Source organism: Aythya marila, assembly GCF_965140915.1.
Source record: "Aythya marila genome assembly, chromosome: 7".
Taxonomy (NCBI): domain Eukaryota; kingdom Metazoa; phylum Chordata; class Aves; order Anseriformes; family Anatidae; genus Aythya; species Aythya marila.
Genome location: NC_139048.1, coordinates 35,178,925 through 35,467,282, shown reverse-complemented (window position 1 = coordinate 35,467,282; position 288,358 = coordinate 35,178,925). Strand labels below are relative to the sequence as shown.

The 288,358-nt window shown below is 41.5% G+C and overlaps 3 protein-coding genes and 2 long non-coding RNA genes across 6 annotated transcripts; 3 read left to right on the top strand and 2 right to left on the bottom strand.

Moving 5' to 3' along the window:
• Positions 1-16,011: 16,011 nt before the first annotated feature.
• Positions 16,012-32,239, bottom strand: TMEM26 (transmembrane protein 26). Its single transcript, XM_082765400.1, has 6 exons — positions 31,927-32,239; positions 28,738-28,816; positions 23,879-23,992; positions 23,161-23,381; positions 22,025-22,101; positions 16,012-19,682 (listed from the first exon to the last, which is right to left on the bottom strand). Exons 1-6 carry the CDS (start codon positions 32,115-32,117, stop codon positions 19,315-19,317), a joined length of 1,050 nt encoding a protein of 349 aa, XP_082621526.1. The 5' UTR covers positions 32,118-32,239; the 3' UTR covers positions 16,012-19,314.
• Positions 32,240-83,965: 51,726 nt separating this feature from the next.
• Positions 83,966-147,960, top strand: CABCOCO1 (ciliary associated calcium binding coiled-coil 1; the record flags this gene model as incomplete). Its single annotated transcript, XM_082764677.1, has 12 exons — positions 83,966-83,974; positions 84,136-84,168; positions 91,623-91,735; positions 94,680-94,849; positions 98,116-98,260; positions 103,680-103,752; positions 134,006-134,128; positions 134,978-135,118; positions 137,883-137,973; positions 143,601-143,666; positions 147,512-147,613; positions 147,864-147,960. The coding sequence occupies 9 exons, from the start codon at positions 83,966-83,968 to the stop codon at positions 137,958-137,960; spliced, it is 885 nt and encodes a 294-aa protein (XP_082620803.1). The 3' UTR covers positions 137,961-137,973; positions 143,601-143,666; positions 147,512-147,613; positions 147,864-147,960.
• A 4,231-nt stretch (positions 147,961-152,191) lies between these two features.
• On the top strand, positions 152,192-175,724 carry LOC309880393. The gene is made up of 3 exons (XR_014317961.1): positions 152,192-152,239; positions 166,250-166,456; positions 175,616-175,724. It is a non-coding gene; the product is annotated as an uncharacterized lncRNA (long non-coding RNA).
• A 3,860-nt stretch (positions 175,725-179,584) lies between these two features.
• On the top strand, positions 179,585-286,385 carry ARID5B (AT-rich interaction domain 5B). Of its 2 annotated transcripts, XM_082765473.1 has the most exons (10): positions 179,585-179,663; positions 179,952-180,215; positions 190,589-190,814; positions 220,550-220,780; positions 251,175-251,287; positions 257,780-257,984; positions 260,276-260,328; positions 267,964-268,061; positions 279,501-279,699; positions 283,448-286,385. In XM_082765473.1, exons 1-10 carry the CDS (start codon positions 179,643-179,645, stop codon positions 285,596-285,598), a joined length of 3,561 nt encoding a protein of 1,186 aa, XP_082621599.1. In that variant the 5' UTR covers positions 179,585-179,642; the 3' UTR covers positions 285,599-286,385. The 2 variants fall into 2 exon arrangements, with proteins under 2 accessions (XP_082621599.1, XP_082621598.1); XM_082765472.1 differs by lacking the exon at positions 179,585-179,663 and having other exon boundaries at positions 179,859-180,215.
• Positions 271,480-277,153, bottom strand: LOC309880488. Its single transcript, XR_014317984.1, has 3 exons — positions 276,660-277,153; positions 271,695-271,768; positions 271,480-271,608 (listed from the first exon to the last, which is right to left on the bottom strand). It is a non-coding gene; the product is annotated as an uncharacterized lncRNA (long non-coding RNA).
• Positions 286,386-288,358: the final 1,973 nt, after the last annotated feature.

Here is a 288,358-nt window from a genome sequence, read left to right as displayed (position 1 = left end):
AGTAATAAAAACATAAAAAGTTGTGGTTTTTTTGTTTGTTTTGTTTTTGTTTTTAATTCAGACATTTTAACATTGCTAGATTCAGCTTCAAGCTCTGATTCAAGCTCTGAATCAGATTCAGATTCAAGCTCTGTGAAGCGGTCAGTCCAAGTAAACATATCACCTGCAAAATGTATGCAGTACTTTTTTTTGGACTACAGTGGAAATTTCATCTTGCCCCAAGACTCCAGTTCTCCAAAAGATGATTTGTAGTCTTATTTGACATGAAATAAAAATGAAAGTCTTTTGTAGTGCTTTGCACGCATTCACTTCCAGATGAAATCAGGAACAGAAATGCACTTTAGTAGCCTTCTCCTTTTATGAACTTATAGAAAGTTTCAGTTCATCTAAAGACTTCCACTTCTATCAGTCTCAAGTAGGTGCACCAGGCTTCTAAATTCTTCATATTCTTTAAATAATCTGCTTGCTTAAATTGTATGGCATTTAGTTTTGCTGTTGTAATAGTCGTTGTGGTTCTTATGTCCAGCTATGAAGGAATGTGGTTGTGTTTCCTATGTTAGAAATTGAAATTATAATTCCAAGGCTGTGGTTATTGTATTATTAATTTAAGTCTTCTTTTATTTATTTATTTATTTTTTTTGGAAGGTATATAATTTTAATCTCTGCAATTAAGACAATGTTCTTTGTGACTTGCATTTCTCTTCTCCTCTCCTCCCCATATAAAGAAATAGAGATCTGTGACAAAAAGAAAGTGAGGAGAATCTGAGAAGGTGCAGAGATCTTTTCAGTGGCTTGATATGGGTGAAGGAAGGGCGCTTTCCCTGGGTAATGTGTTGAACTCTCCATGTTCCTGGGGAGATGGGATTCAAGGCAATGAATTCAATGACAACCAGAAAGACACATCCAAGGTGGTAAACCTCTGACAGTAGAACAGTTCAACAGCTATTCCAGATCTGTTGTAGTCAAATGGTATTGTAACTTTCATAGAAGCATTCTTTTCCCTACATATGTCTCAGACCTTTCTTTTCTGTTAAAAGTGCTTGAGAAAGAAATATCATTTGTTGTTTTGTGCGACGCACTGATTGCATCCTTCAAAATTGTTCTGTTTGTAAAAGGTTTACCATCAGCGTGCAATATTATTACATCAGATATGACCCAGAAATGGCTGCATTCTGTGGCAGTCAGCTGAGCCTTAAAATCGCCTGTGATTTTCAATAAGTGATGACTATTTCTGGAGGCTTGTAGGATCTTATTTTTCATGAAATTCACATAATTCTTACATTTTTTTAGTTGTTGTTTCTCTAGAATTTTTCAAGTTGCAGTAACAGGTTTTGATTAGGCATCTGAAAATACAAAAATTGATTTGTTGCAGTCAGTTGCTTTCTGGTTTAAAAGTGCAGACAGTTGGGAACAAAAAAAGCAAAATATGATTTGACATGGCTGGCTTTCAAGCTTTCAACACAAGTAACAAGTAGCCACAGCAACTGGCTTTGGAATAAGAAATGTATCCTCTGGTTGTTCATTCTAAAAGGTTTGATTGGTTTGTGACCATGGTGTTAACTGAGAAAAGGGTAACTTTGGAAAGGGTTGAATTCATAACTAGCTCAGCTGCATTTATTTACCCGAGGTGGGCAAAATGTTACACTAAGGAATCTAACTTTTTGTAAGGTATGCAAAAGCGACTTCTTAGATGGGGGCAGATTTTTGCTTTGTTACAGTTTCATAGGAAATTAAGCGATCATTGCTTTTTCCAGAGATAATTTAGGTTTTGTGTCCAGAAGGATTTCTTTTATGGTGGTACAAAGGCAGTAAGAAATAAGGTAAAAACCCCCACAAGGGTGCTATAGCAATATCCAGGACTTCTCTTTGCCATTTGTCACTGCTGTAATCTGATGATCTGGACTGTTCAGTGCTACGGACACCCATAAACCCTGATGGTCTGTTGATCTAATTCTGACTGATTCTCTCTTTCCCACCTAGCTTGGCAGGGAACACTCGCATGCCAAGCAGAGCATGTGTGTGAGCCGACATGCTGCAGCATGGGAGGGGCTGCCGTTTTGGTCCCAAAGTATGGCTGTAGTAAGTAACATTCTTTGTTGCTCCCATAAAGGTGTGACAGCATTTTAAATAATGAAATGACAATGCAAAGACTGGAGGGAAGAGCTGTCACAGCCTAATTGAAAGTTCGTTATGCTGCTTATACCATTATCATAAAACTCTTTATCATGTGTCTGTAAATGTGCAAATTAAAAACCCAGAGGTAATTTTGTATTTTATCTGCATGTAAAAAGATTGTGAAATTATCATCTCTTTCATAGTTAAATAACTTTAACCTGTATGGTGACCTTTGAATATGCAAATAACAGAGCTTTGTTGGATAGAATACATTTTGTTAATTATAAAACGATAAGTGGAGAAAATCTGAAGAAAACAGGAATTCACTTTGAAGTAATCATAGTGGAAGGTTTATGTGATAAGGAAAAAGGAAACGTTTTATATTTATGTGCAGGCTCAGAAGAATGATTGTCTACTGCTGTTCAAATCTGTGACTCTGCAGCTGTAATCAAAACCAGCAGGAGAATTTCTAACTTACATCACCAGCAGCAAACTTGGTGAATATATAATGCATGCCCAGAGACTTAAAGAATTTCAAATGGCTTTTAAGTAACAGGGCTTTTTATTTTTTTCCTTTTTTTTCATTTCTTTGTTGTTGTTGGGTTTGTTGTTGTTTTTATTGTTCTTCTCAGTTTTAAGATGTCTTTGAAAAAAATGCTGTGACCATGAAACTGAGTAATAATTAAACATTTTTCTGCAGGTCAGAATGATCATTTTCACATAAAGAGGAGAGCGTAATGAACATGAGGAGAGAATTAGTTGCTCTTAGGCATGGTATAAGTTGTTTTTGAATAAATCTGTCTAGTCTCTTGCTAAGATAGGCATGCTGACTTGCAGTTTTGCCATCTCATGTGTACATGCACATTTTCAGTTACTGTTTCTTGATTTGGTGATCTCTGGAATGAGGTAGGTTTGGTTTTCACTTTATGCCTGGAACCTGGCCTGAGATTTCAGTTTACTTTCCAGAGATCTATGCTGGGAATCATAAGCTGCTCTATTGTTCTAGCAATTTAGGAGTGCTCCCACATACCATTACGCTACTTGAGGCAGCAAAGTTTAAGTAAATTCCATCATTGACCTCAAAGGGGACAGTTGCAAACCCTCAGCTGGTAAGGTCATTTATAGCTGACTTGCAAGCAAAAGTAGTATAATCTGAAGTATGGAAAGAGCTGGTAAAAATGCCTACAGAATACAAAGCTTTACTCAAGGGATACTTGCTTGGTTAATATGTCAGGTAGGAAGTCTGTATTGTAGGCCTATTTGCTGTTGGTATACCATTCACTGGCAGAGTTAAGATTTGTGATTAGCCTTAGTAGACTTCTGTATTATTACAATAATGATGCTTTTTAGGCAGCCTGAGCTCTCTTGGATTATATAGAAGAAAAAATGACAGAATCAAATTCAAATTGTAAATCTGCTGGGTGAATTCTATTAATGTCTTTTTACAAGCATTTGCTTATTTTCATAATTTCCATATTAACAGCTGTAAATAACAGTCAAGTCTTTCTTTCATCTCTCATTTTTTTTTATCAGACAGCATTTGCTCTCCATTGAGCTATACAACAAGTAATTCAAATTTGTTTCTTTATGGATGTTTGCTCGCAGTTCTGTTCAGGAAAAGTAGAAAATAAACCCCTTTTCTTTTGTCTCACTGGATCCTGCAAAACTCACACTTTCTCACAGTAGATCTTCTGATTACTGCTTACTATGTAAGTTTTGACAGAAATGTAGACAGTCTTGGAATTAAGATTCCAAGGGGCTGCAAGCATGCTATGTTTTGACTACTACATATGAATATTTTTAAAGGCTGCAAACTATGCTGTCAGTCAGAAATACATCATGTGAGCAAAATGTGGTTTCTCTGGCTAAAGTGTGAAGGGCTTTATCAAGGAACACGGACATGTTTTAGGAGGAAAATCCCTAGAGAAATGGTTAGTCTAAATTTCTCAAAAGAGCAGATACTAATGTAAGTAACTCTTGAAGATATTTTGCTGTAAAGACTCTGTTATAACATTCATGTGCTGCATGCTGTAAAGAGAAGCCTCCTAGGTTGTTATGTTTCAAGAAGTGTAATAAAGCTATATGAAAGTAGAGAAAATTGAATTCTAACATGTAGGCAAGTTATGGACCATTTGTTGAAATAGTTTCATATTTGTACCTGTCCTGATAATATTTCTGCTCTGGGAGTGAGTGCAGGAACTTCAGCGCTGCCATCACACAAGTCACAGCAGTTGAATTTTCTATCAATTTCTCACAAACTCCTCCCTGTGGGTTTTCACGTCAGAGTCCAGTACTTTTGTCATTATCTGCTTTTTGTAGGCAACAATATCATGGAGGAACTGGGGCAAATTTAAAGGTAGGGCAGACTGTTCCTTTCACTTGCAGAGTGAAATTAGTTCTTGACATTAGTCCATGGCTAAAATCAGTGGGAATTGTTTAGCCTACATATTTCCTGCTAAATTAAACCTGTTAGAAATTGTGAAAGCATCAAGGCCTTGAGGCTTACTGGCACAGAACAGTCTGTGATGATACTTGGAAACTGTCTGGGCTTCCAAATGCATAGGTACTGCTGGCTGGGGGGAACCTGGGACATCATAACTCTGACACACACCGTGGGACTGTACAGGCAAATACTGTTTTGCATGGGCCAGAAACATGCCAGGAACCATCCTGCTTGTTTAACCACACAGGTGTTCATATTTGAGTGTCTGCAAGTGTTCAAGGGTGTTATTTAATTTGTTATTGTACTTCAGGGTGGCTGCAGTGGACTGAAGAGCTCTTCAGTGAAGAAGTAGAATGCAGGTACCCAGCCATTGCTTTATAGACTCCTGAGAGTACAGACTGAGTTGTCTGAGCAAGAGCAAACTACAGAGGTATTATGTCTTCTGGAACAGGATCCTGCAAAGATCAGTCTCAGGAACCTTAACAGTAGTTTATTTGCTGTGCTGGAGAAGGTTTAGCAGATAAGTGTCTGTGTCTTATCTATTATTTAAACTTCCTTGGCAAGGAAAGGTGATTGAAGAGATGGTTGTGATAATGTTTGGATTACTGTTTATGGAAAACAAATTCTGTGCATCCTTACAATTTTTTTGTTTTGCAAAGATAGAAGACTGTGAAAGTTGGAAACAGGAGCAGCATAGTAACATGTGATTGGTACTGGGTTCTGGGGAGTGCGCGTATGCCAAAAACTCACTTGTAACCTCATACCGGTAATGGACTTAACCCAACAGGAAAGTCATAGCTGGCACACTTCCAAATTTGAAAGATTTGAATTTGCTGATGTTGGTATCTACTGTTTCCTAGACATGTAGAGAAAGAAATTCTTCTGGGCCAGAGTGAAACTAAGAATATGTGAAAAATTCCATTTCCTGTATCAACCCCTTGCTTTGGGTTTCCGCTAGCAATAGGAAGACATTTGAAGGAACCTATTTATTGCTGGAATGGAGATGAATTGGTGAAAAGAGAAATGCAAGCAACAGCTTCCCACACATCTTCCTGTTCTCACAGTCCTCAAAGAATGCCAGATCTCATTTGATTGGAGACGATTTGGACATTATTTTCATCCAGTGTGTGTGTGGGGGGAAACACAAAAGGAATGCCTTCCTATTGGAAAACCGGGGTTAGCTCTTCAAAGAACCCGCATTCCATCTGGGTGCCCATTTACCTTTCCATAATGGAGAGGTAATTGTACCTCTGAAACTGTAACATTTCTAGTATTTACCATAATCAGCTATGAAAGTGTAGTACAGCTCTTGTGATAGGACTTAGAAGCAAACTTGTTCTTCTCATGCAGAAAGACTGTGTTAAAAATGGGAATGGACTATTACAGGAACTTAATAGAAAAAAAAAATCTTTTCCACCACCATATGGTAGTGATATAACACAAAGCATTTTCCTGCCAAGATATCCTGTTACAATGGCAGGCTGCCAGTAGCTTCTCTCCTCCTCATTCAAACAACAAAAATATCCAAAAAGAATTCTTTGGCTGAATCAGGCTGTTGCTTATAAATACATACTATTGGCTGGTACTCAATCTACATGCTCAGTTTCTCTAGAGAGCCAGTCCATTTCGCTGTAAGAGTACTGGAAAATGACTTACCCAGCTCAGCTGCTCTAGGACATTTCTTTCTATTCCAGGTCTTGGAAAGAAGAAATCTTGCATTGCTGCAGTCATCAGTCCTCATTGCTAGTTCCTGCTTGAACAAATTTTGGTCTTGGTACAAAGCTCAGCCCATCTTAGTCATCTCTCTTTGGATCTACACTTACGAATGTGCAGCTCAGAGGCGTGAGCTCACTATTCTCCGGACACTTTGGCAAAATTCACTGGTTCACTGCAGCTCAGAATAGAAAAAGCCTGCTGAACCAAGCCTTATGCGTGACTTAACAAGAACTTGTCATGGATCTGTGGTTCCTTCCTAAGGCTACCTTATGTGATTAGTATATGCAGCATCAAATTACACTCTCTGTGTATTGTAATGAAGAGACGGGGAACATCCTCTCCTGCTTAATCCCTACCAGTAGGAAAGGCATAGTGGTTTAATCACAGAGCCTAAGCTAGTTACTGATATCCCCAGCATCAAAGCTCAAGAGTAGGTAGAGATACTGACTTTGTTTATGGCAGTGTCCCATATTGATGCTGTTGTGTGTTCCAGAAGATTTAGGCCTTTATAACCATTTATGTTTGTTCTTCTACCTGAACTATCTTCCTCCAGGAGATGCAGCTTGTAGTCTTCAGCTGAAGTCTTTGATGAAGGCATGGCTGTATATTGGGCCACACCCTCAGATGGTATAATCCATCACGGCTTTTTGGCCTTTTTCGTAGACATCTCCCGCTTTCTACTTCTGAACTGTATGTATCTTCACTAAGTAAAGTGCCATTAGATGTAGTTGCTCTGTGACATTTTCCGTACCTCAGGACATCTGATGTCACCATTGTTCTGGCTGTCTTTATCTGCACCTCTGTTTCTGTGCAGTTCCCTAGAGATCATGGAAATATATCAAACCAAATAACCATCTGTCAGGGGGCAAGACAATATTTGCAAAATATTCAATGATTCATCTTTTGGCAAAATTATTTCCTACTGTGTGTGCAAAGCTTGCTGAGCTTTCAGCCTTGCTGAAAATAAGAAATGGTCCTATTTTCCTCATTGTCCTCACCTTCTAGGCAGCTAGAGCTGTGAGTACACATTGCACTATAAATCATTTTCTCAGTTTCATCTGTGTTAATATTGATCATGGGTAATTTTGTCCTTGTGGACAGACTAAAGTGTGATTAGCCACATTTATATGTGTGTGATAAATTGAGCTGCATTATGTTGCATAGTTTTTAGGTGCAAATGGTATGATTGTTGGTGTAATCTCATGTTCTATATTCTTATGACACTTTGCTCCTTTTACCAATAACTCCGGTGATTTTTATATCAGTTCACTGAGGTGAAGATAGTTCACAGGTTCTTTTTCTCAGAAAACTAATGTTGGGAACCTTTGGAAAACAATTGATGAGTCGTCTTAGATATTGCATAAATCTTTCACATCCAACTTTAACAAATAAAAGAGTGTTGCATGGAGTGATAGATGAAATTGCCATGGTTGTGGGCTAGTTTGAGGAGTTATCATTTACTTGTTGAATAGAATTTGAGGAAGGTGTAACCAGTAAAGTTGTATGTGAGCTGTACAAGGCCCCTCTGCCCTCCGGTACCAGAACTCTGGAACGCCCTGAAGCTGTTTCATCTCTGCAAACAGACCACTCCTCACTTGGAGGTTGCAGTTTCTTTGCTGAATTTGTTCTTGCATGTGACTTTCAAGAAAGGGATCTGTCTCTTACTAGCTTAATGTAACAAAATTGCTTTGTCTTGCAATATACTGAACCAAGATTTAGCACTTGGTCTAACACACGCAGTCTGCAGTGTGACAGCTGGTGCTGGTATCATAGAAGCCCAAATTTTGAGCTAGGCCCCCCGTGTTAAGCAAACCTCAAGCACAAATAAAAAATAAATAAATTCCCGTCTCTCCTTTTCCTTAGCATTATGCAAGCAATCTACCAATCTGTTACAAGCTTGTCAGCATAAATGCTTGTCGAAGTGCTGTACACGGTGATACTGGCATCTCCTCCATACCAGCAGATAGAACTTGATCTGCAAACCCAGGTGACAAAAAGGGAGGGAGCCTGGAGGAGAGCCCTGCAGCCAAGCACGCGGGTCTCACAGTCCCCCTGGTTCCTTGTTAGCAGACTGGAAGATCCAGCGTGAAGCACAGCAGAGTGATGCTGGATAGCAAGATAATTATAAGATCAAACTCTGTCAAAACCAGAGAAGTTGGAGGCTGACAGGCACAACATCGTGTCCTTTATATAATTCATTACTGTCAGAAGAGAATTTATCATCGATCTGCAGGCAGATGCATGTTTATCTGAATGTAAGGGGCTGTTGATTATATGATTGTAGCTGTAGGGTAGCAGGAATAGGGAACTGGCCACAACAGATTACTTTGGCACTATCGCGTGACAGGCTGCGATGATTCTAGGAGACCCTGGCTGCACAGCCGAGTTTGTGCTCTTCATATCTGACCTCTGTCTCCCTCTCAATGTGGCTGACAGTAGGAGTATAGACAAACGGAAAACTTGTGGAATCACTCGGTAGTCATGCAAGCAACGGAACGCTAAAGAAGTTTGTATCTTGTTAAAGCTGCAAGAGGAAAATGGGGGCCTTAAGTCACTTTTAAAAAATCCTCCCAAGTCTCAGACCTGTCTCTAAAGCAGTGATTTAATGCATCTTTTTTTCCTTCTTCCCACGAGCCATTCTGACAGTGCTAGTTAATCATTCTTTTTTCCAGCTATATTTGAGTGCAGTCAGAGCTCCAAGTGGATGAGGCCAAAGATGTCTGGACTGTCATTACCATCTGGGATCACAATCCTCTTTGTTGTGAAGGGAGAAGGAAGTGGGGAAAGCAGATGCCCTCTTCAGTCCTCTGCTTGGGTAAAGGGTCCATCTTCTATGGATTGGTCCTCCATGCAAGCTTTTCATCAGTTTCTCCTAGTTTCTTGTTCCATTTGCAAGTAGCTATTTTGGATGGACATGTCCCACTTTAACTGGAAAGAGACCCTGCTGCTGCAGCGTGTCCTTCCTGGGAAATTTTCCAAGTGCAGGCAAATCTGAAGAGCTTTCTGCTCTTTTGTTCTATGTTTTGCACAGCACAGAGATATCGTTGGATAAGCCTCCTATCGTATCGTGGGAGTCAGTGACAGAGAAAAGATGTAAAAGATGTAATGATCCATTAAATGCAAGCCTAATTGATCAACAGTTAAGAATGGAAAAATTTTCCTGGTCTGTCTCTTTCTAATTAGGCTATTTGCCTTATTCAGCAGGCAGTTAGGCAACGCAAGTGAGTTCATGTAACAACACAGTGTGCCTCCTTTCCCCTACCTCTGCTTCTTAGGTTGCTGCCAAATTAGTGAATTGACTCAAGGTGCTGCTGACTGCAATTAGGTGAGCCCCAGGAGTGGCAAGAGGGGAAGGGAGGGACTTGGTAAAGGGGTGGTTGGGAGAGTGAGAACTCAATGTTGTGAGCAGGGAGGTAGAGTAGTTCAAGTGCTTATGTGTCTGTGTTCCTGGTCTTGTGGCTGCTGGAAGTGAAATGGGCCATCGTGTCATGGTAGTGAGAAGGTTTTTTCTTCTCCTGTGTTGGTAATGTGGTTGTGACATCAGGAGCTGTTTTAATAAAATTTTCTTGTGTCTGGAGTCAGGGCAGACTCAGAAACAGAAGGGATGGAGATGTTAACCATTAACATATGCAGTCCTATAGTGAGGAGGAAGGAGAGGTAGAGAAGTAGTCCGTCATCTGCTAGATTGGCTGCTTCAGGAGGGCTTGTTCATATCTTGGATGTGGTAAAGAGGGAGGCATACCTTTCTAATGGGGATTAGTCCTGCTGACATCTGTCCTGAAAGGTCAACTGTGGATTCCCCCTTTACAAAACAACTAAGTTTTCTGTTGTCCTCTTTATCTAGTGTTCCCAGCTGCTGTGAAACACAGGAGAAGGCAGTGTTGCTTGGGCTCCACTTGCTGCTATTTTCAGTCTTTGCACAGCTTGAGGTCTCTCCTTCAGAAATGACTGTACATAAAAAGGGGTACTTGTCCCCCAGGCTCCTTGGGACAATGTTGTCTAGGAGTAAGGGGATGAGAATACCCTCCCATGACATAGGCAGAAGGTGGAATGAAGAGTAGTCGTTTCTCTTGCTGGTGCTATGGTTCAGTAAAGGAGTTATTTGTTAAACACTTGTAGATGGTAAGATCCAATTTCCTATTAAACCATTTAGGAGTGACATTCTAGAAGAAATCCTTTCAATGCTCTAATCTGACCTTTAAAACAAACTGTACCGCTGTAAAATTTTTCAGGAAGAAATAGTTCTGTTAAGGAAACAACGCTATAAAAGTCTTCCGCTCCTTATTAATTTTAAAAAGATAATGTTTCTTACATTCGGCTGATGAAGGGAAATATAACTATAATTTCTGAATTACGTTATTGGTGTGTTGCCTGGTTATTTTCTGAGGAATTGCTCTGAGGTATTAAGGACTCCAGTAAACTTCCAAGAAATGAGAATAAAGCCTTTTCCAAACCTAGATTTATGAAGATGACTGTCTCTGGGCCAGTCAGCTTCTTGTGTTTCATTCCTTCCTGCAGTGGAAAAATTGATGTGTGTGTGGTTTTTTTTTTATATATTTTTTTTCTTTTAATCAACTTGATTATACTTCAGATCAACTTGAAATCATCTGATGGGAGTATTGTTGGAGGTGATGTGATTGAGAGAAAATCTTAAAGAGCCTCTTTAAACTCCATTCTTGTTTAACTGTCAGTCCTTTTAGGAGCCGTATGAAACTGTATCCAGACACAGTCTTAATTTCAAGCAGCTAAAAGTTGGCTGCTGCGTAGGCTGCAGACAGCGTGAAGGTTGAGCGTCTTCTCCAGAAGCCTCTTAATCTGCTCCTTCATAGTGGTGTGTGTAGGGCAAGCTTGCTAGACAGCCCCTCTATTTAAGAGCTTATCCTCTGTGCAGTATTAGAGCTCTCTGTTTGCATGTTTACATCTTACCTCAGCTTTTGCTTGGACTGTGAAATACAACTATCATTTTCTACCCTTAAAAGATTTGACTAAATTTATCATCTTTTGATATAAGCTCACTTTCTTCTCTAATTTCAAAGGGATTGTTTGAGACCTGTTTTGAACCTGCATACTTATTGTAGGTTGTACTTCCTTTTGTTCTTTTTTTTGAATTATTTTCTCTGCAAGGTTTTTAGCACCAAATTTGTGTCACTAAAGTGAGGGCTGACACCTTCCTAGGTAGGAATTGGTGTTTCTTTGCAATGCAACCTTACAGTCAGTATCTTACTCGTAAAAACACAACCGTCTCTGAACCCTGAGTAGAAGACCCCAAGATTTTTAGTCTTATTAGCTTTCAGTTCTCATCACTGGCCATTTAAATCAAGGCATCACAATTTTTGTCCCATCTTATTAATATATGGATTCAAGGTGAAGTTAATGAGGGTTTTAAAGTGTCCTGAATTTGTGCATCTTTTGCTTGCATCTGAAGTTCCCAATTGCTAACTTACCTAGGTTTCTCTCAAGATCATCTTTTTTGACAGGCTTGTGCTACAATCCTTGATGCATCTTCTGCACTTACGGTGTGTATTAATTAGTTTCTGTGCACAGCCAGGCCATCTTTGGCTTGTCAGACACCTCCAAGGGAGCTGCCTGCCTGTAGTGTTTAGGTTTCTTCTCAGTGTTTGTCTTCATCTATTTGTTCTAATATCTGAAAAAAGATAATACTTTGGAAAGGGGTGGGGGGAACCACAAAAGACAATGAGATGGAATTGGAATAGAAGCTTTCAGGAGACATCAGCAATATATTTCATAAAGATGAATGTGGATTTCATAAAGATGATTACAATCAATGACTTTGCAACTTTTAGAAGAACCTCTAGTTCTGTCATAGCACTCTGTGTCTTGAGAGTGAAGTTTTATCCTTGTTCAGTGTGTGCAAGTGCCAGCAGTTCCTACGGGGTTACAAAGCACTGTGCTGTAAGGGAATACATCCACTGTAATCAGTCCTGAATGCTGCAGAGTGTATTTACTGTGCTTTGGAATATCAGTATTAATCTCATATAACACCATCAGTTCATACTAGGTTCTAATCCCATCAATTTTAACTTTGAGTAATATAATCAAAGGGAAATAGGGAAATACAGTAGTGAAATCTTAGTATCGTTATTTGTTTTCAAGCTAAGGATCTGCAAAAGCATTGCTTGATTTGTTTGAATGTTAATGGATTGCTCTAACCTGGCATCTGTTAGTCACTTAAGAATTCCCAAGCAGTTCAGGCTGTCCTTTATAACCACTGTTATCTCCTAATTCAGTTTTATTCTTCTTGCTTTTTTCTCAAGCCTATGCACTCCAACAATGTATGAGGTGCAAAAATTTACATAACAGAGTGGTAAGTGCATTTGTCCTTCTAGAATATACTCTGCTGCAGCACAACTACCTTGTAATGTAGAAATTGCCATAGTAACTACTCATTTCTTATTGATTAGATGGATAAAAATTCTCATAATATACAAGCAGAGTAACTTGCTGGCATATGGCTTCAGGCTACCCCTGTGGCAACTCTTACTTATGCAGAAAAAGGAGAGAATGCATATAAGAGTGTTTTTGTTTGTTTGTTTTATTTTTTTTTTTAGATGAATTAGTATTCCTTGAGTTAGGTCACAAACTAGTCTTTTCTGCCACAATAGAGCTTAAAATTTAAATTAAACCTAATATACAGCTCACGACGCAGAATGCTAACACCTTGGTTTGTTATTGGATCAGGACAACAAGATTTCACCTCAGCATGAAATCTGGAAGGGAAAAGGGAAGAAAGGAAGAAGGGCTTCCCATTCCCCCTTCACCTAGGGACAAAACTAACAGCTTTGCTGAGCTGACCCCTAATGAGTAAAAGAGAATTTTCTAGTTTAGCAATTGTGATAAATACCTCTGAAAGGTGCTTCTTACCATGCTGGAATCAGTTGTGTGAGAGAATAAGTACTGCTTTTATGTTTCTTCAGTGATACTATATAGTGATGATCTTCAGCAGTGGCATTGTGAATGCTTACTGAAAGCAGGATTAGGCCTGTAGTGAGTTACAGTGGCTGACAGCTGTCTTGGTTCATATACTGCTGTTGCTCAATGTGCTGTTGTCTCTTACAAGCCTGAAAGATGCTCCAACAAAGCTCCTACCACGTTTGTTTTGGAAGACAAGCTTTTTGTGAATTCTGTCAGAGGACTGAGACTGCAAAGCACTCAGGTAGGATGCCAGATAAAAATTAAGCCCAACACATTCTTCAAATGTGAAGTAGCAGTTTATTCAGAATAATATAAAACAAAAGAATGGCAACACTCAACCAGTGTTTTGTTTGTTTGTTTACTGCAAAGGCTATTCTGAAGCTCTCTGGGACTCTTTTGTGATGCCTTGGTGTTGGCTATGGTAGTATCCATTCTGTATGATTATTCCAGGATGCTATTAGCTAAGTGTATAGCAGACTGAAGATCTTAAAGCAATTTGCAGTTTGGATCTTCCAAGCTGTTAGCACAGGTAGTACCCATGCACAAGTATCTGCTTTTCTTGACTCCAGCCCTCTTTTACCTTCTGAAGTCTGAAATGCTGGGTTAGGGCATCACTTTGTATATTATACCACCCTTCTGCTCTGTTATTTTTACCTACAGTCTGACAGACTGACTTCAAACATTGTCTGACCTTAAGGTTGCTTGAAGTCAATGATCTGTAGAGTTGCAGGAAATGATGCTACTGTTTCAATAAGCTGGGCCTTCAGAGACCCTGCTCAGGAAAACATCCTTCTCCCTGTAGTAGGCTATAGACAAATGGAGGAAGCTCTTTGGCAGCTGCAGATACTTTCAGTCTCTAACAGGAGGAAGTAGGCTTGGCTCTTCTTCATCTTAAGTTGGCCTGAACTATTGAGTGCTTTTGTAGAGGCTTTTGCAGGCAGTAGTGGGAGGTTCAGTGCTCGGTGTTTTTTGTCTGTGTACTGAGATCTGGGAGATAGGCCCAGAAAGCAGCCTGAAATATAGACAGGAAAAAAAACAAAAACACAGCTGGAAATAGAGGATGATGTAGGAGTTCAAGTTGATAATTATTTTTTATAATGTTTCTTCCATTTCACTCTTGCCTCCTTAACATCTTTGCTTTTTTGCCATTGTGTCCCCTTTTTATTGCCTCACCTGTACAAATCAGGAATGTTTTTCTCCTTCATCTGGCAAGGTGGGCTTTGGTATTGGTGTTGGAAAGCTTCTTTCCTTGAAGAGCAGCATGGAGAAAGATGGAGAATTGAACCCAAAGACCAGTGCCAACTACTCTCTGCTCTGGTGATTCAAAGCTTACCTATTTTCTACTGATACGGAACAAAAGAAACAGCCTTATACCGTAGTAGATGCTAGTGTTCTGTTCTAATGAATTTTCAGGGTACTTTAGGATCTTTTTGTCTGACGGGTATGGAAAATATGCAGGTTGGTATTGATCAGACAACACACAACGCAAAGTGGCATGCTGGCGTGATCTGAAAAAAATCTCAATCTTTTGTACACATATCTTGATATTCTCGTAAAATTGGGACAGAAACAAAAACTTTTTTTGCTTTCTACTAAGAGTATTGGGGGGGTGCTCTTTTTTAAAGTATAGAGCAGTAGTTTATAAAATCATAAAATATAGATCATACACTCTATCAGACATAGGTGCTTTCATGCGAGATTCTCTTAGAAAAGAGTCCAGATTTCCTTTTTTTTTTTTTTTTTTTTTTTTTCCCATGCGCTCTCATGCAGTTGATTTCCAAAGCATTAACTTCCCTGGAAGTTAGCTATACCATGGCAGCTACCCATTCCTCCTTCATGGTGTAAGCAAGAATTCACAGGTTACGCACTGCAAAGAATCTAAAATACATTCCTGGACATGTAATCTTGTAACAAGAAGCCAGTTGAACCTGAGCATTCCCGATCCAATGATTTGTATGTACAGTTTGATGGCCATCTGCAAGAAAGTAATAGCAAAATCTTTGCTAGCATTGTCAACCAGCAATTGTTCCAAACCAATATTTTTGTTTCACTTTAAAGTTGAACAGATGTAAACGTGATCTTGATAATAATTTCCAAAGATTTAAAAAATATAATTTTTGAGGGGGGAAATAATGGTTGGGTGGGTTTCATTCAACTGAGGAAACCTGGATGGAATGCCAGGGATCTTACAAAACTTCTTCTAAAATCAGTGTATTGTTCAGAGAGGACAGTATTCTTAGTATTTAGAGACATGAGCTTAAAGCATTTGTAATGCTTAAGCATTTCCGTAAGTGTTTTATGGACATCTGCAGTGTTTTCATCAGCAGTCTTGCACACCATAGCAGAAATACAAAGCTGCATCTGTTAGGTATTGCAGCATCTAAATGCATATACATATGTGTGTGTATCCTGCATGCAGATATTAGATCTTAGCTGGGATCACCGTGTGACTCGTGTTTGGAGGCAAAGGTTCTGAGTGAAGACAAATCTCTCCAGAGCAATGTGGCACTCACTGGAATTATTCTGGGCTTTCAAAGCAGTGGCTGCAGTCAGAATCTGGCCAAAGTAATTAACTTACGAAGGATGGGAAAGAAACGCAGCATGTGGAAGATGTAATTAATGTGAACATGTAACAGTCAGTTTTCACATAATAAATTGGCAGCTATGCCTGAGGTAACTGCCTTTTATTTGCAAAATACAGTTGGAAATTTGTAGACGTAATTGCACATTTTCTTCCATTTCCACATGGTGCAAGAGAACATGGTACAGTACAAATATCAACAGAAATGCAATAAAATAATGGCTACTGTTGCTTTTAATGTTTTTTTTTTTTTTTTTTTTTTTTTTTTTTTTCTTCTTCTTCTTGGCTCAGGGCTATGATCTTATTTAAACCAATGTCCAAAGGAAAGGAGGAATACATTTTAGCTCAGGAAAAGACAAGTGGCAAAACATTTTAGTGATTTTTAATATAGAATAATCTAAAAGGATAAGGCAGGAACAACCAGAATAAATAACAGTAATGGCTAGATATCTATTTGCAGAGGAGATTTAGTAATGTAATTCTCGTGACTCAAGAGTAAATAATGGCTAAGATAGATGTTCTGAAATCCTCCCAATTTGATGGCTTGAATTTTTCCAAGTCTTGAAAGCTTATCGCAGCTTTTCCTGAATAATGGGTGTGACACCAGTAGACACTGATGCCTGTAATCTTCAAGAAAATACATTCTCCTGCTTCCACAGAGCAGTGCTCTGGAAGGCTGCAAGATGACACCTGCACCCAGCTGCTGATTAAGCTTGCTCGAACAGCCTGCTGCTGAAGCCGCTCTGCCCTCCCGCTCAAAACGTTTGCAAGAGGTAGATGAAGATGGCTTGCAACTGAGGTTTGCTGCTGTGACCAAACATACAAACTTCAAGACTTTTTAATTGCCATCTGCAGGCTTCTCAATGAATTAGACAGTACTATGCTCTATCAGTCATTCCTGCTGCTACCTGGCATATGTGATTGCCCCTTCATGTGCAGGTGGGAGGGCAGGCTGCCCACCATTTAAGTGCTTGTCTGTTTCTGTGTTGTTTTTTATTTTTTTCCCTCCTGTTTTTAAGCAATCTGTTTGTCTTCAGCTGTGATGAGGAGGAAGAGTCCAAATCTATTTTATCCAAAGCATGAGGGAGGATCTAGCCTACTTTGTGACTGAACGGGGACTGGACCTCGTAGTAACAAACTAGCAGTGGAGTGAGATTTTTCTCACAGTAGGTCTGATTAGTAGCTTTACTACTGCTTAAAATGAAACAACCTGTAGACTAGGAAACACAGTTCTTTGTGTAATATTCGTGCTGTAGCTAGTCTCTGTATTCCTCACCCCAGGGGATCTTGCATTTGCTGCAGGCTGAGCCTGGTAGGCAGTTTGCTGAACTAAGCCTTTAAATAGGCAGCATATTTTTTTCTTTTTCTTTTTTTTTTTTTTTTTTTTTTTTTTGGGCTGGTGAATTTCAAATGATGCTCTAGGAAGGTCAGTACACTCCAAATTAATTAGCAAGGATCTCTTTAACATGATAATTACTATATCAGCAAGTGGTAAACTCAATGAATGTGAGTAGTCCTGGCTTGCATCAACAAGGAGATGTGTTGTAATTTGACCAGCTGATTCTAAATGCACTTTGGTGCGGAAGGCTTCAGACAGCACAGCTGGTCAGCAATAGCACTCTTGTCTTCTTTACCTATAGACTGGAGTTAAAATCCCAAATGAAGTTGCATTCCACTCTCCATATGTCAACCTTAAAACAGCATTGTGAATGACAATTGGCTTTTTTCCTCCTGCTGGAAAGAGGCCCAAAATGAGAAGAGCAGGAGGCGTTGCATGTTATTACTAAAGTACAAATGGTAGAAATCGCTACGAGGTGTATGAGACTTCTTTCTTTATGGCTTTTCTTGTAATGGAAGAGCCTGATCCTGCACAGAACAGATCATATGGTTTAACATCTCATAAATACTAACACAGGTTCACATGTTTGGGGATGTTTTAAATAGGTTCATTTTTAAATAGGTATATCTTTCAAAGAATAAACGTGCCATTGTTTATCAGGCTATTAATAAATAAGCATATGACTGCTGTGGTGGTCATAGAAACACTCTTACGCACTCCCAGAACCACATTCTGTCTTTAGATGGCTGAGGCTTTAGGTAAGACTGGGAAATTTTAACAACAGAAATTACTTTAATTAGGCCATTGTATTTGATAGTTTTTTTTTTTTCTTAATATGATTTTCTCATCTCATTAAGAATGAATGCAGAAATTTGTAAAAGCACCTGCCATTTTCTGTGAGCATATGATTTTTAGGCAGCCTTTAAAACATTGCTTATCTTTCAACCTGTATAAGCTAAGCCCAACAAGGACGTTGGTCTTAAACTGATGTAAAATGTTCATGGGAGAAATGAATCAGGCCCTATATTATTCACCCTAAATGTAGAACTAAATGCATAACTATTAGCCATTTCTTAAAAGTAGATCTTGACACTTGATAGACCAGATGACGTCTGAAATGATTTCATGGGGCTTCATGAAATGCTAAGCACAAGCCACAAATCTTCTGCTTAGATTTTCTGTCAAGTCTCTGTAGTGCCACCTTCTTTCTAGTTGGCTTGGCTACCTGAGATGCCTGAGAAAGGCCATTTAAAAAAAAAAAAAAAAAAAAAAAGAAAAATGGTGACACTTCAAAACTGCCCTCAACTTCAAACACAGTGCAGCATTAAAAACAATATTCTTTTTGGTTTATGTTCTGACTGATAGAAATAAAAATGCAAATATCTCTGTAGAAAATGTCTGGGTGACAAACACAGTCGTGTTCAAATGATCTGTGAGGATTTCATTATCATTTTAATATATTTTTATTTGTAAGGTTGAAATTATTCAGACCGTGCAGGTCCTAAGAGACAGCATGGTGTTTCATGGTGTTGCATAGCCTTTTGAAACTGAAAATCCACCAGAGGTGAGGTAACATTCAAAGAAGCTTTGAATTTTTTGAATGAACGATGTTTGGATGTCATAGTAACAGTACAAATCATGCCCCTTCACTTAGGTGTCTGCAGTTGTCACTGTAGCAGCTGCTTCCATGCACAGCAAACATTGTTTATCATGCTTAAGTTACAGCCCAACCACTGAAGTAGGGCTGAATGCTTCTGTTTCCCCTATTCCATGAGGATTTTTATCCTTCTTATCCTTCTATCTGAATACATGCAGGTACATATGTCAGCAGAGTGTCACCCAAGGTAATAACCAACCTTGTTAGTGTGCCAAACCTTCATTGCTACTACGAACTATGGCTACAAAATCCCTATGGATAATATAACAGGGAACTAGTCAAAACACGCCGAAATCCAATAGGATATAAAATGTTCCATTTCTCTATCTTTTGCTTCAGAAATTTCCCCTACAGTTCAGAAGAAATTGATTTCTTGGTGAACGAGATGGTTTATGTGCTCAAAGTCTGTTTGACCATAGAAATAGGCCAAGCCCTTTTGAGGAAGCTGTGAGAAATACAGTTGGTTTTGAGTCAGTAACTGTGCTCACTGGTCTTTTGATGGAGCTTGGGATTCCTCTCTCACTGGAAAATCAATGAACTTTCATTTCAGTATCTTGCTCAGCAGTAGCTTGAGTGCTGGCTTCATAAGGCTCACATGGGCAACAGCTGACTTCTCCTTTCCTGCTCTTCTGCAGAATAGTAGCACGGAAGTCTAATGTTATCACTGCCAAACGATACAGTTGTAGGGTCAAAACTAAGATGTTCTTAGCTGTAAAAAACACCAGCAACTGATTGAATATTCTGAAGTGGCCCATCAGGATTGAACGCACGATGAAGAAGGGTCCATCCTGTATGAACAAGCTGACCCCGATGTTCCACAGCTCCGCGCTGTACCTGCAGAACAGCAGGCTGGGGATCCGCCTTGCTGATGCAGTTGGTTTGCAGCCAATATGCTGTACTGGAAATAAAACACGTGTTAAAACAACTCTTTAAAACATAGGATTGGGTGAAGTGCAGCTTTTAGATACCCTGGATTATAAATGCCTTTGAGTGTAAACAGTTCAACATAAAGCACATCCCATTTCTGAGCTCTGTTTCAGTACAGCACACTAATCTCGTGTTAAGCAGGCACTTACGTGGTCTGCTGGAAAACACCAAAAAATTGTTTCCCCTTTACTATCCCACAAAGCTATCAGTGTTTATACACTTGAAAACAAGAAGTGGATCACTTAATACTTCTGCAACAACTTCCTAGATGCTTTTCTGTTGAATCGATGTGCCAGGCTAATATGCATCCTTAAAAAAACAAACCAATAAAATAAAATACCACAAACTGAAAAAATCCCTCGATGCTGAATGGGAACATCCAAAGCTGTAGCACCTCAGCTAGTTCCAGGTGAAGACCTTGATTTTAAAAGATTCCTGTTGCCTTTTCTATGTGTCATAGTAAAATCAGGTCATGTTTGAGGGTCAATATCAGGCATTATGGACAGGATGAAACTGTAGTCCCTGCTTGTCATATGAGACTTGAGCTACTGTTACTTGTTTGTAGCTTTCTGGACATCAAGTTGGGTGCAACAACTGGAACCTGTGCGGATGCATTCCCCTCAGCTATAATGACAGTGGTGAGCTAGAATGCTTTTGGTGGCACAGCATCCAGAGAAGGGTCATCAGAAGGCTTTGTGTGCAGTAACTATAGCTGCATCTTATGAAAATGCATATAGCTGAGCTGACCCATTTCTCAGGCAGTGTGATTTCATTAGCTTAAGACCTGTAGTTACTGGGATGCAGTAATAACCACCAAACATCGCAGCTTACCAAAATAACTCCATTGTTTGAGTCAGCTCTGGGAAAAGAAAAAAGATGAGACTCAAGAGTGGAAAATGAGTTGTCGAATGGGGAATGCTTTTTCTGAATCCACTAGGCAAAGCTTCGGCAGCAGCTAATTTTTTAATGGCTTTTGTGTCATTGTTGTTTAACAGTCCTACCTGCATTGCTGACATCCTATATTGTCTATGAATTGCTCTTTTAGGTCATGGTTGATGTGTGATTAAATGTTCTGATGCCTGAATGACAAGTAGTATCTGTGCAGCTGTATAGAATTACCTAAAACAAATTGTACCCATGGTAAATTTCAGGGTAGTGTGTTCAATAACTTAATTTTTAACTAGTAAATGTAATTAAATAAGCAGAAAAGCAACAGCCAGAGGAGAGGGGGAAAAAAAAGCACAGTGCACAGCTTAGTTCACTTAAATTAATGGTGTGTTTCTTTAAGCAGCGTTTGAATTTATCTCGGTAGTGGTGATGTATGTGTAGTGTTTTTGCCTTTTTTTTTTTTTTTTTAATTTGAGTGTTGTGTATCTGTAAGATAATGTATTTTACCAGTAACAGGAATTTTATCTGTGATAAATTGCATCAGCTTTCTCAGGAGGTGAGCAGCTGAGCTGAAATGCTGGAATATTTTCCTAGCTTCAGTGTTGAAAACAAAGTCTAATGCTGTCCACAAAGAAAAGGCTAATAAAAATGTCCCAGAATCATTTCTCATTACTTTATTCGTTCGTTATTTTAATCACCGTGTCAACCTAGTCATCAATTTTATATAAGATGCTGGTGAGGATAACTCATCTTTAGACTGGTATAGTTCAGCTGCAAACTTGCAGTTGGAGGCCAGAATGATTGCAACAGTTGGTGGTTGAGGAGGCTTTCCTTGTTCTCCTTTGATCTAGAGAAGCCCTTTCTGCGTATAGACAAATATCAGTTTGAGTAAGCTGAATGTTGGGCCTCTTCCTTTAGGATAAGCATGTACAGTCCCAACATCATATGGCCCTATAGGTTTCCTGTGAATAGCTAATTTCTCCAGTGATAACCTCTTCTGAGCCTGATACCTGTGCTCTAGGCTGTGCTGTTCCCGGTGCCTGAGGCTGGTTCCTCTCTCCATAGGTGCCAATAACCTGCCCAGATTGGAACCGTGACAGAATTCACAATCAGATCTAGTTCAAGAGCTTACACAGCGAAGTTTAAGGCAGTAACACGCAACCAGAGCAGATGCTTCAATACGGTACTGCAATACCAGTTTTCCTGGAAGTGGTTTTATCAAGGAGATCAGAGATTAGCCAGAAACAAATGGTTCCTCAAAAGAAACCACAGTGGTCTTTCAGCAAAAAGCCTTATTGTCTTTGTCATATGAATTGTTCTCCACCAGAAGTCCTGGGTAGAGCCCGTAGCGTGTGCACAGCCACGAGACATGCCAACAAAAACTTAAAACACTTGTTCTCTTCTTGTCTATGTGCAAGTACTAACCTGCAAGATCAAGTGGAAACTGTAACATACTCCAGGTCCATACAGCAAGAATTGCATTTAAGAGAACATAATTCTTCCTATGGGAGGGGAAAAAGCGATAACAGTGAAGATGCAGTTTCCTTATGTGGCAACAAAAATGTTTTCCATAGTATTTGGGATGTTATTTAAAGGGAGGTTAAGCCAGACAGTGATTGATTAATGCATGCGTCTGAGATGTACCAGTAAGACGAAGAAAACCAGGCAACTTTGGTGTGGAATTTCTGCTGTTCGTGCCACATGTTCCAGCTGTGTAATTACACTAAATATTTAATGCTGTTATAATGATAAGCATGTGGAAATAGACATGTGGCTCAGAAATGTCTTTACATATGTAATGATTACACATTCCTTGAGAGCCTGCAGCTTCTCTGCCAAGTGGGAAGGACCTCTCTTCCTCCTATAAAATCTTCTGTGCTATTAAAAATAATAAAATAAAAATACTGAATACTGTGTCTGTAAGAGGATGAACCTCTTCTCGGATTTTTTCTCTGTGATGGATGTTCACCATTCAGCTCTCAGTGCTGTGAGAGGGAGATGGGCTTACGTTCTCTGGGAGAGATTGCAATGTTGAAAATTCACACCAGAAATATTCTGCTCCCTTTCTTCTTATCTTTGAACGCTTTGTCATTCTATCACGCAGAAGAAAGTACATCTGAAACAACTAAAGAATCAACTTGGATAATGAATCACTAAAGCAAACTCTAGTTGCTTCCATGCCAGTCTAAAACAATTCATTAACCTGAAAGGTTTACTGTGTATCCAGTGTTTCAGCTCCTGTAGCTGCAAGATCTGACGCTGCATGGCAGTTATGCTAGCTGTTTGGCTCTTCGTACCCTTTTATTGTGATGGATGTGACATGCTTCTCTGCTGGCAATGGATGAGTAATCTCTAACAAAGCTCATAGGACTGTTATGTCTTTTACAGAGGGAAAGGCAAGAGCAGGAAAACAGAGCCCTTGTGTGTAGCTTTCTGTTATCTGTGGGAATACAGTTTGAATAATCTGGATACTGCAGACAGCCCGAACAAACTTTAAAAAAAAAACAACAAGCAACTCTTTTGCTCTGTGCAAATTATTTATGCCAGCAAATATTCCTTACCGCACATCCTTAATGTCCAGGGTTTCACTAGCAAATTCAAGTATATCTGCTGCTGTTCCCACAAACATGAGAAGCAGCTGAGACAATTGATCCCGCGTGATTTCCATCCCGATGGGGAGAAGCCATCTCCCAACTACTAGGAGCAGTAGGAAGGTCTGGTGGAGGGCCAGCGTCCATACAGTTTCACAGATCGTGGAGAGCTGATTCACTAAGACTTTAGCCTGTTTAAAAGACAACAGCAATAGCATACTGTAACTTCAGGAGACTGACACTAAAGATGGCATTCATCCTTCAGCCTGCTTTTGTTCCCTGTCATCTTGTATTAGAGCAGATAATTTCTATGCAGCAGGCATAATTTGAAAAAGGCATATTAATACCAATTTTGGGTAATGAATACTGATTCTTTCTCTGTGCTTTTTCTCCCATTCTCATTTTTCAGCTGAGCATTATCATTTGCAGAACTGTCACTGGACACTCTTTAAATTCAGTTAGATTCTGAGAACAATGAGACTTTCTACCAGCAATAACCATTCAGAATCTAACTGAATAGTTAGTACATGGTATAACGTAGGCCACTTCCACCATGTGGCTTTGTGAAACTAACATTTTCTTACTCCAGCGTGAGGAGGCTTCCCAAATAGTCATGACAGTCCTCTCTAATTGCTCTTTCCTTACACATTGTAAGATCTCTCTACTAGGAACAGGAAAGGTGTCCCACCGTCTGAATGATGTGGTGATCTATTCCCTCACTTCCATGACTGCTGTCTCTGGATTGATTGAAGTCTTGGTTGGTGACATTCACCTGACCAGCTCCAGGCTCATTACTGCAATACTGTTGTGAACAAAAACATCACACATGCATAAATGTCGTGCACAGGGAGCAGATGTGCTCTGTGGCTGGAAGAGACCTGTTTTGCCAAACTGCAGAGGGTTCGTTCGTAAAGTCAGTGGATGTTAACAAAGCTACATGCTTACTCTGACTGTAATTTCCCTCATGCTCAGAAGGGAGGAATTCTTCTGTGGGCAGGGGTGATGTGTTGGTAGGCCCTTGAGAAGCTATAGGATTGTGCCGATAAAGCTGATGTAAATTCAAAGGCTGATGGAGCGGGTGACACATTTGCTGTTAAGACTGCACCCTCTGAATGCTCTCTGCCTGAAGCTCTCTTCGACAGGCTGCTGGGTTTCCTACAGTCTCTCTCTGCCTAAAATGGTAAAACAGGGTAAAAATTGGGCATGGTTAGTCTGCTATCTTATACTTCTGGTCGGTCTCTACATCCAAACTTTTCAAAATTTGTTTCTTTTCCCTAGTGACAAGAAAAAAGGTTCTCTAAATGTGCTGTTTCATTCTTCTGTATGGTTTACCTCAAGGCTGAAATGGATAGAGTTGGGCTGGGGGGACACTTGGTTTGTGTTTCCCCTCTAAGGGAAATAATAACTAGGAAATAGAGGTTTTTGATATCTTCCATCCCTGCAGAGTGGAAGAAGTGGTGCTTTAGTTTTCTCAGACACCGGTTACTTGGAGAAAGTAAATGTTGGCTAAGGCATACTGTTACGTGGAGTGCAGTTAGCCGTGGTGAGGCTGGACTGAGCACTGAGGAGTGCAGTGCCATGCTGCTTTCTGCTTCACCCCATGGCTGGTCCTGGAGCGTCTGGGGAGTGGTTTCTAAAATCTGTCTTCATAACAACCCCTAACATTTCATTGTAATAGAAAAGGGATAATTAAAAAATCAAACCATGCTGTCATTAAAGACTTCTATCCTACTTGTGCCAGAGAACACCAGATGATTTGCATTTCTCCACTGGGCCCCCCACCATTTTATTGCACGAGGAGTGATTTTCTGCAACAATTGGAATGTGTTTGAGTGCATGCTGAGTAGCTGTATTCAGCATAATGCCTGCCAATATGCAGGGAACATTTTCCAGCAAATGTCACATTTGAACAAATTTTGGATTCCACTCTGATGCTTTCCTTGGTCTCTGCACATGTCTCAGTGAACACTGCCTCTTGCTTGATGATGTTGTAGAGAAATGGAGCGACTTCCTGTGGCCTGAAAAATCAGGAGGAAGTCCTTGTTGCTTTTGTACGTGGTGAGAAAGGCTCTTAAACTGAATGCCTGGCTTATTTGGACAGTGGGTGTGTGCACGCTGAAAGACTCACACACAAATGGGGGGAATATTTCCATTTGGAGGAGGGAAGCCCGAATTATGGGGCATGGAGACAGCGACAGGGAGGGGCTGGGGTTCTGCCCAGCTACAGCCTTGTAGGGCTGATCTCCTGGGTTAGCCCTGCAGCCCATGGAGAGCAGGAGAAGCAGCAGATTGTTCAGGGGATGTTTCAGAAGTGGAAATTAACTGGTGCTCTGGAGAAGCCTATTTATCTATTGCCTGTAGGAGAAGACCGAAGCCTCCAAAGGCCAGCCTTTCTGAGCAGCTCCCACAGGCAGTGCGATGCAGTTGGTCAACAAGACCGTGACTTCAAACTATTGTGTAAGAGAAATAACCGCCCCAGCATATTAAGAAGTGAGTATCTACCTTGTTACAAGTAGCCTGGGTAGGGCAAAGGGACTGATACCTTGTGCTGGAGGGGAAGGCTAATTCACCTCGACAGCCTTTGGCTTGTCAGCAGGTCAGCCTTCAAGCCCTCTCCTCTGCCCCTTGCCCAGTGTGGCAGAGTGAAGAGGGGAGAGCTATGAACTTGCATTAAAATTCAGAGTTTGGGGGTTTGGTTAGTTGTTTTTAAAAACCCTATTAGGGAGGAATTTGCCAAATTTGAGGCTTGCCCTGCTGCAGGGGGACAGAGTAAAGCTCTCATGCTCCATGTTTCTGCATGGCTGTGAGGGGCCTCGTTTCATTTTTCTAGTGGTACACAGGCACAGAGAACACTGCTTTAAGAAAACCAGTTCACTTTATTAGTATCTTTTGTAGGCTCCTTATATGTGAATTTTTTTGAAACCATTCCTGGCGTGATGGGAGGTTGCTATTTCAGTGGAAGGCTCCATGGATGCTGACTGAATGGTGCTCCTCAGGGCGGGTCTGTGTGTCTCAGACTGCAGGCAGGAAATGGAGAGCTGCTTCTGCAAAGCCAGGCATTTAAACAGACTCCCAATTTTCGTTTAAGTACCTTCCTATCTTGTTTTAGTTAGTTCTTCTGAATGCTTATTAAGTGGTGACTCACTTAAAAGTTTGGAGAGGAGCCTTTATGTTACATTATCTATATGCATGTAGATAGGACTGCTGGTGCCAGGCATATTTGCCTAGCTAATTATGTGTATGCAGTGACTTAATGGGGATGTGACAAGGAAGAAGGAAAAAAACTAAGCCTCATAGGCAGCTGATAAATGTAGTTTTCTTGCTTACTTCTACAGCCTAGTTACTCCTAGGTATCGAGATGTGTATGTAGCTAAACAAAGCTGCCAAGTTTTTTTCTATGCAAAAATAAAACAGGAAATAATTGTACGCATTTTACAGCACTTCTATCTTAATTCTCTTCTGGAAGAGTGATATGACAGAACTTTAGTTGGTAAGGGAATCTGATGTCAGAAAGAAGCTGAGGGAATGGGCAGAAATTATCAATTACTTCTTTAATGTTCAAGCTTTGAGTGGGTAAAAGTAATTGCAAGGTTTGCCAGGTATCTGTGTTACTAGAAAGCTGGCTATTGCCCCGGCAGTCAGGTGAGCTTTGCTGAAGGGGGTCAGCTCTTGCTTTCTGCAGCAGTACTGCAGCAGGTGTTTGAAAAGCTAAGAGGCACTTGTTCATTTGAGATCTTACACTTTATGAAGAAAGAGTGGTTATTTTTAATAGATTAAATGGTTTTAATTTTCTTGCCACTCTGTTTTGCTGACAGAAATTTTTTTTCACTCAGTACAATTGAATTTCCTTTATAGCATTTCTTCCCAAAATGTATTTCATCCCCAAATACCTCACTGCAAAGCAGTACTTTCTATGCAGCCCATACTCCACTGGTGATAGATGAATGGTATTACTTATGTCTACTTCTGCGGTGCTCAGAGGCAGAATTGCCTCAGTCTTCAGAAGGAAAGACTGCGTATTAGCACATGCCTTAAATAATAGCACCAACACTTCCTCTTAGGGATCCACTGGGAGATCAAAATTCTGCTACCTTAAAGACCACAAACTGTTTCGATGGTGTGTATATATGAAATGTGTGGATCTAGTGACTGCGTAATTACCCATTCTGCTAGTATTTTAATAAGGAAAATCTCAGCAATACTTTAGCATGCACAATAGTACTTGTCTGGGTGCTGCATTTTGAGGTTAATTGTTAGGAGGGCTGCTCCCCTTCTGGAGGTATTGTTTTCAAATCTATTCGAGTGTGCATTTCCAGAACTCTCCATCCTATCTCTCCAGGTATAAACTAAGCTGTTAACTTGATGTACTTCCTCTTTAATTCACAGTAGCAGTATATCAATAAGAACAAAGTATGCCATGTTCTAACATCATTTTAGGAAATAAACTGCTGCCTCTGACTACAAAATTAGCCTGTTTCTTGGACCAGATTTAACTATGACAAATGTTCTCAATATCCACATTACCTGTCTGTGACTGTTTAAGGAGATTTGGCAAAGCAAGAAGACAATAAATTCCTGCTGCTGTATTTAGAAAAAGCCTCAGGCATTTTCAGTGTAAACACAATTTTGAATATTTGATTATGCTTCTGTGGGCTCTAACAATGTTTCAAAGGAGAAAATGAGGCACTGTGTCTCCTTAGTCTAATTTATGTATTTTCTTCTGAAGCTTTTTCTCTTACTCCTACTAGACCCCTTTTTGCCATGGTTGTGCATTACCAATATGTGCAACTCCGGGGACATAGCAAATGCCCTTTTCACTATATAGAAGTGTTATGGGGACTCTCAGGCAGCCTGCATGGGGAGGTGCAGGCTCTGTCTTGGCCCTAACTGACCCCATCTGGCACAAGAACAATTCATTTTAAAAGCTCCGCTGCATGTTTGGGTCCTGAAGTGGAACCCAGACACCCCCTTCCCAGATCACCGTACAGCACAGACAAGGAATATAAACACAGACAATTTACAACATGTCAGCAAATCTGTTAGCAATCTGTGAATATTCTCCTAGGTTGCAGTAAACACGAGGTAATTTGAGTTTAAGACCCCTTTCATTGATACCTGCCTCAATTTTGGCTTGCTTGGAATTGTGATGCCTGCCTTTAAGTGCCATGAAACTCGTACTTTTTTTTTTTTTTTTTTTTTTTTTTTAAATAAAGGCCTCTAAAGCAATTAAATTTTGTCACCATGCTGGAAAAGATTAAAGCTGGTAACCTGGGGCTGAAGGGCTATGTTTCAAACTTCTAGTCCTCAGTTACCCAGCTGAATAAGGGTCTCATTTTAGCTAGGAAAAAGGTTGATTACTTGATATTTAGGAAATGCACAGTGGTCCATAGTCCCAGCTGGTCTATATGTAACATTATGCAATTTTATGTAATGTCCCAACAGTATAAAATGGAAAACTGGAACAAGGTCTGGCATGCATTCCCAATTACTACCCATCAATTAATTCATCGATTTCCAGGCAGTCCCATCTTGTCTGATAATACATACCTGTGTCCCGTGATGAATTTCTAGTAGCCATAATGATGGTACTGTGCAAATCAGATATAAAAATATCGCTGGTGAAAACCTGCAAAGGAAAAGAAAAGATAGCTTGGTATTCTATCACATCGTAAACCCCATGTATCCTATCATTAGCTGAGTTGGACCTTGAGAATGCTACTTTAGTTACAGCTCATTTTAACTGCACATAAGAGTTGTTATTCTTGCTGAATTCCTCATGCTGTCAGTTACAAATGATAGCGTTTTTGTAAATCCAAGATCATATGTAGTTTATTTAAAATCTTTTTTTCAAAAACCAACCAAAGGCTTTTAGCTGTTTAGATCTCCATCACTGCATTCTCTGTATTTAGAACAAACAAACAAGAAAAATATTTAGCTAACATACTCTTTCAGATCTCCTAAGGGTGAATCAGTAAGTTGAAAGGTAGAAACAGTATCAGTTTGCCTAAAACAAGCATTTCCTCAGTAAGGCATCTTTAGGGCAGGCTAAAAAGCTTGATGAAAATGGGCCTTGGCCTTGTTCCCCCACTTGCACTGCCAGTTATCTAATCTTTTTAGGATTTCTGTCTCTTGTTCATTTTTCTAGTCACTCTCCTGTATAATTTGTGATGGTGATGCTTTAAGATCTTTAGCTTCTTGAGCTGAGCTCATTCAGACATACTGGAGAAGTTTCATTACTAATCCTGTAAGTACTGATTCAAAGGTTGCTGATGTTTTCTTATAAAATGTGACTTTTTGGGGGCAATTCTTATCCTTTTGGATTAGGAAAGAGTTTCTCTGATGCAACTGATGGTGCATCTAGCCCTGGTGTAGTGCAGAGGGAGCATCACAACAATACTGCCAAGATGCACGGCAGCCTTTGCATTGTGTGGATGGAGCAGTGGGGCCAAACTTCGGATGCTTGCTTGACTCCCTCTGTCCTACACATCTGGTAGTGAATTTAAATGGCTTATAATCGTGTAACTGCAGCAACATTTTGTTCAAATATTGTTGCATGTATTGTTACATCGGATCCGGATAGGAACTACTTTTGTTTTTGTAATTATGACTTTTCCAGTGGAGATTAAACTTTGAGGAAGAAAAACACAACCAAAGAACTCCTCAGGAAAATGACTGGGTTACTGAGCTGCTATAAAGTGTTTCAACCAATCCCCTTTACATAAGATAGTCCTGGGTCATTGTGTGTTGGTGGTTTGGGGTTTGTGGTATTGGTTTTCTGCTGCTTGTTTGTTTTCTCTATTTGTCTTTTTTTTTTTTTCTTCCCCTCTTCATCAAACTCAGTTGTTCTGTGGGGTTTTAGCCTGCTTATTTTGGGAGAGAACACACCTCTTGATTGAATGGGAGAAGTACTCTGTTTTACAGTATTTCCTGTAGGAGCTGAGTACATGAAAAATCCATCCAGCTGGCAGGTTAGCAATGCTGAGCTAATGATAGCAGATCAGGCCAGGAAAGCTCAGGAGCTTTAACCCTGCTTTTCTTTCAGAAAGAGCAGTCTAGAGCAAATACTGCTTGGCCAGGTGCATAATGTTACTTTCTCCACATGTGCCATGTAATTATTTAGGCTGGTGTAATAAGTAACTGTCTTTTGTCAACAGCGAATAGAAAGAATATGAGGCTGTCAGAGGCAGGAGAGTTCTGTGGCACAGACTGTCCTTTGCCTGCACCAGTAGACATCTAGGGAGGTATTTCTGTAGATGGAGTTGATACTACCCGGTTTGAGTGTGGCAGTTTTCCACGAGGGGAGGAAATTACCCTGCTGTGATTAGATGCTGCCCATTTGTCTGCAGTTCTTACCTATAATATACTTTACTGTTTCTTAGAGTGCTGGACCACATCCATTTTCAGAATTTCCTGCTAGCTAAATTTAGCCCAGACTTCTAACATGCACGTTCATTAGAAAGGATCTGCTTTCCGTATCTGTTTTTCCTTTGGATCTTCCAAAAGTGGGCTTAGCAAGTGTTCCTTCATGAAGTGTCATCTGCCTCTTCCTCTCCCCAGTGAATCAGGTCTGCTCCCTCTGCCTCTGTCTTATAAATGTGTGTTTGGAGTTCTGCTGTTGTTAAATTTTCCTGTATCCCAGACTTCATCACTGCTTTTATTACGTTTACATTTAGAGCATGGAACACTCGTGTGAATTGTCACACAACACTGCTTCTGTTATAATGAGTTTCCCAGGTTGCAACAGACAGGAATATAAGGCCACTGAAATACTCGGTTTTCTTGCCTTGGACTTATCCCAGGGGCCTGCCTGCAGTTTGAGGTTTTTAAAAATTAAAGGTCCTAATGAAACCATTACAATTAGTTACATGAGCACTCTTTTCACAGAGCTTTTGTTTTGGCTGCCTGATCGTGCTGATGAGCTGTAGCAGGCTGCAGTCATTCCGTACATGCACGTAAAAGCCCATGTGCTTGGGCAAACTCTGTGGCTCTAACTTTTTTTGTCCATTTCTTAGGAAGCCTCTCCTGCATGAAGGCTGCCCTCTGGAATAGCCTCTCAAATTCAAATCCAAATACCGAAACCCCTGTCACTGCATTGTGAAAGAGATTTCACAATGCTCATCATTTACTTGTCACTGAGTTTTGGTTTGTGCACGAGCACACTGTTGGCACTGTTGCAAGTAGCAGGGACAGGGAATGCAGTCCCAGGGAAAGAGGTGCCCGCAGGGAGCAGCGGGGTGGGTAAGAGATGGGGGCATCTGCACAGAGCAGCCGCATGGCCCCCAGCATGGCCCCACACCTCCTGCGTGTGCTCCCTGCCAGGCTGTGGCATCGGAGGGGCCCGGTGACCCTGCAAGGGGTGCCTGCCTCCCCTCTACCCATGCCCCAGGGTCAGCAGCTCTAGAGCACGTATCTTTTGCCGGCAGCAAAGTTCCCACATTTTTCAGCTGTTGGTACACACACAGAACTCCACAAAGAGCGTGTCCCAAGCAGTCTTCTGCAAAAATGCCCCTCCTGACAGCCCTCTGGATTTGACCACGGACTAGCCAGGGCATTGCCACTCTTCCACCACCCTGGGTTTTGCAGGGGAGAAAACGCAGCTCCCTGGAAGTGTGGCAGAAAGAAAGCCAGGGCAGCTGTGCTCGCAGGCAGCAGCTGCAGAAGGCAGCCCCACATCTGCAGCAAAGTACATGCAAAGAAGCAAGAGGGGCTCCGTCGGAGCCGGCAGGGTATGCTCACCATTTGTAGCCTCTGCCTTGCTTAAACTTGAGGGTGAGCCCTGTCTCCAGGCACAGGAGAAGATTGAGCAGTGCCAGCAGCCAGTACTTGGGTTCTTTCTTCACTTCAGTCACTCTCCAGACCCCGATGAGGGAGTGCAACACAAAGAGCAGGCGAGTAACCAGAGCATTGAGCAGCACCATCAGCTCCATCCTGGACCAGTCCCGCTCCCCTTCTCCCGCACTGCAGGGGCCCGGCGCTTTTTAGGAAATCTGGGAAGTTGCCCTGGGAATCACCGCAAAGCCTGCACGCCGCAAGCACGCAGATCTCTCCTCTTCCATCTCCACAAAGGGGCCCATTATGACAAAAAAGCAAGAGCATTGCCCCTCCCCCAGACTTCCTGAAAACTTTTTAAAGGGAAGAAAAAAAAAAAAATCTCACGCTTACAAGCTGGAGTGGTTTGCAGTGCTCAGTGCAGCTCTGACCGTGCTAAGATGGGGGCGAAAAGAGTTTCTTTATGTCCCTTCTCTATCATCTCTCAGGGACTCAAGGCCAGGGAAATTTCTGCCTTGCACAGCTCCCATCCCTCTGCTAGCCACACTTGCGGCTCTTATCTCACAGACTCCCAGAAAGAGACAAAATGTAAGAAGCATTATGAATTTGAATCGTCCTTGCTAAAACTTCCACTGTGTTACTGAGGCTGCAAAACCCTCTTTACTCTCCCCTCCCCCAAAAAAGCTATAATGCATATTTGGTGTCTTTTAAAGTTGCTCATTTAACATTGCAATGCAGAAAGCAGAGACTATGTGCTTCACTACTGGAATCTGTGTGCAGACACATTGAGGTGCTGATTAGTGTGAGCAAATTGATTAAATTTCAGTACTGGTTAGCTTTTCTGACTTCTGGTGCTTTTAAAATAACTCACGTAATTGAATAACCTACAGTCTGGTTCAGGACTGAGAATCAACCCCAGTGTGAGGAACTCCAGAAACATTAGTTACTCAATAGGACTTACACGAAAATACACCGAAGTTTGACGTTAGGTCAAGCTACCTCTGCAATGAGCTCTAGTATCTTCCATGGGAACAATGTATAAAGTACAGAGCACAGTAAGAGTTGCTTTGACGTTTCTCATGGTTGAATTTGTATTTGAATTTACACTTCTGGAACTAAAAAGAAATGTCCTCTTGATGAAAATTGTCACTTGCTCCAGTTTTGTGTTCATTTACTGCCGAAGCACTTAAATTGAGATATGCCATTGTAAAACACCGATGCAGAATCAAATACACGGAACCTACTATGAGCCTCCAAAGGTCTAGCTTCCTAGCTGATTTAAGTATCCTGTTCTACCTCAAACAGAAGGAGATATTCTTCTGAGAGCTTTTTAAGAAGGGATTTTTCCACAAGTGTTCATCACCACGAAACCGAGCCTCTTCCTCTGTGAACCGCTCGCAGCAGTGCTGTCCAGCCACCCTCACCGGGGGTGGGGGTGATGGGGAAGAAGACTATTTAAAAATAACCCTGCCCTCAGAAAGGAAAACAAAAGGCCCTTCCACAGTATAGATCACTCACTAAGGAAATGCCTGAGTAAATAAATGGGCTGTGCAATGTGCCTTTTTCAAGCAACAAAATCAGGTTCCTCATGCTCAGAGGAAAGCAAATCCAAGTCAAGGGCCTAGCACTGATAATCCCCTGCCAACAGCCACCCTCCCATATCATGTCCTGACTGCTGTGGGTTCATAGCCCTTCCGCTAGAGTTAAGGTCAAACCTAACTGGAGAGGAAACAGGGAACAGACAGAACTGAGAGATACTCCTCGCTGTGAGTGCTTGATGTCTAAGAAGTGACATGGGGGAAACGTGTTCTAATTGTTCACGGAGATCCTGACAGCACAGACTTGTCACAAATTGGGAACAGTGATCAGTGTGGCAGGCCCGTGGTGGTGAATATTCGGTAAGGATGCAGTGAGATTTGCTGGGAGGTCAGCAGTTCTGTGTGTCAGACACGTCAGACTTAGACTGTTTAACCAGCTAATCTCATCAGTGGGCAGTCTGGGCTCCACATGGGTGGAAGTCCCAAACCTACGTAGGAAGATAATCTTGACTCTGCCTAGCTGACCAGCAGACCGTAATGGCAACACAAGGCTGAGTAAAGGAAGGAAGTAAACAGAATAACAGAAGTCATCCATATCTGTCTAGATGGGGCAAAAGTTACATCCAGTCTTGACAGTGTACACTTCCAGATGTCTCAGTAGCTGTTTGGTGGAGCAAGTGGTTCAGGAGCCTATGAGGACAAGCCTTGACTTTAATCCTGAATGGTTTACAGGATATGATTTAGACAGTAACAGCTGAAGAGCCCCACTTGAAATTGGGGATCCTGTCTGCTTAGACTCAGCATCCTGGCAGGGCTAAGAAAAGCCCCTTCTCTACCACTGCTGGGTTCTGCTTCAAAAAGGAAAGCTAGTCACAGATCAGGAAGCCTGTTCAAAGTCAGACAGATGGAGGACCTAATTCTTTGTAGGGACTCTGGACAATGCTTCTGTAGATCACTGGGAGCTGTGTATCAAGAAAAAATTGAGAAAGAGTGAGAGGAAGCCAACATTGGCAGAGTAAGTGAGATTGCAGGAGCAAGAAGGAGTCTTTCAAAAATCTGAATTTACATCAAGATGAAGAAAACTGAGAAGTTAATAAACTCTGGCAAATTAAAGGTGCAAACATAGTAGGGCTGGTTCAAGGAGTGCAAGGGGACAACTGAAAAAAAAGTGTAATAACTAAAAATCTGTTATCTGGTCAAACACATCAGGAGCAGGAAGCACAGCAGGGAGTTGTTGGGTCAGCTGATGGCCAGGTAGCACAGAAGCCCTTGCAGGGAGATAAGACTGTGCAAAAGGTGCTGATGAGCTCTTTGGAGTCGTACATGAGCACATATGCACATTACAGCATGGGACTTCTGCATGAAAGTTTTCAGAAGCAGTGTTTTCTTTTCCTTATAACGTTGTATTTACTAACGTTCCACTAATTCTGTTCTTTCTATTGTTTCTCTACTGATTTTCCCCATACAATTGTCAGGCTAGGGAGTACTTAGGGAAGAAACTTCGTGTTTACCTTGTTCTCGTACTCCTTCCCCAAGTACAGAGTTAGGCTGCTGTTAGAAACAATGGAATATAGATGGACATTTGTTCTGATCCAAGGTGGCTACACTACTTTCTAGTCTGAAAGAAATGGACCTAGAGCGAGAGAAGGACAGTCTGTGGCCATAGTAGGTTGGTAGTGTTGGTTAGATCCAAACTCAAAGCAAGACGGATGTCTGTAAGGAACTCTCTGCTGATGATATGCCCTGTCCTGTTTCTGTTTGGAAACCTTTTCCATGTGAATGCTGAGAATTGTCCGTATCTGGGAGCCTTTGAGGTTTAGATGCTTCCAGATGAGCTGCTGTACTCCTGCAAATCCTGGACACGGTGGTATGAACACACAGGGCGTGGGATTTTCATCCAAGGCCCATTGGCAAGAGTTACCGCATGTTGGTGTTCTTTATGGTAGCTAACTGAAGTGGGTCTGATGTGTTAGGGAAATGTTAGACCTTCTCTTCCAAGAAAAACGTCAGTGAGGGAAAATCCAGTGGAGAAGAGCAAGAATGTTTATACAACTTATTCCTTCAATAAAAACAAATGGTACACATTTTAAAATCACGGTTGGTGTCCTTACTAAGTTGAAGTGCTTACAAAATCAAAGGAGCCCAGGTTGCAGCACCTGGAGGACTCCCATTTCAGACAGGGATGCAGGGATTGGAAATCCTGTGAAGAGGAATCCCAATACTGAAGTTCAGGCTAGTGTTTGAGGACTGTGGGACTTTTTTGTGTGTTAGCATGCACTTTTTTAAAAGAAGATATCAACAAAGTCTATGAACAGAGGAGATGATCTCGGAATTGTATCTCTTTCTTATAAACCGGAAAGTTTGGGCAGTGAAATGTGGGGGCAGTGGCTATTTGCTATCTTCCGTTCAAGAGAATTTGTACTTTTGATTTACAATATTCACAAACAATTAAAGGGTATTAAGCAAGTAGCTGAAGGACTAAGGATGAGAATCAGTCATAAATTAGCTGCAAATCAGCAACGTTGTTCTGCTGTGGAGGAGGCAGGCCAGGCTGTATAAACAGACCTGAGCCTGCCAGATGTGAGTTCCTGCCTCAGCCTTCCTCGGTGCTGGGAAGGACCTCAGCTGAGCTGCCCTAATTCACGTGTTGCGCTTCCAAGAGAGCTGTCTGGTGGAGTGTCCAGAGAAGAAAGACTGAGGAAATTGAAATGGGGTGCTCTGATTCAGTCTAGGGAAAGCAAAACAAAACAAGGGGAGATGGAAATGGCCAAGTGTTCGGAGGGCTTCTTCAGGGAGGCCAGGAACAACCCCTTTCCAAGCCCAAAGCATACGGAAGGAAGTAAAAGGCACAAGCAGCAGGCGAGATTACAATTAGGTGTCTGGAGACACGTCCTGCTAGGAAGGACAGCAAAGCACGGACACAGATTGAGCAGAGAGATTTCGAATCTCTGTTGTTGAAGGCTTCTAAGCATAGATTAGGGAACCATCTGTCAGGAATGACAGCAGTTGAGTTGGAAACACGTTTGGGCGGAGGGCTGACTGGAAGGTCTCTGGTGGTTTCTCCAAGTCTCACCTCCTAGGGCTCTAAGGTTTATTTCTCTATTATCTATTATCTAATCATTGTCTCACATCGCTGAGGAATTTTCTTGTTTAAATATATTTCATTTTACTTCCAATAGGGGTTTTGAAATAGAAGGAAACTGCTCTCTTTTCCAAATGCTTGAGTGCAAACTGAATAATTATGACAGCCTTATAGAGTGATCACAGCGTGTGACAATTAACAGCCATGTTGAAACAAATGGGAGTGATTCAGTTCTACATGTGAAACGAAAAATCAGCCCAGCATTGGCATAAGGGAAAGCTTGACTCTTGCAAGATGGGGAGAGCCAAATCTTTCAAAACAAGAAATGTGATAGAAGGTACTAGCTAGATTAGTAAGGGTGTGAAGGAAATGGATAAAGGAGTGAAAAAACAATATCAAAAGATTAGCTCTTCAGTAAAGAGCCAATATGATTGCAGAAGCATTAAAATCCCTGCAGGAGATTTACTGAGGACTCTGCCCTGGATTAGAATTTGATATAAAATAAGTTAACTGAATTCATACAATTTCTATGCCATTTGTAGCTGAGTTAATAGCATATGTTCCTGGAGGATTACAGTCAATGATTAAGGAAATTAGGTTTTGTTTGAATTTAATTTAGTTGTATAAAGCTGCTACAATAATTTACAGCTTTGATATTTAATATTTAATAACCCAGATCTTAAAAGAATCCAAGATATAGCAATGTCATTATATATTGAAATATTATCCCCATAAGTCATTTATATTTGCCAGTTGATAAGAATGTTCATCAAGTAGATAGGCTCAACAGGAGCTACTTGATAAAAACCAACGCAGCTTTACAGATGGTGGTGGGGAAGTCTTTCTGTACCTATTATCCAAGTACAGAAATCATAATTCACTCACAAAGAACTTTGTGATCTCAGTTTTGGTAATCACAAGAGCATCTCTGGTTTCCTTTCATCTAATTTTCAAGTTTGTGGCTCCATGCATCATAAACTCCTTTTCTTCTTTCTTATAAACCCGTATCTTGTACTCCTTTTTCTTTTCTCCTTTTAAAGAATGTTTTGCTTACTCTCCAATTTAGGAAACCATCCTGCCTCTGTTCAGAGGAAAGGAAGGCTGTAAAAGAGCATTCTGGACTACAAATCCAGACTTCTAGAAAGAAAGGTGAAAACATTTATAGTATTGTCATTTACTGTGGGCACAAGTCTGCAGTGGGCACTAGGTCGCCAGCCACAGCTTCAGATGGTGCTGGCAGAACTCCACTGACATCAAAGCTTTGCAGGCCCCAAAATATGGCACAATGATTTATTTTTTTTTCCCCACCCTGTTTGAAAGTAGGGGAAAGCTTATGGGTAGATTGTAGCTCTTTACAGTTGATACATCTCTTCTGTTGGTTTTATGGTTCAGGAAAAAGCCTTCTGGAAGGACCATTTTTTTCTTGGAGGACTAAAAGAAAAGAAAGTTTCATATATTGTACCAGGATTTGTAATTCTTCCCATGGTCTGGGTTTTATTTCGGAACTCATGGGAGTTCTGCAGCACTGCATATTTCAAGGAAGAGTAGGAGCAATTCTCTTCTACAGTAATTATTTCATCCTTGGTTCAATTGGGGCAGCTGAAGTTACAAACACTGAAAAGCTATGTCATTCATCATCAGAAAAGAGGAACATTTTCCATCTATTTTTGGCTATGAGTCCTTTGAAAGGTCTTTCTAGTCATTCTCTTTCCTGCTTCCTAATGTATGAGTCGTGTGATGACCCCACAGGAAAAATGAAATGGTGGCTGGGCAGATGTCTCTGGTGAAGGTACTGCTAGTGAAAAGATCAGCCTCTTTCCCAGGTGTGCTAGGCACAACAGCAAAATATCTTGGTCTCCGTAAGACAGCCAGCCAAGGTAAGTTTGTAAGCTAGTAGCACTGCTTTTGTTTACACTGTGGGTACCTGTGCATAGTATCTTTACGAGCAAGTTATTTGTCCCTGATGTGAACCCACTGGGATTTCTATGAGGGTAAGTATGGCACAGAGCTGGAGCTAACAGGATTGAGGACAAGCTGCTACACCCAGTGCCTCACTGCAGCTTGATTCCTTTGGGCATGGTGTCTTGCTAATTGCAGTCATATGCCTGTGATAAACGTGAACCACAAGCAAAAGAGTTTTCAGCAGTTGCAAAATATTGAATATGTAAAGTTCACTGTGATGTTAGCGCTGGGTAAATCAGAAATCATGTCTGATGGAATAGAAATCTATTGCAAAGCCAGGCTACATCTTCCTGGGGGAGTCTTGGAATGACACTGCACATCTGGGCCTTATAAATAGTCTCTGATTATTTATTTTTTCCCATGAGATGAAAGTTATGTGTAGGCCTTTGCCATCATCACTCAGAACAGTGGGCTATTGTCCTAATGAGACATTTTCCTCCATGAGAATATTGGTGTCCAGTTATGTCCACGTGTGTGTGTATCTGAGTATGTTTATATAGATAGGTATGTATATTTGTATATATGTTGTTTGTACGCTGATATTTGTTCAGGGTTTCAAGAAGAAAATAGTCCCGATGTTGCCTACAAAACTCTTTTTGTAATTTCTGTAAGCTTATTTGTTAAGCTGGCTGTTTCGTCTCTCTTCATTTTTGGAAGGACTGGAAGTCTGGGCTGTACTGCAGAATGCAGGTTGGCAGGCTGGGACATCATTGCATGAATGTGGACAAAGGGAGGAGGAGCAGATAAAGGAGACAACTGTCCCCTCCGCAAAAAAAAAAAAGAAACTCGGTCGCAATCTGCTAATCAGATTCATCATCACTGCAGCAGAAATATAATGACACAGGTCTTTGTCTGAGAGCAAGGCTTCCATAAAGCTGTCAAGATGCTTAATTATGTTCTTCTGTTGCATTTGACTGCTACAGACCTGATAAGTAAAAGAGAAAGAAGTACAACTAGCCATACTCTTTGAACTGAAATACGGCACTGTCTCTCCTGTCTTCTTGTAATCAGAAAAAAACTTCCTAAGGACAAGAATTGCCACATCTTTGTTGATTACAAAATATATTCAATTTTACAAACAAGCTTCTTCCCAAAGGCTGCAGTTTCTGAACAAACCATCTGCTCAATCATTTGCTTTCCTGGCAAAAAGAGAGGTTGAGTGCCAGAATTTTTTCTGTGATGTTTACCCATAAGTTATTAATACCTATCTGATACCCACAGAGATTTTTGACTTTTTTTTTTATTGAGTACAACAATATTGTCAAGTTGTCTGACAATATCAAAAAATGGATGATTGTTTCTGATCACCCCCACCGTATGGCTAACAATGGCAGCTTGTTTATAAATAATGTCATCTGTTGCCTCCTCTTGAGTGCTTTATCCCATTGACTATACTTCCCTCATCCTTTATTTGAGACATCTGTCAGTGCTGGTCCTGGTATATATAATGACTTGAGAGACTTGAACAAAAAGAGCTTATATAGTGTAATAGGCACGTACAAATATCTTCAGGAGTTTAGACTGAGCAATGTCACAGTGTGTTCCTAATGGTCTTTAACCTGCCTTGAAGTCAAATGTCAATTCTGAGTATTGTTGATGGGAAATGTCGCACAGAAAAGCTGGCTTAGGAAAAAAAAAAAAACACACTAATGATCCCAGTGAATGGCTACTGGTTCTTATGAATGTGCTGAATCTGATAAAAACAACAAAACACAACTGTATTTGAAACAACAATCCTACTTGGCAGGAGAATCTTCAGCTTCTGACAGGAAATAATAAAGGTTTTGGACTGAGTTTTGTAATTATCTGCTGACTTTTCCATGTGTGTATACTAGTGTATAGTAGTAACGGCACTGCAGGTTGTGAAGGAGAGGATAAAAGGTAGGGTCTGTTGCTGTAGGTCTGCCGTGTGTTTACGTGGCAGCTTTACCCTCAAAGTTCTTCAGAGAAAAGTTTAGGAGTATATCACACCGCAGTATTCACCTTACTAAATAGGCAGAGAACAAGAACAAAGTTTTATTGGGTTGGATTTTTTGGTTGTTTCATTTTTAGAGCAAAAAATAAATTATACCCAGGAGTTTCCACTAGAAAACAAAGATACTGCAGCTTCTGCTAAGAGTGTCAATGGGGGAAGGTGGTCTACTGCTCTTTGAAACATCTTGGCTGATTAGCACTATCAGTACCTCTGCTGACTGGGAGCTGTGGAGTCCCTGTTTTGAAAACTTGACTGGGATCTACTCACTTAGTCATCGTTAACTTTGTAGAAGTCAAAGTTTACCCCGAAGTCTTGTAGTTTTAGAAATCCTACCAACTGATTCTCTTTGGCTGCAGTTGAGTTAGAAAACTGGGGCTCTTCTAGAACAGGAGGCGTAAGATTCTGTTAGTGAAACCTGGAAGTCCATTTCAGCATCCAAGACAGACAACACAGTTTTGACAGAAGGAGGGGAGAGGTTGGTTAATGTTCACATGTTTTTCCACAGGAGGAGCTTTTATTTTTATTGTGCCAAGTGAGAAAAAAAATTCCTAAAATAAATTATTAACATGTAGAGCTCAGTCTTAATCCAAATAGAAAAGTGCCATAATCGGAGTTCTACAAAAATGGGCCATAATTACAGTTGCATCAGAAAAAAAAAAGTGCTTTTCTAATTACAGCTAGTTACATGAGGTTTTTGTTTTTTGTTTTGGGTTTTTTGTGTGTGTTTTGAGAGGGCAGGAACCAGAGAAAAAGGTGAGCAAGAACAAAGGAGGCCTGCTTAATCTGTCCAAAACTATTTTTATTGCACAGAGGTAATATAAATCATATAGTAGGGTACATCATTTTGAATCGCAGCCCAAAATGCCCAGAAGCTTAGGCTTCTGATTTATAGCACTGTATGAACTGAAGGCACATTGCCAATTTTTTCATTCCTGTGGTGAATCAGGAAATATTTAGTGCTTTTCTTGAATATTGTGAAATCTCGGTCTCTTCTTCAAGTACATTCCTAAACCTGGCAGGAGAGAGTTTTTCAACTCTGAGAATCAGAAAAAAAACATATCTTTAATTCATAGAAGGAGCGAGGATCTGGCTTCTGATCTTTGTGGCCAGGAATGTTGGGTTCTGTGACCGTGCATCGCTACGGCTGCTGTAGCAGTCAGGTAACGCTTACTCAGCTGAGGTAGGTGCAGAGGAGTGCTGAACAAAGGGAACCACTGGTGCAGAACTGGGAATTGAAATCAGTATGCCAAAACTGAAGTGCTAGTATGACAGTGCTAGTATGACAGGGAATGGCATATGATATATAAATTGTGATTTGGCATACTTTGAGGAAACTTGATGCATGTAAATGATGTCTGTGTTCTGAGATACACCGTAATATCATTACAGTGTAAATGGGTGGCTCAATACTTTTGGATTGGTCCAGTTTCTGCATAAGCTTTCAATATATATTGTACTGATTAACTTTTTTTTTTTTTTTTTTTTTTTTTTTTTTTTTGGGGGGGCTTGTTTTTCTTAACTGTCTTGTGCATGTTTGGCAATAATTAGCTAGAAGTCTGTGAACTGGCATGCACAAATGAAATTGACAGCTCCCAAATATAACACATTTTTGGAATGGAGAAGTTTCCACCAAAAAAACATTTTTTTTTTGTTTTCATTATCTATGTTTATTGCATTGGTAGGATTATTTGAGGCAGACTATACCAGTACTTACATTCTCATGCTCTGTCATTGCATGTTAATAGCTTTCTAGTTTCATTAAATCTAATTTCAGAGCAGAGTACTGATGCCTTCCCATTCCTCCCTGTAAAGCGACACCACTTTATTTTGCACAGGGTGTTTAATGAAGCTGTGACCCAAACTGCTTTTTACTGCAGGTCATCCATTCACAGGATTAAAGAGTAGTAGGGCTGTGATTTGAAAATAAGATGCAAAATTAAATAAACTTCCTGGCTTGGCTATTGCTACAGGCTCTGGGAAGTCAGTAGAGAATGTTGTGGTACCAAATCTAGAAATTAGATGGTGTTGGTGTGTAATAACAGGTGAGCTGTTGATGAATTGTGCCTATTTTGGTGCTCCTAATTTGAGATAGACTGAAAGAAGCACCTGTAAAGCAAGACGTGAGTTGGGGCAATTGAAGCTAGACTCCTGAAATGACTAAGGTGTCAGTCTTCCAGCGTGGTGCTTGGGTGTGTATTCTTGAACTTACAGCAACAGTCAGCTTGTGAGCCTAACAAATCAGAAGAGGAAGGCATGAGTGAGGTTTCAGATAAAGCAGAACTGAAACTGCATTGGTAATGTTAATGGGCAGATTGACAGATGTAGGAGGGAGTGAAAGAGGGCAGCATCGTTCAGGATGATGTCAGTACTGAAGCATGGGATAATATATTTAGCCATAAACACAGTGCATAGTGCAGTATCCTAAAGGGACATACTACACACTCTGAAGGATGCGGATGAGCTGTCCACCCATTCTTGGCAATATTCATGGTTTTGAAGTCCTGTATACCAAGGCTATAAAAATAAACATTTAAGGAATGAGGCATTTGGGAACTGAACTCACAGATGCATAATGCTGTAGATAAATACACTTATAGTCAAAGAATCAAGTAAAATCAAGAAAAAAAAATTGAGAAACAAACTCTGCCTACTCTTAATCTGGAGTCCCTGTCTCTTCATTTTCTATTTCGAGGCAGTTACCCAAAAGAAATAGAGAAGTCACAAGATTACTGACTCAGTGTTATCAGAGATGTTTTTTCAAGCTCACGTGTTGTTTTTTTATTATTTTATTTTTGTTTATTTTTATTTATTTATTTATTTTTGCCACTAGCTATTCCACCGTTTTCTTCAGGCCCTCAAACTCATCCTTCTCAGTAAAATAAATAACTCTTTAATAACATTTTTTTTGTTTCCTTCAGTAGTCCACCTGACCTCTTCTCTTCAATCTGTCACTTCCAGAACTGTATGTGTGTTTGGGGAGAGGAGATTACGCACCTGTCCATACTTATTCTTGATGCTAATTACCTCTTCATTTGCATGGGTATCACATTTCAAAAGGAGAATATTTAATATATATTATATATACACGTATAAATTTAAAAATATTTAGTCACCATACCCATGTATTGTACTCTAATAAAATTGGTAAGAGGATATGTCACAGTAAAGCAGATTGAGGGGCATTTCGTAGAATATGGAAAATGCAAGTCAAAATAATTTGCCTTAAAAACTTGCAACTGCTATTGCTATAATACTGCTGCACCAAGAATGTTATTGATGGCTCTAAGTGGGTCTGGTTTTGATTTCTTGCATTAGCCTTCACTGGCAAGCTTTTAAAGGAGTTTGGATCTCTTGTATTTGCACATGAACAGCTTTGAGCAGTTCCAGTAGGGCAGGCGGAGCTAGCTCAGGTGTGTTGCCCAGGGACCTGTTTTAGACAAGTGTGCACCACCAAAGCAACCAGCAAAGGAAAGGCAGGTGCATCATGAAGCTTTGGCAGGCAAAGTATTGGTGCATCATAATGCTATCTGCTGGACTGAAAGTGTTTTCATGCAGTGTTGTGTGCTGGTCTGAAGCCATCGAGGAAGGAAGCTAAGCATCGGACTGCAAACAGGCTGATGAATCAACCCCTTTTTCTGGCTCAGAGGGGATGTAGACCAGGAAATTCCTGCAGCTGTCTGAGGCACAACAAAAGTCTGTGTGTGGCTTTGCCTTTTGTCAGAGATAACGCTGCATCTCCCCAGCTTTTCAAGGACAGTCCTGTAAGCCAACGTTAGATGTAATTGTGTTACTGTGATACTACAGGCTGAGCCTATGTTGCTAAATCAGTGACCAGTTTTCAAACACTTATTAATAAAATATTCCTAGTCAAGTTTGGGATTATATTATGTAAGCTTTGTATTACAGTCTTGGAACAATTTGGACTTGGTCCAAGAGATAAAGCTGAACCTGCTTTAGTGAGATGGTGGGGATGATCATCCCCGAATGCTGGCCAAGGCCCAGGGTAACCAAGTTAGCTACTGTGAGATCTTTTGGTGGCTACTGGTGAGAGGCTGCACTTCTGATTAGAGGAAACTCTTTTCCATGCCAGATATGTCCAGATGTTGCCTCCAGAGGACAGGACTGGGCTGTACTATGAATGTGACAGAAAACCTGTCTGTCTTTTCCTACATAAGACCAAACACTGCTAATACCATATCATGTCACTGCAGCATGGCATAGTGGGCATATAGTTGAAGAATATGTAGAAGCTAAACTCAAGTAAGGTGGTAGTGGATCCTTTTAGCTCTCAAGAACTTTATAGACAGCCTTGTGATGAGACACCGTTGTGAGGAAGCTCAGCAATGCTTTGCTGTAATCCCTTGTGCATCTCAAAATCTCCAAAGAACACAGGAGTCTCCTCACCTCTAGGAGCAACCTGAGAACATCAAGGCTGTCTTCTCCAGTATGCTTACAATACTGTTTGGGACTTAATCACGTTCAGCCCCTCAGGTCTTCTCTTCATACACCCATGGCTAGGCCCAGGCCCCAAAAAAGGCAGCTGTCAGCTCTGTGGTTGGCAACTTTCTTTTCAGACTTAATGGAATTTTTTTATGATCAAGATACAGGCCTGTGCCACAGCTCAGACTTTCCAAAGGGGGCAGTGTAAGACCATGAAATAAATTCCCCAGGAGCTAGGGACCCTCACAGACACCATATCCTGCTCCAACTGCAAAATACATCTCTTTGATCTTGGTTCCCTTCAGATAAACAAGTAGCTGTGCACAGTTTTTCTTCTATTTTTCTACCAAAACAAAACACTTCACTGCATATACTTCTTCCCTTGAGGGACGAGAGTACTAATGACACATGACAGATGTTAGTCGTGGTTGCTTTGTACACTACTGGGAGGCACTTGGATGCTACAGAGATGTTTATGGCATAAGAACGGTTTTAGAATAATGCAATTAGAGCTTACATTGGCATTTAAAGAAAAGGAAAAGTTAGTCACTTGCTTTTGGTATTTCAGCCACTAAGTTGACAACTATTTTCAAACCATGTGAAAGACAGGAGAAACTCAATGTGTGTTCATACTTGATGTTCTGTGTCAATAAGTAATTACATTCAAGGGAATTTGGGATCCAGTCCTTAATGGTGTGGTATGAGAAGTGCACGTGTAAAGAGGGACAGAAAATTCAAAGAGCTACTGAGGGAAGTAAGTCTCTACTTTCCTTCTCTTGCCCATTTGCAGTGTTGATAAAGATGATAATGGGCCTGTATTGTGTATGTATCTATTTTGGTAACTATGATGCATGGAAAAAAGCATTAAGCTCAAGTACTTCTTCTCCAGGGTACTTATTGGGCTAGACTACAAAAGCAAAACCTGGGCCTGTAATATTCACCTACTCTTATGGTCAAGTGCCAATACCTGGGCTTTAGTTTTATTTATTATAGACAGAGTAAATGCAAACACAGGAAAGATCCTTAGCATCCTGAAGGGAAGTTACCTTCCTAGTCACAAGGTTCAACAATTCTTAAGTACAACATAGTCTGACATGCATCTCTCTTTCCCAAAGCCTTGCAAAAGAAGATGGCTTAGCCACTAGCTGGTGGATTTGGACTGTCATTTTGGTTGAAGATGTGTAGCACCATTTTGTGTGCCTCAGAAGGATCATCTGTTTGGCAGCTGCTTCTGCTTTTAAATTGAATACCACATCCTACCTCTCTACTGTTTGTAGGAACTGGGGATGAGAGAAATTAGCTGTGGCTTGCTTCCATTTTTGTTATGATATTGGCTTATACGCCAACGGGACTCCCAGTAATGCAGAAAGCACTCACCAAGCTTGGCTTTCTAGCTGTCAGATAACCTGTATAACAAAAAGTGTTTTGAAGTGTGTTTGAACTGACCGGTCATGTTCGTGTTTTGGGAAAATAAGACCTAATCCAGTACCATGGAAGAGACCTGAGCATCTCTCAAATCCACCAGGCAATGGAGACTATCTTTAGATGCCTTGTGGAAAATCTTCCTGCTTCATATCGAATGATACAAGGTTTGTTGTTACTACAATTTATTCTTTATAAATGGAGCTACTTTTCTGTAAAATGGCAGTGAAAAAGGACTTGTTGCTATTTTGATTTTGACCAGTTACCCCATTCACAGTGACCAAGGGATTTTCTGCATACTCAGCTCGTTACTCTGCTGGTGGGCAGTCTGGGCACGGGCCTCAGCCACAAGTCAAGCTCAGCTCCCTGCTGCAGTGAAGCTGTAGGGATGCAGAGTGCCGTGGTTCTTTCCTTTGCTATTCTCCCACATGGCTCTGAGGTCTGTGTGCATAGCTTGTGGCACCTGGCCATGGGAAGCTTTACTGCGCTGGCTTATGCTGTCAGCAATTATGACCGTCCTTCTGCTGGTTGGTTTCACCCTGCCTTGCCATATTTTCATGCATACAAATTGCATTTGCTATAACCTAACTTCTCTCTTTAAGTACCATTGGTAAGAACCAGACCTTGGGCTGCCTGACATGATGAACAAAAGGAATCTAAGGCATGTGGACCACTAGGGAAAGGAAGATGCTTTAGAAGGGGAGGCAGGAGCCAGAGTGAATTCCCATCACGTTTCCTACTCATGGGTATGAGCCTCAGTGCTACTGGTTTCAGATACCCCTCAGATGGCACATATGAAAATGAAGTAATTTCTGGCACGTACCACAGTTTGCTTTAAAACCACAATATGAAATTGTTTGTCCAACAATTTGGAAGTAAAGAGTTTTTCTTTTAGAACAAGATCAGACACAGCTGATCCACATGAAGACCAACTGAATAAAAAATTGTCATTCAACTGTGGCTGTTGTAAGTAGGCACTTGTTTGTCTAGTTGTTTGCTAATACTTGTTAGCTCGGTAGCTTGAGTTCATTTGTGTCAGCTTGACTTCTGGGTGTGGAGCAACTGCAGAAATGGGTAACAAGTAGCTGAATGCAGCTTTTTCAACTGATTTTGTTCAGCCTCTTTGAGAATTACTTGCTGTTAAAGGGAAACTTCAGTTTAGAAAAGATGGGGGATGCAAACAACAGGATTAGATTTCAAACTGTATGAGATTAGGATAAATGTTATCAAAAGCACTTTCAAACAGAGCTATCTCTGAAAGCAATTAGCTGGGGCTTTTAATTGGTGGGGGCATATTTTTAAGGACCTCTTCTTTAATCTTTTATGGTAATCAGGCTCTCACATTTTTCAATTCAGCAATGTTCTCCATACAAATAACCAGTTAAAATTCTTAATTAGATTACAGTGGCTATAGGAAAAAAAAATGTTCTAAAAGTAAAATTAGACTGTTATGACTAATGCTGTACAAATTAGCAGAAAGTAGCTCAGACCAAATTATCCCTGAGACTTTGCAATTAGGAGCACCTGCTATTAGTGCACTTGCTAAAATTTCATCAATTAATCATTATTTCCTCGAATAACAAGTACAAAACTGAATGTTGTGAATATTGCGAGAATGATTAATTGCCAGTGCTAAATTGCTGACTAGCTCCATTATTACTTCTGTTTTAAAGATTTTTAGAAGTGTGTCTATCAGCTTTTATGAATACATTAATTACACTAATGTGCTCGGTATCAGTTGGATTGTTTTTGTCCTGCTTAGCTGGTAGCATCTCTTCTCAAACTTAGCAAAGTCTCAGAAAGACTTTCAGAGCATGAACAACGTAATAGGATATTCTTTTTACCTTGACTTTCTTCTCTTTTTCAAAATGGACCCTAAACTTAGACTTCTAAATCCTAATGCAAAGAGACTAAATCAATGTGTATTTTTTTTTCTTCTTTCAAGTGCTGATTAATTTCCATCATCTGAAAACAGTGACCTCTGATATTAGCAAAAATACATAGTGTAATTAACATTATTGAATAAATTTATCTGTTTGTCCCAGTTTTATGAAACAGATTTGCCCTGCTTCTCTTTCAATGCATACATTAATATATGAAGGACTGTTATGCTACTGGCATGTAACCAAAATGGATATTTTAGTCTTCTATTTTTAAAGAAGCCTGTACTGCTATAGGTCTTAGATATTTTGAAAAGGTTACCGAAGTATAATATTCATTAATGGTCTAATAAATGATGTCACTTTAAGCCTTTTTCTTTATAATAACTGAAGGTTGGAGTACATCTTAAATTTAGCAAATTCAGGAGCGTGTGTAGTCCTGTGTAGGCATTGCAAAGGCATTACAGCTTTCATAAGAGTTGGAAAATCTTAAATTGGAAATCATATCATGAACGCTGTTGAATGAAACAACAGCAAATCCCTAAAATGCATGATACTCTTATTAACCAGGTTCATAAGAAATGTAGGAAAATCTGGAATATATCAAGAGATACATTAAATGCTATGAAATGGCTAGAACTGTTTATCTTGGCTCTTCTGAGATGAAGTCACTGCATGGATGGAACAACTTTGAAGTGCAACTTGTGAAAACTGCCAGAAATTAAGATTCAACAAAGTTGGGGAAAAAAAAAAGTTGTAAATCATCGGGGGGGGGGGGGGGGGAAGGAGGAGTGCTGAATATTTTTGACATGCCTCAAAGATGTAAATGTAGAAAGTATGGCTGAAGTAAAGTATGGCTCTCCTCATCCTCAGAACATCAGAGCTGTAAGGAAGAATCAATTGCAAGTAACTCTTTAGCTTCCTGGAGATAATATACTTGTAAATCATGGCTGTAGTTTGTCATATTGCTGCTGAACAGGCAGTGCTAGTAAATATTGCGTAGGTTACTGAGTTCCTTACAAGAGATAACGGAGGAGCAGCAGCAAATGCACAGCTACCATTTAATACTAACTTAGCACCAGAAATGTTCCCAAAATGGTTTATCTCATTTACTATGCCCATATAGTGTTTGTCCTCAATGTCACAGTCAAGACCCTGGATATGTTGCTCTGGAAATTCCTGCTGAGCTCTTTGTAGGGAGGCACACTGCCTCCCTGAGTTCCCCTCGTTTGCAGCACTGGGCTTCCAAGCAGGAGCCCACCTGGAGACTGTGCTACTGCAGACAAGGGTGGCAGGAAGGCAGGCAGGAGAAGCTATGTCTGCAGTGGCTTGCTAGGCAGTGAAAGAAGTCGTTTCTGAAGCACTTTTTTTTTCCAAACCTTAGCATGGATTGAAGGGGAAATAAAAAGCAATGAAGCATTCCTGTGCAGTTAATATCACGGCAACAGTTGAAGTCAACCTTAAGCAACCAAGACATTCAAAGCCAAGTTCCCTTTCTGCATTGCTGTTCTGTCCAAGCATCCACATATCTTCTGTATCCATCCTCTGAGAGTACCTGGCAAAGCAGGTCCACTGTGATGAACTCTCCTTCACAATTAGTTCTTATATTGCATCAAGTGACTATGTGAAGGCAAACATGATGCTTGCTTACAATGCTTATCATGTTTCACTATATATATGCACATTTCAATTATATTCCATAAGACAGTTATAGAAATTGATCTGAATTCAAATATTTTACCTGGAGCTTAGATCTGAAGCATACAAACCATGGTGATGCACAGTGGATGCAGGGGGGGAAGCCTGGCAGTCGTCAGCGAAGAGGTGTCCATGTGCTGTATAAGCATAGTGATGGGGTCACTAACAACTCTTTCATGAAATGCAGATTTTCATGAAATGCAGAGAACAAAGTGGTGTAATGAGATGCAATATTCATCAGAGATTTCCCTTGATTACTTTTTTTCTGTGTTTATACATTGACCAGTTTATCAGTTTAAGCAAAGAGCAATACAAAATTCAGAGCACCTAATGACGATCATGTTCAAAAGCATCAAGATATACGATGTCTCTCTAGCTAACATTTCCTTATCTCCCAGATTAAAGGCCAGGGACTCTTGAGAGGTTGAAATCTTCACCTTCACCACCTTATCAAACATAAGACAAACTGAAGTTGTGTTTTCAAATGACCCGTTTGTACAAGGGGCTTATGTGCCTGTCATTTCTTTTTTCAGTAACCTGAGGGCCCGTATACTTGTTCTCTGCCTTTCTTCCCTGTATTGACCTCACTCTTCTACTTCACAGATTTAGCAAATGAGGCTCTGTTTTATGTATGATGCGGTGCTGAAGCCTAAAAAGAGTCTCCTTGGTTACTTTGATATACCTTGGATCTGACTGACATTTGCACAGTTCTGCAAGTTATAAATAGCTTTGGTCAGGATGGGTGACTGACACTGTACCTCTTACATGAAGCTGCTGCCACACTATAGAGAGAGGAGTGGGCGCAAGAGGTGCTGTTTAAAGAAGAAACAAATCTAAAATCTTTCATACAGATGCTGAATGAAGTGGCACTGGTTTTAAGGAAGCTGCAGTGACTGACGTGAGTCGGCTACATAACCATGTAACAGTATAAGTCACCAGGGAGCTGAGATTTCAAATGCTTCTGGTAGGCATTCCCTTTGGTAGTCCTGTTGGCCTAGTTGGGAGGGAGTAATGAGGAAAAATAAAATTATTCAAGTCACTCCTGTGTGGCATTTTTCTCTCCCTGCTTCTCTATATTTACACAAATCATCAATATTCAGTTCAGTCATTCTAGATGCCTGTTCATTTCTTTTTCTTCTAAACATAAGGCAGGAAGAGTTACAAGTAGATTTTTTTCCATGACAGTTGCAACCATTTGGACTTGGTTGAAAGTTATGCTACAAAAGCTATTCTTGCAATATTTCCAGTAGACGCATTGCCAAAATCAGAGGGAGAATGAACGGGTATCTTAACAAATACTTCTCCAGTAATTATAATGCATGCTTACTTTGCTTCCGTTTTTAGACCAGAAATGCATCTGCTCTCACTTTAAGCTAATTCCCCATGTTCTAGCTGCTATAGGCTTCTCTTCTTAAACCATGCTGTCACGTGCCTGCATTTGAGTTATGCTCGTAGCTCATTTGGAATGAATAAAATGTAGTTGAGAGCTGGCCCCAGAATGCAGTACTAGAATGAGAGCTGTGCTTTGCTTGTGTGTGTGTGTGAATCATATGCAAGGGAAAAAAATCAACATAAATGTTGGCGGGCAAACACCCAAAAATCAACTTTATGTGGAAATGTTTTTCTTGTTCAGCTGTTTCTACTGATGTTACAGCAAGTGGTGATAAGAAAGTTCTTATATTTTCCCAGCAGTCATAGGATGCACTGCCTTTGACACTACACAAGCACCTCCATTTCAAGTTGTGATAGAAATGTAAGAAGAACCAGAGTAGTTAGGATCCTCAGCTGGCTGGCAGTGCATTCAGGATAGAGCTTGTTGGCTTCTGTTAGAACAGCCCCATCTGTGTGTAAGACTGCTCCAACCCAATCTGCTGAGATGGGTTGATCCAAACCATCAAGGCCAGAGAGCAAACTCTTCCGCCTGGTCAGAGAGTATCTGAGTACGAAGGAAGAATTGCCTTATTTCAATGATTTGTTGGGAACATTCCTGAGAGCTTGCAAGCATTCGCACACATGTCCCCATTTGTACATGTTAACATGTTTTGAATGTAACTGTTGTCATTCTTTCAAAAATTGCAGTGATATTTGAATCCATTTTAGATTTATACAAACAAATCTGTTTTTTATTGTTCTATACCAAATGCCTATTAACTCATTTTGATCAAATATAATGATGGAAGTCAGAATCACCAAGTTTTTACACATTTCACCAAACAGCAGAAAAGTTGTCAGGTTGGATTTTAGATACCAGGGAAAGTCATAGGTGGGTAGGGAGAGCTACAAGCAAAGTTTGGATATACCTTCTTAGGTACTGAGGTCAGTGAATTACAACACACCAATCTTGAAATCAGTCAGTTACCCCGGTGGGGTTTCTTGAGACAGATTAAATTGGTTTCACAATAGTACCCTTTCTGATGTATTCCCTATGATAATTTAATTGTCAAATACTTACTTTTCGTGAAATATCTCTTGGAGTCGTCACTTGCTTGGTATCACCATGTCTTGTGGGAATTAGAAGGGATCTTTAAAATAGCTTTGTAGTTAGGATGCATTTCAAAGATTTTCATGATACTGCAGGAAGTGGAGAATGTAATTCCAAGTGAAGGTCACATTAGCAGAAACTACATTAATGTTAGCACTACGTTGGGTTTCCTGTTCTGAGAAATCAGAATAGTCAATACAAGGCTAGTTGCTTTGGATGTAGGCAATAACTGAAATCCTCCAAAATTATCATTATAATAGACACCTTGGGAACCCACCAGAACAAATGAGATTACATTCTGTGCACAGCCTTGTTAGAGATGACTGACTCTGTTCCCTTCCGTAAAGTTGTTTCACTTGCACACACATAGTGGGAAGTAATTGCCTTGTATTGTTAGTTCATTTTTCAGTACAAATTGATCTCATTAAAATTGGCTAGTGAGACTTAATATGGCAAACTCTTCTAGAGAAATATGTTGCTGTGTGTAAACAGGCGGTCTTAGTTCTGCCTTTGCTGGCGTGCAAGGCAAAAATCACAAGTTCTCTGTTCCAGCAATAGCAATTACACTGCATACCATGCAACAATATGTCATCACTCCTTACTTACAGCAACATGGTAAGGCTTGCTGATCTTACCAGTCTTCTAAAAATATCCTGGAAACGTTTAAATTTCACAAGGGCAAACTACCCTGCTGTACCTCTGCAAGTCATAAGCAGCCAGAACACTAATTTCTCAGGTGAGAGAGTTAAACTGCGGCGAGCGTCAGCATGATTTATAGATCTTGATTTGTTTAGGCAAAGGGCAGCGTGTCTTTGTGTCATGTATAGGTTGTGCATATCTGCAGAGACGATCAGTATTTGACTTTACTCTGTATTCTTGAGTTACTCTGCTCAGTACTGTTTGCCTTCAGCAAACATTCTCCACTGTTTTGCATTAAGCATTTTTAGTGATTGATAGTTTTCTTGTTCAAGGATTGATAAATGTGAATCTGCTTTTCATCTTGGCCTAAAGGGACCCTTGATGGAGTGGAGCTTTTAGGGTTGTTTTTTCTATAAGCTTTGAAAAGAGACTGAAGGACTTGATGTTGAGTCACTGGGGAATTCGAGTTACAGCATGTGGCTCAGTCTATCACTCATTATGTAGCATAATCAACTAAGTGGCCAGTTCTGATGGGAATAAAAATGCTGTCAGTTTTCTTGGAGAACATCAGTGGATGAATATCCTTCAGCAGACTTCTAGACAAACTCCAAGCTGGGGAAAAAAAAAAAAAAGAAAGAAAAATTGCTGTTTTAATGAGAAGAGCACTGCGTGGGGAAGGTGTCCTGCAAGCATCCCTGCTGCCCAGTGGCTGGCTGTGTCCTGAAAATATTCTCCTTCCAGAGACAGATGGGGAAAACCAAAACAAGGAAAAAAGATGGGACAGCCTTTCTAAAGGAAAAGCGAGGAAGGTAACAAAGGTCCCGCAGTCCCTTGTCCATAAGGAGAATTTGGGGAATGTGAGTGGGTTTGGGGACTGAGCTTTTTGTTTTCTGTAGTATAGGGTTCAAAAAAGAGGTCAGGAAATAGCCTGATTCTCACAGTACTATGCCGTGTCTCTAGGGTATACTTTTATGGACTTCTGTTATTTAAAACAAAGCACAGGAAAAGTGAAGTCTTAACTTTGTTTAAAAAAAAAAAAAAAAAAGAAAAGACAAGAATTAGTGTCCTAAATTGAAACATGAAGGCCTTGCCTGAACATAGTTTGGAAACAGGGCTCAGCATAAGGGGAAGCAATCAAATAAATAGATGCTAAGGCTTAGGTTATAAGATGATTATTTGATTATTTAAACCTGAACATCCAGGAAAATTTTAGCAATTAAAGTATTGAAAATAATGAATGTGAAGAGCATTAGTAAAAAAAAAAAAAAAAAAAAAAAGCACCTTATGAAGTTACCAGGATAAAAATCAAAACCTTCTGATGATAATATAGCTTTTGTATCATAAAAATGTAAATGAGGGCTGCTTATTACAAAGCCAATGTAAAGATTAAACTGAACATTAAATAATTAAATACACCATTATGCTAACAGAAGGAAGTTGGACATTTCGCTGGTGGAGAACAGCTGCACTTCCTCAAGCTGAAGGTGGCAGCTTTGGCTAATACCTGTAGCCTCTTCCTTCTGCTCTGGGGGGTTCTGCTTTCCCTGCTGGCATAAAATCTCACATCTCTTATTGTGAATCAGGAGAAAGAAGAAAAAAAACTTTATTAAAAAAAATAAAAAATTACGTGTTTGAAACTAACAATAATACAGCTGAGAGGGACAGCAGCAAAGTCTGAGTATAATGAAAGGCTTAGTTTCAATATCATGCAAATAATATAGAATGTACAAGTATGCAAGAGAGAAGGTAGATGTTTGATGTGTCCCATACTCTCTTAAATGCAAACATACCCCAAACTGCTTTAATTTCTCATTCTGCTCATTCATTTTTTGTTTTTATTTTTCCTTTTGCTTCCATCCTTATTTTTTGCCTTAAGTTTGTGTTTCAAAAGTGGTAATAAGTGGTAGTCCACAGCAGCCACATGGACTGTAGTTACTACTGCAGAACTGAGACTGCTTTCTGAAACAGAGAAGTTGCAGTTTTATGCAGGAGATGCTCTGCTCCAAAGGAATCATGGCTGTGGTATGTGGGAATAGTGAATCACGGCAGCTGAGCCAAAAAACTTATTTGCATGTGTTTCTCATTTCCCAGATGAAGGGACACCTTTTTGGGTACTATTTGAGTGGCAGTGATTAAAGAGGATTTTCAGGTTAAATGCAGGTACTCTAGTTTCCTCTGTGCAATGGTGGATATGAATTTGCAGTGGGCACCTTGCCATCCATTAAGACAGCCAGCTTGTTTGTTTGCTGCAGAAGGAAATGACACCTTTTGAACCCTTCTCAGTTGTCAAGTAAGTGCCAAGAGTTAAAGAAAACTACTTACAGAAGTTGTGGAAGAAATTATACACAATAGGCATCTCAGAACATCTCAAATACTTCTGAAGTTATTTTTGTTTTGTGTAGCAGTGGCACTTAAATGTCTCAAGAAACAATTTCTTTGAACTGTCAGGTCTGAAAAATATTTCTATGGAGCTTTAAAAATGTATTAATTTTGAAGTTTTAGGGTAAATTTTCATTTAGGGGCAGGGGAATTATATTTATATATTTACTTGTAATAAAACTTAAGCGATCAGCTGCTTTTCATTGCAAGGAGCAAACGTTGCCACCCATGAAAGGAAAAGCCCATTTGTATTAGAACGTAGTAGTAGTTGTTGTTATTGACTTCTTAAAGACAACTAGTATGCCCTGCTGCAATGCTAGTAGGGGGCACCATGTTATATTTGATGTTATTGGCAAGCTGTGAAATAACATTTTAAGAAGATCAATTTATTTTACTTTAAGCAAACTGTTTCCAGGAGACACTTTTTTAAATGAATTTCATTCCAGTGTGACTCTTTTCCTCTATACCAACTTTTGCTAAGATGTGTGCTTTATGTGAGGGTGGGAAAGCAGACTACACTTTAATAAAAAAAAAAAAAAGGAAAACAAGGCTGTTTCATGCTCACACCTAGTTACAAAATCGAAGTGATTCTTATCAGGAGTTAAGTCTAACACCACAGAAATCAAGGCAGCTGTGTGAGATGAAACTGGGAGGTGAAACCCAACCCTTAAGCCTGTGAATGGAATTGGACAGTAACGCACATGTGAAACAATGGGGTTAAGGCAGGAATGGCCAACGTTTTGCACACCTTGAGATGTCCTTTGCTTCCATGCAGGTACCGGGGTGAACACACCAAGCTGCCTCTGCACATTGCTGCTGACCCAGTGATCAGAGATTTCCTCTCCCTGTCCCAGCAAGGTGCTGAATTTATCCCCACAGGATGATAGCTCCAGTGTTTTTGTCCTGCCAACAGCTGAGGTCTGCCAAAAGCTTCCAGAAAGGTCCACCAATTCCTGGCCATCCCTGATCCGAACCAGAGCCCTTCCAGTGGTTTCAGCTGACCCTTATTTTCCCACACTGGGGCTGTGCTTCCACCCTCAAGCAGGATAAATGTGGATTGCCTAGTGTGCTACTATCCCAACTTTTTTTTTTTTTGAGGCTGAAATCGTATTTTACCACAGAAAAGTGGACAGCAAAACAAGCTGAGATATATCAACTGCTGGCAAATGTGTGGATTAAAATTGGGGTAGGGGTGTGCAGGGTGAGAATTTAAGCTTGAGTTACTGTAATTATCTTTGTTTCAAGATTATCAGCAGCAGGTAAAGCAGCTCATGGGAACGTGATATTTAAGCAAATGCCCTGCCACATTCAGCTCAATGTATTCTGTGTTTGGGTAGGAGCACCATGTTGAACTAGTTATCCTAAGCCTGTGTTTCACACATTGCAGCTTAGTCAGGACAGCAAATATCTCAGTAACACCACCTGAAATATCTTGGCATATATCTGACAGCTCATTGAGAAAATATGCTGTAAAATTGATGACCTGACTCCATTACCCAAGAATAAAATTGAGTCAGTGTAGCGAAGTAAACATTGCTAAGGGTGTTTGGATGCTGTTACAGGAAATGAAATCCGCCCCATATATGGCTGTACTTATTTTTATATTCTGTGTGCTTCAATAGGAAATGAGCTCATATTTATTTATCTTCTCTCTGTAGGAAGAGGAGTAGAGCTCTAGAGAAACTACAGCAGCAGTCTCCAAAGGTTTTCATCCTAAAAAGCTGTATGGTACCTGAATCCCTGCTGCCTCGCCTTTAATTTAGGCTTCTGGATAGGATGGAGAAGGCAAAACCTCTTTGAGAAGCTCTTTCTACTTGCAGTTACTTGCTGCAGCATGCTTGCAGGGGAGAGAAGTGGGGGAAGCAAGAGTGTTGTTGCTGAGTAGTATGCAAGAGCTCACTCTTCTCCGTGTTTTTAGCAGTGGAGGGTCAAGCTGAATCCCAGTGCTGTATTCCAGGCACCACCTTCAGGTGGGTGGGCTGGGGAGGGAGCTGTGCTGTGGTGGATGAGCACAGGCAGGGTTTCAGCACCTCTCATCATGCTCTGCTTATGGAGGTTTACTACCCCAGCAGCACTGCTGTCACCTTGGTCAAGGTTTGTGCCCTGCGTATGTAGTGCAAACTGCCCCAGGACAGAAACCTAGGCAGGTTTCAGCAGCCAGATCATTTGCCACACTCAAACAGCAACAAAAAACACTACTGGGGAAAAACAAAACAAAACAAAACAAAACAAAACAAACAAACAAACAAAAACCACCAAAACTAGATTTCATTTTGTTTGCTGTTGTGATGGCTAGTCTCCAGAAGGGGAGAAATTTAGCCAAAAAAAAAGACCATTCTACAGTAGATTTCATAGAGCCAGAGCTAATTTATTTAGCATAAATTATTTCCACACTTCATGGGGATAATTTACCCTCCTGACCCTCCTCAGCTGTTTGTCCAACAGGACTTTTCTGGCTGCAGCGTAAATGTCATCAGAAATAAAAGTACCTGATATATTGCTCAGGGACATGAACTTCAGGTGAACTTGTGACAATTCTGGACATCTTTGGATTCATGAATGAAATTGATGTTAGTTCTCACTAATCAATCCAAATAACATAATATAGAAATGAGAGGGAGGGAAAAACACCGCTTGTAATTTCCTTCGTTTCCACCTTAGGATCATCTTTCTGCATTAGAGATTAATAGCATTTTTTAATATCTGTCTAAATACCTGTCATTTTATATATCTGTCTTAACCTGGTCTTCCTTAAGTGAATAGCTTCCAATGCAAGCTGGAATGCAATAGAAGACTTGCTCTATTCCTTATCTTGACAACTTATTCATGTACTGCACTTTTCTTCTTCCTTCATATGACCATAGTGCCCAGGACCTGAAAGCTTTTCCCTAACAAATCATGATTAGCCTGTAGAGCTAGCTATGGTTGAGAAACATTTGCAAGCTTGGACCTTAAAAGGGAAAGCAAATAATGGAATGGAAAATGTTTATTCAGATAATTCAAGAATATATGTATTTGCCAGATACGTTAGTTGAGAGATTTCTTTTTATTATTTTTTTCCCTACTGTAACACTCAAATGTGATAGTGGAAAAATTATCTTATCCTGTTTCTTTATTCCAAGCTCAGAGGTTGTTTGGACTCCACAAGTTTAAAAAACGCTTTCTCACAGAAAGCTGCTTATCTAACATAGGGTCATCACTGCTGCGGTGAGAGAATGCTTCGTAAGCGTAAATGGTCTTTATTGCCACCAAATCACCCCGAGGTGAGGTTTTCAACCCTGCTGAAAAGGTGGGGAAGGTGGAGAGAAGGGAAACAAAGTGCCTTGCTTGCGTTCCTCAGCTACCTGAGAGGCAGCTGGGAACCCAGTCCTTCCTTCTCTGGTCCGTGAAGGAGCTTTACCCTGGCTGCTCAGCAAACACCAGGGAACGTGGTGTCTTGGTCCAGCTGGATGGAAATGCAAAAAACCCAGGTGGGAGCGCTGGTATGTGTCCCTGTTGCTTTTAGCCAAAATGCTGGTGGAGGCATTGCACCCAAGGACACATCTGCAGAAATAGGACCATGTGAGTGGAATGTGTTCTGCATCCAATCGAAAGGGTTATTGAGCTCCTCTTATCTTTCAAAGCAATGGATTTGGCTGACAGCCTTTGTGTCACCAGTCTACACAATCCACCACGAGAGGTAGAATGCCAGCTAGAGCATCTCCTTAAGGGCAGTGGGCTGAAAGCATTTGACCACACAGCTTGAGTTTTTGTATTACGTCTTTTCTGGATAAAAGTGTGAGTACTCAGCACTAAATAGTTGTAATTAGGCACTTTGGGTTTTTTAACGGGTATCTAAAAAACACATATATACATGAATCTATTGTAAGTGGATTATACATTTGTTTTAGTCATGCTAACAACAAATACTCAATTTCTTTAAGATTCCCTTCAACATTTCTTTTCTCTTTTTAGCAGTTTCTAAGCATAATGCAACTCTGTTTTCCAACCTGTCTGTAACTGTGGCTTAAGTTTTTGTTTCCTTTGTTAACAAAAAGAAAAATTGCATCAATTTTATCAAGCTACTGATAAAGTACATAGCTGACTGTAATTAGGATGCTGAATTACAGAAGTGATCTAAAGAATCCTGTTAAATGTCATCGTTCCTAGCAAAGAAACTGCAGAAGGTGAAATGGAAGTATAATTTTGAAAAGGAGAGTTGAGTAATTTACTTAGCTATTCAGTCATGTTCACTGATGTACTCACAATTTGTATTTTAATTTAACAACTTGTGTTTTCTTTCTTCACTGAAAGATTAGAAGGAATCTTTGATACAAACCATGTAATCCTACGATAGCCTGCTCTTTGTTTAGCAGCTGTTATGGCACTCTCCGTTCCTTTCAATAGTTGGCACAATGCAGGTAATGACGAGGTGCTTGATGACAAATCCCTTCATTGTCACAGTGATTTTGTACGCTGGATTCTTCATACCTCTGCAGAGTAAACCCAGTGCTGATTACAGTTTAATTCTCAATCATTTTCAAGTTTATTTTGAAGGAATATGAATTTCCTTCAGAGTAAGTTGTCCTGCAATCTTATCTGTAAGGATGTAGCCTGTATTGTTAATTCACTGGAACTTGGTGCCTATCCTCTTGAACATAAGAACAGCTTCTGTGGATTGGATTGCAAGATTGAAGCCTAACTAAGAACACCTGTATTCTGCAGAGAGGAAACATTGTATGAGGAAGATCTGCTCGTATATAGTACCATTTGGGAATTAATCTTGTAATCAAATTGAATACAGGATTAGTTCTGAAACATGTTTCTTATATCTGACACCCATTACACTAACCTACATTTCTAACAGCCAGGCAGCTCCTTCAGAGAAGTGTAGTCATCGTTCAGCTGCTATGAGATGGCAAATAAACAACGATGAAGACTTGGCCCTGACCTCCTCTTTCTTTGCTTTAGAACTGGTGAGAGCAAACCTGGCCTGTACTCAAGACAGAAATGATTATGTAGTTCATGCAGTCATTCAGATACATTTTATTCTGCTTGCTTGTTCCCCATGCCTGCTCTAGGCTTACTTGAATTCATTGCATTTTGGGCATGTGTGTGAACCCCCCCCCCCCATTCTGCAGAGAGGAATTTGACCTTCTGTTCTTACTTTCTCTCCACGAGTGAGATTATATCCTCGTTAGCACAACTGTGTAGCCACATAAAAGCCCCTGAGCAATGTACAATGCGAGGTGGTGCTTTTGTTTTTAGAATGTTTTCTTTTACATCCCTTTTAGAAACATTTCCTTAGATGCAGAACTGTCTGTATTTCATAACATAAAATCAAATGCAGGTTCAGTTGTGAAGAAATTTATCCCTATAGACATAGAGTATAATACTGAATATATCAACTATATCTTTCCTCAATATGTGCAGGATTTTGAAAGAAAAGGATCAAGCAGTTCTTTAAAGTTCAGATCCTGAAATCGATAAATTTTCATCTGCTTCTATCTGCCCTCCCCCACCTGGCGCCTAACGATCTCTAAATATCTTTAGATAGAAAAATGCATTGTAGTATTTTGGACTGACCTGGTTTGAGGATAAAGTACACTGTGCAGAAGAAACAGAAAAGAAAGTGAAAAGAACACAAAGGCAAAAGGCAAACATTCAGGGGTGATCAAACGTGCCATATTTGTGGATGGACAGGATGTCAGGGTGAAATAGACTATGAAAGCATTAAGATCTGGCAATTGAAAAGAAAGTAAAGAGCGCTTTTGATAGTTAAACATTGAAACTTTATTGAAAAGGGGTTGGGGTTTTAATGAAAACAACATCTGGCTGTGATTGCTAAAACTTGATTGCAAGAGGGAAAACTGAATGATGTTATCTCATGCTGATTGACATTAAAAAAAAACAACACTTGAAAAATGGACATAAAAAAGGAAAGTTAGACAGATGTAGCAAAGCAACAGCTGTTGGAGATGGACAAGTTTTCCCTGGGGATGTATTGCCAAGGAGAAATAAGAGTCTTATTCTGATTGCCTGCTGCTACAAATCAGTATTAGCTCCACTGAAGTCAAACTAGTTGTGCCAGTGTAAAACTGGCATAAGATCAGGATCAGGTATTGAAAGTAAAGGGATAGAATATGACAAACTTCTATCAGGAATCTAATTAGTTTGGCATTATTGTCATGTATAGTTGAGCTTGTAAGCTTGGATTGTTTCTTTATGATTGATGAGTGCACTCAAATATTGGCAGCATGGTCAGATTATTCCACCAGGTGAAATACCCATAGGACTCTCACAGAGATATAAAGCAGAGGGAAGGTTAGGTATGGATTCCTCCTGTTGTACATCATCTTGGTGAGAGAAAGTTGGTGCTTACCTATTCCCAGGGATATTTGGGGGTAAGATGAGGCTGAAGAAAGATGACTTAAGCCTGCTGTGCTCATCTTCTTGAAGGTTCCTCAGCAATGGTTCCCATTGATGGGGGTGGGTGTTCCCCAAACAAGGATTGCCTGGCTTTGAGGCATACCCAGTTCTGGAGTGCTCTCCACGATCTGCAGCCCAACGCACTCACACCTCCAGGCTGGAGGCACACAGGCTCATGGCAGAGCCAGCAGGTTCCTGGTGTGCAGCTTGCATGAGAAAACAGACTTGCCAGCTTCCTGCTGCTGTTGGTGGTTATAAAGCTGATGTGAGCTTCGGCTTTGCTGAGTTTCCCCCAGTATGAGGAACTTCTCATGTGTATATGAGGCATGTCCAGCTGACTTAGAGTAAGCCCTACAAACAGGAAAATGGGCTTTCTGGTCAGCCGTCCCTATTACATTTTTCTGAAAAGTTCTTTGCTTGATGGGCAGTTTTGTTTTCACTCTAAACTGTGATCATGTGTTAAGGGAGAGCAATTTCTTAACATCTTTTTTAACTTGCTCTAAAGCAAATGGGGCTGCTGTGTTCTGGTGAATAATCTTCTGTCCTGTACTTCATGGACAAACACTGGCTGCAAGACAAAAAAATGGAAGTGAATGTGTGCAGACTTAAAGCTGTGGTAGGGAAAGGGAGGTATTGCAGAAGTAGGAAGGGATGGATTATTGGAAAATTAAAATGGATTTTTGAAATAATTGTTTAAGAGGCTGTTGGTAGTTAAATTGTTTTAACACTGTTTTGTTTCTATGTGCCATGAAAAAGCATAAGCTCATAGTACTCTGACACAAGCCAGAGAGAGGGCAGGAGGAAGAGCGTTGGGAAAAGGTTGGTATTTTGAGAAGAATTTGCATCGTCTGCTTTAGGCAACTGTCTTGTGTTGGTAAAGCTGAAATCAGGAACCTGCACACGCACACCAGTTCAGAGCAATGCATTCAGTGTCTTCTCTGTTACTCGATGGAAAAACATAAGGACACGAGAGAGACCAGCCCTCCAGCACAAGTACTGAAAGTTCACTGCCCAGAGCAGTGATGGTACCTTATTTGTGCTGCCCTATCAGGGCAGGGTAGCGGGACTGAAGATAATTCCATTCAATTTTATCTGTTCTCAGAGAAAACACGAGATTAAAGAAGTCTCACCACTGCTAACTATTGGCTAAGAGAAGAAAGGATGAATGCTCTGCCTCCCTTTCTCATCAGGCGGTTAACTGCATGCTTCCTTTACCCACCGTATGTACTTTGTGCTTGAAAAAAATTCTTCAAGCTGACAGGAATAGAAGTAATGTGTCTCATCAATCGGGCTTTCATCCTGTTTCATCAAACTTAAGCTTTTTTTTTCCCTGGCTTTCTGGCTTGTTTTTGAATCTTCTATCTCTTCCTCTCAGACCTTTTCCCAAGAGTGTGTTCTACAGTGGTTTCCTTCTACAGAAACTAGTTTTATGGGATTTATAGCATAGGGGGACCTGCTTTACGGTGACCGTTAGCCCTTTGGCATCAGCCCATCCTTTCTGTGCTAAGGCAAAGAAAGATGTATTCGCTTTTTGTATTTTGTGCTATTGTTCACAAAGTGTGGCATTGAGCTCAAGGGGGTCACCAAACTGAAAGCAATTGCATAGTAGTGCGTCCTTGCTTTACAGACAGAATGATTTGCAAATAAATTATTGGCTATGTTAAGAAATAATGGAAGGGTCCATGAACCCCCTAGCACAAGCTTCTTTCCAGGAAACAAGCGTCATCCGAGTAGTTCTAAGGATCTAGATGGTGAGGCAATAGCACAAAAATTTTCCTCCCAGTTTGGATCCATTTATGCTTATTGATTTTAAGTGTATTTTGTGATAGCAGGATCCAGTCATACCTAGAGGCTTGGCGCTTACGTTTGTTGCTTATTGCTGTCTATAAATAAACCCTTTCTGCTTCTCTGAACTTGGGGATTCTTATCTTAATCTTTACCATCTTCCAAGAATTATTTATTTATTCATTTCTCTAGAGTGGGGAGAATCATGGCAGATTGCATTTGATATTGCAGATTGCAGGGTTATCATAGGGGAAGTTACTTGTGTAATGATCTGATCATTAAATAAAAGTCTAATTCCTTAAAACTTACTTTTGTGGCAAAGGCTACTCCTTTTTTCTAAGCAGTGTCTAAAATAATGGATCCTTGAGCTGGACTGGAGTGTCTTGCTCATATTTAAACATTACTTGATAATAATTTTATGCATCATGTAAATCTTTACATAATGAAGTGTTTTGACATTCATCTCATGCCGTTACATTTCCTTTTTGATGACAAACTAAACTGTCACCGGTGTGCGTAGCATTCCAAGTGCCCTCTACCATTCCAGCCTCATTTGCTTTGAACTTGCGTGGTTGTATTTTAAATCAGGAATGTAATATCAAAGCACTCATCAGAAATATCAACTTTTGAATACTTAATCTTCCCCAGTGGGAATACCTGGATTAAGCATGGTTTTGATGTAAAGAAGTGCTGCTTCCCTATTGCCTCTAAAAGGACTTGCTCCCTGTCATTCCACAACTGAATTTGACCCTCTGCTTGTAAGTCCCCACTCTTCTTTCCTTCTAATATGCAATGATGTGTGACAATAGAAATAATGTTCAACCTTGTTTTGTCTTGTTAACAGCATGTGGTTAGAATATTGCACTACCATTTCAGTATTATTTTTACACTTGTCCCCTACTGTCTTGGCTGGTTGCCAGCACAGTGATTTATGCTTTGTTTGCCTCCAGATGTGATTATTGCTTTTCTTTCCTGGTTGGACTATCTGAGTGAGTTCTTCACAGATTTAAATGCCGGAGCACACAAATCAGGGACTTGTTTAAACTAATTTGCAGTGAAAATGGGCACAGAACTTCCTTAAGGAACAGAAAGCCCCTGGACAAAAGTTTAATTTCAATAGAAATTTTTAAACTAAATTATTTTGGCTTTAAATGATGATCATGATGTAAGCTAGCCCAGATTAAAAATATGTAATCTCATCTTTTTAAATGCAGCCCTGGGCTGCATTGTCTAGTAAAGGGAAACTTTCCCATGACACTCACAATCTTTAGTCAAAACACACCTTTGTGATGAAAAGACAGCTTACAAAGAACATTTTACAAGCCTTTGATTTCTGTCTTTTTTTCACCTTAAAGATGGATTTAATGCCCACTTTAAGATATGCTGAACTTCAAGGAACTTGGAATTTTATATTCCTAATCAGTGCTACATTCAGAGCATTTAATTTCATAAGTATCTTCTGTTTCAAAAAAGAATCCCTTTTCTCCCCACCTTCCCCCAAGTACCTGAGGACAATCATTTACCTAAACAATTTAAAATCAGACATCATGGAGATGAAAACAAAACTAATCATGCTTAAGTGACCAAGGTAAAGAATTTTGAATAAAAAACTATTGGTTTATCCTTCTATTGAGCCTCTCTGCTACCCCTCCCAAATATCCAGGCTTTCCAATTTCTTGTTTTTAAATCTGTATTGCCTCTGACTTCAGTATGAATGATATACTGACATAAATTTTCATAAGATGTAACAAGAAAATGCATTATTAATTTGGAATACATATGAACATCTTTAGAGGCAATGATTTGAATTCAGACATCTGGAAAATGAAAGCATTATGTATTGACCTACCATGATTTGCTGTGATGCTAGTAATTTTCTATTCATTTGCCTCAGTACCAGTGAAAAGAGTATTGTATTTAAAACCAGAACTGCTAGTGCTGTATTATTTAGAACAGTACTCCCCAAAGCAAAGTGACTAAGGAGACCTACTGCAGCTAATAGCTGATTGAGCAAGACATGTTCCAGTTCTGTTGCCTTTAAATACACAGGGTCAATACGTATTCATTTGTAAATGCATCTTCACTTCTGCAGCAATAGAAGGCAGATCATCTGTGTAAACCAATATTGGTTACTGCAGAAATCCCCCCCCAGCTACAAGAAACCAGTGCTTTGTGATATCATCTCGTGCCGTAACTGTACCAGTTAGCCTCTGAAATTCCCTGACCCAATGCAAAAAATGTTTTGTTTTTGTTGTTGTTGTTGTTGTTGTTTTTAATTAAATACATAACTGAGTAAAACATGAAATAATAATGTGTGTGTCTTGCTGGCTATTCTTTTTATTAACAGCAGAACTGTGCGCCGCTTGTGCTTTAGGATCTGTTTGTGCTACCTTCAATTACTTGCTGAGAGCTGCTCAGATCTGGCTCCCATGTCATTGTTTGTATTGCACAGAAACATGAATCAAGTCTGTCAGTCTTTTGATGTATATGCCAAGTCAACAGTGCAGTCATTGTAAGTACTTATCAAAAACCCCTCCATGTTTTCTACCAATGAAGACAGAACAATTTTTGCCCCTTTGCTTGTTTTTATCACTCTCTGTGGAAGATTTCTTTAAAAGTGACATCTATTTGTCAGCTGGAAAAAATAATCTTGTCAGGTGTTCTTCTTAATTATAGATTTCGAGATTTGGGAAGCTTACATTTTATTTTTCACTTCAGGACATAATGTCTCAAAAAGCATAAAGTTAATAGTAGAGCTAGCGTTGCATTTTTCTGTTTTCTTCCTTTGGCACTTACCTTATAACCTACCTCTACTTGTAAGGAATCAGACCTAGCAGTTGTGCTTCCAAAAAGCAGAGGTATGGACAGGTAGATGTTTACTGAATCCCAAAATACAGTTACATACAAGCTATCCTAATCTCTTCATGGGAGAATATTAAGCTGACGTTGTCAGTTTAATTTATCAAAGGAATAAATGTCCTGTTGCCCCAGGGACTCTAGGGAAAGGTATTTTGAGTTTTGGTCATTTTGCCAGGCATAATAGTCTTTTTTTCTCTGAATCAATTTTATGGTCTTAAAATAGGAAAAGCCATAGTATACAGGAAAAAAAGTCAAGAAAGCCATACACTTTTGGGTTATCTGTAATGGACAAAAGCTCTGAGACAAGATAAAACTATGGTAAAATTTCAACACAGTAAATCAGGAGGTCTTTGTTTCTGTATCTGATGTTGTTAATCTGTCAGTTTTCATTAGACCCACAGGTTTGGTTCTTGTACTCCTTTACGTTCAGAGCAGTCCTAATACACGTCATAGTTTAAGACCAAGTAACAGTACAGAGACTAAATGGATGTGGATACCAAAACACTTCAATCACAGATATATGCAATTTTCAGAATTGCACATCTTCCTTGTTCTGTTGGAGAGGTGGCACAGTCCAGAAGAGAAGTTCACAGGCTAGTTTAATCTTTCCAGCCACACGCTGGTGTCCTTGAGGGACTCCGGATGCCATCAGCAACAGGATCAGGTAGGGAATATCTAATTCTTGGCTGGCTCTTTCTTGCACTCAGTGCCTGGAAAGTGGCTGGTGCTTATGCTCTGCTCCTCTCGAAGGTTCCCCACTATAAGTGACTTCCTTATTCTTGTAATTAAATCACTCCCTTATGCTGTAGAGTTAAGTAAAGGTCACCTACTTATGCTAATATTATTGTCTACTCTGCGTAGCTTATGCTAACTACTACAACAGATTATTTTCTTTAAAAATGGGTCTGGACTGAATTTTTCAAATGTGTACTCATTAGATGCTGGTATTAACCCTGGAATTACTGTTTTTAAATTCTCACCTACAACACATTACTCCGACACCAATAATAAGCAACAACCATCTTCTTTTTATGCTTTTTATTGTATTTAAAACAACAAAAATGCTAATTATATTGCTATTAATGACATTTGCCATAAAGCTTCAGCTGTAAGCTTGCTGCAAAGTAAAAGAAAAAAAAAAAGAGCTTAACTAACAGCTGCCCTCATGTTCACACCCCCTGGCCAAACAACAGCAACAAAAACCCTGTGGCTTTCTATAACACAAAAATGTCTCAATTGGATTTGATCCAATTTATTTCCAGTAAGTTTTGCAGTCAGGAAGAAAAAGAGTTGCTCTGTTTCAAAAAAATAATAATAATAAAAAATTGAATAGACTCATTTGTATTCTTCTATCAGTTATCTATGATTCATGCGTAATTTTTGGAATACAATACATAGATGAGTCATACTGAGAAACAGCCTCTGCGTAGGAAATTACACTGTCATTTTAGAGTAACATTTCTTTCCCAAACTGAAACAAAGAGTGCTATAAGTAACCAGAGATAAAGCTTTGCAATGCTGGAGAACTTGTTCAGAAAACCCACTCCCCTCTGAGTTTGCAAAACCAGAGCCTGATTCGGAGCGTACGAAGTACACGCTTGCTAATTCCCGTTAGTTCTGGTTGTCCTGAGAACATCCCAAGCTCCCAATTTTAGCCTATGCTTTTTTCTAGGAACAAGATAACTTAACGGACAGCTTGAACTTTGTTCTGACTGAGCTGTCTGCCAGGGCTTTTCTCTCTGAGTACCTAAGGAATGACAAGCCTTTGTCCAACCCTCAGAGGGCTGTGTGTACATCTGAAGTCAGATAATTAGGGGTCAGACTTCATGTCTGGTACATGCAAATTGTATCAGAGCACACACTTAGTGATGTTTATGGGTGGTTTGCTGAGAACAACAAATTCAGATGTATGTGCCAGGTCAAGCTCCCTCTGAACTGGAACAGCCAGTGTGACAATCAGTGGTTGTCCTTCTGCAGGAAGAGCCACGTAACGCAATATCTGCCTAAAGAGCTCCAGCCATCAAAGCACATTGTCTAGGGCAATGTCAGAATTATTACTTCTAATGGAAAGCCTTTGATGAAGCAGTGTCCATTTTACATTAATGTGTCCCCTTAACATTTGTGGAGGCTAGGAGAATAGTCTTGTCCTCTTGTCCTCTTCTGTACCAAATCATCACTGAAGATGGAAGGAATGAAGCATAGGAGCTTTCTAACTTATTCAGGACCCTCTAAATATTCCTGAATGATGGAAATTGTAAATAGAGAACGTCATCCCAACTGCATTTGCTGACTGCCAAGTGCATTGTAATTCCCAAGCCTTTCAAATAAATGTTGTTCATATGCATTGCAAAGCCTGCAGGAGGAGGAACTAAATGTACCAAGATTTGAAGCTCAGTACTCAAGAGACTGGATATCACTCAGGCTGTGGGTTCAGAATCCAAATATGAGTAAAACACAAGCATTTTTCCCAGTTTTTGGAAACACAGGACCGTACACTTTTAATCGCCGGCTTGTAATTTACCTGATTAGTGCTTTCAGAGTATTAGTAAAACTCAGTGAGGGAAAACAGATATGAAAACTAGAGTATACGCATGAAATATCAGTGATTATGTTATATATGCATCTGAGAATTGGACTTTATTCAAGTCAGGATCTAATCCAGCTCCCATTAAGTCAGCGGGAATTTTGCCAATGAAAACAATAGTAACAGGATCTGGCCAAAATAATTTAATCCACCCTCTTCAGCTGCTGTGCTCACAGCAAGAATGTTGCCATTAAGAAGTTTATATGGACATAAATATTCACTTTAATTTCCTAGAGTTTGTCTACTTGCTTAAAATTGCATTTGTGATTAAAAAAAGAACAACACAATGTATTATGGCTGCATTTTAATCACTATAGGTTCAGGAATAAATAGAAAGTTTAAATATTTTATACAGATTATATTGCAATCTTGAATTAACAATTCATTTTGGAGTTGTTTATTTCTTTTTCTTTCTCTGTTAGCTTATCTTTCTCCTCTTGGTTCAGGTTTCCAAGCTAATATGTGAGGGTGACGGTGATGGATTTGGATTTTTTCTCCTGTAATTGCATTCCGTAAAATTGTCATTATGCATGTTGTATCACCAGGTCACATCTCACCTCATGCTGCAATTTCATTCCAAGAGGAGGAGAGGTTTCGGGGTGTACCACACTGGGACTAAATTTAATAGGCTGCTACAAACCTTTGGAGGATGCAAGACATTGATATGGGATAGCCTCTAGTCGAAGGTTTACAGAACCAGATCCTGCTTGTCAGTGCTGCTGGTTGTCCATTAAGTTCATTAGATCCTGACCGGGAATTGCTCAGGTTTACCTCTTTGGCTTAGGACTTTCTCAGGGAGGAAAAGATGCCTTGTTTGGAGACCTGGTGCCTTGTCCCCCTGCACCTGGCATCTGTTCTGAGCTCCCTCCATTTGGGGAGCTCTGTAACTCTATGCCCTTCTTTTCCCTCCCTTCCCAGGGTACAGCACTGAGTGGTAAGCTCTTTTTGGTGCTACTGGGAACCTGCCTCACACTACAACCTGCACGGTGCCCATCTACAGATGCTGGTGCAGGGATCAGGTATATTACGCTTCCTGAAATTGCCACTGAAAGCATTTAGGGTTTGAAACAATTGTCTCTGGTTTGTTTCCATGATATCTGGGGAGTGAAAGGAAGCAGAAGCAAAACAGTGTGCGGAGTGGTTGCCATTTAAGAGTAACCACATGTTCTGTTGTACCTTGTACTCACTATGGTTATTTTCTATTCTAGCTAACTTTGGAGCAGAGGATAACCGTATCTTCCATGACACTCCTGCCTTTCTCCCAAGTTCTTCTTTCCCTCTTTTCTGTTAATGTCCCACAACCGTATGATATCATCTTGTTCTGCTCTGTTACTAAAGGTAAAAAAAGATACTTCAGAGTCCTGAGCAATTCTCCTCCCTGTCTTCTCCCTCCTCTTTTTCTGCTTGGGTCTAGATTTCTTCCTGTTTCTGAATCCTTGAAAACCTGTGGAGGTTAAATTAAGACAAAAAAGTAATGCATCCATTTTAACACACTTGATGGTATCAGAACAATGTCTAGCGTTCTGTTCCGTATTAGGAAGCCTGTTGATTTTTCAGACTTACTCTCTGTGTTTAAAACTGTTTCTCAGTGGAGCCTGGGCCAGGCAGAGGGGAATCCAGGAGGCAGCAACACCCCTGCAGGGTTGTACCTCAGTGTGCACACATTTGGGTTGCCAAATGACACCACTGGGAAATTGCATATCTGGACCCCACCTCCTCATATTCCAGACTTTAAATTCACTTTTGTATTTGCTTTATGTTTCTTACTCTTGACAGGGTGGTGGTATACAAACCCTAGTAGCTTTTTCTCTTTCTCTGCTATTTCTGCTGGTTCTGATATTGTGGCTCACTCATGCTTTCCCCTCATTGTATAGCCTTGGTTTTTACACCTGTCTCTGTACTGCAGTGTAGAGATATGTGCATTAGCTGTGTGTGTGTGTGTTTAACTTAAAATATTAAAGTACAGAAGCTGTTACCTGGGAAATATACTGATCATTTTACAGTGGATGTTTGAATCCTATTAATGGGTAGTGAATGTTACAATATTCTCATACTCTCTCCTAAAAAATATTTGGAAGGATTTTATGTGTGTCTCTGCAAAATCATTTAATTTTGCATTCCAGCTATCTGGTTATAAAGTTCATTGTATATTAGATTTCGTTTATGAAAAAGAGGCAGTGAAATTCAATGGATTGCATTAAAATCCTGAATAGGAAATGAGATAAAAACATACCTCCTGGATATATTGAGTTATTAGTTCTATGACAGAACATTATTTTCTGTTTAGTGAATTATTCATTCCAAAGAGACTAATTGAAGAAATGACTCTGAATAAGAAACAAGAACTCTAACATATAGATGCTTGATTTTTATTTTGTTGTTTTGTTTTGGTTTTGATTATCTAACCTATTGGAAGAATCAATGAATCTTTTTTGTATTACTTAATGGCCTGGAAACACATTACAACAGCATAGTAGCTTATTTATAGCTATATAAATTTGAATTACTTTTAATCAGACAGTTGCATACAATTATTGCAATCACACTGAAATGGAACAGCAACCTCAGCATATTTCTGAGACTTTGAATGTAGAAATCTTAGGATTTCCTTTTGCAGCTGTTAGGAAAAGAAAAGTGCATCTGACCTGCTCTCCAGGATGCCGTGCATGCACTACCACTGTTTCTGGGAGGAGGGAGCCCATGCTGTTCCAAATTCAGCTGTAAACACTGATTCCCCAGAGAAGTCCAATATACTCGGTGCAAAATATGAGTAACTAATGTTTTCATGGATGTCAGCTCTCACAGTAAGTCTGTTTTCTATTTCAATTAATATTTTGCATAAATCAGTGTCTCAGTAAAATAAGCAATACCAGACTGAAAAGAACACAAGGCAACTGTAATTAAGCCACATGTTTAGTAATGTGCTGAACAAACAATGGAAAAAATTACTTTCTGGTTAGTAAATCAATTGTAATCAACCTCATTCCACCCACTCATCCACCTCTGTGAGGGGATAATACAGCTGTAGATATCAGGAACAAATCCAGCAACTAAATTAATAAAGCAAAATTGGTGGTTCAGCTACACGTGTTGGCATGAATGTATTACTCCCTACAGCTTTATCTCTGCAAACATCTTTTTGCTCCCAGAGGGCACTTTAAAATATATGTTATTAAAAGAAATATAAAGGAATTACTTAGCCTTATAATTATTGCATCTTTTAAGAGCTACTCTGCCTGTTGCTGAAGAAGAATTTGAAATGTGATAGATTACCATTAACAAACTATCTCCAACAGTCAAATATTACTTATGGGCTCATATTGCTTTTATCTACATAAAATGAATGAGGCTTTAGGAATATCTGGTGTCAAGATGTTGTCAGCCAGTTTGTTAAGTTCAAAATGATCAAATAAGATAGAGTAATCAATGGTGGAGTGGCTACCCACAAGTGGCATGGACTAACAAGTCAATATGATTCTGCCACATTGATGTAAATACAAGATGGTGCAGGCTCATCATTTGCCAACCCTTTCTAATAGATGTGGCAGAAGAATCATGGAATCATTACGGTTAGAAAAGACCTCTAAAGTAATCTAGTCAACTGTCCACCTACCACCAGTATTACCCACTGAACCATGTCCCTAAGTACTGCATCTACCCTTTCCTTAAACACCATCAGGGTTGGTTACTCTACCACTTCCCTGGGCAACCCACTCTAATGAAAGAAAGAAAGGCATTTCTGCCTACCAAAGTGAGGGACAAATCCCCAGAGCCTATTCCTAAGGACAGGATGAAACTGCATTATTTTTCCATATTTCTTGTGTAAGATATCCAGGAAATCCTCATTAGTGATAAGTGAATGTCAGCTAAATCTTAATTTTTGCAGGCTTCCAACAGAGTAGAGATTATTAAATCCAGTAAATACCTCCCAGGAAATGAATTTTGGCTTGACCAAAACCACAAAAATGAGTGGGAGGCAGAATTAAGACTTGGCAATTAATGTCCTTATTTTAATTTTTAAGATCATTCTGCCTTAACCAACCTGTTTGTATATTGGACTTTTTTTTTTTCTTGACTCCAGAGAAGCTCAAATGTTGCTCGTCTGTCTTGAGGTGCTAGTAGGTTCATCTTTGAATATTCAGTGAAATTATGACATGAGATCTGTGGATGAAGATGAGACATCAGACACAGACTTCAGTGGACCTGACCTTGTGATTGTATGCAACAAAGTTGTTTGTGGGGGTATTTACAGCAGCAAGCTTACGCTCTCCTGTACCTGGGTTTGAATTTTTGTCTGCAGTAATACATAAAGCAAACAGTGGAGAAAACACACCAGTGTGGAAGAATTGGCAGGCGGCTTTTCTGGCTGTGTTTGCAGATCCTGAGTGAGAAGTAGAATAGTACAGGTGCTCTACAACCCCATTTATTTCTTTTAATGTTATCATATGAGGTGGTTAGAATAATATACAGTGTGCAAATAATCTTGGTGCTGGAATGCAAAGCTACCCCCTGGATGTAGAACTGTTCTTCTAGGGAGGGAATCAAGGCAGCAGCCAGATGAGTACATCCTTCTGTATTGTACAGGCATTATAGGCAAAGGGTTAATAAGCCCAAGTATTCTCACCAAACCCGAAGTCGTTCCAGAGTGAGAAGCAGCCTGCTGCTGCTGTCATTCCACCTTTTCCATTGACTAAAAGAATCGTTCGGGTTGTAAAAGACCTCTAAGATCATCTAGCCCAACCTGTAACCTTTTTTTACTGGCAAAATGGAGTGTGTGAAACAAGTATTACGACCATACAATATAAATCCAGAGGAACCTGTGTCTACAACCTTACCACATGGCAATTTGTTTGAGTTGGTGGAAATAGTCACATTTGGTTTGGTGTCATTAGCTGGCAAGAAGCTGAATGTACTGCTAGAAATCATTTAATGTTACATTTACAAGAGCAACGCCAAGTGCTTGTGCAACCAAAGGAAAGGAGGCTGAATGGGAGGTGAGTCAGACCCTGAGTCAGCTATCCTCCAAGTGGCCTGAAGCTGCTTTATCCTGTATCACTGCCAGTGTGCTTGGGAAGCTCACGCCACTCTAGAGGGACTTTGGTTACTGCTAGGAAGGGGGATGTTGGAGCAGCTGTTACGCTTTGTGCTCTGGCACCCTGCTAGTGGGTGGCTGTAGGGCCACTGTGACACAGCCACAGTACCTCATGGCTTATTCAGGCTGTGCTTCAACCCATTTCAAACCTAAGAGTCTTATGGTGGTACAGGCACCGTAGAGTGATAGATCCTTGGGGAGAATCTGAGCCTTCCCCAGCTAGACTGGGAAGCTGAAACATGCAGGGGGTATCAGTTGGTTCCTAGCAGTGGAAACATTGTCCTGGTGAAGTCACACAGAGCTCAGTGGCCTTACAGTGCATTTATATGCATTTTAAGCAGAGTGAATCAAACGGAAGTAAAGGATAAAGAGAACAAATGCTGACTTCACCAAGATTTATAACATATCAAAACCCAGGAGAAAAATTTGCGGTAATGATCTAGCAGATGAAAATAAGTTGCTTTGCATTACAAATGGACAGTTTACATTACAAAGCCACTATCCCGTATTACACAATATTCATACATTATATAACGTACTCCCTATCTCAAGTGGATAAATAACATTAGCACAAAGCCAAGAAGATTTATGGCAATGAATCTCTCTTACTCTTTTCCGACTAAGTTTTTCTGCAAGTATTTCTATCAAATATGAGCTACCTCACCGGCCAAGCTAATTCTTGGAGTAACTCCCTTGGCTCCAGTGGAAGTACTCCAAAGATGATTTTGTAGCTGAACGCTACGTTAGGTCATGCATCGAATAGATGGATGTTATAAAAGAAAGTACTAATGCTAATTGGCAATGACATCACCCTATCACTCCAGATCAAGTGGATTGCTTCTAGCCTTCCTTACAGTTGCCTTTATCAAAGGCCAGTCATTTCTCTTTTTCTGTTGTTGCTGTTTCTACTCTAAAGCAATTAGCTCCTTGAAAACTATTTTCCCTTTCATCTGGAGAACAATTCTGCTCATGTTTTCAGTGTTACTAGGAGCTAAAATGCCTTTGCTTGTTCAGATAAAAGTATACCATTGTATTTACACTGCCTGTCACCTTGTAATTGAAGATCTCAAAGTATGCTGCCAACCTTATGCCTTGTAACACTTAGAAGGTAAATAGGTACTTTTATAGGTATTTTAATGGACAAGATAAAATAAAACTCTGTCTTGCCTTAACAAATCTAATGGGTTTAGAGTGTTTGCATGTTGGGAATTGTTTTTGTACAATCACACACAAGTTGTTCTGTCTGTGGAAATCTGAACATTGATGGAGGGTGCGCATCTAAGTGGATTTTAAGTTGTGGGTAGGGGTTACATCAGCACAGTGACTGTGTTTTTATGGTCCCGGATCTGTTGCAACAAGCTGTTACATTTCTTATTAACATGTGTTTCAGATCACTGCAGAATTATTGCATCATCATACAAATGATCAATGCTCTTTTGAATCCATGAGGGAACCAGCTATAAAATGAAACTGCATATGAAAAATTTCAGAATTTTAAATGGGAGCTGCTGCTAATGGGCTCATAGGAAAACTCAACTCTATACTGAGGTGAGAAAAATGTCTTCATGGTTTCAAATTTTGGATCCAGTTTTTCCAGAGAAATCAGCAACATTTATCAAGATGAAAAAAAAAATCCAAAGTTGTTTTAATTATGCATGTACAGAAGTCCAGGAAATGTAGGAAATCCTGAAATTATGAGAAAAGAGTTTGATTTTCTATTTAATATTTAATTTCATTGACACACACCCATAATTAGCAAAAAGCTAAATTGTGCCTGAGCTTTTCAAAATGCATATGGACTGACATTACGTAGGAACATTTTCAGTCTTAAAGGAATAAAATTGAGAAAATGGCAAGCAATCAGAAACAAAAGTTACATTACATGCCTAACTATTGTATCTATAGTGGCCACTACTACTCCTATTATAATACACAAGAGAATTTGAAAGCATTTAGATTTGCTTTTCCAGCTGACAATCTGCCGCAGGTGCTGTGCTATTATAAATAACTATTCAGCTGTTATGCATTATTGTCTAAATCACCATTTTGAACCTGAAGTATAAGCTGTACAACCCATAGATCAAATCTAAGAAATTGGCTCTTGTTTACAATGTAGTTATTTTAAAGGAAGAAAATACCCAGGAAATCAAACTCGCAAAGAATTTTAATTATGCTACTTGTTCCTAGGAGCAGTATTACAGTTTTACATTCCAACACTGCGTGCATGGGAAATGAAATACACAACACCTGTTAACAATACATACTCTGATGAATACTTGGCTAAAAACTGTTTTATGGATTTTTTTTAATTATATAGGGTGGAGAAAAAGAAGATTGATTCCTTTTTTTCTTTTCCATGACCAGCCAAATATTACCAACTTAGTGTAATGATTTACATTTTATTAACACCAGATGAAATCATATGGAGAATTTTTCTGGACTGATGCATAAATAATTATGATTATTTTACCATTATTGCACAAGTAGAAATGAACTCATGCATAGTAGCAATATGTGTAGGTAAGACTGGAAAAATGGCTTCCCATATAATCCCCTATTTGCAGGCTCTGATTTCTTTAGAAGTTCTCATTTGGCACTGAAAATTTACAGAGCTGAGTTCTACTTAAAAAAATGTTTTATTTGGATTGCATTCAATTTCTCTGTATTTTCAAAAATATTTTTTTCACTGTGGCTGTGAGGAAAAATATTCCTTGTATATGTACATAAAACATCTAGTTACAGTTTACACTTTAAAACACAGCAGAGGCAGTTAAAATTTAAATAGTCATTTATCAAGAGTAATGTCTTTGTTGGCTTGGGTACCATGGAAAAGGCAGTAACCAAAAACTAATGCATGATCCATATGATAGCATAAAAGCAGGAGGTGGAAGAAACATCAGACGGTGCTTGATAGGTCCAGGAGATAAAACTAAGTCAGCTATGTGTAGGAAAGACTATAATCATCTTTTGAAGCCAAATCTGCTTTTGGAGCTTGCTCTTTTTTCATCAAAGGCAGTTTCAGAATTGATATCTGAAGGAGTAGAGGAAGAAACCACGGTTGAAAGAGCACTCCCTGATCCTACATTTTGGGGACTTTACATTTTTACTGCATTCGAGTTCTAATTGCTAATTATGTAAATAATGGTGCAGTTCAGCCATGCTTGCGTAGGCTGAATTCCTCTGGGCTTTGATGTAATGTGATGAGCTGCTGTCCTGTTTAGGTGGCTGCAATGCCAATTCAGGGGGCCATGACTGGGGATTACAACAGGCAGATGCATTGCTGGGTTCTGAGCGAAACCAAAGGTTGAGGAGAAGACTGGAAATACTAGTCATGCAGCCTTAAAAGCTTTGTGCTTCTGAAGACAAATGCTTTTATTGCAGAATTCCCAAGGAACAAAGGAAGTCATGGCCTTTGCAAAGTACACAAATGGAAGAAACACTTGTATACAAAGTCTGACTCACAGCTCATGTAAAGAATACGACAAACTTCTTAGTCTAATTCACTAACTGTAACTGATGTCCTTTCAAATGCTATCCTCAGAAGCAGTTTCTGTTGGAGCTATTTTGTTCTTTTGCCACAGATTGTTTTTAAAGAATTATGGGAAATGACAACAAAAGAATCAAAGTTCAGTTTTTCACAGATGAAACTACAGAATGTATGGAGTACTGTAACCCTGTCAGACAAGTGAGTAAATCATATCTCGGTTGCAACAATGCACCACTTGCTGAATATCAATAAGGATATGTTCCCTTCCTTAGAGTAAAAATAATATTTTCTGTTAATATAAATAGTTCTGAATAACCCTGGCAGTATATGCACGGATGCCAAACAGCATTAAAACTTGAGCAGGATGTCACGTTTCAGTTGTGAGAAAGGGAAAGACTGTGTTAACAGATGTTAAAACAAGGAGGATGATTCACTTACGATGTTTTACGGTAATGAAACTCCATTAAATTCTATCATCTTTCTTCAAATTTCTCTTCTAACAAATGAGAAGAGCATAAGCTCATGTTCAAGGAACAATCCTAAACAGTACGCTGAGGCTTTCATTCTGTTTCTGAATTTCCTGTGATAAGCATGCAGGTAACTCTGCTCCCACTGGGCCAAAATACACTATAGCTCTGCTGTTGGAAGTATCAGCCAAGTTGATACTTCTGGGTGCTCAAGCTGAGAGAAATAGTGACTGTATGAGCTGAGTGCCATCCTTGTCTTCCTGTGAATTTTGAACTCCAAGATACTGAAGAACTCGAGGAATGGGTTAGACTAACTCATTAGACTTCCATTCTCTGAGAGGCTAATGTTAGATTCTGCCTTAACTAAATCAATAAATTACTTTAATAGAGATCTTATTGGAAACATTTGACCCCAGTTTTAGAAAAAAAAAACACACATGGATGTTCCTCATGACATCACAAGCAGAGCTGATGTACAGTTAAAAGTACAAATATATGTGCTGGCCTCAGGTCCTCTGCTCAATGAGTTATATTTTTACAAGTAATATACTTAAAATCTCCAGAGCTCTCCAAATTCATTTTTTACATGCAACTACATAATCTTTTTGGAGTGAATATGGACATTAACTCCTCCTTGCAGCTCTATATAAACATCTGCTGGCACAGCAGATATTTCAAATTCAGCATCCAGGAAGGAAAGTGCTCCCAGGACTGATTACTGAGTTATATACCCTTTTATTTTAATGTACTCTGCCAAGAAGAGTCCATAACATCAAATGAGTCAGGGAAGAAAAGGGCAAGGGCAATAACAAACAGCTTCATTGTAATTTTAACCATATTGCCTAGTGATCACAGAATAACCTTCATGCTTAAATATTTAAGGAGACTATGTGGACACATTCTTTCTTCCTGAGTGTGTTCATCCACTCACTGGGACTTGTACTCTAGATTCCAAATACACTAAGAGAAGACACGTGCACCGTCTACCCCATTTTTACTACTTGTTTCTGGTGCCAGGGACACTTAGGGTTTTTGCTGGACTTCACAGTGACAAATTTTGCTGTCTTGAATAGACCCCACTCTGTAAAGTGGAGAAACACTTGCCATGCAGACTCCCCAGGTATTGTTGTTACAGTTGTGATCTTGCTCCAAGACATCACTTAAATATTGTAATATATCCCAGTAATTCAGGCTTGCTAGTCCATACTATGTAAGGAAAGGAATACTAAGATATTTTGCAAGCTGTTTGTGTAGTTTAATAAGGACATTGCTCACAAAACACAAACAAAAAATACGGTCAGTTTAAACTGGAAATAGTGATGTGCTTAAAATTGCACACAGATTTAGGCTGGTGTAAAAGTCATGGGGCATTTTTTTTAAAAGATGGTTTCATATGCTCCCGTATACAAGCCAACTTGTGTCTTGGGTAATTATAGCCTCCATATTGAAAATCTGCCTGTAATTTCAGCTGGATGTATTTTTTCACTTACTTCTCTAGATTGTTATACGTTATTCTAAAAGCTGGTTAACATCATATGGAGAAGGTGGCAAAAATCAATAGAGCTACACAACAAAGACATGAAAGAAGTAAAATATGAAATCTCTGACAGAAATGATGTTCCCATTTGGGGGCAAAAGGGCAGGGACAACGGAATCAGTGAATTTATATTTTTTTCCCAGTCTTTGTGTGTTATTAAGATGTAATAATATTTTGGGGTTTTTGCTTTACACGGTAGTACAACTCTATCTTCTTTGGTCTGCCAATGGAATGAAACAATAGCTCACATTGAAAAGTCCAGTTTTGACTACCTAAATGAAATTTGAATATAGTTTGCGCAAAAGACAAATGTCTGGTCTCTTGCATGGATTGTAATATTCCAGTTCTCGCAAACTTGGCAAAATTAATGGTAGTTTATATATTTAGAAAAGACATACAGGAAATGGGAATCTGAGATCAAAAAGTGCTTTGAAAGCACTTGAACAAAGAATGTATATATATACGTGTGTGTGTATTTATTATATAGAAACGATATGTATTATACATATTTTAATTTCTATATAGATATATAGATAGATATAAATATATCTATCACATAAATAATATGAATATTTAACATTTTACCTAACTGGTATCTCTGATTGCCATTGGAATATATGTTGTTTAATTTGGGACATTCCTTCTGGTAATTTTCCTTACTACATTAATTGATACGATATGTACTAAACAGCTTGTCCCCCTGAAGAATTTAGATGGTGAAATGATACTTTCCTACATACTACATAACAAACCCAAAGGCATGAATTAAGCTTCTGTTAAATTATTTGCTTGTTCATTGTTGCCAGACTACTCATGGCTCTGTAAGACTTAGAAAGACGACTCCTGTCCTGTCTCCTCAGAGTCACGCAGTGGTCAGTGCCATTCTTTTTGTGTCAGCCTTGAATTTGGGAATTCTTAGTATATTAGTCTTGCCTGAATGCTGACTCTGACAAGTCAGTTAGATCTAGATAGATTTTGGTTTTATTTTAGCAATTGGTGACATAGGAGGTAGGTGGTCTGAAATAGTTACCCTCCAAATTATCCATATTGTTTTATCATATGCATCACCTCTCGTGGTTTAGATTCTTGAACTAAAAAGTACTTGGAGAAAATCCTAATATTTCTTAGTTCATACTGATAGCATACTGCAGTGTTATATGCACATTTACATTACTTCTACAGTTTAATACATGGTAAGGGACTGTCTTGAACTACTGGGTTAAATAAATTCATATTTCTTCTTGAAGTTCTTGTTGGCAGGAAGAAGTATAAGTCCCCTGGAGATGGGCTACATGTCCTTTTAAGTCTTCTATCTAATTTCTAGGATTTCTATGAACCTAAATTCATTTTCTTGGCACTAGATATAGCAGTCTTTTGGCTAAGATCAAGAAAAGAATCAATCTAATATTTGCTTTTATCCTTCTTTGAGCCACTTCTCTTTATAGGGAGAGGATAATGGAATCATTGATAAAATACATGTTTTACTTCTCTCATTTCTCTGTGGATTGTTTTGAATAATTGAAAAATTATGATTTGCTAAATTTAACTTGCACTTTCTTATTGCTGGGCCAAGTACTAATGTTATGAGTCTCTCAAAATCACTATCAAATCACATGGAAATATTTCATACATTTTAATTAAATAGAGAGGGAGGGATTCTGAGGGAGCTACATTCTATTGAAGAATGGTGAATCCAAAGCACTTTCTCCCCTTAAGTAACTCAGGATTCTGTCCATCCTGTTGCTGATACACCAAAGCAGGTATCCTCTCGTAGTTGCTACGGTAGTTACTTTAATTGGATATTGTCTGAGAAAGGGCAAAATTACCTTTTTGTTTTGGAAACAGGTTTCTCTGACAACCTAGGATTTATGTGCTTCTTTTTCTAGTATATAATCATGCCCTGGATTTTTTTTTCTGAAGATATATGATATGTAAAACAGAAGAACATTACCTAGAGGGAATACTGTTCCCTGGATAGAATAACCGTGATGAATGTTATAAAGGAGTCGGGAGAGGATGATTAATTGCTATGCTAATGCACCTATGTACAATAATGCACAAGTTGTTATTAAGAGCCATGTAACACTAATGTACTGTTGCTTTCACAAATTATCCATTTGTTACTAAGGGAGTCAAACCCAAATACTGTGTGCGAGATCTTCATGCATGCCCATAGTTTTTTGATCCTTGTCTCACAGGGCAAGAAATCAAGCAATTTGTTGTCGTGAGGGTTGGCAGCAAGGGGAACTATATGTCCATCTGGTGTTGTTGTATCAAGCAAAGCTCCAATAGGAATTTCAATTTGCTTTTCATCCTGAATTTGCCTACATATAATTACCATGTTTGGTGATGCCTAACTAAAGGTGAATCAAAACCTGTTTGCAACTGAATATTTTCATAAGATCTCTATCAATAGGAGAACATGTGAATAGGCTTGGTAGTTTACAAGAACTTTGCATTTTAAAATAAGTCTACTGAAAATTCATTCCTGAATTCTGCTTAAACTACATCTTTTCCTGAAATCCAAGGACTTCTGCCAACAAGTAAAAAAAAAAAAAAAAAAGACAAACTGAATATCAACTTTTTTAATGAGAACTTTGGGGGACTTGGAATATTTTGGAGAGCTCTCTTGCAGTTGCTGTTTTTTTATTTTTATATTTATTTGTTTGCTTGTTTGTTTTTTCCCCAGTCACAGGTGGCCTACCACGGACAAGTCCCTGCAGCTGTGTGCAGTTGTGATCTCCTTTCCACTTCCTGTCATGGACTTCTCTGATGCATGTAAGTCTCCTCCCTCTCCAAAAGAAGTGATAATGCAAGGAAGAAAGTATTTCTAGGAAGACACCATGCTTCACAGCATCATTAGCCATGACCTGATGAAAATTGGGAAGAGCAAACAGATCTTTATCGAGCTCCAGACAGGGTGAGTGTAAGTGGGCCACGTGGTTATCTTTAATGAGATAGAGGCTGTCCAGGTACTGCGAGCTGAAAAGGATTAGCCAAAAACAAAAGGAAGAGGAGGAAAACATACCCTCTGTGCTAAGTGATACTAGCCTTGGCAAAACAATCTCAGAAACCTGAACTCTGGTTCCTCCTCAGATCACTATAGAAGAGCACTTATTTTGTAATGCTTTGTAAGACCAGACTTTCAAATATGGACTGTCTAAATTATACATGCTGGAACATTCTCAGAGACAGACCTTTTCATCTAACACAGCTACACAGAAAATGAGATTTTCTTGTCTGATCTGGAGTATCTGTGACCATTAGCAATCAAAGTCACCCATGGTTGCCAATGGTAGGAAAGGACTAGACCAGACTTTTAAGACCACTACTTCTGTTGTACTTACAAGTCATGCTTTTGAAGGAAATGAAAATGAGCCTTCTTAAATACTCACATGTATATATGAATGTGGGTTTTGTAAACATGAAGGATCCAACAGAAATTAGAAGGAATGGTTTAATGGTGCTGTTGAATCTTTTTTGTTAGTCTTTTTTTTTTTTTTACCCCCCCCCCCCCAAATATTTTCGATATCTAACATGTGTGATACTATCTAAATATTTAAATTTTAAAGTAGGAAGTTTAGTAGCTCACTGCTAGAAATAATGGGGTGAGTTTCAAATCAGTTCTCAGCTTCAGTCAGCTTACTCAGTTCATGTTTTGCATAAGCAAGGATACAGTCCAGGGCTGGGTCTTTTAATACTAAATAAGAGAAACGGAGTGGGTTCCTCTTGAAGGCTTTGAGCCTTCATGTCTTTTACATGGAAAATGTTTATGGAAGTCAATAGGTATTTTCAGTACCAGAGGAATGCCGGGTTATGTCCAAAATCTACCTGTTACTGACTAGATTATCAGAATGAATGTATACAATGTTATATTGCATCCAAACATCACATTTAATTCCCCAGTTTTTACACCGTACTGCATGCAGTGCTTGCAGCTCTGAATAATGTTCTTATTTGGTTAGATTTATATACACAGTAAAAAGGGAAGTAACTCTAGCTGTACTGCTGTCAGCTACAGAGCACGGCACAAATTGTAGGAATTCACAGTGTGGGCTCCGCACAGAGCTAAGCAATTCTTTAAAATACCATGAATAATTCTAGAACACACTGCAGGATACAGCTCTCTGAACTGCATTCAAACAGATTTCTGACTCCTTTTGGAAGCGTGATTGGTGTACGTGTGTCAGCGTGGGTCAGGCTGTTTGAGAAGGAAGAGTTGCGTACATGTTGAATCTCAAACTGCATCAGAGTCACGGTGGGTAATGAATGGGCAGGTTCTAGTCTCGCATGACACAGGTACTGGGCTTGGTGTTTTACAGGGTGTGAGAAACCAATGATGACAACCTTCAGAAAGTGGCAAACTGCTCAGAAACAGTAGCAGACTTTGAAACAGCTGCAGAAATCCCATGAGGTCCTTTCTTTACGTGGGGCAGTGCAAAGAAATTGTTTTGTCATAGCAGCTCCCTCCGCACATCAATAAACTTTGCGAAGTAAGTTTGCTTTTTCTTTGTTCTTGTTACCGTTCACCCACCAAATGCTTGTGTTTTATTTGATCTTGCAGGTAAGTGCCATTACTCTGAATTGTTGCTGCTGGTACGAGTCTGCACGTCACGGCAAACCAACAGAGAAAATGCTTCAGCCTAGCTTTATTAGTCCTCCATGTTTAAAAAAGGAAAAACAATAGGACAAAGAGGAGAAATTAGGAAAATTTATGTATGCTAAGCATTTTTCCTCTGTAAATCCTAATGAAAAAAAAAAAATAGTTCAGTCCCTAAATCATTTCCAAATATAGTCTGTAAATTATTCTGAAATAAATCCAGATTCTTAGCTGGAGTAAATCTGCGTGCCTGCATCAGTCCCGCAGGGGCCCGCTGCTTTACACCTGACCTACTGCACCGCGTAGCGAGGTGTTCATTTTGGACGCGGCACCTCCAGAGGCTGACGCGGTGTTAGGGCAGCCGCCAGGACAACACAACCCACCCCGCGCACCGCCCGCGCCCCGCGGCGGGCCCTAAGATGGCGCCCGGCCGGGCGAGAGCAGGCGCTGGGGCCGCGCTGGGGCCGCGCTGGGCCCGCCCCGTTCCCTGGGCGACGGCGACGCCGAGCCCGGGCACCATGGCGGAGGCGGCGGGGACAGGCAGCCCCCCCGGGCAGGTAGCACCCCGCCGCCCCGGGCCCTTCCCGTCGCCTTCCCTCAGCCCGCCGGGTGCGAGGCGCTGAGGTGCTGAGGCGGGGCAGCTCCCGCCCGCCCGCCCGCCCTTTCCCTAGGGGTCCCCCGTCGCCTCGCCTCCTTCTCGTTTCCTTCTCCGTTTTTGGCTCTTTTAATTGAAATTTATTTTTAAAGCCTTTATTCAGCTTCTGAGCGCTAAAAAAGAAAGGGTGGATGCTAAAAATCCTTTCTGAGGATCAAAGCAAAGCAGCGTGAGGGTTTATGCCTGCATGACCTTTTCACAAAAGAGCGTGTAGGGAAGAGAAAGCCACAGGCCCAGTGGAGCAGCTTCCCTGCCAAAAACCCACATGGGGCTTTGAAAACCTACAGAGGGCTTCCAAAACTTGTGGAGGGCTTCAGAAATCCACAGATCCATCCTTCCTGGGGAAAGCCACCACCAGCCATCCCACATCCTCATCCTGACCTAGCACAGCGGTGGCTCCCCCCTCTTCTTCTGCAGCTTCTGTTGGGGTTTGTAATTGTTAAAAGGATGTGCTTTCATACCAACAGTGCGTCCCAGTAGTTGCCCACTTGGCTTTTTCATGGTGTTAGAGATACCTGAATTTTTGGCTGTTAGTGCAAAGGGGCATGGTTTCCCTCCCATCTTGCTTCCAGCAACGTCATAAGTTGTATTCCTCGCCCTTTGTTTCCTTATGTAGCCAGAGTGCTACCACAGATCCAAATCCACATCATTCTCCTCAATATTTGCTCCTTTTCATATCTTTGTCTGCATTATTATTATTTATTGTAGTTTTTGACTTCGTTGGTGGAGGTGTGATTTCTGACACAGGTACCTCACCTGGTATCAGGAGTCAAGAACACAAGCTATTCCTCCCAAGAACACAGGAGGTGTTGCTTCAGCTCAAAATTTCTCTCTTGAGTCTGTCTATAAAGCTGTAGTAACCTCGAGGTCATTTTCTCGAGGTGGAACTTCTTTGTTGTCTCAGATGGCAGAGAAGTTACTGTGGCTGTTGCTGAAGTGATTAATTGCTTTCAGCCACTATAGGTTTGCATCTGTTGGCAAAAAACTACCATAACAATAACTGGTACAAAAAATAGGTTTACTTAAATAAATCCTCTTCTATGTAAAATGTATTAATACATGTTTTAATGCTTTATGAGATATATATATAAGCATTTTTCACAGTGTACTTCTTACTAGTGTTATTATTGTTAAATATTATGGTTGTTGGGAAGAGCATAACAAGGGGGTAATGCAGTCAGTCAGATCCTAGTGAAAGGCCACAAGGTGTGCTGTATGGGAAAGGACAGGCTGTCAGAATATATTGTACATCTACTTGAAATGTAGCACTGAAATTTTTGTCTTTATTACTTCATGGCTTTATAAAAGGATTCTTTATAGATTTTTTTTCATGTGTTTTCTGTTCCCTATATATTAAGTTTGTTTTATACATCATAGTTTACCTTAGTGATAATTCCTACTATCCCTTATGATTTAATTTTATTGCAAACCCTGTGGAATTGTGCTTTTTTAATTTATTTATTTTTTAATATATATTTTTATTGTATAGTCTCCAGTTTTGGCTGAGGCTGGCATGTTCAATATATAAGCCACAGAGAACATGGTATTCTGCCACTATTTTTGTTTTATTGAGAAAATTCCTCTTGAATTAAAATACTTTTATAATGGCTCAGACTTGTGATTACTTTTAGCAGAAAGAATGTCACAAAACCTGAATCCTGTTCTTAGCAAGTCTTCCTGCTGCTTTATTTTTAAACTTTCTTTTTCTTTTTCTAAGTAGTATGCAGCAGTGAAAACGTGAGTAAAGTCTAAAGCCATTTGGTACATTTGGTCACCCATATGTCTTGACGCTTGGATTGTGTGTATTTTTTTAATAGATTTTGTTATTAAGAGGATACCATAAGCTTCTGTTGTTCATAATGGTCCTCTGAATGCTTTCCTCACATAAAGGTTTTATTTTTCTCATTTGGCATATCTGCATGTTTCGCTTTTGAATGTAATTGAAATTAGCATGCTATTCTTGTGTATTTCCTTATGTGTTTAACAACAAAAGAAATACTGTGACTAAAAATAACAACTATTGATTTTAACTTCCTATTGTGGGAGCAGACAAGCGGGGCATTTTTTTAAATTTTTTTTTCCCGTTTCTGCCTTAACTATTTAGGTAGACAGCTTCAAGATTTTTTGCTTCTGCTGAAGTATTTGACAGCTTGATAACAAAATGCATATAATAATACAAATAACAGCCTGTGTTGCTATTTTTTTTCATTCCCATTTTGATTAAAGTTGTAACTGATATGCGACACTGTTTCAGGATACATCTGTACTGCTGTCAGCAGTATTGCTCAGAGCGAGGTAGCTGAGCCAGCTTTAAATGAACTAGTTCAGTACTGGAAACTATCTAGCTGTGGCAGCAGAGTTTAGTCCAGTCTCATTTCCCTGATGGAGTGAGGAGGATCTCAGGTTCCTTACGCTTCAGGTATTTGCTATAATTTGAGAGAGCTGGCAACCCATTCCTTTGTGAATATACTTTTGAAAATCATGATTTTGCAAAAGCATGCTGTTGCATTTTAAAGCAAGTGCAAATAAGTGGCATCTTCAGTCGGAGCAGAGGTCTCAACCAAAAGGACAAGCTTATTTCCTTTCAGAAGCAGCGGTGCTAATTTCCATTTTTGTGTTTCAAGGTGTTGCCACTCTGGAAAGTCCCTCACTAAAACTGCAGATAGAGGGGCGTCTTTTCTAGTAATTTTTTGTTTGCTTTGTTTTGTTTTATACTTCTTCCCCACCCCAAATGCAAAACTTTCTGCAGCTTGCTATTTATCACTCTTCTGTTATTATTTTCTGTTTCACAGTGATTTGTAAACATTGGCTGAAAGATTCAAGGAGAATCTTGTTCTTTTGTTTTAGAATATCTGATATGGTATTTTGATTGAATGCTGTTGACAAGGGGTGCCCAAAGCATTTGGAGTGCCATACAGAACAGCCAGAAACATATTATGCATTCAGAACAGTTAAAAATTATTTGAAGGAAAATAAAACATAAAGGAACAAATAATTCCCTTGTAGTAGTCTGTTTTTAAATAGGTTAAGTCTATTGCTTTTCAGTGTGTGTTGGTAGAGTGTTCTGTTTTTTTTTTTCCCACTGCACATGAGGATAGTATTACCAGAATTAAATCAATTTGGATTACCTCAGTCAGTTACAGTTGTTAACAGTAAGAGGAAAGATAAATTCTCTTACAGCAGTGAACATGCAAAAAACAACTTCCCTTTGATTTTTCAGTGGTGGTTAAAGACTACAATCGAAAGACAAACGAGTATTTTACCAAAGGAATGATAAACTTTCAGTGGGGCTCTGCCCAAACAGAAATTTTCCACTAATGTGGGATCATGTAGGGGCCTCGTGGACTTTCAGTACCTTTCAAATTACAGAACCATTTATAATTTTAAAAATTAATGTTCTAAATTACGTGCTTTCTCTCCCATAGTTACTCATCAGTCATTTTGAACTGTATTCCTTGTTATCTAATACCTGCACTTACTGTGGACAGCAGTGCCACAAGTCTATCCTTATTAAAACAGTAAAAAAAAAAAAAAAAATAAAAAATACTTGGGTGGAGGATGAACTTGCTGCTGGGAATAAAGTTACAGACAGGAGGTGATGAAATGCTGCTCTAAAGTAGGCTTTCACCTTGCCATGTAAGCTGTCGGATTTTGATGTGCAGATTATGGAGCTTTATCTGCAATACTGAATTGCAATAGCTTGAGTGTCTCGTAAGTTTAAACTTCAAACTTTAGTTGGTTGAAGAGTGTGTTTCTAATTCCACTGGATCTTTTAATGTGTTGAAAGAGATTATAGGAGACTGAGTGCAAAGCACATGGAGTTATTTTTAAATAAATTTTTATCTTACATGGCTTGTATATTGTTATAATACAACGCTATATACTAAGACCTCACCAATTTTTCCTAGAGGTCCTTCTTGCTATTTGTAATTCAGAGAAAGGGATGAGCCTTAGCATCAGCATGCTAAGTGTGCTGGGCCTGGCAATACCAGGTAGGTGAGGAAGCTTCGTGCTGTAGTAAGCCAGCTACATACTGTAGGCAGGAGATAATTACTTCATTGGTCAAGCTTTTTCTGACATGATGAATGCAGCCTGATACCTTTCAAGAAGTGGTGAGGAATTAGTTTGGATAGATTCTGGAAATGCAGGTATTTTTTTCCAGATTTTTCAACTTTTTGCCTACTAACTTGTTCCACAGAGCACAAGATGTAAGAAGTGGGAGGGGGGAAAAAAAAAAAGGTTTTTGGTGCACCTGTACTTCTGCATGGGGCTCCTGCTGTGGTCTTGAATGGTGGAGTAGAGTGCAGGGATTGGGAAGGTTTTCCTCCTTGCTCAACCTTCCAGTCCCCTTGCCCCCTCTGTGCTACACCCGGCTTGTAACCACGGATGAGAAGCTGGAAGATAGCTTGATGAGAACAACAGTGCTACGCCTTGAACTTCCTTAAGTTTTTCTTTCTATATCAATGCCAATTTCTTCATCTGCTACTGATCAAGTCCATCAAGGTGATTCTTGGGAAATGTTCACATTGAGGCCAGTAAGGTGTTATCAAATGGCCAGTAATATGCCATTTATATAATGGTGCAAAAAGCCAGAGTAAAGTATCCCATGTATTGGATATTGTGAGAAAAAGGGATGAGTTGGTATTCGTTCAACTTCCAAAGCATCAATATCAGTTAAAGAATAACTGATACTATGAATTCAGCTCTCGCTACTTCTAAAAAATCAATTTTTTGATGTATTTGTAATACTGCTGGGTCACTGCAGGAAAGCATTCATATTTTTCCTAATTATTCAAGACTGTCTTTCACTAATTGTATAATGTTTCTTTGTTGAGCTATTCATTCATGTTTTCCTAGCTGGGGCATGCAGCTTCAATTATATCAATATTACTGACTGTAGGGGTATTGCTTCTTATGCTGCATGAAGTATTGCTAACGCAACCAAAAGCAGACTAATGACATGGTCCTAACTCTCTGAAGAAAGCCTTCAAGTGCTTCATTCCTGTTGTTCTGATAAGACAGCATATCTAAGGCTGACTTCTTTGCAGTTGAGAAAAATAATTTTCAATACTAAAGTGCACGTGTGAAGGTACTCTGGCACTTAACTAGAGAGAGAAACTGGTCTGTCCACTAAATGTGATGTTTGTTGCTCTTATTCGTGTTTCATCAGTCTTCGATGCAATTCAGCTTGTCCCAGAGTTTTAAGTATATTTTGCAGTTTGGCAGCAGCAGGGGGAGTAGTGTAGCTTTATTTGGGGGCTCTCCTTGACCAGTGCTAGATTTAGTTGACGATTAATTAGCCCAGAACAATGCTGTTCAGTCTAAATTCATCTGTGTTAGGAAATCTTCCTCCTTTTTCAAGCTGAGCTAGAAATGTTATTTCTAGCGTAATTCTAGAAGTGAAGGCACTTCATCTTGTTGTGCCTCTATAAAACCCCATGAATGTAAAGATGTACTCGAAATGAGTGTTGGGTTTTACTCAGATTTCTAACCAACCTTCAGGTAGGGTACAAACCCTTACCTGCTCTTCTTTGAGCTTAATGATCCAGATAGATTTTTATTTGTGTAGTTGTCCACCTATGTAGACTTCAGCAGCCCAGCTTGGATACAAGGGTTTGGTGAAAATTTATTTTACATATCAGTTCCTTTTTAAAACTTTGTAAAATGCTTTTGGGTAGTTTCCCTTTTGTATAATACGCAGATCCCAGCAGCGCTCAGTTAAATTTGATAAAATGATGCTATACATAGTTTTGACCTTTGCTGGGATTGCGTCTGAACATAATTGGCTCATCTGAACTAACTACTGATAACCATTATCAGCGACACCTCATTTTGACAGCACAGAGATTGCCCAATAGATAGATGGCTAATGTAATTTTGAATAACTTTACAGATAATGATTTTATAATGTGCTTTGACCCCTCAATTCATTGCCTAAATATTCTAAAGTAAACCAGTTATTTTTTCCAGTGTTATATATATTTCATAGGTTTTTCGTAATGGACACACTAAATAAAGTATCATCAAATGTTCTTACTTGTAAGATGATTGCATAACTTTTCAAGCTCAGTTTGCTATTCCCCCATAACATGTACACCATTGCATTTCCTGAAAGGAACTGCCTTTTGTGTGTTATTGCAAATACACAGACCTTCCCTGAAACAGTAGTGTTGGATTCTTTTATATGTACCTTTGTGTTGCAGCAAATGTGTTGAGGTTCCTTGGGTTAAGGGAGCAGTAAGTGGGGACAGTAAATTCCCAAAGGGCAGGGTGGAGATCAAATAGTGTGGTAGTGTGTATGTGTGCTCAGAATATCCTAAGCAGAAGCTGATTTAAAAATTTAGTTACTGTGCAATCTGGTATCATGTTAGTCAAATCTAGATTAATGGATTCTTTGCACCTTTATATTTCTATTGTTTTTACTTACAACTTGATTTAATCTTATCCTGCACACAATGTCACTATGTTCCCACATGAATTTAAGATAGAAATACTATTTTCCATGTATCTGCCTAGTGAAAATGTGTTAGGGTATTGTGCTGCTGCCTTATAATTATAGCTGTGTTACATTTTGGCATTTGTTGAATTAATCTCTTGCCTGCTTCCTCAAAATCAAAATGTTATTTATATAAGTTACTGCCATAATTGAATCAACTTTTAAAAATTATATTCATATGTCTCTGTGTGTGTAGGAAGAAGACCAGGATCAGGATGCAGTAGGTGGACAGAAGATTATTAATCAGACGTTTCTTTCTCTTTCCCAAATTACTGCTTTGTCAGAACAAAATGTAGAAGGAGTTCAAAAGTGAGTAGCAGTGATAACAATGCTAGAACCAATATTATCATGAAATAAAGTCTATAGACAATTCAGTATTTTTTTTTGTGATAGTTACCACATTAGACTTGAAATCATAAATGATTTAATTGAACAATTAATGTTTCATGAAAGTTCTGAAGAAAGCCATTGATCTCATATCTGCTTTATTTTAGTGTGTTGCCCATATCTTTTGATTTTTCTTCAACTCCTTTCCTCTCTCCCCTGGTAAATATTTCACAATGACGAGGTTTCTGGGTTTGCAGTCTTACTAAATATTCTGTAAATAAAATACTAAGATGTAAATAAGCACAGGCCAATGCTGAGCCTTTTCATAAGTCTCACTTGGTAACTCTTTTGCTCAAACATTTAGGACTCTTTACAGATCCATGAGTTACTGTAAAATCAGAAGGGTTTTAACAGTTCAGAAAGGGATGGAAAGCTTAAGAAGTAGATAGCTATTATGGTGCACTGGGGAAATAGGAGGCAGCCAAAGACTTCTGAAGTAAGCCCATGTTGTCTTCCCTTTAGCAGCACCCCCTCTCATTATTATTGCTTAATAGGAGGTGAATTTAGGAGGCCAGGAGTTCAACCTGAAACTCTAGACTTATATTTTTAGAATGGGATTTTCAGAAGTGCCCAAATAATTTAGGAGCACTTTTCTCCACTGGTAGATTCTTAAAGAATTGAAAGCCAAAGGGCTGCTGTTCTTAACTGTTTTGGGGAGAGAGAAGAAGAAGAAAAAAAAATATAAGAAAAAAAAAAAGACAACAAAACTAACGCTCTTTCTGAATACGTAGAGTTTTTGAGAGATTAAAATATTATTCTTGAAATATTCTCTTCCTCTCATTTCTCTTTGTTTTGAGGAAAAAAAAAAAAAACCTTCCTTACCTGATGGGATTTATTTTTCCTTTTTAAATTTGTTATTTAATGAAAACTGAAAAAAAAATATTTTTACCCTTTAAATAATAGTTTATATATTTTTTCATTTATTATTTTCTCGAGTGATAAGCCCCTTTCTTTAGAGAAGACTGAAGCATACAACCCAAAGGAGACTAAAATGTACTCGATGATGCAATTTATTGTGAAAATTTCTTGCTAAAATTAAAAAGGAAAGCATTGAAAGGTCATATGTTTTTTCTTAGTCTCAGCTGGTCACATGTATTTATATATATGTGCGTATATATATACACACATACGCACGCACAAGTTAATCATAAAGTATATACTGCATCTGACTGAAGGGGATAGATGCAGGGTATTTTATATACTCCAAGCAGTTTACCACCAGCATTGAAATTTTGTTAGATTACCACAGAGCATCATTACTCTACACAAGAGCATTCTGAAGACCACAGCTCAGGATGGAAAATCAGAATAGATGATCTGGTTCAGTATGAAAATTTTGATGTCTCGCATTCCCATATATATTGGAGTTCTGTACTGCCATCCATCTCCTTAGGACTTGCGCACACCCCATAAAGGAAGAAATAGCAATCGATGTAACTAAGAAATCTAAATCACCCATAATTTCCTGATCATTTATAGATACTGTTGTCAGTGAGAAGTCTTGCAGAATATTGAAAAAATCAGTTCTGGCATTGTTAGTAGCATCACAGAAAATCTAAATCCCTGAGAAGCTCTGATTATGAAAACACAGAGTTGGCAGAAGCTTCAGAAAGAGAGGATATGGACTGTTTCAAACCTTGGAAAGTTCAGCTGGCCACATTCCACTTCTATTTCAGTACAGAGTTAAGTGTTTTTAACTGCCTTGCATGTGTACAGCCGTACAAATTTGTCATGCAGAACAAAGGAGTACATGTTTTAAACAAAACTGATTGGATTATATGCTTTACTTTGTTAGCTATTGAGGCTTTAATTAAAAAAAATGAAAAACAAAAAATTCATCTTACTTGGCAGTGTATCTCAACTGGCTTGATGAAAACCCTGAAAAACTAACAGTTGCCTCTGAGTAGGTCTGATATTAATGCTATTATTAGGAAGGAAAGAGAAACGGGAGGGGGGGAAAGGGGGGGAAGACTTCACTCTTGCAGGGGAGGAAAAACTGTGATCACAGCTGGCACCTGTGCAGTCAGGTATAGCTAAGAAACCAAGGATTGCTTTGATGTAAAACTTAACTACCTGAGACATGGTTAAGTTACACCCAAACTGCCAACTGAAGTCCTAGTCCTGATCCCCTATAAACTCTTCATGTGGAAAAATGCATACAATTATTATAAAAGACATAAATAATTCCATGTTTGGATAGAGTAGATGTAAATACGTCAGTAGCATCATAGTCTCCTGGAAGGAAATGTATTTTTCTATAATTATTACTTCTTCAAGTTAAAATAAGTGGAAAATTTTCCAGTGTGCCAGAAAAATAAGATGGGATTCTTCCTAGATGTTCTTACAATTATGAAAGGGGAATTTAAAATTCTAAATATGTTAGATATTTTTAGTAGTTTTATATTGTTTACCTGATTTTTCAGATGCAATTTTTCTTCAGAGTCTATGTGAAAAATAATCACTAATGGAAAGCAAGATCTTTTTTAATATTGTAAACATATCTCAAAAAAAATAGAGAGACTTGTCCCATTTCATCCAACAAACCCCTACCTGAACAAACACTTTGGGAATTTCTTTGGGAATTTTGCCTGCATTTCTCTTTGATTTTTGTAAATCTCTTTACTTCATTAATTATATCTTAACATTTAATTAGTGCCTGTTGAAACCTGTAGGTGCTTGCTTACTTTCCTCATTTGATTTTTTTCCTCTAACCATCAGTGTTCATATCTAGAAATTGATGTAGCTAAGTTTCTGGAAAATATATACATGTATATGTGTAAAATACTAATACATGTACAATCACTAAATTAAACTTTGAAACCTCTATTTTTTAAATTTCACTATTTTACTCTGCTTTTTCTTTTAGAAAGCTGGAAGAATTTCTGAATTTTAAACAATTAAAGACATCTTTGAAGGAAGCTATTTTGCTAGATTATTATACTGCCGGATTTTGGTGGGCTAAAGAAAAGAACTTCAGTCTTGTGCAGCTCTCAGGATTCATGGATCTATTAAACTTTCTGTTGGAGAACCTCCGTGGTAAGTATAATTAAAAATTATAAAATAAAAATATCTGAAGTGGAAGGCAAGAATGCTTTCCAGTCATTTTAGTAAAGCGGTTTTTAATTGCAAGTGATTGTAAAATAATTTATTTTCCTCTTGAATGTTGTCATGCTATATCTTGTGCCTGATAATAATTCTCCCTGAAAGATGTTTGATTAGAGAGAACTGTAGTCTATTTAGGAGAATATCCCTCATTCTTTCTTTATACAGTATATGCTACAAAAGGACCAGGTCCTGAAAAGACCTCATCATTGGTATGGAAAAATAAATAATCATTACAGTAGAGCGAGAGCAAGGAACATCTAAATTCTGGTTTCAGCTCTCTGTGACTGAGTCACCATAGCCTTGGGCACATTTCTCTGATGTTTGAGATATTTGGTACATCCTGTAGAATTATACCAGGAGAATTACATTTATTTTGTCCTTGGAGGTTAGCTCTCAGGGAGCTTTTGCTATGGCAAATTCTGCATTTTGGGCACAAAATGTATTGGTTAATTAAAGACTGATGAGGGAAGTAAACTGGCATCGCTGCCAAAGTTGAAAAATAACAATGAAAGGACTTTAGCTGTGGTGGCTATGAGGAAATTTGCTAAAAAGCATGCATCTTGGGTCTGGCAGGAACAAAATAGCCAAAAAAAATAATTGTAGCTGTATCCTCTCAAAACCCTCTTCAGAGATCACAATTCTTAACTTTACATTCACTTTGAAGGTGATTATGTTGAGAAGAGTCTATCCCAGAGGAAAAGTGAAAGGACACAGTGGTTCTATTCAAAGTAAAGATGAATATTTAAAATCAAATTCATAATAATTATTATACTCTTTCATTGTAGTTTAAATCAAGGTCCTTTCTGACTTGGAATTTTGACAGAATATGTACGTGCTTTATGGTCATTGGAATTCCAGTTGTCCTTCCTGTCTCCAATGAGAAAGTATCTTAACATATGCTAACTATATTAATATAACAATGGAGAAGAATGGAAACATGACACAAATTAGTTTTATGAGACTGTAATGCATGTGTACTAGACAGGCTGGTAGCACAACTGATTATTAAAGCTGACTGACATTTTTCAGGAATCTGATCTTAGTTGCATGAAGTCTGGCAAAGCTTTAACTCTTTCAGCTAAAATTTTCTGTGGCAGTGTCTGCCTTAGATTAATTTTAACATATAAAATTTCCAGTAGAACATTCAATGGACTTCAAGACAGAGGCTGTCAAATAAATAAATGTTTTATTTTGAGCTTTTTTTTTTTCTTTTTTTTTTTTTTTTAATAGCTCTAATACCCCTATGCTTTGAAGTAAAGACTTAAGGTTTGGCAAGCAAGGGTTGTGAATTTGCTTTTTGCTGTCCTCTGAAAATTCATTCATATTTGGCTAAGACACATGGCTTCCAGGGAAAGAAAATGCAGTTTGTAATTGCAAGAGACTTCTTACATTTTTTTTCACGGCAAAGTTCCCCAAATAATCCATCTTACAAATTATGCTCTAGCCCAGGGCTGAGATTAATTTCCTTATAGTTACTTATATGAATTTCCTTGTAGTTACTGTTCTCAGCTGGTGCAAGTTCCAAGACGAAACATTTCAACTAACAATAAAATGTTAATGTCTTCTATATTAATGATCATTTCCTTTTCCTTCCCTACAATGTACCCAAGCAGCCTGGAGAAGCTGATTTGATCATAATAGCAACAATAGCATGGGACGGAAATAATGGATTTAGACAACGAGGGTAGTGGAAATTCATTTAAGGCTGTTAAAAGAGAGGAAAAGAGAGATTTAGAAACTCACGGCTCTTCTTGCTTGGGTGGGTGAGGAGAAACAGTTTGAGAGCCAAGGGATCGTTGTTGCCTGTACAAATATTCCTTGCAGAGAAAGTGAAACAGGATAGGGACTGCAACCAGCTGAGGAGCCAGTGTGAACTACTTGTGTGATTTGGTCTACACTTTGAACATAAAGTGCTCCTTACCTCACAGATGCCGTGTGAGAGCCATTCTGAGACAGGCAGTTGAGCCTGAAACTCAGTTGTGCAAAGGAAAGAGAAAATTTGGACTAGCCGGAGAGAGGACCTGGGCCTGAATATTGTCACTTCTAGTGATCTTGTTATCTTTACTTCCCCACTAACTGATATTTCTAGTTCTGCTATTCTTTCTCATTTCCCGTGGCTTCTCTTCTATTTCCCCCCACGTTCTCTGTATTTCTTGATTTTTTTCCCATTATGGTTATTTATATCATGCCGCCTCTGTTACTGAAAACTGAGGTGAAATTTTCTGGTTTTTGATTGCTGTACAACTAAAGGGCAAAACTATAAAGACCAGAATCTTGGAAGTTTTTAAATTTGTTTTCTGTACAAAGAACCAAGAAGCGGATCAGTAGAGAATTAAAGCAATAAGAAAAATAAATCTATTTCAGCACTGGTGGATATTTCCCCATTTACTACTCTAGATTTTTAGACTTGAAAAGAACAAGCAAATTGTGTTGGTAACTTTTTTTTTAAACTCCACCGTGGTTTTAGTGATAGCACACAGTGTACACAAATCAGAAAGATGGATCCTTTCTTAAATGCAACGTTTAGCAAGCATTGATATATTTTCACATTTTTGTTAAGATTTTTTTAATCAAGTATACAAAAGGAATTTAAATTTTAGTTCAAAACTGTGTTGGCATTTGGTTTTGCTTTCCAAGTTAAAACTGGAAAGTCATTATTTATTTTGGGGGTGTAAACGATTATGCAAGCAGAATATTAAACATATTCAAGTTTAATCAATTATGACTAAGTATTTTAAAATTGCTTGCCATTTTTAACATCTGTTCATGTATTTCTGATTTATATTGCAAGGGATATGGTCAGAAGAACAGTCTATTTACAATACATAAGCAATAGTAAATTCATTTTAAGGATAATCATACTTTGCATCTAGCATTTACATGATATTCTGCCTGTGGTTATCTCTGCATACATAAAAGACCAACCTGTAGTGTCTTAAACATCCATTATTGTGGTCGTTGCATTACTAGGGCTCATCAGTGATTTTATGATGGAATTTTAATGCGTGTTTTATTGATAAGAATAATGGCTACAGACAAAAGTGTTTGGCCACTGTTGCTTTTTCAGTTTCCATGTGACTCATAATATAACTGCTTAAGCTTCTAGAAGTCTTATAATTAAAATGCCCTAAAAAGGGGGGGGGAAACCACCTCTATTATGTTTATATTTACTTTTTGTTCTTTGGAATTCATTGCAGACAAACATATGACCTTAGAAGATAACATAAAGGAACTTGGAAAAGCAATGGCTGGAATAGGAGAAACTGATTCAGAAAGAAGTGGTGACATGGATGTCTTCAGCATTGAGCAAGCCAAAGAAATCATTGATTACTTGAGTATCAGGTACTACCCTAGGATACATGATGTCTTATTCAAATAATTTAATGTGGTAGGAAATCTGCTGATAAAATAAGTTAAAATTATTTAATTGGGTATGTACTTACTATGCCAACATGCTACGTATACCAAACTTGAAAAAGTAAAAAGAAAAGAGAATACTCAAGCAGTGGTAAAGATCTGACCTCCAATGTCAAAGCCTGGAAAATTCAGAATTTAGATGGGAACTTTATCTTGACATAAGATTATTCTGAAAAGATTCTATCTGGGTTTAGGTTTGGGTGATTTAAAGGAACGAGGAGAATGGTGTATACAGAATACTCTTGTTTTGCTTTTAAAGCTTTCTAATTCTATATTCAGTTGAACAAAATCCTAAGTCTCATTTGTAACTTTGAGTATTTGTGTGACCTTGTCAGCTGTAGTGGACTTCTTAAGTGGTTTAAAGTTCTGTACTTTACAGAATTAAGGCTATGGTAAATAAGTATGAGTAATAAGAATGTTGCATTTGTTAATTTGTTGCATAAATTAGCATAAGTTCGGCATCTGCATGACGAGGTTTCTTGACAGGTCTCAGCTTTTAAACAGACACAGAAAGATATAAACAGCAGTAATTCAGTTATGTATCTTGGAAAAAAATGAAGTGTCAGTAGCTAATCACTCCTCTCCATACAAAGTCTTAGTAACATATACAGACCTTTCTTCATTGAAGTGCCATCGTTAGGACAGCAGCCTATACTCTTACACCGCTGCTTCCAGCACCTGATGGATGAATGATTCCTTAAGTTCTTGTATTGCCAGGATGAGCAAGATGGAAAATGGGAAAGGTGTGATGGTAATATATGTTTATGCGCTATATATCTTCAGCTATTGAGCCCATTTCATGACCTCAATGGTAGTGCTAGGGAGAGAGATTTTGTGGCAGATGGACATACAGATCAGTCATGGACTTACTATTTATGTAGAATTGTTGGGAATTTTCTGACTCTTCTTTTCCTAGCAGAATTTTAATGTGGCAAAGAGGTGTTTTTTTTTTTTTAATTATTATTATTATTATTATTATTATTACTATTATTATTATTAAAGAGTGTTTTTTGAACGCATTAAAGTTTTTATTGAAAAGAGACAAAAATACAAGGTTGGCTGACAGTCTCCTGGTTTAGGGCACTGATAGATTCTTAGTGGGGGTTTAAGCCCATCACACGTGATTTCTCTTACAGTTGAGTTATAAGATCTGGCTTTCTCCTGCTCTGTGTTTTGTTGTTGTTGATGATGACGATGTTGGTTCGGTTTGGTTCTGTTTCATGGAAAATAAAAAGAACTTCAGATTCTTCCCATATGAAATGAGAACATCTCTTTATATCTCAAATTTGTGTAGTCAATGCAAACCAGTGTCCTGCCAAGTACTCCCCTAAATTAAAAAGAAGCTTGGCATTTAAAATGTTTCATTCAACTTCTACTTCTCTTTTCCTGTCTGTGCCTTTTGTATATTTATTTGGAACAAATGTTTTTTTCGAAGTAGGATCTCTGTAGCTCTTGTGTGAACTATCCATTGAAAGAGATCTTGTCCATGAAGTAAGTCCTTCACAGTGTCAAGAATTTCATCCAAGAGATTAGATGCTCCATTCTATTATCACCGAAGTATTAACTCAGCAGGAATACAATCATGCCTCAGTACAGCAGTGGTATTCTGGCTGCCAGACGTGTAGTTCTATTTTCATACCACTCAACTTACTAGAAGTACGTGCTGTTACAAGGTCATGGATATACACACGTACACATATATGCACATACGCTAAAATGTGCCATGTGTATCCACTTTATACAATGCATTATTTCATTCATGTGAATATTTTTTTTTTTCTAAATCGAAACTGAATCAGCACACTTTTTACGTAGTTGTATTCCGAACTTTATGAACTCAGGAATAGGCTGACTGAGTTTTATTACAACTCAAATTTATGTATTAGTTCAACATTTTTTCTTGTTCTTCACCTTTTTTTTTTTTGTTTAATTTTAAATGATAGACCTATAGCTTTATTTTTTTTTCTATTCAAGATAGTATGACATGTTTTAGTTCAGATCACATTTTTATAGGTGAGCTCTGAACCCATGGGATTCATAATGGAAATGGGGACAAATGCTCAACTACATTGGCACAAGCTGTATAACAACTATAATGATACCTTCAGGTCTGGTGGAAGGTGACAGTTATCGTCTTTTTATCCTGTCTCCTGCAGCAAACACATATCAACATAGCTCTTGACATTTTCTTTCAGGAGGCAGTGGAGTTGGGAAAATATGTCATTGTTAATCACCTTTATATTTTCATATGACATCATAAGAGGTTTTATTCTGAAAAATCTTACTTGCATGAGGAAAATTATTTTTATGTAATTACTAAATACATTGGCACAGGCTCTTAATTGTTCACAACAAGCATTTTATATAATGCATGGTGAAAGAAAACTATACCAGTTTTAAAATAAGCACCGATGCTGTATAATCTACATGATTTGATTTAAAGAGCATTAAATGGAAGAATTCTTTCGTTGATATAGGATTAAGGGTGACAGGTCAAACAGAGTTCTGTTTGAAAAATAAAAATAAATTCAGAAATGCCAAAAGTAATGACTTATATTTTTGGAAATACTGTAAATTATCTCTACATGGAACACGGTCTGTAAAGAATATCTTAACACATTTAGAAGGTCTAAGGGAAAGAACTAATTTTCAGCTTCTCTCAATCTGGCTCCTTTCCAAGGCATTGGAATAAAGAAAAGAAAGAAGTTTGAAATGTTAGGTTCTCTCAGTACAGTTTGAAAGATATGTATCTAATTCCTTGTAAGTTTGTGATGCTCATAAAATTTTTTTTTCAAATAATCCGTGTTAGAATATTACCAAAAATAGATCTGTGTGTGAGAGAGAGAGGACACATGTATTTTCATGAATTTGTCTGAGTCATCTCCACCTAAGTTCTGAAGTCTGTTTAAACATATTTCATAAACAAATTCCTATTTTTCCGCTGAAACATGGCAGGAATTCTTTGGTGAAACACTGCAGTAAATAGGTAATTAAGATGCTACAATATTTGCCATTTCATTTGTAGTACATATGTGCTTTGGGTGTGGGGGAAGGGAACTTACAGTTTACGGTAGCCAAATTTCTTATGCGAGTAATCAAATTTGTTTTTTAACAAATGGTAATTGGCTGAATTAAATGTAACTATAGAATAAAACTTTTATATGGCACTTACAGAGCCAAATGTTCAATATGGCTGCTATAATACTTCTCACAAAACTAGGAAATGCATCTGTACGTATGTGCAAAACTGTCTGCCGCCATTTGGGTACAAATGTATTTGGAAGAGTCACAGGTGTGTTTGACTAATCATGCTGCAAAATGTATTATTGTCACGTAAGAGAGGCTGGCAGTACTGCCTTAGTGTTCTCCTAATTCTGAGCTGCTCCCAAAGGCTAGAAGAATCTCTGCTGTATGTTAGCTGACACTTCAGCACCACTTTCATGAGGGCAAATTGTCCCTGGTCTGCAGTGTTTCGTGGAACCTCAGTGGTACTGTGGCAGTGGCCGGTGGTGCTGTGTAAGTGAAGGTGATTTGGAGAAGGATGTTCAGCTGAAATGGTGGGGACTGGACACAGACTCCCACTGTTGGTTTCCTCATTAATTGTCATAGCCAAGATTGTATTTCAGACACCTACACCCCAGTGCATCGGCCTCTTGACCAGGATTCTGTGATAACTTTCTAAACTACTTGCATTATGATGAAAGTGCTGCAGAAGAGAGGTCTTACTCTAAAGTCCATATCTTTCTATTATGTACCATGCCTGTCATGATACTGACTTTGGTCTTCTTAAGGGAAAAAGAAAAATGGGAAAACTCAAAAATATTGTATATGAGCTCTGCTTGGGTTCCTAAGAAAGCATCATACTTGATATTCCAAGTAAAAACTTAAATTCATGTGTACTTCTGACCTAGCCAGGGTATTCCAGGCACTCTATTTAAGAGACACTTGGCAAAACAGGAAGAAGTTTCTCTAAAAGTAATCAAATAAAAGCATAAGCTTAAAAATGTTGGCATACATCCTCTGACAGGGGACTGTCAGTGTCCGTATGTGCTGTCTCCATACTGGCAGTTGCCTTACAGACCAAAGGATGTAGAAGCACACGTCTTAAGAGGTGGCTTTGAAGGCAACATGATTAATATTTTAATCTCCTGGCTCAGTGGAAGGCTTAGATGTGTAAGTATAGCATTAGCATGACTTCCAGTACGTGGTAGCAGTGTCCGTAGCTTTAAGTAGGTAATTGCATACATTGTTCTAACAGTTACTTCCATAGACCATAGAGAAATTCACGTTGGGAAGGATGTGTGGAGGCCATTTAGTCCAAACACTACTCAAAAGAGGCTTCGGTATTCTAGACGTGGTTGTTCAAATATTGAACAGAGAGGCACCACCATCCTGGTTCCTGGTTCTAGTAGTGTGGTGGGGGGAAAGGATAGGAACTGGTTACAGATGTTCCTTGCAAATATTGCCATATCTTTCATGGGTACGTCAGACAGGACTGTGATAAAGTTAGAATCATTCTTCGACCTGAACTTGCTATGAAATCACAGAACTGAGTTTTAAATCCTGTCAGAATGACATGACAGAAGCCAGAAGTTCTGCGTCGTGATTTTAAGAGGAAAAAGTAATTGTAACAGATGAACTGTGACAAACCAAGCCTTTGATTAAACAAATATGATATCATTGATCATTAAGAAAGGAAACAATGAAAATTATTTAAAACATGAAATGGCAATCCACATATGTTTTAAGGGAAAATAAGTTTACTACTTTAAATTACTTTTGGTGTAATGCACAAAACTCCAGTGTGTCAATCTAGTTTTCTAGTTTTTCTTTAAGGAAATAGTGCGCTGATTTTGAAACATGACCTTGAGAGAATAAATGCTTCCATTCTTTATTGGTTTTGTGTTCCAACATCAAACTTGATCGCTGGAATAAGCAGCCCATCCCAAATCTGCTAGCTCATTTGGCTTTGTTTCCTTCTTGTCCACTACTGCTGATACTAAAGACATAAGTATCCTCGTGATATGCATTTCAGGAATTACTTTTTTTCAGAGGAGAACTTAGTCTTCTTGGAGTTTGATTCCATAAGAACAAAGCAGTTTTATTTTTAATTATCATACTGGATTTTCTACAGCCATCTAATAGTACGTCCTGTAAATTAAATACTCCGTGTATCGTAGCTGAAGTTAAACAACCATCTGCTGAAGTTAAACAACCATTTCTCTCTAACATTCGGAGTATTACCCATCTGGAGAGTAACTCTCACTATAACATTTTTTTTTAACAGTGTTACTTTTCTAGAGATCTACAGCTGTACTAGCGGTGTTTTTCTCTTATTTTTCAGCTTATTTAAACCCTATAAATTGTATGAACATCTCTTCCACAGTCCTAGAGAAAAACTGGTGATAAGTAATAAGGTAAGTCATTTATATAGATGGAACTCATTATGTAGAGTTATTTAATGAATGCACTATGGCATATGTTTTGTATTGCTCAAAGCAATTTTATGTCAACATTACTTCATTACTAAAGTGAAATGGCTGATTAAAGAATACAAGTTAGATGTTTCGATCCTCAAATTCAAAATTAATTTGGGATTTCAAAAAAGTGTAAATGCATTGGTTGGCTAAAATGTGTTAAATCAGGAATGCTTTTTTTTATGTGTTTATAAGTTGGTACATGTCATTTGAATTAGCAATGCATGAGTCTGACTATTTTAACATCAGCAGTCAAAATCAGAAAAGTTTGTGTACCAAGCAAGAGTCTGACCACAGTGCTGATATTCATGTATGCACAGTTTTTTTTTCCACTGTAGTCACCAACAGTTAATTATACTGATTTTAGAGAAACAAGCTAGCTAGAAATCCAGCAGTTTGAAGGTTGTCTTACAGTCAAGCTAATTCACTGTTATTAAACTTTGTATTCTGACTTATATGTGAAAAAATACATAGGAATATGTGTAGACTCAGGAGGTGGCCTTTAATCAAACAGCCAGATTAAATTAGTCAAATATACTTTCCTTTTGTTTGGCGGTGCGTCTTGAAGATATATGTTACAATACATTCAAAAGAATTTACATTTCTAATTTAGGAGACAACTGGTTACTCTGAGAGGCACGGTAGTAGAATTTCTCCTATGGCATGTATCTTAGCTTATCAGCACACAGGGAAGTTAAAGTTATTAATGCATTGGAAAAAATCTTTTGCACATTAAGCTGGTGGTTTGGGTCTGTAAATGATGCGGTATAATTTCCTCCCATGTTGCTTTTAAATAACTGTGTTTTACGCAAGGAGGACTTTTCTTGCCATGGATGCAAATATTTGGAGATTGAGGTTGTTTGTAAGGTGGGTTAAAATTCCAGCTATGCTGGAATCAATGACAAAATTAATTACATAAGTCAAGCAGGACTTCAGCATCACACTGTTGTTGTGGTTTTCATATTAGCTAATGAGATCAGTGGTTGGCTAGCGCTTTCTAATTGGTAAAATTATTTTTAATGAGGCTTTAATTAAATAATTTCTTGTGTAAATTTGGTTAATATATCAGTTGCAGATTAGCTTAAAATAAATGTCTTTGTGTTTTCTTGAAACCTATTTCTGGATGTCTAAGATCAGCATAAAATGCTACAGTTTCACAGCCAAGGAGAAGCAGCTGCTCTGCATGGTTTGTATGCAAGACAGCACCACCTGTACCATCTACCTCCACTAGGGAATGGCAGAAACGTATTTCTGTGAATGACTTTGGTGTTAATCCATCAAAGGAACAAGTGCAATTTACAATAAAACTGTCATCAAAACCTTCATGATAATCTTTAGCTGCAACTCTCTTACAGACATTTCTTACCTATGCACCAGTTTGGTTTAATTCATATTTTGTAGTCCCATGGCAGAGACTCCAACCGCATTTATCCAACCACAGTGTAATACCCGAGAAGATCAATACTTATATTCGTGCAGAGTTTATTTTGATAGGGTGTTATATTGTTCTTCAATAAGTTAAACACTTTGAAACTATACATACAAATTTATGGCATTCTCTGCATTTGCTTGATGTGTAAAATGTGATGAGAGGTGAGCCCAGCACAGACACCAAGTTCCCAAGCTTACAGCTTTGTTACATTTAGAAATGCGTATCCATAAAGGAGAGCATTACCTGCTGTGTTTGCAGTCCCTTAGATGAACAGGTCAAACCTGACAGACTAAAGGGGCAGATGTAGTTCGATGTGTGTGCCTATGGCAGGAGCATGCCTGGAGTCACATGCCCTGCAGTGCATGTGCTCAGGGAGCAGAAGGGGGCCAGAGATCGTCTGGGAAATCTGTGCACTAAAAGTAGATGATAAATCTCTGATGAAAGGCTGGCTGTTGTTTCACTGCGTAGATTACTGTCTTTAAAATAAATAACAAAAAATAAAGCCACTGTAGATACACCATGGCCAACAACTAGATGCAATCCTTACTCCCAAGCACACTGTTGCTATTGTCTAAAAAGTTTTCTATTAGCTTCCTTGATGAAAGCTGTTCTTTTGGAATGAGAGACTGTAAAATGTAATGGCCAGGTTTGCCCAAATAAGAAGAACCATGGCATTCTAAGAGCTTAATCACAGTATTATCTTATTTTGCAAATAAAGACTTTTGGACAAATCAATGAAATTATTTGCTTTAACTGAAATGGCTTGCTTTAGCTCACTGAGTAAATTTGTGCTTCACATATGCTGAAGGTATCACCTACTGAACAAAAGTCCAGCAGCCTCTTCTTTAGCAGAGATTCAGCTGCGACAAAAAAAAGCAATAGTTAGTGCTGTATTGTATATCCTTTGAGAGAAGCCATGGTATGTGTTTTCCAGATAAAACTTATAGCAATGGATTATGCACCCATTGAATTTTATTTTTTCTCTAGTGAGGGCAATTATACAGTGTTCTCAATCAGATTTCCTTTTTGATCTTTCAGTGCATTTATTTCCAAATGACCCTGTCATTTCCTGTGTAAAATAAAATCAGACAAGAAAAGGGAAATGACTCAAAACTGAGTTAGATTATGCATACAATATCTGCATGCCACTTAACAAAATCTAAGTTACTTAAATATAGCACATAATTAGTGGAGCTTCACAATCTGATTAATATTCTGAGTTTGATGCAGCTAGCATGATAGAAACAACTTTGTAAAATATAGACAGTATTTAAGTCTTTAAAAAAAAAAGGAACAAATGACTGGCTAATTTAAATATATTTTTGCATCAGCTAAAGCCTTTAAATCAAACTGCCTGAGGTGATCATATTGCCTAGGAAAAAAAAAAGGTTAACGCTGAAAGACACGAATGCTTGGTTATATGATAAAACACACACCATAAATCTAACCCAGTTTGGCAGTCTTTAAAATTTATAACTTACCTTTCCAGCTATCAAATCCTTTACTTCTCCTTCACTGCAGATCTACAAAGACCTATATATTACATATGTGCAAATACCTGTTAGAAAACACAATGGGTACAAGGAGTTACTGAGAAGTGTTAAGGTTGCCAAGTAAATTGATCGCTTTTTGTTTTGTTTTGTTTTTTGTTACTGTTCTGAGCACTTCTCAACATCTAGAAGAACTGCAGAAGAAGCAGTGCTTTGTCTGGACTGTGGCCATGAACCGAAATAAAATGCATGTAGGGCTCACATACCAGAGTTCTTCAAGAATGCTGTTGTTAAAGATACTGTTTTTACCTTTTGTCCATACTGGAGGTTTTGCCCTCTAGCTGTGGCTTAGTATACCTAGTACGCCTGCAAATTCAAAGAAAGCAAATGGGGTACATACCAAATCTTGATGGGCAGGGATTCAGTGGAGCAGTTCCTATTAACACGTCAGATCTTATAAAAAAAGGTTTAATTTGTTAATACAGGAATTGTGTAGAAGTTTTTGTTATTTTCTATTTCTAGGGTCAGCTAATTTATTTTGCTTTGATAGGATGATATATTGCAGTACTTTTTTTTTTTTTTTTTTTTTTTTTTTTTTTTTTTTTTCCGCAGATTTAAAAATTGTACCTTTTACTGTAGTTCATGTTTTCTGCTGTGCTGTGTTGTGTATTTTTGGATGAAATGAGGCTAAGGTCTTCTGGGATTATGTCTGCTTTGAAACATTTCCTAATAAAAATAATGTGGTTGGTAAGTCTAGTTTTATTCCTAGTTGCTTTAGCCAGCCTGATGGAGTAATCTGCTATTTTATGGCCCAGATGACTAGCTAAGTTTGACTTCTTGAAGTAGTAGTGTACAATGCAATTTTCTTTAGAGATGTAATAGTGGGTCAGGTTGCAATAAAAATATCAACGATTAAGTTTAATGACAGTGCAGATTCAGTGTTATAGCAGGCACTAGATATCATCCCCTACTTAGAGTTGCAGAAGAATTTCCATTAACACTGTCTTTCCATGTACTCCTTACTTTTTGAAACATTAAGCTTTCAGACTATGGCTGGTATTTATCCAAGTGTGAGTGGTTGTTTTTGTTTAGTCTTTTGTTGTTGGTGGTGGTTTGTTGCTTTAAGTATGAATAAAATCTCTTCTGTGTTTTGAATTTAAGAGAGTGCATAGGAAAAGTACACTATCTGAAAGCTAATAAGCCTTTCTTGATGGCAAAAGTCCTGAAGTCTGGGACTTCACTTTGATATGTAATCCTCATTAGGTGTTGCACACTTAGATTGGTTAATCAATCATTTTTAAAACAAATTTGCTCAAGGATTTCTTGAGAATTGCATTTCAAGAATGTATGAAACCAGAACATTTCTGTAAGCACATCAGTTCATACTAGAGAGACACATTCCCCAACTAATGGAGTGCATGTTTTTCAAAGCTTGAAGATATCAAATATTTGTAATGCTTAAAAACCACTGAATTGATTTTCTGTAGCTTTGTTTTGTAAATATCACCATGGCAAAGACAAGACTGCTTTGAAGGACATAAGAACATAGGACTGGAAGGGACCTCTTTAATTGTCAGGTCTAGTGCTGCCTTCTCATACGCAAGCATGTATAATCCTCTTCGGAAACTTGTCAAGCTCAAGCCTAAGAAGTGAACTTTTTTGTCTCTGCTATTCCAGTTAGAAAGCTGCCCTGGAGCCTGATTTCTGTAATGGTTATAAAACTTCTAATTTCCAGGCTAAGTGTATTCACAGCAAGCTTATGTGCACTTGTCCATGTGCCAATTTGTGCCAGTATTGACCTTTACTTCTTATTCCATTCCCAGTGTTTATTTTTCTAGCATATAAAGAGACAGCAATCTTATTGTCAGCCTTCATTTAGCTAAATTAGAAAAGCCCGTCTTCTCTAATCTCTGTTTTTATGATAGGCTTTTGATATATACATTCTTACACACAGAGTAGCCTTAAGTCATCCTGTTGGTCGTTTTTTGTAATTGTTCCACTTTAAGTTAGTTTTGTTTGAACATAAGTGACTGAATGGCAGTGTTGTTGCTGAGATAAAAGCGAGGCCCTGTACAATGACATACTGCTTGCTTTTTCTCTTTGGGAATAATCTGCATGTTAGGTCCTAGAATCAGTCCACATTTCATACCTGTATCATGTAGCTGTCTTGTAGATCTGCTGTTCTGATTCTCCTTGCTTCCTTTTTTTTTTTTTTTCCCTGTTTGAGGTACTCTCAGCGCACTACAGATTTTTAAAAGTCGTGTCCCAACAGTGTCACCAAACAGTCTGTTAAATACAAGAGTGAATATTCTTCAAGGTCACTCAATCCCTTCTGTGTGATATTCTTGTCCTCTCATGCATTGATCATGTCTCTCACATTCCTTTTGTCTAGAAAATTGGTTATCTTATTAAGTAAACTATGAAATTAGTGTGGCATCACGTATCTTTGATAAACCAATGCTGTGTTATATGCCATTTTTCTTTAATTTCTATGTCCTTACTTATTCTTTCCTTCATAACTTGGTCCTCAAGCTTTTACTACTATGGAGATCAAAACTACAGCTTCAGGAGTAGCTTCATTATTTCACAATTATGTGAAATAATTGTTTAAATTATTTATATATAATATTTAAAATATGAATGTTTAAAACTAGCAAACTGGTACTTGGGCTTTTGATGTCTGAAAGAAAATTTTTGATGTCCTCTACAGAAGTGTGTAGTCCCAAAGACCTGATTACTGAAGCAAGCAGCTGGAGAGCCAGTGGTTTTTGGTGACAAAAATAACTGAGATTTGGTCCTTTGATCTTGAAGTTTGCTATGGCTATAACTAGAGGGATCATGAAGGGCTTATGATTAGACTGAATGAAAAGTGGAGTCTATTGGGATTGTATGCATTATTACTAGAAATATTTTAAGCATATCTTGCACATTAGAAACGTCCTTTGGTTTACAAAGACTCTTTGCTATACTCAGTTACCCATAGTGGAGATATTCTGACCTGTAACAGCTGCGTTTCAATATAGGTCGCATGCTGGTGGTTTTCTACAGCTATTTTAACATGCCTGTGTTCAGGTAGCTGAACTGTGCTTCCCTAAAAGCCAGTGAGAGCTCTAGAGAGTTTGTGGAATTCATGGTGCTGAGTACTTCTGCAAATCTTGCTTTAGAGAATGATTGACAAAATGCTTCTTAAATTATTTGCTTAAGAAAAATCAAATACAAAACAAGCATGCCTTTTAACTCACTAACATGTACGAAGTCATGAAAGTAAAAATTCTGGCAGGAAAAATTCAGAATAGCTGAGATAGACTATGCATTCATTACACAGAGCACTATGCTTCTGACCCTGCCAACTTTAAAACAAGTGCCTCTTTTTAAACGCTTCCGAAATTTTATTTCAGTAGACCTATTCATATACAGAGTTAAACTGAGAAGTGACTGGGGTCACAGTGTTCATCAGCCTGGAGGATGAAAAGCTGAGAGTGAAAAATAATAAAAATTTTGAAGCTCATCATCATATAGTATTGTATTTGTTTATCTGACAAAGCATTTTGACTGTATTATGTTAAATAGGAGAGAGGAAAAAAAGGTTGTTGGTGTTGAAACATCTCTGGAACTGTGCAGGAATTTGAATATACACAGATGTGCTCTCTGGATTTGTTAATTACTTAAAAAGAGACTTGATTACTCTGTGTGTGTGTATGTTAACATACGTGGTTCTGATAATAGCAGCAATGGCTTATTTATTTGCTGGAATGCAGGCCAAGCAGGAATTGTAGGCTTTGACTTGAAGGATAGTCAGTATATTAAAGACAGCATTTCTCTGCTATTCACCAGAGTATTGTAAGATCCAGAGGACTAATTGCTCTATCACAGGACTATAACACATTAAAAATATTTATAGATCAGGATTCTTATGTATTTAAATTTTAATGGAAGACAATGAGATTGGCAGAAATAAAGACTTGGGGAAATTTTAAAATGATTAAGCAAAGTACCTGGGGGCAAGCTGTTAGGATATTAATTTTGTTTTACTTTTTTTTAGTATTCCTGAACAGTTTACTCTGTCAATGCCCTTTGGGATTTCTTGTTGTTTTACTTGACCAGAGCATAACGAAAATAATTGGAACTGAGCAAAGTAATTCTGTTCCGCAGAAGATTCTGAGACTTTCGGTTTGATTTCGTTCCATTTTAAAACAAATAATAGCTTTTAACAGAATTGCTGTTCTTAGATGTCTCTGTTTAAACTCCCCCACTCCAAAGCAGTCTTCCTGAAGGCCTTTCAGAGTCCAAGCCCCAGGAAGCTCCATCCTGGGGCCGCACAGGGTAGTTGGCTCTGCTGGAACCAGATCTGCCTGATTCTGCATCTGTGATCTGGCCTCAGCTGTCTGTAAGGCACGTTGTAGGGGAGCCAGGAATCTAGAAAGCAGAACGCGAGGTCAGCCAGCGTGGCAAACTGTTGAAGGAGCTTTGTACATAAGCTGATGGGAAAGCAGATAGGCTATTGGTGGCATGGTGGTAGAAATTTGCAAAATACACCCGAGTTTTGCAGTTAGTTTGAAATAATAAGGTTTGTAAGTAATCTGCCAATAAATAATTAAATAAATAATTATGTCCGCTACAGAACAATAATATTTTCTGTTAAACTTAGTCATATAATACAGCACTGATCAAGAAGTTATTCAAGAAAATACCGTTTGACATATATTTTGAGAGTTGTTTTTTATTATTTTTTATTTTATTTTTTATTATTATTGCTGATTGCTAAGAGGTACCATTTGGGGACAGGTACCATTTGCTGGTCCAGTGTGAAGACACTGGCGACTAGTTTGTTAGAGCAATTGACCTATTTCCACAATTTCCTTAATCATTTTTATTAATAAGCAGGTAGAGATCCATGAACTTACACTACAGTGCAGGACTATTTTTGCACCTCTACCTTTACCTGCAGGTTTTCATCATCTTGAAGATTAAATTGTATTCTTAAAATTATCTCTGGAATGGAAAAGTGATGTGGTATTTCAAGGGAATGTATCCCCACGGGTGAATATTTATGTATCAAATTCATACATCTTGTGACCTTATGTTATGAATAAAATTTTGACCTTATTCATATAAATAAATAGCATGGCATTTCCTTACTGTGATGATTTATATTCAGTATACATTTTTATGATTTTTTATCCTCTCAGTTGATATTATAAGAAGACTTATTCAAAGTCTGAATAAGAGAGTAGTTTTGCAGTCCTTTAAAGTTCTTTTTTTTTTTTTAATGCACCAGAAAGTTTGTATATTTTCTAATTTCAGCTTTAATTTTCTAACTTGTCATAAGATACAATATGAAGAATTTTTACGGAACTTTGAATCTGCTGTATGTGAATATTTAATTCATAAAATGTTATTTTGATTTCCTGTATATAAGTTAACTTCAGGAAAATAGAGTGTTACTAATTAGAAAGCTGAGTTTTATAGGATGTCTGTTTCATATGTGAGGTAACTTATATTGCTACTTAGGCTTACATTTAATAAACTTTAGCTAGGAAAATTGTTTAAATTTCAAAGAAAAGATAATAAATAAAAGGAGGGCATAGAATATTAATGTGAACTCGGTCTTTATTTTTTAAAGCATTCAAAGTTAAATAGTGGTGGTCTGTTAACAATCTAGGGCTATTTGGCAAGTCTTTAAACTTACTCAATAATCAAAACATAAAAGGACAATGGAAACTTTTTACAATAAAAGAAAAAGGAGTTGAGTACAAAAACCAAACAAATTATCCTCTGCTTTTTCTTGGTAAGGAGGTGAACTTTATAGGAAGGGCAGCAAACTCTGAGTTAGGGTTGCCTTTTCCTGTCTTTGTTATAAATTACATCTGTCTGTGAAGAATCCTCTCCAGTTACTTCGTGGTTACGGGGGAGTCGTGTGGGTGTATGGGGAATGGAGCTGAGAAAGACAGATCAGGGGGAGCCTTCTTTTAATTTTACTGGGTTTTGTTTCTTTGTTTTTCACTTAGGAAATGGCAGTTCTTCGCATTAATCTGCCTTGCTTACTAAACATACGGATGGATAGAATTCCCAACATCCCAGCTGTGTAAATAGAATATTAACAAAACAACTGTTTTCTTCAACATTTTATTATTTGTTGCTTGTAACTTAGTAGGCTTTTGGAAGACTTCTGGCACCACTTAGGTTCACTCTAATCATTCAGAATGTTTTCATTAGGGTTCAAATGGGGAAGACATTTGGCAACGGGATGGACTCCATCCGAAGGATAATGCTTGATTCTTTAATGGGAGGCCAAATACACTGCAATCTTGTTATGAGACACCAGAAATATGAGAGGAAGCTGCCAAACAGTACTTGAGGGACAGCCATATACCTGGGCTAAGTGCCCTCCTCGTGCCCTTCTTTCCTTGTGCCTACTAAGCATCTGAATGGATGGTGCAGGCCTTGCAGTCTGAGCAGAGGTACCTGTGTGCAGCTGCTCAAATTGAAGAGGAAGGGGACATGACCAAGTTCCTGCATTGTTTCTTTTGTCATTTGTAACAGAATCAGGAGTCAAGTTGTAAGTGACAGAGCAGAGTGGGAAATTTTGGCCTTTCATTCCTCTTCTGCAGCGTGGGCAAGCTCCCACCCATGGATTTTCACTGTCTCTCGTCCCTCCGTTTTGGGAAACGGGTTCTTAACTGTAACTTTCATCAGCATTAAGTTAACCTCATGTTTTGTGAGTCCCCCTCCAACCCACAGCTTCGCTTATAGAAGCTAAGACATCATTATGTTCTTCCAGCTATTGCACTCAGTAAAACAGCATCGGACAGGTAGACAACACTCACTTCACGGGGTAGGTTTGAAAAGAGACAGCAGCTGGAGTCTTTAAAAGTGTTCTATGATTAAGACTATGAGCTGAAGTATTTTATGGTTTGGCTTCACAGTGTGCTCTTGAAAAATGTGGTAGCCACGTAATCCTGAGTCTCCTCTTGACTGACTTGAAACAGCTGAGGAGGAACACTTAATTGTTTATTCCTGATCTTTGCTTTGTAAAGAGTAAGAGTGGGTAGCATCTCTGGCTGATCTTAAGATGCTAAGGTAGTATCTCTATGAATTTTATCTCTTTTTTAATTTTTCAAACTGATTTCGTCTTCAAAATTTGTCTTGTTGCAGACTGTAAAGCTTATACCAGAGCCTGCGTAGGTTCTGCGGAGTTACACTGCAGACGATGCTCTGTCCAGGATAAAACCCAAACAAACATGGATGGATGTTTTCAGCTGAAATACACTAACATTTTTACTCTCTGCGTTTTTCTAATAAGTGGTCCTTGTCATCTTTTTGATCCTTCTACAGGAAGGTCCAACGATATTGTAAAAACATATTGCAGAAAATAATGTTCTCTGCTGTGAGAGCAGTAAAAATTTGCAGGTATTGCATCGTAACACACGTAATACTCTACTCTCCTGATGCTAGAATTCCCGTACTTGGTAAAAGTTTTATTGTCTCTGTTCCACTCAAATAACAGTACACAAGGAACAATATCATTTGTGTGGTTTCTCAGTAGTTTCTTTTGACTGTGTGTATCAAATGAGGCTTGTGAATACAGTCTAAGGCAATGGCACAGATCCGAACTGATAGAGATGCATGTTTCATTTATTGTAAGGCTGACCAAATATGGTCTCAGAGTTGTGAAAACACCCTGTGCTTGAGAAGTCTTAATTTTGGAGTGATCAAGGCTATGGGCAAGTTTCAGACACTAGCAGGCTGAAATGTATGTCTATATCCGTATATTCACTGACTGTTGTGTGTTGTGACCAGAGGTACATTGCAACCAGTCTCAATGTCTGTGGACTCTGTATTGCTCTTGTTTAATAAAATTGAGGAATGATAGGGTGTTCTTTAGAATTTATTATAGCCTGAATATCTGCCTAACATTCCTTCAGAGTTTTTCTTAGCATTCATTTTGTATTCATGACATCCGTTTATCATTTTCATCCCTGTCTGTTACACATTTAGGACACTTAATGATTTTCTTTTGTTCTAAAGAAGATACTTCACCAACTTTTTGTACTCTCCAGGATTTAAGATGAAATTAAAGATTTATGTTTGGAGAAATGTTAAATTACCCGTAATTATCATATTTCAAATGAAGTATTTGAAGGTTTTACCCTCACTTAAGCTTGTTGCTGGCGAATTTTTAGCATTACTCTTGTCCCTCTAGGACAACAGATTAAAAACAACTGATAGCTAGAGGCTGGGTTGCCGACTTTTCTTCTTTTTAAGTCCTACAAGTGGTGCACTGTGGTGTGCCCCGGTGGGATTCCTAAAAGCATTGTTACATTTCTGTCCATCATGAGAATGACCCAATGAGTCTATTGGTAGGTGCAGGTGTGTTGGCATGTAACTCAGTACTGAACCATTCGTTTCTGTTTAATAACCAATTGTTTGAGAAATCAAGAAATTGTCAGGATGGAAGTAGGGGGGCAAATGCTACTAATTTTGCCATGATGAAGATTTTATCTTTTGCCCATCCCTGTTGCACTTGCAAATGAATTACTGAATGGAAAAAGAATATCCTTCTGTTTGGAACCCTGGCACAGCAAAGCACAAGCACAATAGCAGAAGTTAAAGACAAGATTTCAGGCTCATCTTCATGCTTCCTAACTACTTCTGGTTTGACTTCAGTTCCTACTGTTGTTATTCATACTGCTTTTATTGCAGTGTATTCAATTGTCTCTTTTTGTTCTGATCAATCCTCAGTTAAATGGGTAAACAGTAAAATAAAAAGGGTCTATAATCAAATTACTATAAGTAATTGGTCAGCCCAAGCATTACTGGAACTTTGTAATGAGCGGAAAAACGGGGCTTTGGTATCAGTCGTAAAGGCCAAGCCTTTATATCTGACAGGAAAACACATTGCTACATAGGCACATTTTCTGTGAATTTAAATTACAAATTATTGTGTATAATCAAAATCAGAGCAACTGAAAAACCATACAGCATGGATAGACTTTATTAATTTTGGGTACAAATGACAGATGTTAGACAAGCTTAGAAGTCTGACAGACTAGGAGAATCTTAATATGTGACAAGTGCAAGATAAAATGAAAACTTGTCTTACAGATTATTTTTTTCCCTCTCATAGTAGAGGGAACATTACACAAACTAATAAGCAGGAAAGCATATGCATTAGAATAAAATGTAAAAGTCTGTGGTAAGGGAGCTTATTTAGGAAACAGGGAAGTTTAAAGACTGTACATTAAACAGCCAACAAGACATGGTGTGTTAAATGGGGGACTGTGGGTTGCTATGGGAATGGGAATGAGACTAAAGTTTTTCAGTGCTGGATTGCCAGTTTAATACAGCTCCCACTTTGCAGTCTATAACATGGATTGGTTCTGTTACAGTACTTTGTGGATAAATACCAATTACAAAGACAATTTGCATTCTTCCTTAGCACTTATCCGTTAATGGACTACTGAATTTAGATGCAGAAGTAATTGTTTAATCTGGTGTCAGTAACTCCAATGTATACATTAGTATAGCATTTGCTTTTTATTTTTGTTTTCCCTTTTCTCTTCTACCAAATGTATTTGGGGAAGAATGAGTGAAGAGTAAATAAAGGTAGCATGAATGTTAACAAACTAAACTCCGTGCTGTGAAATTCGGTCGTATAGAAAGGCCACTTCTGTAGATTTGTGCCACTTAAAGAATTCTGTGTGTCAAATCCAGGAAGGTCAGCATAGCAGGGAGAATAGTTTCTCAGTAAGAGTACACAGAATTTGCCCAGTGCTACAATAAACAGCAGTGGTGCAGTGAGGGTACTGCAGCTTCATTTTTACCTGGGGGTCAGATTAACTCTGTCAATTAGCTCCCTGTTAAGACCCAATTTACTTGGGCTGTATAGAGACTTCAGTGGGATGATCGTATTCTATTGAACTCTCTCTTCAGGGAACAGTAAGTTCTACTCAACAATGACATTTTGAATTTGAAAATTAAAGAAATTGTGGAGATGGAGACTTTTGGGCAAATTCATCATGGGATACCCATGAAAAGGTTTTTAACACCTATGCTTCTTTTACTGCTGTCAAGTGTAAATTCTGAGTATGCAATTAGGTTTTACAATCCAATTCATGTATCCTCAATCCATGGCATGCCAAGTGATTCCAGAGAACCTGGTGGGACTGTATCCAAAATAGACACTGCATTACTATGGTATGTATTGGTACCAAAATTGGGCCTCAAACTGTAGGAGATTAAATGCTAAAATAGTCTTGCAAAAATGCAAACATTCCATATTTACAGTTGTGTAAAACACCGCTGTAGCTTTGTGATGTTTGTATGTATAAGTAAAATAAAAAGTGCTATATTAGTTTATCCCTATGGATGACTCCTGAATAAGAGTTCATATTCAAAATCTTTTAACTAATTTTGCTCTGTAGTTTCAGTAGTAAATTAAGAAATGTACTTAGTTTTCAACAGTAAGAGAAGGTTGCTGCAGTATTTGTGCAATAAAACAGGAATTATATTTGTTAATATACTTCAGGAGCATTTACATTCTAATCACACAGGCAAAAGGAAATTTCAAGTAATGGCAAGTAAATTTAAATTACACAACAGCGAAGACTTTCATGCCTTTGAAAATATTTTAGCACTGGCTTTTTTCCCCCTCTTCCTTTGATTATCCTTGATCATAGCAGCAGAATTCTGTTGCTGTTGCCATAATTTCTGAAGCATAACTGTGCAAACATGAAATCTGTATATATAGGTACATTTGCCAACTTCTTTTAATTTTTTCATTTGCCTTCTACCTCCTGTATTGGGAGGGGCTGCTGATCAGTACACTGGCTGAAGGAAAATGCAGAATCATTGTAGGAGAGAACAGAGACGTGCAGGCTGCAGGCAACTTTTGCAGGAAAAAAAAAAAAAAAAGTAAGCTTTTGACTGTGGTTTCAGAGTAAAGAAAATTAGATTTCCATCTCATAAAACCTGCCTTCTGGACCTCTGGGATCCCTTGGTAAACTAGCCAGCATTTGTTGGCCATGTGCTTTCAAGAGTGTCACAAGCAGTGTGTAAGAGGGTATTTTTATGCTGCATACATGTAAACTTGCCAGCTTTGAACCCATTGAACATTATTCTGGATCTGGCCTTACCAGCTATGTATGTTTTGTAATCTGATTCATACAGCTTGGCTCCTCCTGCAAGCTGGGTCGTGGTTAAAATAGAAAACTGCTATACAAGGTGCTTAATGGAAGGGAAGGTTTTCTCCAAGGAAGCATTTTCCTACCCTTCTGCGGCTTGATGCCATCCTGTCATGAGTTTTCCACCTCTTTGCTTGCATATTGTAAAACTGAGAAGGGAGAACGAAGTGCCAGTGTGACCAGAATAGAATTCCTGGATTTTTTTCTATTGCTGCATTTAACCTCTGTTCTTTTAATCATATGCACAGCAGGAGAAAGGGGATGTGCTTTAACAACTTGTCAAGTATTAAGCAGTGCAGATTGTTAGCTAGAAATCATGCTATCAGTTGGAAGTAAACAATAAGGCCACATATATTTAATTTTTAATAAATTTTGAGTTATGCTGTTCCTTTAATTACATTAATCAGGCAGGCTCCAACACTGCAAGCCTTAGGGCTTGAAGTGCAATTTCAATGCTTTGTAATAAATTTGCCGAACTTTGGAAATAGATGAAATGGCTTAATATTAAACATTTGCTTGATTTAAATTTTACTAACCCATGCACTTTATAATTCATATTTTTTTTTCAGGGCAATGTAGTGCCACAGCAGAACAATCATAATAGTAATTGTGAGTAAGTGTTCCTTTTGCACACAGGTTTTGCTTATAAACTAGACGAATAAGGGGCCTGGAGTATTAAAGGAATGCTAAAGATCTACAGAGCCTTTCACTTCAAGGTCATTGGTTCAAGCACACTTCATTAAAGACAAAGTTAGCATCTGATTGCTGCTTCATAATATACATGAAATGAGTTTGTCAGTGACGAAAAGGAAAGGATACAACTGTTTTAATAACATGAAAAGAGGTGTAGGACTAATGCAGAGGTCCAAAAAGAGAGAAGGAATTGGGAGAAGCCCAATTCACCAGGCTGCCGTCTTCCCCTGTGCAAGTTCTTGTGGACTATATTTATTCTTTGGTCTGGAAAAGTCAGAAAGGTTATAGTCACCCAACTTGGTCTTATTTGATTTCATAAGCTTAATTGAGTTGAGCTAGGTTAATACAGGGTTGGGAAAGATCCAAGGAAAACTCAGGTCAAAAATGGCTTGATGATGGAGTAACCAACGAACCTGGCTTGATGCTGCTAGGGCACTGCACAACAGGCTCTTTGAAAGAAGATGTAAAATTGATATCCTGATCACATATCATTACCTCAAGCATAAAAATCACAAAACAGAAAACGGTGAGGCATGGTGTCCTCCTGACTACCTTCCAAGTGAGTAATTACAGCCTGCCAACGTTAATTCCTCAGTAAATTTAATCAAATGAGGTACCCTCTCGTTTGATCACTTGTATGGAGTTATTGTTCTTTAAGGCTTCTTTTAAAGAAGTGGTTGCTTTTCAGTAATGTGATCCCTTTATATGAAACCTCTAAGGAGATTAGGCATGAGTAAAAGTAGGAATGTGTGTAACATGGCAGTGATTTTTATTAGCCATTTCATATTTACTTGTCAAAATGAGGTTACTTCTGCATTGCAAAAAGTGAATTATTTTTCACTTTTTTTCTGTGAACAATTGAGATTTTAAAGGGTACTGTTCCACAGCTGCCTTTTCTCTTCTTTTGGTGGTGGTGGTGTTGTTTGTTTGTTTGTTTAGTTTGGAGTCTGGGCTGAAATTGGACACGGGATGGCCTTATGTGGATTTTAGTGAAATAAATTATTTCAACCATTATGAAAGAGCCCTGTGACTCCTTGTCCTTTCCATAGTGGCTTTAGTTATGAACATAGAGAAAAGACAAAATTTATGCATTTTACAGCGTTACATGAGTAGTTATTTTATTAATAAGCTCTTTTAGAATCATTTTACCAATAAGAAAGGAGAAATGGAGAAAAAAAACACAACTCTACTTCCTTAACAAGGGAGAGATGCAAAGGAGTTTGTCAATAACATACAGCATAATAACATAAGCAACTCTGTTTTGGGCTGGGTTGTTTCTTTTGCCATTTAGCCTTGTTTCTTAAAGATTGTTACTTAAAAGCTTTTTACTTAAAGCTTTTGTTACTTAAAGCTTTTATTCCTTTAGAAGAGGTTTTAATCAGTTTTTTAAATGGTTTTAATATATGTATACATTGAAAATACTTGGTCATGTTTTATTTTTAACCTGGGCTTTTCTTTTTATACTCAACACTTGTTTCTACTGGAGTAGAAAGCATTTTTTGAATCACTCTTACCTGTCTGAGCTACTGAATTAGTCTAATGTAGCAGTAGTTAATTTGTAGGTGGTTTCACTGAATTCTAATGGAGGAAGTGCCACAAGATTTGGTAATAGAATTTTATGAATGAAATTCTGTTATAAATAAGTAGATGAAACTCAATGAAAGGAGCTCTGGAACTTGCCTGAATTTTTGTTGCAGTAACCTTAGCCCATGTTTGTTTCTGTGGAAAAAAAAAAGTGGAGTTCAAAGTATTTCAGTGAACAGGCTTACAAGCCTTTTTGAGTTAATATGGAAGAAGTTTGTTTATAAAAAATACATCGCAAGCTCTTGATATTCACACATTTCAAAAATATTCTTTCTTTTCATGAAAGACTCCTAAATTCACATCATAACTTTCCTTGGCAATAACAGTTTAAGAGATACTCAGGGTCAAAAAAAAAAAAAAGAAGGAATCAGAGGTCAAAAATAATACATTTTTTGCGGTAGTCCAGGGAGAAATCTACATAGTATATGCCTGCTCTTTCTGAAATAAGTTATCGTAATTAATTCCTTACTTTGCACCTTGAGTTTTTCTCCTCCAAATTTGAATTTAAAACTCTTTTGATGTAGAAAACAATCAGGTTTTTGGAAATGTTTTCATTTCTATAATTAAATGGCACAGGGCTTGAAGTAATTTTGAAAATACTCTTCTCTTGCAAGTTAACAGTAAGCTACAATATTTCGCTGGAGGATTTTTAGTGTTTGAAAGAAAAAAAAATGGATCCAGCAAAACTTCAACATTTCAAAATATTAGTGTATCAGCTTTATTGGAAAGAGCTGAAATTGTTCAAATGACCTCCGTAAAACAATTTGGACTACAATTCCCGGAATGCTCATGAAGCTGACATGCCTACATGTTCTTAAAAAGTCATAATCCATCATTCTGATGCTAGATCGATGGATTATGACTTTCTGATGTCAGATCTGTGAATTAAGGCTTTTTTGAGTACAGCCTGCTATCCAATTATTGCCCCTATTCATATATTATAAATCATTATTCTTTCACCAGGTAGTCAGCAGTTTCTATTTCCTAGCATTTCAGAGCCGCCTTTTTTTAGCCATTGTTGCGCTCCCATTTAGCAATCAAAAATGGAGAGTGCTGACCTGAAAAATAAAGCTTCTATCACAGCAAATTGTTGGGGCAACAACATTCATTTCTAATTCTTGTAGTTTCTGTTGAAATACAGAGAATTAGAATAGATTGAAACAAATCTCATCCCCTTCCTGCACAAACAAGCAATGTAATAAATTAGCACAAAAGTTGTTGGCGTGTATTGACTTCATTTTTAAGCATTCATGCCTGAGTTTCTCACAAAATGGTGCTTTTTTTCTGATAAGTTGATATTTTTTTTTTGTATGAAGACAGATAGGCTTCTGATTTAAAGCTGAAATTTGCCAGCATGATACCTTAAGTGATTGTGTCTATTAGGCACTGTTAAACTGAAGTTCCTTTGAATGAATTATTTATAGAATAATAAACTTGCTTTAAATGCAATAGAGAATGTGATAAAAGTAGAAAATGCTTTACTGTAACCAGTTTAGGTGTGTCAAATCAAAATCTTAAAAAAAAATAAAAATAATAAAAAAAAAAAACAACTTTATTAAAAGATATTCAGAAAAAGACGAGCTATTTTAGGACCTATCGTGCACCCAGAGAAAGTCATTAAATGAAATGTAATCATGCTGTGTTGGAGAGTTATCTCAAAAGATTTCTCCAGCTAAGGGAATTTAGGTCTAGCCCATATGTGGATGGAAAAAATCAATAGGATGATTTTGTTGGTTTTTTTTTTTTTCATTTTGCTCTACTGATAGATCTTCATTAGGATGCAATTTTTGTGCTAGATGGCTGTGCATAAATATACCCAGTTGGTACATTGCTACCTGGATTGTTGTCAAAAAGGACGGGAATCAATGAAAGGGAGGGCGGTATAATGAAAGTGGTAGAATTAGTCTTTTAATAACTACTTGTTCTAGACCTCTGTTCGTCACATGGGAGCTGTTGCAGCACTGTCTTGTGCCTCAGTTTCACCTTTATTTGAATGGTCACATGGGCTCTGAAATCTGTGGTGCAAGGTTGATTTCTGTGGCATTTTTCTGAAAAACAGATTCGCCTATCTTTTATTACCCCTGTTGCTATTCAGCCTGGTTTGCAAGTCAAGGATGTTATCTGAAACTATATGAGAAAGTTCATGTAGTGTTGGGCATGCAGTAGGCCATCAAGTAGCTAGGGTAATGCTTTAATATTCTGTAGTTTAATTCTTCTTAAAGTAGGACACCACCTTGGCATTCTTACCTTATTTCTTGTTATTTATTTCCCGAGCTCTGGACATTAATGACATCCTTGCTTTTACCTTCCTTGTCTTTTTCAAAATTTTCCCAGTAAGACCTCCAGGGTGCTGTGGAGCGTAAGAAGGATCTGGTGGTTTGTTGGGAGAACACAGAGGTTGATATTCTATGATTGTTTCTGGAGAAAACATGATTTCAAGGGGCAAGTGCCAGCCCAGTGATGGAACCACAAAATAGTTTCTTGTTTTAGATCATTTCCAACACTATACAGCCTTAGAGCCCAGGTCTGCTGGTGGGAAGCCTAGCGCAGCTCCTTCTGTCTTCTGTGCAAGTAGGCTCCAACCCATTTTCAAATCTTCTGTCAAGTGCAGTTGCCCGCTAGGTGGAGACATAATATGTTGTACATTAGTGGATATACAGATGGTAATCAAATCCACCAGCTGCTGCCTGCTCTTCCTGGGCACCTTGCCAATTCACTGGCAGTATGTTGACTGGGAAGCAGACAGTGACACACTTTGATCGAAAAGCTTGTATGATGATTTTTTTTGTTGTAATATTATTGTTTTTCTAAAAAAATGATAAAAGAGATCAAGATGTGTATCTTGATCAAAGGGTACTGCTGTCTGCTTCCCCATCAGCAACTTCTAATTTATAGAAATCAGATTGTGTGCAAAGCAATCAGCAAAGGTTTGAGGTCTTTCTTGTTCTCACTGCCAGGAGATGCTGACAAGTGAGAAAATTAAAATCCGAGAAGGTGGGGAGAGAACTAGTAAAACACTGGTTGAAATCTAATTATTTTAAATCCACAATTTTAATAATTTTAGGGCTGTAAAATAACTGGTTAAATGGTTCAAATTGGCCATTGCTTGTGTTCTAACAGTACCATAGGGTCTTTGTCTGATGGAGGATGTTGCTTTGAGACTAATTTACTATTGAGACAAATACATCTGTGGAGCTAGTTGTTGTTAAGTAGAAGGGACCTGTCTGTGGTTTTAGGGCCAAGTTTTTAAGATATCTCCTATCAACTCTATTTCTTCCACGTGGAGCTGTGCATCCGGTATGATTTACTAGGGTGTATAAATGATACAATGAACATCTGCAAAGAACCCTTAAACCAGTCAGTGCTATAAATATGGAGATAGTGTGTGCAGAATCAGAGGACTCACACAGAAATTTTGTCTATTGTATTTAGCAAGTAGAATTTTCTCTCTTTTTAGGTTTTGGTATTGAATACACCTTTAAAAGCTGGTTTGTTTGTTTGTTTTTGTTTTGTTTTGTTTTCCTCCCCAGGAGGAAAACAACAAATAGCAGTTACAGTTACATATGTTGATTGTGTCAACTGGAGAAAAACTGTATTTTGGGGCATAGTTAAATATTTCCAGCCAACATACAACCACAAACCCAGTGGCAGTGGTGAGAGTTGCTTCACATTCTGCCAAATACTAAAATCAAAATAAAGACTGATATGACAGGAGGCCATAGGATACATGATGATTTGTCTAGATTGAGCAAGCGATTATCAGAGGGAAGCAGGCTGATGGAGATAAGGAGGTGAACAGGGTCTGTCTTTAGAGTGCCATCTTTGACATGACCACTAGAAGAAATAAATAAATCCCATTGACATCATTGCTTCATTTCTTTTTCCCCATCGCAAACTGACCATCACAGATATTGTCATTATCTCATCAGGCAAACTGTGTTTAGATTTGTGACTGCAGTTTATTCACCTATTCTTGTAGAACAGACTTGATTGGAAGGACAAAACATAAGGGAGGAGAAGAAAGCATCCAGTGTACAGTTCAAAGTATTACCCTTCATACTCACTTGTGTGGCCTCTTGAAAACTCGTGCATTGTTTTTTCAATACCATAGTGATGTTTACAGGGAAAAAAAAATCTTCTTTACTATGTTAAACACGGCATAATTAACTATATTGCTAGCAAAGTATAATTGGTGTAATTATTTCCCTTGGTGTAATTTCCCTTATGGAACTGTAGGCAGTATTCCTAGTCAGTAGTGTTAATAGTTGTATCTTCTGCCTTAATGCTCAATAATGCTTGGGTGAGCCTTAAACTTTTCAGAGTGTTTGGCATATAACTGATACAGAAATGTTGAGATTTGGTAGTTGGAATGATATGAATGTTAGGTAGCATGTGAGTATGCCAGTAACAAATTCTTTGACTAATATTTGCTTAGAAATCCACATAGGTCAACAAACAGTGTTGGAAAACATTTAAATGCCACATTCTCTATAGGTGACTCAAGCATTTAGCTTCAGCTGAGTGTTAATTCAAAGTTCTAAGTACTTGCTCACAATCCTGGCTTGTTAAAATTCTGTATGATTGTGGAAATCCTTCTTGAACAAATCTCAGATTTATGTTGGTTTTGTTAATGTTGTTTGTGGAATCTTTCTAAAAGATAAAGTTAAGTTAGAGTGTACAAGGGATTAGTGAGTAGTTTATTATTTTTTTTTCTTCAGGAGAAATGATTGAGCAACATTGCTTGTTTCTTTTCATCCTTTGTTTAAACAAATTTTGAAATGTCCGCATTTCAGTATATGGTTTGCTATGAGTTTCCTAACAAGTCAAAGCAGAATGAGATTTATATGCTTTTTCCCCAGAAACCATTTCATGCCCCAACAGAAATGGAAATGACTCTTATTCTCAGAAGCCTTCCAAGTCAAGATGGGAGGAGAAAGCCTGTAAGGAGACGTTACCTTCTCAAAAACAACCTCACGTCATCCCAGGTGTGGTTGGCTTTGGCAGTTAACCAAGGGGAAGCTTACTAGTTTTCAAATCACCCACCAAGCCAAGCCAGGCTGCAACAAAGCTTTGTTTAACTCTGGTGTGGAGCAGACTAACCCCGCCCCTAACCACAGCTGCATTTTGATTTAAGGTGAATGACAGTATTGTAAGATCGAGTTAAAACTAACCCCAACGTGTAAGCTGAGATCCAATGTAAACAGATTTATGAACATGTAGAGGAATAAGGAGCGCCTGTTTACAATGGGGTATGACAATTAAGTATTATATGAGGAAGTAATGGTTTGTTTTGACTAAAAGACTACGGCTAGAATACTTCAGATTCAAGTTAGGTAGAAACGCAGTTTTAACAGATATCTTTTTGTTTTTGTGTTTGTACTGATCAAATATTCTGGTGTTAAAACAGACTAGTTTCACGCAGAGGTGACTGAAAACTGCAACTCTTAAATTTGAGAGAAAAATTGGCTTACTTCTGCATGCCTAAATTGGAAAATGTATGCTAATAACTTAATTTGGATGATAAAAACATGAAAAATAAGTCCTTAAAATAGTGTTGAGTCAATTTTCTGATAAAGTAAATTTGTTTTCCCATTTGTGATTAAAATGACCTACAGTAAGATTTTTTTTTTTGAACTAGGTGTTAATTAAAAATATGGAAATGGATTTTAAAAACATTGCAGTTCACAGAGGAAGAATTGCCATAACTGATTTGTTCTCACAGCCATGCCTGTTGTGAGATGTTTTTAAGATGCCTAAGTTACTGGTTCTTTTTCCTGCATGATTGTTTCCAAAGCAAAATGTGATTCCAATAAAAACAGTAATTGAATTTACAGTCCACAGGACAAATTGTTGTTTTAACAGAAACTTACACACTCAGGCAAAGACTTTATGTTTTAGGTCTAATAAAAAAGAATACGAGCTCCACATTTTATGTGACCGTATGTTCTGAAAAGTTTTCTAATCTAGCTTCTTTTTTTTTTTTTTTTTAATAAATAAATCTATACTGTAGTTTTTAAATTATATGAGCAATTTTTCCCCCCTGTTAGCTCAGAATCAATATTGTTTAGGTAAATTTTTTTTAATGCAACCTCTTAAATGTTAGAGCAGCTTTTTCTGTGCCAGCAGCTTAGGGTGAATCAATACAGACAAGCCTGTTCCCAGCTGATGCACCTGAGGTCTGCGAGGAGGTCGCAGAGAGTGGGCTTCTTTGGTGGTGGGCAGAGCGTGGGGCAGTTGTGTGAGGGACCTGTCCAGGTCCAGTCTTGTGTGGAGAAAATGCCATTTCCAGAGGAAATGGATGGCAAAGTAAGTCTGTCCAAGAGAGGCAATGGATAAAGGCAGGAGGTGGGACCTCTGTCTAACTTGAGGCAGTGACTCCAAATGACTATCAACAGAAAATATTCTTCTGCTGTCAGGCTTTCTCAGCAGGAGCTCCCACTTGCTTCTTGAACCCTTTTTGTTTCAGAAGTATCTTTTAATTTTTTTCCCCTAGTTTTCTGGTGATCTTCATTGTGTCTTTCTTTCATGTACATTGTACTCATATTTAGATAAAGCCTGACAACGTGCTTACTGAACCGAGGTAAATCCAGGGGGGCAGCACAGCTCCTGAGACACAGGCCTGCTCTCACAAATGTGTTACAGTGTGAGATGTGCCAGAGAAAGACATACGTGCTGGAGGCAGGCACGTCTCCATTAGCACGTTTTGGCATTCTTGGGGCTGACCTAAAGCACTGTGCAACAGTTAGAGTTGGTGAGATGTTGCTGTATGGAGGGAGTAACACCAGGAAAAAGCAGCCCAGGGTAAGGCCAACAGATGCCTGAATTTGCTGTATGTGCTCAGGGCTGCAGGAGGAGTGGGTGGTGCTGTCGGTTCCCGCTGAGTTCCTACAGATGTCCTTTTAACAGGAAAGGGAATATTTCATATTGCCCAGCTCCAGGCAAACAGGGATGCCCGAGTGAGGAGCCCAGCTTTCCTGGATTCCCTGTATTGCTGATGGGAGAGGTAACAGGCTGTGCTTGCTGTGGTTCAGGGCAGGTATATTAAGCAATTATTATGTTCTTAATTTATCTTAGTGGCTCTGACTTTCCCTCAGGAGATGCGGTCTTCTTAGTGCTGACTATGGGGGGTTGATAAAGCCCCTAAAGCAGGTGTGATGAATACCATCCCTCTAAGCATTTTAATTCTTCTAACCCATTTTGTTGCCAAAGACATATGCTCTGTTGCAAATCTGTTTTCTGAAACTGCAGCAAGTCTTTATAAAATGTATATAATCTCCTTCCAGAAAGAGATATCGAAATGCACCTGGCCAGATACATTTATATTTTTATCATAACATTTTCAGCATTCTTGTCAGATCTCTCCTGATCAAATGATTTGGAAGAAGAGATGTACAACAAGAAAACGTAAAGCCTGATAAGGTGAATGCCACCTAAATATTAGATTGCCTATTGTGTATTAGGTTCAACAGAAATACTTCTATGTTTTTCTCATGTGATCACATGGCTAGAAAAAAAAATCAAAGCAAACAAACAAAAACAACTTATTTTTTTCCAGTATTTGTAGATTCAGCTAGGTGTTTTCTGTGGAAAAGGCTCTTGATTATTATTATTATTATTATTAAGGCTTTAGATCTCTGTTGAATAAAACTGCAGAGCCACAATGGGAGCTGGCTGCAGTTTGCTTGTTGAGTGCCCTTGAAGTGGAAGGGAGGGGGCTGGTACTTTGAAGAGTTCTGACATACTAACGTTGCACTTTCAGGGACTAAAAAAAAATTCCTCACACCTTCTCAAAATCTGTATGCATTGCTTTGAAAACGGTATTGTTAACTTCAAGCATTTAAAATATTGAGCAAGACCTCAAAAAAAGTCATGAGACTTGCTTAAAAATAATTGTTCTTTGGTTCCTTTTGCTTGCAGTCTAGTTTTTGAGCTTTCAAGATTTATGTTTTCCATCTTTCCTCTGCAACCATAAGAGCTAGACACTAAATTTATTTTTAAATGAAAGCTGAGATTCTCTTGTAATCCCATGACTCTAGGAGACTTGGCAATGCTAAACACAATGTGAATTTAGAGTGACCATTCCAAGCTGAATCATTTAGTGATGTGCCCTCAGCATGAAAGCCAACTGGGTGTTTTGGTGTTGTTTTCTGTTTTTCTTTTTCCTTTTTTTTTTTAATGTCTCTTATTTTGTCTTTCTAAAAAATCTGTGAATTGCCAACAATAATTGGAAGATTGGTAAAAGCAGAAGTAGATACATGACTGCAACCCAATAAAATCAGGATTTTATTTTATTCTTTCAGGGATGTTAGGATATTCTTACAGAATCTAGGTATTAAGGACATTCTGCAGTAAGGTGTCTCCAGAGAGGAGAGCTTTGGTTGTTTTTGTAGAAGCACCCTTTTCTGCTCAATCAAGCATTAAAATTGGCAGCGGTTGTTAGAGAAGCAAGAAAATCCTGGTTGCTTCTCTCATGCAGTTACTGAAGAGGATATGTAAAAGCTTTAACTCTGAGGAAAAATATTTATAACTGTGACAGTGTATTTCCGTACAGTAATTTATGGGCAAAATGTAGGAAAGGAGGAACACAAGCTATAAATAATATTCCGTATGTAAACATAATGGCAGCAGCAAATTCTTTTTATTTAAAAATTAATATTGATGTTCATTAATATAAATTACCACATTTCAGATGACTCCGATGTCCTTGAGGCCAGATGTCACCGACTGATTTACAGCTTCCTGGGGGGGAGGAGGAGATCCTGTTTTGTCAATGTAGGCACCAAATTGCTTCAGATAGCTATTTTGGACTAGATTAATTGCTGATGTATTGTCAGCAAAGTGGATTCATATCTCAGCTCAGAAATATGGAAAACTGTCTTTAAAATGTATTAACTTGAATTCTGAAATGCAGGAAAAATTGTGTAAAGCATACCTTTGACTTACTGAACTCTTGTCTCATTTAAGGAATAGTGGTTTGAAGACTGTTGCCCAGGAACATGCACACAGACTTTCCATGTACATCATTGGCAACTGAGGAACATACTTAAGAGGCCAAGTTTAATCCCTCATTGATCTTATTTCTACTTAAAATATGAATTCAAATGTGTGTAGTGAAGGCGTTCAGAAGCAAGCTCTGCCATCTTAGTCACACTGTACAGATCATGTATCTGGATTAAATTTCCGAGTGCCTCATAACATCCTTCAGTCCTCTGGATCTTGTGCATAGCATTGCTGCGAAACAGGATAGGAAATGCATTTGAAAAGCTATCAGCAGCCTCCCAGAAACCTCACCTGTGAGAACACTGTGGGCGATGCCTTAGAAGGCAGGTAAAGTGGATTTGTTGTGTTTGCATATGCTGGTAGGCTAAGGAGGGGAAGAAAAAAGCTGGTTTGAATCAGGGTGAGGCAGCGCATCTCCGCGCATTAGTTTTTCATTGCAACTCAACCCCATCAACCCCATGAAATATAGGCACCTAACACAACACAGCTTGTAAATGCCTTTTATTCCAACAACTGAAATTCAGAAGATTGGTAGATGTGCAGCTGGACATGCTTAGCATGAATGACAAAATAATGTCAATCCTATATTAAAGATTTGGGTTCATAACAAATTTCACATATGATCATATGTAAGAGAGAAGTCTGTGCAGGACTCCGGTAGCACAAGGCCCCACAGCATACAGTTAGAAACTACACAGATGATACAAATATGGAAAATAACACACAACACTTTTTTAAAAATGCATCCGTCATTATAAAGAATCAAATCCATATCCCACCTAAGGACATTGAAAAGCTTTGAAAGATGTTACTAGGCTTTAGGAATGGTCCATGCTGAACTTGGGATATTTTTTCTAATCCTTATAAATAATTATTTTCCTATGTTTGGTAAGATTAGCTACGGAGAATTTGTGTTAAGACTCTGTGGACAGGGGTACAGAATTTCAGATAATATTAAGCTGAAAAGGTGGTTTAAAAATGTTTCTGTGATACAAAAGCCTTACATCAAAGAAGCAAATACACCACCACCCCCCTCTCATTTCTCATTTAAGAAATAAATAAGCATACACTGTAAATTCTAATTTTCAGCAAGTGTGTAAGCAAATCCTAACTGACCTTGACCTCAGCTTTGCTAATTTTCAAACTCTGACATTTATTCCCTGAGTAGATTGGTTCCCTTCATACCATGTACATAAATACTGCAAACCTTTCCAATGACTTGAATTAGAGTGTAAGTAAATAGCTGGTTTTAATCTACATAATATTTTGAGAGCAGACGTTCTGCGCTATGACTATTAAGATATACCCAGCAGCCATTTGTATAATACTAAAACCTCTTACATATATTATTAAATGTAATGCTATCAGCCAGGGCTTGTTTTATGCCACGGAAACTTAAATAATAAAATACGGTGTGGATAAAATCTGCAATAATAGAAACTTAAGCAAAATTAATTCAAGTAACAGATAACATCTGGGGGAAAATGTAACGTTATATCGGTAAGTTATGCAAAGCTAATTTTATAATAACTACCACATCTGTGGAACTCATTTATTAGAACACTTTACCAATCTTCTTTCCTGCCGTTATTCTGTTTTAGAAATTTTCCTGTATACTGTTTTATTGTCTTTGCTCTGCCTACATTGGTAAAAAGGTAATTTGCTAGCTCTCAACAAAAAGAAAAGCATGTGGGTTTATGTACAGAACAGCATGACCCTTTTTATACTTTACCTGGTTTTATGCAAACTTCTACTAGAAAGAATCCTGGGAAAAAAATGGTGGCACGTGGCTGGAAATTTAGAGCGATGTTTCAACACTGGCTGCAGCCCTCAGCTGTGACTGCTGGGACTTGATGCAGCTGGGGTGGGAAAGTAAAGGTGATGCCAAATGATGCTTCCCACATGATCCTCAGCTGAACGCTGGAGCAGCCTCTAGCCTGCGCTAACTTGTCCGGGTTCAAGGGGCCTTTTGGCACCCCACTGCACCTAGGAATTAGTAAGAAAATTATATTTGACTTCTGCTCCTTCTGGTCTCTCTCAGAGCATCCCTTTATCTGCAGCTGACACTGATCTGTTCTCTGTATTTATGCCACTGCCTTTATTTGTGTTTGAGTTCTCATGGACCCATTGGATCGCAATGAGCATGAAAATATTGCCAATTAATTTTAAGGCATTATCGTCTTGCCAAACTGTTCCTCATGTTTTGGTAGTTACATTGATTCAAAAGGACACTTTGAGTAATACATCTTTGTCATGGTGAATGATGCTCAGATAATGACAAATCCTCAGGATTTTTTTTTAAAGTATATATATTTTTTTAATGTAGGTCAGTGGAAGTAATTTGCCATAAATTTACTCAGGTTTCAGAAACTAGCAACATTTTTTAAAGCTAACTGTAGCTGTATAAAACTTACTGTGTCTCCTCTGTTTTTAAATAGATTTTACTATGGAGCCATTGGTGCTATTAAACATGAGGCTTTGTTCAAAGGAAATACAAAGACTTAATTGTTTTGTATTTTTTTCTCTCTTTAAAAAGGAAAGTATTGCATCAGAAGGATTCATTTAAATACGTTTGTTGGCTTCAGGCTCTCGCCACAATTCATTCGTTCTAATTTTCCCCTGGACTTGTTAAGGAGACGATGTATAGGAAGGAGCAATGCAGAATGGCATTTTTAGGTCACTATATTTTGGCTGTAAAATGTAGTACTGCTCACAAACTTACAAACTTAGTACTAAACAAAATATTTTATATTTTACATTGCAGTTTCAGAGACTTTTAAAAAACTTTTGGCTGAATGTTGAGACTGTTACGGCTCATTAAAGAGACTAGTTCTGCTGTAATTTAGTTATTTCTTAATGATCCAAGGGTTATTATTAGACATGGAACAGATGAGTAAAGAATAGCTCTCTTTAAAGGGACGCAGTGAAGTAAAAATATTATTCTAAAACAGAATCTCTGAAAATCTTATCCAAGCTACAAAAATGTATTTGATTAGTTAGGAATTGATTTTAAAACCCCATCTAGTTTTTTTTTGTTTGTTTGTTTGTTGTTGTTTTTTTTTTTTACATTATTATTATTTTTTAATTGAAACCAAGTGGATAAATGGAATAATGATTTGAACTAAATAAACTTGAATACTTAACTAAATAACTAAAAGCAGCCATTTTAAGGAAGCAGAAACTATTTGTGAATTCTCATCCAACTTAGCAAATATTTTTCATTGAGAAAATACAGGGTGAGAAATCAGAGAAAATTGAAATATTTGCTAAATCAAAAGGACTCTCATTTTAAAAAGCATTAGAATTTGAAAACAAATCTTCTGGTGTAGTTTAGAAAGAACAGCATTTAGGTCACCATTCTGATGAAACAATAAACTATTTCATTTGTCAATATTTAGACACTAGCAGAGGGCTGCAAAATTTGAGCCACAAGTGTTACTGGAAATGCTTCTTGGTCTCTATAAAAGCTGCTTTTCTCCTCACTTAAATTCTGGAAATCTTTTTGTCAGCCTTTTGGGTTGTTATAAACTTGAGATGATACTATCTACCTTTTTTGGGTAGCTCACGTATGACAGAATCCAAACATAACTTCTGAAATACTTTTAGAACTACAAAAGAGATTTTTAATGCAGTAAAATGAATTGGTCTATCTGTTCTTTTTTTTTTTTTTTGTCATCACTTTTGCAAACTTACAGAAGCTTTCATGGTTTTCTGCATGTTTAGTTGTAGCAGGTAAGTGTAAGTAAGCCAAATATCAACTGCGCTGCGCTTTCCAAGGTGTGAGGAAATTTAATTTATGGGAGCTGCAATTACCCCATTGTGAATTAATGCAGTTGACTTTCACCATCCAAGCAAAATCTTGTTTTTTAATAGCTGACTCAGAACTGGAACATCTGCCTGCTATTCTCAGTGGGCACTTCCTTTTTGTAGAGGTCCAAAACATATCATTATTATGCCCTGTTCCTTGCTAGTTTAAAAATTACTTTTGTCACCTTATTTGGTATGTCACTGATTAAAAACAAACAAACAAACAAAAAAACTCAAACAACAAAACAAAACAAAAACTTGGCCCTTTGGAGGACTCAGGGCAGCCTTCTGCATCACTTGCAAAAGAGCCTGAGCAGTGAGGATGAAGTGCTGCATCCCCAGCTAGTGCTGGGGCAAAACTGCCATTTTGTGGTCTAAACATCACTGGAGCAGCAGCTCACATGCCAGCTGGATACCAGTGAAGTTCTGATGATCGCAGGAAAAAGAAATGGGAGCAAGTTGGTCTAGCAACAAAAATTGATTAATTCTTAAGGTAAAGTCACATCTTTAAATCTTTTTCTTAGGGCCTTATTTTATGCAGTGTAACAACAGTCTTACTCTTGTTCACTCCTGAGATTGAATGCCCCAGAAGTCAACAGGGTCATTTGATCCCCAAATGCAACAAGATCCTTGTTTAGAAGTGACAAATTTGCATTGTGAAGACTGCATGTTACCTAAGCACTGTGTTTTCTAAACTTAATTATCCGTATGAGTAAGAAGCTGTAGTGTTATGAAATTATGAAAATCATCTGTTCTTTCCAAGTGTTATAAATGGGATCCCTTGAGATGCAACTAGAAATTAAAGCTGATCTATAATCATTTTCAGTATGCTTTCCAGTTCTGAGCACCTGGATAGTAACCAAAAAAAAAGTATTGCTTTTGCTGTTTGCTAAGGATTTCAATTCTGATCAAAAAAAAAAAAAAATGCATTAAAGCTGTGAGCAATAATTAAACCTGAATTCCTTTTTTTTATTTTTCTTACATATATATGTATATACTGCCAGTATGTGATTGAACTTGCCCCACCTGCAGTTACCCCCTTCCCTCCTTTACTGGAAGAAGATATGCGTTCGGAGAGCTGTGAATCACTGATCGTATTGCCAATATTTGTAGAGATGGAATCTAAGGTATGGAGTTTTGTTCCTTTTTTTTTCCTTTTTTTTTTTTTCAGCTATTTTTCTATGAGCCTCTTACCTCATTTAGTCCTATTGGTGCCCAGTCACTAATGACATTTATTTTCTCCAGAATGCATTCACTTCTAAAATGAATGCTTGAATGTAGTTGCTTTCATTGCATTAACCAGTCAGCAGAGGAGGACGTTAATTTGAGTCAGCATGTCTGGGCTCTTGCCCTATGCAACTTCATAACCTCAGCATCTGCCTGGCCTGGGCAGTGAAGGTGTGATGCTGATAGTCTGTCAGCAGAAGTTCTTAAATTCTGGCTTTGTGTATTGTGGTGGAGGGCCTGGAGAACAAGTCTTACGAGGAGCAGCTGAAGGAGCTGGGATTGTTCAGCCTGGAGAAGAGGAGGCTCAGGGGCCACCTTATCACACTCTACAGTCACCTTAAAGAAGGCTGTAGCGAGGTGGGCTTGGTCTGTTCTCCCACGTGCCTGCTGACAGGACGAGGGGGAACGGGCTAAAGTTGGACCAGGGGAGGTTTAGGTTGGATGTTAGGAAGAACTTCTTTACCGAGAAGGTTGTTAGGCATTGGGATGGGCTGCCCAGGCAAGTGGTTGAGCCATCCCTAGAGGTCTTTAAAAGACGTTTAGATGTAGAGTTCAGTGATATGGTTTAGTGGAGGACTGGTTAGAGTTAGGTCAGAGGTTGGACTAGGTGATTTTGGTGGTCTCTTCCAACCTAGGTGATTCTGTGATGCTGTGGTTGTTGGGTGTCTTCGGGCTGACACAGTTGGTCCTGTAGAGAACAAGAGGAAGCTCTAACTCACATATTTCTTATTATGGTTGGTTGCTGCTAGGGATCTGATCAAGAAGGTCACCTGGAAGAACCCTGTCCAGAGGCAGAGTCCCTTGAATCAGGTGCTGTGGCTGCTTTCACTGTTGAAGATCAGAAGTCTGCAGTGGGTGGAATCCCAAATGAAATCATTGGCAACCTTGAGGTACTATTGCTAGAAAGCTATTCGCTAATTCTATGGTTAATTAGCTAGCTCAGCTTTAATGAATATAAACTGTATTCATGCTAAAGCTGGCAAAAAGCACGTCCATATGCTGTAAGAATGTGAATTAGCCTCTATAAATAGCTCATAGTTTAGTCAGCCTACGTGTGACAAGATAAAAAATATTCAGTAATATAACAACATATATCTTCAGCATTACTATGTGTTAGAAACATGGGCCAAATCCTGCTCTCAGTGATGTCAGTGGCAAAATTCCTCTTTGGGGGTTCAGGACCAGCTGCTAGGATGAAGCATGTGCAATATGTGCTTAATATAAATTGTTAGACACATCTTTGTTACACATCCTCCGATCCGTATCAGGAATAACACACTCATACCAATTCTAGACCTTGGTTGGTAGCAGCGTAAGGGTAGAAGAGCCATCCTAATGGAACAGATCAGGTTTCAGTGTGTGGTCTGCAGACTCCGAAGAGTCTGTGAGTTATTTCTTAAGGGTTCGTGAAAGGTAGTAAGCTATTGTCAGTGGGCTTAAATTTGTAGTAGGGTGATCTGCTTCTCCATAGGGTGGTCTGTAAACTGAAACATGTGGAAAGCCAGCAGAGTAGACCATTGTTATTTTGTAAACTGCTCCCTCAAGCGTATGAAGTTATTGATAGTAAACCAGCTAGAACTCAGTTCAACAATGGAAATACTATGTGGTCGTATTTCAGCGATCAGGTGGCATTAAGCACTTTAAGCTTTGTGTCATTACAGTTTTTGATCCAGCATATAGGATACGGTTGACTGAGCAGAAGTTTATTAAATATATAGTATTATCTGAAAATAGTGTGATATTGATAAATTGCTTTGCATGGATTATGTATGAATGGGAAATATCAATTGGAATAATGATACCATCGTTAGATCTACCTACTTCATTTCATATTCCCTTTCAGCATGCCTTTGGCAATGGAAGAGAACCTAGCCTATGTTCTCTTACTCCTTTCCATCCCTACAGAACAAAGGAATGCATGATTTTCACTTGACCTTTATTTCATTAGCGTCAGTACTAAGAGCTTTTCTTCTTTACAAAACCTGCTGAGATGAAAGAAATGCATTTTTTCCTCTTTCAGAACTCTAGTTATATACCTAGAAAAAAAAATCCTTTTTGTTTTTGAAAGTTGTTCAACAGTTCATCTTTTTCACCTGATATTTAAGTTGGGGTAGTCCCACCATGAGATTTTTTTAGCTGCTACATAATCAAACTCATGGCATTGTGTTGTTATGAAAGAACTGTGATTTTGCAATCTGCATTTTGTCTGCAGTGGACAGCTTTTGCTCTTGTTGGGTCTAGAAAATAACTTCCAGTCTGAAATCATAGTGCTGATGCTCAGTGATGGTAACAGCAGCCAGAGTAAGCATGGTGGCAACTGATTTCCACTGAATGTAGAATTGGAGACAGAGAGCTTAAAAAAAAATGGAGAAAAAAAGGCATCTGGGGTGGCTAGGAGAGGATTAGCCTGGAGGGTCAGTGTTCCACAGGAAAGCATCTAAGCATACTTACAGTTTATGGGAGTATAGGGATAGGAACATATTTGTTGATACTTGAAGGTGGATTTAATATGATGAAGGCAATATCCAAAGGCACAAAGCTGAGATAGAAATCCCAGCTTTTTGATGCTGACCAATTGTATGGAGAACTTTGGAAAAAAAGTTCTCCATAGAGCAGATGTTGAGGCTATCTAACGACAGGAAGTTTGCAGGATAGCAGCAGTAGGGATTTCCAGGACGTGCAAAACAAAATGTTCCTAACATGGCGAGTTACTGCAAGTTTTTACGGGCCACATCCATTCACTTTATCAGAATTATATGAAGTCTATTCAGAATGTATCTCTAAGTTTTGGGTCAATTTTGGTAGAGTCTGTGAAGGACCTTTTAGCCCTTTCTAATTGTTTCAACAAAACATCACAATTCTTGGAAGGACTGCATCATTGCACGCCTTCTGTTCCTCATGTATCTTGGCAGTGGTGTATGCCGACACGGAAAAATACACGTAAACTCCCCATAAAACCCCAATATTTGTGCTCTTTGTCCCAGTGATCCCACATTTCTATATGCTATCAAATTAAGAACTGCTACACTTTATCACTGCTGCAGATTTCACTAAGATATGTCAGAACCTTTGTACTTTCCCCCATGAATATTACACTGCAAATTAAGTGTTCAGTATGTACAACAGTCTGGATTTCCAGAATATGATACACATTCATAATTGTGTTTGTAATTAAGAAAGACAAGCAATATCACAGAAATATGTTTTTTTTTATTGTTCATTTTCAGTAATGCTTTCTAATTCCAGCCATTTCAATAAAATGTATTACACTAGAGAACAAACATCTGCAGCAAAGGAAAACAGTGGAAACAATCAAATCCCAAAGCAATTTTTCTGATTTGGTGTTTATTGGTAAAGGCTGTCTGAGAATACAGGCAAATTAGCCTATCTCCCAAGACAAGGTTATATGAGAAATGGCTGTCCCAGATCACTTCCCGTTCATGGCAGACATACCATACATCGGGATTGCGCACAGTAATACGATAAAGTGTTATCACGTAAGTACAGGCTGAAACACCGTTATGTCTGCAAAACAGGAAGGTGTGTAGGATAATGTCTGTCTTACTGCACCACACTGTGTCAAAACCACAAAGACAATGTGCAGCCTAAGATAGCTCCAGCATAACCACTTTTTTCTTCTGATTTTCTTTACAGGCAGAGATAAATGAAAAGCTGCAAATACAAGAAGAAGCTTATACTTTGAGAACCGAAAAATTAAAAAGTCCTAAATAACCAGATAAGAAAGGTGATGTTGAATTTTACGGAAACTGGGGGGTGGGCGGTGATACACAGAGAAGACTGGCTCTCTGCCAGAGCATAATTATTTTTGTATAAAGGAAAATGGTTCACTTAACTTTTACCTAGAAATAGTTCGTCCGAGTTCCTCAAATTCACTGTGTTCTGCCAGGATTGTTGTTTAGTTTAGACTTAAGTGGGAGACTGTAAACAGAAGGATATGTAATACAAGCATGTTGAAGTTCAGTTTATTTCTGAATATAAATCTCAGTTAAAAAAAAAAAAAAACAACTCTCTGGTTTTATTATTTCTTTCTTCCAGTTGTGAAATGCTTAAAAGTTTCTGCTTTTTCAGGATATTTTGCTGGAAGGAGAATACACAGAAAGAAAATGTAATTTTGAGGCATTGCAGATACACTAAGGAGAGAATTTAATTAACATGTAATTATACACTTTTTTCTATAGTTAGTTATTAATAACATGTATGTTATTTCATTTTAATTTTTTTCTAAGCTTTTAAACTAGTTTCATATATTACACTTCTTTATTTCCACCATACTAAAACTGCGTAAAAGAAGAGTATGTACTTTTACAGTCTTCCCAGAAAGAATTCCTTTTGATTTCCGTGGATTTTTTTCTGGAATATGTGTAACGTTTCATCTGAAAATGCATTTCGTATTCCTCTGTATGCTAACATCATTCCATATTTTGTCAGACATTATAGAAATGTTGTAAACACAAGAGGAATCTTAACTATACAATAATTGACATCAGAAGAACTGGTTTAACGTCTATGTTTCAAAATAGTAAACTATACTAATTGCTATGTTACAGAACTCTGTGCCCTAGAAAGCATGGTAAAAACAAGTCATGCTTTCAAGCGTAAGAGCTGGATTGCGTGTTTAAGTGAATATTTACGAAACAGAATATTTTATTTGTTACAATTTTGTATTTGTTTCTCGTTAAGTAAAATGTTAGGCTTTTTTTCACTTCACCCACATTTTTATGGCGAGAACGAAGAACGTTCGCAAGCCTGACTCATCCAGGCAAAAATGACAATAACCTGAAATAGTTTGCCTGAAAGGTCTTGTTTGTCACTGCCTGCCTCGCATGGGCGTGCTCCCTGGTTGTGCTCAGAGCTGAGAGCACAGCCAGAAGGGGGCATTGCCTGCACGTTGTTCATCAGAAAGAGCTCCCAGAATTAAAAGACAATATTCAGTAGCGGCATTTGAGTGCCAATAGCCTGGAAGTACTCTTTAAAGTACATGTCAGATGTGTGGGCACTGGACTCTCTGTAAAGCAGTTGTTTGAGATGTTAAGTGGGCAGAATATTTTAGTTGGTCTCACCTGTTGAGAAAAATTCTTCCCGTTACATGACCAGAAGTAAGCTCTATAGCAATTCACTAAAAGTTTTCTTCATTTTTCTATCCAACATGGGCCAACAAGTTAATAAGAGCTTCCTTTCAGCTATAAAAGCTAACTATTCCAATTTGAACGGTGAGGTAACTCATGAGGAATTATTGGTTTATCCTAAAAAAAAATCCTTTAAAATCTCTAAGATCCATGGTTATGTTCTGCAATGTTTTATTGCTTTGAAATATGACTTTTTTTTTTGGTCATGAAAAATTTCTAAAATCAAAAGGACCTTTATTTTGATACATAAATTAATTTCCCAGAGCATTATGCTAATGTCACAAGTTTCCCTGATTTTGAACTCAAAGGTGTGAACATAACTTCTGAAAAGAACTGTCTGTATGGAAGGGGAGGAGTGTTTCTTAAAATTTTTGCTGAAAACGTTATTGTCAATTTAGCACTTCAGTCAAATCTGATGACTACAACATTCTTGCTATATGACAAAGCAGAAAAGGAATAATGATGATTTATGTTAGGACCAATGCTAAACAAAGGCTTTTGCCCATATCTCTTCCTCCCTCTCCCATATTTTGTAGAACTTCTGGGAAATTTTGAAGTGCTTTGAAGATGAGAAGTTGTATATGAACATCAAGTATTACTGCAGTGATTTGTTAGCAGTCGCTCCTAGTACATATGCATAACAGCTGAGGTACTGCAGAAACTCCACGTGGAGTTCAAATCCCACAAACCGTACTTGTAGCTCTCTTCCTGCTGACTAATAGTATTTGTAGCTATCTTCCTGCTGAAATAATGCTACCAGTAAAAACAGCCCCAGGGATTATTATTTTTTTTATTATTATTTTTGAAATGGGAGGGGGGATAGTTAAGGAGACTCAGGTGAAGGCGGGAAGATGAGCAAAAGGTGGACATGACATCTCTCCAAGCAGTCAGAGTACATGCTCTGACACAGCATATGAACATCAACTTGAAGAATCCTTTCATGTCTTCAGAATGGTAATATGAAATGCAAAACGTCATGCTTTGGATGGATGGGTAGGAACAAAATGTTCAGATGCAATATGGTGCATTAAGAACAGTCTCCAGCCTGTATTCCTGGCTTTTCCGATGGTTTAAATCAGGCTTGCTGTTTTTAAAGTCTCCCGTGTCATGTTGAGTTACTGCTATAGTTGTCTCTAAAAATAATTATACTGTCATTTCTGGGACCTACAGTTGAGGCTTTTGAGGCTTTGGCATAATAATCTTTGATTTTTTGTTTCACTACTGATGTGACATAGTTCTTTAAAATATACATATTTAACGTCGTTCTTAACGGGTTCCACCCTACAAAGCTTTCAATTTAAATCAGGCAGATGTAGAAAAGAAAAAAGATGTTACATTCTGCCTTGTCTCCCAAATAAGCAAGGATTTTCTAGGGGGAAAGGGATAGAAGAAACACTATAGTTTTTCCTCTGTAAGGTATAATATTGATGCTTTTTAGCATCTGCATGGTAAAATCCTGGTCTCCTCTAGGATTTTATAATGAGGTAGTGAACAACTAGTAATTATCCTCTAGCAAAAGAAAAGCTTTTCAAGCAATGCTTTTCCTGCATTACACTGACAGAGGATGGAAGTTTAGAAAAGATGGAAAGCAGCACTTTCCTGCATTACATTGACGGAGAATGAAAGTTTATAAAAGATGGAAAACAGCTTTCCTAATAAGAAGCTGGCTGGAAAAGATGGAAAAGGGGCAAAAAGAGAAAAGTGTTTTTTTTGTTGTTTTTTTTTTTTTAACCTGTTCCACAGTGTTTTGCCATGACCTTTTCTTCTCAAGCCTTGCTTCTCTCCTTCTGCACCAATACTTAATTTGAATTTGAAAATTACCACATTGTTTCCTTCCTAAAATTATAACTGACATTCCTAGAAAATTTGCTTTCCCAGAAAAGCACTGTGCGTGGGCTTTGTATTCAGCTTTCCACAAGTGAGAAAAAGACATTTTCTTCAATAATCTACCCTGCCAACGTGACCACAAAATGTGTGCAAAGTCAGCATTTGTCCATTTAAATCAGATTTTTAAGCACATGATTCAGTTAACCACCAGTACGCATGCATCCAGGTGCAGGTATTGTACTTATTTGTAAGGATTTATTTTGTGAGTAGTGTATTGTTTTCATTGATGGGCTTTGGTTTGCAGTTCATACTAACTGTGTAACAAGAAACATATTTGTATTACACACACTTGTTGGTTGTGGTGTTTTTTGTTTTGTTTTATTTGTTTGTTGTTGTTGTTTTTCCAGTAGTATATTTTAAACTTTTTCAGTCCTTATTTCTGCCTTTTCATCCTGTAAGGTGCTTGGGCTCCTCTGTTAAGGGATTCCTGTTAGATCTGTCTTGTTCTGGTGAGATTTTCACAAGCCACTGCAAAGAAGGGTGTTCTGATGCTACTTCTGCTGTACAGAGCCTCCCTAGCATAGGCTTGATCCCAGGTTGTAACCACCCAGAAGTAAGTAGAAGACAGCTGCTCAAAAGAGAGGATACTATTATGGGCTGTACCCTCTCATCTTCAGCTAGCCCCTGTTTATGGCAGAGTGTAGGTATGACAGATGAACTTCAACATGGGTTATGTGCATATCAAGGGTCATAAAGAATTCATAGCTAGTGCGTGTAGCTTTCCTGTGGTGTGGAAGGGATGTTTACACTCTTACTAGCACTAGTAAGAGCGATGTGTCATCCTGAAGCAAAAGATACTGCGGGTAACCGGGCAATTCACCCCCTTTCCTCTCCCTCATATTCATTTTAGGATGGTGTTATACCTGCCCCTGCCACAATGTGCGTGGTTCTGCTGTACACTGGTGTAGGGAGGAGTTGTGCCCAAGGTGAGATCACCTCTATTTCTCTGCCACAGTTGTCAAGGAAATGTCAGCAATGACAAAACACTCGGGCTGCATCGCTTGCCATGAGCAACTCAAAACTCATGCATGTAACTCTTCAACCCATTTTCTTGTGGCACTTCAAGTGTGCAGAGCAAGCGACAAACTCCAGCAGTTGTGGATTTAGATTACACGTTCGTGCCAAAAAAGAGAAAGAAAGAAAAAAATCAAAGGATAGTTGCAGTGACTCATGTAATTGAGAGTCCCATTCAGATGCAGAGCATTAAAGAGAACTTTGGAATTAGTAATACTGCAGAAAGAACAGAATGTAAAATATTTCCCGGACAGAAACAGCCTGGCTTTTTACATAGTAGAATTAGTGGCCCACTGCTTTAAAGCTTTCACTGACAAAGCAAAGACTGCATTAAATATGAGGTTTGTGTTCACACAGAACTCTACGCTCTCACTGTTGGCTAGGCATGCCAGTAGTTGTACTTGTTTTGCACATTTAAGCAGCTGATTGAAAGAACGAAATAGGGAAAGGTCAGTCGCTGTAAGTGCCCTGGTATAGTGGAATAGGGGGAGTAAGAAGGGAGACCTATGGCCTGACAGAAGGAGATTGTTCAAAGGCTATGAGAAAGAATGGTCCATAAAAGTTACTTGCCTAAAATGAGGATAGTAATTCTCCATTCCTGGAGGAAAGGCTGTTGGAGTTGTATTGATTTGGGATGCTGATGTGGATGGTGATTCAGGTTGGGAGATTCTGCAAGTGCTTTGAAGGATCTTCTGGATGAGCCAGTTCCTCCAGTGGCTGCAGAGAAGGCCTCAGGATTTTGCCTCCCTCCACTGAGGTTAGTCCCTGTGAATATTTCAAATTTTTAACCGGGCTCTTTTTTAACCCTTTCTGAAGATGTCTCATACAACTTTTTCTTAAAATCTGCATCTCGTCTCTTTTAAACTCCAGCCAACGCAATTTCTTGTCTAAACAGTCTGTTTTTATGATTGCATTAATTAGAAGTATAAGAAATGTCATGTCTGGACAGAGCAGGATCCAAATCTCCCAGCGTTCTTCCTTTGGCATTGTTTATGAGACATGTTTAGGGAAAAGTATAGGAACAGGATACCCTTCAGACTGAGGGATCCTTGGCGTAGCCTTCTATTGTTCAGTGGTTTAGAAACTTGTGGAGCCCAAGTATGCTCCCAGACCAAACAGTGGTTTGAAATTAAGTGATATTTTCTCCATAAACATGCCTAGGCCTTTTTTGAACTCTAGCTACCATACTATTCCATAGCAGCAAGCTCCACGCTTTAATTTTGTATTGATTAACACAAGCTTAAATGGATGGAAGAGGTTTGAGATTGCTTGTCCCAGAGTCTGTCAAGTTCCTCAGTTTTATCAGTCACTTCTTTGTTTTCAGGTAGTACAGGCAGTGAGCCACGAATTTGCTGACTTTTCATGTACACAAGGAGCAGCCAAGATCCAGGTAAGAGAAAGCGTATGTTGCGCTCTGCTAGGCTGAACCTAAATTTCTGCCACCGGTCCTGTTACTTGTCATTTTTTTCTTGTGCCATACCTAACTTAATTATAATCTTCCTGAGCAGAGATGTATCATTCAGTTTTTATCTGTGTGTCAGCAGACATACACGTGCCCGCCCGCCTGAACAGAAAAATACTGACAAAGAGGGGAAAAATGCCCATGTTTGGTCTGTCAGGCAGACACTGGATACTTTGCTATTGTAATCATCAGAGTACTAAGTTTATTTGGAGCATATAAGTCGTGAATTACCATGCAGCTCCAAGAGGAAAACTTTGCCCTTTGATTGCTTTCCAAAGAAATGTTCTCAATTTCTTTTCTGCCAAATTCATATTACAGATCATACTAACAAATTTTCCCAAGCCTTATTGACCTCCTCCCTTCTTCACAGTAGTACCAGAAATTTCACTCATTACTGAGAGATGTTGAAGATTGCTAAATTTTGCTGATTTAGGAGCTGAGTGAATGAGACAAGCAGACAAAAATGTAGATACTGCATTGCAGAAGGCAGTTAGCTCCATTAATAAGAAAAATAGAACTTGTGATATTTCTGCTATTTCGCAGTACATTAGTAAATTGCCTGCTAACAAGCTAAGCAGTGGGTCTAAAGCACTCCCTCATGTCAAAGCCAGAAGTGTGCATACTGTACTGGGGAGTATTGATTTAGGGAGGACTTTTTTTTTTTTTTTTTTTTACTTCCCTTCCACCTGTAAATCTGTGCTTGCTTTTGCCAAAGTAAGACAATGTAACAGCGATGCTTAGTACATAGCATTGAACTAGGTCTTTGATTTTGATTGGAGCCGAGTTCTCGATGTTCTCTCCTCCTAAATCATTTGTAGGCAGCTGGGTGAGCCTGCCAAGCCTTTAGTCTGAGTAAGGACTTTTGGTTTGTTTGTATTTCTCAATGAGCAAGGTGAGACAAAGCAAGCTCTTTACTGTACTTCCGTACTATTCACATTTACAGTCATCTGCAATTGCCACGTGACAAATTTGCCACTTATACAATTTTTATTGAAGTTTTTCTACCAGGTGATTTTTGGATAAAAGCAAGGTTCTGATTTTGTGTTACTTTTGCTCTGAGATCATTTCAGCTTTTCTTTTCTTTTCTTTTTTTTTTTTTTATTTTTTTTTGAGATGTCACATTTCAACTTAACAAATTGCCAGTTCATGCAGCTCAGATGCCCCAGAAGTCATTTCCAATGATGTACTGTAAAAGCAGGACTGATACAGATCTCTTGACTACATTTCAAAGACTTACCTTTGGATTACAGGGTTGCAGATGAGACTTTAATTCTGTAGAATTCAGTGGAGAGATGCTCATTTGCCACCAAAGGCTTTTTTTTCCCTACTTTTTTTTTTTTTTTTTTTTTTATGAGTAGTAAGGATGTGGGGTCTGATATTCTGTAGAAGTAGTTGAATAAATTATTCAATTGAATTCAATAACTCTCCATGCCAATATTTCTGTGAAATAATTCTTGTGCAGGGCTGCATGATGGTATGTCTTTGTTATATATGACACCTTTGTATATTGTCTCCCAAATATAAATCAGGGGGATCATCTTTTACAACCTTAATCTCCAGGCTTACTCCCTGCTCAGGTGAAACGCTTCTTGATCTCAACTGGCATATTTACCTTGGTGTGACTCAAGTGTAACAGAGGCGTGCTTGGGCTGCTTGAGGCTGTCAGGCTGGGACCAGCGTTGGCGGGGTGGAGGTAGGCTCAGGAACCAGGAGAACCGGGCTGAGCCCCTGCTCATCTCCACTGCACTATTGAGAAATGTTGTGATTTAGATGAATGCACGTTATTCCCCAGCTTTGTGTCAACAATCAAATAGGAGCTTTTGGATTTATTAGTTCCCAGTCCTACACCTATCTTAAATCATTATCATATAATAAGAACTCTATATGGTGCATTGTCAATAAAACCTAATATTGGGAAGATTACTGATCATCTAGTGCAAATGGAGAGCACTGTAAATGATTTAGAGAATATGTGTCAAACGTTAACGCTATCTAATACCTTCTAAAGTAAGTTGATAGCCATAAATCTAAGATAAACGAACTGTAAAACCACTTAAGAAGAAATAATACTTGTTTAATCAGGCTTCCAGTGAAAAGACTAGGTAGAAGAGAAATTCACAAGGAATTATTAAATCTTTTCTAATTCAGTACACTTTTGATAGGGAATACAAACCCACATTTGATAAGCAATTTTGATTACCTAAAGCTATCCTTGTAATAGTGCTAAATTATGACCCCACGGAGGGGGGGGAAAAAAAAAAAAAAAAAGGAAGACTAAAGGGCATCTCTTTTATGGCTTACTGAGCTCTCATTTTTCCAGATTCAGCACTGTGTGTATCAGACAGAGATATAAAGGGTATTCATTGGAATTACCGTGCTGTTGGATCATGGGTGGTGTGTTGGGTTAGTTTCTGTTGATTTGGCTGTTCCTGTTCACTGATAACAGAAGCGGTACGTTCATTTAATGCTTTCCCCTGGGAGGAACAAGACATTTATTGGGAAAAGACTGCTTAAAATGATAGTGGAACAAACTCTGTGTTGTCGCATAGCTGAGTGGTAACTTACATAAGCTTAGTCTGTTGATTTCAGAGTATTTTCTACACTTGGATTCTGGAGAAAATTGTTTCACTTTCTATTTTTTTTCTTCAGATCCATTTGAAAGGTGAGTAAGTGTAGGTAGTGGAAAAAATAGGTTATGATTTTCATTACCAATGTTCTGATACTTCAGTTTTTACATGGAAAAAACTTCCATTTTCTTCAGTAGTTTTTTAAGTCCACTTGTTAATTCTTGTTCATCCTTTTGGCTTTATGATTGCTCAGAGCTCAGCATCACTGCCAGCATTTATTAGACCTTGACACAGAGCTTTTCTTGAAGCAACTGTAAAAGTATATTTAGCCATGGAGAAATCTTTCCAAAGAGAAGTGTGCTGTGACTCATGTGACTCTGCTGTTGCTCTGTTGACCTGAGCAGACTTACTCATCGTTTACATAGTGGCACATAGTGGCAGACAAGATTAGATTCTGGCTTGATGCCCTTTTTTTTTTTTTTCCTTAAAGATAAAATGGATATCCAACTTCTTTTCCCCTATTATGAAAAAATAAGGACACATATGTTGCTTTGATTGGAATTAGTGAATGAAATGCAAATGCATCTGATCCATTTATAACTCATATTGCAAAAATAACCAGGGGATGATATGGCTGTGGCCAAACTGTATTACTTAGTACCTGTTTTATTCTTGCTCCCTCTCAGATAGGAAAACCTACGTGTGAGCCATTGCTATGCACTGGCTGTAATCACATCAAGTTGTACAGCAGTGTTTGAAATGGTTGTTTTCATAATAGGGATGAAACCTTGGTAGCAAATTTCCGTTAGCTGTGAATTTTTGAGATACTGAAGTCTAGCTGAAAGAAAGCTTGTTGATTTACTTTCTGCTTTCTCTTCAGCTGGTATAAAGCTAGAGTCATTTTACTAAAATAGCAGCTAAACTGAGCATACGTTAAAGAAAGATCATTTCAGAAATCTGTCAGCCTTGAGAACATTTCTCTTCCATTTCCTGAGAATACCAAGGAATAATTGGTTTTGCTACTCTGAGGCAGATCAGCTGTAGCGTGTATAAGTTGTATGTGTGTTGTGTGTGGTGTATTAGTTAGTAGTTTAAAAAAACAACAAACAAACACACATGCACACACACACACACAAAAAAAAAAAAAAAAAAAGAAAACAGAAGCAAGAGCTGGGCTGATTTTTACCTGCTGTTTGGTTGTTACAGGAACTGCAGTGTCTGGCCTGCCAGCAGAGAGCAGGGAAAAATTCACACGTGACCAAGACTTCCTCTGAGAACTGGAAGCTGAAGCCTTCATCGCATAAAGTGGTTTGTGAAAAGGACAATTGCTTGAAAATGATCAAATTTTATTTGATGTCAGTGCTTTTTAAGATCTATGTTTTGGGTTGTTGGATTTTTAAACACTGAAGGGTCACAGAAAGATGGTGATAACAGATAACTAATAGCACATACTATTTTATGGAAGTTAATTTGTCAACAGTCTGGGAGATGTGGATAGCTCATACTGATTGGAAGTGGAAGGCCACTGGGATTTGATTTTATTTGATTTGCGTTGCAGGACCTGAATGGGCAGCTGAATGAGCAAAGAGGACTGGAGGGTGCATCCTTGGCTTATGTCAGCTGCAAAAACTCTGTTCAGGGGGCCCTAGCAAGGCTGTGCTTGAGGACCTGCCCCCCTCCTCATCCAAGCTACATACGGGAGACACCCTCATTGCTTACTTATAAGCAGGTAAATCACACGTGCACACACATTCCTCTGTTATAATTAAATTAAAATCTTACTAATTTGGAGGCATACCTATCACGTTCTCTTCTAGGAAGAAACTATTATTTCTTCTTTTATTCTTTTCTGCTTGAATCCCAAGCTATCAAGGGCTTTCAAAGGAAAAGGAGTTTTTCTTTAGAAAAAAAGACTATTCAAATTATTCATGATTTATATCAAGAAGGGACCTTTCCTCTTTCAACTAGTAAAAAAGGGGGAGTTTGATCTTCCTCAAAATCATTTGAGAACCTTGTAGATTTCTTTCCAGAGCTAAAACTTTCTTACAAAGCTTTGGATATTCAGCAGAATAATGACTATTACATAATTGAAGCTCAATACAATACCATGGGGCTAATAAATGGTCTCCTGGTTCTATAGAAAATGTAACAAATCATAATAGCACTTATTGGGACTAGGCCAGGCACAAATGACAAAGCTGCTTTTGAAAGCGAGTTCTGGCCAGAAATATTCTTGGACCAAGATCATTTTCTTGACTGTCAGGGGTACATTTACTCCCTTTAATTTTCAGCCTAGATTTTATGTTGATCCTGAAACACTGAATAAAATCAAGCCTGTCAGTGCTGCTACTGCAGCTGTTACAGATGTAAATGCAAAGAAGGCTATTTAAGACAAGTCTGTTTCCCTGAATATGTTATTTTGAAATTATGCAGATTATACAAAAAATGGCTTGATATGTCCTTATTGTGCCTTTTTAAAGGAAGAAAAGGATGCTACACTATTAAGTGGTTTATTAAAGTTTCCGATCACAGCTCTTTTACTTAGAAAATAACTGTTCTATTGCGTGCTGTGAAGCTGCCTGTAAATAATTGGCAAAGGGGTATACTGCTTTGTGTTTTCCATAGAGAAAATATCAAATTCAATTGATTAATCAAAAGGGGCATTCTTTGATGGAAGGAAACCTTTACAAACTTTATTAAAAATATTGAATGAACCATGAGCAAAGTTCATAATCTAAGCTTCTGCTCTACTTTCTCAGGTGTGCTAGCTTCTGTGTAAACCTTCAAAAATTCTCATAAAGCAGGACATGAGATGTATTTAAAAACAAAACAAAACAATGCCCAACAACAACAACAAAACAGAGCAGTGTACTCCAAAACCTCTGTCTTGGTTTGTCTCTGCTATATCACTGTGGCTTCACTGTTTTTCCAGGAGTCACTCTATTTCCACTGGAGAGACAGGTATAATAATCAAGGTTTGGACCTTTTTTCAGTGAGTAATGCAGAAGCATACTCATATCATCTGTCTTTTCATGGAGAGCTTTTCTCTTATTCTGAAGGAAGAAATGAGATCGCTTTCATTAAAGACAAGCTACGTATGACCTGCAGGCTGAGCAAATGTCTCCTCTCTTTTTCAGGACGACAGCGATCATGTGGACAAATGCAAAATGGCTGGTGAGAATGAAGACAAGTGAAACGGAAACTCCCAGACCTGAGGGGAAAACAGAGCTCAAACAGGTGAGATTACCATATCTCTGTCTTGTAATCAACACTGAAATCATGGTCTGTATATGAAAGATTACATGTAAAGCCATTGTGCCATTCAAGGTCAAATGCAATTGGAAGTTAGCAAATAAGAGGTTTGTATTTAGCAGCAGGAAAAAGGTATTGGAATGTGTCCATGTACCAATATGTTCCATCATTGGAACATATTTTGATCAGAGATAAAAAATAGAGGGACAGAATAACTGAAGATATATAGGTGAAGTGTGAATAAGAGAAACTGCAAACACTGACTGATCATGGTACAGTAACCTGACGTCATTTTTGATTAGATCACAAGGCAGAGAAAGTTCAGACTAAGCATTGATACAGCAGAGTGAGAGAAAGGTGTCTTCTGTAGCCACAAGGGCTCAAGTATCCAAACTTGCATCAGACCCTGGGCGAGCAGTTATTCCAGGAATCTATCTAGGACACACACGACAAAAATGTGGATATTTGATGGGCATCCTCTGCACTCTTTTTTTTTTTTTTTTTTTTTTTTTTTGTGGTGCCTTTCTGTATTGTCCCCTCCTTGTCCTTACTCCAAGCAGGGATGGCAGCACAGAGCTGATGGCTATGCCTCAGTCAGCACACAGCCCGAATCTCACAGAGGGATTTTCACAACTGTATTAATAAGGAGGTGAAGCAGGCAATGTGTAGATTGCATCCTGTTGTGACATCTAGCTGGATGGTGGCATGGAGAGCGGAGTAGGACAGAGGTGTCTGAGGGAACCCAGCAGAGGCTGTCAGAGACCTTTGTTCTGGAGGGAGCAATTTGTAATTTCTTTAGAGTAGCATCCCTGACCTGATGGGGAAACAAAAAACAAAACCCCCAAAACTGAGAGCTTTCAGACTACCACTCTTGCCTGAAAGGGGCGTATGGGTGTCTGTCAGAAAAGCCTCCGTCTCCAGTTGATTCCTTCTTTGTTCTGGAAATAAAGACTGTCCTTGCGAGCAGAGAGATTTGCAGTGAAGATCCTCGTCAGTCCCAGCTAGAGTTAACACAGAAGCTCCAAAACTGATTTGTTGTTCAGGTCAAAAGAGATCATATTATTTAAAAAAACATCCTTCCTACATGCTGTCCCATCCCATGCAGTACCACTCTTCAAAGGGCTTATTCTAAATAATCCATTCTGATAAGTCAACCCATTAAAGAAAAGACAATTAAAACAAAACTTTAATAGAATGACAGATAAATGTTGTGACAGATTAATACAAATTTTAAAACCTGAACATTATCCTCCAAGCGGGAAAAGCTTCTAAATTCAAATTCAAAACAAAACAGGGAAAAAAAAAAAGAAAAAAAAAAAAAAGAAAAAAGCAGAGAAAATCTCTGACTGCATTGCAGAGAATCATTTATTAGGTCTCTGTAAGTGATCATTTACATGAAACTTGCATTTAATCTAGTATTCAGCTCTTCCCTTTTATCTTCTGGCTGCATGTGTTTGTGGAGAACAGTGGTCCCTCATCCTGTCTCATCTCCCTTCCTGTACTGAACTGCTTTTGTTCACTTGGTACATATGTGGAGAGGGACATAAAGAAGAGAAGGGGATTTTGAATATTCCAGTTTCGTTTCTCTCTGATTCTGGCTTAGACCAAAAGCAGAAATTGTCAATTTCTGTTTTAAAGGTGAGCAGAATCTTTCAAAAACGTATAAATTCTCAGTTGTCTTCTTGTCAGTAGAGCCCTTTAGGGTCAAATCACAGGAGAAGAGCCTACAAGACACAGGATTACCTAGGGTAAACAGAAATATTATCTTCTTTACACTGTGCAGATATAACTTTTGGATGTTAGCAATGGCATGTGGGCTAAATACAGACATTATTTACATGTGCTGCTATTGCTAAAGCACCTAAGCCAGGTACTTCAGAATTAGCCCCACGTATCTGAATGTGTAGCAATCACCGAAGTCATTGCACTGTAAGCTCAGCTCAATATCCTGAATTTCTGCTTAAAACTGTTACACGCCTGGATTGAGATGTAAAGCCATCTCCTCGACCTGCTCTTAGGAGTGTCTTGCTCGGGGAAGTTGACATGACTTGAAATTCTCTCCCCTCTCACAAGAACGTGGCTCACGGCTTCTCCAGGCCACACTGACACCTCTTGACAAACGTGGGTTGCTGGCAGAGGTATAATACTGGCTTTGGAGATCTCCAAAAATCTGAGTGCTTCTCTCCTCATGTATCCCCCTGTGGTGTGTACCCAGCTGCCCTGCTAGTCTCCACCACTGATTTCTGTGAGTGACAAGCAAAGGCATTTCAAATTGAAAAGAGGTATTTAAATACTGTCAGGAACAACAGATAAAATGACCTCAAACAATCCCACATAAAGTCCTTTGTTATTTTCAAAGCGCTTTCCCAGCTTGACACCTTTGCTTTTTCATATCCAATATAAAATTCAAAATGTTTTATTCCAATGCAATCCATGAATATAAAATATAAATGTATCAAACCTCACACTGCCTTTCTTGTGCTACTGCTTTGAAAAGGGACCTGAAGTAAACTCAGCATAAAGATCAAGAAAATTATTGAGAAAATTCCACTTCTCAAACTTCTGTTCCCCTTTGTCTTGTTCTCATTTAGAACAACTTTTCTCAAGCAAGCGTGCATACAGCAGTAAGGAGCAGTGCGGATCCAGAAGGCTCTGTGGACTACAGCTGAGGACCGCCTAGGGGTAAGCTGACTGAGCTGTTTCAAGTATCACTAGCACTGGGGACCTACACAGACAAACTGTCTTTCCAATACCCTCCCAAAAGCCCCATCTCTCTGATACCTGCACTGCTCCTCCCCATGGCTGTGGCTACTTTCCTTTACATATCTTGTTACAATACAGCAGTTCTTGCCAACCTCTTGCCAAAGCCAGAGATTGCTCTTACACAGCCTCCCAAGGGGCATAACCTTTTCCACTTGCCTTTACACGTTCTAGGCTTTGCATTGCTCCAATATGACCCTCAAAACCAATTCCTCCTTTCTTTTTGCTATTGCCATTGCTTTGCATTATTTGTGTTGTTGCTGGAGAACTTACGTCCACATTATGCTGCCCTCCTCTCTGGTGAACGTGGCATCCCGCTGCCACTCGCTGTTTTACAAGGTTTCTTCTGCCCTGCTCAGTACGTAGGTGAGCACGAGAAACAGCACAATGATCTTCATGCTGTGCACAGCTCAGCACAAGTTGATGCTGTTTGTCAGGAGCAGGAAGGAGAGCTGGACTGAAGAAAAGCAGTCCCATTTCTCAGAAAAGCCTTTGAGTTTTAAGTTTGGAAAAATAGAAAGGTGCCAGTAAAGGAGGCAGGGGCTGGCAACGCCTCCTGACACCGTTTTTCTAGGATGCAGAAGGTCAGTAGAAATGGCCTGTTGTGGTACGATGCCTGAAAGGCTGATATCTAATTTCTGCTTTCTTTTCTGCTAATTGCTGTGATTAAATGACTTTGAAATTACCTCAGAGTAACTGAGTGCAGGTTTGGGGCCTTTGTGTACACAGAAATTGAAGTAAATCAGTTTAGAGATGTTTGGAATAGGCAGAGCTGGCAGCATGCAGCAGAGCACATAGCTGGGTGAATTTGCATCTTATTTAGTACGTCAAAAAAAAGTTTTAAGCTGTGACTTGGAGAAGTCAAGCCAGGAACAATAAGCTTGTCTAGAGAATTCTGGTATTAGAAACTGAAGGATATGGAACCCTGTCCAAGGTAAATACTGACGTGACTCAAGATGAACTAGTAAAACATTTAATGAAGCTGAAAATAAGGCATCTGGGATAGATGTTTATTGTTAAAAATGAAACATTTAGTAAAAGTAGCATAGTGATGATGGAGGTTATTCATAGGGAAGCCAAGCTGGAGAAACAGCATCTTCTGAAATAAACTGACTCAGGTTATTTGTGAAACATGGAAAAAATTAGAATTGTAACAGAGCTAAAAATGTAAGTGAATAGCAGATGGTCATTATGGACATTCAGAGTGGATTTTGGAGAATGAATCATACCCAGGGACAAATTACTCAGGTGTCCAGAATAACTCTATTGACTTTGACGGATTTCTCTGTATGTGCCTTTGTGTAATTGAGAGTTTACTCCCTTATGCTGTGTGAGGACTGAATATAAAGAGACTTTGAGAAAAAGTACTGACTTTCATTCCAGTATCATTCTCGTGATGATAGAGAATAAGTTGCATTAACTTCATGAGGCATTTCAGGAACATATTAGGAGCTTTTCCCTTTTGTGCAGTACGGAAAAAAAAAAAAAAAAGAAAAAAAAAAAGAAAAAAAAAACTTGCATGATGCTGTGAAAATAATCAGAAAAGCTCCATTAAACTGCAAACGGGAATAAACTGTGGTGCTGTATTAGAAGTCTTACTCACATGTAAGTCTATGGATTTATCAGAATGCTCTACTGTAAAATCCACTGAGCCAACATTACATTCACGTGTTTACTCATGGTATAGGTATCGAGGAAGAGATACCAAAAATTGAAATTGTTGGCTTAGGAGTGCTCTGTTAACCAACTTTATTTTACCTCAGAAATGCAAGGCTAATGCATCAGGACTGATTACATACAAAAGATATATTTGATCTGTTCACATGTAGCATGCCTATAGTTGTTGTGGTATTGCTATGTTTATATATATATATATATATTTATATATATATTATAAATAAATAAATATATATATATATAAAACAATGGAATAAACTATCCAGTGCTTATGCATATGCAGCTGTAGTCTCCCAGGTGGCTTTGAATTGCAATACAAGGACATCCATTGTCCCAGGCCAAAGGCACAGGATAATTCATATAGCTGATCATGTGGCAGAAGGAATGGAGGCAGGGCAGGAGGAGAAGCAGGGAGGGATGCCCAGGAAAGACAGTGACAAAGGTGTCACCATCACTTGGACTAGGTTTAGAAGATCTGCAAGACAACCCATCCACTTCCTTCATTTCCTATTTATTGAGAAGGTTTCCTTTGGCTTGTCTTGCTGTTACGGCCATGATCAAATCATAGTTGCTGGTAGGTCTTATTACTAACATAAACAAATGGCAGATCAGTTTGTTATTGTGCTAAGCTTCAAAGCTGAAGCTGATCTTAGAATCAGTAGGCTCTACCAGTATTGACATGCAATTGAAATACAAAGGGGGGATGTTGGTAATATGAAACATATGTTGCTTATGCAGATAACTGGGCATCACTTAAATGCTCTCTGCAAAGCACCTCAATATGTTGATCATCCAGCAACCTCAGCCAAAGTCACACTGGAGTCTCAGATTGTTTGAGATGTTACACAGCAGTGCAGTGACATCCAAAACTGTGCTTCTTCCCAGCTCTGCTTGTCCCAGAGGGGGATGTGGCAGATAGGTAGAATTACTGCTGGCTTTGCTCTCTGAAATTCATGTTCAGCAGAAGTCTACTCTGAGCAAAGCAAGAATGATTTTATTGATTTAAAAATAGTTTAAAAGCAAATAAGGACACAAACATTTTCTCAGTTTTGTGCTCATAAAAATATTATTTAATTAGGTCACTATCAGAAACGCAAAGCTGCTAACTAAATGATGTGTACAAAACCAGGTATGTACAATGCCTTAGTGGTGGGGTGAGATGTTTCACTCTGCCTCTTTACCTTTAAACGCCAACCAATATAATTTTTGTTTTTGTCATTGTAGCATTTGGCATTATTCCCATATGTACAGACTGCAACATCTGCGAGTCTTAAAAATTAATATAAAGTTCCATCATTGCATAAGCCTTGCTTATTTTAATGGTCCTAAACAAGCAACTTTGCTTTGATGTAAGCCAAGGTGCAGGCAGTCGATACAGCGCTCTACTTGTACCAAGCAAGCTGCTCGGTGGGGCTGGTGGTGTTCATGTCTGTGTTGTCGGTACCCACAGGGATGATGATTGCAGTGTAAGGTCATGCTCTTGAGGAACACAATGTGGACATGAGTTGCTATCACACAGAAACTTAATAGGTTACTCATAAGTGGAATTGTGGGTGATCAACGGCAAAGCAATTGCATTGATTTGAGGAGAGCTTATTTCTGTCACCTAGTGTCCGCAGATATCTAGCAGGAAGATTTTTACCTGGCTGACTTTGCTTCTGGAGGTTTTGTCATCATTACACAGTGACCACAAGGTGATGCAGAAGCAGGTTTTGGGGGGACAGTCGTGCAGGGGGTGAAAAAGCAGGCTGTAAATTCCCTGTCCCCACCCATTAGTCCAAGTCAATGCACTTTTGAGTGGTCTTGTTCACATTACAGGGTAGCTTGCCCTGTATGAAGGGAGAGAAACCTCATCTTCCAATTTACAAGTTACCATTGATTTTGTGTGCTTCTTTTGTGCCATGTGGCTGTAGTGTTAAAAAATGAAAGTTAAACATCGAAGACCTCTTTTAGTTGTGTCTAAAAATATGCTGGCTGCAGCGTGGGAGAATTCACTTGAGCTTGTATGAGAATTTGCCACAAGAAAGGGATTCCTGGAGCTGCATATTTATCTGTGGCCAGCTAGCATCCTCCCCTGGGCAGCTTGTTGTCACTGTAACATGTGCAGTGGAAGCAGAGGCTGTAGTGCAAGACTGCTTCCCAAGAGCAGCTGCACCTGAATTTGCAGAACTCACACTAGTTTTTGGTCCTATGTACTTTGCTTCGGGGTCTTTCTGTGAAGAGTAGGCATAGCATCGATACGGCTGTTGTTACAATCCTGGTACTTAAAAATGAGCTCAAACAAGAACACAAGTGCTGAGCCATGTGAGATGCAGCACAAGTAATCACTGCTGCTGTATTCCAAGGAGCAAATCACCCATCTTGTGTTCTTTTTTTGTTTTGTTTCTTTAATTCATGTATTTCTAGGCTTGGTGTGTGAGGTTTCATTTTCTTTCATTTGAAAGGTTTGAAAAGAACACCATCTGTGGCTGTGTACTTGACTTTGCATGTATCTTACTGAAAACCATAAAATGACCTAGGCATTATAGATTCAGATGTTTTACAAGTCTGGTTCAGCATTTCCAGATTTATTGAAATAATGGTCCCCTGATTGTTTTTCTAAAGGTAGGCAATGTAGAAAAAGCTGTGAGCAATACCATCAAACCTTGCTGTTGCCAAGCATGTGGCAAGCAGTTTTAGAAATGATTCCGTCTTTCCTACGTGTTTATAAAGCCTTAGAGAATTTTCTGACTGTAGCACATTTCAGCATAAGGGAAACAAAAAAAAAAAAAATCAGTCCCTATATTTCATGTGTTCAGTAGCGGAGGACTGAAGAAGCACAAGACAGGTGCTTTTTGGAAAAGAATGAAAGATTTGAGGAGCTGATTCATGGTGGAGTAGCATGCTTTTAGCTGGGAAGGTTTATTGTAGCTGAACCTCCTGCCATCCCTCTAGCCGATATCTTAGATGAATCAGCAACTTGCTATTTTTATCTCAGCTGTACCGATAGAGTTTATAATATTGTTCTGTCAGAGCTATTTATACATCGTCACATGCCTGACTACTCCAGGCTGCGTTGGTGGGTTATTTTTTTTTTTTTTCCTTCTGTCTTAGATGATGACATCATGAAGTAGGCATTTGTACTGAACGAAAAAGCTTTCATCAGAACAGCAACAATTAAAGCAGAGTACAACGCCAGGAGCCACTGAAATACAGAGATAAGCTCCCCAGTTTTAAGTCTTCTCTAAGACAGGTCTTTTGGTGCTTCAGTAGCTGGTCCCCCGAGGAATGGCTTGTTGCGAAGTCCTACAGCTGTCAGTGACAAACCTATCCTTTGAGACAGGGGCTTGTAGGGAGCAGTGTGCTCTGAGGTCTGGGACCACTCTGCACAGAGAATTTGCTAATGGGGTAATTATTCAAGGGGAGGGGGAAAGAAAAGAAAAGAAAAAAAAACAGAAGGCTCCTCCAAGAAGGTTTCTTGTTGAACCTATTCTGTATCTCAGTCATCCAAAAACAGAGCGCCAAAGTTTTTCTTCTCTAATCTTCTGCTTCTGGATGATACTCATCCACCTTAAATATTTTTGCCATATTGTGAAGTTTTAACAACCAGTCTGTATGGGCTTGGCCAGCTTGGAAGCCTGCAGCCTTGGCATGTGTGTTGTTCTGAAGCCAGAGAGCTGAAGCCCATTGTAGTATGAAGCAATGGAAGATCTACAAGTGATTTGCAAAGGAAGAATTTGACGTCCTCAGTTGAGGACATGTTTGTTTTGTAGTGTTCCAGTGAGCCTGAAATTCTTTGCTCTGTCCCTATTCCCCAGTTCATCAAATGCATTTCCAGCTGTTTATCCTCATTCCATAAGGCCAGCAACATGTCAACATCAACAGCTGCGTTCTGATCTGCTACTTGTGTTTGAGCTCTTGGAGGTTTAACAGCTGAAACTTTAAATCAGTGCAGTTCAAGCAAAACATATACAGCTTCTTCCTAGAAGCTGTTCCTCGGGAGCTCCATATGTCCTCCAGCCAAGCCATGACAGACATATCGCTGGGTCACAGATGGAGGCAAAGGGAAGAGTTACCCCCCACGCTCTGCCCGTGCTTGCAATACGATCATGCTAACCAGGCAATTTATTTCAAAAGTACTCATCGATTGGACACAATTGCTTGTTACCCCAGAGGTAGAGCTAGAACATAATGCTGTGGTTATCAATCTTCTTGATCTGCAGACCTCATTGGAAAATGGAGGCTTAGACCCATGTGTGGAAAGCCTAGGCCTGCTGTCAGCAAGGCTGTGTTTTTCTCAGATGGCCTTCACAGCTTCTCCAGCTGCTCCACAGCCACTCAGGGATCTGCCTTGCCCAGGCAGGAGAGCACTGCTCTAGCTCTGGAGAAAACTGGCCAAGCTGTCTTTTCATAGCCAGAGTGGCCACTGCTAGGTTGGGCATGGCCCTTCCAAGTGTTCTGCCGTTTTTAAGCTCCCCTTGAATGTTTTCTTTCCAAAGCCTCCTTCGAAAGTTAGGCTCTGCAGAAAACATGTCAGCATCTGATAAAGGCTCAAAACAGAAACAGAGTGGTATAAATAGAAATTAAGTAAATTAGGAAGAGGTGCCAAAGCAGCAAAATTCTAATGATAGTGGCTGTGTGTGCGTGAGTAGCGCAGCTTCCAGCACGCACCAGAGTGCCAGGCTGCCAGTCAGTATTCTTAGAAACATATGCATCTGCTGTGTCACTGGCACTGCCTGCTCAGCCTTGGACAGGCTTTTGCATCTTCTCACAGACTCTCTAGAAAGCTTTGGTTCATGCAGAGATTTTGTGCCAGAGCCTCACGCGATGCCTAACCAAGCCAGTAGCAGCCTCTCTGTGCCTGGATATTTTTTTTTCCATTCTTGGTAAACTGTGCTTGTGCCAGCTGGTGAGTGCAAAGAGCCATACCCTCCCACCAGCCAGAGTTTGTGGAAATTGCAGTCTACCTGTGTTGTCAGTTCAGCCACGATACTGTGTTTTATTTCCCTCCTGAACCAGATAAAACGTGAGCCAGATTCCCAGCTGGTAAAAATCAACATGAATACGGTGAAGTAATTTGTACCACCTGATGGTCTTTGTTATAGCCAGAGCTGGAGAGACAAAGCATATCAGTTGCTGCCTATTCATTATTGATGCCATTTTTCCATAGGGTCATTGATCACAGGTGAACAGGAAATCAGTGGGTGAGAGCCATTCCCTGTAAGCAGCATTACAGCAGTGGTCTTTGGGTTGAGATCTTCCAGAAATGGCGTTTTCCAAACTGTGTGTGGTGCTGCCTCTCCTCAGGTAGGCCAGAGCCCCTTGGTCTGGCTCCAGCCCTTGGCTTTTCCAGGGAGGGCAGCTTGCAGCCAGCAAGGGGGCAGCTCATTCCCCCCAGAGCTATGCTGGAGGTCACCCATTCCAGCCTTCTGTGGGTCTAGCTTTTTACCTCCCATTCTCTTTATCCTGCACGTTAGAACCTGCTTAGTTTGAAAACTACCAACACTGTAGAAGATCTCTGGGAGGAGAAGAGGGTATGGAGTCAGGGGAAGCGGGCTGAAACAACACGTCACTCCTGGGCTGCACACCTGTGTATTTTGGCTTACATGGATATTGAATTGAGCACCCGTGCTTTTGAGGGAGGAAAGCTAGAAAGGGAGATTTAATAGGCCTTAATGTGATGCTGCCTTGCTTGAGTTTGTCCTGATGCAGATCACCTCATCCTGAACATTTGTTGCCCTCTGCTGCGTGCTGATGCTCCTCCTTTGCCAGCTTGGCTTGTGGGTATGTGGCAGGGGACTGAGAGGCAAGGGAGAGATAATAGTGGCTGTTCTCTGAAGAGCTGCTGGTCTCCTGAAGTGCAGGGGAACTGCCAAGTATGAGCACTGTTTTAGGAAAAGGTAACATCTCCTGTTAGACCAACCAATGCACTCAGAGGGGAGAAAAAAAAAAAAAAAAAGGCAGGCAAGCTTTTGGGCACATGGTTCTGTGTAATTAAAAGGAGCACACTGAATGAATGGGCCTGGAGTAAGGGAAGCAAAAATAGAAACAGCCATCTGTCAATACATTACTGGATGGCTAATTGGGAAGCCTCAGGTCTCAACCACTAAATGTCCTGCTTCATTTCTTTACAAAATAGAGATAGCAATAGAAACCTCCTTGGGGACTGGGCACAGCTCAGCGCAATGGGAGCGACTGTGTGCTCCCCCAAATGTGTTTCAGAGGCAGGTGTGCTGCTGCTGCGTGTACAAGGAGATATTTCTGTCCTGAGGACCACCATCCTCTCATGGTCAGACAAACAGAAAAGTCCCCGTGGCAGGGAAAAGACATGGGGCAGATCCGTATGGGTTGTCTCAACCTGCATGGGCAGGAGAGCCCAGCTGCAAAGTCTACAGTAGAGACAGAGATGAGGCAGGCGAGCTGGGAACGTTAGATTTGTCAAGATGAGATCCTTACGTTACTTTGGGATGCTACCTCTACAAACCCTACTTGAACATTATAAATGTATATGTAACATGTACTTACTGCTTGAATTTCGTAGTCACCACACACATTGGAAACATCTTTAATGCCATGCTGTAGACAGGAGTTAGTCCAAATTAAAGGCAGGAAATTCCAAGTTAGTGTTCTTGTGGAAACTGTGACAGCTGAATTATATGGGCTTGTTAAGGAACTAAAGATAACCCCATTCAGAGTAGATAAAACCATTATGTATGAGCAAGGAAACTGAATTACAATTGTAGTGGGAGCAATAAGTCTAAGTATCTTGACTGTTGTGTGCAGTAAATGGGAACTCCACCATGCTGTTTTATTAGTTTGGCACTTCTTATTTAGGGACAAATGTTGAAACTCTTCACCTTAAAACTCAAGTGAAGGTCATAAAGAGTTTTAAATCCAGAAGGATTCAGACGTGGTATTCCATGCCTGGTTCATACAAGTAGGATGAATTTGATTGATTTCTCTTGATTGTTTATTCTGTCGTGGTCTGTTGGCAGATGTAACTGTGGAAAGCATTATGAGTCATCCTCAGATTTGCCAGGAGCAGACTGTGCAACTTGTAAGCAAACACTAGAACTCATTTCTTGCTGATCGCAGCCTGTTCTTCTGGGACAAAAACCATGGCAGGATTCTGGAGAATGAAAGTCTGACGGTGTCTGTGGCACGGCCTCAAGGGTCAGGTCCCTCCTTCCCGCACCGCGTGCCTCTGCTCACAGACACACTCGCAGGCTGTGAGCAGCTTCCTGGCAGCTCTTGGGATGACCACGGGGATGAAGGCCCCCAATATGTCTGGCTGCCACCAGCCGTGCTGCACCCTTGCAGCTCCCAGGCAGTCAGCTCGGTGGAGGATCTTGGGGAGCACTTTGGGAGAAATGATGTTGGGGTATTGGCAGTGACCCAGTTCGTGGTGAGAAGGTGTGTGACACGGCTCCCCCAAGAAGGACTCTGTCAGCGTGCTACGGCACTGTTGAATCGGATATCCTGTCCTCCTTTCCTTTTAGCATTAAGGGAAGGCATAAGAAAGTTCGATTAAAAATGTGAGCATTTCAGGTGATCATTCTTCACCCACTGTTTGAAAAACAGCACCCCTGCAGCGGCTGCACTTGTGAGATCCAGAGGAGCAGTCGCGTGGTCAGGCTTTCTCTCTGGGCTGGGGCTGGCCTTTGGGCTCTGCCTCAGCTCTGGCAGAAAATGATGGCTGGATTTTCAAAGGTGGCTACGGGAGAAGTTTTTCTGCAATTTTATTGCAACATCCCTACCCTACCACTAGTTCTCCTCTCCCAAGACAGTAATCAATCTAAGATCGACATGGAAGTTGCGACATCTTGCTTCTGCTTTGCTTTGTTTTAATCAGGCTTGCTTGAAATGTCATATTTAAATGAGTAAGACTCTAGAAATCTCATCCGTAGACTGTCAGGCAGTAGCTGTGTGCAGAGCTTGGCACAAGGCACCTGGGACTACCTGAGATCTCTAATTGCCACCCATAAATATCAACATGTGTGGGGAAGGTGAATGCAAAGGACAGAAAATAGCCCTACTCTATGCTGTAGCATGATTCATGCTTTTAAGATCAAGATTAAAAGTCTCTGTTAGATTTCAAACTATGATTTTATTTTCATTTACATCAAAGGATTTAAGAGCCTTCAAAAGCCAGCGTTTTTAAAAATAACTTAAAACATACTGTCTGGCAATGTGCGTCTCGCTTAGCACAGAAGCAGCCAGGCTCTCCTCGTATAAAGCAAATAACTGAAAAATCAGAATTAAAGAAATGCCTTGTCCTGAATTTAACTCTGACAGCTTGCATCGCATTGTTTCAGGAAAAAGACTTTATGAAACACATGCCCTTGCAGCCGGGCCGTAGCCTGAGGTGATAAGCCCTATGCATCAGCGAGAGCCGCGCGCCATAAAAGCTTGTGTGAGGGTTTGGAGCCTCGGTTAGAATTTCGGGGCTTGTTTGTATTTCAAAAGCAAAGCCACTGAGCTGCATCTTGAAAACCATATTCCAGTACAGGTTTCCTCAAAACACAGCCAAGGTTTGATCAAAAGGTTCTCAAGTCTGCGAGCCTTTTGACAAACCCGGTGAATGTTTACACTTGCAAAGTAAACCCCAAACCAAGGGAATTTGCATGGGCTTGCTACGGAGATTTTTTTTTCTTCTCCAGTTCTTGCCAAAATCCCATCTATGCCCTGGAATTGGGCTTTTGTGGCTGGCATTCTAGTATTTGTATTGATAACCTTGCCAGAGGCACAAAAAAATAAATACCTACACCCAAACAAAATATTTGGCTGTATTTGTAAAACCCCAAATAAAGAGCGAGCTTGTATTTGGGTTTAATCCTAGTGTCCATTCGCATAGATGGGACTGCACAGTATCCACTTGCCCAAAGAATGGGGCCAATCCTGCCTGCATGAAGAAACACTTATAATTAAAAAAAAAATATTTTTTTGTGGGGCCATAAACGCCTCAGGAGGTGCCTGCTCCCCCATCAGACAAAACTGGTGTTCCTTTCACCGATAGCCCTGCTGCCCCCACGGCAGGATGTCCCTTGCCCAAGGAGATGAAAGGCTCAGAGCACACCAGAGGTGCTGTTAATGTAGAAGGGCTGCCGGGAGTTGCATTTTTTAGCAGCTGAAAGTGACTGAATTTGGATGATTTCACGCTTTGGCCAGCCCTGCCTCGCCTGACCGAGGCGTAGCGGCTGCCAACAGAAAACATGAGCCCGGCACGCGAATATGGGCGAGCACATGCGGCGGGCTGATGGGAAGCGCTGCAAAAAACAACCGAAATGGCTTTTTTTCCCCTTTTTTTTGGGAGCGGGCCCGCCCCGCGCCTCCCGGCGCAGCGGGGCCCCCTGGTGGTGGCCGCGGCGGCGCTGCGCGGGAGCGCTGCCTTCGGGAATAGCCGCGCTGCGCAGCTTGCGTAACGCAGGGCCGTGAGGGGATGCGGAAGGGTCGCTACCGACGAAATATCGCGGCTGCCAAGGGCTGATTAGGCACAAAACCCGCAGCGTTATCGCCATCCATCACTGCCCGTCTGTTCAGGACCCCACTAAGAAGAGAGGCATCGAAGTTGTGTTGTGGTGGTCGTCGCTGTCGGGGGAATGAGGTGCCCGCAGTGAGGGCCGGGCAGCGGGGCCCGGCGCGGCCCGATAGAAGCCTGCCCAAAAAAACGGAACAGTCGTTTGAATGAATCACAAAACATATGTTATGTTTTGCTGTAAAAGCCATGAAGTTTATGCAGCGCTCTATTATGGTGACTGCTTGGCTTTTCATGCATTCCTAAATTACCATGTAATCTAAAACCTTGTTTTCAGCTGCTCTATATTGGAAAGTCCCTTGCAATAATCAGGATGATTACAGGCTAGTACAGAGAACAAAACTTGTTTGTATTATTGCAAATAAAAAGCCAGTTTATCAGAAATTTTACCTTTTCAAGGGAAAAATAAAGATAATCATAATAATAAACTTCTTTTTTTTTTTTTTTTTTTTTTTTTTTTCGCTTGCTGGAAATATTTTAGGCATGGAATTAATTTTGGCCACTCTGTGACTTAAAAACACATAGATACTTGGTGTAAAAATATGTTTCTTTCCTGTAGGGACTTGACTCTAATTGGTGTGCCAAAACTATCTCACAGAGATTTCATTGTCTTATCTACTTACATCATCTTAATGCGATTTTATTTTACTTTGTCAAAGTCATATTAATGTAAATGTGTTCTTGATAGCAAACAGAGTTCTTTTTTATGCTAAACAGGATTCAGCTGACTCTAATAAAACAGCTTGCAATCCATTAGGCTATAACTGTAATATAGTTATTTTGTTTCCCAAATAAAGACTGTGTCAGAGAGCTGTATAAGGATTTTTTTTTCTCTTGTTTTTCCACAATAATTGCTTGGGTGGGGTTACATTCTGATCTTTAAATGAATAGTATCGCTTGGAACAAACACTTCATATATCTTTTATCTTCCCCTTGCAATACAGTTCTGAGTTTTCTTTGAAAATGCAAAGCTACTTTTCCAGATAAGTCATCAAAATGTTTCCAAAGTATTTTAACTGCCAGATTAACTATATCTTGAATACAAAGATAGATGGCTTACATTCTTTATGCAGAAATCCTGCCAATGCATAGCAACTAGCAACAAATTAATTTCTTTTGCAACAGTGAAAAAAATCTGCTTTGCTATGCAAAGCTCAAAAAGGTAAATAGATATTTAAAAAGAAAATAAGGTTACTCATTCTGAAAGGGTAATCTGTAAGCAAAGAACAGAGGATTAAACATACACTTGCTCTCTTTACAGAATCTGTGTTCTAGCCTTCTCTTAATGTATTCAGCTAATTAAGGATTGCAGTGACCTTGTGGCAGATTTTGAAATCTAGGAAGTTATGTTTTATTTTTTTTTTTTTAATTTTTATTATTTTTTGTAATGCCGCCTCCCCCACAGAGCTTAATACAATCTGTTTCAGGTCAAAGTCTGTTTATGTCAGCAATGTTCGTACTACACAACTAAAATGTTTTAATGCATTTATCAACTGGAAAATATTGCAAACATTTCATTTCCTTTGATACAGACACAAAAAACCCTCTGCCTTCATTGCAAATTCTTGTTCATATGAATCACTCTGAGTAATATTTGCTTTAACTTTCGTGTGGTTCTACAAACAGTCTTTATATGGCTGGACTTCAAAGCTGGTAGAAATAAAGGTTAGAAATGTGATAGGAGTAATCTATTATTAGGCATGAAACATTAAACCACTTTTAGTTATAAGCCTTAAAACCTGAATAATCTGGGTTTTTAACTTGCTGCATATTTATTGTGTTTTCAGTTACTTCAGTCATTTAGCATGGAGGGACTGTTTTGAACAGAAATATTTTCCATAGGAATACGAACCACAATTGGGTTTAATTTTTCCTAATATTTAATTTAGAGAAACTGCAATATTGTAACAGGCTTCTCATATGTCAAAGCTGAAATAGTCTGCTTGGTGTTTCTTGCAGTGTAAAATTAATCTCTTACCAGCATGCTGACCCGAAAGGCAGGTTTTAGTAAAATAGGCATGGGGTAAAGGAAGGGGGGGATGGGAAAGAAAGATAAAATCTCGTTCTTCAAATAGCAGGGAGGAAAAAAATAACACAGAGGAATGTCACAGCCTGCCATTGACATCAAATGACAAAAAATGTCCCAAATGTGTGTGTGAGAGAAGTTTCTTTGACCAAAAAAAAAAAAAAAAAAAAAAGTATGAGCTTTATCCGTAGCTGCCTACATGGTAGGAATGTTAATTGTTAAAATCTGCACTGTGGCATTTCTTGTAAGCAAGAGAGTTGTAGTCGATGTGCATTCATGTTTGCCTCTTCCCTCCCCTTTGTATATTTACAGTACAAGGAATGTAGTAATGTTCTGAAAGGAGTCAGATGTCGCAGGCAGATCTCTATAGATTTGGGGAACTTTAAACTGCTCCACTGATAGGAGGGGGTAGGAACAAAACTCTGCATTGGTAACATTTTGTTCTTGATTAAGTTTGTGTACTAATACAGTAGATTAAAAATAAGTCCAACAGTCAAAAACACGTAACAGTTCAAGCCAAACAGGTCAGCCAGAAATAAACTATCATTTGAAATCCAGAATTTAAAATTCTCATGAGCCTGGGAAAACACAGGGGTACAGCCCGGGCCTGATCCTGGCCCCATCAGTGCCAAGGGGAATTTTACTATCAATAACATGAGAAAATCAACATTTCGCTGTTGATTTCAAACCTAAAAATTTTATTTTGTTTCCTTAGGTCCCACGATGCTGGCTTACTGTATCTGCTGGTGTGGGAGCTGCTCCATGCCGTGGAACAGGGAGATTCACTCGTCCCTTCCCATAAAGGTGCAGTGGGCTCTGCACCACAGTGATTCTTCCAGCCCAGAAGTAGGTCACCTCAGGTCTCCTCGCTACAGACGTCTCAGCCACATGAAAAGCAAACCCAAGACATCATGTGAAGCAGGTAATAGATTTAAAGTATGCATGTGGGGAAGGTGGTGTTCCCGGGGTCCCCCAGTTTCCCATCAGCACTGTGTGTTTTTGAGTAATTTGTTGGCTTCCTTCCCAGCGGTTGGCAGGACAGGCCCTGGGGAGGAACAGGGGAGGGGTCCCTTGGCCTTTCGGTCAACAGGCCAAGTCCCCCATGTGTAACAACCTCTGGAGAAGCCAAGCCAATTACCTTTGGCGTAGTGGTGGGACCCCACTCACTGGCGATTTGCACATTTGGGAGTGGAAAAATCTACCTGGCTATTTATATTTTGGTCGGTGAAAGAATCAGGCCACACCCACGTATCTCATTTGTATAAAAAAAAAAAAAAGCATCAACAGCATTGTCGTCTCCACCTTTCCTTCTCCCATGCTTCTCTGGTGCTCCTGGTCCTGAGCCAGCCTGGTTTAATAGGTTACACTGCAAACACTGGGACCGTGGTACTTTGCAAGGTTGCACATTCACAGGAAGCATATGTGCACAAAGCCGTAACAGTTGCAGACTAAGGAGCAATAGCCCTGGCAAGCAACTGCGAGAGATGTTAATATTGCTGGGGAAGGTGAAAACGTAATTGAAACCGTTTATTTTGGTGGCATGCGGGACTGAACAAGGCGATAGTTTCTGAGCAACAAATATCTGTAATTCGCTTTTCCTGGTCTTACAGACTTTTAATTTGCTCTACAAATTTGGTTAGTTGGAGAGCATGTAAACACCAAGAACAGTACATGGCAATCCATTAAACATTAACTTATTGTAGACTTAAAAAACAAAAAAAACACCACCCCACTCTTATGATATTAAAAACATAAGGCGAAAGAGATGCCAGGCTAGTGAATGAAGCCAGCTGACTGCTGAGAAGAGACGATGGTTTTGCTCTATAGCTTTGCCGTTTTCAGTAATCTGAGTCACTGAGATATTTTTAGGCACAGTAACAACTGCCATTGTCAAGTAATTTTTCACTTGATTTTTCCTCAAATAATGCTGTCCTCCTGGCCCCCAAATTCCTTTATTCAGCAAGGCAGAGTGCTGCCCTGCATGCCCTGAGGAGGAAGGGGAGCCATGGAGATCTCTGATGATTCGGACCACATGGTGGAACAAGATAGATCTCAGCATCAGGTTGGCAGGATATTTCCCTTTCTTCAAAGGTCTCCAGACCTCGCAAGCTTTTCTTTGATACCTTTCCAAATGGATTTATCAGCATTGGGGCATACATTTGTTTAGATTGTTCCTGTAGGGTGGGACTTTCAAAGGAGGAGAAGAGTGCCAAGTGCCAAACTCTCACCAAGTTCTCCATAAAGACTTCCTTAGTTTCCTTTGAAAATCCTAGCTCTGCTCGCCATCACTCTGCACATCTCTGCTGGAAGGGTGCCCATGGTACCCTGCACAATGTGGGCATAAGGGACACAGGAAAGATTGGGACATTTCAAAACACAGAAGGAGGAAGAACTGCCTCTAGACAGAGGAAATGCATGAAAGTGTGGAGGTTGGGTAGGAAACCAAGAGGGAAATGGAGACCAAATTCCCTAGGCCCATCGTGTTTCTTTTTCTTTTACACAAACAGACACACGCCTGTTTACTATTTTTCTTTGGTTTTCTGTTCTCAGTGCCTTTCTGTTGCATTTTCTCTGCGGTCATTTAGCCCTCTGCTGTCTTTTAGAACTACTATTGTGACACCTCGAGGTGCTGTAAATCCAGCAAAAAGGGAGCAGAGCATGGGTGGAATGAATCCGCTGGACAGCTGGTTGTTTTTTAGAGACCCAGGCTATGAGGGCAGAGCATTTAGGCACGGAGATGTTGGCTGGTTGCCAGGCATTGCCTGATTTTTCTGTTGCTTTACCTTGATTTCGGTGGCCGTCCCGTGCAGCTGTGTACTCCCAACACTGCTGAACATTGTCCTTTGGGTGTGTTCCTTCACCCTCGGAGATACCACCCGACAGCGTGGGGTCTTAACAGAGATGTGAGCGCACACTGTGTATTGAAAGCATGGACAGAATCTGGCCTCAACAGCAAACTTTTGCCCATGCTCTGAGTTTGAGGCACATTGGATCACCACATCTGGTGGTAACGGCCCTCCTCTGCGCTCCTGAAGAGAAAGTGGAGGCTATAGGGAGTTTAGAGATCTGGTAACTGGCCGTCCTATGCACTTCTCATAAAGTGGTAGCTAAGACCTCACTAATTTTAATGCACAGCCTCAGAAGTAAGGAAAAGTTCTACAGAGAGCTGTGTGGAAACATTGGTGCTGGGAGCTACCAAATAACAAGCTGATGGCCAAGCAAGGACTGCCAGAGCTGTTTGTTCTCTTGCCCTGGGGAAAAGGCCTGCTGAGGGCTGCTTGGAAAGGGTGTCAGCGAGGCATTTTTATTTTATGACTAAGTTGATACAGAGGCTACTTTGGATATTTTATAGGTGTGTTAATGATTTGTGAGCTAACAACAGGGTTTGTGCGTCCTCTAGTTTGTTTACAGACCGAGAAGATCCTTCTGAGTTCTCTAATAGGATATTTGTAGTCACGTACCTCGATGTTCTTTTGAAATGGTAGGTACCTAGCGATTGCTGGAAGCCGCCTCGTGCCTTAAATCTGATTAGTCCTTACTGCCTTGTGGTTACCAGATAGAATTTGAGATGTTAATTTTGCCCTCAGATCCCAATGGCTCGGAAGCAGTTCTCTTAAGGTTAGCTTCATGCCATGAGCTAAGTAAGCTTCAGTGCATCCCTTCTCATCCCATGTGCGTCCACAGCTTAGACGTTGGCTCCTAATTTAGTGAGGCTGGGCAGAGACCTGCTGCAACAACCGTGCCTGGTGCTTCTGAGGAGGGGCAAGGGCAGTGGCGTGCTGGGGCAGGGAGGACACGGGGGTCTGTGTCCCCCACGGAGAGTGAGGGGAGCAAAAGGGAGACTGTGAAGGGAGCTCTTTGAGAAAGACTGCGGTTTTCACCAGGGATGCTGGACAGGGCCAGCATCTGGCCTTGAGAGGTCCCCGGAACTCGGCACAGGATTTATTTTCCTGGAAGGGGCTTTGTCACTCCTGAAGTGTAAGCTCTGGGAAATCAGAGTTTCCCTGTGATTTATTTCAAACGTTCAGCTACCAAGAATAATAGATAGGGACCTCTCGTGTGTTTGGGAGATCTAATAAAACATGCAAGTCTATAAAGGTCTTTTGCCATGCACAATCAAATCAGCATTGCAAATCTATCTGAACATGGCACTCCAGCGCTGGTCTCCAGATTACATGTAGTGCATTTGGGGTTTGATGGTCTTCATTCAAAACGTTGGCTAAAATATTTTTATCTTTAGATTTATTTTTAGAGTTCATGGTTGAAAGATTTCAGCTCTGGGCAGTCCTTCCCGTGGCTTTTAGCAGCGACGCTTGCAGTTGTGTTTCACATAATTAAACAGCCAACAATACTTAATGAAGAAATAAATAACATCAATAAAGTAGTAAATAATTGTATGCGGGCAAACACCAAAGACATTATCCATCAGGCAACAGCTGTGAGCATTAGTTTTGATTAATCAATAATGTTATACAATAGGAGGAGGAATGCTGGCCAGGCCTCTGGGGGAATCACCTACGCTTTTCTAAACAGCAAGCTTTGTTATTTTAAGCAGAACTTTCAGCAGAATCCTTAATTAAATGTAACAGCCAAGAGCTCCTCCATCAGCGAGATGTCCCACTTTTCAAAGCACACCAAGCAGCAAGAGTTTAACCAGGACCGAATCAAGGCCTCGCCTTCTGTTTGGAAAGGTTTGTTGATATCTGCCTGTGTGGGAGGAGATGCTGGTGGGGTACCACTCTGATGGTACCACCGGCTTAGAGTGCTCTGGCTGGCTTTGAGCGAGCTGCCCAGTGCAGGAGCTTGCTTCTGCTGCTTGTGAAAAACTAGTGGGTGCTTGGTGCTTCTGCCTTCAGAAGGGCTTGGTATTCCTGCTCTGTATGCAGCTGACTGCTACGGAGCCCTTGTCTCGGGCTGTAAGGCTCCTGGAGCAAGGGGTACGTTCAAGATTTTCTTTCCCAATGTAGACAAGGTTGAAATTCTGCACCCATGCAGCTGCTCAATTGAAGCCAAGCGTGGGCAGGTTTCTTCTGAAGTCAGAGAAGTCTGGTTCATCTTTAAAAGTGCCTCCTGGATAGAGGAGCCCTAACAGTGCTTTCAGGAGGAATGGATGTCTTCCCAGGCACATTCCTCTTCCCGAGCCTCCTGCCACAAGCCCATTGATTTCTGCAGCACTGCAACCTCAGCGTGCAGCAGTGCTGAGTTTTGCTTTGAGTTTCCAATCCCATCGGTCGGTGTGACTGCTGGCTTTTTTTTTCCTTAACATATGAGGAGCTTAAAAGAATGCAAACCTTTCAGAAAGACTGATCAAGGCACTAGATCACAGCATAGATAATAGGCACAAGATTTTATAGCCCTTAACCCATTAAAAAGAAAAAGAAGAGAAGGGACAGGAAGGATTTCTGGTGTCAGGGACACGTTTCCGGAACCCCTGCTTACATCTTGATGGCTTTTTCCTTACAAAGCCGATCACCGACGACTTCTTGGCATCTGAATAAACAACAGAACCACGTCGCTTCCACTGTAAATCAAGGGATGGCAATACCTCTCCATGAGCAGAAACCAGAGCACAAACAGAAAGAGGAGAGCAAAGTGAAGGACCGTAGCTTGGTTTGAAAAAGTGAACAAAACAGATGTGCGACCCCAAATCTGAAGAGTTGTTTTAATTCTGTGCAATGGCAGATGCACCTACAACTTCCATGAGCAGGAGACACGTGGAATAGTTGATCTGGAAGTAGCAGCGTTTGTGAGAAGTAAGGAGAGGGAAAGCCTTCAACTGTTTGAGAAATGAAGGTACGCAGACAGCAATGGCAGAAGCGTCCGCTCCAATGAAAAACTGAAACACTTCACAAAGATTATTCGTGGAGCCTTTTTTTCAAAACCTTATCAGAGGGAGGAACAGGAAAAGAAATTTTTTGCATGATAATTGCTGATAATGCAACAAAACCCAAAGGGTTTCCTTACCCACTTCTAGACATGCCGGCACTAATAAACTTCTGCGATAACATTAATATTCCTGATAGTCTCTGAGGGCTCATTCTGCCAAACTGGAATCTCATTACAGTCTCCAAACCTGAAGTAAATTTGTGGGCGTTTAAAGGTGCAGCCTTTATATTGTGTTGTTACTGCCTGTTCGCAGCACTTCTGCTACTGCTGCTCATTATGGTTTCTTAGGTGTCCTACGGCGGAGGCTCAGAAGCCCAGGCACAAATCAAGGCTCCATCAGTCGTAGCTCCGTGCTGCAAACTGCAAGGAAAGCAGCCACCAGCGTCTTCGAGATCCCCACTGATCCAGCTGTGCTGAGCAGCCGCTGGTCTCCCAAGAATGTGCTTGTTTTGCTGCACAGGGATTGATTAGTAAAGGTGATTGTTCTGGAAAAATTAGCAAAGTTAGTATGGATAGCTTACGTGACCTGGTTTCAAAGCACATGGCCTCTCGGTATGGTAGCACTGCCTGCAGTTCTGGGGTTTGTCCTTTTGAATAAAAGTTTGTTCCCACACAAATAATACGAAGTGAAATTAAGGGAAAAGTACTCGTGGTTTCTCTTAAAGATCAGAAAAGATATGATTATGGGTCTCCTCTTTCACCAGTGAAATTTATTGGGCTGAATTATCTCAGCTTTGTGCAAAGCCCGTGTTTGGTTAAATGCCCTCCACGATATCTCTTGCACGTCCAGAGACACACTTTACACAGATACATTCCTCTGTGCACACCGAGGCTGTTGAGGATGAATCTAACATATTTCCTGCAAAACAAAATCTCAGTTCCATGTTTTTAAATAGTGAATGCAGTGTAGGTAACCTACCAAATCCGTGGCATTTCCTTTCCCTCTGAGACAGGAAAGCGTATCAGTATGCCAAGGGCAGGGTTTTTATGTTTGTTTGTTTTTTCTCCAAATTTTTGGACAAATTCTCTCAGAGCCCGCTGGCTTTAGGGACAGTATTTATGGCAGTTATTCATTTGTCCAAATGGATAATCTAAAAAAGTACACAGAAAGAGAAAGCTCTTGGTAAGGTATGGGTCCCTCTCCAGACAACCAGTGTATTAATAACAGACGATCTATATTGACAGGACTTCAGAATAAATTATTCTTTTTCTAGTTCCAACTCTAAGTACCTTTTTTTTTTTTGTTGTTGTTAATTGGAAGAAAGTCTCTGCAGAGCTTTATTTGCAAGCTATTGTCATATTTGGCATCTTGTGAATTGCATCAGATCAGAAGAGAAGCGGAAGGCATTCCGATAGTTCTCTGCAGTCCTGCTAAGCCTGTCCTGGTGTACCGAGGGTCCTGTATTTCTAGGTACAGCGAGGGTGGATCTCAGCAGGCCTTCTCTTTTCTTGCCTCTGTTTCTCATTGACTCTGCTCAAAGCACTCCCTTGCTTGCTTTTCTTTTCCATTAACTACTTTTCTAGCTACTCTTGTACAGGGTCCGACTGCTCTCCATAGTGCTCAGTGCCCAGCCCTGGGGCAGTAGCTGCCACCACGTACATAACTGCCCTCTGATTTCACTTACGTTCAGGGCTTGGATGCGAGATGTTTTCGAAGGAATGCAATTTTCAGAGCCCTTTTTTATTGAAAAGCCTAGGTAAAGCACCTCTCCAACTCATTATTCAAATGTGGCATATGTTTTCCCTTGAATTTTCAGCAGAACTCTTTCCACTGATTTCCAAAATAAATTAGACTTTGCATAATACTTTTTCTGTATTTAACATTGCCTTCTCAGTATTGCAGCCAAGGCTTCCTTTTAAAGGCATATGCCTGAGATTATGCAATCATAGTATTCTGGTTACCCAGAGCAATTAAAATAAATCAGACTAGGTATAATGAAGATGAGCCAAAGCATCTGTTTCTCAAGAGGATTTAAAAAAAAAAAAAAAATCTATCATCCCCAGGGGCTTGGATCCATTGTGGTTAGATCTCAGAGATTCTTGTACTTCAGAAACGTGGCCAGAGCTAACTTGAGCAAGAATAGGAGGTGCTGGGGATGAGGTAAAGAAAGACTCTCCGGTATGACAGATATCTCTGCTCCTTGGAAACAAGGGTTGGATAACCCGGTACATTTGGCAAGCCCGGACTTACAGATCGATTCCTTTTCCCTTCTAGTATGCTAGTTTGACGTGTTTACGTGCATCAGGAAAAGGAGGAATCATTTCTGCACCCTCTCCAGTGCTTATCAGACAAGTCTTGTGTTTAACATCCCTAGTTATGTCAGCCCAGCTGTAATGCCAGTTCATGGGAAGAAATTTCACAACGGGCAACAGAAATGTTCTGTACCGGCATCTGAACGTGGCTCCATCCTCTCACCCCGGCAGGTAATTTCTTCTCAAAATTAGTTTCAGGGAGACCTCTTGAGTCACGCTCAACAATTAGGATCTATATGGCCTTCTGGAGCAGGGTAGCTGTAGCATTAGTGGTTTTATGTGGGCAGCAAATTGTTTGCTGAGCTGCCTTGAGAATGTACTTAGGTAGCTACGGCTTGAAGACAGCGTAGCCGAAGGTTAAAAGTTGCTAAACTGTGCTAGGTGAATGAATCATAACTTTTATTGCATTTGTAACTCGGATGAAGGATGGAGTCATGGGAATAACTGTGTACAAGTGACTGCTAGAGCTTACAGGAAAATGTCTGCATGAAGAGGGACGAGGGAGGAAGTCCCGGTGCCTGGACAAACCAACCCTGCTTTCGTCAGCTGCTGGAGGAAGCCCCTTCCTTCCCTGTGTCGCTGCATTTCATGGGAGTGCTGTCAAAAAAGATCCCAGTAACCGTGAGGTCAGAAGTCCTCGCACAAACCAACTGGAAAGAATGGAAAACTGGAATCCCAAAACAGAAGAGCAAACGTTGCCCTAAGGATTTGGGCACGGGGCAATATATTCAGGGTTAATGAAGATGTGGAGTTCCCTGCTTTCAGATGAGGGCAGGGCAGGAAGAAAGGAAGTTTGGAGTTTGGCTGGTGCATCCCTTGCCCGGGAAACCGTGCCCTCCTTGCCTGGCTCCCTGGCCAGCACCGTCGGCTTCCTCAGAGGTAGCTGCCTGCCCTCCTCTGCGGCCCACCAAATTCATTAAATAAATAAAAAAAAAAAAAAAAGAAAAGAAAAAAAAGTTCAGGAAAAGATCTGTGCTGGCTAAGACCTGCTAAGTGGAAAGAGGTCAGCTTGTTTACTTAAATCCATTTAAATCTGGCACACTGAGAATAGCAACTTGCTTTGACCACTGGCTTGGGTAAATATGGCCTGGCATTCTTGAGACGATATTTACAACTGCAGCTATCCCCGTTGCGCAGGGATATATATACATATGGATATTTTCACTCAAAACAGTTGAGGTAAATTATTTGACAGGAGATGGATGTGAAATGGCTGGTGTGCGCATTTCCTGTGCAACATTTAGAAACTGAAGCACATCTGAAGCCCTAACAAACGATGTTCCTTTCTGAGCTTTATGATTAAAACCGAAATAGTTTGGTTGCATTTCGGATCAGTTCCACCGGAGAGATTTTACTCAGGATTTTGTGAAAAGGCAGCTATTTTTGGCAGATAAATTAGCATGTTTTCTGAGGTAATACAGGCAAGAAATGATAGCCTGGGATAGTTTGCTGGGCACTGAGGGTATTTCAGCTGCAAAATGACGATTCGGTTCTTCTGATTTGAGATGAAATGATCTTTGTGGCCTCAGCTCCGACTTTCTGTCAGAGCCGTCCACGCTAACGCCGCACATAGCAAGGCACAATTTTACATAAGTAGGAGACTGTGCTCTGAGCCAATGTACAAGTCATACCTGATTGAATATTGCCATTTCAGAGCCGCCGCCTAATCACATATTTCAGGCTGTGTGAACAAAATAATGTTGTTATAATTACACACACTGTTTGTGTGTATGCGCGCGCGTGTGTTATATATATGTAATGACATTAGGATGATAATATAGCTGTTTCTATTAGCTCTGTGGTATTAATAAGGTATGACAGAAAGTTATTTGATACCGGTTGCAATCCCACTTGCATTTTCATATTGCTCTCAGATGTAATTCAGGGACTTGATTTTTATGAGTTATGGCTCTGATGTCACTTGTATTTTTGCCTATAATAGGTCCCACCGGAACAAAATTCATCAGAGTCAATTAACAACATCTGAAAAGTGCATCTTGGTTAGTAACCGATCAGGCAGAACCTGTGTGGGCTCTGCTCTCGCTGACCCATCACCCCGTGCTGCTCCAAGAAAGCAGCTCCTCGGGCCCTAGGTAGCAGCCACCTCAGCTTACTGTTACCGGGAGAGCTAAGCAAACATTTTTGGGGCTGCCAAACCACCAGCTACTCCCATCCCAGAGCTTCAGAGCGACACGTGCCCCGTGCTACGGGGCTCCAAACGCTCTGTGAGCATCCGGGCATCCTCCCGGTTTCTGCACTGTGACCCGAGGAGTCCCACGGCGGCCAGCCCATCGCCGCCAAGCCGCTCAGTATTCGGGGTGATTGCTGTCAGCCAGCAGTCAGACTGCTGTCAGACCCCAGTTTGGGGTCTGCCTCACGGGAGCGCCTTGCAGTCCTGGAGGGCAGCTTACAGCGTGATGCCAGGATCATGGAAAAGCACAAGGTAAATAAAAATAACTCCAGATGCACGTATGTGCTTTAAAGGTCGCGATTTGAAAGCTGCTCTCACGTGGGGTTTTATTCTCGGATGGGTTGGGGGCTGTTGACTGGGGCTTGTGGATTTTTCGGAGGGGAGACAAACACTGTCTGCTTGTGTTTTCAGTGCTTCCAGCGAGTGATGCGAACGTCTGATCTAAAGAACTCCCCAAGTAAGGGACCCATCCCCAACCCGAGGGGAGTGAGCACCGGGCCTCACTCCCATCAACTTCAAAGGGCCCCGCGTCCCGCCCGGCTCACTGGCTTCGGGCAGGGGCCGGCGTCGCCCTCGCAGCTCCGCTGTGGCTCCGTCTGCCACCCCGAGCACGCTCCATAAAACTCCGCAGTGACTTAAAAGCCTGGAAGAGAAAAGCTCTGAGCAGAAAATAAATAAATGAAATAAAACAAAACAATGCTGGCCTCCCCAGCCCCCGCGCATGCAAACATGAGGTTTAAGATTGGATCATGGTTGGGTTTCATTCCAAGTATAAAAATGGGTTTAGAAGACTTCAGTTTAAATTGCTTCCTGTCTCCCAACATTCCTAACCACAAATATTTTTAATTGTACGGCACGAAAATAAAGTTATTTAATAAATTAACGCTTGAAATGCTTTTTGGTTCAACTTTGTTTATTAGGAGCAGCCTTATTTTAGCGTTCGTGTATTCATTTCCAGCTACTGCTCTGTCTGATCCCGATCTTATTTCCTTTGTAATCTATAGATCTTCTGTTGTTATCATTGCTATGTTTTATGGTTTTGCATTACTTTATTGACTCGGCACATACTGTAAGCTTTTTTTTTCTCCTCCCTCTGCTGAAAATAGCCTTTTATGAGAAGCTTAAGCAAAAGCCTGGAATGTCCAAAGGAGAGCACAGAAACATTACAACATTTTGCACATTTCTTTTGGCCAGAGAAAGTTACAAAATATTCATACGAAGAAACTTATCCAGTGCCTGCAGGACAAAATCCAACTTTTTGATTACATGTGGAATTTCAATTTCTGCTATAAACAAGCTGGGTATTTTATATTTTATTTTATTTATTTTGGCGTTTGAGGGGGAGGGGAGACCTCTGTGTGATTGATGTCAGAGCAACGATCAATATGCGTGCTGTTGTCGCTGGAAGTATATACTCGAGTGCCCTGCGACAGCCTGGTGATGCCACATCCAAAACGCCAAAACCATCATCAAGTTCAGCAGGATGCTGATGGTCCTCACAGCCAGCAGCACCGGTTGAAGAGATGGCATGGGCCGGGCGCTGGAGCATGGCAGTGGAGGGTGAACCATTCCTCCCACCCGCACTGGGACCCTCCCCTGCCACCGGGACACTGGGGGGTGAAAGGGAAGGTGCCTGCAGGGACGACAGGCGGATGGCTGGCAAAGCACGTGTGTGCTTTCTGGGACCACCCGTCCTGCAGGAGAACAGGAACGCCCCGTGAGCGCCCTTGGGAATTGCCACTTGCTGGTGAAGCTGGGCCACCAGCTCACGCAGGACACCAACCCTCCAGCCCATCTGTTTGGTGAGAAGAACCCAACCTGCTTAGGGACCTTTCTGACATTGCCCAGCTGGGTCTTGAAGCAAGCAAGCATCAGACGGTGCCACCATCTGAACTCTGGCTTTTGACATAACCCCTTGAGGAGATAAACTCCAGCACGGGCTGAAGCTGAAGCTGAAGTGCCATGGAGCCTTGCAGGAGCTGAGCACACCGTGTGGTGGCACAACTCATGGCGTGCCAACCCTGCCTGCCGGCGTGCTGTGTGAACGAGCAGTCTGCTGAGAGGAACAAAACCGTGTACCCATGCGCCCTACCTGGTCCCGTGCTCCCCAGCCTCACCTTGGATGCTCGCTTCCCAAGGCACGGTGTGGTGGCTGGCAGGAGGAGCCGGGGAGGATGCTCTGTGCAGCAGGGGCAGCCCCGAGGCTGCCAGGGCAGAAGCAGAGGAATTTGGGTGCGAAAGGAAACGGGAAGTTCTCTGCCACCTGAATCTATGTTGTGGGAAAGGAGCAGCCCTACCTGCCTGAGATAAAGCGAATGAATAAACAAATAAAAACCTGTTTGTGCCCAATATATTGTAAGAATCGTTTGAGGACGGCTTTATCTGCGTGAGAGCATAACCATGATTAAACACGCCAAGGTCAGAGAAAACAAAGGTGAATTGCTGAAGAAACACCAAGTTGTGCAGGCAGGACCAGAACCCTGCAGCACCGCAGGGCGCAGCGGCGCAGCCCTTCAGCACGCTGCAGCGAGGGCTTTGATTTTCCCTCCAGCGGAACCAGGAGCATCGCCGCCTCCCCCGGGGAAGCCCGGCCAGCCTTGCTCCTCACCCCCAGCCTCCAACACCCCCTCACGGCGGCTCCCGGTGCCCAGGGGCTGGCTGCGGGCAGGGCGAGCCCCGCACCGGGGGCGCCTCCGTGCCGGGGGGCTCCGCGCCGTGCGCCAGGGGTCGCCCCGGGAGCGGCGCCGCCGCCGCCTCCCCGCACTTGTTGCTGCCCCCCGCGCTGTGGCGTGGGGCACGCAGCGCTGACGTCACCGCTGGCGTCATCAGCGCGGCCGGTGTTTATTTATTTATTTTTTTCCCCATTCATTTCTCTGCATTTCTTTAATCCTCCCCCCCGGCCCGCTGTTTGGCTGCGGGGGGGGGGCCGGGGCTGCCTCGCTCCCCCCCCCCCCAATCCCCATCCCCATCCCCGGGGTCTGTGGGTGCGGGGGGGCCGCGGCGAAACTTTCCAGCCCCCAGCCCCGGGGATGGGGACAGGGAATGGGGATGGGGACGGGGATGCGCAGAGCCCCCCCCCCCTCCCCTCCGGGTGCTTCTTGTAGTGCTCGCCCCTGGCGCACCCGCGCATGCATATTGATGCGTTTATATAATCGATAACCCACTTCCCCCCTTCCCCGGGAAAAACGAAAAAAAAACAAAAATCAAACAAAACACAAAAAAACAGAGAAAAAAGGCACAGGGCACCCCCCTCCCGGGGCTGTCCCGCACCGGGGGTCCGGGGGGCTCGGCGCTGGGTGCGGGGCCGAGCAGCGCCCCTGGTGCCGCAGGAAACGAGCTGTATAGAGACATATACGCGCAGGTCCTGGCAGCTCCGCAGCGCGCCCGCCCGCCCTCCGGGCCCCCCAAAAATCCCCGTGCGCCCCTCCCGGCCCCGCCGCCCCCCCGCCGGCCCCGCGCCGCCCCCCCGCGCCCCGCCGGCGCCCCCGGGCAATTTTGCGGGGCCGGGGCCGGGGCCGGGGCCGGGGCGTGCGGCGCGGGGCGGGGGGGGCGGCGGCGGGGCCGTGCGGGGCTGGGGAGGGGGCGGCGGGGCGGGGGGCGCTCGGGGCGGGGGCGCGGCGGGGCCGGGCGGCGGGGGGGCGGCGGCGGGGCGGGGAGGGGAGGGCGGCGGCGGGGGGCGGCGGGCGGCGGGGCCGGCTTCGCCCTGCCAGGACCCGGCGGGCTCCATTCACGCCAACAAGTTTGGGAGAATGTTGAGTTCAATCACGCCGGAGCCGCGATGGAGCGCAGCGCACTGCAGGTACCGCGCCGCACCGACACCGACACCGCCGCCGCGCAGCACCGCGCCCCCTCCCCTCCCCTCCCCTCCCCTCCCCGCTCCCCTCCCTCTCTCCCTCCCTCCCCGCTCCCCTCCCTCCCTCCCTCCCTCCCTCCCTCCGCTGCTCGCTCCCTCCCTCCCTCCCTGCTCGCCCGCCCGCTCCCTCCCTCCCTCCCTCCCTCCTCCGCCGCCCCCCCCGCCCTGCCCTGCGCGGCGCTGCGCGGCGCGGAGCCGGCGCTGATGCCGCCGCCGTGTTGTTGTTCCCCGCAGTGGGTCGGCGCCCCGTGCGGCTCGCACGGCCCCTACGTCTTCTACCGGGCGTTCCGCTTCCAGCGCCGCGGCGGCGGCGGCCGGGCGCGGGTCCTCTCCCTCGGCGACTTCTTCTTCGTGCGGTGCCGCGCGGAGGAGCCCGCCTGCATCGCGGAGCTGCAGCTGCTCTGGGAGGAGCGCACCAGCCGGCAACTTCTCTCCAGCGCCAAACTTTATTTTCTCCCCGAGGACACCCCCCAGGGCAGGACCAGTGACCATGGCGAGGTGGTAAACGCAGCTCCGGCCCCCTACCTGCCCCCTGCCCCTTACCCCTGCCCCCCACCCCGCACCGCGCCCCCCTCCCCGTCCCCGTCCCCGTGCCCTCCCCGTCCCCACCTGCGTGCCCGGGCTCGGTCCCCCCCGCGCGTCCCCGCTGCCCGCGCCGTCGGGGCGCTCCGCTGCGCGCTGCCCGGGACCTCGGCCGGGGGGCGAGGGGAGGGAGGAAATTACGAAATGGAGGCCGGGGGAGATGAAAAGGCAGCGGGCGAGGGCAGCGCGGACAGGTAGGGGCGCGGGGGGCTCCGCGCAGCCCCCCAAAAAGCCGCCGCCGAGCCGCGCACACCCGGGCTGGGGCCGCGCAGGTTGCGCCCCCCCCCGCGCCCCGGCCCCGGGGTCCCGCGTGGGAACCGGCCCCGGGGGGGCCCACGGGTGTCTTTGGGGCGAGGGGGGAGCCAGCCGGGAGCCGGCGGGGTGACAGCGAGCCGGGGATGCTCGGGACCTGCCGCGCTCCCAAAGTGTGCTGCCCGCGGCCGGGTGCGTGCGCCCGAAACGCCGGCGGTATCGGGAGGGGGGGTGGGGAGAGGGACACAAATCATTTTAATACGCCGTAATGATGGGCTCATGTTACCGGGGTAGGAACATCAGAGAAAATTAATCCTGCCATTACGAGCAGAACGCCGCTCCGGTGCGAGAGCTCTCAGCTGCGCGCACCTTCCTAATAATGTGCTGGATTTTATTTATTTTTACACGCAAACACCGCTAGTAATTAGCCGCGCGATTATCCTGGTGCGTTTCACTGGGGCTTTAACTGATGTCATTCCGCATTATTCAACCATATGAAAACAATTTTCAATTAAGATAATGGCACTCCTTGAAATTATGCAAATGCTCGTCGTATTGTGTAGAATAATTATGACAAATGTAAAGCAGGTAAAAAGTTTCCTAATGCAGTTGTGTTTTACACCCCGGTGATGTCATTTCCCCTCTGGCCTAAGTTAGTCATTCATTAGCAGAGTAGCAGCAGCAGCAGCAGCAGCAGCAACAGCAACAGCTCTGAGTGATACTTCTCTGGCAGGGAGCCTACAGAAACCGGCACTGAGAGCCAGGGCCTAGAGAGGGCAACATAACACTCCCATTAAGACATGTACTTTGTTTTCACTTACTCCATTAACTTGTTTATAGACACCGGAACGATTTTTAGCATTGATTTTTAATAGTTCTCCGAGATGCGACTCCCGCTCAGCGGCGCGCAGCCGCCAGACAAAGGCCGGTGCCGGCTGGCGCCGCGCGGGGGGCGGCCGGGGGGCGGCCGCAGCCCCCGTCTGGGTGCCGTACCCGGGGCTCGGCTGCTCCCCTGTGAGGGGACCCACGCTGCTCCCAGCAATTCACGGGCATCGGGCACCTCTGCTCGGCAAATAGCGCCGGTGGGCTGAAACGCCTGGTGCTGTCGGTAGTAGGGCTGTGGGTGCTGTCCGGCCGCGGTGTCGGAGGCTCCTGCTGGTGTCAAAGGGCAGTGTTGGCACTCGCCGCGGATAAAAGCCTCCATCGGGGAGCAGCTGGTCGGATGGCAGGCCCGGGTCGAGCCCACCGGAGGTTTGGGCACGGTGGCTGGCGGCTCTCTGCGCTAGCGTCGTGGTTAATAGAGGCAGCGCGCCGCCGGCTTTTTTGTAAGAGCAGCACTGAGACGATGACGATACCCAGCCAGTGGCTGCGAGGAGGGAGGGAGAGTGAGCGAGGAAGTATGTAACGCTGCTGCTACTCAGAAATCTCTGATGGCGTATTTTATCTGATTGCCAAATGTTTGAGCTAATCAGCAGTAAGTGTAAATACAAGTCTTTTTATAGCCGGCTGGATTCATCACCCAGACTTCAATACATAACCCACAGCGCCGCTGAAGCCGGACATTGCCACGAGCCCAGACCCAGGCTGCTGAGGGGCCGGAGCTGTGTGCCCCCCGCTGCCACTCCGGCGGGGACGGTGCCGGGCTGAGGACGGGGGTCTCGCCGTGTGAGGGACAGCGACGCCGTCCTGGGGGCGGTGTTGGGTGCACCAGAAGAGTTTTGTTCTGCCCTGCTGAAAACTTTGCCTCTGCTTTTGAAGCAGCGGGGCCCAGGAGCTGCAGCAGGTGTGGTGCTGAGGGGCATGAAGTGGGAAGGCCCTGTGGGGATGAAGAGCTCGCCCCCTGCCCCCGGGAGGGCCTCGGTGGGACCTGCGCTGAGACGAAGGCGCCGGCTGCGCATGGCTCGTGCAGGAGGGGCGAGCCCCTCATGTGGGCTCAGAGGAGGACATTTGGGGGCTGCTGGGCCCCGAGGGGGTGGCTGTGGGGTTGTGCTGCCGCAGAAAGCCCCTGCCCAGCCCCTTGCCCAGTGCCTGGGACCTGCCAGGCTGGGGGCAGGGGCTGGCTGTGGCCTCCCAGCCCTGGGCAAGGCCTCCTTGGGCTCGGACCCTCCTCTGCTCCGAGGGGTAGCGCAGGGCTGTGAAGGGGCTGACCCTGGCAGAAGCAGTTCCAGAGCAATGTGCTTGTTAGTGCCTGGTATTTTCACGTTTTTAGAGGTGTTGGCATTAATTAGGCTGGGCTTAAAAATAGGTATCAAAGCCGGTGCTCATTAAATCCAGGGGCGGTTTGTGATGCGGCATGTACGATTCCTAAAAAGCCCCAAACAAGCGACTGATTTTATTTCGCATGGTCTGGCGTTCTGTGCATCGCCCCACATCGTCGTAAACGTTGTTTCCACTTAGGCTGGACCGTCAGTAGGAATCTGCTTTTGGTTCATTCATCAGGATCTAAGTTTACTACGCACTCATGTTGATTTCATCTGCTCTCCCAAACTGGGGATCTGATGCAATGCTTTTCGCCTTGCAAATAATCCTTACTCATGCAAGTAATTTACATGAGTAAGCATTGCTCATACAGAGGAGAGGAGAGAGCTAGTTTCCTGTAATTATTTCCCTAGCAGTATTTTGCATTTTCAGACTAATTGAAAAAAAAAAAAAAAAAAGTCATCACTCTATAAATGTATGTCATTTATAATTGCAGAGATTCTTCCAGAAAGCTCAGGCGTGCAGCGGGCTCCTTCTCTGACGCTTTGGGGACAGATGCCAGCAGCGTCCCTCGAGGGGCCTGGCTGGCGGCCGGGGTCTGCGTGCGCGAGGAGCGCGGCTCGTTGCCACCCCCGGGCACGTGCTGCTCCCTCCGTGCGGCGAGGGGTTTGTGCCACGCTCAGGATCCTGTAACACGCTCACTTGAAACATGCACGGCCCCGCTTTGGTCTCCGCGGTGCGTGCCTTATGCTCGTATCTGTCAACACGGGCAATGGCAACACGTTTCGAACACGCAGATTGCGATTATTAAAGGGTGCTTCAAAAATCACGCTAATAGCATCAATCTCCACCGTGCACTTGCTCAGATTAACTCAGCTTTGGAAATCGGGCGCACCGTAATAGCGGTGTTAGAGAAATGGCATTTGTCATCAAATATCATGGTTTTGGTAATTGCGTATCCACTCTGTATATTTTTATCTCTCTCGCCACCAGTAGCATATGCTGGCAAAGGAAGAAGAGGGCAGGGATATTACTCAGAGAAGCCACATGTTGCTAGCCATTAGCCAGCAATCTGGCGCGTCTGGTCACTCATGGCAGATCCCTTTTTTTTTTTTTTTTTTTTCTCTTCACATTTTTGCATTTCTCCCGTTTCCCTCCCTTTCCCCGTGCATTCAGACTGTGAAAATACACCCACTGCTCTCCGGAGTTGCTGTTCCCAGTCTGATCAGTGGCACTAAACATTAAACTCTTGTCTTTGGAGAATAATAGGCTTCACATGGTACACCCTCAAGCATGTTGAGATACTGTGCAGGCTGGAAAATAAAAAAGTTCTAATTGTGTCTTTTAAATAAGCATAGGAGTGAATTAATTAGACTATATTTTGTCTTTAGTTGCTTAGTTACACAATAGTATTCCTAAGCACAAGTAAGATAAATTGGCTCTTTTTGTGCTGCTTGTCCCTTAATCATAATTACTGTATTGCTCAGGAGAGTAACACATACATAGATTTTGCATTTTTAATAATATTCAAACAATATGCGTGTGATATAGAAAGTATCTTCTGATTCACGCTCCTATATGCTTTTATTCAGGAAGAAGTTCTACTGTTATGGGAGCAATATTTGCATTAGTTGCTCAGAGATGTAGTTCTGGGAAATACATAATTGAAATATTCTTGCAATGCTTGTTCTGGCCCTTTCATTCGCATTCAAAATAACAATGCCTTAAGTCTCAGAACAGTCATCCACTCTTGATTTAAGAGCTTTTTTTTCTTTGTGTGTGTGTGTGTGTGTGTGCAGTGTGGGTTCACGCCCAGATTTAACCCTGCAGAGGCCAGACGCTTGCGTGATTCATGGTGTCATATCAAGTTGAGCTTTTTATTTTGTAGCTAAAAAGCAGTCAGAAGGTCAGATGAACATCAGCATTTTATGGCATCAATCCAATGACCTTAGTGCTTGGCAGGCAGCCATGTTTCTACGTGAAGGTGCCAGGGTAATATAGATAATAAAATAGTTTGTTTTCATTTTCTAGATATTTCAATCTTCCTTTGCAAACTGCGGCCTCGGTTTTGGGGGGGGAGGCCGGGGGTGCTCCTGGGGTCCGAAACTTTGATTTCTTTCTGGGTTGTTGGATGTTAGCTGCTAATGATGGGCAGATTGATACAGATACTGAACAATGGAAGATTCTGGCAAGAAACCCACTAGACATGCTCAGTGGATGTATGTGAAAATTGGCTCCATTGTTCTGCTGTATGAAAAGCAAGTAAATTATTTACAGATATTTGCTAATTAAAGCACATATTGTTTTACTAGCACAATAGAACACAATATAACAAAAGACAAAAGAATAAGCTTGCATAATTTAAACCTGCTAATGCAATGTACTCCTTGTTAAGAAAAATATAATTATGTAATCTACAAGGAAAGCTCTTCGTACTGTAACTGTAGTAGGCAAAATTGGGAATGAATTGCTTGTGAACTTGCCTAAACTAAAACAACTCTTCTGAGATCTGTGAACAATCTGATGGGAAAACACTTTGACTGAAGCTTATTCTCGCTTTGGTCAGAACTTCTATCTGCAGTGACAGATAGAAATTCAGTTTGAACCTCGGCTCAGGAGCAGGAGGAAAAAAAAGAAAAGAAGTGGAGAAGGAGGCTGGCAGTAGAAATGTCAGATCTGGCTGCTTGCAGCCGTCCCTCTGAGGGCTCCATCTCCATCCAGTTGGTGGTCCAGATGGACCAGTGTCCCACAAGGTATCCTACAACAGCGCGGTGCTGCCCTGCCCCGGGATGCACTGCACGCCTCGCTTTGGAAGGATTGAGTTACGTAGAAATAGCTGTGTACAAACACAAAGGGAATTACGACCTCAGGGGCTTCACCTGCGTCCTTAATTTTGCTGTCTCCTATTTGGTCTCAGACGCTGGCGGATGGGGAGAACTTGTTGGGACTCAGTGTTCACCGTCAGCGTGAGCTTCAGCAGGGCCTAGCACAGTCTGGGGAAGTAGTGCAGGAGGCTGGGGAAATACCTGTCACCTGAATTTAACGAGATCATTATAGCCCTTTAAAGTAATTAGAGAAGGATTAACAGATGAAAGTTTCTGCCTTGGCCTCTTTCAAATTCTCCCGTGTGCCCGGTGAATTCCTGGGCTGTGCACGTTTCCCTTTTCAAGGCTTTCCCTGGGGTTCGTGGGTGCAGAGCAGTGGTCACCCTGGGTCCCTTCACGCTGGTACCTTCTAGGCTGCCAGCCCCACTCCCCACATCCTGCAGGATGCCTCCATCCATCCTGGGCAAGGGCCGTGCATGGATACTCATCACTGTGTGAGGCACCCAAAGCAGGGGAAGGAGGAGGAAGAAAGTTTCACCTGCCCGTGCCACATGTGGGAGCCTCCTGTGAGGCTTGCTGTGACTCTGTGATCCCATCTGCAGAATGGGAGCAGCAGTTCCCGCCTGGCAGAGAACACAGTACCGGGTGCCTGGGCTGAGAGCTGCATTGTTGTGCAAATTATGCGAAGGGCATTTTCACCTAAATTGTGGAAAGCTAAAAAATACATGGGATATATTACAAGGAAAAAAAAAAAAAAAGCCCTGAATAATAGGGGACTTTATGTCCCAGTGAAATATGCAGTTGTAATATCTGTGGTGAATACAGTCCGTAAGAGTCACAATGTATTTTTTGCTCCTGTGGATGAATGTGTTTTCATCGGCAGTGTACTGGGTTGTAAAATATGCATCTTCAGCTATCCGCTGTCCTAAAGGTTTCAGTAAAAAGGCTGAAGGTGTTTTCTAATGCAAGTCAGACTGATCAGATAAATGACACGAGGTGTCTCCTATAATTACTGGTAAGAGTTTTTACAGTGCATCTCCCCTTTCTCTCCATATATTTGATGTTAGGAGACAGCCAAGCAGGTGTTCGGATCGCTCTTGCCCTCCAGAATTCCTTAAGTGACCTCTGGAAGCGCTGGAGTGAAAACAGTCTCAGCACGTCAAAATTTTGAGATATCTCAGTTGCCGTAATTCTTTTAAGGCTGTCTTGGCGTCTCTAAAATATAAATCTTTCCTAGTTATTGGCAATGAGTGAGAAGTTGTGATGTAGCATACGTGGGTGTGGAGTCGAGATGTACGACCTCCCTGTGGTGCCCTGTGACTCCCTGCCTTGTAAGAGTTAATATTTCTTCTAAAAAAATAATTATCCGCTTTAAACTATTCTAACTACCTGACCTCTTTCCTTGAATGTAAGTATTCCAGCCATCTGCTGAGTCAGGCAATACAGTGGTCTGTGCTTGCAGGAGGCCGTGATGGTTGCTTAGACAACAGTGACATAATATTTAAGCATAACGGCTCTCGAGAAGATACTGTCCCTTTCTCCCTGGATTTCTTCTCCGAAAATGCCAATCTGATTATGCTGTTCAGAAGCAAGTGAGGGATGAGGACAGTTTGTATCACCACTGTTTCTTAACCATCTCCCCTTCTTCCACTCAATAGATGGAAGTATTCTGCTTCGCGCAGGAGTCTTTTAAGATGTGTTGAAATTGCAGGCTGACTAGGTACCCGCTTTTATAGAAACAGAAGAAAAAGTGCCTCTTTATATAGTCAGTATCTATTTCAAGATTTAGACAACTCTGTGGCTGGGAAAAGTGTTCCCATCGGCCACCAGCGTCCATAAAGGGGCACCTGAGATAAATCCCACTCCTGAGCAGAGCTGAAATTGGCACTCATTGTTTCCTCCTGTAAGTCTAGTTTTGGTGTAGCAGGAAAAAACCTGCAATTAAAGACTTACCAGGCAATGGAGACCTCATAAACATATCACTTCAGAGCATAGCTAATACACTACAAGTTGATTTTTGTTTATATATATATATGCACTGTATGCGACGTGGGTGGTTTTTCATGTTTACACAGAGATATAATTATGAATGACATGAAGGCTATACAGCAGATTTCTTTAATCTTCTAAAGGTTTGTTAGTCATGTGTCACTGCGTACCTGGTTTTTATTTATTCAACATCTGTATTCCTTTGTCATCTCGTTGAAAGGGTTCCTCTAGAAGGGCTGCAGAAGTGGGTGTGCGGTGGTTCGTGTCAGATGGGGAATGGGGCTGCCCTGGACGTGTCGGGTGACCTCCAGTGCCACTCCCAGTTTGGGCCTGAGCACAGTGCACGGAGAAGGTTGCTTAAGGGTGTATTGTATAGAAGGGTGGCCAGATACGTTGACAAGCAAAAGTGATGGAGCAGCTAGGTGACCAGTGTTTGGGTGCCATGGGAGCAGATGACCTCTTGTGTTAGCAAAGTGCCACGATCTGGGGAAAACGGCCTCCTCTGGAGCTGCCTGGCCCTCGAGTGAGCAGGAGGACCACAACAGGGTCTCCTCAGCGTGAGGAACAGCTCAGTTTTGGGGGTGCTGATGGTGAGGGAGCCACAGCTTCGGGAGGGTGCAGGGTCGGCCCTGACAGGCTGACAGCCGTGAGGTGAGGGCCGCCATTACGCGGCAGCGCCTCCCTGGAGCCTGAGGCCTGGCCCAGCTGCCATGAGCACGAGGTCTGCAGCCAGCCGCCCTCCTTGGGCGTCCCTGCTCGCTTTGTGCCCTCAGGGATGTGGCTGCCACAGGGTGACGGGGACCTGTCACCTTTGGGGATGTGGCTGCTGCAGGGTGACAGAGAGAGCCGCTCCGTGCCGCCTTCCTGGGCACCCCTCTGTGCTCAGGCACCCAGCGCCATTTTGTGAAGGCAGCTGCACTGGCACCAATTCACTGGTGTTACAGTAGGGCTTCGTTTTTTTCCTTTTTTTTTTTTTTTTTTTCCTCCTATGTACACATCATGTGTGTGTGTGTGAAGGTTGTATTCTGGAAAACAAGTTTATTCATTGATGATGTAATAGTGATTGTACTTTTCTTTTGGTTAATAAATTGTCTGCTCAGCTTACTTTGTATGCCAGCCAAAATTAGTCATACCAGTTCTTGGAAAGGATATGAAGAAACTAGTAATTGAAATCATAATCATTTGATCATGAGAGCTATTTGGAAAATAATATTTCAACCAAAAACATGTCTGATCTCCAAGTCAGGTTTTTATTAAAGTGATCTAGTGTTTAATATTAGAAATAGTACAGTGGTTGGTGATTGTGTGCAACATCCTGAAAGAAAACTTCATCCACAAACTGCTGAGATATATATATATATATATATATTTTTTTTTTTATCTGACATTTATTAATCACCACATAATAGCTATGACACAGATAGCAACTACAGCTTCTCTCTTTTTTTTTCTTTTTTATTACAAAGTGGATGGTGTAATGAAATTGGGTGAAACCATCCATTGAAATTGTACTTTGTAGTATGCAACACTTGTTTACAAAGTATTGACGTTTGTCATAAACAGAGGTTTAAAACATCACCGCTATTGTTTGTTGTTCGGTGGAAGCTCTTTTGCTGTGCAGTGATAAAAGGAAAAGATTTTATTGCAAGCTTGCTTAGCATGCCTTTCATTTCTGACCAAATACATGTTACTGCACTAAATGTAATGAAGGTTCCTGCTTATGAAGCGATTTTTTATTATATGAGGGAGAGTGGAATATCAGATCTGCTTTTTTTACCAGATATCCTTCAGGTTTTGTGCTGTGTGTAACTTATCACAATAGAGCTTTTTTTTATTATTATTATTATTATTATTTTTCCTATTGAGCTGTATTTTATTTCCTGAGGAATGTGTTCAGTGGAAAAAAAAAAAAAAAACACACAGAGAGAATCAATCATGCTTTTCTCTTTGTTTAATAACTCAAAGAATTTCTCTCCCTTTTGCAAATAGTTGTGTTTATTTGGAAGGAAAATTGGATTCTGGTTTATTTATTTCAAGAACCTGTAACCTTATTTAGTGCTAGAAATGTGCAGAGTGCAAGGTGTGGTGGGCAGCCAGCTCTCATTACAACATAAATTATTTCTGCTATTTTAACTAAAAAATCTGGAGTGTATGTTCCTGGATATTTATGTATGTTTGTATGTTTATTTTTTGAGGCTTTCTTGAGCCCTTGCTTACTACAGTCAGCTATAAAACATTCTGCTTATTCATCATGACTGAGAGGAGTTGATTGTTTCCTGGAAGGATAAAATTCAGCAATTAGAGCTGTTTAATTCAAGTATATGTTCTGGAGGCTAAACTAGATTTAAGTGCTTTTCTTAGAATGTATGTTTAAGAAGGGAAAAAAATTACAGTTCTCTTCTGATCTTGAAAAGGGTTTTCAGAAACATGAGAATGTGCAAGTTTCTTTTGGTGGGAAGCACATAACATTTATGTAGTATTTCTTTTGGGATTACATCACAGTTTTATTTAATTTTTAGGACAAAAGTTAAATTCAATATTTGTGTATAAGCCAAGGGAAAATGTACCATAAACACAGGAATTTTCTGGTGAGTCAGAGTTCCAAGAATCTGAGATTTACTTAGTCCATTTATTTCAGGACTAGCTATAACCATTAGTCATCCAGCCATGAATTTTTACATTTGCAGCTAATTGCACCTAAAAAACAAACTTTCCCTCAAGGCTTTCGGTTATACAGAATGTGATTTGGCAACCTGTATTTCAAATGCCTTTTAGGATCATTGCCCTGGTCGTAGAAATTGTCTCTAGATTATGTATAGTTGCTTCAAGTAAACAACTAATATTTCCACTTAGGTGGCAGGAGGAGTAAATGAACTATTAGGTATTCTGTGTCACAGGAAAATTAATCTGCCAACAACAAGACAGGCTTTTCCAACAGCCGTTTGGGGGGTGGCGTTAAGAGTTTATCAGCCATTGTGGAGCCCTGCATGACATTTTGCATTCTCGTCTGACTGTTTCTTGCAGGACGAAGTTATTGCTGTTTCAGAGAAAGTCACTGTGAAGCTCGAAGACTTGGCAAAATGGGCCCAGTCCGATTTCTCCAAGTGGAAGTGTGGTTTCCGGGCTGAGCCGGTTAAGCCAATGGACGTGGGGAAGAATGGACAGAAGGAGGCCTTGATGAGGTATAGACAATCCACGCTCAACAGTGGCTTGAACTTCAAAGACATCCTAAAGGAGAAGGCTGACCTCGGTAAGTGTCCCTTGCTTTCTCCTCTGAGGAGGGGCTTGTGTTCAGTTGTCTTTTGGAGGCGGATGAGCCCAATCCTGCCAAGCCGTCGCCGATTCCCAGGGTATATCTGTGCTTCGGGCAGAGGTGTGGTGATGAGATACTTGAGCTGGATGGGTGTTGGTGGTGAGCTCATTGCAGGCTTGCTTGCCCTGCATCTTGGCTCCTTGGAGATTAATGTGGGGCAACTCTGTACTACCTGTCTACTCTGTAGAGGTATCACCGAGGTAGTTCTAAGGCTCAAATCCTGAATATGGGAACACAGGCTTGCCTTGGGGTCACGTCAAAGCTGTGCATCATGGCGAAAGAAATATGACACATCTCCTCTAGGCTTCCTACACAAGGAAGGAAGGAGAGACCAAAGGCCCTTCACTTCTTAAATCCCATCTTCTTGGAAGTGCAGGATTGTTTCCAGTTTTTAGTGTTTGTCCTGGCTCTCTACGATCAGCTTTGTGTTTTATTCAGTAGGGAGATGTCCACTATTTCCTCAGAGACTGCTCTGTAGCTCATGTGTTTTCTTGTCAGCCTTGTGTGTTTTTTTTTTTTCTAATATTTACGTTATTACACAGCTTAGGCCTTCTGCAAGTGCTCCGCTGTTCTCTGGCTGTGGTTTGTACTCGACAGACACGCTTTTTTTCCTGGCTGTTTTTAGGGAGCGATACGGTAGCTCTGCTACTTTGGATGGTTGCAAACAGACTTGCAGCTCTGTGACTGCTTTCACACCTCTAAGACACTCAGATCTCTGAAATTGTGGTGGGTGGCCTCTCCAAGGGAGATGGTAAACATGCCTATTTGTGGTATTAGGACCTTGGCTGCCTGGTAGCTGTTATCCCAGGCACGGTTCTCCGTTGAACCAAACTTTTAACAAACGTTCTGAGTTTAAAGACAAATTTAGGGCATAAATGGTTGAAAGGTAAGAAAATAAAAGTTAAGGCTGATGCATGTGAACAAATGCTTTTGTACCTACGTGAGCAGGAGATACAGGGCCAAGTTTGGTTTCATAATGGCACAACTGTGTTGGCGTTGAAGGCAATTTACACTGTGCTGAAGATCTGTCTTGGAGGATTTATCTTCTGCATCTTGTTTTTCTGATCTTACCAAATGGTAAAGCGATTTTGTCAATCTTGCATTTCACCATTAGAGATGTAGGTTGGAAGATTAAATTACAATTGAAAGCTGATCTTACTTTTCATTACCTCTCCAGGGAAAAAAAAAAAAAAAAAAAAAGAAAAAAAAAGACCAATGCAATTCTTTCTCTTTTCCTTTGCTTTTGCATGTGGTTTCTTCTGGTTCAGAATTACATGCAGTGATTTTCTCTGATACTGCCCTGGCATCTTCTTTGCATACTACATTTATTTGTGTTTGTTTCTTGTGTTAAAAGAATCTCAATGCTTTTCAGATAGAACTTTGTGTGTTAATGTTTTCTTGGTTGTGTTTCTAACTAACAAGAAGGCCCTTGTGGTAAGTTATAAAACTGCTGTTACCCACCCTAGAAGCCAAAGAAAATTATCTTTAAGCCTAAAGCTTATGGTTGCATATTAAGCCCTTTGGAAGTAGGGGTTTTACTGAAAATGCTTATGGAATCCAAACTATATGTTATAATTTTGATAACCCACATTCCAATGTTGCTCAATTTCTGTCGGTGGCTCTGGCTTTATGCCTGGTGTTTTGTTGTGTTTTTTTTTGTTTGTTTTTTTTTTTAGTAGAAAAGGGTGTTTTGACTAATGTTTGATTATGATTGCTGTTTCTTCTTCATGGCTGGTTGGTGGGAGTAAAACCAAGGGTTCAAGAAGATCTGCAGCTGACAGGCAAGAAGGTTTGAAGGGAACAAACCCCTTCTTGTGTTAGTCTGTCAGGCCATGCACGAGTCTGCTAGTGATGTTCACATGTAACCCTGACTGTAGATGAGGCAGTTGCTGAGACATGTGTTGAAAAGGCCTACATAAACAAGGTGATCTCGTGGACCCCTTTTTTCCAATGAAACTGCATGTTTCCATTACAGAAAAATCCCATAAAAGTGATTAGAGTTTGAATTTTTTCCTACTAGGTGTTTTTGTACCAAGCTGCAGAAGGTAATAGGAAATTATATCCCTACTAAAGCCCTCAAAAAACTTTACAGAAGAAACAAAATCAGTTTTCACAAACTATCCAGAAGTGGTGGAGGGTGAAGGAACCCCGATGAAATGAAAACATGGCTGATACAGAACCACAGGAGTGGCGCTGTATGAATATACTTAATTAAACCTGTTACTGTTGGGAGCAGGGTAGCTTTAAACAATAACCAGGCAAAGCGGGGCCTTGGTGTATGAGCAGCTTATACATTGTACCATATGCTCTGTGGCGTTTGCTTGGACAAAAATAAGGCCTGGTTAATGCACAACCCAGAGAAACTATGCACCTAGAATTGAAAGTTGACCCTAATTCAAATGATGTAGTTCTGTCGTCTTTTTGTTCTCCTTTTCTTCTTTCTTTCTTCTCTAGTCTATTTTTTTGCACTTGTCTTTTTCTTTTTTTTTTTCTCTCTTTTCCTTCATTGTTTTTTGCAGATTTTCTTTTTCTGTAAAATGGCATTGTTCTCATCACTAGTAAATTATGCAGAACTTTTCCTTAGGACTGTATTAAATAAAAGATCTAGCAATGGCTTGCTTTCTTTCTTTCTTTCTTTCTTTTTTTTTTTTTTTTTTCCTTTTTCTTTTGGTAAGCTTCAAGATTTCAGCCTGAGAAATTATTTTTAAGAATTATTTCTTTCTGCATTTTGAGATATTTATGTTATACATTCTTTCCCTTTCTACAAATATGTCAATATTGAATGCTAGCAGTTTAAATCTTAAGACTATTCATAGCTTTCCGAATATTTCTTTCAAATGTTGAGAAAAACAAAGAACAACAATGCAGCATATAAAAATAGAGTTGCTCAGGAATGTATTATTCATAATGAACATGAGAACCTGTTTTTCCAGAAGAATTGGTCTGATTAAATCATTCACTACTAAGGCCTCTAGTTATTTATTTTTGTCTTTAGAATTATTTAGGGGATTTTTCTTTGTAATAAATGGACTTGTATACCCATATTTGGTAAACCAGTGGGAAGTCACCAAATGAGGAATTATTTCATTTTACAAAATTTTTAGCAACTAAGCAATGTAAACACTATCAGTTAAATATGGCAAAGTTGCATATTTGTATTCCTTGGGCTATAGTTCGACAAAAATTCAAATTATTTTATATAACACTGCTTCTTACAGACTTCCTTTAAGTGAAGTATGAAAGCTGCAGTGTAAGCTTTATTGGCCTATAAATATGTCATTATAGTTGGACTACATTTATATGCTTTGGATTGTTGTTTAAGCCAAGAAAATATGTCTCTACAGGTTGACTTTTTATTGAAACCCTTTGAGGCATACAACAGAATGTATTTTAGGCCAAGGTTATTAAAACAGCATTTTCATTTTTGCAGCAGACTCATTGTCAATTATGCTGCCACAAACTGTCTGTGGATAGGCAGTTATGAATGGTTTCATCTCTAAATGTGTCTTTAGAAAAAGAAATAAAAGATAGAGGAGTCAGAGCTGAAATTGAGAGAAGAGACGGAGGGGAGGATGACTGAATTCAGTGCTCGCAGGCTCTGCAGGTTTGGGCTCAGCTGGGCTGAGCTGCTGGCTGGGTGTAGCCGAGGAGCCAGCGCCCCGTGCCGGGCTCAGGGAGGTGGCAGAAGGCTGAGCACGTTCCCATGCTGGTGGCATTACTGATGGATGGCCAAGTTTTGGGGCTCGCTGAAGGCTTTGCTGAGGTTTTTGCACCTTAGTTTGGATCCACTAAGGAAGAGCTTGAAGAAAATTTAGGAATTATCCCTGTCTTGCCTTTCGTTCCCCACAGATATTGTGTCTGGGGGTAGAGTTAGGATCTTTGTTCTCAGTGAAATCCAGGAAAACCTAGTGCTACTTCTAGCTGAGGGCCATGGCTTGGCAGTTGCCCTCCCCCAGTCCCTAGCTGGTTTCCCAGTGGTTATTTCTGCTTCGCTCTTTTGCACTTTGCTCTTTTGAACCGTGGAGCTTGCCGGGCAGGGGCTGTGCCACAGGACTGGCTCACCCTCTGGGCTCCTGCTCTGTACCAGTCTCACAGCTGGCACAGCTGGGAGATCCTGGGTGCCCAGTACCAGGCTGTGTGTCCGTGTAAATGGGGTGATGCCGGGCAGGTGGCAGCGAGTTTGGAAGGAGGAGCAGAGCAGAGCAGAGCAGGGCCGCTGCCCGGCCCCAGCAGGCCCTGAGCTGACTCCACAGGCAGGGGTGTTGCAGCAGGCACAACCTCTCCAGATGAAGATTATCAGCTCGTAAGGTAGTCAAACCGTAATGCTATCAAAACTGATCATCTGCAGCTGTGCTGCCTTCAGACACTTGTGGGGACTTCTGAACTGACACCGACTCTCCTTTTTCATTGTTTGTCATGTGCTGCTGCCTTAGCCCGACGCAGTAATTTTCTGACCAGCTAATTGTTAGCCATTCAGAGTCCAGCTACTTTGGGTATTTTGTGCCCCGTGCCTCTAACTCTCTTCCCTTCCTTCTTCTGCCTGCACTTTGTGCCTCCTCCTTGTGCCTTCCTGTCCCCGTTGCCCTGACTGAACGCCGTTCTGATCTTGATAAAGCTCCCGTGAGTGTCCCATTATCCCATTTTCCCCTCTCTGCCCTTGTGCACTGTATGTTGGTCTTTTTTCTCGTGGGTCAGAGTGACCTCTCTATCTCATTTCAGCCAGCCCCGCTGATAGAGCTCTTTTGCCACAGATGAGGCTATTTCATGGCGTGTCTGTTGTGCCCCGAGGAGCCTGAGAGGAGGACGGCTCCCCTGGGGAAGGGGCCAAGGTGCTTTCTCCTGTGCCTGCACGTGCCAGCAGCGCTGCAGCAGAGCAAGAGCACCTGCGGGGCAGTGCTGGGACTGCTCTGCGGAGCAGGAAGGCTTCCTCTGCTCCTACATCCTTTGGTTCAGTTGCCTTCAGTGTTAACACGTTCGTTATCGGAGATAACCTGAAGTGCTGAGCAGGCAGGCAACTTTGGCCTCGCACGAACAGGGCAAGGTAAATGGTCATTTTTTGGGTTGTTAGCCAGTTGGTTTCAAGTACCTCGTGGTTGTTGGCTTCAGTTGCTGGCTGCGTTTGGAATGCTGAAGGGTGGTGCTGTTGTGAGGTGCAGCGTAGCCCCGGTAATCCTGTGCTAACACCTGACTTTCTCCTGGGGGTGACACCCAGCAGCATCTTTGGGCTCCCCCTTGGAGGAGGCTGGCGGGGTCCTCAGGGGCTGTCTGTAGCCCCCTGGACCTTCCTGAGGCCACGTGTTTGCCCAAACGAAGCTGGGATGATTTAAGTGCTGTTAATTTCTTCCTTTCTCTGGTGACAGCCTGCTTCATTACCGAGGAAGCGTATGGGGGTGACAAAAACATTTTAATACACAGCACAGGCTCTGGAAGCTTTTCTCTCACCACTGGATTGTGTTGAGCCTCATCTATTTGTGGCTCTTGAAAGGAGTTTTAACACCACACGTCTCGAACTTCAAGCGTGCCTTATCAAAGAGATAAAATTGGGATTTCTTTTCAAACTTTGCCCTGCCGTGAAGCTCTTACAGAAGGGGGTGGCGGTGCTGCCCCCAGGAATGGAGGAGGTGGGTATTTGGGTCTTTGAAACGCCCAAGTTCTGCCACGAAACGCGACCGGGATCCCACAGAACTTCTCTTGGGGTAGCCCCTCGATCGCGGTGCCTTTCCCTGCCCCCCCCTTCCTGCGGCAGGAGCAAGCTAAGGCGATTATCAGAAGGGCGCTGATAGCGCTCGGCACTGTGTCAGCGTTTCCAGCCCTGTCTCGGTGTGACAGGGCACTTTGTCGGTGCCGTGGAGCACTGCCATTTGCAGCTGCGGCCCTGGGCTGCTCCCAAACACCAGGGGAGAAATCGGGGCTGCAGGGCAGGAGAGGGGGAAGAGTTAAATCGTGGCGCCTCGAGAAGCTGGGGGGAGCTGCCCCACGCTCCTCTGCAGCTTGCACCATTAAGGGGAGTTTTGTTGCAGCCTCCGGTATTTTGCGTGATTGCAAAATCAGTAGATGAAAAACATCGACCGTCCGCCAAGCGTGCGAGAGCGGCCAGCGTGGGACAGTGTCCCTTTAAAAATGTTTGACGGCTTTCTTTATTTTTGTCTGTTTTTAGCACCGAGATTGACCTTGCCAGGCTGTGTAATAACCCACATGTGTCTGCTCTCCAGGATTTTTTCCCTTCTAGTCACTGTTGGATCTTACATTTAATTCTTACTGACCATGAGGTTTTGTTCAGTAACTGGAAACGTGTGCCTCCTGCTGCAGCGCTGCTGTGCTTCAAATCTGACTTTATCTCAATGTCTGCTTTTTTTTTTCCTTTTTCTTTTTTTTTTTTTTTTTCTTTTTCCACTTTTGATTTTAGAGGGTGCTGTTTTCCTCCCCAGCCTTCCCTCTCATTTCCGTCCCTGCCCATATTGTTTCTGGATCCCAGGGGACCCAGGTTGGGACTTGTTTTGCGTCCCTGAGCGTGCCTTGCCCAGCGCCACGACGGAGGTGATCGGCGTTGTCCTCCGCGTGCCACGGCTGCTGCTCAGAGCTGCAGGTCCCCCACAGACCCCCAGCACCTTTTCCCTGTGTTGTATCCTGCCCACACATCCAGCCCAGCCCAGCTGAGCGTGGAGATGGCAAGCTGAGCACCCACATAACTGCGGCACGGCTGGGTGGGCCCCGAGGACGTCCTCTTTTTCCTGCCTGGTCGTTTCCTGGGCTGTAATTCTGCGCTGCCACAGCCCTTGCGGTCGCCTTTGCCTGGGAGCACTGCGTGAATCTTGCTTTTTCTCCCCATTCTCCTCTTTTCACAAAATCCTGAACTGCCTTGAACCTGCCCGGTGCTGTGTGCTGCCCTACTGAGCACCCAGCCTAGTAGGTGTTTGAATGGGAGTGCAGTTTGGGGGTGGCAGAGAAATGAATATTAAAAAAATGTAACAGCTTGAGTTGTGACTGGATAGGTTTCGTACAGGAGAGTGCTGTGGCACCACCTTTATTTACTTCATTTAGTGAAATCTCTACCATGTAAAATAAGTTCCTCCTTAATTTTATTGCTAATAATAATTTGCTTGTAAAAATGAATCCTTAGCGCTGTAAAGCTCGAGCTTGGGTCTCTCTTGCTCTGTTACATTGTGAAGGACAAATACTTAACACCGTAAAGAAGCTGCTGCTAGTGATAGATAATGTGTATTATTTTAGCAGGAGGATATTTTAGCAGGTTGTGAAAAATCAAGGTGAATTTTTACATCTGCACGCTGCTGCATAATTGATAGATGTAGACACTGAAATTCAAAATAAGCTTCTAGCAGAGCACACATTTGATTTTCCTAAACATTTAAATATATGTATCACACCCTCATTTTAAGATGCTGGTTAATGACTTTATGAGCATGTTGGCAGCCAGAGCATTACATGTGGTTTGAGAAATGTGTCTGGATATGCTTGGTAAGCAGTATTGTTCTGACAGTGTACTAAAGGCCATCTTCAATTTGACTGTGCTCTACTTTGTTATGCTGTGAAAGAAAAAGATAATTCAGCAGAGCATTGTGCTGTCGGCTGGAGACGCCACACTTCAGAATACAAATATTACTAAGGATAAATGAATCATTAAAAGAACAGTAGCATAAAATATCTGATGAATGAACTCCAGGAGTCTCTGCTGGAATAAATTTAGCATTCACGGACAGTACCATAATATGTGAAATAATAGTATCAGTTCTACATTCAGATGCCAAAAACATTTATGGACCCAGAATAATTGTGAATTACAAGGCTATAAATACGTGGAGGGGATTTGGTGATATCATAATAAACCATGAGAAAGATGCTAGGCTGGTTTCTAATGTTACCAGAACCTCAAGATATATTTACAACCTCGTTCACACTCCTGCAGTTTTAGGGGGCAATTCTCCTCTCGCAACATGTTCGCCATTCCCGTTAGTGCCGGGGGGAGTTAGGCATGTGTGTCAGGAGTGGAATAGATCCCCATGTGTTGTACAATTCAAGGATCCTATAACAAATTGGAAATACAGTTGGAAAAAAAAAAAAAAAAAAGAGGGAAACGTTCCCTCTTGGCCTGCTCCAGGTTCCCTCATGTCCTGCTCTGCTCCTGCGAGAGGAAAACAGGTAAAGTACGACGAGGTAGCTGGGGTGTGTTTCTGAACGTTTTGTCCACAGCTGCATCATTTTTTCACATTTTATTACTGAAGAAACAAAACAACCGAGGCCCAGATGTTCTGGTCCCAGGTTTCTTGAGAGTGCAGGCTGATGCATTTTGAAAGCAGGCTGCAGATACCCAGGGCAGGTTGGGATTGTCAGCCTGTCTGCCGAAAGGAGGCTTTGCTGTTGTGATACCAGATCCCTGCCTGATAAGCACAGTTAATTAGGAACCGGGGCCTGAACCTGGCGCGATATTCAAGAGCATGTTCAGCTTTCAGCACGTCCCGTGTCACCTGTTTGTAATTGAGCCTGGTGTCCCCTGCCTTCCTGCATCGGGGCGGTGGCAGAGCCTCCGCAGGTCCTTAGTGTCGGCTCACACGTCCCGATATTAGGCGGGCTGCAGCAGGACGTCTTCCCCCAGCCAGCTGTGCTGCGTTTCTGGCCTCATCCTTCTCGTAAGTCATCGGCAAAATATGCATGTTCAGCCCGGTGCAGAGCAAGTCTGCGCAGTAAGTCCACATTCCTCAGTGCTGCAGGAGGTCTCCTGACTGACCACGCTGCAGCCTCTGCTCATCCTTCTCGCAGACTGACACTCCTGGCTTTATGTCTGGACCTTCGAGGTGCTTTCCCAGGGCATTCGTGGTATTTGTGGCAGTGGGAAGGGGCTCTGGCTTCATCGCCATCCCTCCATCCAGTTCTTCTTGTGTCACTTTCTGTGTCCTGCTGGACAAATCCCCCTGACATTAAGAGGTGGATCAGGACCTTGAGATACGTCCTGGACTTTCTACCCTTGCCAGTTGATGAAGCCAAGAGAAAAGATAATTACAGGACCAAAAAACCAACAGTGAAGGGGTCAACAGCAAGAGGGGGTCCTGGTCAGCCTCGTGGGTGACTGGAAGGCTGCGGCGTGTGGCAGCCACAGGCCCTCACCCAGCTAGTCTCAGAGCCTGCATTTGCTTCAATCTCCCCCAGTTTATGTCATTGTCTGGATTCATGCATGTTTGTGCTGTGGCAGGGTCATGGGATTATTGATTATTTGTTTTTTAGTTAATTACTGATGACTTTGACATGATATTATTAGCAGTGTCTGTGTGAGCTCTCTTGGCAAGCCCAGCAGACTGTGTGTAATGCCATCTTAGTGCATGTTTTGCTCTTCAATTATTTTAAAACCACAGTTTCCACTTTCCTTTCACACCGAGTATTTCCAGATTAAAAGCTTTGTGGGATGAAAATTAAATGATAAGGTACTATAAAAATCTATTTCAAGAATCTCAAATGTTTTAGCTCCATCTTTGTTTTTATTTTTCTTACTCCCTGAATGACCCTTACTTGTATGTCAGTATAAGCTCCTAGTTCTGTTGCACAGAGAAAATAGCTGAAAAAGTCCTTTTATGCCTCTGTTGTTAATCCTCTGCTCAGAAACTTACAAACGTGGCCCCATAAGTTCTGTGGCATAATATAAAAAAACACAAAACACAACCAAATAATTTTGGCAGTTCAAATGCAGAAACTAAAAATAATTTAATCTGCAGTGTGAACATAGTTTCATATTTATACTAGCATCTGGCCCCAGGAATTGAATACTCCATTCTTTAAATAGCTCCACTCTGGCTCTTGAATGCTTTGTGACTAGAACATTACCCTACAGCCATACACCTTGTTTACATATTTCTGTTAAAAGGCAAAAGAACTTACAGTACTTCAAAACGTCGGTACAAGCTCTCCCTTCCCCTCTCACCCTGGAAAAAAAAAAAAAAAAAAAAAGTTTTAAAAAATATAATAATGAAAGAGTGATCTGAGAGTGCATTTTAAATTTAGTTCTCTCAATTTGCTGCTGGGTACGCATTTCACTGTCATTTGTATCAAAAACTGGAAGAAAATTGTTGCAAAGAAAGCGACTGCCGTTCCAGCTGCCCAACAGTAGTCGAACACAAATTTCTGTACACTTTGTTTGTTTGTGTGCTCGGTTTTCATCCTGCAAATGTCTTTGTCTTTAAAAACATTTTGCCTAGAGGCAGATCCTTTTTTTCTTTTTTTTTTTTGGATTATTTTATTTTTTACCCATATAGTAGAAATGAGGGGTAGGCTACTACAAAGGAAACATATTAAAATAATGTGATAAGCAGGTAAACACACTGTAAATGAGTGGCTAATGATTAGCTTCTCGCAGTCCATAGGGACAAAGTATCTTTTTATAATTTTATGGTCCTTGCCCAGCCCGACTTTAGGAGGAATTGTATTTTCAGAATTACATATTTGAAACTTCAGCTAAGCTTTACAAATTTAGTAGATCCCTATTTAGTGCCTGCTGGTGAATGCAAGTCCAACCTAATATTCTTGCTGCTATTTTTTCATTCACATGTCTTGAGGTGAACCTAGAGGCAGAAGAGAAAATATCCCATTTTTAAACCTTAATCCAGAATCCATTCGTGTGAGTCACTAAAACAAAATCATAGTGGTTTGGCTAAAAAAGGCTTCATTTCCAAAGGGAACGTTCCTTAAAACACTGGCGCCTTGCCCGCCGTGTTTCTTGAGTGTGTTTTGTTTGTTGTCTTTGTGCTGTTTATTGTAAAACAGCAAAGCTCAGCCCCGTAGCCTGCGCAGGGGGAGGCTCAGCTTGGCGGGGCCGGGGGCTCGCTCCCTCGGGCAGTGCTGTGCCGCTGGAGCCCTGCCATCAGCTCAGGTAGGGAGGATGTGAGGGAGCATTTCTTGTCAATATTCAGGGCTGAATTTTGGGTTGAGGCTTGCTGCTGTGATGCTCGGTGGCAAGCCTGTGAGCACCGTGCGTGGCAGGACAGTGCGAGCCCTCCTCAGTGTTTGTGAGAGAAGGAGGGATGCCTTGAGTTTCCTACCAAGCTACTACACTCCTCAACAGGAAAAGAGCCCCTGGGACAGCCATCCCACGAAGTTTTGGAGGGGTCAGTCCCGTTTTTCTTAGTTTTCAGGCTGGGCTGGGACATGTGAGAGGCGCTGTGCCCCTCCAGGAGCTGCAGCTCTGCGCCCCGTGGGCACCCCTCTGCCTTGCCGTGGGGGCACGGGTGGCTGGGAGCCTTTCCCTGCAGGGGAGGTCGGGAGCTCATTTTTCACCTCACATTTTTAGACCTGGGCCCTCCGACTTGCACGTAGCAGATGTGAATGGTGCAGGATTTTGCCTTTGGTGATTGCAGATACCACGCGATTCCAAGGCACAAAACATGTGATTTATTGGGCAAAGCCTATTTAATATCTTAAAAGCATAGGCTAGGAGATCAGACGGGAGCATAACAGCCTTAAAATATATACCCTGACAACATACTTAAGAACATTTGGGTCTAAATGAAATTTACAGGAAATGAGGCCAATTTTGTCCCTGCTATTTTGATGGCAGGGTGCGCAGGAGGGAAGGAGAGAGCGTGGACAGGAATTTGTGTGTTTGATAACATGGGCCCAGCGTATTTGCACAAATGGAATAGGCACATTTTTCACCCTCTGCAGCAGAAACTCTAGCGCTAGTTTCTCTGCCTCGCTGAGAGACTTTTAAGTGCTCAGACAAATGGGCAAATCCACATAAATTAGTTTGAAAAGCTGTTCCCCCGTTTCTGGCCAGTCGTGCGGGGTGTTCGGACAGCACAGCACCTCTTTGCTGCCTCTGTGGGCTTGGGGAAGCACAGGGAGAGGCTTCGTGATGGGCAGGGATGAAGAAAGGCTGCTCTTCTCTGGCAGACTCCTTTCTCCCCTTGCCACCTTGCAGACAGAGCCAGCCCACCAGCAGCAAATGGTTCACAAAGCTTTTACCTGGAGAATACTTGTTGAGCGTTGCCTCTAAAATAAGAGACCCTCGCGAACGGTGAAGCAGAACAGCAGTTGCCAGAAGGGTCTGTAATGATTTCTAATCAAGCTAATGACTAACCATTGTCTTCTGCTGCACAAATGAAATTTTCTTTTTTCCCCAAGAATGTCAGACTGCTTAGCGTATGGCTGTTGTTCTTAAATAAGCAATTCACTTTCTACTTTTTAGGAAAACAATGCAATTAATTTTATTATTCGAAGAGGAAGATTGTGACAATAGTGCTTAGAAATTATATTGTCCAGGCTCTGAAAGCACTTCGAGCACGTTTGTCTGAAAGCATCATTCATATATTGCTGGGTAGACGGCAAATTTCCTACTTAAAATCGTGAAACATTTCTTGGGCAGCAGTTATTTCTAGTTGGGAAGGTAACAAAGGTTTTGCAGAGGTTTGGTTGGGCAAGTCGAACGTTTGGAAAATAAGCAAAATAAGCTGTGGTTTAGTTTTCTCTTGTTTTTACAGTGGTTTTGTCACTTGCGCTTTTTATGGTCATTGTATTTCCAGCTGGAGCACAAGCTCACAGGAAACAAAAGTCCTTGGGCCCACGACGTGCTGAGTGTCACAGGTAGTGTAAGGAGAGCTTCGAGCTCAACCCAGCTCACAGGGCACGCTGGCTGGAAGAGAGGAGCTTCAGCTACCTGTACCTGTACCCGTACCCTTCCGTACAGCTTGTTGGAAAAACTTGGTGGTGCTGAAACTTCACTCAACATCTGTTTTCAGGATAGCTTCAGGCTTTTCTTTAACAGAGTCAGTTCACCTACCATCCTTCGGCAGGCACGGACTCCTCAGGGCAGCGAGGAGGGGCAGCTGCTCTGCGACACCCCTCTGTGGACTTGCTGCCAGGTCGGGTGGCGAGCCCGGGAGAGTGTTTTTGCAATCGCTGTTTAGCGGGCAGAGATAAAGCTGCTCTGTCCTATCAAGTGGAAAGGTGTGGCTTGGCAGGCACAGCGAGGTCCCGGCCGTGCCACACTCTGGCTTGAGCGAGTCAAGAAGGGTTATTTGCCCTTCCCCTACTAGTGGTGAGTTCTGCCGGTTTCACACTCTGACACCATCCCTTTCTGGATTTCAAAGCTCTCTCCTATTTCAGGCTTGAATCGCGGAGGGGCTGTAGTGTCCCCAGGCAGGTCCCGCTGCTGGAGCAGGAGAAGGCAGCATGGGGGCCAGCAACAAAATGCTTTGCCTGCCTCAGAGATCCCAATCTCACTTCAGTCTGGCATCAGTGCACCCCGCAGTTCATCGAGCTGGTCATCGTGAGCGCAGTGGTCACGGGGTGACAAAGAACAACTCTTTGCCTTGTTCTCATCTTCCTGGGCGCTGCAGGAATTTGTGCATCGGTTGTGTCCTGGTGAGAATGACTAGGCTAGAGTAAAACGTCACGGGTCACTGAACAAACAACCAACCCCACCTTCGTTTTATTGAAGCTACGTACAAATCCCATCAGTTTTCTTCTTCACAGCTAGTTGACCTGAGGATCCGTGCGAACGATCAGGTTGCCAGCTCAGGAAAGTCAGATTGCTTTAAGTGGCTGTGGGCTGGTTTTCTAAGGCTGCCAGCCTGTTCCGCTCCCAGAAAGTGAAAGTTTGAAGTAGGTCCTGAAACTGGTTTCTCGCTTGCGAGGTCATTGTGCTACCCGTGACCTAGAAACCAACAATGAATGTATAAATTGCAGGCAAGAAGAAAATTCTGAATTGACTGTAAGGTGAAAGTTGAATAATTCCCTGAACTTCAACTGGGAAAAGGAGAAAAGATCACCGAATCCTAAAACAGACTTCAATATAGACAAAGAAAATGTTATTTTAGTATAGATTAAACTTATGACTAAGATATAGAGAGATTATTGTGTCTGTTTCAGATGTAATTTCATGCCTGAGAGTTTACATTGAAGGAAAACTGGTCTGGATCACATTAGCAAGGGCCCTGTTTTGCTGTCAGTTTAATTAAATGGAAACTGCTGGCAAGGAGACTGGAGCGGGTTTATAGAAGCAATACTATTTTGTATGTTGGAACAGGAAACTGTTAGGTCTTCCAGTTTGAAAGGGACACAAAAATGAAACCTGTGATTCATTCTTGTTTACAAACTCCCAGCTAGCGTACAATAACCTTAGTGATAAATTAACTGCAATTACACATTATATGTAGTGGGCTTTACAATAGCTGCAGACTTCATAGCTATGAAAAGTGTGACCTTTGACAGAGAGGTTAGAACATGAAGTTTTTCCAAACAGCGCACAGATCTTCAAAAGTATTCGCTTTTCCTTTCCTGTTTCATGTGAGTAGATTGACAAGATGTGTGGTGGGTGTTCTGTTTGCTCGCCGCAAGATTGTTGTCAGGCAGAAACCCCCCAAAACAAAAAAGCCCGCCCTTCGGGAACATTGATTTATCTGTTAACTGTGTCTGGCATGCTGCCTTTTGGCTTTGATTTCAGAGAGAACATATTTGGTTACTTTAATAGGCAAAAGCACTGAACCTGACTTGTAGGGGAAAAAATTGTTTTCTTTCCCTTTTTCAGCTCTGTTTATTGTATTCTGACATTCTGTATCGTAACTGTACAGCAATTCCAAGTTGGAGTAAAGAAAAGTAGAACGGGACCTCGGCCTCCATCAGCCTCATTATTTGAGAGCCAGCTTTTCTGGGTGACTCAGTGGGACTGAGACTGAATGTTTGTGCTGTTTAATAGCACCCTGTGACACCGGCTCTGATGATACCAACTGCTTTTTTTGTTCTCAAAAATTGTTCACATCACTTATTTGTCTCTTCTTTTTTGGTAACTTTTGCTGAGTTTGAGTTGACTTACCTTCTCCTCCTGCCCCCAGATCTGTTTTTCCCCTTTTTTTTGCTTCTTTTAGACGTATTTAAAGAGAAAGGGTTTTTTCTTCCTCTTACTCTTTGACTGAGGAAATTCAGGTCTCACCTATTTTCATCTGCTTCTCCAATTTTTGATGTCCCAGTGCACGAGAATGAAAGTTGACTGAGAAAGTAAGTTTTTTTTTATCACATTACAGTAACTGTACCGTATTTAGTGTGTATGTATGTACACGTAGTTATCTATGATGAAGCTGTGAGGATGTGTGCATGTGCACAAAACTGCATGTTGCTGAGCCCTGATAGCCATAAAGCACTTGGCCAAGAGAGTATCTTTGTGAAAGACTTTGCATTCTTCACATAGGTATCAAAAGTAATAAGATGCATTGTTTGAGACCTTCAAAGATCAAAAGAAAAAGAAGGGAAGAAAAAAAAGAAAAAAAAAGAAAAAAATGTAACAGCAGCAAGAAAAACAGAACAAGAAGGTTCTTGGAGATGTCCGTCCCTGCAAATTCAATGTTTTTTTTCCAGTGAAGCTGTAGGAGGAATCCATGTTTTAATATTAACTTCAGTCGTGCTGTAGCCCAGTGCCTCCAGTGAGCATGAAATTCTGCATGGCTGGAAGGTAGGTGGAGATGAGATTTGGAGCCCTGTTGCGTAACGTTAGGTAAAGGGAGGGAAGAAACGCCGAAGCCAGGTTCAGTGCTTTTGCCTCTTAAAGTAACAAGAAGGGCTCTGTCTGGAAGCACCCCGGGGTGTCGGTACGTCAGGGAGGCACCGCAGGACTCGTGCTCGCCTCTGCATCACCCACTGCCTCAGCTGGCTGGGGTGTCTTGGGGGCCAGCTCCCACTGCCAGTTACTTGGCAATGAGGAAAAAGAAACCACCAGGCAACAAACCAGGCTGTGTCCCTGCGGGTCTTCTGCGTCACCCATGGTGCCGCAGCGACGGATGGGGCAGCACCCAGGGCCCCCAGGCACCGGGCTGGCTGCAGGGAGTGGGATCCCTGATCTCCCCCTGCCCAGCTCCCCGTGCTCACCGGCTGCTGGGAGCCACGTCTGTCATGCTGCAGAGCCATGGGGCTCCTCCACTGACATTTTGGAAAGCTGTACACAAGCGAGCTTTCTGCAGGAGGTGCCTTCCGAGGCAACCTAGAAAGGAGAAAGACTTCCCCAGTTGCAGCGGTGGTGAGACTCAAAGCCAGTAAAAACTTTCAGTCTCTAGAAAGTAAAATGAGATTCTCGACCAGCTAGTTTATTTTAATTTTTCTTTTCCTGCTCTGCTTCATGACAGTGCTTCAAATAATTATGTTGATTTATGATTACAGGTATTTTAAAGCTGTAGTATGCTGTAACAAAGCAATGCCAGCTTATTGTTTCTGGCCCTATCCAATTATACAATTGAGTTTAGGCATGTAATAATGTTATAACCGAAATATCCATCATGATGGATTGAATTTCATGAAGTACAATGCAAGAATATTTATAGCTCCATTCTTAAAGCCATTTTGGGGGCAGAATATGCCTCCTTGGTACGGTCTTTTAAAAACAGGAGAAAACCTGAAAGTTTTCTCAATCCAGCCCCAGAGCTACCACAACCCAGCGCCTACAAGGGGGAGTGCGTGTGTAGGTTGATAGTAAACAGAATATGATAGAATAGAGTAATTATTTCCGCTAGAAAATGAGGATCCGGCATTATTTGTACAGTAACATAAAGTCATTATTTGGCTATGCCACTGTAATGAAACAATAAAGATCATGCTTAATGTAAGTATCGTCTCCCAAGAGACTTCTTGTTCTCTTTCTAGCATTTTGGCTATTAAAACGCATTTAAATTGCTGGTCTAGTTTCCCACTGCTTTTCAGAGAGCGGAGTGGGCAAAGCCTCCCCTCCTCCCGGCCCTGTTTGAATGTAGACCTTTGGCATTCCAGAAATCTGACCTTGTTTGTAGGGAACGGCTCATTTTTCTATAATGTAACATGAAGCACTCTTGTGTTTTGATTCCATGAAGTAGAGAGTTTAATGTTCCAGCTTGCCATGATAAGGATATGATCTGGCCGAGATAGAAACACTAAAGGAAATTAGCTATTGTACTATTCTTTAACATACTGTTTGTTTAGCAGTTTCATTTAGAATAATTTTGAATAATCTTGGAGTACCTTTTAAAAAGAGAGGGTTTTTTTTTTATTATTATTATTTCTTTTTTGGCCCGGATAAAAAGTGCGGCTTTGAGATATTTCTCCTAAAATAAATTTCAGGCCGCCTCATTTATAGTCAGCATGCCTTGATTACTTGCAGACATACTGGAAATTTACATGCGCTTTTCTCCATTATAAAACACTGATCTGTTCAGATCATTAGCTCCCTCATGACTAGCGCTTGGCAGCAAGCCAAGGCAGGCTAAATCTGGAGCTGTAAATCGTGAGTTGAAATAGCAGAAAGTGGATTTGTAACTTAAAAAGTGTAAACAGTTTGGAAAATGAAGTAATTTTAGAGTATGATTGATTGCCTTAAGATTGCACTTTAAATTAGCCTAGGGTCTCCAATGCAGATATATGCACTAACTGCTTATTATATATTTTCACTTTTCTGTGGAACAATAGCATTGTTGGTAGGCTTCTAAACAATGTATGCTTCTCCTAGAGTGACCTTTGAGGAAATGAATAGTTTTATTGTGTGTCCATTACTTTGCCTGAAACAACATTTTTGAGTTATTAATTTGCCGTGGTCTATAAATAAAGGAATCAAAATGCAAAGCAGCTGCGTTACACTGCATATACTTCATCAGACTTGTGCTTAAACATCACCATTTAAGATTGATAATGCACCGCATAAATAATTTTTTCCCCTCTGATAAATTAATAATGTTTTGCGTAGCCGATAGCTGCTGGAGATTGGTCCTCGAACACTGTAGAAGCAAAATTTTTTTTTTTAAAGCACAAGCAATGAGTGAGTGCTCTCGGCATCTGTCACCCTGTGCTCACTTTCCCAAGGACCCCGGTTCACCGAATTTGCAGGGATGGGAGCTCGGAGGTGGGTGCACCAAGTGCTGGGGGGCACAGGGACGCCATGGGGCTGCGGGCATGTTTTGGGGAGCCTGGCACGTCCATACAGTGGGACGGGGCTGCGGGCTGAAAGGGAACGTGTCACTGGGAGGCACATCCAGTGGCGTGGAGATGTATGTACTGGAGGGATCTGAGTGTAGCCCCGTGGCTGCCTGCCTGCTCTCACAGGTAGGCACCACGCGGCGGTGACAGCGCTGCTGTCGGCTGCCCAGGCACGGGCTTCAGCGCTCACGGCCGTGCTGGAGGTTAAGAACCAAAAGCTGTTTAACAGCCATTAATGGGGGTGGCAAATCGCAGTAAATAGCTGTGAGTGAGTAGTACCCAAAACTCCTACGGTTTTGTATCAGAGTATGTTTTTCATCTGTCCTTGCCCTAGATTTCGTGTCTAGCGCTCGGCAGAGACAAGGCTCTGTTTTGTCATCCTTCTGGAAGCTCCTTTCCCAGAGAGTATTTTTTCCCAGCGTTATCACCCCTCCTTGATCTTCCTTCCTCTCTCGCTCCATGTTTGAAGTGAAGATTTTGCACTTGCATTGGTGAAAGAGGTGTTGCTGAAGGTCTGAGCACAGGTCTGGGAGCCAGGACCTGCTGAGAGCAAAGCCCGGTGACTCATTCGGTGGCCTTAAGCAAGTCAGAACATCTCGGAGGAGGTTATTTCATATGTAAAGCAGGGGAAATAATACTTATCTATCTACCTGCCTCATTGGAATGCCCTGAGGACTAATTAGCGTCCTTTAAGTGCTTTGAAATAGACAGCGCTATCTATTATTAGAGCACGCTCCAGACTGGTAGGTGGTATGTTAGGATTGTTTGCTGCTCGGGAGCCTTCCTTCCTCGCTGCTGGAGGTCGGGCCCAGGCCCATGGGGAGCGGGGCCGAAGCCGCCGTTCCCAGGCGCGTCGCAGCCCTCGGCCGGGCCCTTCCTGGGCAGACTCGCCGGAGACGTACGCTCTCGCTGAAAACTTGGAAAGAGTCTGCCTAGAGAAAGGAGTGGGAGGATACTCGCTTGTTCTCCTCGGCTCGTAGGCATAACTCATCCTGAAATCCTTTCTCACCCTGCCTCCACCTGAGGCCCTTTCAGACAATTCAGGTGGCGCGGCTCCTCCGCTCCAGGAACCGCTTCCTGCTGCCGCCTGGTTCTCAGGGGGAGCGTGGGGACGGCTGGCAGGTTCCCATCGCAGGGAGCCCGTGCTTATTCAAAGGCTGCTCCCCTTCCTTGGAGAGCAAATGCCTCTGTTCCTTCCCTCCGCCGCTGCCTAACAGGCTCCCTGCAAAGTCCTCAGGAGGCAAAATCTGCTTTTGGGGGTAAGGGAGCGAACTGTGCAGGCGTGTGCCTGCTGAAGCCTGGGAGTCTCCTCGTGGCCGTAACGAGGAGGGCTGTCAGCTTCTGTTCCCTGGTGCATCTTCTCTGACCAGAAACTTCTGTACCTCTCTTACAGGTGCCGCAGTAACCAAGTTCAAAGGACCCAGCCCTGTTCTCACTGAAGCCCACAAGCCTGGTCGTTCTTCCAGTGAGACTAGGCCTCGGTCCAAGCTGCCTCGAGAGAAGCTTTACTTCTCTCCGTTTGCTCCTCACACGTCTCTCAGGCCATGAGTAATGTGCAATGAGACGGGAAAACCTGTGTGAAATTTTCCAAGGGAATTTTCTATGTTTTAATAACATTAATGAGATCGCTTAACACTTCGTCAGATTTTTTCAGCTTAAGGTGTTGGGATTTTGATGCCTCCCTGTTTGGGTGCTCTGACGTCTCTTCCGCACCAGAAGGTGCTTCCCTTAGAAAAGGGGCTGGGAGCTCTGAGGAGCATTTGGTCCAGGGGTCGCAGCTTAGCCTTGCAGAGACCTTTGTAGCACAATGATCAGTAGGCACCATTCCTAGGCAGCTCTCAGTATGGCCTCTTTTGCCTTTGGGATCGGGACTGACCAGCCCACGAGCTCTTACCACATGCCTGTGACCGATTCCTTTTCCACTGAAATGCGGCTCTGCCACAAAAAAAGAGGTAGTGCTACAAGCCTGGTCATGCAGGCAGGCTCTGGCATTGCTCAACCTCAGCACAGTTGGTTTGTTCATCTTTTTCTACACATCATTCATTTTTTTGGTCCTCTTTGCCTAGGAGAAGGTGCGTGGTAGTTCCCGTTTCCTTTACACCTTCTTCTTTTTGCTCCTCTTCAGCTTGAGTCAGCCTTGTTGGGATGCAGGTTGGGATTCAGTGAGCCACCACGGGCTCACTCCTGTCCCCTGAAGGAGGGGAGCTGGAGTAGGTTTATCCCGGGGACCGCATACAACCTGCGCTGGGATGAGGTAAAGGACAGTAGATTCTTGGAGAAAATACATTTTTGTAACTGCAGTCGTTGTTTTTTTTAAGAAACAGCATCATGCTAATTCTAATTCTGTGCCACTCCTGGATTTAAGCATCATTACACTGCGGATGATAACTCAAGTTTATCTGTAAAATTGTTTAACTGTGGTTTTTTGTTTCCCAGCTTGACTTCTTTTGCTCTTCCCGCCTTTGATTGGCTTCCAAAAAAGTTATTAACATGTTGCAAAACAAATACAAGGGGCTGCTGAAGCTTATTAAAAATGGTTTCTTTTGTTCATATCTGGCAGTTGACAAATTGTCTTGTGCTCTATCTTACCTGCTCCAGTGTGAAAGGTTACGGGAGAAAATGGCTGCAAATAAATTGCCATTGAATGTTGTCGAAGACTAAGCATACTGCTTCTCTATTAAGGACCTCTTTTAAAGCTGTCTATTCAGGCTCCCCCCTGCATGTCTCTCTAACACTTGTCTGTTATATTATGTTTGGCACAGAAGGAAACATTAAATAGAAAAGAAACGTCTGACTGTGGTGTTTCTAGACCCTATTATCCCTCTGTCAAATGTCCACATGAGAAGGGTACAATTTTTGTCCATATTGATGATGATTTCCGAAGGTTTTACTAACTGTCTTCAGTGAATTGCTAGAAACAAATGAAATTGAAAAGCATATTTTTGCAGCTTTGGAAATCTTACTTAAATCAGTGTAATGAGACGCACTCAGTAAAATGTAATTATTCTCACTTCTCCATGTGTCAAAGAAATCAGCAGTATGGTTGGGGAGCGGAGGGTTACAGTGAGCTTGTTATTTTTATACGGAGCCAGATACTGCCTGTGTGTAGTAAATGGTAAATAGTAGATAATGCAGTTTTTATGTCTACTAAATACCCGGCAAGAATTAACGGGGTTGTTACTTCATTAAGGGTTTCAAAGAGGGCATAAATGTCAGAAGCGGAGCTGAACTGCTTAAATCATCGGACCATTTCCACCCTCCGCCCCTCGTGTCACGGCTCTGGGGCCGGCAGCTTCTGCCCTTGCTATTTCGAGGAGGGCCAAGTTCCTCCGAATTTTCAGAATGATAGTGAAAGGCCCTGCGTGAAGCACGGAGATAAGGCTTTTGACTCATGCGTCTGGGGGTAATGGGAAACGAAGGTGACGGATTCTGCCATATGGCAGCGGTGGTGCAACAGGCCCTCATGAGTCAGGCTGCGTCGCACACTTCTCTCATTTGAGTGCGAATGGTGTATGGACGAGAACGAGGGAAGAGATGACAGGAGACCCCGTTATGCTGGTATTAAGCCCAGTAACTTAGTTTCGCTCTCAGCGGCTTCCCATTGTTTCCAATTTTACATTCCTTAGCATTTTCCCAAGCAAGTGTGGGTCTGCCATGGTGCTCTTCACCTCGTCAGTGCAGAAGGCAAGTAACAGAGCTCAAGTTTAGAAGTGACTGGACTGCAGGTTATCTTCAGAAAAAGGGATTCAGTCTTCAGCACTGGACTGGGGAACCTGCTACTGCCTTTGCTTTGCTGTTCCAGTGGTTAATTGTCATCCCCATAAGTGCGCGCCTCTCTTGCCAGTGGCTCCAGTTGCCTCCGCCTCTGCAAGAGCAGAGTTTGCCAGTCTCCATTATGTTACCTGTGCAGTGCTACACTTCAGAAGAAAGGAGCCTAAGACACACGATCATAGGAGGAACAATAAAGATGAAGAGGAGGTGTTGTAGGAAAAGTTGCTGGAAGTGACCCCACTCACGGCAAGTCCTTAGGGAGTACGTGGCGCCAGCCGTAGCGGCAGTGGCAGTGCTGGTGTTGGTAGCGTTACTCCCGTGCTCGTGTAAAGCAGGATCAGGCTTTATGTGTAAGTACTGAAGCGTGGTTCAGTGGTGTGTTGGATGGTGTTCAGAGACTGCTGAAAATGGTGCATTAAATAGCACTTTGAATTGCAAAGTGCCGGTTCAGTTTTGTCTATGAGAATGATAACACTTATTATCTGATTGTTCCCTGTGCAAATCTCACCTCAGGAAAAAATTAAATTATGTTTGAATTCAGCTAAAGCAAAGTATATCATTATTTCCTTTCGTTATTAAAAGGGTTTTTTACTGTTTGTTTGTTAAAACTGAAGCAGCTGCCATGTTTGAGCCTTACATGATTTAAAAGCAAATACAGAGGCAGAGCCATTTACAGTACAATTGGCTTGTTTAATGTGATTTAATTCCTCTTCTTGGCTTCGTCATATTACCAAATTATGTTTTCAGCCCCCCCCTCCCCTTTTTAATTCTTCCTTCTTTTTGTTATCAGCAGAATTGAAGCTGCTTATCAGTAACCACGACAACCAGGATAAATACTTGTTTTAAAGCTGATGCACATTCAACCTGAATGGTCCGCCTGACCCAGAACATTCAAGAGTACAGGCAGCATGTGCTCCCTTCTATAATCAATCTCCCCCTTCCCCCTGTCTCCATCTGCTTTAGAAGGCTCCGAGGGCAGTTTACAAACCTCTCTCGGAGCGCTTTTCTGTAGCGATCCCTGGCTGGTTGGCCATGGGCTGGCCCGCTCCTGTGCCCTGAGGGATTAAATAGAAAAGGAAATCAGGGGAAGGAGAGGAGCAGGGAATGGGTTTCACAGCCTAGCCCCAAACTCGGCTGCATCCCTGGCAAGTAAGGCTGGGCAGAGCCCCGTGGAGGGGCAGGCAGTCCCATCAGGGCAGCAGAGGATGCTCGGGGGCATGAAGGGGCGGCTGGGATCAGGTGGCAGTGGTAGCACAGACACCTCCACACAGAGCCCTCGCCCCGTCCTGGGGAGGCCTTTCGAGGCAACTCAGGAAAACTCTGACTTAGCCAGAAATCCCCACCGATGAGGATTTCTGGGCTGCTTGCTGTCTCCATTGCTCTCTAAGTTGCTTGATGTTGTGGAGTAAATCCTTTAAGCGCTCTCTGTCTCAGTTTCTCTCTCCGTGTAATGGGGATAATAATTTTTACTCATCTCCATAAAGCAGTCTGAGGGCTGTGGATGGCAGGGTTATATAAAAGCTGGAAATGGCGATTGTCAGTCACTCTTCTCTGGAGCCTGGAAGCACCTCATAAACCTGCTTCCTATGGCACAGGAGGGTCCGGGGAGCACAGAGCAGGAGCCGCAGTTACGAGGAGCTGAGTATTGAATCAGGGTATGAAAAAGGATGTCGAATGTCTGTCTGGAAACTTTTTAGGCATTACATTTCTTTTGTCTTCTTCAAAAAGCCAACTTAGGGTTTAAATTCAGCGATGTGACGGGGTAAATATTATGGTAGGTGTGATTCTACGGACCTGCTGCGTCAGCCATCGATGACCATACTCGGTTTCATCCCCATTAAGTCGGACTAGAACAAATCCAATCCAAATCACTGACTGCAAAATGTTCGTCAACCGTGCACGTTAAGTACGCATGAGATGGTGCTGTCTTTTTTTTTTTTTAATGACTGTGTTGCTGTTGGGTGGAACAGGAGTTTCAATCTCCAGAAGATTTGTAAGCCCTCTCTTTCTTTCAGATGTTACACTAATCTGAGGAATTCTCTGAACGACTGATGCTCTCCTGGCGCCGTGACAGAAAATGGAGAGCTGGGGAAGTGGCACAAAATTCTGAGAATTAGCTCTGACTCCTCCTTACAAGGGAAGAAATATCTGATACAGGCAGAAAGGCTGCGCGTGCTGTTCTGTGTATTGGCAAAATAGCTTTTGCCTTTTGATCAGTTTAAAAGCGAAATCAGGCAGGCAAACGTCCACGTAAGAATTACGGGCAACTTGTTAACATCATCATTATCTGGTAAACATAACTGTAATCACTGTGCTCCATATCCTGCAACACGTTGCCTTTGTTCTTGATTGCATTAGCATTCAAATAGAGGGGGGTTCTCCAAGCGGGCGGGAGTAGCGTGGGTCCTGCCAACAAAGCAGTATCCCCGTTGTGTCAATAATTTTCCCAAATTGTTTTCAACCCGAAAAGCACAGATTTCCAGTCCCGTGTCGCAGGGTTAAACCGTTATTGTATTGGCATTTATCTGGGAGAGAAATACGATGCGGAGATTAATATTTTCAGATCCTGTAACTAATTAGCCAGCCAGTGGCATTACGAGCGTGAACAGAGACGGGGGAGTGACAAGGCAGGGGGGCCTGGGAGGGCTGCGTTTGGTAAAGCGGCCCCAATCCCTGGAGGGCTCGGGGCTCGGTGTGCTAGAGCATGCAGCGGGGGTGTCGTACCCCTGCTGCCCAAACCCCTCGCCTGGTCGTCCTGGTGCAAAGGGGCGGTCATTTCGAGATTCCTCTGAAAGGGTTTTAGGTCATGAAGACCGAGTTTCTTCTTCCTCCTTCTGGTTACTTTTTGGTGGTTCCTCTGTCTCGGTTGCCCTTGGACTTTTTGAGGTGGTCAGGTTTTTTTAGCCAGTAGTGCCCTGAGTTGGTTCTGCCTGCGGGCAGGCTGTGCGGTGCCCCGTGGGGTGTTCTGCAGCAGGCAGGTTTGAGATGTGCCCGTCTGAGCTGCGCTCCTTGGCTTGTGGTAGGAAATGAAACGAGTCCCGGCGTGGGCACGCTCCAGGTGTGGGGAGCAGCGGGACCTGACCTCTGTGCCGGCTGCACGTTGATGGTATGGCCAACGCCGTGCACGCAGGCACTGATAAACTAATTGTGATCTGTGCATCCTCTGGGACGCCCCCTTAGTAGCTGAGCGTAATGGAAGGAGGCAGAGCGGCTCCTGCTGCGAGCGGGCGGGGAGCCCGATGGACACAGCGCTGCTGCTTCCTTCATTTTCGCTCCATATTCCAAATAACTCCCTTGCTCAATTTGCTACCCACACACCAAAGCGTTGTCCCATTTTATCTGGTTCCCCTGATACTTGCATTGCTTATCTTATGAAGATCTGTGTTAACATTTATCAAAACAAATGGCAAGCCTGGGACCTTTTAAGTAGTTTTTTTAGTTAATAAAACCAATCTTCTACTTCTGTTATGTTAAAAGTACATTATCTTTTTATTACAAACTCTCTACAGCTCTGTCTGTTTTCCTTCTTGGCAATTTCATGACTGCTCCAGTTGATTGCTGTATGGAGAATTACAAAATCATTAAGGGTGGGGTTTTACCAGCTGACTTACAGTACAAGCCATTTCTCAAAATAACCACAACAGTGCAATACTGATGTGTAATTTACGTCACAGTATGTTTTTATGAAATAGTTTGTGGCTTATTCATTTAGATTTAGAACTGAGTATCTCTTCTCTCGCTTTTTAATCAACCTTTCTTCTTTTTTTTTTTTTTTTCTTTTTTACTTTTTAATATTTTCCACTCCTAGGCTTGGCTTGCCTCCAACTTAACAGCTACAGTGAGGAGAGGAAAAAAAAAAAAAGATATATATATTTTCTCTTTCGCCTGCAGTTTAACTGCAAGTGTGTTTTGCTCTTTGATGTATACATTTGTGTTAACTGCCTTGGAAGAGCTGGTAGATTGGTGGCAGAATGTATCGCACCAAGGTGGAATGGAGAATTGATGAAATCGATGCAAAAGTTTGGAATTTCAAACCATAGCAAGCGAGTGACGCTATTTAGTCTCCTGTTCTAGTACATTTCCTTTTTAAAAATGACTTTCTGTATAATGTCTTGTAATTAGAACAGGAAATCATTGAGTAACTGGAAGAAGAATAAGAGCACTTAAACTGAAAAGAAAATTACCTTCCGAGAAATTATATTCACAATTTTTTTTCCCTCTAAATTTTTTTTTTTTCTTCACATTGCAGTGTTGGTAATGATAGTAACAGATGTACGTCCTCTTATCTGCATCATTGTTCTGCTTATGTTTTCTGGGAAAAAAAATAATCATTTTCAGTAACACAAAAAATGAATGGACAGAAAATGGGAAATGCCTAATTACAAAAAATATTCTGTGTCACAACAGAGTAGCAATTAAATTGAAACTTCAATATAATTATCAATAACAGGCGAGCCTGGAGCTGTGCCAAGTGCGTAAAGTTGCTGCTCAGCCTTTATGTGGTTGCTAGGAGCACAGCGAAAAGTATAAAGCTTGGAGAAAGGAATGTCTAATGTAATAAAGTAACAGAAGGTAGCATAAATCATTGTGAGAGCAGTTCATATTGACATTATTTTACTTAAATTGGGTTGAAACTAGACATTTAGTCTTACAAGAGGCACAAATTCATATTTCTTCTGAAGAAATAACTCTCTGCTTTCTGGGAAGAAGCGGAGCGTCTGCTTTTCGAGCACGAGCCGAATACATATTTGGAGTCTTTTAAGCAAAAATCTCTAAATGTTTGTTTCTGTTGGCACCCATATGCATTTGCACTAATACGATTAAAAGAACTAAAGGGCAAAATACTTGGCAGATTTTGCAGTTGAGGTAATTAGGTACAGGAAGGAACACGCATAGTTTTTCCATCAAGCTCTATAAAATCCTGGTGTGAAGGTCTTTTTAAAGAAAAAAAAAATGCTTACTGATGTTGGGAGTAGATTATGGCGGTTAGCAATAACATTGTAGTCTGATGTTTCCGAAACAAGCAAACAAAAAGCCCAGTTACATTTTTGTATTTCTCTGTTCTCTCTGTAAATAGTTCTGGCTCTAGATGGATTTGTTAGGAATTCATGCTTTTAGCAGGCTTTTCTTCTTTTGGGGCTTTTAATTGTCTTGCCTTACATATTAAAAATGGTTGTGCTGATTTGAAAAGTCAGTTCTTGCATAGATTCATTGTGTTTGGCATTTCATGCATCTCTTACTTACAAAGACAACTTGAAGAACATGTAATCCAACATAAATGCCAGGCTGTGCCAAATCCCAGCTCTCTTTACCCCTCACAAAGGAAACTGTTGGATTACATCTGTGCATATATAGGCAATGTTCGTAACGCAGGGGCGGAACCTCGCATTGTAATTACACTTACTCTGTTTTCAGCTCCGAAATATAGAAGTAAATGAAAAACTGACATCGGAGGGGGTTATTAAAACAAGTAATTATGGTATAAGCATGGGATTAGAGTAATTTCAGTGGAATCTTACAAGCAGCAGACTGTAGGTATTATCTTTTACCTTGTTCTCCCTACTGATGCTAGAATGAGATTCAGAAATACAGCGTCATGGTTTTCTAAGACCTCAGTTAAGTGTTTTGAGAAATTACATTGCTTTTCTGGATTTTAATGGAATGCGATCGATGTTCAATCTCTCCTCCTCCTAAGAGTAAACTCCTTCTGATCACGTGCATCAAAAATACTCAGCAGTGTACGCTAAGCCCACCATTAAATGACGTGATAGATTTTGCTAGAAGAAAAATACTTCTTCTTCGGGCTTGCATTTTATTAGGGATTGGTCTACTTTGATTTTTCTTGTGTGGGTGTGGTTGAGGAAGAAAGTCTTTGTTCCAGGAACACTGTTTGTCTTTCACTAAGCAAATCTTCAGTTTATTCAGTCTTTATTCATTCTTAGAGGTTTCTGTTGAACCTGGAGTGAATGAGGGAAGTAAAAAATTCATCATAAAGTACTCATTGGAGTTGCACAAGCATGTGCAAGAGTGATCCTGTAAAAAATGACGTGATTTTAATTTATGCCGTGGGCTTGAGTTAAGATGTTAGTTGTCAGGGATAGGAAGTTTGTATAATTCTGCGCAGGGACTTGCAGCACATTTGTCTAGAAACTAATGGTTTACTACAAAGGCACGTGGGACGTGCATTTATATACACCCTATTTGAAAAGCTGACCACATCCTGGCATGAGAGGAGTGCTGTCAGATCAACAGATTCAGCTCAGCACTATCTGCGCGAAGGTATAAAGTAGTAATAACTGTCAGGCAGGCGTGTATGAAACTCTCAAAGGAGCTAAAGGATGGATCATGTGCTTGTTAATTCCTCGAACAGTTTTCCTGATCTGATTTTAGAGTTCCCTAATAAAGAAGAGACTGTCTTAATCCCAGGAGCAGTTCCTTCAGGCGTGCTGCTTCGTAGGCTCATGGGATACTTGCTGAAAACAAAGCCTGGCCACAGCCTTACTGACCAAAAGGAACGTCGGAGCCATCACTTTTATTTTCTCAGAAAAGTAATGTAGATGCTGTTTACCAAACCGCCTTACTTTTTTACACAAGTTGTTTGATCTCCCCGCCTACCTCCGGGTGGTGGGCAAAGTTCTGAATTTTTAAAAGCGCCGGCTTTCGGGAGCTGTGCTCGTGCAAGCGGGGCTTCCCGAGTCCCTCTGCTGTGCTGAGCGCGCTGCAGGCTGCGGCGGTGACATCCTAGGCGATCTGTCTGCTTCCAGAGACTTCTGAAAATTCAGCCTTTTATGTGTCAACATTTCCATCGCCTCACACAAATCAAGATGCGCCGCGCCGTCGTATTTAGCTGGGGAGAACCGATCTGACATTTCTTTCAATATCCGAGGAGATTTTTACTTTAAGGGGAAGAAGGATGATTTCAGTATTAGTAATGGGATTAAATATTAGACCTTTTGTCTCCGACGGAAGAAATAGCTGAGTTATTCAGTAATCAGAGTAGAGCAGAAAACATAAGCTGCATACTCTCGCTTTGTCTTCATTGGCATGCAGGGAAAGGCATGTTCAGTTACCCCACCTGAGGAGATAAATGAGCATAAAAAGAAGTGCTGTTAAGTACTGGCTGCATACCTGCAAATGAATAATTTCTCATGTTTGCATCTCTGTTTTTTTGCTGTTAGGTTTCCTGCTGGTTATCATATGATGAAACTTGATTGTGATAGTTCAGAATCCGCCACCTTTATGCCTAATATCATTTAAAACACAGGGGAATGCAAAGGAGCGAGCTCGGGATTGCTTTGCATTTGGAGCCTACCTTTCAGCAGTCTGAGCTGCTTGGCAATTCCTTTTGCTCATTGAGCTCCGTAGGTGTTTTATTGAGCCTCGACTGCCTTTGCAGTTAACGTGAGGAAAGTTACTTCCACCTGTTGGGGCAGCTTTGCATCGCTGCCCAGGTCAGATCAGCGCAGCGCCCCGGCCCGGGGCCCGCCGTGGTTGCCAGTACCAGGCACTTCAAAGGAGCATGAGCAGCTGTGCTCTCTGGGGCTTGTTTGTTATTATTTTTAAAAGGTGTTAGGTGGTATAAACATGAGTTCAGTGGGGTTGCAGAGAGACCGGAGTAAGAATGACAGAGAATATTTCTATCAAAGCAGCCGAGTTGGCAAAGTCGGGCGAGTGCTTTGATCCAGGCCATTGGGCAGCATGTGCAGAGTGGTGCTCCCTCACTCGAGCAGGCAGAGTCCTGGTGGGTAAGCATGGCAGAACTGGACAGAAAGTCAGAGAAGAAGCTGTTTCAATAAACTTATTCTAAAATTTCTATTTTTAACCTTTTTTTAAAAAAAAAATCACCATGCTGTGAAATACAGGTCTTGAGAAAAGAACGCATTAATGGGCCATGGGTTTTCTGAGCTCCTTGAGTAACAGTCTTGTTTGGTATTTTTCTAATGTAGTTTTTTTTTTTTTCCCTTTTTGTCTTGCAGGTGAAGATGATGAAGATTCAAACCTGCTAATTCTCAGCTACCCACAGTACTGTCGATACCGTTCCATGCTAAAGCGCATTCAGGACAAGCCTTCCTCAATACTAACAGATGAGTTTGTTCTAGCCCTGGGTGGCATTGCAGTAACAAGCAAGAACCCCCAAATCTTCTACTGTCGGGATACATTTGATCATCCAACTCTTATAGAAAATGAAAGCATATGTGATGAGTTTGGTAAGTCACTTTACATCTATTTCCTTCTTCTCAGAAGTAAAGACGTTTTTCTTCTTAAGTGTCCACTGATTTCCAAGGGGAAGATGTCATTCCTTTAAAGTGAACCGATGCTATTTATGTTTGAAATGTTAAGTACTAAATGTGCTCTTTCCTCTGAGACTGAAGGCTTCTAACTAACTGCTAGTGATCTTGGTATTGCAACTCGAGTTTATCACAATCAAAGATAATGTTACAAGGGTAGAGCACAGTTACTGGGTGTAAGTGAAAGGATCCATTGTCTGGATTTGAAATGTATCTTCCTTAACCATTAGCCTATAGCCTATGTCTCTGCAGAAACTTTACAACGTGTTGTTTTTTCCAAGTCATTGTTGGTGCAGTATGCTAACAAATGCAAAACAGGAGAGGCTCCCTGCGTGTCCCACTGCTGCTGCACAGCGCTCATCAACCGCGCGTATGCTCCCAGGGCCCCGCGCAAATGTCAGCTCTAGATTGTGTGTTCCTGGCCTTCCTGGAAGACGGGCTTTTTCAGCAGGGGTTTTGCCAGTGCTAGGAGCTTGATTTTCCGAGTGCAGAGGCACTTCTGGGAGGTGACCTCTTAATTCAAAGGGTGCAGAGAATAGTCTGCCGCTCCAGAGGAGTACACAGCCCCGCACAGCTGGGAGAGAGGGCTGCAAGATGTGCCTCCGATAGCTGCCAGGTGATTTAACACTTCTGGTTTGTTTTGCTTTGTTAAGTCAACCCAAGTGCAGGGGGTGTGCTGCAGAGCGCATATTCTGCACACACACAGGGCAGCTCCAGTAATGGGCTGGTGTGATTTCTTCGGCAGCGTAGCTGTGCTGTAAGAACCAAGTGTTATTACCAGTACCACCAGATGGATGAGCGCTGCAGCTAATGGTAGCAGTCTGCGTGCATAGCAGTGGGCTGTGCCTCTGCTCTGTGAGATCTGTGCATCTCCACAAGGAGCTCTTGGGGGCTTCCAGAGAGACAATTCTGGTTTACGCATTTAGCATACAACAAGATGAGTGAGAGGGGAGGGACTCAACAATGCCTGTGATGGGGATAATCTCCCCCATTTTCCTGACCTTAGCAAGTGGGCTGCGAATTTGTGTCCAGTCCGGGCCTTTGGTGTGTGTGCCAGGGAGAAACACCAGCCCAACGGGGGGAGCTGAGGCATCTTCTTGGGGGGGGTGGGACTGCTCTTCTGCTGCACCATGCACTGATCAGCCTCCAGCAGGCAGGAGATCTGCCCTCCTGCAGTGTTGGTGCAGGAGCACGTTGCTGCTGTTAATAGCTTTAATTTCGTGGTGTCAAGCTTTTGCAGAAATGGGCCCAAACTGTCAAGTCCACTTACACAAAGCATTACAGGCTTTGAATGAACTATGAATAAAAGCGTTGGTTCCTCGTAGGAGTGGGTTTGGTGGAAAAAAATGAATGAAATGTCCTGGAAGTTTGGTCCAATAACACAATAGTATCGTGTTGATTTTTATTTACTCTGAGCTTCACCACAGAATATAAAGTTCAGTTTTAATTGACTATCCTTCTCATATAGGAAAGGTTATTTTAGGCTTGAAGGCGTTTGATGAGCGTGCCATCTGTTTTCCGCAGAGTATTTTATTCAGGGTCATTCCTTGATTACAGGTTTGTTGAAATAGTTGGATCCATAATGTAAGTGTATCATGGAATATTAGTAATAGATGAATCAAAGGGATGTGGAGTGATACAGAAACTACGCTTAGTGAACCATAGCAAGTGCTTTGTTCAGTCTCTGAAAGCTAACTATGCCATTCTGTTGACCTTTGCAAGGCAATTATCTCATTATCAAACCAGAGCCACAGAAATCTTTGCCATAGAAATTAATAATGTGTATTTAAAATTTAGTTTGGTTTAAGAAGCAGATTTTTTTTTTCAAATGCCTATAAAAACAAAAATGTACTACTCTTTAAAAGTATTTTTTATGAAAATAATGATGTGGTAAAATTTGCAAGCCCTGCTGTGCTAGGAAGGCAAAAACGGGCCAATGTATGGTTCTGCTTCTATATTGCAGAATGTATGGTGTCAATTATACTACCTTTGTTGAAGGCAACAGGCAAAGTGCTATTTTATCCTTTTCTTCGCTGGCAGGACAATAAAATGTACAACACTTCGTTATACAAACAGTTTACATTGATATCATGTAGATTGATGTCACGTGTAGAAAGTGATGACTGCTAGATCTAAACAGAGGCAGGGTGGTACAGTAGATAAATGGATTACTCTGAGGCACTGGTATTTATCAGTCAAATCTGAGGGGAGACCAGATTACAGAAATGTGACTAAAATTCTTAAAAGGTGCTTATAAAGAGATCCAGACACATTTAATTTGCGGGGCTTGGCTATTTCTTTACCTCACAAATGAAAGAAGCGTGCGGAAGGAAAAAGATCTGCCCATGGGTATTGCCCTATCACCTGAAATCCTCCAAACTCTAAAGCCAGGACAAAATTTGGGGCAGGATGGCTTATGGAAGTCTTTGTGAGAGCCTAAGACGTCTGCTATGGTTGCAGTGTTTCTCCAGGAGCATTGCTGTATGGTGCTGCACCTTCTCCGAGCATTGGCACACTGTGCAACAGATACAGCATGTAACAAGGGAGACGCCAGAAATACCTTTACAAAGAGCCCCATTCACCACAGCGTGTAAGCTGTTGTTCTTGTTAGGCAGTTCTAATAGAGAGAAATGTTTTTCCAGGAAGTATTATCCCCACTTTTATTATACCTTTCTAACAAAAACATTTTGTTCTGCTCTGACTCCTTCTCGCTTCCCCCCCCCTCCTTTTTTTTTTCCCATTCTGTGGAGGTTAACAAAAAACAAATAAAGCAGGAAATGAGGAATGAAAATCAAGTTTTGTTGACAATACAACAGTTAAGGCGGAAAGTTCTGGGATTTTGGTGTGGGATTTTTCTCTTTTTTGAGTAGCGAAGGTACGAAGAAGCTGCCTGTCAGCTCCTGCGGACATGGCTGGAAGAGATCTGTGAAGCACTTCAGCCTCGATGCTTTGGGCAGTCCCATGTGGACGGCCTCTTCATCTCCACAGAGTTCCTTTCCAGGGTTAGGGCTGCAGGAAGCTTCACCTCTGGCTTCAGCACTGCCGAGGGTGCGGGCAGCTTGCAGCATCTACCTGTGTCTGCTCCTCTCCCATGTGCCTGCTGCCCTACGGCACGTGCCTGAGTGGTCTGGGCAGGAGTATTGGGGGCTGAGTTTCTCATCTGTCCTTCTCTGCTTCTCCCGTGGCTTGGTTTCCAGCTGGATAACAAAACGCTGGTGTCGCAGGCTGGGAAGAAGAGCTCTGATGTTGTGAACCCGCACAGAAAGTGGGAACTGAGCTGTCTGCAGGCAATGGGTGCAGGAAGCCTCGAGCACTGGCTGGCAGGGCTCTATAAACACGATTTCCTCATTCCCCTGCTCCCTTAAAATACCAAAATACCAGCTGAACAATCAGTTTCTCTTCAGCTTGAGATTATTGGTAAAGACATTTTTCAAGATTCGTTTGATTGATCAGCCACTGGGGTTACTGTTCTGACAGAACTTTTGGAAATGCATATAATTTACCAGCATTTGCTGCGGTCATACGTGCTGCAAGAGCAAAGGAATGAAAAAATCGGGGTTCTCATGGGTTTGTTATAGTCCAAAGAGATGTAGCTGGAGGCAGAGCTGCCTGTACGGTGTCCAGAAGATGTACTCAAGGGCTCCTGGCCAGAAATCAGTGCACAAAGTTGTTGCTAGAGCAGCACACGTCCTCTCTGTGTTTGCCTGTCCAAACAAGGTGACTTGGCCTCCTACCAGGCTCGTACCTGCTCTGCTGCAGGGACTGACTCCCAGGGCACATGGGTGAGATGCATCTGTCAGTGGGACTTCCACATCCCCCGGGGGGATGCACGGTCCTGCGAAAGCAGACGTGCACCTTGGAAGCAGGAGGGTCGTGTGCTCGGGTGGTGCTGGGTTTCTGCAGCTTCATCAGCCTCACCAGGTAAAAGCACAGCGCAGAAAGATTTGTCCTGGTGTTTTGCTGGATAAATATTGGAAATCCTGCCTGCTTAAGGTGAACCAGAAGCCTGTCTTGGGTTTTGTGAGCATGGGGTTGCATGTTGTATAAACAGGGGTGTGAGGGAAAACTGAATACTTTATTTCTTCTCAATGTTTTTAAAATATATTTGGTATTTTTTTTAAATCATCCTGGATTACTTTTATTGCAAGCGGGGTCCAATATGCCATTAAAAAACCTGTTTGGTCCCTGGGGGGCTGTAAACACTTGTTCACCCCCAAAAGAAGGTAAAAAGTTTTATTTTTGCCTATAAAGGCCAATTTTTTTATAAAATATTTCATACCAAAAAGTGAGAGAACTGCAGCCTGCTGTGGTATTAATATCATTTTTTCCTCTGAAAAATGAAACTTCTTCGCTTTGCAATACAAGAAGAGCAATACAGAGAGAAACTTCTCATTGTGTTAATGATGTGTAAAGGCACAGCAGTTCCCACTTGCCTTCTCTCCCCCTTCCCACTAGAAAAAAAAAAAGAAAAAAACAACTAACAGTATATTGCTGTTATTGCAGTATATTTTAGGGATAGGTGATGTGCCCCCCACACACACACACTACATACAGAGTGGTACCCTTATTCTTGGTGTAGATTAAATTTTGTCTTTGCTCTCATTATACATCTTAGCTTACAGAATTTTGTGACTCCTAGATAAGATAAGTTGTTTAGGGGAAAAAACATAACCAAACAAAACCCTGGCAGAGAATGAAAGTTAAAAACAAAACACAAAAAGGGAGGAGGAGGGGAGTGGAATATTTCTAGTCTAATGAAATACAGTTTTCCTGTTGGTGACATTCTTTATTTGTGTGAGTCAAAGTTGGCGTTTGTTTCTAAACCAGCTCTAGTATAAAAATCATGCTTAAGATTGAAGGGCTGTTTTTTTTATTTAATGTTTTTCAGCTGAGGTAAAGTGTCAGCATTTTTGCTATTGATTATTTTGGCTACCTGCAGGATAATTTATATCAATGAAATTCAGCAAAGCCTGCAAGAGCTTCCTCTGATTCCAGGTTTTCTAATCTCAGGTCTTCTAATCTTCTCCTATCGTATTAGGTGTCCAGAAGGTTGGCATGGCAATATTCCTTCCTTTTCAGGATTTCCTTAGTTTGTATCCATCTGCTGCCTCAAATCTGTGTCGGTGTTTTCATCAATGTAGCTCATAACTACGTTTTAATGATCAAGAATAGGTCTCAAGTTAATTTAGCCAGAATTGGTATCTGTTTCACATGGCCAGCTTTCATTCTGTGGAAGAACAGAGCAGCTATACCAAGTCCAGCAAGCTCAACATTTAGTCTCCAAAACTGGCTAGAAGATTACGTTTTATCACTTAAGTTTATGGTAATTTTTCAGGTCATGGGGATGTTTAATCAGCTAGCGTTAGCTGTGATTAACTGCAAGATTCCCATCAGTGTGCCTTGAGTCCCTCACCTTTTACCTTTTGAGATAGCTCAACAGCGGAAGAGGTTTGTGTTTGTTAATGTGTGTTTCTAGGAACAAACCTTTGATAATGCACAAGACTGGGTGCATACTGGGAGAGGAGAAAGTCCTGCTTCCTTGTTCACCAAAGGCCTGGGAAGAACACCATGAGCCGACACTGCTCCGAGTCGTGTCCTCTTTATGTTGCTGTGTGCTCATTCACAGCCAAACCTCTGGTGCTTTCACCTAAAAGCGTGTTGCAGAAGTCTGTGTTTAATGGCACTCCTCTGCTAATACTAGATAAATAGCACTCCTCTGCTAATACTAGAACATTTAAGCATCTAAAAATGTGATGGGAAGAGCATGGAGGCTTTTTATTAGTGTGGGTACTTGGGACCTCCTTAGACGGGTCTTTATGGTGGCATCTCCAACAGTCTGAAAAATATGCAGATCTTTTCCTAGGCCCTGGGTAGAGTGGCTTAGCTAAATATTTCAGATTTTAACTCTCTCAAAACAAAAACAGGACATAGCTGGAGGGGAAGCAATGATTAATGCATAATGGTGCTATATACAATGTAGATAGATAAACGTACATTTCCTCCTCCCTCACACCCCACCTCTGCAAACATAAGCTTTTAGCTTGAAAAAGAAAATCTGGAAATGTTCTGGATTCCAGTCAGGCCTCTTTCTTATTTTGTTAATTCAACTGTAGAGTAAGATATTAATGATCCCCAGATGTTGTTTATAATGATTGATTTTTCGGTTGTGAAAAAATACTTGCAGTTTTTTTAAACAATTGATATTTTCTAGTGTGCTCTGCAGCATTTGAATAAAATGTCTGAAGGCAGAGCTGTTTATATGCCCAACATAATTGCTTCTGTTAAGTGATTTCTTCATTCTTAACATTTTTAGCTCTAATTGCTTTTTCCCCATACATCTAAAAATAAATATTTGCAAGTTTTGCATTCTGTCACTCATTGAAATGCATAAAATATTTGTATACTCGAAGCAAAAAGGCACTGATAAGGGGTCACATTCTGTCTCACTCACAGTGGCGTAAATCCAAAATAACTCTGTGCACTCCAGTGGCTGTTACTCAGGTTTTGCACCAGTTAACCCGGGGCAGAATCGCACCCAACATTAACAGCAAGCTGCTAAGTGAACATAAGTAATGTGTGGTAACGTAAGATAAAATACCTTCCTGTCTGTAAGGACTTCAGTAGAAACAAATGCTGTTTTTTTTACGTTTTCGCTAGCAACCGCAGCTGGAACCAGGGTAAATATTAAGATAGATTATTTCTCCCTCCATAAAACCCGCCTCAAAACTCCTTCCCGGAGAGCATCGACACCACGGCCGGCCGTGCTCGGGCCGCCCTCGCTCCTGCCCTGCTCCTCAGCGCTCGGATGGGCCTCGGGCTGTGGGCCAGGCAGGGCCCAAGGCTGGGCACCCTGCCCTCCTCACAGGCGTGAGAGTGGTGTCAGGGGCCCACGGTGCCATTGCTGGAGCCGCTGTTGCCCCATTACTCCTGTCCTGGCAAAGTGCTCCTCACGGTGTCCTGCCCGGGGCGAGCTGTGCAGGCAGGGCCAGCCCGCCTTCCAGCGCCCCTGCGATGGAAAAGAGAAGTGGTTTGTGTCAGAATACGGTCACATTCTTCTGATTAAACCCACTCAAAAAAAGACAACATTGTAATATTTTCCAATGACTGTTTATCATGAATTACGTCAGCCTTGGTTTAAATTGCTATTATTTCTCCTTAATGCTTCTTGGTGCCTGCATAATTTACAGCATTGGCAGCTGCGGGACTATGAAATAACCTTTCACAACCACCATACAATAGTAAAGAACATGAAGTTTTTGTTGTTAATTATTATGGGACTCCTTTAACTTTTTTACAAAGTGACATAAAATATTGTTGAGGTATTTATGGTTAAAGCTACTTTTACATGGATCTATTTTGCTTCTGGCTAGTTCTTAACTAAAGCAGTCATTTGTGGTTATTATGCCTTGGGAGATATTATGTCAGAACTGGTTTAGGAGTATTATTATGTATCACATGTCATATATTACATGTCAGCACTTGAGGCTGTCTTTCAATAAAAACAAATGTAATTTTAGTTAATGGTCTTTTAGGTATAGGCCATTTGTAAACTTACCTGAGTTCATTTGGACGTATACTAAAAAGCTTTGTTCTCGTGGAGTGCGCTTGAGTAATTTCATTTCGGCTTTGGATGGAATTTCCAAAATATTTGTCATTATTTCCATCAGAGGGTACTGCCTCTAAAAAGCAAATAGTTTCCCAATACCAAGGTTAATGTACACATTTTAAGGAGCTGTAACTGTTACTCATTACTTTGTTTACTTTTTCCCCCCTTTTGAGCTCCTGCTTCCCAGGTTCCCCACTGGCCTTGCTGATAGTAGTATCCCAGGCAACTAAGCCACCTAATGATGATACTTCTCTGTGTTGCTTAAATGAATAGCTCATACGTTCGAGATAATCCGTGGGTGAAGGGTGGTATAAATTAAAGCTTGCAGGCGAGTTTTAACTTTCCTTGAAGTTGCATTTCAAATCTGGAAAATGCAAACTTACATAAAGCAAACTTTGAATTAATATGTCATTCCCCTTGGTTCCAAATACTATGCATATTTTCCAGTACTTATTTAAAGCAAGAAATGAAGCATATAGGGTGTGCCAGAAAGTTTACAAAGAATGAAAACACATGAATGACTCATGTGAACTTTTTCTGATTATTTTTTTTCTTTAATATATATTTAGTTAATTACTGCTGGGCCAAAAAATTACAAAAAAAAAAAAAAAAAAAGACATTATTTCTCTCCCCCAGTCTATATTTGAGCACCATAAAAATGATCAAAGCCTCTATTTGTCTCCAGTTGCATTTTACTCCATGGGACTACTGGTTTTGGTGACTCCATTGTTGGGAACGGAAACCCTGCTGGGCAAAAAATCGGTCTCTATCCCTGCACAAATGGCCGGGCTGATGGTACGAGGATGCCAACGTGAAATTAAAAAAAAAGAAAGAAAAGAACAGGGTGAGCATTTAATGTGTTACTAAGTTGGATTTTACTAAGAGAAGCATAAAATGGAGCAGAATTTGCCTGGATACCGCAAGATTTTTTAATATTAGCCACCATGCTCGATTTCCCTGGAAATGAGTGAGCAATCTGAATTTAGAGTTGTTTGGCGGGGGGAGGGCGCGTTTCTTTCTCTTTTTTAATCAAAGGCATTTCACAAGCTGATCGTGAGTGAAAAGGGGATCTATCATTACGTAAGAATGTAGCAAACTTGTCTGTTTAATGAATGAATATTAGGTATTTCTGAGGCAGATAAAAGATGGTAAAAGAGGGAGACAGAGCTGATGTCTTAGAGATTTTAATAAAGATTGAAGTTAGTAGTGAAAAGGTCAAAGTGCCATTTGTTGAGCCCCTGCTTCTGGCACGGTTTCAAAGCTTGCAGTACTGACTGTGGGGCTGTGATGTGTGTTAATGAACAGTTGTGGCACTTAACTGAGATCATGGGTTGGTCACATGAATATATATAAAAGATATGAGCGAAGATTTTTCTCCCCCCTTTTTGCTGCAGTTTGGCTGCTGGAAGGACTAAACAATTAAAAGAAATGTTTGAAATGTTTGAACACCACATTAAGTCCCCTCGTCTGTAAGGAAAACGAGCTAGGAATAATAGAATACTGCTATAGTTAAATATAGTTATTCAAAATTGTTTTTAGCTACAGATGTTATGCCATTTTAGAAACTTAGACTAAATAATGTCAGATCTTGTTTGCTTTTTTAGTATGTTATTCATTTATTGGGAAATTCAAAATTTAAAACAGCTGGGAAAGGGTTTGGTGTTCACTAAGTAATCTTTAAAATGTGTACATTTCAGAGTTACTCTTATAGAGCTGTTTAGAAATGACTGAATTGTATATTATAGTTATAAAGTTCTGTAAACATGCTCTACCATGTAGATGACAGGGAAACATGAAATGAGAAAATGAGATAATTCTGGAGCCAAATTTTATGTATTACAGACTTGATAAAACAGCAAATGGCTTTCTCAATTTAAATAATTTGTAACTTTCCAGGAACACGCATGGATGTTGTGAACATGATGTATAAAATAGCAGCAGCAAATAACGCTCATTCTCCTTTAATTCTGCCTTTGATGTTTATGTCAAAACGAAGGAGTTAATTTATCTAGGAGTTTCGCTGCATGAGTTGGACTGTACAAAACCAATCATGTAGAAATAATAGACTACCACTGGAAGTGCTGTACTATTGCAGTTTTAATAGCTCTTCAGTTCTGCTCAACAATTAGTCCATACATTTTATAGCTGTGTCTTTAAGAAACTGGCACACTCAGCAAAATCACAGTAATTGGGAGATGATGCAATGTGGAGAGAAATCAGAGGAAGAAAATTAATTGAAAAATAGTGTTTTGTTTGGTTTTCGGTTTGTTTTCTTTCGAAATTTTAAACACTGCAGTAGTAATTACTGGTGGGTGAGATTTCTGCAGAATTTAAATTCCCCATGGCTGCATTTCTGTGAATTTGTTTTTGTTTGTTTTCAAATTAAACCACAAAAGAGCCGAGATAGGGCATTAATAAAATTTTGCTATGGTTTTCTCTCTCTGAAATTGAGTGAGGGTGTTAAGGGTAATCTAGAGGTTGTTTTTTTTTTTTCCTCTACTGACTCTCATGCTGTTTGAGGAAGTTCTCATTACCTGTCAGCATCCTCGTATACCTGATTAGACAGATCATGGAAAATATGTGAATTAGGTTATCATTGACAGAATTACAGAGCTGAAGAGACCTCAGCAATCCCCCTGTGTCCACTAGAAGAAGGTACTGATGTTGTCTAAAAGGGGTGTGAGCGTCCATCTTCACAGTCATAGCCAATGGGTGCTGATAGACCTTGGGTTTATGCATAGATACTGAATAAGGAGGCAACTTTTTTTTTTTTTTTAAAAAAAAAAAGCAGCATCTAGCTCAAAAAAAAAAAAAAAGTGTTGATTATTTGTAGGTTTATCATCAGCAATTAGGACTTTGTAATGTTTTTTAACAGATTTATTGTCCATTATGGGCCAAAGGCCAGTGAGGCAGTGAGAGTTTACATTGCAACTGAAGTTTGGGCCTGCATATTATATATAGCTGTGTCTGGGTCTTTTAGTGATCAGACAAGCATTTCCTTGTGCCTCGGGGCTGCTGTGTTGGTCTTAATGCCATAAATTACTTGAGGGTAATGATAGATAACCAATTGACTAGAGTAGGAGAGCAAACCTGATTCTTAGATGAATAAGCAGGGGAACAGTGAGAAGAAATAGGGAGGTGTTGCTAGTGCTGCATATAACACTAGGGGAAATCATTATCAAAACCCCTAAGAGCTAACATTTTGGTAAGTCAGTCAAATGATGATGGCTTTCTGCAAAAAAGGTGATACAATTTCATGGGATAACTGCACTGCTAATACTCAGGTGCATTATTCTGAACTACGGGCTGCAGAGGAACATGAAAGAGCAGAAGGAGTTTATTAGAGAGATTTTTCCCACCTTCAGCTTTGTGCTGGATGCTGATGGCCATGTTTTGCACATTGTATTGAAACACTGGCTAGGGTTAAGGGAAGACTCAAAGAACAGCTCATGGCATGGGAATGCCTTCACGTGAAGGACCAGAGGATGGTGAGCCTTTTAGTGCATGGAGGGGAAGGCTGTGAGGGGCTTGAGAGTTCCTCCATGAGCAGAAGACCCGGGACTGCAGAGGCCTCTCTAATTTGGCAAACAGGCACATAGCAGGACCCAGTGCTTCAAAGTGGAAGCAGGTAAATTAGTGCTGAAACTAAGGCATGATTATCTAGCAACGAGGGGTAATTAACCAGGGGAATAATTTAGCTAGAAGTAACATGGACTCTTTATTACTTGAACCTTTGAAATCAAGACTGCTTTCAAAAAGACGTGATCCTTACTCAAACAAGAGATACAGTCTTCAGCCAGGAGTCACTCTGAAATTGTATAGACAGTGTGTGCAGAAAGTAAACAAGGCGATAATATCCTACTATTTTCTTCTGGCTTTAAAAACCATGACTGTATTAATGTTAAATCATTTGTAGCATCTGTGTCAATAGAGGCTAGGTTGTGCTGGATCATTACACAGTCATTATTACGCAATAAAACAAACCCTCCTAAAATTTGCTCTTTGCTCTCCTCACCAGTCTGCATCCACCACGAGCAGTGGCTGGTGTCAGAGCCTGACCTGGCAGGGTGCTCCTCTGCTGCGTGGGCTCTGCCTGTTCTTTGGTGGGCAGCTCAGCTCAGGGAGGATGGGAACTGGTCCGTTTGGGGCTACTTCAGAAATTTCTACAAAGGGCTAGGTCCTCAGCAGAAGCATAGCTGGAAATGTAACCCAACAGCATCCATTTAAAGAAGTTGTTACACACCATGAGATCACGTGCAGACTTAAGGTACCAACTTCATGAGCCTTCCTTGATGGGTCCTGCAGATATCTCCAGTTCCCTTTTTGTGTAATAGCTTTAAAGAGCACGTTAATTGAAAAGCAGGTGTTAGCAACTAGTGAGTAATAGAAAAGGAGTTTATTTGAAATCAGCAGTTTCAGCCCCCAGAAAGGGTAAGAGAACTTGTGAAAAGGCGAATAGTGATCGTCCTGCTAACATGGGTGACACTCACAGAGCTGCTGCTGCTTCAACAGAAAGGTACTGTGCGCCCTTCCAGCTCTGTCATCAGCCTCTCCTGCTTCATTTGGGATTTGCAACTGTAGTAAAAGAAGTTAACCTCCCAGTGAAAACAGTTCCTTGCCATGGGGTGGCGTGTTTACTTTAAGTAGGTGTTGATGATTCTACTTCTCACTTCGTTGATTAAATAAGTCACTTCATCTTCATCTTTCAAGCCTTTCTAACCTCAGCTGAATTTCAGGTTAGCCTGTCTCTTGACATACTTGCACAGAAGTAGAGCACAAGTTTGAAAAAACAGAAAATATTATTCCCAGGGTATTTAGCAGCTATTCATTCAGAAAACCATGTTCAAAATCAGTTGCCCTCATTCCTTTATACATCCTGATTTTGCAATGAAGCACAGTCGTTTGATTGATTTGCCAAAAAAAAAAAAGGAGGGTTTTGGTGTTGGCTGTTTTGAAAGTCAGCCTGTAATTAAGCTGGATATACGTATATTGTGAGTGTTTACTTATGATAGAGATGGGTTTGTTATTTAAAAAAAAAAAGAAAGAAAAAAAAGAGGAAAAATTACCTAGCTGCAAATCCTTGCAATTGTTTAGTTTAGAAGTTTAAGTCAATTTATGGAAGTCTGTGTTTACTGTCTTTAGAGCTTGATCATGACATTGGAATGTATTTTGGAAAAAAAGACCCTATAAAATGAAATCCACATTTACGGATAGGGAGCACAGAGCACTTAGGATCAGCAGTGAGACTGGAGTATCTCTTTGAAGTGTAGCAAAGAGGAAAACTTGCCGGTGCCATTTTGGGTTTGGAAGGTAGTGAACTGATACACTCAGTAAGTTCTAGCACTGTGTAACAACAGCCCATAGACCCAACACCGTTAATTTCATGGTGAAAACATGGACCACAATATCCCAAGGACAGCAGTTGGAAGATAAAACTAGATCTGAAGCACGTCATTTAAAATAAAACTTTATTATAAAGTCAGGTCTCCTAAGATACTTCTTTTGTGCTGCGCTGTGAGTAATCGCCGTGACTCATCTAGCCTCTGACATACTGCAGCCATCAACATTCCCAGCCACGAGTGTTGCCCTTTATAAAGGAAATATCCTATTTTTGGTATGGCAATGTCCTCAGTTTTAAAGAATTTTCCTCTTTTAAAGTGCTCAGACAATTAATGCCTCATGCATGTATTCAACAATAGTTGCCTGGCAACCATCAGAAATATTCGGGAGAGCAAAGGGAGCCGAGATGAATGAGCAGCCCCGGCGGCGCCCATGTCAGGTGAGCTGGGAAGGCGCTAGGGCTGCGCTGCCCGCCGGGGTCCGAGCCTCAGCGCCCCCGAGCCTGAGCCCAGCGCCGCACACGCCAGCTCCAGCCCACCCCTGGGGCAGAGGGGAGCTGAGGGGGGCAGTCCCCCGGCCAGACGTGGTTACGGGAGGGCTCCCACAGTTCCCCAAGCCGAAACCAATACAATACAGAGAAAGCGGTTAAAATAAATGATGGAGAATAAACAAACCCTGCTTAATTCCTGGGGAAATCTTGCCATCTTGTGTTGCATCCCACCTGCGACTAAAGGTCCCACTTGGCTGAGTGGAAGATTTCCAGGCCCAGGTCTAACCGCAGCACGCCCGGCGTGACACTGGCCCTTCTCTTGCACCGCCACACGATTCCCACTTTTTCTAGCACTTGAGTTGTGGCATAACTTACCTCACATGAGATTTTTCTCACTCTTCTAAGCCAGGTCCGTTTCTTTGGACTGGAAGATGCCACTTGAATAAAATGGAAATCCTTCCCCCAGTAGCTCCCCACAGCCACTATGTTTCTGTTTTGATTTTGGTCTTTTTTTAGTCTTTTTTTTATTTTTTTTTTCTTGTCCATCAAAACAGTTGAAATGAACTCTTTGATGTAGGGCTGGAATGACTGCACCTATCAGGCCGAGCTGAAATCCTCCTCTGGGGACCCCTGGGCAGCAGGGTTTCAGGCGAGCGCTGGCAATGCACATGGGGCCAGGCGGGCTGGGGTGCGGCTCAGAGGGATGCAGGGGAAGGTCAGAACACTCCGAGACAAAGGTTTGATTTGCTGAAGTGTTTTCAGTTGGTTTCTTTCCATCAGGAACGTTAAAGCTGAGGAGCCTGATCGTTGCCCGTTAGTGTTGCTCGCAGCTCTTTTGACTGCCTGTCCCAATTAGGACAAAATGATCCAATTCTGGCATTTTCCTGTTGGATAGAAAATCGTATTTTTGACCATCTCAACTTCAAAGGTAAAGGTTAAGAGCAAGACTGTGATCTCCATTCCACTCATGTAAATCTGCAGGAGGCAATTATTCGGGATTGACAGTGATGTGATTTAGATCAGAATCCGTCGTTGAAGCTTTTGGGGGTTTGCTCCTACACCCCTTGACTTCTGTGCCACTTGGCTGCCGACTCTTTGCTTCTGGTATGTATTGTTGTTATTTGCATGTGGAAGTGCCTCAGGGGCCCCACATAAAACATTGGTTCACTAGCTTTAGTGTTTTTTTTAGATTAGACGTTAAAATGTTGAAATCAAAATATGTAGGGGGTGGTAGGGAAGTAGCAGATACACAATGGTAATCTGAATAATGTGATTTTTGAGGTTGATATCTTGTGACTTAGAGCTGAAAAATATCACTTATGTATCTTGGAGGTCTGAGGCTTTCGCTCTTTGTGATAATAAAAGGCATTTATTTCTGGCCTTGATGGCGGATGAGATATCAAACTTAAAATATGCCATGATCCTATAGTCTGGTAGTGCTTTCTGGCACTGGTCAGTGACTAAATATAGCCAGTTTTGAACTGCTGTGATAAACCTGGAAATAATGTTCAGCAGAAAATTCTCAGACAATTCCATAGACAAATGCGGAATATGAAATGACTTTTCTGGATCGCATCTGGTTTGTACTGCGTATGCTTTTGTGCCCTCTCATGCCCATGTTTTCCAACTGCTATCTTACAAAATGTTTCGTGGTACAGCTAAATGTTAACTGAAGCATCTCGGTGGTTCGTGTTGGTTCATGCTAAAGCAACGAATAGCATAAAGGGTTTTTAAACCCCGGCTATTTCACGCATTCCTTCTGGCTTTGTAAACCCTTTTTGCCTTGCTTTTACGAAAAGAAGGTGCATTTAGCACACACACACAAGCATGTGTTTCCAAAATCACTGATTGTCTTCAAACAAACATAGTCCAGGAACATGCAGATTCTTGCATTGTATTATGGGATTAGTGGTATTCATCTGTCATGCATAATGTGAAGGTGATACTCAGACAGGGAAAAGAATCTAACATCTCCTTTTTGAAATGATTTTTTGTTTTCCTTGAGATAGTCCCTTTTCTTTCTTTTTTTTTTTTTTTTTTTTTTTTTTTTATCTTATACATACTTCTAACAGGCAATGTTTAATTTCAAGATGGTGTCTTTGCTAGAAAGATAATCAAATGTAATGTCTTCCACAACCTCTTCATATGCATGACTGCATAAAGCTTGTGTAACAGTTTATTATTATAAAATTAGTATAGCATAGCATAGAGCAAACCGGGCCCCTGGCCAGATGAACTAGACAATGAATAGTTATATAAGGTTTTGAAGCACATGTATTAGAACACAAGCGCCCTGTATTTTCTTCTCAATTGTCTGCTGTTTGTTAATGTTTCCCTTTCAACGTGATTGCATCTCAATTTAATAGCACTTGCCATTTCAGGGTTTACTGTGCCAGCACTCACATGGTTACATCCCCTCTGTGCTACAAAGCCTGCATGTATATTAAAACCGAACTAGGCAAGGTTAGCTAATGGGTACTTCGAGGGATATGCACTTATAGAATTAAGTGATGTATGTAATTGTTAATTTTGTGTTAACAAGTTTGAAAAATGTGTTTCACCAATAATTGTAATGCTCCGTTCTGTGCAAAGTGTGACATTTTAATTCTTGTTGAACAGTTTCCTACCTCCACTCTGTGTTTTCATGGCAGGGTATTATTTTGCAATCAAGATAAAAGCATTATTTATTAAAGTTCTAAAATATTACATTACTGGAAGTTTTAAGCTGCAGATCAATCTCCTGTTTCATAAAAGCATTTCATTGATTTTTTTTTTTTTAATTGCTCTTTGAATTAAACTTAAGTTCCACATTATGGATTGCATATGATTCCAGAAGTAGAGGGATTTTTTTCGTGGAGACGTGATACTGTTTTTAAGGAAATAATGTACCTGTCACAGAGCTGTGGGAAAAGCTTGCGTTTGGCATATGCATCGCTGGTACTGTCAGATCCCAGCCTGCTGCATTTTTGGCACAGGGAGACCATTGACTTGGGCTGTGGGAAACCTACATTCAGCACTATCAGTCCTTGCGTCTTTTGCTGTGCGTCCAAACACTTGTTGGAGAGTTTGCATCCCTGGGAGTCGAGTAATGACAGCTCGGTGCTTTCGGGGGTGCAGGAGCGGGAGGGTGCTTGTTGGCTCTGCTTGCTGCTGCACGCACCTGGGCTGGCACTGCTGCTTTGCTTGGCTTTCTGCACATAGTCCAAGGAGCCCCAAAGCCTGGCTCCCCCTCTCCCCACTGCTTCTGTCCTCCCAAGTTTCCATTCCTCGTTTCACCTCTTTCTCCCCATCGCCACCCATCCTGTGCGTGCCAGCAGCATAACTCCGCTCCCTCTTGACAGCTCTTAGTGGTTCATCCATGACATTGCAGACGGGATGCCCACCTCATATTCCTTTGGCAGAGACTACATTAATTCCTGCATCCCTTGTAGGCCTAACTATGAAATCGCAGAAGGCAAGGCTCATGCTTTCCACCCATCCAGCCCTCTGGCTCATCCCAGCAGCAGAGCCGGGTCCTGCACACTTTCTGGTCACCAAACAGCGAGGGAAGGCAGCTGAGGAGGGGGCACCGCGGCCGTCCCCCACCGAGTGAGGGGTGGCTGCATCTGCCATTTGGCTCCCAGGAATAAAATTGTCTCATTTGCCAGTAAAGATAAAGAAAGGGCATGGAGGGAGGAGCGTAATAGGCTCAAAACACAATAAAAATAGCAAAGGAAACAAACAGTTTGTGCCTAATTCGAAACCAACCGATCTCCATGGTGATTGCAACAAATGTGTGCTGTGTTTGGCTTTTAGTGGAGACAAAGGTTAGAAATAGGAGTTTACACACTGTGTTACAAGATTTGGTTGGACGGGGAAGTAAAAAGGTTGGTACCTTCACGGCCAGTGGAGCGGCCATGTGAAGGTGCCCGGGGGAAACCGGGGAATAACCTCCTTGAAAATCCAGTGGGTTTGGGTGGCTTCTTTCCTTGCACATCTCCAGAAAGATTGGGCTTTGTAAATTACCATGAATTTTAGCTTTCAACAATGCTGTTCTGTGGAAAGAAGAGTCTGTCAGGCTGTGGCTTCAGACAAAAATAGCACGGTGGAAGAGCTTCAGAAAAGAGGCAGTAAACATGAAACCTTAGATAAATAATAGGACTAATATACTTGCCACAGTAAATAATAGGACTGTAACTCCCTAAAGGTCTTGATTGACATTGTCTCAAAGTAATTCCTTATGTGAAATAGAAGCCTGAGATAAAATTTCAGCCTTAATTTACAGATATTTGAGACAGACGAAGAAGGGAGTGCATTAATCCTTACCAAAGAAGAAATTCCTGTTCATGGTAGCCTGAAATACTGTCATGTGATGAGTCAGAAAATTTTTATTGTTCACGTCTTCAGGGGTCAGGGGTACTGAGCTCTGGCAGGCAGACTGGTCAGATAGCATTTGCAAACAGACACTTCTGCTTTTGCTGAGGCTGTGGGCACGGAAAGCTTCCTGTTTGCAATAGGTCTGCATCAGTTTTTCTTTTTAAAACAAGGATTTTAAAGGGAAAAAGATTGCAGTTTTGAAATCCTCAGTCATAATGAAAAGATCTCCAGAGGCAGCTGATGAAGACATTCAGAGCGTGTGTTACGCTGCACCAAGATTTAGAGTTTCTTGAGTAAATATTGACCAGTTTGACCTTTGCTTCTCCTCAGTCAATATTTATCTCTTGGGACAATGAATCTTCATATTCACCTTAGCTGAAGTCCAGATCTACATAATAGTGCACTTGGAAATCTAGGAGAGGTGCTGGTTTGTCTTGGAACTACTTTTATCTGTTTAAAATTAGATATACAGAAGCTTTGGCCATTCATGTCGCTTTGTCAGGTTTCCTAAACAAAGCTAAGTCGGGTCACGTCTGGTCGGGAGGCTTCTAGGAAAAACCTCGATCCTGCAGCAGTCGGCACGGGCATATCTGGGAGCAGAGCAGTCCTTTTATTGGAAGTGCGATGAGGATTCCCGTGCAGTGCGAAAGCCCTTCCAGATGCTATCAGGAGGAAGGGACTGACCAAGATTAGTCAATAAAATTCTTGCTGTGCATTTCATGAGGCAGAGAAGGGAAGTTTTCTGAACCTCCCACAGTCTTCCAGCAGCCTAATCCCACAAAACCCATCAGGTATTGTGCAGAAAGGGAAGAGAAGGCTCAGCACAAGAGACCGGTGTGCAGGCAAGGTGGGTCCCACTGGTCCCCCAAGATGTGGCTTTTGGGGACAGGGCAATTGCTGGGCGCCTGGGCTGTGCCCTGGGGAGCAGGCAGGTGGAGGTGGCCTTCAGCCGGCACACGTACCTGGGTATGTGAACCAAATGGTTTTTTTTTGTTTTTTTTTTTTTCCCCCCTGGTTATGCTTTTTGAATTGCCATATGCACTTCCTGCGATGTTTCAGTCTCGTCAAATTAGGCAGAGAAAGCCTGACAATTAACTCAGGATACGTAACAAATAAAGCAATGTTTGGCCTTTTTACTGTGCAATCAGTCAGTAATATTACAGCTGGCCTGTAAGTCTCAAATAAAATCTAACTTGTTTTTGTAATCTTCCAACTATCAGAGGTATTTGTTTGGGGAAAAGGCATTGAGAAAGAAAAGAATTTTAAAATTGCACAATTGCAGCTGAAAACAAGCGAGCGGGCAACGTCACGCGTTTCTGAAGAGCACGCCGCCGAGTTTTATAGTAACAGTATTTTAAGAATGCTGACGGCACGCAGGGAAGAAGTGAATAATTCCTGTTGCAAAACCCCGCCGGTTTGGTGGGTTCAGGCTGCTCGGGCTTAATCAGCCCTGGATGTCTGTTAGGAAAAACAGGACATTAGAGAAAAAAAAAAAAAAAAAAAAGCCTGCTGAAGCAGTGATTTATCAAAGCAGCATTCAAATAAAATACAGGTTTGGCATCCTCGCTTAGGACAGGCTGCAAAATGCATTTCTGCGTTCAGGTGCCTTTTTTTCCTGATCGCCTCGTGCTAACAGCGGTGTTATTTACATTGCGGGGATGGGCCTGCGTCAGGCAGGAAATTGTCCCAGCCCCTCCAGCTGCATTTCAAATCGAAATGATTCTTATTTTATTTTATGAAGTGATTGTGCAGACTTAATTTAGTGATCTCCGCGGCCCCGCTCTCCCCCTGTTTGTAGCCCTCCGGGGCCGCGGCGGTGGCGGGCGGGCGGCGCCAGGGGGCGGCTGCGAGCCCCTCAGCGCGGCCCCCTCAGCGCGGCCCGGCGGGGCTGTGAGGGAAGGGCCGGCCGTTGGCGGCTTTTGCCCAAATAAGGAGTGCGCGGCCGTTAGGGACCGGGCGGCCGTGAGGCGGCGGCGGGTGGGCTGCGGGGCTTCGTGCGCCTGACGAGTGACTGCAGCGAAGTGGGAAGAAAAGAGAGAAATACAGAGTCCTGACACTAAGAAAGAAATTATATTGGTTTCTTGTATAATCCACCGCAAATCAGAAGTGCGAGAGGTTAAATAACGTGTTTGCCGTTTTCGTGTTTTGTGCGTTTGGACAGTCATAGCCTCCTACCTGCTGTTGGCACTCCCCAAAGCAAGGTCTCAGGAAAGCATCCATCTTATGCTTTTTGTATGAGTTTCTGCCTGTTTACGCAGCGTCCATCCGTTACCAGTCAATTAGACCATCTAATCTGACTATCTGCGCGGATAGCACCGGCTGCATAGCCATTGTATTTCCGAGGTATGTAGGTCACGTCTCCATTGGGCACTGCTGACTCTGCTAGACAGCAATTTAACAAACGCTCGCTTTTGTGGGAGAGAAAAGGAAATATTGCTAGGAAAGACGTCTTAACGTTTGCTGTGTGCTCTTACTTGCCTTGTATTTTTGAACACACTCTAGTGGGGAGTGTGTCTCGTGTGTTCTGCAGAGTTGCCATGAGGTTGGCTGGCTTGCATGGGTTTGCTCTGTGTTCTCCCTTCTTGCTGCTGTGTTTGTACTGCTTTTGTCTTGGCTATTACGTAATCTGTTTGTGCCTGCTCATTCTTCCTTCACTTTACTTTTTCTTTCTTTTTTTCTTGCCCCTCTGGGTGCAAGGGCCATGGAAGCTGGAGGCTGGCTGCAGGTTTCTGAGGGAAAGTGAAACTGGAGCATCCCATGGCAAGTCCTGTGATGCTGCGCAAGCACGGTGTGTTTCATGATGAGATAGGACAATTTCTTTGTTCAGGGCTCGAATGCTCCTTCCCCTTAGCCACAGAGTCGTGCTGGCTCGGTTCAGTGCCACACTTAACACCGCCTCAGCCTCAAAGATATGAATGGCCCCAGCGAGGTCATCAAAGGTCTGGGCATGCTCCAGCTCTTTACAAGTTAGACGTGTACTTTGCTGAATCAAGGCTGTGGCTCTTCAAGCTTCTTGTCCTGAATAGCACAGTACTTTACTGTATTTGTTCGTGTGATCCTGGAGTTTCTCACCAAACAAACCCCTGAGTCATCCAGTGTGGTATGAACCAAGTAGTGGCTCATCAGCCAAAATTACCAGCAAGCGCTTTCATCCAGTTCACCACCTTTTTTCCAAAGGAGAAGGGAGACAGCTGCTTGAGCAAGGAGCAGGGCCAGACAGCTGGACGCCTGCCGAGGCTGTCCAGCAGCAGCCAGGATCTGGCCCTCGGCCTGCCTGAGGCGGGACACCCAGCTCTGGCCAGCTGTCCAACAGAGACCCTCCAAGCGTGTGCGTTTCTCCTGCGCGGTGCCCCCAGCGTGTGGCTGGCTCAGGCTTTTCCTGGAAGGTCTTCCAGAAGCTGATGGTGCACGTGCCCCAGCATACTGGCATCAGCTCTTGTGTGTTGACTCCAGTGCCTCGGTGTGTGTCATCACACCGCCTGCTTTCTGAGTACCAGCTTTTTCTTCCCTTCAGGGCTCTTGCATTAGCTCACGAAGTCATTTCTCGGTCATTTTTGCTGAAACCCAGCACGGGTTGAGCTTTTTGGATGTCCCCCCAGGGCGGCAGGCCATGAAATGCCACCCTCGGGTCTGTCATTGTCACCTGGGGCCCTTGCTCACAGGTTTATGCTGGAGCAGTACTGGAGAGAGTTGGTTTTCCTTAGCCTTGGTGTTAGCATTGTGCCAGTCCTGGTGTCACGGTGAACATTACTGTCAGGGACCTTGTATTTATTTCCCTGAAGAAAATGCTGAATATCATCAAGTCTAACAGCAACCCCTGCGGAATCCCACCAGAAATATTTTCATTTGATAGAAATTCCCCGCTGATGCCTGTGTTTAGAACTATCATTTAACCAGTTCCTAATCTTTTTAATGTATGCTAGAGTAAAATTATGTGGTGTTATTTTTTAATCAAAGTGTTATCTAGTGTTAAATCAACTGCCTTGCCAAAATGCAGGTAAGTTCCCTGCGTGCTGCTAGTTTCTCTAATCAAGCTTGCAGTTTCAAAGTATAAAATAAGGTGCTTTGTTTGTTTTCTTTTTTTGTTGTTTTAAGATCTGGTTTATGTAAAACCGAGTCAATTGACTGACTTTAATTATATTCTTTTGCAAGCATATCATCTGGCTTCTTTGCAAATATGGAACAAATATTTACCAAACACCTCTGCCTCTTTTTGAATCATTAATAACAATTCTGTCATCTGTAGCCAGTAATAGGCGTACTCTGGATTATTTTTTTTAATTATTATTTTAATTTGCTCTGAGGACTACTTGAATGTCACATGTTTGTCAGGCATAGATTTTTTCTCTAAGTCTTCATCTTCCCTTTTCATTTTGCCATACTTCACAATATTTAACATCTGCAGAGATTTGTCAAAAAAAAACAAAAAACTTTTTCCTTTTTTTTTTTTTTTTTTTTTAACCCAAATTAGTCAGCAGGACGAAACAAAGCCCTTACAGCAGAAGTCTTAATTAACTTCCAGCTATGCTGAAATGAAGAAAACGAGACTCCAAGCCTTGTCCTGAATCCCGTCACTGTCTTCCATGGAAACTAAAAACATTCCAGTTTGGGCATAATTAGCCAACCTGGTATTTGCAATGCCTCTAACTTTACTGTTAAAAACAATACCAGTCTGACCCATAATCCATGAAAAATACCACCTTTTTGCTTTTTTCAGAGATTGTCTGGTCAGGAGGGGGGTCAAAACAACAGTCTGCAGCAAGTCATATGTCTCCACATTAATCCACACAAGGAAGTGTCTGTTTCAGTTATTTCCAAATGAGGAATGTTTTCTTTAGAGAGGTAGCAAATTGATTTTCCCCACATGGAGCATGGGATATCTCATTTCCAAAACAAAACTTTGTGAAATGGCTACACAAGTCGGCTTTCTCCCCATGGGTTAGAGCGCGGTGTGGATCCTTAGCGTGGTGTTTGTGACCGCATGGTACTCCAGGTCAGCGCTGACATGGTCAGTTATACATCCACGGAGCAGAGGAGTTGCAGAAAGGAATAAACAAGTGTTTGGATTTAGAAAAAAAGTCTACTAAAAATAGCTTTAATATTCAAATCATTTTATGTGCAGCTTGTGTAGGCAAGAGGTGTGTGTTGGCAGAGGGGGTGGGTGACCTCCAGAGGTCAAGAACATTAGTTCTTGGTAGGTGTTCATCTCTCACTACCGTGGGTGTTCTTGGGAGCCTGTAGAGAGTATCCCCCAACTCAGTCAATAGTTTTGTTCCCTAAACAAAGGGCTGGGGTATTTTAGCCTAGTCCGATCCTTTCCTTCATCTTCCAGACACGTAAAAATTCTGACTCTCTGATGCAACACTATGTTGGTTGCAACGTGCTCCTGCCCACCAGCTCTGCTCTGTGTGCCAGGGCTATGCATGCCCCAGGCCCTATGCCTCGAACGCTGTTTCCAGGAGGCAGCAGCTTTTAAATAAACTTTGAGGGGTGAAAAGACAACAAATGAAAGACAAGATCCTGAACTTGGGATTCAGAAAGGAGAATGAGGTGAAGGAAACAAAGAGACAGAGGAGACGAGGAAATTAAGGAAGCAGCTGAGACTCCAGAACAGGATGCAAGATTAACTAACCTTTGGACAGTTATTGAGACTGTACTTAAAGCTAGCAATATGCTCGTCTGAACTTTCAGATATTGCAGAATGCCAGAAGCCCCCTAGAGGGGTAAGTGTTAAAACCATTAAAACTGTTAACTTTCTATTCATTACATTTTAAAAGGTGCAACATGTAAGCATGTTTTTCAGCCAAGAGCTAACTTTTGCCAGGCTGCTCTAGGGATGTCCTCAGCAACCAGCTATTTGCCACCTGCCAGCAGGGATGGTTGGTTCGTGGATGATCTGGAGACCTGGGACTGTGCTTCTCACCGTGACTTTGATGGCCAGGCACCTCCTCTGCCACCTCCAGCTTTTGTTGGGTACCTGGCTTATGAGGAGCTCTGTGATCTGACACGTCCTGCTGCTTCCACCTGCCTAAGAGAGAGAGTCTCCTAGTCTGCTGTGTGTCTGCAGCTGAGGGCCAAGCATACTGGTACTGCAATGTGTGTGTGTGTGAGGGAGAGAAAGCTGAAAAATATAAGGACTGGCACAGTGCAAAGGGATTCTCCAAGGAGGTGTTCTCTGGGGTGTCTGACACCTCACAGAAGGAGAGGAGAGGCTGTTGATGCATTCAGCAGGTGTGCTGCAGCTTGTCTCTTGGGAGCACAATCCTCTTGTGTAACCAGCACCCCAGCGTGTCTCTGTTCATTAACTTCTCCTCGCACCCTCCAGTGCGCCACCCTAATTCCAGCTTTGTGATTACCTCCCTCATGCTTAGGGCTGATCTGGCTGTATAGGCCCACCCTAGGTGTAGACCCATATCTTCCCCTGGACCTTCTATACTGGTGACCCTGGACAGTTCTACAAGCTTGGGCTTTTTTTGTATTGTCACACTTTTGTAGTTGGCAAAAGTACTTTTACTCCTCTTCATCTTTCCATGGGAGAGAAAACTGGTCACAAAACCACACTGCCAAGCAGATTCTGGCTGCAGTTAAGTTGTATGACCATTAGCAGTGCTGAGCAGCTATCCCGGTAAACGCCTCAGCAAAATACAGTGATGGCCTTTCTTACCTACTCCTGTCTCTTTTTCTCCTGTTTTTGAAATGTTTCTGAGAAACTGGAGTACCAGCAAACAAGAACAAAAGTTGTATCTGGAATTACTTAGGCAGGTCAGAGAGGCCTGGAAAAGGTGAGAACTTTGATCTCAGACGTTATGGTTGCTTAGATGTTCTCTGGAGTAAGTAATGTGGAATGAGCAAGGAAAAGGTACATGTTTTAGGCATGAGTACAGGGCTGTTTACTTACATGGTTTGCTGAGCAGCCAACAAGGTCCAAGGTTATTTTGGACTCGGCATGAGTAAGTGATCCAGGTATGACAAATGAGGTAATGCATTCCAGGCTCATTAAAACCTCTTGGCTACACCACTGATTTTGACAAAGTGCCAACATAGCTTGACCTCAGCTGTGTGAAGGCCACTGTTTTTTTTAACACCCTCCCTATAACAACACATCTCTAACATCAAAGCATGTGCATCTAGAGAACAGTGTTATGAGAACAAGTGAACTCAATGGACTTCCAATGATAATCAGACTCCCTAAAAATACACATAGATATGGTTCCATTGTGACTGACCTGCCAGGTTACCCCAAAACCGTGGTCGTTGTCACTTGACTTGTTTGTGCACCCCGGGGTGTCCATGCATACATAACACTTCGCATTCTCAGGATGGACACGGCTCAGGTAAGGCTGGCTTGATAACAGGGAAGATGATATCTCCACCTATCTTTTCTGCTTCCTGGGGATGCAGGTATTAAAAAAGCCTAATGGATTTACTGTCTTCTGGTGGTGCTCTGCATGCACTCTTCCACCATATGTGGTGTTTAATCATGGCTGATGTGGGCATCTCCCATGGATCTCATTCTTTGCCTGCCTGGAACTTGGCATCTCTGTGTTTAGCCCAGAGCTGGGAGTTGAACTTGTCAGGGAGCCTTGGAAATGCTCCTGTTTCCCCCGTCCTGCTGAGCAGGCAGGATGTCTAAAGGCTGGGGAGCTGGAGGCCATCGTGGCAGAAGAGCAGTGGCCACAACACTGCAGAGCTTTGGAGTGGGGCAGCACTGGAGCTGTCTCCCTGCACTCACTTTCTGGTTCTGGTGCTCAGCAGGCAGCTCTCAAGAACAAGCTTTGGGCTTCCAGATCGCTGGGTCAGCATCTTCCTGGGGTAAATTTAGGTCAGCACAGGTTTGCCAGTCTACATCTACAGGTAATTTAATTCTCTGTGCTGTGCATAACACGGGGTTTGCATTTAACCTATCAGGTGTGTCAGTTTGTAAGAAAAACATGTGGGATGTGGCTGGTGTTTTGGTACTGCAGAGTTTAATCACCGTTTGGGGAGGAGGAGGCAAGGAACTACTACAGTTATATTACATCAGGTACAAAACTTTTTTCTTTTAAAGGCAGGCGTATGTGTGAGAGTGAGGATTTGGCACAGAGGAGAAGGTGGCAGCTTACAGACCCCAGCTTTCCTTTCACTCCTGTCCTGTGAAGAGCAGGGCTGTGTGCTCTTACTTTTGCTCACATGTGGGCAGAAAAGGAGATTCTGCTCAGTCTCAGCGGGCATTTGGAAGGAGCTCAGCACAGCTGTAGCCCGAAAAAGTTGTTTCCCTTACTCTTGGCTTTTTCTATCTGGCTATTAGTCCTCCTCATCCTCTCGTTCCAGGAAGCCCATGTGTAGGGGAAGAAACAATACAATACAGGTAGGAGGGTTTGACTGCCTCCTCCTTGCAGCTTACCTGGGTACCTGAGAGGCTCGCTCCACATGCATGTGGCTGGATGTCACCCAGGCAGGCATCGGAGGAGAGCGATTTGAACCCAGAGCCTCCAGGCTCCTGTGACGCCATCATCCGGAGCCATCATCCTCTTCTCTCCCTCTCCACTGGCACAGCCATAAGCTCTTCCCTCTTCTCTCTTTGCCTGCCCAGCCTCTGCATCCCGCTCAGTCACAAGTTAACCTGACTGCAGGCAGGGGTTTGTGTGACCTGTGGTGGCTACCTGTGTACAGACAACATCCAAGGACCCTATCAGACAAGGAAGAGGAAGCAACATTCCTGTCTCTGGGCAGGGCCCTTTAAATAATTTTCTTTTCCCTGGGAATTCACAGCTGAGATGGCAATAGGACGTATTCCAGAATGGGAAGAGTTGTTAAGATACGGTTGTCATCGTGGCTTGTGTAACTGTTGATACTGGTGACATACACGTTTCACACACTTTCGCTTAATCAGAAGCACAAGACTTTTACTGAGCAGTGGTTAGCTGAAAACAAAGTCCACACCGCAAGCATCCTAGTTAATAATCACCCCTTTTGTTCTTTACTGTTAGAAACACTTGCGGTTGGATTAGGTCTTCATTCACCTTGCATTCTTGCTTGATTCCATGTAAAAACCCACTGCACGGCCCCAGCTCCCTCTGCAAGAAGCAGGCAGTGCTGCAGGTGCTGGTGGTGGTTTCACTGTGGGGCCAGCCGGCTGGTGGGCTCCAAGGAGCAGGCTTAAGTGGCACCAGCCTGATCCACTGCGCAGGGAAACGAAGCAGCGTGCTGATACGAAACTGGCGGCCGGGGACAGCTGAAGCAGTCCCTCAGCTCCTCAGCAGGTGAAGAGATGTTGTAAGGAAGATAATTTCATGTGCGTTGCCGTTTGCTGAGTGAACCTGCCGTTTGCGTTGACTGGCAACGTGGGAAGAAGGTCCTCGAGTCAGCAAGGATCCTTGGAGTCATGCTCTATGTAGAGGCATAAACACTTACCAGCAGCACAAGGGTTCTGGTGGACGTTTCAGTAATCCAGTTTTCCCCTCTTTGAGAAACATCAGGAAGCACAAAGAAAGGAAAAAAGACACAAATTGGCAAAAGTGACCGTCAAACGTCGAGGAAGAGCAGGCTGTTACTTGCACTGGTAGTGTATCATCCCTCTCGTGTGCCTGTTCAAGGCACTTTGCCTGAAGAGGTGGCAAATAAATGCAAATGTTTTTCTGCACTTATTTATTCAATTTTTTTTACTTTAATTCACTTTGCTTTAATTCTCACCTTCTGGGAACAGACAAGTTACCAGTTCTCACTGGCACAAATGCTTTCAGGAAATGAATTTGAAAGCCATATGCGCGAACATGTAAAGAAATTGAATTGTTTCAGATATTCTCAGGTATTGATGCCATAAGTCCCTCTCCAAACAGAAAGCAGAAAAAAAAAAAAAAAACAAAGGATATTCCCTTTACTATCCAGTCCGTATTCAGCATCCAGCGTTATCAGGAAAGCTGACTGAGATTAAGCCACAACATGTTCACAAAATTGCTTTAAAATAATTATGAGTAAGAAACTCAAGAAATCTGCAGTGTGCTCATGAATATGTCATAAATGAAACAAAAAAAGAAAAAACAACCATGTGCCTTGTTGTAAATTATTTGTTCAGTCCCTGTCATATTTTCTTGCTCAAGAGAACAAAATGGATCTAACTGAAATATAAATAATCTTCGAATAATGCATTTATTTATAATGATTTAGGGAGCAAATGTTAATGGAATTGTTTCAAGTGCAACTGGAGCTATTTCAAAGGTTTTCTTTTACAGAGCAGATATTAGAGGCAAGGGCCTTCTCTCTTGGTATTATCTCCAGTGGCTGCTTTTCCGTTAATTGTGCGCGCGGTGCTGCAGGCGCTCCCTGCCGCAGCACCTCGGCAACTGGGGCAGCGCAAAACCTCGCCGTGGTCATGGTCTCGTGCCAGGTCTGCCGTCGAGGGCTCCAACGCAAACAGTGTTTGTATGCAAGCTCGATATACCTGGAATTCAGTAACAAATGCCTTTTTGCTTTTAAGGCTTTTAGCAAAACATTAGGAGTGCTTTATAGTGCGATACAAAGTACAGTGCCAAAACTCAGGATAACAAGTATGTTTGGAAAACATTGAGCCTTGAACTACTTTATTTGCTTTAAAAATAAAGAAATAAATAAAAATAAAGAAGAATAATTCACATCCAAGCATATTTGGTCCACGTTGAACCCCTCTCCCACTGCCAGTTGGGCCATGTCAGGGACCCATTCAAAGGCTGGGCAACGTTTCCACGTGTGCGCCGGGGCGCAGCACATGGAGGAACCACTGCCATTATTCGAGTGCCCTTCCAAGCAAGGTACAAGCGCTGGGACCGGCCGTCGGCAAGGCCTCACAGCTCATGTGTGGGCCGTGTGAGAGCAGCCAGCCCCAGCACGGTGTCAGTGGTGGGGACAGCGACCTGGGCCTCGAGCCCTCGGTGCCTGCCCCAGCCCCCAGAGGCGCTCGCCCGCTGGTGGTGGCCGGTGTCAGTGACACTCATGGCACACCGAGGCTCCCCACTGCGTGGGGTGCAGTCGCATGCTGGAGCATTCACGAGTACAGATAGGAATCAGGCAGATGTTTGTCGGCTGGAATGGGTAATAATTTCTTTATCTCTTTGTTTGATTTTGCATGCTAGCCTCACATGACAATTTCAAAATTGCTTTCTGCAGTACTTTTCAATAAGCAGAATGAGCTTGGCTGGAGATAGATGGAGATATTTCTGTAGGGAGATAAACATATTTTTATACATACACAAATAGGGACTCGCAGACGTACACGTACATATATTTACTCTGTGTCAGTGCTAGGGGAAGAAAGGGTGAGTCTTCTGGACTTTTTGGTTTTAAACCCAAGACTTCTATTTTTGTCAGAGCAGACCACATATGACACTGTTATTCAAACTAGAAAATCAAATTAGCACCCTTTATTGTGTTGGCAAACTAATTAAAATGTAAAATGTCCTGAAACCACTGGCTTACTGTGTGACAAATGTAAGATTAGAAACAATTAGAAGGCACTCAAGAGGTTTGTGGTGTTTAGATTTCTGACATTGTTCTAATCATCCCTTTAAGTAATGAAAACAATGGTTACCTAGAAATTAAAGGTTTAAAGGAAATTATCTTCTTCAGTACAGTCATTAGTTAATGATTGTTTATCACTTTAAATGTTGCCATAGTAGTCGGAGGCTTATTTTGAAATCTGAAAGCAGGCAGGACACTTAATAATGAAGAAACATCTGCTTCATCTCTTATTTCTATATGTGGTCATGATTTCTATTGTAATATCGTGATTGAAAGATGAATCTGATATTTTTTTATGATGATCCATATCCCATTCGTAGTGTGGCTCAGCATGGCCAGGATTTAGTCACTGTTATTTCAGAGCTGTTTTATCTTAAAAATTGGACAAAACTGAAAGTGATTCATGTTAATTTATACGTGTGGTATGTAACCCTTATGAAACAATCAATCACTTATTTCAGTACTTGTCAACTTCTAGAGCTAGTTGTTATGTTTTTTGATCCATTTCAGGACTCAGGGGTAATTTAAAAAAAAAAAAGAAAAACTTTTTTAGAAGAACTTTGACAAGAGTGACAGGGTATATAAACATTTCTTGGAGCTGTAAGGAATTTCAATATTTCAGAACATTTCCAAAAACAGATGTTTCCCAAAGTTGGAAATAGTAGTTAGTCCTCTTAGTTGAAGATTGAAAATAATAAATGCAGCAGGCTGATTAATGCAAAGTTACCTATTAATATTCTATTTTCTTCTTTTTTGTACCATGGAGAAATATTCGTGCTCTCTCTCCCAGTCCTTCAGAGACCAGTGTTTGACTTTGTATTAATTAGTTACGTGAAAGTAGAATAGATTAGCCTTGGGGAATATGATATAGAAACGTATAGTGTGTCAAGATGTAACCCATGGAGGACGGGAATCTCGTAATAAGCATTTACTGTAGACAGATGTGTACGTTTCTGTGACTGATTGTAGTGGAATTATTTATTATGCTTTCAGCTGTTAAGAATCCAGTATAAGACAATGTACTCAAATTGTTCTCCATTAATTTTCAGCGCCAAATCTTAAAGGCAGACCACGCAAAAAGAAGCCTTGCCCACAAAGAAGAGATTCATTAAATGGCATTAAGGATTCCAACAATAATTCTGAAAGCAAAGCTGTTGCCAAGGTAAATCACTTAATAATATTCTTTTCAGTACATTCTCCTTTTTTAGATACAGCCTTGCCTTTGTTTCCCAGAACGCTGTTTTGAATTTAGAATGTAACTTATTTTCTTGGGGAGATAAATGTAATTTTTTTACAACAGTTTTATTCTTCACGTTAAATCATGTCTGTGTTCAAAGTTACCAGTAACTATAATCGCCTAACAACCTAATGCTATCAGTGTGTTGGTAACTGGTAGTGCTTAAGCTTTCTTGGCACCACTGTTAGTTTTCACATTCTGTGACACACAAACATAGTTTGTGACAGTATCTTCAAATTAAAAATAAACCAGGGAGCAGCTCACCCTGTTACAATGCACTTCTAAATATAAGTTTGAAGATAAACAGAGTATGAAACAAGAGCTGCTTAAATAATGGTTTCTAAGAAGCACATACAAATGAGATTACCCTGATGTTACGATCTTGACTTAAAAAAAAAAGGGGGGGGGGGGGGGGCAGTACAAACGTTTAACAAAAGAAAAAAGAAAAAGACTGTTTCTTTAATACTTGGTGCTGAGCTGCGTATTCATTCCAAGGTTCAGTGTACGGAGCCTTCTGTATTTACTGCAGTGCTTAGCCTATACTGCTGGTAAAAATTGGATCGTTGGTTTGTGTTTATAGGCTTATCTCTTAGGTATTTGGGGGTTTGTGTCTTTTCCTTAAAGCTAGTTAAAAAAATGAGCTTCTATAGTGTAATTTACATCCTATTTTCTCAGTTGTTTGTGTGGTTTTAAATAAGAATTTGATTTTCTCTTAAAAAAAAAAATAGCGCAAATGTCTTCTTTCAAGATGATTTAATTTGAAACTGTAAGATGCAAAGATGGAAAATTACTTAGAGCAGTACTTGTAGATTTTTATCTATGACAGAACTTTGTCACTGTGATACTTTCTAGCCCTTGCTAAACGTGTTTGCATAGACTGAATGTTTAGGCCAACTCCTCCTAAGTCCATTGTTTCACTAAATTAGATGGATGTGTATCTGGAAAATGCTTCCATTGTTGTGACCATCTCCTAAGGAAATACAGTGAATCTATAGATCCATTTACGTTCGTATTGTTATAGGCAGTGAATGTCCTGGGAGATTAGGAGGTTAAAGAGGTCAAGTGGAAGTGTTCTGCTCTGGGTTTCTCATAGGAAGGCAAATTAAATTCCACCTCCTCCTCCTCCCTAGGAGTTCAGTTAAAATTGTGCCTTCTGTTGATGACGATAAAAGAGGCTGAAGTTCATGATGAAGCTCTGCCCTGAAGTCACTGTTTCTCTTCTCTTTGTGCCCTATTGTGCTCGGCTGGAGGCTGTACTATCGTATTAGACAGGCGTGGTAAAAGGCGATGGAGCCTGGTGTGTTGAGTTGCGGGGTCCTGCCAGATGCTATAGAGTTTGCCTGAATGTTTTTGCTCAGTGGAGGAATGTGCAAAAGCTGCGGTGTGAAAATGTCTCAATTTGCCTCAATTCCCCTGCCCCCCAGCCATTTCTAATGTTAAAATATTACTAGGAAAATGCAGCAGGGGCTGTGTTGCCAAAGCACCCTGGCCTGTGGCATGAGCAGTTCTGCCTCTTTAGCACCCGACGTATAGGTATTAGGTAATTAAAACCAACAGTCGCACTTCATACCAAATTGTTTATCCTCTCTGTTTATATTTGGGTTCACCCTACTAGTCAAATGGGAGGATATTTCAGATAAGAAGTAATTCTGCCTATTTATCTAGTCATACTGTGCTCATCATTGTGCAGATATTAATAGCATTAATTATCTTGGCCAGCTTAATTTCATTATAAATAATAGACGTGCTCGTGATATAATGTCCTTGCATGTAGTCACACCGACTTCTCTGTGGCTCTTTGCATCAATCTGTGTCTCAGAGCCACAGATACACTTTAATAAGAGGGGGGCAGTGAATCAGAGACCCTCCAAAGCAGCTTTATTGCACTTTATGGAGACCCTGCCAACAGGTTTCAGGGGGAGTGTGTTTGGCTGGGGGGAGAGGAGACCCACCTACAGGCTCCTCATTTTGGGGAATAGCTGGGGTGTTAGGTCATCAGCTTAGGCTTCGTGTTGGGCTTCACCACCAGTTTTTCTCCTCTGTCCTTGCTCTACCTCTGACGAATGCTGGCAATAGGTTCATGAAAAGCAAGAGCTGAGAACTGCTAGATTAAATGGGACAAATCCACTTGTGTCAGACACTGAAATGTTTTGGCAATGGTCTTGGCCGTGTTCCTGCTCCAGCTAAAATCCCTTTCAACCAGAAGTTGTGCTGCTTTGATCCTCAGCTCGTGGCACCCAGTGTCTGACAGCAGCCTAATTTCTGGGGTGGTGGGGAGAAGGCCGTGATGGAGACGCGGTGGCTGTAGGGTTTGGGCAGGGAAATGGCAGAAGTGGCATTCTGAAGACTGCGGTTTTGAGCCTGTCAAGACCAACACAAACCACATGGTTATAATGACTTGCTGCATTTGTGTGCTCAGCTGCCAATGACTAGAAAGCTTTGTACATTCTTACAATTTAGTTTTCGTTAGGCATGTTTACCTTGAGCCACGAGCAGATCGTTTCGTGGGCTTTTACTGTTACTTGATGCAGAAGAGCCTTTGGTTCGGTAGGAGGAGTCCTGAGCCGGGTCCAACACGTGTGGCTTGTTAGAGCAGAGCCGTAGCGGGACAGACAGTGCGGTCCTGGCCCTGCGGCTGCTGCCAGGGGAAGTGGCTCGTGCGTGTACCACTTCTTGCTTTCGGTCTCGTTGCTGGTTGCTGTCTCCTTTTTTTTTTACCTCCCGGGAGAGATCCCTCCCAGGCTGGGCCATCAGCCCAGGCAGGATCAGCTCTGCTGGCGAGGCCGATGTCAAACTCTTCTCTCCGGCATTCCCAGGAGCCTGGAGCCTTTCACACCTCACATGTCAGCACCGCTGGACAGGCTTCTGTGGCTTGTAGGCTCCAGCAAAACCCTCGCTGTACCTGCAAACTCTTCTCACTTCATGCGCCCGAAGAGCGTTCCCATTCAAGGCGTGTAAAAGAGCACTGCAAGGCTTTCCACAACTGGCTGATAGGACCGTTTCGAAGAGCTGAAAGGATTAACTTGTTAAACATGGAGATTGTCCCCAAATGAATCTACTCATTACATCTCCTAGTGTAAATGCTAAAGTAAATCTCTCACTTCATTTATTTGGCAAGATCTGGGAAATTAGTTTAAAAGTTGCCAGGATTTGCTTTTTCTGTGGCCACAGGTGGCCTGGCACGCTCTCAGACCTGAAGATTTATTCTGAGAGCCTCAGACATTATCTGATTGAAACTCTAAAATACAACTCTGTAGTGGTCTGCTGCGTGTGTGACCTCTGGCAGGAGAAAACAAGCACACGGGCGTAGCCGGGATGCTCACCGGGCGTTTGACCACGGATCATGCCCTCGTGGTGGAACAAGCAGAAAGATGTGCTCAGATGTTCCCAAAGCCCGTCTCAGCACACAGCCAGCCTCTCCACGCTGCAGCTCTGTGCCTGTTGGGGCATTAGCCCTCGGTTTCATTTTGGATGTGTTACTCACACCGAAGCTACAGTGCAAGAGCTCTATCTCCAGTGGAAATTGAGCTCTCCCTTTCTAACGGAGTCGTTTCTGCTTTCTGAGAAGACCAGAGAAGAGAGCAGAGCCAAGCAAAACTCTGCGTTTGGGGCCTTCGTCCAGGTCTTTGCCTTCTAGGAAGACTGGAAACTGTGCTCAAAGCACAGTTTCAAAGGGAGAAGGTCGGTCTCTGTTCCCTGGTGCAAATCTGGCGCAGCTCTCACTGACTCCAGTGCATTTGTGCTGGCTTTACACTGGTGTTATCCAGAATGGCATTTGGCCCTTTGGGTTGTCATTAATCACTGGGCACGGCGTTCATTCATGTCTCCTGTCGCATGCAGGGGAAGTTCCAGAAACGAGGCTTGTGCCTCGAACATTTGTGGATGAAGCATTGCAGCCTTCATCAAAGCTTCATTGAACCTGACACTACTTGGAGGCCTTTCTTTGCATTTTGGCACCTTTGAGATCCACAGGCGCTTTGACCTCTCTTCTCTGTACGCTGTAGAGAAGGACATTATGTGTAACACGGGGATTTCTCACTCCCAGTGGCTTTTTTTATACATTACTTTCTTTGTTTCCTTTTGTCTCCTTAGGAGTAACATCCCTTACCATTAGTTTGCTTTCAGAGAAGTGAGCTTTGATTTGATTTAGCATTCGTGCCCAGGCTGCCTTTGCGAGCATAGTTGAATTGCCCAGTTCAAAAAAAAAGGAAAAAAAGAAAACACTCAGAAGGTGGAGATAGATAAATAGACAGATTGGCCCTGCCAAGCCAGTGGGCTTCACAATTAAAAAATTGTTCCCAGGTCCACTGAATTTATTCCAAATTTTACCTTGCAACACATTTGCAGCTCAAATTAAAAATCCTGTATTTAATGAAATTATGGGTTTATACTGGGAGTGCTAACCCAGTCTTTGGTAATGCACTGAAAATTATGACAATATAATCCAAACTTTACAAGTGGAAGCTGTTAAGCAATTTTGCAAGGAGCCAAAGTAAAAAAGTCAAGGGATTACAGTTCTGAACTGAAAAGTGGAGTGAGGAAATCCAAAGTTCATTTACTAGGAAAAAATTCCTATTAACTTCATTGGGTTTTGGATGAAACCCAGGATCTTTACAGAAGTTCAATCAGCGAGCGTATCTATTACCGAAAGGCAAAGCGTGGTGTCTTGTGCCATAGGAAGACAATATCTCTTTGTAACGTGCAAGCAGAGAATATTGAGCAATACAGGAAGCGTTCTTCGGGAGTAAGTGATCAAGAAAAACCCTGCAAGAAGTCCATTTTCCAGTCCCTGCTGCATTTCCTGGGAGGAACAAGCCCGTACCCTGCGGTGTCCAACGGGGAGTTTTTAAGCAGCATCAAGTATCTTGGAAAATTGTGGCCACATCTCCCCTCCAGCATTGCCTTGTCCAATGTCTGTGGAAAACTATGGAGACGGCTAACCCTAAAGCAGTGCGCTTTGCAAAATTAACACCTTGGGGAAGTATAAAAGAAAAGATTTTGCTTTCCCTGAGCCTGAACACAGGGTAGCTTTATCGAGATAAGCATAACAAAGACTTTCCAGTGGTATGTTTGGTGTTTGTTTACAGCATTTACATAATGCTCGTCATAGCACTTACCTAAAAAAAAGTCAAGTACCCACAAAGCAACTGGTATAGAAGTGGGGAGGACGAAGGAGTTGGTGGTTGACTTGGCCAAGAGCCCCTGTCTTCCTGTTGAGCGAGATACACTGCTGCCCTCCCGGGATGCCAGGTACTGCCCTTACGGTCTCCCTGCTTGCTCCTAGAGCCCCAGGGACACCTCTGGGTTTGGATGTGGAGCTGCCAGAAGGCTCCTCACAGCGCTTGCAAGCAGCGAAGGGAAAGTGCAAATCCACAACGCAGCCTGTAACCATCTCCACTACCTGCCAGTAGATGAATTCCAGGATTTCACTGGAAACGGATCGATCCCATCCTGGACATGGAGTGCTTGTAAACATCAGTTTGCAAGGTTCTGCTCTTTTGTTTTCGGTACACACAAATTATGGGAGTGCTCAAACTGTAACTCACTCGATTCAATGAGAGGATTATCTCCAGGAGGACTGCAGGATTAAGCCAGTCTCGCTGGATGTTTGTTCCCGTGTTTGAATACTGATGAGAAGTAAAGTGGTTCCAATTTGTTGGCTTCCTGACTGGCACACGTCAGCCAGCCGGGGAGGCCAGTGGGAGACGCAGAGCTTTGGGACTCACATGCGTTGGGGCTGCTGGTGCCTACCAGGAAAGGCTCCTGTTACCAGCCTCTTCCGTCTGCTAAATACCTAGGGCTGTGCTTAACTTTAAGCAGATGCTCAGACCCACTAGGCTTTGGTGTGTGCTACGGCAGAACCTCCACTCGTGTGTGCTGAGGGGTCTGCCTGGGTAAGGCTTGCCAAGGTCTGCATCTATTTTGGTGGGCCAAGGGAGAGAAAAATGTGTCTTTTCCAAGCTGGCTGCTGAGCATTCCTGGAAGGGGCTGAGCACCCTCAGCTCCAAGGGTTGTCTCCGAGAGTTGACAATGCTCAGTGTCAGTCCTGGAACGAAGGTTATTATTAGACTTGCTAATAGCAAGTGTATGTGAGAGATGGGAGCTGTCTGTGACATAGCAATGTATAGTCATAAAAATGCAGATCTGGAGAGCATTACCAATGGGTTATAATGATTTAAAGATGTGGCTATTTAAAAATGTTGTGACTAAGATTCAGAACAAGACATTTAGCTCTATAAATAGCTTCCTTTGTTTCCCCTCAAACACAGTTGCATGGTTTGGCCTTCGTTTTTTCAACAATCCATTCTGCTAGGAGAGGGTATTTATTCATTAAGTGAAAATTAAAGGTTACCCAGATCTGATATTACAACTTTTTTTTTCTTTTTTTTTCTTTTTTTTTCTTTTTTTTTTTCCCAGGTAAAATGTGAGGCTAAGTCAGCTTTGCCCAAACCCAAGAGTAACAACAGCAACTGTAAAAAAGGCTCAAGTGAGGATAAATCAAAGATTGCCGTAGGTGAAGAATGCAGAGCTGATGAGCAGGCTTTCCTTGTGGCACTTTATAAATATATGAAAGAAAGGAAAACACCAATTGAACGAATACCTTATTTAGGTTTTAAGCAGAGTAAGTATCCTTTTTCTCAATTTCTTGTTGACATTTTAGAACGGTTTGGCTTCTCTGGAGAAAGCATTTGCACACGGAGCCTATTTTAAATCCTTACGGATGGGGGGACCATGTTTATATCTACACATTTTCCAGTCCAGGCATTTTGCTGTCTTATGCCCAGATTTGCATCTCTTCCTTCTGGGGTAGTTGCTGCTGGATATTTATAGGTTTAAATCCGCTGATTATGACTAGAAATAGGCATGTTGAAAACTCTGTAGTTTTCTGTTTTGTAAATCTGCAGCGTCTGTAATGCCTTTCTTCTGAGTTAATAATATGACGTATGTTTATTGTGCCCAGATGTTCTTTATGAAAGGACAAATATTAAAGGAAGACATTTAAAGGTGGTCAAGAAAGGCACAAAAGGGATCAGATTTTTAAGCCCAAAAATGTGTTTATAGTTAATAAATTACTGACTTTGGAGAATATAAAACCAGACTGTATCTGTTTAATACAGAATACAATGTTTAAAATTGCTTTGGCATGTACAGTTTGTAGTGCCACAATCTGTAAAGCAATTGTAGGTGGAGAAGATACAGTTGTAACTAAATTTCACATAAATATTGCAGTACAATGTAGATCTTTCAGTTTCCAACAAAAGCTGTAAATGGGGGTATTTTTTCTTCTTATCTATAGGCCGAATGATACTTTATTTCCTTAGAGGGAGGACTCCATGGATTGAAATATTATTTACTCTAATTTATCTCCCAGATTAAAACCATGTGTTATTTTGATGAAGAATGTCAAACCTGTATGTTTTACATAACAATTTACATACCTAATAGCAATTGGCACTGATTGCAACAGGCCTCCAGCAGCCATTATAAACTTATATAACTCCGAATGATTACAGTGTTTGTCTGAAAACTGGCTGCTTGAAATGGAAGTAAAATTAATGTACTATGAACGGCTTCGTTGCATTATGCATTGATTCAGATTAAATCAAGGCCTAGGCAAAGCTCTTGATAGCTTTGAAGCAGTACAAGGTTCAATGAGGCTTTCAGAACGTTCTGTGTTGAGGAAAGAATTCACCTTCCCCCCCCCATCTTATTTTGCACTCCCTCAAGCATAGGGGATAGGGAGGCTTGAAAGACGAGCTCAAGTCTTATTTCTAAAATTCCCCATCTGAGGTAGGGCTCTCTGCTAATGTTTAGATGAAATTCACTGAAAGTTGCCTGTCATTCATTAGAAATTAGGGGCCAGATCCAGCAAATACTTAAATGCCAAGAGTAAGTATGCTGAGAAGAGCAGAAATGTTTGCAGGACAGGGCTCTGTATTTGTCCAGCGAGACCTGTGCAAACACTGCCAATATAAATAGGTTAGTGGGAAGAAGCAGTATGTACACTGCAAACGAGCGCGCTCCCCGTGGAGGAAGAGATCCTGTCTGCTGTGCTGTGCAGCGTACTGCTGAGTCTGGCCTGCAGTGCTTGCAGTGTGTCTGTTGGGAGTCACTGCTTGTTGGCGGAACAGTGTGTAGATTTTTCATAAAGCTGAGACATCACATTTTCTTCTCTCAGATAAAATAAAATAAAAAATAAAAAACAGCGTGAAAAGCACGTGAGAGGGGAGGAATTATGCAGGAAGCAACAAGCATCTTCCAACATGCCTTTTGAAGGAGTTGCCTCTGTTCCTTCCACCCCACAGCCATGGGCACGGCACGACCACCCATACCATAATTATTATGGCAATTTGCATTTGGGCTCCCCCAGGTTCATTTCCACATGATCCGTTAGAAAACAGCTTATTGATTCTGGAGGCCATTATCTGAGCTGCAGTAAATATTGGATATTGTTGTTTAATCAATAGGCTTTCTCTGGGAGCCGGTGTGTGGCTCATGCTTGCTTGCTAATGAAATCAGTATTAAACAAATAATTAAAAGCAACATTCTTCCCAATGAGTAATTTTTATTATCAAAGTTACGGAAACATGCTATAGTCTCATTATACTGTGCTTCTTATCAGCAAAGTCAAATGAGCCCATTACCTTTGTCTCAGTGTGTTTTTCCAGTCCTGTTAAGGAATCTAAGTGTGTTCTCTTATATGTAATTAAAAAAATATACATAGTATGGGCTAATATTTACTTTTCAGATTATGTAAATATCTCTTTGGAAAATGTTTTACAGGAGCTTTTTCAGGGGCTGTGAGCTTTCTTTTTTTTTCTGCTTTTTTAAAAAGAACTGTTTAATTTACATTTCTTTGAAATATGTTGGTTAATGCAATGCTTATCTAAATACTTATTGTCCCTCTAACAGTTAACCTTTGGACTATGTTTCAAGCTGCTCAAAAACTGGGAGGATATGAAACAGTAAGTGTTTAAGTAACTTAAATGAAATAATTGTGCAATCTGACTTTTCCCTGTTAGAAAAAAAAAAAAAAAAAGTTAAAGCAAACAATCATTTGCTGCATTTTAGGCTAGCTGTACACATTGTGGGTTTATTGGACCGTTTTTGGAAACAGTCCCAATTAGTTCCAGGTTTGGCAAAATTGTAAACTTGTCGTAAAAGCTACAAGTGGAAAACATATGTAACTCTTCCCTGTCAAGGAAATTAGTTGGGTCTGTAATTTTTTCCCATGTTGAGAAAGGGCTATTATTGTACAACAAGCCAAGATTGCATAAAAGAAATTTCACTTGGCAACATCCCTGACATCTGTTCATGTCTAATATGGGAAATGTATTAAAGGCTTTCAAAAGTAATCAGCATTGTCCATTAAGGAATAGTATGCTGCAGTATCTTCTCTTATTCCAAGTGTAAAAGATCTTTATTAGACAAGGGTCAGTACCACATAAACAGGAAGTTATCAAAGTAATTCAGAAAAGTCTCTGACACTTTTTATCAGCTAACCATATCTGACAAGAGCGGTTTATTTTTAGCTCACAGGAAAATTTGAAGGCCATGGATTTTACAGCATGTATTTTGAACCAATAAAATATTAGAGCAACAAACTTAGATTAAAATCTTGAAATGAGAAGAAAGAGCTGCATTAATATGGCACATAGAGATGACATCTGTAATAAAAACCAATTGACATAGGAAGATGTCGTCATTGGAAATATTTTCTTTGCACACAATGATCAGATTAAGTTGTTCAGTTCCTGCCGCAGTTGGATGAAAGAAATTATTTTTGCTTTGTTTACGAAGTAATCTGGGACATATCTGTGCTGTAGAGAACTGACAAGAAGAAATGCACTATCAAGAGACTGAAAGTTACTTGAACCAAAATACAAAACTCACCGTTTTCCTTCCATACAATAAAGCATATTGTTCTACAAATTAACAGCCCGGGTTTATTAGCATGGGTGTGGTTGGGATTTTGTGAAACATGGAATCTGACGTTCTCAACAAAAATCTATGCTTGATTTGGCTTCTGTTATTTCTATATCTTTCATTAATCAGCACATACCATGCTTATGTACAGGAGTGTGCGTAGGTGTGCTCAGGGGTATATATGCATGATTGCTAGCATAGCTATATTGTTACAGAAACTGTGAGCCAACAATAATTGCTGTGAGTGGCAAAGTACAGCGAAAACGAGGGCTAAATCTTGATCTTGATCCAGAGCACAAAGAGAAGGCCAGGAAGAAAGCTGAGAGGAGAGCGAGGTGTTCAGAGTGCTCGGGGAGGCAGCAATGTTCCAGACCTACTTGAAGGGACTGAGGCTAGAAGCAGGGGTGCCAAAATGGTGGCTTGCTGGCTAGAACTGAGCTTTAGTGCCAGAATGAGAGAAAGCAGGAGGATTTAGAGGCGGTGAAGAAGGTGAACCCCTGTGCCTGGAGGAGCAGGAATAGGAGAGTGACTTTGTGAACAAGAGGCCGGAGAGCCAGGACTACCAAGAGCAGCAGACACTGAGAGGCAACGTGAGGATCAGAGGGAAAGGAGCACACACGTGAGAGTGTCATACAGAGTAGCATCAGTCCTTCCTGTGTCAGAGCTCCTGTCCTTTTCTCAGCGACAGATGTTCCTTGCTGGTTAGGGACGCTTGCCTCGTTCGATGAAAATGGCAATAATAGTTCAAGCTGCCTGACATACCTGGGAGCCCACCTTTGATTTGGGAATGTCTCTGGCTGAAGCGATGGGCCTGATCCTGTTTTTCGGATGTGAGTGGTTTCTGTGCTCTCTCCACAGAAGACCTGAAGTAGGGAGGAGCATGTTGATGTGATTTGGGTTGTACATGGAGCGAACGTGAGGCTGCCTGACCTCATCCTCTGCTCTGAGCAGCCTCATCCTCAGTATAGATCTGCCTTTGCCTCATATTCCCTGAATGTTAAGCCAATAGCTGTTGCAATACTTTGACCTGTGCACACCCAGTTTTTTAAATTATTTTATAACCAGGTTATATCCGTTAAGTTTGCCTAACTGTGTTTGTCTGTACATATTTTATTATGGTGAACATTGGTGAGAGGCTTTTGTGTTTGATTTGGGTTTCATTTTTCAGCAAGGCACCAGGTGACTGAGACAACGTGGACCTCAGTCTTAATTCCAGAATCTCAGAGAGGTCTGCTTCGTCCTGTATTGAAATTTCAAGTGAGCGCTGTAATTCAGCAGCGATTAAATCGCACCATTCACACACCCAGTTGTGACTGTGACTCACACGAACTCTTGTTGATGAAAAGTCATGTGCAGAGCAAAGGCTTTACCCAATTTTAGGGTGGCAGGAGCCTACCCTCATCAGCACACATTCATCTGTATGGACCCTGTCATCAGGCTTGGACGAGCCATTAATCGTTATAAGGGCTTCATCATCTTTAACTTGTTTTTAAAATTTCTTGTAGTTTATGCATTGAGATAGAAGCAGGCCTTTTCTCTTGGAAGTGTTGTGAAGAAAATAATACTTATATTTAATATGAATATTTAATATTCGGCTTCAGCGTGTGACAGCCATGTTCTGACCAGGCAGCAGATTAAAGATTGGTTAAAGAATTTAGAGTGGTCAGGGGACAATTATTTTATAGGCAAGTGTAGAAACTCCCCCAGTTAAGGCAGTTGCAATCTTTACATCCTTGTGTTTGACAAAACAATGCTTTTCAGCCCCTGCCCCTGCCAACAATACTTTTCAATTTCAGCCCCTGCCCTGTCCACCTTGTACATGTACAGAAGCCTTTATAGGACTTTAAAAACGAGAAACAAGCAAAGATTATGTACAGTGTTTTTCAGCTTCTGCTCAAATTCACAGAACAGTGCCTGTCCTCTGAGTCCAGTCCTATTTAAGGATCTAAATGTGAATGAAAACTGTCGGGGACTGGATTTGAAGGGCAGAGAACAACTTTCTTAACCATCTGTCTGTCTTTCCTTAATTGTCACGTACCAGGTACTGGAATGCATCCAGTGAGGTTTGGCAGAGCCTATTACCTGTACAGAACAGGATATTTAGTAGTGTCAAGTCATCATTGTGTGTCATGTTTTTATTTAAGGACTCTCCAGTTACGCTGCTTGTGAGAGTCATTTCTCATCTCTTATCTGTTTGATTACTAATTCTTAGTTGTTATCCATAACTGTGTAATGCCACACTCCCATGTAGTTCTTGTTGGATGCAGTACAGTCTTAATAAAAATAGGAACCCATACAAATTGGTCTAACTCCTTAACAGATGAAGCTGCCTATTTTGAATTGGTGGGATCACATTTCTCTTAAACGAAGATAGATGAAATAAGCATCTTTACTGCTAGTAATAGGAGAGTGCATTGGAAAGCACTCTGTATAGCAGACCTTCACGGTATGAATGATTTAAAATGTCCCCAAATCCTTGGATGAAATGTCACATTCCAGGGGGCTCAGCTGCAGTGACATTTAACAACCGTGGCCTGGAATTTTGTCAGTCACCTTAAGTCAAGTGAGTAAAAGATGCAGATGTTCACAGATGGGAAACTTCCAGGAATTATTTAAGAGCTGTCTTTGGCAAATCATGAAGTGGCATCTCTCCCTCTGAGCCAACACAGGAGGAATGCCTTGGCATCATTGTAGAAGACTGTGTGGTGCTGTATGGACTCTACCTGCAGATGTCTTACAAAGATAAAGGGTAAAAAGAAAAACAGGTGGGGCTTAACCTTCACCGTGCAGCAGCTTAAGTTTCGCTGAAGGTCAGTAGGATCCCATTTAGCTGCTGCCTCCTGGAAGCAACAATAAAGTGCTTTGGTTTTTAGAAATTAATGATTGACGCATACAAAAGTTCTGTGTCTGGGCAGGCCTGCGGGAGCTGGGATCTCCGTGGAATGCAAAGCTACCTGTGTTTGTTTCATACAGAGCTAGTAGCCAGAGCTCGGTTCTGAAGAGCCTTATGTACATCACATACCATGACCAGAAAATCCCCCATTAGATTTACAGCAGGAAACAAGCAAGAAGCCTTTTCATGAGGAAGAGAGCTGGGAGCTGAGCTTGGCAGCACAGAAGACCTTAAATTTCTCAAAGCAGAAGATGCCATTAAAAGCATTTGTATAAACAGTCCTCTACTTTAATAGATAACATCATTGTTTTTATTTGGTTGCTTTTGAGTACCCGTTACTGCCTAATACTGTGCTTATAGGAACGAGATCAGAATCTGCTGTCAGGTCGCTGGGCAGAGCAGTCTCTCATTTAACTCTAAATTCTCTGGATAAATGCAGCACGGAGATTTTCAAAGCTCCTGGCTCCCAGTGGGCCCAGGTCTAGGACTGTGGACCTGCAGTCTGGAGCAAATTGTGGGAGAGGTCTGCAAACCCGAAGACCACTTTAAATCTAAAGCCAGCATCAGAATGGAAAAGCTCTCAGAGATGAGACTGGGCTGTGCAATTGTCTTGATTAATTGGTGAGCCTGCACCTGTAGAAGTGTGCCAGGCACATGAGGGGTGGTGGGTGTAGAGAAAAACAAATTGGAGAGTTAAAGCAGCTAAGGAACTTCGTCCTCTGCATGTTGTCTACTACAGCAGGCCAACTGAAGTCAGGAAACTGAAGCTGAATTTACCAAAAGTGTGAAGTGAAAGTGCTTAGGAAGTACTTGTTACAGCTTTTGCAGCGTCTTAGCTGTCTTACTCCACTGTAGCTCTATGCCCTTGAAAAAAAAATGACACCTCTGAATGTTTACAGGAAATTCCCTGCTCAGCCAGCTAAAACATTTGAACATTTTTGCACCTTCTGTTACCTGCCGTTCTGCTTCTCACGGGCCCCAGCCATGGGCATGTTACTTACCAGGATCACACCTGAGCCCATCCCGAGTGGAAGACCCCTGTGCACCAAGCACAAAGCAGCCAAGGCAGGCGTCTTGGTACAAACAATAACCATAAGCAAAGCATTGCCAAGCAGTGCCCTTTCCTGGCCCCTCGAGAAGTCCATGGTCACTGAAGGTGGCTGGGAGTGACTTCAGTGAGGACAGAAAGCAGTCCTTAATTTGGATGTTGCCAGCATGAGCATCCAGCTTAATAGTGCTGCCCTACGTGACAATTGAGAGGTTTCCACAGTGCAGCGTTTTGCTCAGATTGTTTAAGGCTGTAATTTATCACTTACGTTAGTCCTTTGAAGTTTATTAAGCATAAAACCTAAACTTTCCAGAGCAGGGGAAAACTCAACCCTAGGCTTTGTTAGAATAACAATTGTTTCAGGGAATGTCAACTTGAAACGTGGGAGGGCACAACTGCTAATTGCCAGGGAGTTCTGATCCACTGCAGAGGTAGAATTGGATAAAGCTGGGCAAATATTTATGTAAATAGTGTTATTCCAAACAGCCTAGAGGAGATAGACACCGAAAAAGGTCCAGTGATTTCAGAGGGATTCCCCTTTCACCTTAAAGATGGGTGTGTTTAGTGTTGTTCCAGCTTGAGCGTTGACTCTGGGTTCAGCTCACAGTTGATGGGAGTTGGGCTCTAAGGTTACCACGCTCCTGTTGAAAATGTCTGCTGTGCTTCTTAGTACCATGGGTGCATTTAAAAAGGGGGCTCGCAGTAGTCCTCTTGTGGACGAATCCTTTGCTTGAATTTATATCTTCTGCACAGCATCACTGTACCCAGCCACAGGTGAGTCCTGGACAAAGCTTTGCCAGCCAGCCAGGCTGTGCTTACCAGGGGTCAGAGCACAGCCCCAGCTTGGCTTTGAGCATCTTTGTTCCTTTAGCTTGCGAGGCTGCCAGATTGCATTTAATAGAAAGCCCCTTGCAACAGTCCACAGAGGATCCGTGATTTTGAGGAACTAGGGAGAGGTGAGGGCTTCCTGGCCATGCCTTGTCCCTCTGCCTGTCCCAAGGAGCCGTGACAAAGGTGTGGGAGGCAGGACCAGAGCTAGCTTTCCATCCAGGCATTCCTCCGCAGCAGGGGGCTTGGTCCAATGCTTTTTTGACCTTTCAGGTTGCAGAAGGAGCATCCGTTCATATTCCCAGGAGGCAGTGTTCCTTATGGCTCATTAGCACTCCAGTTCTTCCACCCCTGTAGGAAAAGCAACAGACCAAAGTGTGGGTAGCCTGGGGAAGAGGCAGCGTAAGAACTTAAGGGAGAGAACTGAGACTTCAAGTGAGCCTTTTCCTCAGATGAGTGTTTAGCTTTTATTTAAATAATTAATTTGTGGAGAGAGTTTAGCCTTGAATCGCAGTCTTTCTCTTGCACTCATGTTCTTTGGGTTTGTTACAGAAGACAGAAGATGAAACAGTTGAATACAGTCAGCCCATTTTGCCTTGAATGAGCTTTAAGATAAAATACTCCCTTTCTTCCAACTATTTAGAAGTCCAAAAAAAGGTACTAGTAGTGAGTTGGAGGAGGTGCTGATGTTTTCCGAGGAAATCTGTGCAAACAACGAGCTTGGAATTGTAACGTTATCAAGTGTTAAGTCTCCAGCCATCCTTTTGGCTTCAGAGAATGATTTCTGCAAAGCAAGGATGTTCCTTTTTTATAGAGCAAAACAGGAACACCTCTTGCCCAGTACTGTTTAATGACGGTAGCTATCTCCCCTTGTTTAGATTAAAATTACAGGCCTCAGATTGCAAGTTGTAATATTTGTTTTCTTCTGATTGCTGCCTTTAGCTCCTCAGTAAACGCCATTGACTGCTCTGTGGGTAACTCCAAAGAAGCCTCCGGGGCTGAATATATTAAAATCCACAGCATTCCACAGAAAATTACAAAATTCTCCCCAAATTGCCCCCACAATTTTCCACTGGCCTTCTTTATGAGCTGCAGGCAAAGGAGGGTGATCTGTTGTGCTTGTCCTATTCCTGTTTTTCTTCCTGTTTTAAATATAGCGGAATATATAAAATAATGAAGTGGTATTCAGAAACAATTCTTTTGCCAGGTCTTCCATCTGTTATTCTGTATAATCCTAATTTCTGTACAAAAAAACAGAGCCGTGGTATGCAACTCAATATGTTACAAGATGTTTATTTTCATCAGCGTGGTCCAATAAAGTACATAGCTCAAATATTAACATTGGAGTATGTTAAGATTTCATTACTATTTGATCTATATATTTTACTGACATAAATGGATAAAAATAAACAGCTTGTAACATATAGAGTTACAGACTATGCTTTTATGGATTTATAGAATTCTGTGGTGGATTTGGGTTTTGCAGCAGATTTATTTTCTCTAATTTAGTTAAAATAACTATGTAATCATTATTTGTGCTGAGTATGGTTCTAGCTTCATTTTCATAATTCACCGTGGGATTTGTCTGCAAAACTTCTGATGGTTAATGACCCTGTATTGATTGAGATTCTCTTTTGTGAGACCGGATTGCTTGTGACTTGATAATGAATCAGTCAGATCACTCCATTTTAGAGAGAGAGAAAATAGGCATAGTGTTAACTTACAAAAAAAAAAAAAAAAACGACACCCAAAGCTCTGCGCGCTCTATATATTCTGTAGGGGCTTTTATAGTGCTTGTAGTACATGCTGTTCTGGAAGTGTCACACATGCATTTGTTGTTGTGAACTCAAACGCTGTAGAATCTGTAAAGATGCAAGATTAAATTTTCCATTGCCATTTTTACAGATAACAGCCCGTCGACAATGGAAACATATTTATGATGAATTAGGTGGTAACCCTGGAAGCACAAGTGCTGCTACATGTACTCGCAGACATTATGAAAGGTAAGATAACAAATCTGAAATGCTTGTTTAATAATGAAAAAATTAATTTGGAGAGCCTTCAAAGCCTTTTATAAAGAATTGGAGAAAGAGAGAGAGAGGATTCTTAAAGATATAGTAAATATTCCCCCAACAGTTTAGTCAGGTAATCCATTGTAATTTAAACCAGAGTGTGTGTCTTCGGTGACTAAACAAATAAAACAAGAATCTGATTTTTCTTTGGTACATATCTTAATTTTTACAACAGTTTTCTCAGTAAAGAAGCCAAAAAATAGAGCAAAGCATACTCAAGGAAAAATGAGGAATGACAGCTAATTGATGCAAACACTTGTCTTTTGTCGTTTTTTAGGAATACCAATTAAGCAAATTGTGGTTGTGATCAAAATAACGGGGCGGCCCACAATGCAGGGTGCTGTTAGTGTTGTAGGTCATGCAGAGCATTGCATTCCTCTTCTTCACTGCATTCCTTCCCTCCTCCCTGCCTGCAAGCTGCTGCCAAGCACTCTTTCTCTGCAGCCATTGTTGCTGGTCAGAACTGTTGATTTCTTATTCTTCGCATGTAGATAATAACTTCCAGGGCTTGTGAAGCCAACACACAGTGAATAAAATACTGGAGCTGGAATGTTGTTTTGGTTTGCTTTGGTTTTTAGAAACAACTCTCTTTTTTTTTTCTCTCTCTTTTTTTTTTTATTTTTTTTGTAAGACAAGCAAATGTTAATATAAGCTCTGCAATTTCAGGCTCAGATAAGGAAAGTCCAATTTCTTGTTTCTGGGCATAAGCAAGTTACTGTACTGAGCTCGGGAAGAGGTTGTACTTGCCTGTGCAGAAGGTGGCACAGCAGAGCTGTGCGCGTTGGGCAGTTTTTTACCCTCTTTTTGTGCCTTACATGTTGGCCACTCCGAGGGAGACACTGCCCTCGTTGTGGAGGGGAGGTTAACAACCCTCATTTACAGGAGGCATCTCCACCACAAGGGCTTGGGTGAACGAAGAAATTGCATCGAACGCACCAAAACAGTTAGAGTTAGAAGCTTTTCAGAGACCGAGCCAAGCAGCAGAGCAAATTGTGCACGTTGCTGTACACGTCAGACGGGGTTTTCCCTGCCGTTGCGTTGCTGACAAATGGTACAGATTGCTGTAATTGACTCATCAGATTGTGGGTATTCGGCTCTTCCCCTCCGTTATTACAGCCCCGGTAGGCTCAAGGCTTTCTCCTGCACCCAAGCCAGCTGATTGGTTTGAAGCTGGTAGTCTGGGTCTTCCCTCGCCAGACGTGCTGTGCAAAATCCTGTTTACTTCTCAGAGGAGACCCAGGCACAGGCAAGAGTTGGGGCTCTGCGGGTTTGGGTCGCGACTCGGGCTCTGTGATGAAATCTGAGATTCACTGAGAGAGCAACTCTCTTGTAGCGGTGGAAAACTAAATGAGCCGTTCACAAATACTCCATGAACCCTTCTCTCTTTCTTCTGCTTTCATGCTAGTGGTTTATTATTTTACATGCGAAACCCTGGAATTGCATTCTTCTTTGATGCACAGAGACTCCTCCATGTGACTTGGTTACTTAGGGCTGTACTACGAAGTCCATTACACTCACTGGAAAAGCTCAGCAGACTCACCATGCCTTGAGAATTCAGCAGCCTTTCCCAGCGACCCAAAACCAATTCTGCTTGCTCCAAGCCAGTCTGAGTGAGGACACAACTATAGTCCAACTACAGTTGATGGTTAGAATGGGTCTTAAGACACCAAAGAGCTCAAATGTGAGCCATTGGGTTCCAGAGCCACTGTGTAATTCTGGGTTCGGTCTGATACAAGGCAGGACCTATTTTTCAGGTCTTTCTGGCAGGCTGTCAGAAGACGGCGTTTGGAGAAAAAGTCTTGTGGGATTTTTTACATCAGCCCTGAGCTAACCTAAAATATGCTTTACCAAATCTGGTCTGAAAAACGAAAACATGTATAGAAAGAAAAAACTCGGTGACTGGTCCAATTTCTAGATTTCTAGCGTTAGACAGTTTTTTCCACCATGGGAAAGCTGTATTAAGCCTCAGACTTGGAAAAAAGTAAATTAAATTGTCATGGTTTGTTTCAGCTGGTAATTCTAACTACAGCACCTGTAAATGTAATGTTCATTTATAGCCGAAGTGCTCAGATGACATTTAATCTAAAACTAGAACTGCAGCACAGGAATACACATTCATGATTCAGGACACACGTACATTTTCTAACTTGAAGGTGAGCTGTAAAGCTAAACTGGAAATTGAATTAAGCTGGGAAGTAAATGCTGAATAAACCTCATGATTTTTCCTTTCTGAATCCCACGGGCCTTTCCTTGCTTACCGGAGGCAGAACACGAGGTTCCCTGGCGTCACCGGTACCGCTGCTGTTTGGCTTAGCCTTGCCATTTGTCTCTACAACTAGATGTCAGGGGCAGCCGTGTTGAGATAACTAGCTTCTTTCCAACACGACGGAGAAGCTACCAGCTGTTGACACTGGCTCGAGCACACCACGGCTGTTTGGCTGGCACGACCTTTCAGTGACATCGTTAGGGTGCTGCGGAGCGAAATGGCACGTGCCCTCTGCCGCTCTGAACTTCTAAAAAGGCAGGATATGGCTGCAACCCCCCGGTACCAAGCTGGCAAACACTAAAGCAGAGCCAGAAGCAGAGGAGGCAGGGCACGGCCAGATCTGTAGGGGCTGCTCTGCTCCCCCTCCAGCACCCAGGCGGGGAGGAGAGGCTGGGTGCTGCAGGTGGGCAGAGCGCCAGGGTCAGCGAGGCGACGGCTTTGTTTCTCTCCTGAAGGGGAAAGGAAGATTTTGTGCGCGCTGTCAGCTGATTCATCTCATGAAGTACAGTTTGGGTTTCCAGTAAGTGGTTTCATTTTAAAACAAGGCGAGGTTGCCAGTTTTTCAGTAAGTGTTGTTTGTGTATTAGTTAGACAACTTTTGTTTTATTAATGAGTATAATAATGAAAGTGCAGGTTGCTGAGTGGAGGCAATGGGTGTTTTTATTTAAAGCATAGCAGGAATCACATAGTGCCAATGAATGCGTTATTGTCACTGTAGGCATGGCTGGTCTGAACCTGCCTCCGATTGGGTTATTTCACATAGGCCCAAGCACTTCATAAAAATGTCTTTGTCAGCCTAGTTTCCCTTCCAAACCTATTCATCTCTGTCAGTTTTTAATATTAGTACCAGGCTCTTGGCTATAGTCCATTAGTACTGTACTTAATTGCTCGTGTTACAGATGATTACCAATATAAAAAGCATTAATGTTTCCCCATCGCGGGGCTGTTGCTCTCTACATGATTCAGAGCGTACGGAGCTTGTGCGTTGTTGTTGTTTTGGTCGTTAACTTTCTTTGTTTGTGCTCCTCTCCGTGCAGTCACCTTGCCCAGTCGTGCTGCTGTGGGGCGTGAGCGGCCGTGTTGGCTGGTTCGGGCCGAGCCTTTCCTGGGAAGCGGCGAGGTCCTTGTCAGTGCCCCGCATCTCGGGGTTGTCAGGAAACCCTCAGAAACGGCTCCTTTTCTGCGAAGCACCCTTCTCCCCGCCGCCTTCCCCTAATAATGCAGATGTGGTTTTCACATGCAGGGGTTGAGGTTTCTTTCGCTTTTACACAAAACACATGATCAGCAGCTTTACCTACCCTGTGTGAACGATAGGCTGTGTTTCTGCGATGCTGGTGACGTTGGCGTTAGGGATTTTTCATAAATATCACACCTACACCCCCCCAAAAAAAAAAAAAAACAACAACAACAAAAATCCACCACCGACTTCCTATTTCGCAAGGTGTAAGAAGTTCCAAATAAAGCTCACTGAACAAAACAAAAATGTGAGCAGTGGCCTGCTGGGGCCTTTCCTGCCTCAAAGCCTGGCCGCGGTTCATCTCTGCTTCCTCCGAAGCAAGCCCCGCTCGCTCGGCAGCCCCAGGCGACCCGGCCAGGGCAGGGGATACGGGGTGTGCTGCGGCGTGTGGTGCTGCCCCACAGCCACCCAGCGGGCAGATGTGTCGCCCTGGAAGGGGCCATGCGCTCCCAGGGCTTGGAAGCGAGCAGGTAGGGTGTCTTGTGCAGCTCAGAGCCCCTTCTGCCATTTTTCTGTCGTAAGCGCTCACATAAATATTACACGTTATCAGAAACACAAGGCAGGTCAAAGTCAGTCCCTGACGTGGTTTCCTTGTAACAACCGTAAAGCTTCTCTACCCTAAGGATATTGTGAAGTAATTCAATATGCAGGAGAGTCCTGCGTTCCACACAAATGCTGCTTGGTTTTGTTAAAGTGTTTGGATAACTTCGGTGGAGTGTAAGCATTTTGGTGGGGTGTTGTAGGAAATAGCAGCCAGCCTTTTAGAGGGGAGAAAAAACAAGATTCTGTTATAACATATACATGCAAATGCGTATGGTTGTCTTTTAATACACATTATAATTAATAGAAGGTTTTGGTTTACAATGTTAACTGTGAAAACATCCTCAGGCAAAAATTAATCAAGTGTTATGTCATCCTGTAAACTACAGCTAGCTCTTTGTTTGTCCCAAAAAATTTTGCCAACCAGTAGTTTTTTCATGTCATACTAACTTGATTGTTTTATTTTTGTCTTCACCCCACTTTCCTCCCACCCCCCCACTTCAGCTAGTCACCGACTCCCAGAAAACTTTGCAAGTTTCAAATTGTCTCAATAGTTTTCCATCAAGCATGAATTTAAGCCTGAAGATAGATGAGGTGTCTGTCCTCTTTTCCTTCTTTTCCTTTTCCTTTTTTTTTTTTTTTTTTTGATAAATAACAAGAGGTTTCTACTTATGATTTTCTGCCCTCAGGGCTTTATCATTAAGATTAAATAACTGTACTCTCAAGCATACCACTGAACAAACATCTTTTCAATTATGTGAGTAACAGATGCTGTAACAAAGGAACTATTGAAAATTCAGAAAGCTTCCCCCCTCCCCAAAATTTAAAAAGTATCAGATGACAGAGGAATGTAATTGTTTACCATTAAAACAGATCCTTAGCTGTCCATTCAAAACATCTGAGAGCACGCTGGTTTTTTTAGAATTTGGTCAGGACTGGGTTTACAGCCCAGGAGACTTACTGGGCCAGCACTGGAGTCACTGGGTGAGCACGCTGGGCGACCCGGCGTTCCCTTCCAGTGACCGCACACCGATGGGCTCTCTCCCGTGTCAAAGTTGTTTCCCAATCTTCTTTCCACCCAGGATTTTTGTCCCGGCAGGACTGGGGCATGCAGCGTGCTACCCAGGGCCCCGGGGTGGGTGCTGTGCAATGGGAGATGTGCTGCTCTCCTCTGCAGGAGCAGCACCAGGGCTGAGGAGTAAGTTGTCCCCTCTCACATCCGTCAAGTCTGCTGGGAATCTCCGCCTTGTATTTTACTGCAGGGCTTCGCTAACATGGCAGGGGCTGCAGTGGTTAGCCCAGCTTTGTGCTGTGGAGATGTGGGTCTGAGCTCCCAGGCCAGGTCAGCAGGATTTCCCTCGGGAAGACCTGTACTCTGCCAGCAGTGCAAAATGACATCTGTAAGCTTGTCTTGAGCACAGGGCTGGGTGTTGCACAGTCTGTGCAGACCATTTTGCACTATTGGGCAAAATGCATGACTGCCTGTAGATGGAAGATGGTGACTGTGGCTAAAACAGAGGCTTGTCGTGATTTTGGTAGGTTACTTGGGGAAGCTTCTTGGTCCCCAACACCCTTGCTTTGAATCTTTCCCATGCAGTAAATCTGGGATGGTTGTTCATTTCCCCCTGCTGAGCCATAAGATGGAGAGTGTCTGAGCTTCCATCACCTGGCTGTGCAGCTAGATCAACAGCTGTGTTTGTAATGTCACTAATTTCCAGTTTACTTAAAACAAAGTGTCTTTGAATTCTCTTACAGCAATGCAGTTCCCACCTTTCAGCAGCGAGCCATTCTCATTACCCACCAGCACTCCCAGTGGGCTGTGAGGAAAGTTGTTGATGAAAGGATGAAAGAGCCATTTCTTTAAGGAAGGAAAGTTCTTTGGGAACAAAATTGAACTCAGACATATTTTGCCTTTGCTGATAAAATACATGCCAGTTTTGTACTTCAGACAAATGCAAATAATCCTATTGCTATTATATTCTGCACAAAAGCATGCAAGGCGTGCTTTCGTAACCCTGGATTGTACAATGCAGCACGGGGAAATCAGGCTGGAGGAACACACTGCTTGATTTCCTCATTGTGTTTTATATTCCCAGTTCAGAAAATAGGCTGAGATCTTAGAGCTTGGGTTATTCCCCCCCCTCTTCTCTGTGGGGAATTGGTCGCTGGTGCCCAGGAGAGCTGCCTGACGCCCCCGTCCATGCCCACCAGCTGATTGCTGTTGAAGGTGACTTGTTTCTTATGCTTGCGCCAACAGCATTGCCCCAAGATTTGTCCCTTTTAAAGAGCATCACTGCAAAAAAGATAAGCCTTCTCTTGGGATCAGAGCTAGGGCATTCCTGCTGGTCCCTTCAAACAACTGAATATTTTGCCACCAAGTTTTTAGGGAGAGAGAATGGGGCTTTTGCAACTGAGGTTACTAATTGGGGCCACCCTGCTTCGGGGGCAGTGTGGGGCTCTCCCTGGAGCCACCTCGGCTCGGTGGCCCCTTGTCCAGGGCTGTTTTCAGACCCCTGGCTGCCGGCAGCTCTGCCCCGCTGCTCTCGAGGACCTGACAGACGGTTCCCGATCGAACTGGGCCAGCTCCAGCAATGCCTTCAGAGGAAGGAAGGAAGGAGCAAGACCCACAGTGGCATAACGTGCCCAGGAGGAAGGTGTTTTCTGAACTCCTACCAGCAAGGTGATTTGTTGCCTGGCCCTTCCGAGTGTTCCTGAAACTCTAAGCATTTAGTGTTCTCATCGTTTGCATTAGCATCTAATCCCTGCGTAATCTCGCTAATCCCTTGGCCCCGAGATACCCACTGGCAGTGAGTTCCACGGGTTAACTGGTGGCTGTATTCATTTGGTGGAGCAGATTTAAGTCTTTTTCCATTCCCATTGCAAACAGCTTCCTTAACCTTCTTGCCAAGAATGGAAACGGGGCAGCGTCTCCCGAGTAATGGGCTTTGGTATTTTACGTCCTTCCAAGATTATTCTTGTGGCTGAGAGGCTCCCTTGCGCACTGTTTTGTGTTGGGCTTGGAGCCCTTGAGAAAGCAAGATGATGTCAATGGGAGACATGCCGGAATATTTTATTCTGCCAGAAAGCAAGCAAAAATAACCACTGAAACAAACAGTATAAAAATACTGGAGGGGTTGTGTTGAACTGCCTCCTGCCCTCCTTCCCCCTGCGCAGCCCATGGAGAGAGTGCTGTGTCCTGGGCATATGGTTCCTCCCTGGCCCGAGCGCCCCGCAATATCCACACACAGTGGGGAGAATTAGAGAGGAAACTGGCAGCCTTAACATTTAATTTCCTTCCTCTTTCTGGGTTGGTCAGATCCTTTGCATTATTGTAACTACTTTTTTTTTTGTCATGTCTATAAATAGATGTGCTCTCATGTGTCCTGTGAAGCAGAGTTGGGCCAAAAAAGTCATTCGTTCTGCATAATCAATACATGAAAATGCAGTGCTTACTGGCTCAGATTAGACTTTGTATTGTTATTTCTATAGCTGGGAAAAAAATGTTGACTAATAAGGATTAAGGGCTTTTTTTTTTTTTTCTTTTTATGAAATGCTAATGATGAAGACATGTTTGATATACTGTGAAATACATTTCTCTAATGTGAAGTTTCTGCTTTTTGTTGGGAAAGAGATTCAGTCCCTGGAGGATTTTAGAATTTGTAAATATAAAATTATCTGCTTCAGTGTTTTTTAAAAAAAGGTTGGCAGAAAGCCAGATTACTTACATTACTGTAATAGATTTGCTGACCTCTGACATCTGCTGCAGAGAAGTACATTGAATTTTTCATAATATCAGATGATGCAGATCTAAAAACTGAGTACACTCTGCACCATTATTTAATTCAGGACTTAGTAAAGCAAAATCTTTTTTTGAGTAGCAGTTTATACGTGATTAAACTTAATATTGCCGATTGTAATAAATCAGGATTAGTATAGTACTGATTTGTTAATCTAACTTGTATTGATTTTAAGTTGTCTTTATTTAAAAAAAAAAAAAAAAAAAAAGGACTCGCTTTTCACAGTGACTGAATTTAATAAGAAGCTCTGTGATAGCAAAGACTCCCCTACTGTTTCTGCTCTTGGCTGGAAAATGTTATTCTTGTATTATTCCAGGAAAAAAAAAAAAAAAAAACTCATGCTGCTAAAAATCTGCTGCCTGTGGAAAGATTTTTTAATACACTAGTGCTTACATATTCTATTTATGTTAATTGACTTATAAATAATACATTTTATTAATCTTAATATTGGAATCTTGATCATGATAAAGACCCTTTTATTTGGTCTCCTCGCAGGCTTTACAAGTAAATATTCCTCAGCCCACAAAATACTGCACACCCCCCCCCTTTTCCTTCCTCACGGGCACTTTGATGCCCCCCGGGAGGCGGCTGAGGGCGTTGTGCCGAGCGGGGCACGTCCGAGGCGCCGGGGCACACGGCGGTGAGCGCCGCCTCTGCCCTTCCTTGCGCAAAGATTGATTAAATCTTACCTGCGCTGCACATATTTGACAAAACCCCTGTGTTCGTTTCAGACATGTCACATTCTGCTAAACTATTTGGATAATAGCGAATCGCATTCTTCCTGCGTTGGGCAATATTGACCTTAACTTGGCTGCGCAGCGAGCGGTAATGGCATGCGAGCCGGGGCCTTAACTGTTCCGAGAGCTGCGTTAGCTTTATTACCCTGGTGCTATAAAAACTTCTAATAATCAAATGATAAGATCATATCCTGTGGGTAATTGTGTTGTACTGTGACAGGATAACCGAAAAAACATTCAGTGAAAATCGTAACCAGCGGAAGTCTCGACGCGCAGCAGCAGTTGCTGGTGTGGTTGGCTTCGTGCACATCTTCTCGCCGGGATTCCCCCGCCGCCCCCAGCAGCCCCCCAAAACGGTCTCTGGCCTCGCTGGAAGCGAGGAGGGAGCCTCCTAGAACAAGCCATCCTTGTGTTTTGATTCAGTTTTACCTTAGTCATGCCTCCTTCCAGATACAAGAAACATTTAATTCCAGATTTCCTGCTGCTGGCTCCAGGCCTTTGACCGGCGATGTGAAATGTATTTTTACTGCTCTCGTACTGCCAACTGCTGAGCTCAGTGAAAAAGAGCTAAAATGAAAATGTTGTACTCCCACGTGAACCCTTCGGATCAGAAAAGGAAATTTCAGGCACGGTCGCTAATTAGCGCCGAAGCTAATGAGTCCTGGTGAGGTGCACCACAAGGAGGAGGAGCCGCCGTGCCGCGGCACCCCGTGAGGCGAGGCTGGGCGGGAGGCCCGCCAGCCGCCTGCTGCCCATCGCCACGGCCGTGGGGCTCAGCATGCGGCCTCCCCCTGGCAAGGGACACCGGGGGGCCGTGGGCCGTGGGCTGGGGGCCGTGGGCCATGGGCTGGGGGCCGTGGGCCATGGGCCATACGCCGGGGCGGCCTCCTGGCCTGCTGACGGGACGCGGGCATTCGCAACGGGCAGTGGGTTCCCATGGAAACAAAACAGAGTCAAACAGTCCCCTCGCAGCGCGAGCACGGATTGTCGTAAAACGTGCTTTTATTAAAAGAGGTTTTAAAGATTTCACACGTGGCAGGGCGACGTCGAGGTAGCCCGGTGTGAAACCCGGCCTCGCCTCCAGCGAGGTCCGGAGCGCTGTGTGCAGCGCGGGGAGCGATCCGGTGCTTTGACGAATATTTGTGCTCTGAGAGTGAAATTTAGCAGCCTCAAGTATGAACAAGATTATTTTTTTCTGATTCTGCTTAGTTATGCTTTTTATTATATAAACATTAACTGTAATATTACAGTGGGAAGCAGGTATTTGGCAACTACATATTATTTTGCTAAGTTTGCATAGAGGGAGCAGTTTCCAGTTTTAGCAGCTGTAACATGTTTAAACTCAGTTTGTAATGGGATCTGAAGATGAATATTCCCTGTGGGCTCTGCTTAGCTTCATTACTGGAGCCCTGCCAAATTCAGGGCTAGAAAGTATTATTCACGCCTCTTTGCACATACCATGTCAGAGCATGCTCAGTTAATGAATTTTGTTTCTAATATAGCATAAATTAGGTTTATATTTTAACATAATTTATGTTGTATTTTATTAAAATGTAAAATATTATGATCACGAGCAATCTAATTTCTGCTCTCTTAAGCCCAAACTGTGTTTGAACATCTAAGTATGTAAATCAAAATTGCATGCTTAGGAACTGATTCTAGGATAACAAACGAATATCTGAACCAAAGAGGTTTCTGCCTTGGAGTCTTAGATTAAAGATAATTACGGATTCCTGGTATTTGAACAGATTTATGTTGTTTATAAGCAAAGTACATTTTCTTCATAGAGTCAACTTGTCTTTTTTTTTTTTAAACAAATTATGTTTGCTGTATTAAAGTTCATATTTTTAAAGTCTCAGTCTTGTATTAATCCCACAGTGAGTCATTAATCATACCAAATGCATTATAAAAACTTTAATCACTGAAGTTGAAACTGAGATTGTAATGCAATCCATCCCTTTTAATTATATCAGTTATTTTTCCTTTCAGATCAAGAATTGCAAAGGGAAAACAGATAGATTAAAACTCAAAGTGTTTGATGCTTTTGGGGGAGGATATTTTTTCTGTTTGTGTTTCTTTCTTTTTTAAAGCGATTTGGTATGCTTTGTGGAAGTAAGTTCCATGGGTCAAAATTCCTTCACTTTTAACTCTTCTCCTCCATCGTTCTTTCCTGTAAAAGACGAGACTCGTGTGATAAGGCAGGGGCCACGGTGACTGTCACTTTGCGGGTGTGTTTGGAAGGGTCCGGGTGGGCTGGTGCTGAGCACGCTGCGTGCTGTGCCCGCCGTTGCAGGTTCTGCACTCTGATGTTTTCTACCCAGTTTCTGGCATTTACCCTTGCACTCAGGGGAACCTCCAGCCTGGGAACTGTGTAGCTGTTATCAGGTTGGCTCTGGCTTTGGAGGTGTTTTCCTGGGGTTTGCTGCATGCTTTTAAGGGTAGGGAGAGGAAATAAAAGCAAATGGTTGCTTTTTTTTTTTTTTTCCTTTTTTTTTTAATCAGTCTGAAACATAGTGGCTCATATCATCATCTTTACAAATTGGTGTAGCCGCATAAACCACTGCAGCCTTACTGACAACTGAGACACACCAACTCCATGGAATTTACGCCACATGATAATCTTGCCAAATAAATTGATTTATCATACTTGGATTTGTAGATGTAGAGTTTACAGTGTTGCTTTTATGCCATGGAAGAAAATAGATTTATTAAGTAAACTGCTCGTAGTAGATACATTTTGTTCTTTGCTAGAATGGCAAAACCTGATCAATTATTTGTTCCTTAATCCCCTAGATTAATCCTGCCGTATGAAAGATTTATTAAAGGAGAGGAAGATAAGCCACTGCCTCCAGTGAAACCTCGAAAACAGGATAACAGTTCCCAGGAGGGTGAAGTGAAAACAAAAGTGTCTGGAACAAAACGCATCAAAAATGAAAACCAAAAGAGCAAGAAAGAAAAAGATAATGCACAGAAACCCCAAGATGCATCTGAGGTTGGTTGCTTTCCCGCTTTTCAACTTTTCAATTAAAAATGTGCAGCTTTAATCACTCAAAATACAATGATAAAATACGTAATCTAAACTGGAGGATTCCAACCAGTTGGCCTTTGAGTTTGTTCAGCAATGGAAATTCGTTTTTTGTGGTACTGTTCGTGTTGTGATTTCGCTGGGCTCCAAACAGCCACCAGTTAGCTTCTTATTGCCTAAGAGCAATGGCAGAAGACCAAGCTGTGGATGTAACAAGTATCATTTCTGCTCATTGTATTATGCAGTGGTCACCACGAAAAGATCAGCAGCTGCCAAAAGGAAACCACACAACTACCACAGTTATTTCCTAATCTAAGTATAGGGTACAGGAACCCTAATACTGCTGATAATGCTGTGGTAACTGTTGGATACAGCTGGTTTTTCTAGTGGTAACCCCTGGATCAGTGTTTCCGTGCTTACAGATGTATGTACATGTCCACCAAAAGGATAACACTCCCCAGGATTTTTATTATGTTATACTGAATCTCACTTGAGACTCAAAGGTTGGATTTTGAGGGAAGCTTTAGCTGAGACCGATGGCTCTCTCACATACTGCAGCTGGTTTTCAGCTGAGATAGGTTCCTGTGCTGTCACCTGCTTCATTCACATGGGCAGGCCCCGGTTTCCAGATAGAGCCACATTGTGTGCACCCATAGGACAGCTCTCATAAAATAGTATTTGTGTTCACAGCCCATGATTAGATAGATCAGTGGGATTCACATTTGTCTGCAGGTAAGGGCAGTTTCATATTTTGTTCAGTGATATAAAACCAGTGGTTTTTTTTGCTGCCATGTTTCTTAAGCACTTCTTTTGCCCATCCAAGCCATTCTGTCCTGTGCCCTCCGTGCCCCCATGTGTGCGTGTGGCAGTGAAGCTCCTTGCACACAACCCATGCACAAGATTCTGCTTTTCCTGTCACAGTCTGCCAGGACTGGGTATTTAAAGAATGTCTAGACACAATGTGCCTGGCAGACTACAGCTGCTCCTTTGCCTTCATTGTCATCTGGCAGGTACATAAGTCCTGTTTCTAAACCAGTTTGGAAATAAGTATTGAGTCAGCTACCAACATCCATCCTCCTTGTTGTTTAAAAACAAAAATCACAGAACCAGTAAACACAAATGCATCTGAGATTTGTGTTTCAAGAACAAATGATTCTGATTTGCATGTCCCACTACCTCTTTAAGCTGTGCTTACAATGACAAATGTCATCTCCTGTCCAAACCAGAATTTGTTTTAAATTGCCTTGATCAACAGCAGCTTTAATACTGAATATAAGAGCACTCCCCAGAGACGGGAAATTTTTTTGGTTTACTCTTGCACCGTAATTGTACATCAGGGAAACCTGTTGGGGGAGAACCCCTCTGCTCCTGACTGAAAATAACCTAGAGAGGAGAGTGCACACAAGCCTCCTTAAGTCACTGGAAGGTCGCAATACAAATCGCCCAAAGCAAGGAAATGCGGAGTTAAGGCTTGTGCTCCCTTCCCCTGTCACTCCTTTGTGTCTGGTTGTTTACTGCGGGGTCTTGGATCAGCAAGATACCTCACATACTGTTGGTACTGCTGCAGCTAAGCACGGCGTAACAAGCCAGCAACAGAGCGTCAGACTTAACTTTGAATTTCCTTGCTTTTGTTGTTCCCTATCTCAAACTTCCTGCTGCTTAAACTGCAGTTATTTTTGTGTGTGGATCGCAGGAAGAGTTCTTAAGCCGCGCTTATCGGAAGCGTAAGGAGCCTGGGCGAGACAATGAAAATGTACAATTGTGGCAGTTTCCCGTTGGAAATTGGTACCTTTCACAGCAGAGTTAATCTCTTCTCTCTGACTGGGATGAAAGATGCCATCCTGCCCCCCGGTTTAATCAGGGTGGGCAATTAAGGACCTCATCCTTCACTCAGGTCACAGTATGGGTGGTTACACCAAGACCGAGCAGGGAAGGGGCCCTCAGGGGTGCGCACATCCCCCTTGGGGTGGGAACAGGGCTGCAGCACCCATGGGTGGTGCTCCCCAGGGAGGGCTCCGTGCCCAGGACCTCGTGTCCAGCCCCGCTGCCTGGAGCAAACTCCCGTGTAGGTGTGTGGGCATCGCCCCAGCCAAGGCACTGCTGCAGCTGTTCCTGCACGTGGGCTGGGAGCTGGCCGCAGCAGTGGGCTGCAGAAGCGTACCACGCTACAACGTGTGCTCCTCTGCATTGCATGTCCAGCTCATGCAGCATACGAAGGATGCGGGGGGATACTATTACTTTAATTTATGAGGGTTGCATTTGCTTTTGTGCTCTTCGCTGTTTCCCTGCCATCACAATGACATTGTCAGTGTAACAAGATACCAGACAAAATGCTATTAGCCTTAGACTGCACATTTCCTCACAATAGCTGAGACTTCAATCAAAATGTTGCTTAACAGAAACAAAGAGCAGAATGTACAGTTATTAAATATGATTTCTCTCTTTTTTTTCCGCCTTGCTTTGCTCATCTGTCTGGTATTTTCCTGTAATTTTATAAGCTCAAGAGACTAGTGATATTACTTTGTAAAGGACCTAATGATGGTATTTGGACTGCAAAAGGCTGCTATTAGTTTAAAAAGAAGAAGTTACGATGACTAACAGACACTGTAACTAATAGGCCAACCAAACACACAGGAATATTTAAAAGCAACTGCAAAGAAATAAATCTCTGAGATGGTTAGATTTGTTAGGACCTTCTCCAGCCCCTCGCTCCTACGACAGACCATAGAGCAGCACTTAGATAATAGCTTTCTCGATGCGTCTTATCTTTACAACTAAGAAAGAAAGAAAACAATAATAATAAAGGGCTTGCACAATGCTGCTGTTTTATGATTGTCTTATACCACAACATGTCAGAGGAGAGTGACAGCAGTTTTGAAAAGGGCTGTCAGTCAGCTGGATTGCAGATGGGACGCTCTGATGACCTCTGCGGGTCACAGTTCAGCCAGCGACATAATGGGATGAATAGTGTGAATTGTGCACACAAGCTGTATTAATAGGGGAGCAGAAAGAGCTGCAGGCCCATTGACGATAACGTATAAAAGCTATGTTTGTAATAGTGTGCACACACACTTACTGAATGTTGACAACTTCATTTTAATCCGTTAATAAAAAAATGTGTGTCCTAGTTAAGCTGCGGCAGTGATTTGCTGCCTACAATAGGGATTCCTAGTATGCCATTTCTATCATTTTCACACTTTAATGCAGAACTGGGTGTGAATGATCTCCTCTGTGATCACTGAATTTTAAGATAGCCGTTCTGGAGAGACTGCATTTTCGTCTTTATGTAAGAAAAAACATAGGATCTTTGTGCAGTTTTCATAGGTAAAGTTGGCTAGCGAGAGAAATTTCTATAGCCTTATTGTTTGTGCTACGAAATCTGCTCTTCTGCGTTTGCCTAATTAATTTCAAAAGAATATAACCTCAGTGTTTAGCTATCTGTTGAAGCCACTGGTGCCTCTAGTCAGGTTACAAACATCTGCTGTTTTGAAATGCCTTATTATGACACTGGCAGGGATGTTGTATTTCTTAATGTTTCCAGGAGGTACGTTTCTTTGTTTGACTCTGATACCTGGTATTAGAGCTCTCACATTCCAACAAGGTGATTGACAAGTACATCTCTAGGAGTAGTAAATAGTGTACTGTGTATGATCTTATTAACAGCCTGCCAAAATGCACAGCATTCTTATTACTGTCTATTGTATCATTTTATTAGGTTTCATCAGAACAAGAGAAGGATCAAGAATCAGCAGACCAGAAAAATTTCCCGGAACATCCTACAGCGGGAGAGATGAAACAGCCTGTGCAAGGCCCTCCATCTCTTGTACCAGAGGCAGCTCGGCCTCTGCCTCTGGAGAAGACAGATTTGACGGAAAACAGCTCAAACAGTGAGAAAGCCAAGGAGGATGTTCCTCACTCGTCCTCTTTCTCAAGTGTATCTGTGCCCCCAGAAGAAGATACTATGCTGGATGCCACTGTCACGAAACGAATGCACCCCTCAGCAGATGCCCTGGAAGACTCAAAGCTGGAACAAAGAATACACAAAACTTTTAATGAGAGCTTAGAAAGTGAACCTTCAGAAATGCCCTTCACAGCTTTTCCAGTCCAGCTGCCCGCTCAAAGTGACATGGAAGATGACAAATTGCCAGAGATGGCTGATTACATTGCAAACTGCACGGTGAAAGTGGATCAGCTGGGAAACGAAGATATCCACAACGCACTGAAGCAAACGCCCAAAGTACTGGTGGTCCAGAACTTCGACATGTTCAAAGAAAAGGAGCTGCCTGGGTCCATGAATGAAGACTCCACTTTCGGTTACACACCACTGCTCTACTCGAAGGGTAATCCAGGCATCATGTCACCCCTAGCAAAGAAAAAGCTGCTGTCGCAGGTCAGTGGGGCAGCCTTGTCATGTAGTTATCCTTATGGTTCTCCTCCACCTTTGATTAGCAAAAAGAAATTGAGCAGCAGAGATGAACTGTCCTCAAGCATATCACAAGGTCCCCACATCCCGAATTCTGATCCCATAGCAATTAATAGGCCATCAGTCATACAACATGTACAGAGTTTTAAAACCAAGGAAGAAAGGAAATCAATTAATGACGTTTTTAAACATGACATGCTAAGTAAACCGGATCCTCAGCGCTGTGATTTTTCAAAACATCACCTCGGTTCTCTTGCTGAGTCGTACGTACCGAAGACAGATATCCAGGACTGCAAAGATAAAATGAGTGAGAAAAGGGCACTGCAGCACTCCCATGTGCCCACTTTCTTGGCAGATTTTTATTCATCACCTCATCTGCACAGCCTTTATAGGCACACAGAACACCACCTTAATAACGAACAGACATCAAAGTACCTCCCCCGGGACATGTTCAGAGAGTCTGAAAATATTTCTACTTTTACTCAACACAAACACCAAGAAAAACTAAATTTAAATTATCACCCATCTTTGCATCAGCAAGAAAAAAAGGCGTCAGTGGAAGCCTCTTCAGATGATCAGCCAACAGATTTGAGTCTTCCAAAGAGCGTACACAAACAGACTGCAAAGGCTCCCGGCTCCAGCCTCTCTCATTCATCTATGGCCCAGCAAGAAGGCAAAGGTATCTCCCCGTTCCAGGCTGCGAGCAGCCAGGCAGTGAGCCTAGACTGTAACCCCAAAGCTTGCCGTGTGTCCCCCATGGCCATGACAGCCCCTAAAAAACACAGCGAGTTGCTCCACAGGTCTGGGAAGCAGCAGGCGCAGAGACTGGAGAATCTGAGGAAGATGGAGGGCATGGTGCATCCTATCATCGGCCGCAGGACGAGCCCTCAAACCATCGGGGCTGCCCGGCCTTTGAAGCGGAGCCTGGAGGACTTGGACAAAGTCATTTCCGAAAAAAAAATCCGAGCTGTCTCTCCTCTGCACTTATCCAAGGAGACCTCGGCGAAAGAAAAGGTTCCCGATGCAGAGGGGGAAGGCAGCAAGCCGCTGCACGGCCTGCATTCAGGCAGCGTGCTGGAGAGCCACAAATTTCCCCTCTCGGCCCCGATCTTCCCAGGCTTGTATCCAGGAACCCTGTGCACAGGGCTGAACAATCGCCTCCCGCCTGGGTATTCCCATCCTTTACAGTACTTGAAAAACCAGACCGTGCTCTCCCCACTAATGCAGCCCTTGGCTCTTCATTCCTTCATGGTGCAGAGACAGTTCCTCACGTCCCCTACGAATTCTCAGCAACTGTATAGACACTTAGCCGCAGCAACACCTGTAGGAAGTTCGTACGGTGACCTTTTGCATAACAGCATTTATCCTTTAGCTGCTATAAACCCTCAAGCTGCATTTCCACCTTCCCAGCTGTCCTCTGTACATCCCAGCACAAAACTGTAAATCCCCTCACTCGCAAAAAAAAGTCTGAGAAAAAAAAAAAAAAAAGTTCAGTTAGCGACATTCCTTCCTCTGTGACGATGTCTCGCAGATTTAGCGATCTGTATTTTTGTCAACCAGGATGCAGTCGTATCCCGCGTAGCGGAAAGCTCCAGAGTGTGATCAAGACAGGACTGCTTCTTTAATTCTGGCTCCACATCAGCCCCCTCTCCCCTCGCCCCCGCCCCGGCAAAACAACAACAACACACAAACACACACAAAAAAAAAGTCTTTGGATTTTGCCTATGTGTTTTCTGAAAGGACTTGTGTATGGTAAGAGCAAATGTTCAAAGGGAGCCGTGGAAATGCAGGCCCAGTCCTGAGCTCACTGAAATGGGAGGTGACGTTTGCATTTGCTTTTCATTGAGCCAGGGACCAGAGGCTGAGCGTTGTTGCAAATGAGTCAAGGACTCGAGATGAACCTGGCAAGGAGAAGAGGGCCGAGAATCCACACAATCATTGGATGTGCTTTTTTGGGTAACTTTTCCTGACTTTTAAAGATTCAATCAATGCAATGTATAGTAAAACGGCAATAGATTTTTCATTTTAACACTATTAGAACAGAAGGGTAAACACTGTTTAATTTGACTGTACATATCCACTTCGTAAACTACCAGTGTCACATTTGGTCACAATAATTTATATAGTTTTGTTTGTCCAGTATATTCTGTGCTCTTTATGTTCGTTTCTTGTTTTGTTTTTGGTTTTCTTTTTTTTTTTTTTAAATTAAACAGTATCATTTTATCTGCAACTTTTTTTAAAGGCTGTGGCTGTCCTAATTTTTTTTATGTGTTTGTAATTTTCCAGTTTCTTCATACTTGGAGCAGCGTTTTTGTTTTATTTTTGTGGTAACGTTTACTGTTTACAAACTCAAGCAACTGGTTCAGATTCATTTTAACAGATACAAACACACTGTAGGTAATATTACGGTGCAAGGACGCAAGCAAGGTTCCTTTCCCTACGGCCCAGTCCTGCAGGGTGCTGAGCACCTCCCGCTCTCCTCGTGCTGTTGCGGTGGCTCACGCGCTGCTTTCCCCCTCCCACCGAGCTTTGCTTTCCCGTATCGTGGTCTGTGAACTTGTCAAGAGTCGCACTTACCTTACCTAGGCTGTGAAACCCTCCTGTGTACCAGATCTAGAAAACAAAACCTCACTGACACGAGCTGCTGGATGGCAGAGGAGTCCAGAAAACAGATCTGTGGTTGGCGAGAACGCCAAGAAGTTCAGAAGTTAGGACAGGAGCCCGTGCTGGTTTGAACCAGAGGTGGCCGGGTCCCGTGCCATGGGCCAAGCTCGGTGGGATGGGTTGGGGTTGTGCTGGGACTGTCCTTCCACACCCCGCGGGCACCGCAGCCCTCCCAAGCCAGGAGCAGAGGGGCTGGGTTTGATAACGAAAGAGCTTTCCTGTGGATGCGTGTTCACGTTGAAGGACGTCACCGCCACGCAGCTGAGCGTAGACATCGCTAAAGAGAAGTGTGGCTTGGAGGCTTTTTACAATGTGAAAATTGGTTGTGATTCAAACCATCTCAGTTACTGCTTAAAGACAGCGTAATCGATATGAAAACAAACATGGAAACTACTAAGAAACACTTTGCATGCTAGGCATGTCATTAAATTTTCCCGTGATATGAAGCCAAATACAATATATAATGTATCATAGTTAATATCCAAAGGTGGAAACCAGAATAATATACTCGTCTACTGTTAAAGATCCAGCTTCTTCAATTAAATACTTTATATTCCTGTGGTAAAACTATATTTAATTGATCGATAAACAGACTAGTAGAACTTAGAACATGGATGTGCCAATGCAGAGCATCCTGCTGCTCCACAGATCATACAGGAACAAAACCGCAGGCTCAGCTGGGCAGAGGCCATAATGTCGAGGACATCGCTAGTAAAGTTGCACTAGATCTGAATCACGTGAGAATCAGGGGTTTGGGGAGGGTGGGGGGAAGGAGGGTGGGGGGACAGAGAGAAAATACGAGAATCTACAGCAAACACAACTCGGAGCTTGTGTGTTTGGCAGAGCAAGCGTTTCTCTTTCTTGTTCAGGTTGAAACGTGTGTCCTGGATTCGTGCATTTGTTTACGCAAAGTGTCTGCTTTCCCTTTGGATTGTGTCGCGTTGGAGTTTGATCGTAGCCTTTGTGAAGCAGAGCTGACGCCGTGCGGGGCAGGGGGAAGGTGAGCGGGGAGGGAGGCTCCTCGCTTGCCCCAGGAGGACACTGGCCCCTTCAGTCTGGGGAGGCTCATCATATGCTGGGCAAAACCTCAGGACAAATAAAAAGGAATGGTAGTGTAAACCCCCGACAGAAGTGGTGTGTTATTTGTTTAAAAACTCTTAAGAGAAATCTTGGAAATCTTTTGAAAGGCTATTGAATTCTCCATTGGCTGAAAAGTCTTTTTTTTTTTTTTTTTAATGTCTTAAATGGGGCTTTGTTTGCATTGTTTGAGTTCAAGGGGCCTTATTATTGAATGAAATTGCACAAGCCTCTCTTTGTGCAATCAAACCATTGTTATTGCTAGGTTTGTAAAGGAAACTGTGGAATCTAATTGGCAATAGAGTCATAAATCTATTTACCAAGAACCAGTTCCAAGAAATGTTGCAAGCTGAACGCACTGTGTCCAGGATTCATTAGGGATGCTAAAGGTTGTAACGGCCCGGCGGCAGCAGCCGAGGCGTGCCTTCTGGCTGCAGGCTGCGCCTGACTTCACGAAGCACA

Excerpts from the sequence above, each read along its gene's own strand:
- TMEM26 (XM_082765400.1), bottom strand. The coding sequence starts at position 32,117 with ATGGAGCTGATGGTGCTGCTCAATGCTCTGGTTACTCGCCTGCTCTTT. Across the intron at positions 22,102-23,160 it reads CTGGACATTAAGGATGTGCG|GAAGAATTATGTTCTCTTAA; the intron begins GTAAGGAATATT and ends CCCCTCCCATAG. Across the intron at positions 19,683-22,024 it reads GTTTCCACTTGATCTTGCAG|TACAGCATATTGGCTGCAAA; the intron begins GTTAGTACTTGC and ends TTTTATTTCCAG.
- ARID5B (XM_082765472.1), top strand. The coding sequence starts at position 179,922 with ATGCCGCCGCCGTGTTGTTGTTCCCCGCAGTGGGTCGGCGCCCCGTGC. Across the intron at positions 180,216-190,588 it reads GGACCAGTGACCATGGCGAG|GACGAAGTTATTGCTGTTTC; the intron begins GTGGTAAACGCA and ends TGTTTCTTGCAG. Across the intron at positions 268,062-279,500 it reads ACTCGCAGACATTATGAAAG|ATTAATCCTGCCGTATGAAA; the intron begins GTAAGATAACAA and ends TTAATCCCCTAG.